This window comes from Marmota flaviventris, chromosome 10 (genome assembly GCF_047511675.1).
Source record: "Marmota flaviventris isolate mMarFla1 chromosome 10, mMarFla1.hap1, whole genome shotgun sequence".
Classification (NCBI taxonomy): domain Eukaryota; kingdom Metazoa; phylum Chordata; class Mammalia; order Rodentia; family Sciuridae; genus Marmota; species Marmota flaviventris.
The window spans coordinates 23,916,105-24,129,813 of record NC_092507.1 but is presented as its reverse complement, the minus strand read 5'-3'; the positions used below and the strand labels follow the sequence as shown (position 1 = coordinate 24,129,813).

Genomic DNA, 213,709 nt, shown 5'->3' with positions numbered 1-213,709 from the left:
GTCTCACCAAAGAATCCTGGACTACAAGGGAGATACTCCTAGACATAGCTCCCCCACCAACTAGTTGGGGGAGATAACACTTCCCTTGGGATTTCTAGTCTGACGGGAGCAATTCACGCTCCCCTCGGACCCCCATACTGGAAAAAGAGACACAGCTCTTATTCTCAGGGACCCCTGAGTTACAAAGAAGAAAGAAAACACACAACACCACACAAAGGTACCAAGACACATGCAAGTAGCGATCACAGATGAATGCAGATTTGTGCATGTAACTTTTGTGTGTGACCATTTGTGACTCAAGTGTGCCTGTGTTGACTCTGTATGCTTCTGTTTAAACTTGTATCTTTCAGCTGAGGCCATCAGGATGGAATGATGAATGGACATGGATCCATTGTGTCTTAGTCCATTTTCTCTTGCTATAACTGAATACCATAGACTGGGTAATTTATAAAGAAAAGAGGTTCTGGCTGGGTGTGGTCACACACACCTATAATCCCAGCCATTCGGGAGGCTGAGGCAAGAGGATCACAAGTTTGAGACAAGGCTGGACAACTTAGCAAGACCCTGTCTCAAAAAATAAAAAGGACAGAGGATGTGGCTCAGTGGTAGAGTGCCCCTGGGTTCAATTTCCAGTATCAAAATAAAAAGAAGGAGAAGGGGAGGAAGAAGAGGAGGAGGAGGAGGAGGAGGAGGAGGAGGAGAAGGAGGTAGAGGAGAAAGAGGAAGAATAAGCATAGGGTTAGGGTAGCTCAGTGGTAGAGCGCTTGCCTTGCATGTGTGAGACACTGGGTTCGATCCCCAGCACCACAAAAAAAATAAATAAATAAAATAAAGGTATTGTGTCCATCTACAACTAAAAATATATAAATAAATAGATAAACAAAATAAATGTCCATCAACAATCAAAGAAAGAATTAAAAAAAAAAAAGAATGGGGCTGGGGTTGTGGCTTAGTGGTAGACTGCTCGCCTAGCTTGCATGAGGCACTGGGTTTAATCCTCAGCACCACATAAAAGTGAAAAAATGAAGATATTGTGTCCACCTGAAACTAAAAAGTAAATATTTAAAAAAATTAAAAAAGAATAAGCATAAAGGTTCTGGAGGTGAGGAAGTTGAAGAGCACGGCCCGGGAAGCTGGTGGGGTCTGCTTGCTGCATGATCATGCGGTGGAGGGGATCACATGGTGAGATTGAGCAAGCAAGTGTACCATGTTTCCAGCACATGAACTTTTGGGTGATTCACTCAAACCACACAATAGATATAAACAGTTATCCACTGGACATGAATTTGTTGAATATTCTTTCTATTCCAGTAACTGGAACAGACCATAGGTATAGCATCAGCAGATGAGATACCTGTTCTCAGGGTCCATAAGTGTGTAATGGGGGAAGATTTATCATGAACAAGAAGTCCCTGATGCTGCCAGTGGTTTAGAGGAAGCAGAGGGACTGTAAAAACAAAGGAGAAGCCAGGCATGGTGGTGCATGCCTGTAATCTCAGCCTCTCAGGAGGCTGAGGCAGGAGGATGGCAAATTCAAGGCCAGCCTCAGCAATTTAGTGACCCTTCAGCAAATTAGAGAGATCCTAAAAATAAAAAATAAATAAATAAATAAAAAGGGCTGGGATGTGGCTCAGTGGTTAAGAGCACTTGTGTTGCATCCCTGGTACCAAAAACAAAGGAGAGGGGAGGGAGTTCCTAGAGGTGGTGATACATAAGCTGTGTCCTGAGTAACAGGCTGGGGTAGAGGGAACAGCACGTGCGAAGACCATGGACCTGGGGAGAGAACAACCAGGAAATGTTTTCCAGAAAAGGTGACTGAACAGGGTTTTGCAGGAGGTGGTTAATTAGACACAAGGAAGGAGCGCAGCTTTAGTTTAAGGAGTAGAGTGGGAGGGACCAGAGGAAGTTTGCAGGCCTGAGCTTGCATTTGGGAATGGAGGGACAGTGCCTAGAAGAGCCTGAGGGCCTGAAAGTGACCCAGCAACTCCAGAGACAGTGAGGAAGCTGCAGAGTAGAGGGCTTAGGAGCTGAGCTCCTGAACTGGTTTCTGGGCTTTGCTAGGTGACAGAAACTCATGGAAGTCGGTGAAGCCTGGGGAAAGGCCCCAGGGAGCAGGTGAGAATTACAACAAACTGCACTTCCAAGTTGCTCTCTGGGAGATCATTTATTTCTCTCAAGAACTATATTGTTGTATTGCCCAGTCACCCCGGCCCCCCTACCCCCCACTCCCCTACACACAGGAAATTGGTCCCAGGGCCTCACACATGAAAGGTAAGTGCTCTCGGTTTGAGCCACACACCCCCCCCCCCCGCTTTTTATTTTATTTTGAAATAGAGTCTAACTAAGTTACCTAGGCTGGCCTCTGAACTTTTGATGCTCCTGCCTCAGCCTCCTTGCCTCCACCTTCCGAGTAGCTGGGATCACAGTGTGTACCCTGCTCCCGGAGACTGTATTTCCCAATTTAAAGCTGGATTCCAATCTCGGTCTGAGTTTAAGTCTTGGCTCCTTCCCTTGAACCCCACAGTTCGCGGAATGCGCCTTTTAACCGGTGGATCTGGTGCTGTTACTATTATTTGTTCATTATTAATAATCCCCGTGATGCTGAAGAACATCTTGGACTCAGCTCTAGGCCCTGCCCTTCCCGCTGTCCGCCCGTTGTTGGTCCTGAAAACGCAGGGCCCAGGCGGCCCCGCGCGGCCTTGTCTGGAACGACAACCCCCGGGGGTTCAGGGTCTGCGTGGCGGCGCCCCTAGGAGGCTGAAATTGGCACTGCCTGTGAGCCCAAACTGCGGCGCCCCGGGTGGTCAGCACTGGTGCAAGCGATGGCCTCAGACAGCAATTCCAGAGGGTGAAGAGAAAGGAGGAAATAAAGAGAATAACACTTATCCAGTGTCTATGATATGCTGGGTAAGGTACTGCACATTTCCTCCTCATTTTCCTGTTTTCTTTTTCTTTTGTGGTACTGAGATTAAACCTATGCTAAGCAAGCACTTAACCACTAAATTAAACCCCCGGCCATTTTTAGTTTTTATTTTGAGATAGGGTCTCCCATAAATTGTCCAGGCTGGCCTCCAATTTGAGATCCTCCTGTCTCAGCCTCCCGAGTAGCTGAGATTATAGAGATGTGCCACTGTGCAGGGCTCCACATTTTCTCATTTAAAGCTTACTTATCCAGGCACGATGGTTCACGCCTGTAATCCCAGTGGCTCAGGAGGCTGAGGCAGGAGGATCGTGAGTTCAAAGCCAGGCTTAGCAAAAGCCAGGTGCTGAACAACCTAGTGAGAGACCCTATCTCTAAATAAAATACACAATAGGGCTGGGGATGTGGCTCAGTGGTTGAGGGCCCCTGAGTCCAATCCCAGGTACAATAGATAGATAGATAGATAGATAGATAGATAGATAGATAGATAGATAGATTTAAAAAAAAAAAAAAAAAAAAAAAAGCTCGCTTAACTTCATTTCCCAAAAACAGAACCTGAAGTTCAGGGAGGTTAAGTCATTTGTCCAGTGTCCAGTGAACAGTGGCCATTCCTGGGCCCCTGGGGAGTAAGTTTGAGAAGGGAAGGGTCACTGGATCCCCACTAGACTGATTATAAGCCTCTGGAGATCGTGGGCAATGATGATGGTAATGACAATGATGTCTCACTGATGGAGACAATGTGTCGAATCTTGGGTGCCACCATATCCTGCCTTTATGTTTTTGGTCATCAAGGTTGCCTACCCTCTTCAAGCCTGAGATTTCTCATCAGTAAATGATCTTTATTATAGGCACTATGGTACAGGGGTGTTCTGAGGATTTATTGCAATAATGCAGATAAAATGCCTAGTTGGTGATCTAGTATAATAGTAAGGGTGCAAGAAAAGAGCTAATATCATTTACACATTTAGCTTCTGGTTAGGTTATTTATTTATTTTTTGATGCTGGGGAGCAAATCCAGGGCCCCCTGCATGCTAGGCAAGCACTTTACCACTGAGCTACACCCCCTAGCTCCAGCCACTTCTTATTGAAAAGCTCAGAGTTACAGATACAAGTATGAAGAAGTAAAAGTGTTGTTCTTGCTTTAGTGATTTGCTAATCTTTGTGTCCCTAGGGTTTAGCACACTGGTTTAGTAAATGTTGAATGAATGAATGAGGAGTTGTGCTTCAGTTAGTCTCTGTTTGCATGTTTGAAGTTTATTAGAGATTAAGAGGGAAAAAGGGGAAGTTTTTGTTTGTTGGTTTTTGAAACAGGTCTCCCTGTGTTGCCAAAAAAAAAAAAAAAAGCCTGTGGGGAAAAAAAAGAGAGAAAGGCGGGGCAGTGGTGCATACCTGTAATCCTAAGTGCTCTGGATGCTGAGGCAGGAGGATCGAGAGTTCAAAGCCAGCCTCAGCAACAGCGAGGCGCTAAGCAATTCAATGAGACCCTGTCTCTAAATAAAATACAAAATAGGGCTGGGGATGTGGCTCAGTGGTTGTGTACCCCTGAGCTCAATCCCCAGTACCCCCCCCCAAAAAAAAGGGTAGAAAGAAAGAGAAAGAGAGAGGGGAAGGAAGGAAGCAAGCAAGCGGCGGGCAGGGGGCAAAAGAAAAGAAAGCAAGTAGCATCTGTGGGGTGATGTGACCTTCCCAAAGTCACACAGTAAGTGCAAATAGGTTTCAGGTTCTGACCTGTTGCCTGCAAAGTTTGGATTGGTACCCTGGGTCTAGAAGTGGTGGGTTTGAGGGCCCTGCAAGTCATCTCTGTACCACCTCCTCCTACTTCTGGATGATTTGCAGGGACTCTTAGCATAAGCAACAGAGTAGAATGGCCATGATTCTGTCCATAAGTTCCTGAGCTGAGCCTCAATTTGACTACTTCACAACAATCCCATAAAGAGGTACTGATTGTCCATTCCACTGACAGGGAACTGAGGCTCAGGGAACTTGGCTTCCGGGGTCATAAAGGACAGGCTTTGGGTGGATTAAAGACTGCTGTGCAGGCTCCACCTCCCCTGCCCCCAAGTGCTACCCACTTCCCAGGCCATCTCTCCATCAGTCATCCCGCTATTCTCCCCTCCCTCAGGTCTACTGACTGAGGCCCTTTTTCCCAGCCTAGGTAACCACAGGCATAAGACTAAGATAGGGTAAGATGAACCCTTCATGTGGGGACCCTGCCCCGTGTGCTGGTAGAAGGTCATTCTTCACAAGGATGGAATGTGTTCATAATTTTTTTTCTTTTTTGGGGGATACCAGGGATTGAACCCAGGGGTGCTTAACCACTGAGTTAAGCACCCCACCCCTTTTTTATATTTTATTTAGAGACAGGGTCTCGCTGAGGTGCTTAGGGCCTCGCTAAGTTGCTCAGACTGGCTTTGAACTTGCAATCCTCCTACCTCAATCTCCAGAGTGGCTGAGATTACAGGTGTGTGCCACCACACTTGGCTCTAACATTTTTTTTCTTTCTTTTTCTTCTCTTTCTTCTAGCACCGAGCTACATACCAGTCCTTTTATTTATTTATTTTTATTATTATTGTAGTTTGAGACAGGGTCTTATTAAGTTTCTGAGGCTGGCCTTGAGAACTTTCGGTCCTTCATACTACCAAATAGCTGGGATTATAGGTGGTCACCACCACACCTGGCCTGGGTTCAGGTGTTGGGATTTTTTTTTTTTTTTTTTTGATACCGGAAATTGAACTCAGGGGCACTCAGTTGAACTCAGGAGTACTCGACCACTGAGCCACATCCCCAGCCCTATTTTGCATTTTATTTAGAGACAGGGTCTCACTGTGTTGCTTAGTGCCTCGCCATGGCTGAGGCTGGCTTTGAACTCGCAATCCTCATTTCTCAGCCTCCTGAGCCACTGGGATTTCAGGTGTGTACCACCACACCTGGCTAGGTTTTGGGGTTTCTGTAGGAAATGGACACATCAAGGAGGAGGGTTCATGAAGCCTATTCAGAGAGAAGCTTACAGGAATGGCCACCTTGGGGTGATGAACAGTGGGCTGGAATCACCACCATATTGGGTCTGAAGGAACAAGGAGGGGGAGGCTTGTTAGTGAACTTGGTGAGAGCTACACCCATAGGTACAGGTCACCTAATAGAAGCTGTGGCTTCTGGTAGAGGAGTATAGTAATTGCCAACATCACAGAGGGAGGCAGGGAGGGAGGCATAATAAATATCCTGATCATAGTCTTCCCCTCCCTCTGGTCTCCTGCCAGTGTCTCCTATTAGCCAAGCCCCACCGGAAGCCAGAAGACAAGGGGCCATGAAACTGTCAGTTGGAGTCAGCCCCAGGACACCACAGGCAGCAGAGAAGCATGAAGAATGGAGGGGAGGCAGGGAATAGCCAGCCCTGGCTGTCCTCTTCCCTGATTTGACTTTGTGCAGGGGATGACTTGTTTTTGAAAGCACAATCTGTGCCTGACTCTGAAACACCCTTTCCCTTCCTTCCAGGCCCAGGTTACCCTGTCCAAGGGCAGTCATAGTCCTGGAGTTAATCTCTCCCACCCCTGGCCTCCCTGGTTTTCAGTGCCTGTCAACACATCATTCAGCCTAGTGATCTGGCATCACCCTCTGCGCAGGCTTGTCTCCCCAGGAGACGGTTCTAGCCTCTTATACACAGTGAGCTTCTTGCAGACTTGGACTAAATAAGGCCATTTGCTGACACAGGCTCAATAGACCAAGAGCTAATGTGTGCCAACTGATCTGATCTATGATCTCACATACCTCACCCTACCTAGGTGGACACAATCTGGGCACATTTGTGTGTTTGTCTTCTGGAGTAGACAAGGGCTTTCTTGGTATTGGGTGCTCATGCCTAGCATACAACAGGCATCAAATGTTGCTTGAATAAGAACATTCTTCTTTCCTTCCTTCATTTACAACATATTTTCCTACTACGTTGCTAGACCTTGTGCTAGTCCCTGGAGCCACAGTAATAAACAAGACACACAAAGTCCTTGTCCTCCTGGGGTTTCCATTCTAGTGGGGGAAGCAGGTCAGGAAGGAATGGAAAATAAACCATATTGTTGCAGGTTGTGAGAAGGGCTGCACAGAAAATAAACAGGGTGATGGGATAAACAGTCAATGGGTGGACATCACAGGCTGCATGCTTTTGAAGAGATGACATATGAGCTGGGTGGAAGCTGGGATGTGAAGATCTGGAAAGGGTATTCTAGGCAGAGGGAACGCTCAGAGGGAAAGGAATTTCTGGAATCCTAGGGGGATTCAGTGTTTTGGTCTAAAGAAGGGCTTAGGTACACGCCTGTAATCCCAAGTGCTTGGGATGCTGAGGCAGGAGGATCATGAGTTCAAAGCCAGCCTCAGCAAAAGTGAGGTGCTAAGCAACTCAGTGAGACCCTGTCTCTAAAACAAAATACAAAATAGGGCTGGGGATGTGGCTCAGTGGTTGAGTGCCCCTGAATTCAATCCCCAGTACTCCCACCCCCCCAAAAAAAAAGCTTAGGGGAAGGTTGGGGAAGGTTAAGGAATTCAGTCTTGGGGGACTTCCCAGGGCCAGCTCCTGGGCAAGGGGCTGAAGGGAAAGGGACAGCAGCCCTTCTGAATGCTGCCCTTGCCACCTGTTGCCTAGCACCCACAGCAAACAGCACCCCGACTGGCAGGCCTTGAGCTTGCTCCCTTTGCTCCCCTCTGACTGGCAGCAGCTGTCAAACAACCAGCCACTAAGGCGTTGCCAACCTCCTCCCCTGGAATATTTCAGGGGTAAGTCAGAAAATGGCCAGCCTCCTCCAAAACCTGACTTTTTCTCATGCATACCTTAAAAGGGTATATTGGACTGCCCTGGGTGTTAATCTTCCACCCCCTCACCATAGACAGAGAACTATAAATATACAGATAGCAGATGAATGAACACATACATACCCAGTCACAGAGGATGCTCCACACATCTGCTTCTGTGTACAACCCCCCTGCTGCCACTGCAATCACACAGATCAGCCCCAATCAGGGACACAATCACAGTCTCATACAGGACCATATGCACACCCCAGTCACTGCAGCCAGCTCCCCATCCCCCACAGCCCACAAAGAACACACGTCGACAGACATAATCGCCACACATTGATCCTGTGATCATAGTCTCACATCCACATACCCACATATGGGCACACAACCCCCACAATCTTGCACTCCACACACAAATCCAGGCCCCACCACTGTGGATACCTTCATCACAATGCCCAAGCCCACACTCATTCAATACAATTGCATGATTTTGCACCCCCGCCCCAAGCCCTGGTAATTGTTCTTCTGGTGATTGAGTCAAAACCACCCCAGACCCGGGGACTAAGTGGAAAAAAAGGAATCAGGAGAATGCCTGAGACCCAGGTCTGGAAGGCCCGCAGCAGCTTTGTGTGTGTGTGTGTGTTGCCTCCCAGGGTCTTGTGCCTGGGAGGCAAGCACTCTACCAACTGAGCTATGTCCCCAGTTCCCTGCAGCAGCTTTTTCCTTGGGGGTGGGGGGGTGAGAATGAGTTCAGTGTTGAAGTTTGACCCTGACACTAATGGGGCAAGAACTTGGGGGGAGATGATATCCCTCCAGGTTAACCGAAGCCAACTGAGTGGGGGTGACAGAGACCACTGGGATACCCCAGGACGGAAAGCGATGTTAAACACGGGCTCAACCATAGCCTTAAACCCCTTGACAGTCCTCCCACAGTCCTTCTCTAACCCCAGCCAAGGGCTCCTAAGCCCCGGGCTGTCCCCAGAGGCAAGGGGTGTGGCCGTTAACCCTCCCCCCCCCCCCAGCCCGCACCCTACCCCACCCCTTCACGACAGCTGCGGATCACTCGCAGGAGGTTGCGCTCCAGTCCTCTGCGCTGGTTGGTTTCTGAGGGCGTCAACACTCCTAGACACAAACCTGATGAGGGGTGCTGGGTCCCTCTGAGCACCCCTTCCCCAAACCTTGCTCCCCCATCCCACAGGGCAGTAGAAGTTCTCTCCTGGGATTGCAGAGCCCTCCCCTTGACTCCCACTATAACCCAGACCCCAGGAGGGGAAGATGGAGAGAAGGAAGGTCCGGGAAGATCTCGGGGCTGGCTGGTTTTGGAAAGGCCACTAGCCGCCCCTCACCCCTATCCCACGCCATCCCACCCCAACCGGCCTCTCCGGGAAGGGGCGGCCTCTCCCCGCCCCCAGGGCCTCGGCCCGCTCCCTCCTCCCGCAGGCTGGAGCCTGGGCCAAGTGGGCGCGCCCGGCCCGGGGCGGCCGGGATCCGGTGTCGGCTGCAGCTGGCAGTGCGGCGGGCGCGGGCGCCTGAGCAGCGGCCGGCGGGGCCGGCTATTAATAACGCGCCCGTTGAGCCCGGGGTCGCGCAGCCATGGCCAGCCCGGAGCTCCGGCGCGGCGGGGACGGCGCCGCCCAGGCCGCGAGGTAGGACAGTCCAGGCTTGTATCGCCTCCCCTTTGGGGAGGGGGTGTTGGACGTATTCCCTTCCCCCACCCGCAGCCCCTTCACCAGGCTGGGGGTAGTGGTCCAGCCGGGGTGGGGCACGGGGCGGAGCCGCTCATCCAAGGGAGATGGGGAGCTCTGACTCGGCGTCACGGGACCTTCCTTGATCAGTAGCTTTTTATAATCCCCCTCCCCCTCCCAAGGGCGCGTGAGAATTAACCCTTTCGGGCTATAATCTGCTCAAAATCAACCTGCCCATGTATCCAAAGACAATACTCGTTTTCTGTCATTCCTCAACTCCAGATGTCAACTGGGAATGTCAACTGGGGCAACCAGTTGTGGATTCGCTGGGTGAAGCCACTTGGTGCAAGGTTGGGCATTTGCCAATTTGAAGTTAAAAAGTCTGGTCGGCAGCTTGTTCTCTCCTGTCTAATTGGGATGGGGGTGGGGAGGGTCTATTTGCCCTGGAGCAGCAGGAGGGTTCTGGCTGGGCAGGGACTAGAAGGGACAGCTGCTACTCTATCCACATTGTTAGCTTACCACTGGTTAGGGGAAGGGACCTGTGGCCAAGGGATTTGGGAATGAGTGGGGAGTATTTTTGCTCCACCTCAGGCTGTAGCCCTGGGATTTTCCAGTGTACCAAGAAGGTGGAGGTACAAATACATACTCTTGACATCCCTCCACAGTCACATTCCTCATGTGGATCACGTTCAATCGCCTGTACTGCTGTGTACACATAGAGGTGTACACAGAGTCAAATAGATGTATTCTTGCCTGCACAGTGTCACACACACACTCCCAGCCAAATTCCTGAGGAACAGACAGTGTTAGGGAGCTGCTGGAGTCGTCTGGGAACAGGGATAGAGTGGCAGAAGCAGACTGCCTGGGCTCAAGAAAGCCTGAGGTCAGGGGTCCTGGCCAAACTCATCCCTCTCCCTTTAGTCTCCCATAATGTGCTTCTTGCCCTGCTTAGTAGAGGCAGCTGTGTGAGCACAGCATCTGGTACCCTGGGTGGAGTGACAGCATGGCCAGAGAGTCAGGAAGCCTGGGTTCTACTCCAGCTTTACCACTTGACCTTGGGTAAGTTTCCTCTTTGAAGATCAGTCATTTCTTCTTGCCTTCCTTTTAAGGACCCCACTCCTGGGAAGGAGAATATAACTGTTTTTAGGAAATTCACTATCAGTGAGACAGACACATGCACTTCTGTAATGCAAAGAACTGCGCGCAAGATGAGCTGCATTCAGTGTTGTGAGGACCTAGGTGGATCTTGTTTGGGAAATAACTTCCCAGAGGAGATAAGAGTTTGAGCAAGTCTTGAAAGATGAATAGAAATTTCAGTAAATAGAAAGCTTTCCTTTCTTTTTTTCCTTTTTGGTGCTGGGAATTCAACCCAGAGCGTCAGTGCATGCTAGGCAAGCACTCTATCCCTGAGCCACACCCCAGCCCTAAGATAGTTGTTTTTGACCACTATGTTCCAAGCCCTATTATATGTGCCATACCACATTTACTTCTTCCAGACATCACACCTATGCTAGGCAGAGAGTGGTAAGTACTGTGGCCTTCTTTAGGCCTGTCTGCCACTTGTATGAATTGTGGAACTTCCAGTGAGTTCCTCTTTTTCTTTGTGCTTCAGCTTCTTCATCTATACAATGGGGATAATAGAGGAATATTCTATAAGAAAGTATTCATGGGGCTAAGGTTGTGGCTCAGAGGTAGAGCGCTCTCCTAGTATGCATGAGGCACTGGGTTCAATCCTCAGCACCACATAAAAATAAAATAAAGATATTGTGTCCAGGACTGGGATTGTGGCTCAGTGGTAAAGCACTTGCCTACCATGCATGAGGCACTGAGTTCAATCCTCAGCACCACATAAATGTAAAATAGAGATATTATGTCCACCTAAAAACTAAAAAAATAAATGTTTTTTTTTTTAAAAAGATATTATGTCCACCTACAACTAAAAATATGTTTTTTTTTTTGTTTGTTTGTTTGTTTTTAAAGAAAGTACTCATGTAAAATGCTTAGAATAGTACCTTGAATGTGGTTAAATCATTCCAAGATGGAGGCCTCAGCAGGAGCATGATGGGAGGGCCATTGGCTGGGAAAGCAGGTCTCTGTTGAGTAGCAGAGTGGGCCTGGCTGACTGAGCAGGTGTGTCTTACTGGCGCCAGGAGCTTGACCTTTCTGTGTAGTACAGGGCTGTTCTCTAGGCAGGTGGTGTTTGAGAAGCTGCATTTCTCAGCCACTGGATCCTTCAGTCATTGTGGGCTCAGAGTGGGAAGTGTGAAAAGTTAACACATGTTCTGGGTTGTCAGGCATGGGGTGGGTTGCAGGAGTAATGTGAGCTGAGGCTAAAAAAGGTAAGTTGGAGCCACATGAAATTGTGAAGTGGAGCAACATTAGGGTGTAGCAAGTGAACTGTGGCCCTGTAGAGAATACATTAGGTGAGGACAGGGAAGAAGCCATTAGAAGGTTGGTATAGCTGAGTGTGGTGGCACATGCCTGTAATCTCAGCAAGTAGGGCAGCTGAGGCAGGAGGATTGCAAATTCACAGCCAGCCTATCAATTTAGCAAGACCCTGTCTAAAAATAAAAAGGGTTGGGGATGTAACTCAGTGGTGAAACACCCTGGGTTCAATCCCCAGTACCAGAGGTGGGGACAGGGAGAATATGATGGAGCTGCCCTATATTCTAAGGAAATCTTGGCTGCCTCAATAGGATTTTAGTGTCTATGGACTTTTTTTTTTTTTTTTGTATAGGGGATCGAATCCAGGTACGCTCAACCACTAAACCGCATCCCCAACCCTTTTAAAAATATTTTATTTAGAGACAGGGGTCTTTCTTAGTTGTTTAGGGCCTAAATTGCTGAGGCTAGCTTGGAACTCCCAGTCCTCCTACCTCACCCTCCCAAATCACTGGGATTACAGGTGAGTGCCACCACATCCGGCCACACCTACTGCTTTTAATACTCATCCTCAAGGGATAGTAACAATATGGAGCCTGGTCAGAGGAAGTGATTCAAATAAGGAGGGCAGAGGAAACTTTGGCATGTATGCAGTAATTGAAAGGTAAATTAGTTATCTTTTTTATTTTTTGGTGTTAGGGATTGAACCTATGGGGCTTTGCGCATGCCAAGTACATGCTTGACCACTGGGCTATCTCCCTAGCCTCTGAGTTAGTTATCTTAAAGTGTTCAAAGAACATACGTGGAAAAGCAGAATTGTCTGATTCCAAAGGGAGAATCAAGTCCAGCAGGCAAGTATTGCAAGAAAGAAGTTTCTACTTCAACATTAGAATTTTACTCTACTATGAAGCACATAGTAGAGGCTCAGGTGTAAGTTTCTTGTCTTTGAAGTTATGTAAACAGATGAGACAGTGACTTTGAGGGGGTGCTTTTAGGGAATCAAAACAATGGACTGTGTGTGCAGAGGCACCAGATCAATACAGGAAAAGGAGCCTTGATTTGAGAATCTGCTGGAGTCTTATGTCTTTGGTTTCTGTGTTATTCTATCAGGAATATTGGTCTTTAGTTTTCTTTCCTTGATGCGACTTTGTCTGGTTTTAATACTTGGATTATATTGGCTTCATAATTGTTTTTAGGACTGTGCCCTTCTTTTTGAGGAAGACTGGTGTTAGTTCTTCTTTAAAAGTCTGGTAGATCTCAGGGTTGGGGCTGTGGCTCAGTGGTAAAGCACTTGCCTAGCATGTGTGAGGCACTGGGTTTCATCCTCAGCACCACATATAAATAAATAAAATAAATGTATTGTGGGGCTGGGATTGTGGCTCATTGGTAGAGTGCTTGCCTAGCACCGGCGGGACCCGGGTTCGATCCTCAGCACCACATAAAAATAAAAGCATTGTGTTGAGTCCATCTACACCTAAGAAATAAATATTTTTTTAAAAAATAAATGTATTGTGTCCATCTGCAACTAAAACAATATATATATTTTTAAAAATCTAGTAGATCTCAGCTGAGAATCCATCTTGTTCTGGGCTTTTCTTTGTTGGAAGACTTTGTTTTCAAATATTTTTTTTTACTTGTATATGGATACACAGCTTTATTTGATTGATTTATTTTTACATGTGATGCTGAGGATCAAATCCAGTGCCTCACACATGCTAGGCAGGTGCTGTACCAGCCCCAGTCCTGGAAGACTTTTTTTTTTTTTTTTTAAAGTTACAGGTGAACCCAATATCTTTATTTTTATGTGGCGCTGAGGATCAAACCCAGTACCTCATGCATGTAGGTGAGTGCTCTACCTCTGAGCCACAACTTTTAGTTGCTGCTTCAATCTCATTTGATATTGATCTGTTTAGGTTTTCTCTATTTTCCTGATTCAATTTGAGCAGCTCATATTTGTCTAGAGATTTGTCAATGTCTTATAGATTTTCCAATTTATTGGCGTATAAATTTTCAAAATGATTTCTAATGATCTTCTGGATTACAGAAGTGTCTGTGGTGATATCTCCCTTTTCATCTCTAATTTGTTGATTTGGGTCTTCTCTCTTCTGGATAGTTTGGCTAAGGATTAATCAATCTTAGTATCAATTATAGTAGAGGCTCAAGTGTGAGTTTCCTCTCCTTTAAATTATGTAAAAGAGATGAGGTAGTGACTTTGAGGGGATGCTATGAGGGGATCAAAACAATGGACCCTATATGTGGAGGGGGTAGATCAATAGAGGGAAGGGACCAGATAAGGGAATTTATCGTTTCACAGAACTAACCCTTTGTTGCACTGATTGTATTATTTTTTTTAATTCTCAATTTCATTAATTTTGGCTCTGATCTCCATTATTTCCTGTCTTCTACTGTACATATATGAATGTTCCACAGTGAATTTCATCTTTATGTATATCTATAAAGCAGCAATTAAAAGAACAAAAAATGAATACAAGGAAGACCAGTAAAGGAAGGGGAATAGGGAGAGGGAGGAGGGGAGGGAAAGAGGAAGCACTGGGGACTCAAATGGAGCAAATTATATTTCATGCATGTATGATAATGTCAAAATGATTCCCACTACTATGTATATTATAATGCACTAATAAAAACATTAAAAAATTGACCTGTGGCTGATGGTTCTGTCAAAAACCATCCTACCATATTTGGAACCCTTTCACTTTATTAATTAATTAATTTATTTGTGGTGCTGGGGATTAAATGCAGGGCCTTGTGCATGCGAGGCAAGCAGTCTACCAACTGACTATATCCCCAGCCCTCACTTTATTTTTATTTATTTATTTTAAAAATATTTTTTAGTTGTAGATAGTCACAATACCTTTATTTTATTTATTTTTATGTGGTGCTGAGGATCAAACCTAGTGTCTCACATGTTCTAGGCAAGCACTCTACCATTGAGCTATAACTACAGCTCCCCTTTCACTTTAAATAAATAATTTATTTTGCAGAGAAACAAGAGCAGAGTCCAATTCTCCTCTTCAAGAAGAGAATCCTGAATCCTGGAATGAGTCCAAGACTGTGAACCCAGAAGTTACACTATCTTCAGAGGGAACTGTGAACCTAGAAGACATTCTTTACCTTGATGACACAGGAGACTTTGAAGAGACACCGCTCTACGTAGAAGAGACAGAGAAGCCAGAGGAGACACTTTATATTGAGGAGCCCAGGCAGCCAGAGGAGACACTGTATGTGGAAGAGCTTGCAAGTCCAGAAGAGTATGTGGAAGAGATTGTGAAGCCAGATGAGATACAGTTTGTGGAGCAGACTGCAGAGCCAGCAAAGAGTCCCAGCCCAGGGCTGATTGTTTGTGATGGAGAGATGCTGGCAAAAGAAGAGAAATGTTGCCCTGAGGAGAGCCTCAGAGCAGGGTTAAGCCCCAGCACAGAGGACAACCTAAGCATGGCAGACCTGGAACTGCTAGAGGGCCGTTTCCAGCAGTGTGTGCAAGCAGTGGCCCAGCTGGAAGAGGAGCGGGATCAGCTCATCCATGAACTTGTGCTGCTCCGTGAACCAGCTCTGCAGGAGGTACAGCAAGTCCATCAGGACATCCTGGCTGCCTACAAGCTGCATGCCCAGGCAGAGCTGGAGAGGGATGGGCTCAGGGAGGAGATCCGACTGGTCAAACAGAAATTGTTCAAGGTGACCAAGGAATGTGTGGCCTACCAGTACCAGCTGGAGTGCCGCCAGCAGGATGTGGCTCAGTTTGCTGATTTCCGGGAAGTGCTAACTACTAGGGCAGCCCAGCTCTCGGAGGAACTGGTCCAACTCCGGGATGCCTATCAGAAGCAGAAGGCGCAGTTAAGGCAACAACTAGAAGCACCCCCAAACCAAAGGGATGGGCACTTTATCCAAGAAAGCCGCCGGCTGTCTGCCCAGTTTGAAAATCTCATGGCAGAGAACCGCCAGGGCCTGGAGGAAGAGTATGAACCTCAACTGCTGCGGCTCCTGGAGAGGAAAGAAGCAGGGACCAAAGCTCTGCAGAAAACCCAGGCTGAGATCCAGGAGATGAAGGAGGCTCTGAGACCCCTGCAAGCAGAGGCCCGGCAGCTCCACCTGCAAAACAGGAACCTGGAGGACCAGATCACACTTGTGAGGCAAAAACGAGATGAAGAAGTGCAGCAGTACAAGGTAGGCCCACTGGTTGTGAAAGGAAGAGAGGTCTTCTACCAGGAAGGAGAGGGTGGTCAGAATCTAATGTCTTTGGGCTTGGAGGATACTATCCTGTGTAGGAAGAACAATGCATTCTCTGGGGCCATTCACTCATGTCTTGACTCCATTCTTCATTCACCTCCTTCAGTCAGGCCTGTGTTAGGAGCTGAAATTACTTGCACTCTTTTAGTTCACACAGCATTTTCATACCAACTGTCTCATTTGATCTTTACATTAATACTACAAGCATTCTCATCTTTTAGATGAGGAGACTGATGCTGTATTTGAACCAACCCAACCCAACCCCACCCCAAGTATTTCAGTGCTCCTTCCTAGGTTTCTTTTTCTAATTCTAACTGAATAGTGAGTGAGTCACACTTGGGTATGTGGAGAGCTGGAGGGAATGAGGCCAGATGGAATGAATTCATCCCTCCTCTCCACCCTTAAGTCCCATCCATCCAACCTCTACCTTAAAGCTCTTCAGTCTTTAGACTGGGATAAAATCTATAAATCTCTATTCCTTTTTTTCCTTTTTTGTGCATGTCACCGTCTCCCTCGTATTCAAGTTATTTCTGATTAAGTGTGAGCCAGTTCTAATCCCTTTTTAGAACAGTGGAATATAAATACTAAGTGAATAAACAATTACGTCTGCCTTTCCCATAGACTGTGGGCTTTGGGAAGGTAGTGGTGGTGTTTAACTTACCTCTATATTGTCTGCTACTCAGGGCTCAGGACACATCAGGTAAGTGTTGAGTTAGGTGTTGCTGAGCACTATGAGACTTTGTTGTGGGACTTTGTATTTATTTTGAAGAGGCAAGGTCTTGCTGAATTTCTCAGGCTGGCTTCTAATTTGGCATTCACCTGCCTCATCTTCCCAAATAGCTGGGATTATAGGGATCTGCAACTGTGCCCAGCTGTGTGGGGCTTTTTCAATTTTTCTTTTGGTACTGGGGATTGAACCCATGCAGGGATGCTTTACTCCTGAGCTACATTCCCAGTTCTCCCCTCCCCTGCTTTTTTTCCCCCAAAGACATAAACAAGAAACTTTTTATTTAAAAAAAAAAATTGTACTGGGAATTAAATCCAGGGGTAGGGATGCTTTATCACTGAGTTATAGTTGGTCAGTTGTAGTTGTTTTGTTCAGTCTATAGACTGGGATGAAATCTATAAATCTCTATTCCTTGTTTTCCTTTTCTGTGCGTGTCACCATCTCCCTTGTATTCAAGTTATTTCTGATTAAATATGAGCCATTCTAATCCAGTTCTAATTTGAGACAGGGTCTCGCTAAGTTGCTTAGGGCCTTACTAAATTGCTGAGGCTGGCCTCAAACTTGTTATCCTCCTGCCTCCTCCTCCTGAGTTGCTACAATTATAGGCATGCATTACCACATTACAACTTAGAGGTTTATTTAGGAAAGCAGAGGGTACTTCTAGGGTAAATATGGGCTGTGAGGTGGTTTGGGGTAAAGCAAGGAATACACATTCAAGGGAAAATGTGGGCCAATTCCAGAGGGAGAAACAGCCCCAAGTCTTTTTTGTTAATTTTGAGATAGGGTCTTGCTAAATTGCTGCAGATAGCATTGAACTTGTGATTCCTCTGTCACAACCTCCCAAGTCACTGTTAGGATTATAGACATGTGACACTGTGGTTGGCTGTATGGGGTCTTTCAGAGCAGTATTTTTTTTTTCATATTTAACAACATTTTATTATATAGTTTACAGAAAATTACATCAAATTTTATTTCACCAGTAATCTCAATTTTCCAGTCAGAGCAGTATTTTTGTCTCTTGAAATATGCACTTCTTTGAATAAACTTTATGCCAGGTATGGAGGCATACACCTACAAACCCAGTGATTCTGGAGGCTGAGGCAAGAGAACCACATGTTCCAGGCCAGCCTGAGCCATTTAGGGAGACCCTGTCTCAAAATAAAGTTTTTTTTTTTTTTTTTAAGGTACTGGGGATTGAACTCAGGACTGCTGTACCACTGAGCCACATACCCAGCCCCTATTTTGTATTTTATTTAGAGACAGGGTCTCACTGTGTTGCTTTGTGCCTCGCTTTTGCTGAGGCTGGTTTTGAATTTGTGACCCTCCTGCCTCAGCCTCCCAAGTTGCTGGGATTACAGGTGTGTGCCATTGCAACTGGCTCAAAATAAATGAAAAGAACTATGATACATTTCAGTGGCAGAACACTTTGCCTATGTGTGAGGTCCGGGGTTCAACCCCCAGACTGCCAAACCAAAGCCAAACACTTTATGCCTTCCTGGAGATTTTGGTGTATCCTTAAGGGAACATGTCCTCTATTGAAAATGGCTGCACTCACTTGATTAAATATTTTGTCCAGGTTTCTGTATCTGTATTATGAAAACAATGGGGTTTGGTCATGCATTGGGTATATTCCTTTCTTTGTGGGGAGTAGGGTACTAGGGATTGAACCCGAGTGATTACCATTGAGCTACATCCCCAGCCCTTCTTATTTTTGAGACAGAGTTTTACTAAATTGCTGAGGCTCACCTCAAACTTTCAATCCTCCTGCCTCAGTCTCCCCCAGTCGCTGGGATTATAGGTGTGCGTCACTGTACCCAGATGGATGTTTTAAAATTATTCATCAAACACTCACTCACTCACCCAATACCCACATTGATTTTTTTTTTTTAAGGAAGCGGGTGGGAAGGGGGTGAGGAGAGAGAGAAAGAGGGGGAGAGAGGGGGAGAGAGGGAGAGAGGGAGGGAGGAGGACAGAGGGGGAGAGAGAGAAGTTGATTTTTTTTATTGGTTCACAATGCTAGTGAAAGGGCAATTATTTATTCAGCCTAAGTACTGTCCTTAACAACTAAAACTCAAGTAGATATTATGTTAATAATTGTAACTCAGGGTAAAAAGTAATGGATATAAGAGATGTGCAAGTAAGAGGACTATGGGATATTTTTAGCTACAGAGTTAAATTAGAGAACTCATCATGGAAAAAGGTGGAATTTGAGCTATGAATTGTAGGAAGAATTTAGACCTGTGTTGTCCAGTGGAAATATAATGCAAATCACATATATATTTTAAATTTCTAGTAACTATATTAAAAAAGAAAAATAGGTGAAAGAAGTTTAAAAATGTGTGTGTGTGTGTGTGTGTGTGTGTGTGTATATATATATATATAAATACATACACACACTTTTTGGAGGTAAAAGGTAGGGGGCTACTGGGGGGTTGAACTTAGGGACACTTTACCACTGAGCCACATCCCTAGTCCTTTTTTTTTTTTTTTTTTTTGGTATTTTATTAGAGACAGGGTCTCACTGAGTTGCTTAGTGCCTTGCTTTTGCCGAGGCTGGCTTTGAACTTGTGATCCTCCTGCCTCGGCCTCCTGAGCTGCTAAGATTACAGGGGTGCGCCACCCAGTCCTTTTTTGAGACAAAGTCTCGCGAAGTTGTCCAGGCTTGCCTTGATCTTGTGATCTTCCTAACTCAGTCTTTTGAGTTGCTGGGATTACAGGCATAAACCACTGAGCCTAGAAGTTTTAACATTTTATCTAACCCTAAATATCCAAAATATAATTAGTATCTTGGCTGCAGGTAAAAGGTGAAAAGCCGTTGTTAAAGTGAATTGTGAAGGTAGGTTGGGTTGGAGTACCTTGAAGTTTATTTAAAAAAATTTTATGGTACTGGGGATTGAACCCAGGGGTGCTCTACCACCAAATTATATCCCCAGTTCTCTTTTTTTTTTAGTTGTAAATGGATCATTTATTTATTTATTTATATGCGGTGCTGAGGATTGAACCCAGGGCCTCACATATGCCAGGCAAGTGCTCTACCGCTGAGTCACAACTCCAGCTCCCCGTCCTCTTTTTTTGATACAGGCCTCAAACTTGCCATCCTCCTGCCTCAGCCTCCCAAACTGCTGGTACAGGACTCCGAAACCCAAACTAATCATCTGGATTTTATTCAGTAGTCAGTTGCATAATTAAAGACTTTTATTTATTTTTTAATTAAAGGCTTTTAATTAGGAGTAACATATATCATTCTCTACTATTAGAAAGTACTGGTGGCAGTGTGAAAATGGGCCAGACCAAGGGCAAAGGAGGCTACTAAGAAGTTATTGTAGGGCTGGGGATCTAGCTTAGTTGGTAGAGTGCTTGCCTTGCATGCAGAAGGCCCTGGGTTCAATCCTCAGCAACACACACAATAATAATAAAGTCTTAAAAAAAAAAAAAAAAAAAGCTAGCTGTAATCCCAGTGGTGAGGCACTAAGTAACTCAGTGAAACCCTGTCTCTAAATAAAATACAAAGTAGGGGTGAGGATGGGGCTCAGTGGTCGAGTATCTCCCTGAGTTCAATTCCCAGTACCAAAAAAAGGAAGCTATTCTAGGTGAGATTATAACCAATGGTGCAATGGTGGTGGGACTAAAAGGGGGTTTCCAGAACAACTATAGCTAGGCACCTGTAATCCCACCAATCCCAGTGACTTGGTGGCTGAAGCAGGAAGATCAAAAGTTTTAGGCCAACCTGGGCAATTTAGTGAGACCCTGTCACAAAATAAAAAGGACTGGGGTGTGGCTCAGTGTAGAGCACCCTTGAATTCAATCCTCAGTACCAATAAATAACAATTGCCAAATAAACTTGGTGATTTGATGAGACGTCAAAGAGGAGGCTAGAGTTTCAAGCAAGGATAACTAAGATGGTGATGCCATAAAATGGGAATTTTCTGCTTTAGTTTTTTGACATAGCACCAGTTATTTTCCCCAGTGATTTCCAACACTTTACTGGGTTTGGTTCATATCTCATGATCTGTTCAGCTTTCTAAGGAGAGTTAAATGACACATACCCTTGATGTGAGTTTCTGCTATCACTTATACATAAGTTAAACAGGAATCAGGGTTTGAAGGACCTAATTCTTCTTTTTGAAATGGCTTTCTAAAATGTATTTGTCAAAGTTTTTCCTATTTTCATCTGATTACTTTTCAACGGTGCCCCTTTAATTCTTAGACTGTGCTCTTAGAATTTGCAGTTCATGAGGGATACCAGATAAAAGTAATACATTTCATAAAACCTAAGCAGTAATTTCAAGATGTTAAAATGTGAGTCTTGGAAGGACTTTCCTGAAATCCCAAAGTTTTGGAAGGCTGAGGCAGGAGAATGGCAAATTCAAGTCCAACCTGGGAAACTTAATAAGATCATCTCAAAATGAAAAAAAAAAAAAAAAAAAAGAGAGCAGGGAATGTTGCTCAGTGGTAAAAGTGCCTTTGAGTTCCATCATCAGTACCAGAAGAAAAAAAAAGTGAAAATCTTAGTGAAATCAATGAAATGATACACTTCAATGTGACAAACAGTGTTAACTGTTGTGGGAATAAAGCACTTTATCAATGACAACAGGTATGCTTACTCCTGCCTGTGGAAAAAAAGGAGAAATTTTACAGAAGATTAGTAATAGCCAATCATTTACTTATACCTCTATTAGGGAGATGTGAAGTATTTGGAAAATTATAAAATGGAGGGGACACTGAAGTCCTTTGTCCAGGGTTATTCAGCTTGTGAGTGATGCAGTGAGGATGTAACCCTGAGCAATTTGGCCCAAGTCCACACTCAATGAATTCTTCAGAGCTGCGCCTTGAAGAAGTCATTGAGAAGGTAGGGAACGGTATTCTAGACAGAGGGAACAGTTCATACCAAAGCAAAGAGATGCAAAAGGACACTTCGTTTTGGGAAGTGAGCTCAGTGTGGCTGAATCACAAAGAAATCAAGTAGTAGGCATGAAGCTGGGGAGGCAGACTGGGATCAGAGTGTAAAAAGATTTTCTTTGAAGGCAGACCCTTTCGAAAAACAAATTTTACTAGGTAAGCACTCTTATCATTGAGCTACTCCCCCAGCACTTTATTTTATACACAATAGGTGAAAGAGTAGCAAGGGCACTTGTTTGGCCCCTGCCTGGCCTTCCACCATCAGTTTTTCTGTAGAAAGAGCCTGCCATCTCTGAATGATAAAAATGGAGTTGCAGGAGTATGAACTCTTAAGTTAACAGCAAATCCTGGCTCAATAACTAACTGGGAAACTAGATGCTTAAGCTCTGTGGTTCAGCTCCCTCACATATAAAATGGGATTAATCTATCAAATCATAAGGTTGCAAGGAGTGAGCTAATAAATTAGTATCTACAAAACTCTTGCACAGCTAATATGCACTCCTGAGGCAGCACTTTGGATGGTAAGTTGAGAGTGTGGAAAGACCACTTAGATCTTATGAGAGAATATGGAGGTTTTTGAGGTCAAACTGGTAGGATTTGGTGACAGCTTGCAGTAGGTGGGATTGGAGATTTGCTGAGGATGATATCAAAGTTTTTAGTTTAGTCACTGCTTTAATATGGAATATATTTACCATCGGCATATTTCATACCAACAAACGTAGGGCACTAGATGTGGTAAGACATAAGAACCTACAATCAGATTTGGGAGTTACACATGGGTTACCAAAAAAAAAAGGCAATGTAATAAGGGGGCAGATGCTAAAAGCCACGGCCACATTTTCTTTCACCCTCTCACAACCACCTTGTGTTTTAGCCATCCCTAAATCACCTGCAGTTCCAGTGAGACACCACATTTCCCACAATTTCATGCCTGGTACCTTTTTTTTTTTTGGTGGTAGTGGTACAAGGGATTGAACACTGGGCTATATCCCCTGGCTTTTCTTTTTCAATTTTGAGTCAGCTTGCCAACTTGTGAGGCTGACATCAAACTTGCAATCCTCCTGCCTTAGCCTATTCATTACCTAATTCTTTTTGGACCCTTATTTACTTTTTATATGTAGTGCTGAGATCAAACCCAGTGCTTCACACATGCCAGCCCGTTACCTAATTCTTACTCTTCTTTAAGCCCTTGTCTGATTCGTCCTGTTTTCCCATATATATATATATATATATAAAATTTTGTAGTTGTAGACGGACAGCATGCCTTTAGTTTGCTTTTATGTGGTGTTGAAGATCAGACCCAGTGCCTCACATGTACAAGGCAAGCACTCTGCCATTGAGCTACAGCCTCAGCCCCTCCCTAATAATTGTTTTTGAAATATTTATTTTTTTAGGTGTAGATGGACAGACACAATACCTTTATTTAAAAAATTTTTTTTTTTAATTTTTTAATATTCATTTTAGCTTTTGGCAGACACAGCATCTTTGTTGGTATGTGGTGCTGAGGATCAAACCCGGGCCGCACGCACACCAGGCGAGCGTGCTACTGCTTGAGCCACATCCCCAGCCCCTTAAAAAATTTTTTTTAATTTATTTATTTTTTGTTTTAGGTGGACACAATATCTTTACTTATTTTTATGTGGTGCTAAGGATTGAACCCAGTACCTCGCACATGCCAGGCCAGCGCGCTACCACTTGAGCCACAACCCCAGCCCCACAATACCTTCATTTTATTTATTAATTGTTGATGGACCTTTGTTTTGTTTATATGTGGTGCTAAAATCGAACCCAGTGACTCACACATGGTAGGCCCTGCCCGTGATAGGCAAGCGCTCTACTGCTGAGCCACAATCTCAGTCCCCTAATAATTCTTATTGTGCAACAGATGCCCTTTTTAAAAAAAAATATTTATTTTTTTTATTTTAGGTGGACACAATATTTTTATGTGGTGCCGAGAATCAAACCCAGTGCCTCACACATGCTAGGCGAGTGCGTTACCACTTGAGCCACATCCCCAGCCCTGCCCTTTTTGTTTTCAAAGCACCTATTACATGTTACCATTGTTCTATCCATGCCCCTCTCCTGAGATAGAGAATGTATCTTTTCTGTCTTCAGCTTGAGTAAGTACCTACGTAGAAACTATTAGGAATACTGCCAAAAGAAAGTACACCTTTGTCAGATTTGGTTTGGAGGCTACTATAGAGACACGTACTAATCCTCAGATAATGGGTAAAGTGTAGGCAGGGGAAGGCAGAGAATGAGTCAAGCTGTCTTGGTGATAAGTAGCAAGGAGCAAAGGCATTACCAACTGACATGCAAACTATAGTGTCATTTTTTCTAATGGCCACATTAAAAATGTAAGAAACATGTGAAGCCAAATATGGTGGCTCACACATTCAATCCCAGCAATTTGGGAGGTTGAGGCAAAATAATAAGTTCGGGGCAAGACTCAGCAACTCATATGAAAAGATCCTGTCTCAAAACTAAAAAATCAAAAAGGCGGTTGGGTATAACCGGGTGAGGGGATGCATACCTGTAATCCCAGTGGTGCAGGAGAAACTTGGATTCAAAGCCAGCTTGAGCAACTTAGCGAAGTCCTAAGCAACTCAGCAAGACCCTGTCTCTAAAATATAAAAAAAGGGCTGGGGATGTGGCTCAGTGGTAAAGCACTCCTGGAACCAAAAAAAGAGGGGGAGGGGGCTAGAATGCAACTCAGTAACAAAACGCCCTTGGGGTTCAATCCCCAGTATTCCCCCCTACCCCCCAAAAAAGATGAAATTAATCCAACATAAAAATGTACTTACTTCAACATAAATATTTTACTATTATTCTTAGAAATCTGTTTTATTTACATCCACAGCACAGCTCAATTCAGACTAGCTATATTTCAAATACTCAATCACATATTAGTGGCTTCCCTATTGGACAGCTCAAGGTGAGAGAAAAATATTCTCATGTAAGAATGGATCCAGGAGATTACAGGTGTGCCCCACCACACCCAGCTATGTTGGAGGCTGGGGCAAGAGGATTACAAAATCTAAGCCCAGCCTTGGTAATTTACACCCCCCCCCCCAAAAAAAAAAGTAATGTAGGTTCAAACCAAAGGGTCTGAATGCCCCTAAATAAAATGGAAAGCTTTAGGATTTTGAGATAACAATTTTATTTAATTTTGGACAGGGTTCTCTCACTAATTTGCTGAAGCTGGCCTTGAACTTACATTCTACCTCAGCCCCCTTTTGCTGGGATTACAGGTATGCACCACCATGCCCAGCTAGCAGCATATTACATAGGATTAAAACTGAAGACAGTCCTCACTGCCACTATATGGATTCATTTCAGTGAGGCTGTTCCAGTCTGTTAGAGCTAATTTCTGATGGTACAGACTGCTTTCACAACCACATATTTCTGTCTCACCAATAGATTTACTAGGTAATGAGGCGTGGTAAATCAGGGCAGTAGTGTAAAGATGGCTCCCTTTAGATGACACTTGGTTGGTAAGGTTGCATCTTTTTAGAGTTGTGCCCAGGCATGGTGGGGTAGTAAAAGAAATAGCCTTTGATAGTGCTGACAAAAGCTGAGATTCAGCAAAATCATCAAATGAAGATTCATGTACCATAGGTGCAGTATTCAAGGCTGTCTCAGAACAGTTTATTTAGATCCCTCTAATAATAGCATGTGCCCCAACTGGATTCCTATTTAGTATTCTTCAGTCTGCCCCTTTACAATATACCTTTCCATGTCAACACCCTTTCCCTCCCCCAGGGCTTTAAGGTTCCAAGCCAGTTACCAGCTAAGCCAATGACTTATTTGCCTGACATCTCCCTTACTGCCTTTCCAGGCATTAATCTGAGGCAGGGACAATTTATAGAATGCACCTCAGACTGTTCTTGGCAGAAAGGGAAGTGGACACTTATCTTGAGGGCTGAAGGGACTCCTCCTAGGCATAGTATCACATTTTCCAACTTAGAACTTTTTTTCCATTACTCTGGATCAAACCCAGGGGTGCTTAACCTGAGTTAAAGTAGGACCAGCTCCTATTTTTTCTTAATTAAGAAACAACAACAACAACAAAAAGATCCTTTAAGACAGGATCTTGCTAAGTTCTCAGGCTGGCCTTAAACTTGGGACCTCCTGAGTATCTACATTACAGGCATGTGCCACCACAGCTGGCCCAACTTAGAACTTTTGAACAAGGCTGGAGATGTAGCTAAGAAGTAGCACTTACCTAGCATGTACAAGGCCCTGGGTTTGATCCCCAGAACTACCCTTTTTATTTTAAGACAGGGTCCAAGTTGCTTAGAACCTTGCTAAATTGCTGAGGTTGACTCTGAACTTGCTCCTTCTACCTCTCAGCCTCCTAGCCTCTGGGTTTTACAGGTATGTGCCGCCATGCAAGGCCGCAGCATTAAAAAAAAAAAAAAATCTACACACACATTATTTTTTCCTCATACAAATGTTGAATTTGGTTTCAGTATTGAAATAATCTTTAAAACCTGAAATCTGGTAAACAATTTATGAAGGAAGTACAGATAAATCCTTAATGTCCTTTAAGCCTTTACAAAGATAAAAATAAACTTTAATAGGTTCCTAAAAGGAAAAGTAGTTAGAGGAAAAAATTTTAAGAATGTCAGCCAGTTGCTGGGGCCTTGAATTCTTAATCCTTCTGCCTCACCTCCTGAGGGGCTGGGGATTAGAGGCATGAGCTACCACCCTCAGTCAAGCCACCATTTTCAAAAGCAGTTCACTATGTTAAAATACAACCTATTTGATCTTAAGTTGCCTAACTTTTACTATCAAGATGATACAAGTCTCAACACTGCTGTGAAGATTAAACAATGTACAAGAAAAGAAAGTGATTTATAAACTATGATGAGTAACATCAAATTTTTGTTGGCTCATTAGAAATATTCTTGGCCTTTCCATGCAGGAACAGCTGGAGGAAATGGAAGAACGACAGAGGCAGTTAAGAAGTGGAGTGCAACTCCAGCAACAGAAGAACAAAGAGATGGAGCAGCTAAGGATCAGTCTTGCTGAAGAGCTCTCAACTTATAAGTCAGTTTTTGCTGCCACTCAAATCTCATCTAACATTAGTTGAGGGGAGGGGGAAGGCTCAGGAAAAATTTCACTTCACAGTAGAAAACAAGAAATGATTTGGGAAATGATTTTCAAATTGTGCTCATCCAGGAACAGATGGAAAATGGCTCTCTCTTTTTAAAGGGCTATGCTTCCCAAGAGCCTGGAACAGGCTGATGCTCCCACTTCTCAGGCAGGTGGAATCGAGACACAGTCTCAAGGTGATCTTTGTGGGTGATAGAGTGGTATTTGTGTTGTTTCTGCTTTTCTTTTTCTTTCTTTTTTTTTAAATATTTATTTTTTAGTTCTTGGCTGACACAACATCTTTGTTTGTATGTGGTGCTGAGGATCGAACCCGGGCCGCACGCATGCCAGGCGAGCGCGCTACCGCTTGAGCCACATCCCCAGCCCCTTGTTTCTGCTTTTCTAACAATACTAATTATTGTCTTTTTTTCCCCACCCCTAATATTACCTAATTACCATTAGGAAATCTGTAAACAGATAAAACACCTAGGCTCTGAGCATTCTCAGTTCTTTACCCTACCCCACCCACACCTCCTGTTCAGTTTCCCCAGTATAAATCAGAAGGCAGCTGTGCTATCAAATTCAGACCATGACAAAGGTGGCCAACAACAGGGCTAAATTAAGTAAGTCATAAAGCTGTATTTCACAGACAGGGCCTAGCAAAACTGAAAGTATTTTTCTTAATAATGAATTATTCCAGACCCCTGGTATCTTATAACATGTCCTTATTCTTTATATACATAAAGTCTAAATTCCCTTAAAAAGTCTGTCAGTTGTGTACTGTATCAATACCCATTTCTTCCATTTATTTCCTACTTAAACTTACATCTTGGATACAAAATCACAAGTAACTATTGGAGCCAATGCTCTTTACTTTCTAGGACTTTTACTGTGTCTTATCTAGATATAATTATGCTTATTGTTGGATTAACTACAAATTGGGGGCAAATACCTCTGTATGTCAAATACCTCTGTATGAACAGGAAAAAAAAGACAATGCTCATTTCTAAAGAAATGAAAGTGGCCAGGTACAGTGGCATGTGCCTGTAATCCCAGTGGCTCAGGAGGCTGAGGTAGGAGTTAGGAGTATCCAAAGTTTGAGGCCAGTCTCAGCAATGTACTAAGGCCCTGTCTCAAAATAAGGCCAGGGATGTGGCTTAGTAGTAAAAGCCCCTCTGAGTTCAATTCCCCAGGACTGGGAAGAGGGAGGAAAAATACTCATGTGAAGTATTCCTGAGAGAAATTTTAACTACCCCAGTCTTCACCATCATATAGATAACCATTCGTTGTTTGGCAAATATGAGGCTTCTAAATATTTGCTAGGGCAACGTCACCCCTGATCATATGTAAATTATATTTGTCAACATAGCCTGTATAAACTAACTTTAGAAGTTCAATATTTCTAATGGTAGCATTTCAAGTTGTAGAAAGTATAAACTTATTCTTTTTCTTTTCCTTAACCTTACAGGGGCTGTTTAGAAATGTATGGCCAAATCTGTAACCCAGAAACAAAAAAAACTTATTAGCAAAGGATCACTGAATACCCTTTTGACACACTTCTTCCCAAACCGACGAGAGTACCAGAATTTGATGAGCAATTCACCTGTGGAAATTGCAAATATTGGCTGAACTGTGTAAAAAGATTTTAGGAGTGGCTGGAAGCAGAACACCAGTCAACTTTTAGCTGGATCCTATTTTGTAGGCTGCTGATACTGATCTCAATACACTGAGGAATGGAAAAATGCCTTTTATCTGCCAGCAGCAACCCTCACATGCAGAGTAAATGATGAACGTATGGACACATCTTGAAATATTGTGAAAAATGTATTTTGCCTTATGTTTACCCAAACCAAAAACATGTTTGGAACAAAACTGGGGTCAAAAAGGCAACTGATTTTCCTTATGTGGGTTTACAGTTAGAATTCTTTTGTGCCATGAGTGTTAGATTTTAAATGAATCCTCTTATATAGTTTACTTTTTCTTAAGGGCTATACATATTCACATGGTATATTCTTAAAAATTGTGTCAAAATAATTTTCACTATACTCTGAAATAACTGACTTGGAGAAAAGGAACCCATCCAGATTTGAACCTCATGGTGTAAGATTTCAGATTTCCCAAAGACCTTTAGAGTTTTGGGGTCTATTTCGCCAAAACAAAACTAAGTGACTGGAAAGAATTGGCATGTTATCTTGTTTTGGCATTTGGTGATAAAGGATTTTAGAACCTGTTGTTTCTAACCTCTAAGTACAACCTCCAGTGAAAAACATACTAGGGAGAGGCAACCCTGTGAGATAAGCCTTAAATACCTTTCCCAAATTTAAATTCTGCCTTAAACCACACTGCCTTTGAAAAATTTTTAAAGAGTCTGTGTTGTTCTCTGGGGTCAGACTTCAAAAAGATGTCATTTTATTGCACATTAGTCTGTATACCTCTAGTTCTGTGTTTTATGTCTTGCACTTTTCCCTAGGAAGGAGTAAAGCTCTTTTCTATAGCTCTTGGCCTATTATATTTAATTCTACTCTTGATAGCCAGGGGATGGGTGTTTGATGGATGTTATATACTAAATAAAACCCATTGGCATAGGGCTATGTAGAAAAGCAATTTATTCCATTATAAGCACTTACACAGTTAGTCATGGGAGTAATAGGCCTGCTGATAAAACAGGTCACCCAAAATGCAGATGGTATCAAACTAGTGGTCAAGGACCAACTCCTAAAAAAAAAAAAAAAAAGCAACTCTTATCAAGGATTAATTTAATTTTAAAAACATACAAGCTATCAATTCACTCTTCTCAACTTGACAGTATACCCGTGGTACAACTGTCAGGTAAAAACATACATCTTTACAACTTGGTGGTCCCAAGTTAAAAAAAAAAAAAAAAAAAAGAACAAAAAAACAAAAACCATTTTACATAAAGGTAAGGAATAATATGAAAATAGCTCAAGAAATACACTAACAAGCAAAAATATATGGGAAAGGAGGAACATGTAGTTTTGACTTAACTGTAGAAATCAAGAGGAGACTGGTCTACATAGGAAAATGTGCATCCTGGAAAGTCAGGTGTGAAGATTTTAGAGTAGGAATCTATATGACTTGAATCTCCCCTAATTCCTGAATAAAAATGACATCTTGCGGTATTTATACTTCATGGCTCAGACACCTACCTCACTTGGCTCTATTCCTTACTCACTCTAGCTTTTACTTAAATGAGTCCAAAAAACTTGGGGATATAGCTTAAGAAGAAAAATAACCACACATAATATTCCCCTTTCTGTAGCTACTTTAGACCCAGGTTTGTTACTAGAAAATTCCTGAACAAAATTTAAATAAGTCTGGCTTTGCTGAATAAAGTATCCCAGTTAATATTTAGAAAACACCCACTGTTTGGGCTAATAGCAATTGTTGGTGGTACCTATATAGAGGGATAGCTGAACAAAGTCTCTCTCTCAAAACCAGTGTTAAATCAATCTCAGGGTTGAGAGGGAAAAAAGGGGAGTCTAAAATCACAAGTGCAGACACATCTAAGATCCTTGTCCTTCAGGATCCACGCTTCCTTCAGGATCTTCATCATTATAGATGTTCTCTGCCTGGCAAAAACAAGAAAAAACGGATATTTAGTAAACATGAAGGCTATTCTTTCTTTCTCTCCCTCTCTCTTTCTTTTGGTGGTGCTGGGGATTGAACCCATGGCCTTGTGCATTCGAGGCAAACACTCTACCAACTGAGCTATATCCCCAGCCCAAGACTATTATTTCTTTTTTTTTCTTTCTTTTTCTTTTTTTTTTTTAGAGAGAGAGAGAAAATTTTTTAATATTTACTTTTTAGTTTTCGGCGGACACATCTTTGTTTGTATGTGGTGCTGAGGACTGAACCCGGGCCGCACGCATGCCAGGTGAGCGCGTTACCGCTTGAGCCACATCCCCAGCCCCCCAAGGCTATTATTTCAAGTGAAGATTTCTAATTATTTGACTCTGCCATTGCTGGATAACTGCAGCTCTAAAGAATCTGTAATGTGCATCAATCAAAGAGTGGGTATGGCTGCATTCCTCTAAAATAGGCAGCTGGTCAAAGGTCCCTGGATTAGGACATTCCCACAAAAAAAGTTTGGATACTGCTTATCTTGATAACCAACATTCTTGAGTCCTCTCATCAGATATTAATAGCCCCAAAGTAAATACAAGCCAAGTGTCCACCAAATGATGAATGGAAAAATTATGTATCTTTAAAATAGAATATTACTTGACAATAAAAAGCCACTCACATTGTATGACCCCATTTTTAATGTGTTCCAAATAGCCTAATTCATACAGTAAACGGATTGGTGGCTTCAGGCAAATTGTGTGTGTGAGAACTATGGAAATATAGAAGCGATGGCTTATGGGTAAAGGGTTTCTTTTTGGGTTGATGAAAATGTTATAAAATTGGTTGTGGTGATGGATGCACAACTCTTTGAGTGTAGCAAAAACCACTGACTAATAACCTGTAGACAAATAAAGAAAAATTCACCTAAAAAGATCTTATGTCCAAATCTTGATTCGTTTTTAAAAAACTGGTCTTTCCAATTCTAATACTAACTATCCAAGGTTAGCATCACTCAACAGGTTTAAGGTTCAGTCCCATAAGACTGTCCTGTTCTAAAAAAAAAAAAAAAAAAAAAAAAGTTTTGCATGACACCCACATACATGGTTTGATAATTTGCTAAAATGATTCACAGAACTCAGTTTGTTATTTTTCTCCCTAGTGCGGGGGATGAAACTCAGGGCCTCATGCATACTAGGGCTGATGTATAGCCCCAGTTCCACTTTTGCTTTGTATCAGTGTTTATCATAAAGCACTTAACAGAGAACCAAATGAAAGAGATGAATAGGACAAAGCGCGGAGTAGGCTCAAAAATTCCATTAAGTCCCTGGGCATGCCACTCTCCCAGCATGTCAATATATCTACTAACCTGGAAGCTCATCAAATTACGAGTTCAATCTCCAGATTTCCCTAGTCCCCTGGCTAGTAAGCGGGAGCTAAAAAGTTCCAAATACTTAATCTACTGTTTGGTCTTTCTGATGACTAGCTTACGAGGATATTTAGAGGCGCCACCAACCTCACCTTTACATCACAAACCCAGGTGTGGTCTAAAGGTTGTCTTGTTATTCAGTGTCTTGAGCAAAAAGACAGTTACCACTTTGAATATTCCAAGCATTTCTTAGGAATTATGCTAAGAAATGAGACAAAGATGAAATATTTACTTTTTATTATATCACATTTCTAAAAAGGTAATTAAAGTAACATTTGAGAATGGAAGACGTTCTAGGCCTTGGAGGAGATGTAGTTCTATCTCCTAAACATTTCCCCAACTACTACCAATATACTTTCAAATGATAGTCTACCTACGGCAACCCATTTCACTTTCCCACCAGAACTCTTTAAAGTTTTTATGTTAATTTTGAATGGATGTATTACAAAGAGGTTAAGGTAGATTTTGGTGATACATTTCAAACATCCTTATTGTAAAAAATACAATATAGAAAATTATGAAAAAAAATCAAGTACTGCCTAACTCGATATATTGAACACATGTGGCAGTCTTGGGGGGGGGGGGGGGAGGTGTGCTGAGGATTGAACCCAGGAGGGTTTTACTACTGAGCTACATCCTCAACCATTTTTATTTTTTTTAATGCTTTAAAAAAAAAAATACCTTTATTTACTTTTATGGTGCTGAGGATGGAACCCAGGGCCTCATACGTGCTAGGTGAGCGCTCTACCGCTGAGCAACAACCCCAGCCCCTAGTTTTGAGAGAAGGCCTTGATAAGTTGCTGAGGCTGGCCTTGAATGTGGGCCTGCCTCCCACGCTACTGAAATTACAGTTGGGTACTACCACACCCAGTGGAAACAGCCTCCTAAACAGAGTTGTCTCTTAGTATCCTGAGGGGGATTGCTTCCAGAACAACAGCCATCCCCGACAGGCTGCCAAAATATCTTGGTGCTTAAATCATTTATATAAAATGACATAATATTCGCATATAACCTATGCACATCTACCTGTAGGTCTTAAGCCTTCTCTAGATTACAATTTCTAATATAAAGGCTGTGCATACAGAGATTATTATGTTATTTAGGGAATAATGACAAAGAAAAAATTTTGTACATGTTCAGTACATACACAATTTTTAAAAAAATATTTTAAATCCATGGCTGTTTTAATTCACCGATATGGAGGGGGCAGCCGTAGTTATACACAATTAAACACAGAACTAGAGACACAAAATATTAATATGAAGGATACTATCATGTGGTTCTTTGATCTGCCTTTTTCCTATTTAACCTTACTTCTTTTTGATACACAATATTCATAAGTACAGAGGTAGTACAATTTAATTTCAAAGGCCATAAACACAATTTCATATCTTTAATAGTACTATCCATTTTAAGCAAGTTCTGCTTATTAAAATGTTCTTTCTCATGGTTGACTCAAAAACTTTCCTCTAACCCAGCTATCCCAACTCCTCAGTTTATACCCAAAGGACTTAAAATTGGCAAACCACAGTGATGCAGCCACATCTATATTTATAGCAGCTCAATTCACAATAGCTAAACTATGGAACCAACCTAGATGCCCTTCAACAGATGAATAGATAAAGAAAATGTGCTACATATACATAATGGAATATTATTCAGTCTTAAAGAAGAATGACATGATGGCATTTGCAGAGAAATGGATGGAACTACAGAATATTGTTCTAAGTGGAACAAGCCAGTCCCCACCCCCCAAACAAATGCCAAATGTTTCCTCTGATAAGTGCATGATGATCCATAGTGGGAGTGGGTAGGGAAGAATGAAGGAACTTTGGATTTTCAGAGGGGAGCAAGGGGAGGGGTGGGGCTGCGGGGATGGGAAAGATGGTAGAATGATACACACATTATTCCCCACATACATTATACACTTTATATATAGTGTATACCTTATATACACTACTGGTGTGACTTTGTACCATGTACAGCCAGTGGAATAAGAAGTTGTTCCATTTATGTATGTGTCAAAATGCATTCTACTGTCATGTACAACTTATTGGAACAAATGTAAAAATAAATAAATAAAAAAGAAAAACAAAAATAACAAATGACTTTACTTCCAATCCAGAGTTCATCCTACCATATTTTACCAAATAGCAAAGTAAATGGGGTTGAGTTTGGAATGATGGACTAAATTGGAGACTATGTAAACAAGCTAAAATAAAAACTGTGTACTCTGATAAAAGAACAACAAAAACTTTTTCCTCTAGAGTTTCTTCCTAGCTCTAGATCTACCTAGACACAAAAAGACTCTTGGAATTGATTTCATTTATCATACTTCCATTAAAAAAAAAAAAAAAAAGATAAAAAAGCGGTAAAATACATAACAAAATTATCATCCTAGTTGTTTTATTTGTATAGTTCAGTGGCATGAAGAACACAATGTTGTATAACAATCCAGAATGTATTTTTTTCCCTTTAGTGGCCTTTTTGAGACCCAGTTCCACTAAATTGCCCAGGCTGATCTCCAAATTGTGATCCTCCTGCCCTAGTCTCCACAAGTACTGGGAGTATAGATTTGAGATACCATGCCCAGGAAGAATGTGACAATTTCTTATACTACTACTATATTTAGACATTAGTCATTATTTATTTATTTGGTGGTACTGGGAATTAAACCCAGGGGTTCTCTTACCACTGAGCCACATCCCTAGCTCTTTTTCTTTTATTTTTTAAACTTTGAGAAAGGATCTTGCCTAGGCTGGCCTCAAACTTACAATCCTTCTGCCTCAGCATCCCGAGAAGTTGGTATTACAGGTATGTGCCATGAATTCAGCTATCATAGTTTTAGTGCTGGGACTGAACCAGTGCCTTACTCACGTTAAGCATATGTTCTACCACTGAGTTACACCCCAAACATGAGTTTTTTCTTTTAAACCACTGGGTCCTGGGGACTGAACCCAGGGCCTTATGCACACTGATTATTTTTTATTAAATTAAGTGCTCTGAAATTTATGAAATCTGTGAAGTTAACTAGACTGACAGGTGAACAGATGAAGACTCCTAGGATTCAAGTCTGGTTAGCTGAACAAGACACGGACACTAGTCAGAAAAAAGGATTGAGGAGGAAGAAAGGGGACTAAGGAGAGTGAAGAAAAGATCAGTTTTATTTGGTTGAGTTTAAAAATAACCAGTAGGGCCATCAGATGAAGGTAAAGAATAGTTAAGAGGGGCTGAAGCTGTGGCTCAGCAGTAGAGCGCTTGCCTAGTACGTGAGGCCCTGGATTTGATCCTCAGCACCACATAAAAATAAAACAAAGGTATTAAAAAAAATTAGTTATGAAAAGGACAATGTGCATATAATCACTAACATCACATTGGGAGTAAACCAAATGGATGGCAGTCACATTAAGTATAAAATATGAAATAGTATTTATCTAAATTCTCACCCCCAAAGACCAAACACTTACCATTTGCCACACTTGCATGATATTGTCTTCTGATACAGAACAAATCACCCAAGGTTCATTGGGATTCCAGGAGAAATCAGATATCTTGGCAGTGTGACCACCATGAATAAACTATAACAGGGAAGAAAACAGGTATGAAATGAGAAAGAAGACATTAAATTACAAACGATTAAAAGAAGTTACAGGCTGGGGTCATGGCTCAGGGGTAGACTGCTTACCCAGCACACGTGAGGCACTGAGTTCAGTTCTCAGTACCACATAAAAATAAAGTTATTAAAAAAGAAGTTACAGATTATTTCAATATTGTTTACTGGTTATAACATACCAATAATTCTGGTGGGCCATCTTCTGCATCTTCTGGGGATTGTTCTTCTCCAATTTTACTAGCACAAAAAGATAATTTTAGAAGTTAAAAAGATTTTCCCCAAGTAACTACCTTGGGAAAGTGTAAATATAACTTCACAAAGACTAGAAAAATGAGAAATTATATCCCATGTGATTCAAACGTATGATATGTCAAGATCATTGCATTGTCATGTGTAACTAAGTAAAACAAACAAACAAACAAAAAAACTTCACAAAGAGAGTAACTAATACAAGACTTACCTTAAATCCCAGACATTCAGTCTACGATCAGTACCACTAGAAGCCAGAATAGTCTCATTGTGAGGTGACCATTGAACCTATACAAGAATGAAGGAAACAGAAAAGACATGAATTAGGAAAACACACACACACACTCTCTAAAGTTAACAATTTAAAGATTTTGTAAAAAGGAAAAGTATTAAACATTAGTTAAAAATGACAGATCTAATTTTTTATTAAAATACATTACTAGACCTAAGACATCAACTTCTCTTCTATTTCATGTTATATTTTTATTTTTAGTTATAGATGAACACAATACCTGTTTTTATAGTTTTTTTTTGTTTTTTTAAAATATGGTGCTGGGGAACAAACCCCAGTGCCTCGTGCATGCAAGGCAAGAGAGCGCTCTACCACTGAGTCACAACCCCATACCCCCATTTCATGTTATACTTTTGAAGATCACACCTCCTTCCCTCCCTCCCTCCCTCCTTTCCTTCCTTTAGTATTGGGGATTGAATTCAGGGGCACTTTACCACTGAGCCACATACCTAGTCCTTTTATTTTGAGATAGGATCTTGCTCAGTTGCTGAGGGTCTCACTAAATTAGTGAGGTTGGCCTGGAACTTTTGATCCTCCCATTTCAGCCCTCCACGTCATTGGGATTATGGGCATATGCTACTGTGCTTGGTTAAATATATTGGCCATACTTCAACCACAGTATCTAATTCTGGCCTCTAGTCAAATGTAACCCACTTCTGACCTAAGTACTAAAATAACAGATGACACACATACAAAAATTACTTTCTTAAGTACTTATATGGAACTCTGTGGTACACATAAATAAGGCTGATGACAACAATAAAAATTCCTTATAATAATGATCTTAAGTGAAGAGTTCAGACAAAATTCAACTAAATACATGCAACAATCACATATTATTTATTACTGGTTGGTAAGAAAGGTGCTGGCTCATGTTACAGAAAAGATGACATTACCGTAAACAAAGAATTTGAATAATCTTCATGCAATAATACCATTTTAAGCAAAGAACAAAGAGGGCAAAGTCAAAATATTCTTTGGAGTAAAAAATAAGGTTAAGAGACAAAGTGTACAGAACTATGCCTCACCTAAAACCCAATTAAGATGCCAGCCACATTTATCCATTAGAATTAATCTGACTGCCCTCAGGTCCTTAACAATATTTTATTATAATTTCAAAATAGGCCTTTCTTGCTATAAAAATTTAAGCCTTACAATTTAACTAAAAACTATGTAACTATACCTGTAACATATTCCTCACAAAGCCTTACCAAAAGCTTTGAACATAGTGCAACAACAAACATTTTTTTTTAGGGGCTGGGGATTAAATCCACAGGTGCCCTTACCACTCCAGTCCCTTTTTATTTTGAGAAAGGATCTCACTAAACTGCTGAGGCTGGCCTCAAACAACCCTGAAATACATAGGTGGCCAATGAGCGAGCAGTTTGAAAAAGTAAACAAGAAAGGAAAAACAATCCCAATTCCCACAGAGAACAGTATATGCCTACTTGCACTCCCAAGTTTTCCTTTAACATCAACAAAAATTAAGCAGCAATGGCTTCTCTTACCTGAAATATTTCATCCTTATGTGATTCAAAGGAATGCAACTTAAGTTTCAGATTTCTCAGATCCCACAAGGCAACAGTCTACATGCAAAAAGAAAAGGAAAGCAAGACCAATGTATATTTTGTTTTGTTGTTTGTGGCAGTGGGGAGTGAACTCTGAGGCACTCTACCACTGAGCTACACCATGAGCCCTTTTCATTTTATTTTTGAGATAGGGTCTCACCAAGTTGCCCAGGCTAGCCTTGAACTTGCAATCTTCCTGTCTCGGCATCCTAAACAGGTTGAACTAAGAGGCGTTTATCATTGTACCCAACAAATGTTTTATTTTTTTAAAAAGAAAAGAAAACCCATTAACTCAAACTAACTCTGCACATTTAAAATGTAAAGAGATTCACAAATGTATTCTTTTCTTAAAAAATTGTTATTTATTTATTTTTTGGGGTGGTGCTGGGGATTGATCCCAGGGCCTTGTGCATGGGAGGCAAGGACTCTACCAACTGAGCTATAACACCAGCCCAACGAATTTATTCTCTTAGAACAAGTCAAACTTACCTTATCAGCTGATCCTGTGGCAAGTATGAACTCACTATAAGGATTGAAAGAGAGGCAGTTCACTTCAGCAGTGTGAGCATCTACTGAGTGGCTTGGTTTGGAAGTATTGTTTGAACGAGTATCCCAACTTTAGTGGAAGGGGGGGAAAAAAGCAAAGAGAAAAGCTTTTGAAAAAGCTTACTAAATATAAAAAATAAGATAAAATATAAGAATAAAACAACAACAACAAAATACAATGGGTTCTACTCACATCATAAGTTTCTGATCGTCAGCAACTGACCCAAACAGGGACTCATGGAGCAGATGCCAGGAAACATCTTCTACTACTGCTGTATGCCCTGTAAAGATGGTCTTCGCATCGACCACTTTTCCTTCCTTTGGGACGGCACTGATATCCCATAGGCAGATGGTCTTAAATGTAAAATTAACCATTATGTAAGAGTCTCACCTTCCCACAAATCCCAAAAAAAGAAACCAACTGGTAACTAGCCCAGATTTGCTTCAAAATTGGAAGGATACGCACATGGTCATCTGAAGCACTAAGTAAGTGCCCACTGAGATTTGGGTTCCAAGAAAGCCCATACCCTTCCTTCTGATGTCCACGGAGACGCAAGTCTGGGTTGCACTCTCCAGAAGGGTCTGCAAAGTAACAGACACATGAAGATGACTAAGTTCACTGTTACTATGGGTTTACTAAACAAAATGAAATGTTGAGCATGATGCCTAAAGCTCCTAACATTTATAAAAAATACAGTAATCATTACGACCAAAGATAAAATGCTTAAGCTTCACCATCATCATTCTGTTTATTCCATTTTAAAAAGGATTTTTTCCACTAAAGGAAAAAGTGTGGAGGAAAATACTCACACATATTATCACTATAAATTATAGGATGTTAAATTATACAGATGACGAGAAATTAAAACCCTGAACAAGCAGAATCTGTGTATTTGAAGAGAAAAGGGGAGGTACCTGACCTGGTTTAGAAGGATGTTTTGTATAGTCAAAAACAAGAACATCACTGGATGGAGTCTTTGTTGCAATGATGCAAGGGTTCTGGGGCATATAACGAGCCCTATTTACTTCTCCTTCATGGTTGATCTTGATTTCTATTTCAATTTTCCCACTAACTGAGCCAAAACCTCCAAATTCTGTAAATAAAAATAAATTGCAAGTAAGGGTGAGAAACAAAACATTCTGCTTGGGTTACACAGAATATGAAGACATAGGCAAAGCCTTTTATCAGTAAAATAGTATATTAGACATTTGTTAGCAATATACAGTGTTTTCATTCTCATCTGACATCAGATATGTTGTTAAATGCCTAATAAGAATTACATTGCTAGGCATGGTGGCACACACCTTTATTCCCAGCAATGCAGGAGGCTAAGGCCTGAGGATTCCCACATTTGAGACTGGCCTCAACAACTTAGTAAGAAATCAGAAATAAAGAAAATAAAGAAATAAAGAAAATCAGAAATAAAGGCCTGAGATGTAGTAACATGCATCTGCTACAGGGTTTACTCTCAGTAGAACAAAAACACCACCCTGGCCCAAAACAAACAAGTCAAAGTATTTTTTATTAGTATTTGAAGTTAAGAAAAACTTTCACCTCAAAAGGAGGTTCTTCATAAACACTTTTCAAATCTCATTTAAAGTACAAATAAGGGGGCTGGGGTCGTGGCTCAGTTGGAGAGCACTTGCCTCGCACGCATAAGGCACTGGGTTTGATCCACAGCACCACATAAAAATAAATAAAAAATAAAGATATTGTGTCCATCTACAAATAAAATATCATTTAAAAAAGTATGCCGAATAAACTTGTTACTATTTTTAAAAAATACTTTTAGTTGTAGATAAACACAATATCTTTTTTTATTTTCATGTGGTGTTGAACCCAGTGCCTCATACCTGTTAGGCAAGCATTCTACCACTGAGCCACAACCCCAGCCCTAGTCAATTTTATTTATTTTGGGACAGGATCTAAGTTGCCCAGACTGGCCTCTAACTTGCTATTCCCCTGCTTCAGATGAATCACTGGAATTATAGGTGTGTGCAACCACAAGAGGCTAATAGTTCCATTATCTTTGTTTTTGGTACTGGGGATTGAACTGGGGGTGCTTAAACACTGAGACACATGCCTAACCCTTTTCTCCATTTTATTTAGACAGGGTTTAGCTGAGTTGCTTAGGACCTTGCTAAGTTGCTAAGTCTGGCTTTGAAATCGCAGTTTACCTGCCTCAGTCTCCCAAGCTGCTGGATAACAGGTGTGCACCACTGCGCCCAGCTCCATTTTCTTAACTCCTATTTGCCTTCAATTTTTCAGAACCTCAAATATCCATAAAACAAAGAAGATGTAAAAAGTAATAGATGAGGGGCTGGGGACATAGCCCAGTTGGTAGAGTGCTTGCCTCACATGCATAAGGCCCTGGGTTCAATCCCCAGGCACTACCATAAATAAATACATAATAGATGAACCAGGTGAAATGGCACACACCTGTAACCCCAGCGGCTGGGGAGGCTGAGGCAAATAGGGAGGCGCTAAGCAACTTAGTGAGACTCTGTCTCTAATAAAATTCAAAATAGGACTGGGGAGCTGGCTCAGTGCTTGAGTGCCCCCAAGTTCAACCCCTGGTACCAAAAAAAAAAAAAAAAGTAATACACGAAACTGCTGTCAATAATATTGCTACACAGGTGTTACTCTTTGAAGGACAAAAGCTTCTCAGAAAGCAAAGATGTAAATAGGTAACATTGTTGGCCTTAGATAACTTTCAGCTTCAAAATAACTTTTGTAAGTTTTGAGCATATGTTTCAAAACAAGGTTAAAAGCCCAATAATAAAAGTTTAAAGACTAAAGGAGAAGAAAAAAATACATTAACTAATTTTATTCCAAAAACTTGTAACAAAAAGGAAGGCAAAATAAGGTGTGTCATCATAAGAAACTTTCAGTCTAAGCACACAGTGGTTAAGTACATAAATGTAGAGAATTACCACTACCAAAAAAATAAATAATTAAAAAAAAATAGCATAATTGTCAGAAAAGTGGCACCATTCAGGGAAAAGGAAAAGCTGGCAGCACAGAGCCCATAGAACAAGGGTTATTTCAGGATTGGACATACATGGGCCTCACTGTAAAACAGTGGCAAGAATTCAGCTTAGAGAATTCAAAATTTGTATTTTGTTTCTTGGTATTGGAGATTGAACATGGGGTGCTTAAACACCAAGCTATGTCCCCGGCTCCTTTTTCTATTTTGAAACAGGGCCTAGCTATGTTGCTGAGGTTGGTTTTGAACGTGTATTCCTCCAGCCTCAGCCTCTAGAGCCCACTGGGATTACAGGTGTGAACCACCACACTCAGTTCAAAATTGAGTTTTAAAGGTCTAGGATTCAACTGGGTATGGTGGTTCGCACCTATAATCCCAGCAGCTCAGGAGGCTGAGGCAGAAGGATTGCAAGTTCATGGCCACCCTCATTAACTCAGGAGGCCCTAAGCAACATAGTGAGACTTTCTCAAAATAAAAAATAACAAGGGTTAGGGACATAGCTCAGTGGAACAGCACCTCTGTGTTTAATTCCAGGTATGAAAACCCTCCCTTCCAAATAAAACAACCACCCTCCCCACCCCACCCCCCAAAAAACCCTAGTTTTTTTTTTATTTTATTTTAGTGTAGTGTTAGTAATTGAATCCAGGGCCTTGCACATGCTAAGAAAGCACTCTACCAATGAGTTACATACCCAGCCCTATGTATTTAATGTGATTAGAGAAACAAAAGGATCACCAGTTTGAGGCCTGTTCCAGCAATTTAGCAACATCTTTATCTTGAATAAATAAAAACTAGGGGTTCCTAGGTTTATCTGCATGAGGATCAGTTGATTTATTCGGGGTTTACTGTATATATTACTGGCTCTTTCTCTCTCTCTTTTTTTTAACCTGTTCTTCAAATATGAAGTGTTAGAGGATAAGGTCTCTTCAAAACAAAAGGAAATTTGATGCCACTCAAAGGGAATATAAGCTGCGCATGCTGTGTCCACCTGTAATCCCAAAGGCTCAGGAGGCTGACAGCAGGATTACAAATTCAAGGCCAGCCTCAGCAACTTAGAGAGGACTTGTATCAAAATAAAAAGAGCTGGGGATGTAGCTCAGTGATAAAGTGCCCAGTACTTAAAAAACACATACGAGTGTTCTGCTAATCACGAGAAATCTAAGAAACATTAAATATCTAATATTTATGAAAGTGTTCTATCATCTAAGCTACATTCCCAGCCCACTTAAAAAAAATTTTTTTTGAGATAAAGTCTAAGTTGCCCAGGCTGGTCTCAAATTTAAGGATCCCTCAGCTGCAGCCTACCAAGTAGCTGGGATTAGAGCATGCCACTATGCCCAGTATCAACTTGTTTTTCACTGTTGCCTAGCTACAAAACCTTAAAGATAATTTTTCCCGTACCTGATGAATATGTAATACCACAAATATCCAATATGTCTGAATATGTGCTAAGTACTTTATACGTTCAATGAGCAATTTACACTCACCCAAACCCATGAACCATTTTTTATCTGCTTAGAGAGAATATCTCCCCTGATGAGAATGCACAGAAATAACGTTGGTAGATTTCTGGTTCTTTCAACGGTAGAAATCCCCTCATTACCAGTTTAGTAGTGGGAAGTTTACAGAAAAGATACAGAATGAGTATGCGTTGAGTAGTTCTTCTATACTGCAAACTTAGCTCTCCCAAGTATAAATCTTATTTCTAACTTGAGGCTACTATATCAAATTGGTATCCTTTTACAATAAATAATTCAATGATATGAAAGATAACCATGTGTCAAATTCTTTCGTTTAAGATTCCTACCTCCTTTCTCACTGTCGTAGTGTGATGCATCAAATTGAGCATCATCATTGGGGAGCTGTACACTGGCTATCACAAGGTGGTTTTGCTCATCGGATGTGTGTGTCCCCAGGACAAGTCGATGAATGCTGAAATCTTTTCCTTCTGGTCTGTAACAGCAATAAACAGTCAATATTCAAATTACTACCATCAAGAGAGACTACAAACAGTTATGGAGACCCACTTTCTACATTTACTGCATCTTCCATAAGGTGAAATACAGAGAACAATATAATTCCTAATTTATTTTATTTGTACGTTTTTCTAATGTGGTGCTGAGGATCAAACCCAGTGTCTCCCACGTCCAATGCAAGTGCTCTGCCATTGAGCTACAGCCCCAGCCCAAAATTTTTTTAAAAACTATTTTTAGTTGTTGATGGACCTTTATTTATTTATATGCACTGTTGAGAATTGAACCCAGTGCCTCACGTGCTAGGCAAGCGCTCCACCACTGAGCCATACTCCAAGCCCTAGCACCTAATTTTATAAGCATCTCTAACTTGTTTTAAAATTTAGAATTACTCTGGAGAAAAAGTTTAAAAGAATAAAAAATGAACTATGTACTCTTTACAATGGGCTAAAAGGAAAGAAAACAGGGGTTGGATACACTAATACTTAATTTATTAAAACCTTTGTTTAAAAGGAGGGGCTGGGCACAATGACATGCCTGTAATCTCAGCTAGAAGGATCACAAAGAAAATCCAGGTGTGGTAGTGCCCACCTGTTACTCCCAGAGACTTGGGATGCTAAGGCAGGATGATTACAAACTCAAAAACAGCCTCAGCAAATCATCAAAACCCTGTCTCAAAACAAAACGTAGCCCAGTGACAAAGTACTCATGGGTTCAATAAATCCCCACTACCCACCCCCACCAAAAAAAAAAAAAAAAGATAGGAAAGGAGTAGCTTGGGGTATAGCTTAGTGGAAGACCTTAGCATGTGCAAGGTCCTGGGATCAATCTTCAGCACCTCAGACCCACCCTAAAAAAGGTAAACTAGGGATGGGGCTGGGGCCCAGTGGCAGAGCACTTGCCTAGCACATGTGAGGCACTGGGTTCAATCCTCAGCACCACATAAAAATAAATAAAATAAAGGCTCAACTACAACTATGTGCAAGTACAACAAAAAAATAAGTATTAAAAAATAAAATTTTTTAAAAAAGAACTAGGGATGTGACTTAATGGTTAAGCATCCTTGGGTTCAATCCCCAGTACCAAACAAACAAAACAAAAACCTGGAGGCAATTAGGCAGTCATGTACACAAATAACTAAATATTAGGCAATATATACTATATGAAAGGCACACAAAAATATGGGAGTTTAAGCTGGGAATGGACGCATCTCCAAAAATCTCAGTTACTCAGGATGCTGAGGCAGGAGGATTCCAAGTTTGATGTCAGCTTTGGCTACATAGAGACACTCAAAGTAAAAATTTAAAAATGGCTGGAGTGGTAGAGTGCTTCTGGGTTAAATTTCCAATACCACCCAAAAAAGTAAAGAAATAAAATATGCAGCAATCTAGATTATCTCAGGAAATAAGGAAGCATTCTGGAAGAGATGCTAAGATTACAGATACCATGTTAGCCATTTTACATACAAAATTTAAACACCATAATAATACTATGAATATTATTCCAACTTGAAAACAAAGATATCTGACATTGAGGAAAATTAAGCAATCTCTAAGATCACACAACTACCAAGTTAACAACTGGGATAAAATTCCAAATGAAAAGCACAATGGGAGAGAAACCTATAAAGTAGATAAAAACCAGAATCTTTATTGTTTTGAATGTCAGTTTTAAGGAATTCTAAATTCCATACTGTAGGGAACAAGAAATCATGGAAAGTTTCTAAGCAGTGACATTAATATCATTTGTCTCCTCAGAAGGATTAATTTAACAATGTAAAACAGAGGTTCTTAAAAGTACAGTACTAAGGGCAATAGAACCAGCATCAACATCACCTGGGAACTTGTTAGAAATGCAAATTCTCAAAATCTACTCCAGATCAAATAAATCAGATATTCTGGAAGGCGGGACACAACTGTTTTCTAAGACCTTCAGCTGATTATGTTGCATATTACAATATGAAAACTCCTGGTCTCAATGAGACAGATGCAACACAATTAGGATTTATGAGGGCTTATAAATGACTCCCTGTCAACTGGGTAAACAAAACATAAATGTCAAAAAGTCAAATATGGCCAGGCATGGTGGCACATGCCTGTAATCCCAGCGACTTGGGAGGCTGAGACAGGAGGATCGCAAGTTCAAAGCCAGCCAGCCTCAGCAAAAGCAAGGTGGTAAGCAACTCAGTGAGACCCGGTCTGTAGTTAAAATACAAAAAAAGTAATAGGACAAAGCTAGGGTGGAACCTCCAAGAAATGAATTATTCTGTTCAGAACATGTCAAACTGAAGAAATCAATAAATAAGATACTTGAGGCACCAGTAGGAAGCCAAATAACACAAAACATTATCTGGAAGGGCTCAAAAATTAGATCAAGACACACACACACACACACACATATATATGTATACATACATACATACACATATATATATACAGGATCACTGAATCCCAGAAATTATACAATTTAGCATATAAATATAGTAAATATGACATTACTATTCAAATATTTTTCTCACCAAGTTTTTAAAACTCCCGACAGAAACGACTACTTATCTTGAACTCCAAATACTTCCAACAATCATTGATCAACTGAACGCGAGAATGCCCAATCAGGATAAAGAAGCTTCAAGTTCTAAATTTCTATATAGATACTAAGGTTTTTTATAATATCTCTAGCATACATTTCCCCATTTTTCCTTATGCCACTGTAAAGGAAGCAGCTTCATTCTTGAAAGAATATGGCTATTTAATACAAAATAATTTTTGAACGTTATTCTGAAAAGTGAAGCAATTATAACAGGCACTTGTTTTTCTTTTTTTTGATGGTACTGAGGATTGATCTCAGGGACATTCTACTGTTGAGCTGTACTCCATCATTTTTATTTTTTTGAGACAGCATCTCATATTCCCAGACTGACCTAAAATTTGTGATCCTCCTGTATCAGCCTCCAGAGCCCCTGGGATTGCAGGCATGTGCCATGGTGTCCAGGTAGGTACAGCACATACCAATCATCTATATCCACCATATCTTTGCACTGTTACTTCCTTCTAAAAGTCAGTCCCGATACTCCAAAGTTGAGGTATATTTTTCTTGCTCTGATCACATCTGTGCCACTCTTGTCATAATTCTGATTTATTTGTGTCCATCGATATGTGGACCCTAGCAGAGCCTCAATAAATGCAAGCTAAACTAAATGATATGCTATCCCCTATATCAGAGGCAAGCTACCTGGGTAAGAAATATATGTGAGGGCTGGGGACATAGCTCAGTGGTAGAACATCCCTGAGTTCAATCCATAGTACTAGGGGGAAAAAAATATATGCGATTAGTCTCATAATCCTCACTATGCCCAACACCCAACTTCCTTTTATGAAAACCATATTATGGGGCCTGGGGCTATAGCTTAATGGCAGAGCGCTTGCCTAGCATGCATGAAGCACTGGGTTCAATCCTCAGCACCACATATAAATAAACAAAATAAGGGCATTCTACAACTACAAAAATTAAAAAAAGAAAGGAAGGAAGGAAGGAAACAAACCATACTATGACACCTCCAGGTTTTTTTTTGTTTTGTGTCCTAGGTCATTAAGGATCCAGCCCAGGGTCTTGCTGGATGTGATCTACCAATGAAGTATTTATCTCCAGCCTCCATCAAGGATGTTTTCTAAGTATCCTAATTATCTTTCTATAATTGTTCTCATTCTACATTGCTACAATTACCAGCTGACATCTATCTTTTCAACCAGACCACGTATTGTTTATAGGTAGGTCCCATATTCCTCTTTGCATTAAGCAGCTATGGACTGTAAAAATTCATTCGGTTTGTTGAAGGCATTGAACTTAGACTGCTTACTGAAAGTTATCAAGTTTTGTAATTTGGTCAATTACAGTTGTAATACGGCTATTCAATTCAGTATCACAAAAAGAAAATACCAACATATTTTTCTCTCTCCAGGTAAATTCCAAAATAATTTACATTTTGCCATATTTTCCTCCCATAGATCAAAAAACGTCACTAATAGGCTTTGATCACGTGCCCTCTTCAAAGGACTGGAGAAATCAAAGTAACGTTCAAGAGATTCATGTCACCTGGTTACATCTGGAAGCCACTGTGCTGTTAGGCTGGGCCACTCCAGAGCATGGGTCATCACCAAATCATAAAGAAAAGGGGTGTTCTTTTTCCATATTTTGTACTCCTCGTTGATCACACGTTCTTCCACTGCATCGTCAAAGGCTGCTAAAATTTTTAAAACAAATTAAGTTAGAGAACAGAAACAGAAAACAAGTAAACCTCTCCAAAGCTACCAGCGGCTTCTTCCCTCCAGACCCTGGAAAGGAGGGTTGTGTCCGGTGTTCCCAGGAGCAGTCACCAAACAACGCCGCCCTCTACCTCCGCGGGCCGGAAGTCCCCGGCTATCCCAGCCAGCACTCCGTTACCCATTCGAGGCGACGGCGCAAGGCCTTCGAAGCACGCTTGCGCGAATAGTCTGGAAGACCGGCGAAGAGGCGCGTCACCGGGCCTTGGGTAGGGAGCGAGGCAGGCGGGCCCGGGAAATAGGCTGAGTGGCCGACAGGGAGTGTGAGGAGGGACGCACACCCCTAGGCCTCCCACTGCCAGCTTCGCTCCGCGGTGACGGGCTTCGGCTCGTGAGAAACTGGAGCGCCGTTAGCCCGCCCCGCGGGGAGCTCCCTCCTCACGCCAGCGTTGCTGGAGCTTCGCTCGGCACCATTGGGCCTGTCGCCGATGTTAGGCCGTATGGAGGCCGCAACGTAGCCCAGACACCCGCCGCCCTCACGGGGCGTCTCAGGCACCCTCACCTTCCTTGTCGGCCATGGCGGCAGGAGAGCCGGGGGTATCCCGGGGTCGAGCGTTGCGGGAGGGGCGGGGAGCCTGCGAGCGCTAGCTCCGCGCGCGCGGCCTCTATTGTTTCCTGCGGCCCCTGCGTGAGGGTCGACTCGCGCACCTTCGCGCCAACGTTGGCCAATCGGAGTGCATCCAACAGCGGGGTGGGCGGGGCAATCCCATTCTCGGCCTATCCGGACGCACGGAATCTCTTTCCGCGGGTCCATGAGCGCGCTCCGCCCCATCTGTCCCCACACCGCTGGAGCGGACTTCCACTGACGGCGCGCCCGCCCGGGCTGATGGGATTGTGCCCGTTCAGGTCACGTGAGAAGTTTAGTCCACACATTCCCGGAGGCAGCCATTTTCTTACGGGCTGTTACGCTCACGTTCAGAATATTGATGTTTGGAATGCTTCGGGTTCTAGTTATCAACTCTGGGTGCCAGGCGGAAAGACAAGGTCTCACCACTCAGACCCAGAGTTGTCTAATTTAAGGTGTTCTTCAACTTGCTTAGTCTTTAGAAATAACTAGTGATAGGCTGGGGTTGTGGCTCAGTGGTAGAGCGCTTGCTTAGCATGTGGGAGGCACTGGGTTCGAACCTCAGCACCACATAAAATAAAAGCAAAGGTCCATCAACAACTAAAAAATATTTTAAAAAATAACTAGTGATAAACACAGAAGGTGGGGCCTTGTTTTTTAACCATGTGATCCAAGCGACAAGTCCTAGAATGTAAGTCTCAGGGGTTAACGTCCTTCCGCAAGCTCCGAGAATGGAGTCCTGGGCCTTTAAGACGTGTGCCAAGGGGCGGGGTTTATGGCGGAAGCAGTAGCGCCCGGCCGAAGTCCGGCAGAGGAAGGGCGGAAGTAGAGGGTACACTCCTGCGATCATGGCGCAGGAAGGAGAAGATGTTAGAGATTACAATTTGACTGAGGAGCAGAAGGCGATCAAGGCCAAGTATCCTCCAGTCAATCGGAAGTACGAATGTGAGTAGATGGGTCACTTCTCTATTCAAATATGGGCACAGGGGCATGCCTGATTCCTTACCTGCAGCTTCCTTCCTCACCTCTACTTTGCTCGGGCATCAACTCTTTGTGCCCTGTGTGCGCCCTGTATTGTATCTTTGTATTTGGCCTAGAGGGTTCTAAAGTAAAAGGCCACCTGGCTTAGGAGTCAGGAAACCTGAGCTTCCACATTTACAGTCTCTTAACTTCCTCAAGCGCCTGATCACATTTATGAGTTTTACTAGTGCGCCAATTATAAAAGTAATTGGGTTTTCAAGAGTTTCGTGTTTGACTTCATATCTAGTAACAATGGGACAGTTAAAGAGTGTGGCAAATGTAGAGAACTGGGAAAACTAAGATGGGCAATTGTAACTTGGTGTTTTACCTCTTTTTTTTTGTAACCAGGAATTGAACTCAAGAGGCCTACTGAGCCACGTCCCTTTTAATGTTTTAAGTAAAGACAGGTTCTTTCTAAATTGCTTAGGGCCTCACTAAGTTGTCCGAGGCTGACTTTGAGCTTGTGATCCTCCTGCCTTAGCCTTCCAAGCCTTAGCCTTCGTAGCTCGCTGGGATTAAAGGCATGTACCAGAGACCCAGAATTTACCTGCATCGTGTTTTAAAAGAACCTGGTTTTGCCATTTATTAGTGACTTTAAGCAAATTATATTGCCTATCTTTATGTCTCAGTTCCTTCATCTAAGGAATAATGTGAACTGGAGGTGTAGTGTGCTTTATGGCATGCAGAAGACCTTGGGTTCAATCTTCAGCACCACAAAAATAAGGAAAGTGAAAGGATAGTTCAGTTTCTTAAATTCTGTATTAAAAATTTAGCTGTTATCCTACAGGTGGCTATGGTGGGGAGCGCAAATTTAATTGGTCTCATTTATCTTCTTAAAATCTTTTATTTTTTCGGAAGCGCCCACTGATACTCCCAGTGACTGGGGAGGCTGAGGCAGGAGAAACTCAAGTTCCTAGGCCAGCCTTAGCAATTTCATGAAGCCCTAAGCAATTTAGGGAAACCTGTCTCTAAATAATAAGGTCTGGGGATCCGTGGTAAAGCGCCCATGGGTTAAATCCCCAGTGTCAATCAATAAGTAAATAGAGGAGTAGGAAGTGTAGGTCAGTGGTAGAGCACCCCAGGATTAAATCCTCAGTGCTGCAATAAATAAAAAATGTACAACTACCACATCATTTTTGCATCTGTGCATTCTTAACCCAGCATATCTCCCTTGCTCTTGCCCCTTTCTCACTTAAAAACAATTTAAAATACTATATGATTAAAAAAGTGGTCACTACTTCCGAGACTGAGGCAGGAGAAACACATGAGTCCTCCAAGTTCCAGATGGCCTGGGTAACAAAGACCAAAAAAAACAAAAACAAAAAAAACCCAACAACAACAAAAAGCAGGTATGCAGTGAAAAATAAGTCTCGTAGTTCTGATCCCATGTTTTAGTCCCTGTTTCTAGAGCAACCCTGGTCACTTTGCATACACAAATGTTCTAGCATTTTCTGTTTAACCAATTTCTAGTTGGTAGACATTTAGGATATTTCTATGCTTTTCCATTTTTGTACTGGGGCTTGAACCCAGGAGTGCTTAGCCACTGAGCCACATCCCCATCCCCAGTCCCCTTTGCTTTTATTTTGAGATGGGATCTCACTAAGTTGCTGCAGCTGGTCTCAAACTTGTTATACTGCCTCAGCCTCCCTGTAGCTGGAATTACAGGCTTGTGTGGCCAAGTCTGGCTGAGCCTTTTTAAGTAGTCTCTGTTAAAAGTGGAGTATGTAAATGATGGGAGGGAAGGAGAGGAGTAGAGGAGATAGGAAGGGCAACAGAATAGAATAGACATTATGATTGCTGTATGTATATAGGTGACTCTATGACCAGTGTGATTCTGCAATCTGTACAATTAGAAAAGTGAGAAATTATACCCCAGTGATTCAAATGTATGAATTGCCAAGATCATTGTAATGTCATGTGTAGCTAATAAAAAAAAAATTAAATTAAAAAAATGGAGAATGTGCGGGCTGGGATTGTGGCTCAGCGGTAGGGCGCTCGCCTAGCATGTGTGAGGTCCTGGGTTCAATCCTCAGAACCACATAATAAATAAATAAATAATTTCAAAGATGGAAAATATGCATAAAGTGTTTCTGCTGTGTATCAAGGTATTGATGTTCATCTTGAGGAAAAGAACTTGTGTAATTGTGAGGTTTTGTCGCAGAACACAATTCTTCATTGTAAGAATGACTATGACAAGCTGTTGTTATTCAGACTTGGTATTTGACATGAATTTTCTTTAAAATGAACAAAGCAATCTGTCACTTCAAGGCAAAAAACTATTACTGGTAATGATAAAATTTAGGCTTTCAAGTTATATTAAAATTTTAGAAAACTTGTGTCTATCCCCATGAGCTTCCCAGTACTTAGAAACTTTTCTGGAGGCTGAGGCAGGAGGATTACAGGTTCAAGGCCAGCCTCAGCAAGTTTGAAACCAGCTTGCTGACTTCCTGAAACCCTGTATCAAATAAAAAGAGCAAAAGGACTGGAGATGTAGCTGAGCGGTAAAGAGCCCCTGGGTTCGATCCCCCTTACCAAAAATAAATAAATGAATTAATAATAAATAAAAAGTTTTTTCTTAAAGTTCTCTATATGGTTGGGGATGTGGCATAGCAGTAGAGGGCTTTCCTGGCATGTACAATGCCTGGGATTTGATCTGCAACACTATCCAAAAAACAAAGCAATGTCCTATATAGTTAAATATGTCAGTATTATCTGTGTAACAATGAACTAGTATTTTCTAAATTACTAATGCTTGATATTACACCATCAGACATGGATAAGACCCATTGTGAATGTACAACAGATCAATGGATTTTAATGCTACAGAGTATTTTCATACAGAGAACTTTTCAAAGTTTCAGTTCTTTGTATATATAGCCTTAGATTCTACATTGAACTAATGTTTAAAAAACGACCACATTTTGCATTTTGGTATAAAATTTAAAAGACTGTTCACTCTTGTTTGAAAAATTAAAATCTCCTCTGGGGCTGGGGTACATAGCTCAGTGATGGAGTGCTTGCCCCAGGGAGGCTCTGGGTTCTATCCCCAGCACTACCAACAAAAATTCTTTTTCTTTTGCATATCTGTGGTGCTAGGGGTAGAACCCAAAAGCAGGGTCTCCCATGCTAGGCAAGCACTCATCACTGAGTTACATCCTCAAACCAAGGCTGGGTTATATTCATGCATTCAAACTAAATGAACATACCACAACACATTAAAAATATTTGAACTGGAGGTGGTGGTGCATACCTATGATCCCAGTGACTATGGTGGCTGAGGCAGGAGAATTGCATTTAATGAGGCCCTAAACAATTTAGTGAGACCCTGTTTCAAAATCAAAAGGATGGGGATGTGGCTCAGTGGTAAAGCTGGTATTTAACCCTGGGTTAAATACCATAAATAAATAAACAAAAATAAAAGTATTTGGAAAAATATGCAAAACAGTGTTGCCTCAGCCTTTCATGTTGGTGAGATTACAGGCATGTTCCATTGCACCCAGCAATGTCATTGTCTTTGTAAACTGATTGTTTTTTTTTTTTTTTTTTTTGTACCTGGGATTGAATTCAGGGGCCCTTGACCACTGAGCCACATCCCCAGCCCTGTTTTGTGTTTTACTTAGAGACAGGGTCTCACTGAGTTGCTTAGCACCTCACTTTTGCTAAGGCTGGCTTTGAACTCAGGATCCTCCTGCCTCAACCTCCTGAACTGCTGGGATTATAGGCATGCACCACCATGCCTGATTTGTAAACTGATTTTTTAGAAATTGAAGTATAATTTAATATCACAATGGACTAAAGTGCTTAGACCTTAAAATGTAAAGTCAATGAGTTTTGCTAAACACAGACCTCTGTGTAACCAGCACTCTAATCAAACTAATTTCATCACCCTAGAAAGTTCTATCCTGCTTTTTTTAATCCCTTACCTTGAGGAAAATACATATTTTCCCCACTTATAATGGAGATTGACCACAGGGACACTCTATCAGTAAGTTACATCCCTAGCCCTCTTAATTTTTAAAAAAATTGAGACTAGGTCACATTGAGTTGCCCGGGCTGGTTTCAAACTTGCAATTATTTTGCTTCAGGGCCTTGAATAGCAGGGATTACAGGATAGTTGGACTACAGGTACACACCACTATGCCTTGTTCACATTGTGGTTTCTACCCCATAGCTTAATTTTTTTCTTTTATTTTTTTTGGGGGGGTAGGGTGGGGGGAGTTGAACCCCAGCCTCACACACACTAGGCAAGCACTCTACCACTGAACTACATCCCCAGGCCTTTTTTAAAAAGTTAAAAAAAAAAAAAAAAATGTTTTTTGGCAGGATCTTGCATTCCTCAAATTTATAATCTTCCTGTCTCAGCCTTCCAAGTGGACTCAGATTACAGGCATGCGTACTCTTACCTGGCACCATAGCTTAATTTTTTTCTTTTATTAAAATTTTATATAAATAGAACCACAAACTATAGATTTTCTTTTCTTTCTTTCTTTCTTTTTTTTTTTTTTGGCCAAGAAGAGGAGTACTGGGGGTACTGGGTATTGAACTGGGGGGTGCTTTATCACTTAGCCACATCCCCAGTTCTTTTTATTTTTATTTTGAGACAGGGTCTCACTAAATTACTGAGGCCTGCCTGGAATTTGTGATGCTCCTGTCTTAGCTATCCCGGTCATGGGATTATAGGTATGCACCACCATGCCAGATTAAGTATAGATTCTTTTATGAATGGCTTCTTCATCTAGGTCAAAGGTAAGCAGCAATTTCTAAAATTTTTTTACATATATATATGTAGAGAGAGAAAGAGTTGTAAATGGACACAATACCTTTATTTTATTTTTTATATGTTGATGAGGATCGGACCCAGTGCCTCACGCATACCAAGTGAGTGCTCTACACAGAGCCCCAGCCAAGCCCAATTTTTATATATATACTGAGTGAGGGTTTTTAACCCAGGAGCACTTTATCACTAAGCGACAGATATCCCCTGTCCATTTTATTTTTGGTTTTGAGACAGGGTCCCTCTGAATTTGCTCCTACTGGCTTCCTGAGGATATGGGAAAGAGATGAGCTCCATTCCAATTTGTGAAGGGATGATTGGAATGGAAAATGAAGGAGGGTGATAGCAAGTGTTCATAGTTAGAGAAGTAACAAAGTACAAAGAGTTGGTCAGTTTAAATGTGTTCATACCAGCTATATCTTCTAGCTAACAGTTATGGAATTTTTGAATCTATCCTCCCACAGAAACTGGGGGACAGAGCCCTACCAGGAGATTATATTTCAAAGGAATGTCTCTAAGGTCCTTGAAAAAGATACTTTTAAGTTGTGAGAGATATATATTTATAATTATAAGCCCTTTTTAGTACTTGCTCTAAGAAGGGAAGGTTGGGGGCCTATGTCAGGTTTTAGCTAGAATGAACAGAAAAATCTTCCTGTTAAGCTTCTTTTCTCACAGGGATGATAACTTAGGCTGCTAAAAGCAGCTATGCTAGAGTTTGGTCAAGTGCAGGGGTTCATATGAAGTTCTTAAAGTGCTGAGAGTTTGCAGTTCTTAACTTAACAGTGTTTTTAGATTCATATTAATGCCTGTTATCAGTAGTTGATGATTTTTATTACTGAGTAGTGGTCAAGTGCCCCTGAGTTCAATTCCCAGTACTCTCCCCCCCAAAAAGCACTTAACTTTGTTGAGTAGATAGAAAAAGCTCTGGGCTTCCTCAGTTTTCTTGTTCTTCAAAGGATGATGTTCTTAATAATTAATAATAATAAGCTCTAGTTTTTTTCTTATGGTTTTAGGGTCAAGATTAGTAACTTTTAAATGTTTTTACCTTTTTCCCTCAGATTTGGATCATACAGCAGATGTCCAGTGAGTATAGCAGGAGTTTGTTCTTTTGAAATCATGTATCAAAATATGAAGGCTGAATATTTTAATCTGTGTGTTCCTATCTTATTTTTCTACTCTGTTTATTCATAACATAAAAATGGTGATTTAAAAGCACTCAGTTAGGATGCCATTAAATTGAGGTCATTAGTTTTGTACTTGTCAAGCTGATTTTATTTGACTTTGCTATTGAGGTTTTTTATTTTTTATTTTTTGGTGCAGTGAATTATATTACACAGAGAGCATGAATGTATTTCTTTAGGTTACATGCATGGGGAGATACTCTGGAGGAAGCATTTGAGCAGTGTGCAATGGCCATGTTTGGTTACATGACAGATACTGGGACTGTGGAGCCCCTCCAAACAATAGAAGTAGAAACCCAAGGTAACTAACGCATTCACAGGGAAAAAACTGTTATATAGATATGCAGTGTTTTACATAATCTGAGTGTATTTTCACAATAAGAATAACAAATTGGGCTGGGATGTAGCTCATTGGCAAAATGTCTGCCTTGCATTTGCAAAAGCCCTGGGTTCAACTCCCAGTTCCAAAAAAAAAAGAATAACAAATTGCTGAGCATGGTGGCGCATGCCAGTAATCCCAGGGACCTAAGAGACTGAGGGGCAGGAGGATTGAAAGTTCAAAGCCTGCCCTAGCAACTTAGTGAGGCCCTAAGCAATTTAGTGAAACCCTGTCTCTAAATATTAAAAAAGGGCTGGGGATGTGACTTGGTGATTACGTGCCCCTGGGTTCAATCCCTAGTACCCGCCCCCTCCATAAAAACCCCAAACAATAAAATAATTAATTATGAGCTCAAATTTCCTCTTTCAGCTAACGTAAGAAATTCATTACACTTTTAAATTGGAACAAGATTTTAGATACCAGAATTATTAAACTCATACTATTATGGTCCTTTTTGATCCTGTGTAGGAGATGACTTACAATCTCTTCTGTTTCACTTTTTGGATGAGTGGCTTTATAAGTTCAGTGCTGATGAATTCTTCATACCCCGGGTAAGCAGGGTTTTTCTTTTTCTTTTTTTTTTTTTTTTTAATTGAGCAAATGGGTTCTTAGTTCATATTTTAAATAGAACATGTGCCAGGCATGGTAGCACATGCCTGTAACCCCAGTTACTTGGGAGGCTGAGGCAGGAGTATCACAAGATGGTTACCAGCCTCAGCAACTTAATGAGATCCTGTCTCAAAATTTTAAAAAATAGAAAGGGCTGGAGATATAGCTCAGTAGTAAAGCACTGTTGGGTTCAATCCCAGTGCCAATAAAATAACAGGGGTGGTGCATTCCTATAATCCCAGATGCTCAGGACACTGAGGCAGGAGGATCTTAAGTTCAAAGCCAACCTCAGCAACTTAGTGAGACCCTGTCTTATAATAAAAAAGGACTGGAGGTGTAACTCAGTGGTAAAGCAGCCCTAGGTTTAATCCCCAGTAGCCCCCTCCCCCACCAAAAAAAAAATGAAAACCCATGATGCAAAACTAATCCATATAGATATTAAAAAGTATTGGGCTAGGGGTGCTGGGGTTGTGGCTCAGAGATAGAGCACTTGCCTAGCATGGATGAGGCACTGGGTTCAATTCTCAGTACCACATAAAGTAAAATAAAGACATTATGTTCACCTATAACTAAAAAATAAATTTTTTTTTAAAAAATTGGGGCTGAGGATATAGCTCAGTTGGTAGAGTGCTTGCCTTGCATGCATAAGGCCCTGGGCTTGATCCCCAGCACCACCAAAAAAAAAAAAAAAAATTGATTTTATATAAATTATAGACACTTCTTTGTTAACCTCAGTTTGCTTTGGAACATACATTTTGTTCTCATGTTCTTTCTCTCTTTAGTCCTGGGGATTGAACCCTGCAGTGCTTTATCATTCAGCTACATCTCCAGTCTTTTTCATATTTTACTTTGAGATAGGGTCTTCCTGAATTGGTGAGGCAGGCCTCAAATTTGCATTCTTCCTGCCTTAGCCTACCAAGTCTCTGGGATTACAGCATGTGGCGCTGTTCCCGAATGTATTTAAATCTCTGATCATGTACTTGTCATTAATAGGATTGTATGATAAGCTTAAACCTAAAGTCTTCATCTGTATTCTGTGTCTCCCAAGTTTGAGCTGTGTTTATGTCTTTACATATGTTCCTTTTGTTCCATTTGAAGTTTAGCAGCTCTGATACTTTGGTCTAAGTTCAACAACTGCTGCTTTTAGTTTTCCTTAATGTAAAAAAAAGAAAAGCCATATGGAGATTGCTTGCAGCAGTCAGCCTTTAGAAGGAACACCTCTCCAAATCATGTTACTTATTACATGGCCCTCCCTGCTTCCTTAATTCCTCCATTATCTTCTTTAAAGTCTCCATCCATATTCTACCAACTGAGCCACTCTTTCTACAGAATTCAAGTGCCAAAAGTATCATAAAAATAGACTGAGAAAAGGAAAAGGGGAAATAAAAAAGGTTGAGAGTGACTGAAATCTTATATCCTCCTTCTCTACCATGTGTCTTACAGAGATGTTCTTTTGACTCTTCTTTTCTCTTTTTTTTTTGATGCCGGGGATTGAATTCAGGGCCTCGCAGTTACTAAGTGCATGCTCTACTACTGAGCTATACCTTAACCCCTTGAGTCATTTTTTAAATGTCTTTTTGTTGTAGTAGTTTTATTTATTTTTATGTGGTGCTGAGGATCAAACCCAGTGCCTCACCCTTGTACTGGGGTTGTGACTCAGCAAAAAATAGAGTGCTCACCTAGCATGTGCGAGGCCCTGGGTTTGATCCTCAGCACCACATAAAAATAAATAAATAAAATGAAGATATTGTGTCCCACTACAACTAAAAAATAAATATTAAAAAAAAGAATATCATCCTTGTGCCAGGGCTGTGGCGTATGCCTATAATCCCAGTGGCTTGGGAGGCTGAGTCAGGAGGATCTCGAGTTCAAAGCCAGCCTCAGCAACATTGAGGTGCTAAGTAACTCGGTGAGACCCTATCACTAAATAAAATACAAAATAGGGCTGGGTAAGTGCTCTTAAGTTCAGTCCTCATTACCAGGAGGAAAAAAAAAAAGAATATTGCCCTTGAATATGTTAAGAAAAACCTTATTTCCTTGAAATGCATTTAGCTTGTTCTGTTTTAATTTTCTTTGCTTCAGAGAAGTTGTTTGCCATTATTTTCTAGAAAAAGTAGTAACCTAGACATGTTTTAGTAGATAGTTTAGTATAAACTTTTTTTTTTAAATTTAAATCTCTTTTTTTCTTTAGGAAGTGAAAGTACTTAATATTGATCAAAGAAATTTTAAATTACGGTCAATTGGGTAAGTTTTAAACTTTTCTAAAAGTAACAGGTCATGAAGGATGTTGGTTATATTCTTCATTGTACTCAGTGGGCAGAAAGACAAATAGAAATATTAAGTCAGGGGACCACTTACACTGGGCAGGATGTTGCATATTGAGATTGTGAGAGAGATACCAAGGAGTAAGAACTCATCTGAACTTTGGAGGATCAGAAACTTGTCAGAATAAAGTTAATTCTGTTTATTAAGCTTGATTCCAAATTTGTTGATTGGGCGGGGGGGAGTGTGAGTGTGTGTATAGCTTGTTTATACATACATATATATGTATATATAAATAAAATTGCTAAATGTCACTGCTTAAACCCCCAACTTGGTGGATGAGAAACACTGGCACATCTTTTGACACAGCTCATAACTTCTAGACCCACTCAAATCAGTTTCTTCTATACAAATTATACTTTTCTTCTTTTATTTTCCTTCCAGAGTTTGTAAACAGTCGATTAGGTGACTTTAACTGGACTTGTTTCTTTAGTCACTTAATTATATCTTTTAGATTATCTATATATAGTTTAACATTACCATTTCATATTGAATCTTATTAGTTTCTTTTTATAAAATGAGGTCTTGTATTATCTTCTCCTTTTTCTTTTATCCCTACAACACATTTTATTGCTCACACATAAGCATATGTACAGAGATTTTTCTCTGTGAAATGGTGGAATATTGCATACATTAGGCTAATTGACTTTATTTGGGGGGGGGGGTACTGGGGATTGAACCCAGAGGCGCTTTACCACTGAGCTACATACCCAGCCCTTTTTATTTTTTATTTTGAGACAGGTTCTCACTAAGTTAGGCTGGTCTCGAACTTGCAATCCTCCTGCCTCAGCCTCTTGAGTCTCTGAGATTATAGGTGTGTGCCACTGAGCCTGGCAGGCAAATTGACATTTAACTCTTAACATTATGTTAAAATTACCTTTACTGTTATGATGTTTTCTCAACATCATGTGTGAAAGGTATATATAATTCGTAGTAGAAAAAGTAGTAACCTAGACATGTTCTAGTAAATAGTCTAGTAGAAATGTAATGGTGAGTATTTGTATATATTTATGGTATCCTCTTAAAAAAAAAAAAAACTGGTTCAAAATTATTTAGCTAGGAAGTAGTTGAACAGAATTTTAAAGATTTGCTGTTTCTGCTGTACCATGTTGTGATATTTAGCCTCATTACTGTCAAAGGTAGATAAGAAAATTCTCTCAAGTTCTAGGAGAGTATCTTTCTAGGGCTTTCTGTATACAGACTATAGATATTTTGGGAAAAGTTATAAAATGCAAATCAAGCTCAGACTATATTGCAGAATCAAGTATTTTGTGTTTGTGGTACTCAGACCTGCTTTCTCCGTGGAAGATATTATTTAATTGGTTCTATAGCTCTAAGTGCAGTGGAAATTTTCAACATGGCACCCTATTATAAAATATTCACTAGTCAGTATTTATTGAGAATCTACCTATAAGTGCACTATACTGGAGCTTTTTGGGGATGGGGCAGCTTTCAAGCTTGAGAGCAACAATGACTAGTCTATACAAGTCCTTCCACACCTGTATTTGCTGGCAAATCAAAGTGAAATCTGTTTAGCTTCCCTACCCCTTCCCTCTTCTTTTGGATCTCTACTATCTGAACCATGTTTATAAGGCTTATTTTAAAATATGTAAAGAGAACAAATGTAAAACTTTGGAAATCTTAATCATGTTTTAATTTTACTTCTCAAGGTGGGGAGAAGAATTTTCATTGTCCAAGCACCCTCAGGTATGTTTTAAAGTCTACCCATTGAAAACTTTATGCTTCCTTATCATAAAATCTGTAAACATGACAATAATCTTCAACTAATTCTAATAATTGTTCTGATGTGATAAGGTTTTCTTAAACTTTCTGACCTCTGGATATGTTAAAGCACTGTGATTTTACACATCTGATTAGATGTGTTAGGATTAAGCTTTGGGCTCTGGGGCCAGGTTTGTTACAGAATGTGTGGGACTTAAAAGTTCATTTGCCTTTTTGAGCAGTAGTTTCTTCTGCAATGAAGGTATAGGACTAGATTGTTCTTAAAGTGCTTTCTACCTTTTATATTTTCCAACCTGTATACACTTACTCTGTAATAGTTAAACCTCTGGGAACAGGAATTGGGAGTTTTTTTTCTGTAAATATATTAAGATTTAGGCCAAACTGGGCATGGTGGTACACACCTGTAATCCCCCTGGCTCAGGAGGCGAAGACAGGAGGATCCAGAGAGTTCAAAGCCACCCTCAGCAATGGCGAGGTGCTAAGCAACTCAGTGAGACCCTGTCGCTAAATAAAATACAAAATAGGTCTGAGGATGTGGCTCAGTGGTTGAGTGCCCCTTCGTTCAATTCCCGGTACCAAAAAAAAAAAAGGATTTGTAGGCCAAGAGCAATGGAAGAGCAACCACTGAACTCTTCTGTTACAGCACTGAAGAAATCATAGAAGATACATAAATGAGGGTATCTGTGTTGCATTAAAACTTTACTTATAGACCTTGAAATTTAAATTTCATATCACTTTCTAATGTCATGAATTTTTTTTTTTTTTTTTGCTGAGGTACTAGGGATTGAACCTAGGAGTGCTTAACCACTGACCCACATCCCTAGCCCTTTTTTGTATTTTATTTAGAGATAAGTTTTCACTGTGTTTCTTAAGGCTTTGCTAACTAAGTTGCCTAGGCTGGCTTTGAATTTATAATCCTCCTACCTCAGCCTCCTGAATCACTGGGATTATAGGTATGCACCACCAGGCCCAGAATCCCCAGCCCTTTTGATTTTTATTTTGAGACAGGGTCTCTAAGTTGCGTAGGGCCTCACTAAGTTGCTGAGGCTGGCCCACAACTCTGGATCCTTCTGTCTCAGCCTTAAAAGTGGCTGGGATTACAGGCGTGCACCACTGTGACTGGCTTTAACTTAGAGATTTAAAACCGTTGTTATTTTGTGAGATTATATAAAAATACATGGCAGGCCACATTTGACCAATGGGCTGTAGTTTGCTGACCCTTGTGTTTAGGCCAAGAAAGCCTAAATTAGTTCCAGATGACTGGAAAATCCTGGTTGCTTCCAGTAACCACGGTATCATTTTTTCAACTGCTGTATGATGAAATGAATTCTGATGAGGAACTTGTGTTATAGTAGCTGTTTCAACAAGGTTGAAAGGAAAGAGAAACATAAAAAGAAGAGAAACCAAGCAGGTGCAATGGTGTACAGCAACAATCTCAGTAACTTGGGAGGTTGAGGCAGGAGGATCACAAGTTTGAGGCCAGCCTAGGCAATTACAGAGACCTGTTCTAAAATTAAAAAATAAAAATGGTTAGGGTAGCTCAGTGGTAAAGCACCCCTAGGGTTCAATTCCCAGTTCGGGGAAAAAAAAAAAAGAGGGAAAGAGAGAATCCAGTAGAGAAGGGCAGTGAATTAAAAATGTATTTATAATAATAGAAACATCACACTAGATTTTTCCAAAGTAAACTTGTATATTCAGGACATAGCATGACATTTTAAGGAGACCTAAGAGGGGCCAACCATCACATATCCCTTGGGGCCCCTTTTAGAAGGGGAATACTGTCATGAATGGGGCGATAATATGTTCTAGCATGGTAGTTTTGTTCTCTAGTTATTAGAATATGTCAAGCGCCATGGTGCATGCCTGTAATCCCAGTGGCTTGGAGGCTGAAACAGAAGGATCATGAGTTCAAAGCCAGCCTCAACCTCAGCAAAAGCAAGGCACTAAACAACTCAATGAGACTCTGTGTCTAAATAAAGTACAAAAATGAGCTGGGGATGTGGCTCAGTGGTGGAGTGCCCTTGAGTTCAATGCCTGATACCACCCCCCACCCCCGCCAAAAATACGAAATTTTTAAAAAGGGCTGGGGAATGTTGCTCAGTGGCTAAGTGCCCCTGCATTAAATCATCAATACAAAAAAAAGAAGAAGAAGAGAATGAATGCTGGAGAAGATGTGAAGTAATTTTCTGAGTGAAGGGGACAAAGGAAACTTAGCAATAAGTGGTCAGTACTGAATGCCTGTTTGAGATTTGCAGATATACACAAAGGGTATTACTAGTCAGCCTGGTATGTGCTGCCTTATGGTAGAAAATGAAATTTGATGTAGGTGGTGATTTCTCCAGGTGCTTATGGCAGAAGAGAAAATGCAAAGGTAATGCCACTCATACCCTATGAAATCTTTGAATTTATTATGTGCTGTTGAGCTAGCAAATGACGGAAGTCAAAGTACATTTTGTGATACACAGAACCATTATAGATTCTTTTTAGAGCTGGAAGGAACTTGAGAGAATATCTAATCTTGTGGTTCTAAACTGGGGCAAGGTGAGGGGAGTATCATATATCAGAATCATGTGGAGAATTTTCACCTGAGAAGCTATATCTCACTTTCCAGCTAGACTTGAAGAGAAGTACAAAGGTAAAGTGAATATTGGCAGCTGAGGAGAAGACAATACATTGACATTCTAGGGCACAAGTTGGAGAATGAGGGGGTAATTAGGGACTAGGAGAAATCGTAGCTAAAGAGTGGAAAAGCTTGTGTTCTTTGATTAAACCCATGTTTAAGTGAAAAAATGGATGTCCAGACAGGTCAGGCACCTTCCTTGCCCAAGTGGTATCACTTCTCTCCTAACTCCAGGTCAGTACTCCTTCTGCTGTGTACATTTTCCCTCTCCTTTTTATTGGATCAGCATATAATATTGTCTTAATTTGATAACTAGTTGTTTTATGTGGGTTTTTAATTTTTCAGAATAGTATTAAATTTTTGACTTTCTGACAGTTGTTGCTCAGATTAATAATTCTGATTCTTTTTTTTCTATTCTCTAACCCCATCTTCAGGGAACGGAAGTCAAAGCAATAACATATTCAGCAATGCAGGTCTATAATGAAGAGAAGCCAGAAGTTTTTGTGATAATTGACATTTAAGATGCAAAAAAATGAAAGAAAAGGAAGGACGGACATACTCCTATGAAGACCTTCTTTTTTTTTCAGAAATCCTCCTTTTGAGAAGATCAGTGATTTGATCTCTATGGTATCTTGATAAATGGACATTGATACATCAGAAAGTTTTAACTTAAAATGTGACTTTCAGAAATGGGAAAATCAGAGCATACCCTTGGTCTGTGTTCTCTACATATTCAAACTTTAAAGAATTCTTCAGTACTTGAGGGCATTTATGTTCTCTTTGTTAATTCCCTGTTATGTCAGCAAGTACCCCAGATTCTTCTAATGGAATGAGAGTCTTCCAGCTTGGTCCCAGAAAGAATCACTGGTATAAGTAGCAGTTGGGATGGAATCTAATTTGGAAAAAAGAATAATTTGAGAAAATAACATTTCTATAACTAGAATTATGCTTTTCTTCTAAATTTGTTAAGACACATATTCTGTATGTATGTATCTAAGGCATATCATGTCTTATGTTGCTATGGGACTTACCCTGTATTCTAGTTGGTTTTAGAAAAGAACTGACCAGAAGATTTCTATAGAGAGAGTCCTGATTTTTTTCTTATTGTACTCTTAATTTTTATTAAGCAGTGATAATGGATGGCACTTATCTATTTTCTCATAAGAAGAACCTGATAGTAGCTGGGTGCATTGTCACACACCTGTAATTTCAGCAACTCAAGAAGCTGAGGATTGCAAATTTGAGGCCAGCCTCAGCAACTTAGGGAGACCCTAAGTAACTTAGCAAGACCCTGTCTCAAAGTAAAAAATACAAAGGGCTGAGGATGTGGCTCAGTGGTAAAGTGCCCCTGTTTAAATTCCCCAGTACCAAAAAAAAAAAAAAAAAGAAGAAGAAGAAGAATCTGATGGTATATCTTGCTTGTCTTTTTTTGCAGGGGAGGTGTACTGGGGATTTTAGTATTATCCCACCATGCCCAGCTGACACTTTTTATTTATTTGTTTATTTGGGGTACTGGGGATTGAACAGGGGGTGCTTAACCACTGAGTCAGATCCCCAGCCCCCCTTTTTATATATATATTTATTTTTTAATTGTAGGTGGACACAATATCTTTATTTATTTATTTTTTATGTGGTGCTGAAGATCTAACCCAGTGCCTCACACTTGCTAGGTGAGCGCTCTACCACTGAGCCACAACCCCAGGCCCCAAGCCCTTTTCCTTTTTATTTTTTATTTTGAGACATGGACTCTAAGTTGCTTTGGGCTTCACTAATTTGCTGAGGCTGGCTTTGAACTTGCGATCCTCCTGCTTCAGGTAGCCCTGTCAACTCTAGTGGTTGGGATGACAGGTATATGCCACCTTGCTTGGCTCTTTGCTGTAAAAAGTGCATAAGAGACAAGAGACTGGGGAAACAACTTTAAAGTTATCTGGAGTTTAAAGATTTAACTCAATGGCAAAGTGATTGCCTAGCATGCACAGGGACCTGAGTTTGGTCCTTGGCTTTGAAAAAGAAAAAAAAAAAAAAAAAAAAAAGGATCAAATCCAGGGCCTCTGGAATGTTATACAAACACTCTAACTCTGAACTATGTCCCCAGCTCTTCTCTGATTTTTTTTTTTTTTTTTTTTCCTTTATGGTACTGGGGATTGAGGGACATTGAGCTATGCCCTTTTCTTTTTTCTTTTTTGGTACCAGGAATTGAACTCAGGGGTACTTGACCACTGAGCCACATCTCCAGCCCTGTTTTATATTTTACTTAGAGACAAGGTCTCACTGAGTTGCTTAGTGCCTTGCCATTGGTGAAGCTGGCTTTTGGACTTGCGATCCTCCTATCTCAGCCTCTAGAGCCTCTGGGATTACAGGCATGTGCCACCACTCCCAGCAGCCCTTTTTTATTCTTTATTTTAAGATAGGGTCTCAGTAAGTTGCTAAGGCTAGCCTCAAATTTGTGATCCTCCTGGCTCAGCCTCCAGAGATGCTGGTATTATAAGAGTTTGCCACAGGCTGGGGATGTGGCTCAAGCGGTAGCGCGCTTGCCTGGCATGCGTGCGGCCCGGGTTTGATCCTCAGCACCACATACAAACAAAGATGTTGTGTCCGCCAAAAACTAAAAATAAATAAATAAAAGAGTTTGCCACCACTCTGGGCTCTTATCTAAACTTTTGGGTTTTTTTTTTTTTTTTAGTCGTAGATGGACACGGTACCTTTATCTAATAATTTATTTTTATGTGGTGCTGAGGATTGAACCCTGTGCTTCACACATTTGAGGCAAAGCTCCAGCCTTTGAGATAAGCTCCAGCCCTTATCTGAACTTTTTAAAGTAGATTATTTGCAAGTTGATTTGCAACTTTATAGTTTCTGTGGTATTCTCTCAGACCATAAGATTGCCACCTGGTGGTGCCAAATATCAATATAGGGTGCTGAACTTAAACTAAAAGGAAGGGATTATCTATGTGCTTTCTAAATGTTCTCTAAGCCTTGTATTTTTTCCTCTGGATGTATAACAAAGTAGGGCTCATGAAGATGAAGCCAAAAGTCAGAGATTTGAAAAGCAGCTCTTCAAATGAATGTATAACAGGATCACTAGAGTAGTGTTTTTTCGTTTGTTTGATTTTGGTATTGGGGGTTAAACTCAGGGGCACTTTACCACTGAGCCACATCTTCAGCCCTATTTTGTATTTTATTTAGAGAAGGGGTCTCACTGAGTTGCTTAGCCCCTCATCATTGCTAAGGCTGTCTTTGAACTCATGATTCTCCTGTCTCAGCCTCCTAAACCGCTGGGATTACAGGTATGCATCACCTCATCCGGATGGGTATTGTTTCTTAACCTTCTTTGTACTCAGGCATATTTTGTCAGTCTGAAGTGTAACTCTCAAAGCAGGAAAAAGATAGAAGACTCCATACCTTTTCTTAGGGCAGTTTTTCAGACTGAGATGGGCCCCTTTTTACTGTGGACCCCTTTTCATAATATCACCTGATTGAGGCTTTAGACAATGATCAATGATATATGAAGGCAATGAAAATCAAATTCAGAATAAGAAAAACTCAGGAGTGGGACTGTGGTAAAACCAGGTGGGATGTAGTCTTGCCTAGAAAAAAAGTATGAGTTAGCCATCTCTCACCAGTGCTATGTAACAAAATTCATTAAAAACAAGTCAGGACAGGTGTGATGGTGCACACCTATAATGGCTCAGGAGGCCAAGTTGGGAGGATCACAAGTTTAAAGCCCTAAGAAGCTCAGTGAGACCCTGTCTCAAAAAAATATATAAATCAGACCAGGGATGTAGCTCAGAGGTTAAGCGCTCCTGGGTTCAATTCCCTATACCAGAAGGGAAAAAAAAAGGCACAGTGGCACACACTTATAATTCCACTTGTTTGGGAATGTGAGGGAGGAGGGTAGCTAGTTCAAGGCCAGCCTGGGCAACTCAGACCCAGTCTGAAATATAAAAAATAGCTCAGTTGGAAGAATACCATCTTAACATGGGTAAAGCCCAGTAAAAATCAGAATGAAATGGGAAATACTGTTAAGTCTTTATCAAGGTAAAGAATTTAGGAGGAAATATATTTTCCTACTTAGTGCTTAGAGCAAACTATACTTTTTTCCCCTTTTTCCCCTGTTGGCGGGAGGGGACAGGACAATCTCCTTTCTAATGTCCTGTCCTATCCCCTGTCCAGTTCCTGCAGGCATTCTGAGGTAGTAGGTGGGCTTTAAATAGCATTCAGAAGTACATTTTTTTGTAATGACAATTTTCAAGACAAAGACAGTTGCCTTTAGTTCCTATAACATGGGTTTTGTAGCTCCAGTGGTCTCACCTGTCCGTAAGATTGTATTATCTCTTTTTCTTTTGAGATCGCATTATTCTTTCTTTGATCCTTGATCTTTTTTTTTTTTTTTTTTAATACTGGGGACGGATCTCGAGGCCTTAGACATGGCTGGCAAATGCCCTACTACTGAGGAACACCATCAGTTCTTTTTCTTTCTTTCTTTCTTTTTGCATTCTTGGGAATTGAACGCAGGGTCTCAGGCTAGACCAAATTCTTTCCCACTGAGCTATACCTCCCAGCCGCTAATTTTATTCTTTCACAAGTCTTTGTGTATCAGGGTACAGCTATTTGCCTCAGATGGAAATCAAAACATTACTGTTATGAATTTAGAGTGGATTGTCTTTGAAAGTCAATAAACTTTCTCCTTTTTGAGTGTGTAGCTCAATTTTTAGATCTCAAGAACAGATGAAACAAATACACTGTTCTACAAAGAAAAATCAAAATTTTAAGTCAAAGTCAGATTAATTAGTTGGGGCCCTTGCATTTGGAGGTTTTGACCTTGGAGGTCTGGACTAGGAGGGTACATTCTCTATATATGGAAGCGTGTATAAGAGAAGGAGAGATAAATATTGTTTTGTAGTCTTGCTGGTGAAGGACATCCCTTCCTACTGAAATCTTTAAGTTCTGTGTAGGAAAAGGCAGGAGAAAATCACAATTCTTCCAGTGACTTTTTAGCTTCAAATAATCAGCATACCTGTTGGGCATATTTTGAGATGACATGTCCTAAACTCCTTGAGTGCAAAAAGTATCTCAGTTTATGGATCCTTTTATACCAGTTCTTTATTTATCCTCCCTAGTTGTTTTTGGTTTTGTTTTTGTAGTTAAATATCACATAGGACTGTGTTACTGAGTGGTAGAGCATTTGCCTAGCATGCTCAAAGGCCCTGAGTTTGATCCCTACCCCTAGCAATGCCAAAAATAAAAAACCTGCCAGGCCTGGTGACACACACCTATAATTTTGTTGACGAAAGCTCAGTTCTTGTCCCCAATGCCAATGCAATAATGAGGACAAGATTTTGATAAAAAGGAAGAAGTTTTGTTGCTTTGCTAACAAGAGACAAGGGATTCCTGTCCCAGAGACTGTGATTCTGCCCATTAGAGTTAGAAATGAGCTTTTTTTAAAAAGAGATGATTTAGAGGAATCCTTTTTTCTGAGATTAGGAAGGAGAACAAATATGTCAGTTTTAGAGGAGCAAGTACTACATTCTAAGCATAAAATGGACCAGTGTTAAATTTTCCTACTGTCTTATTTCTCCGTTTCCATGGGAAAATGGTGGTTGACATCTGAAGCTGCTTCTTTCTGAAAAAAGTCATAGTTGGGGGAGGTGACCCAAAGTTCTTGTTCTCTGTTAGATGGGGCATGGACAGTTAAGTGTATCCAACATCACCATAGTGGCAGTTGGTGGGTGTTTGGACAAGGCAGACATAGGATAGATATCATGCTAAGACAAAAATAATTTAGCAAAGCATTAATTTTTTTTAAACAATCATCACAAAAGCAATTAATATTACAGCCAGTCTCTGGAAAACACAAAGATAGTAACTCAAAATCATACAGATCAAGTTATCTATGTGGGAGGTTAGGAAAAATGTGTAGGTCTATGGGATCAGGCTCTAGAGTCCTTTGTGATCATTATTATTAGGTACTCGTACACAAGAACCCTTCCTTTATAGCCTCTAAACTTACTTAATTTGGGTTAGGGCATCTTGAGTTTCATTAAAAAAAAAATCTTTTGTTTTAAATGTTCTCATATGACTATGCTTTGGTCATACTCTTCTGCCATGTGTTTTAAGACCAAGTTGGTCAAAATTGACCTTGTTCTTATCTATACTTAGGGTTAGCTGGGAATCCTCAGAGGTTGATCTTGGGAATGTATGAGAAACCTCCTGGCTCTTTTAGCCTTCCTCTACCAGTCATGCCATCTGTCAGGATGGGTCAGGGTCTTGCTGTCCATATATGGCTTCCTTTTGAAGTATCAGAGACATTTCCCTGTCCAGTGACCTTCCTCTTTGTATTATGTGCACTGTTCTCTGGCATCCTGTTCTCTAGTATCCTCTTGATCCTCCTGATCAGGAGGTTGGGTGACTTACCAGAGTTGCAGGCCCTTAGCAGGGTCCAGTCATTGTCTAGGTCCTAGCTGACCTTAGAGAGCAAGGGCCCTTGGCCCTTTTACTTCCTTGACTTTGATCTCCAAGTTTTTGGTTTTAAACATTCAGCAAGCCAGTTTCACTAGTCTTAAAGTGGGAGCAACAGTTTATAACTGCAATATTTTTTTTTTTGGTCTTAAAAAGGGGAGACCATGTAGAGAGACAGCATGCCTTTATTTTATTTGTTTATTTTTATGTGGTGCTGAGGTTTGAACCCAGTGCCTCACACATGCAAGGCAAGCTCTGTGCCACTGAGCTATAGCCTCAGCCCGCAAAAAACTATCTTTTGATCACAAATTTATTTTTATTTTTGGTACTAGAGATTGAATTCAATGGTACTTGACCACTGAGCCACATTCCTAGTCCAATTTAGAGACAGGGCCTCACTGAGTTGTTTGGTGCCTCACCGTTGCCTAGGCTGGCTTTGAACTCACAATTCTATCTCAGCCTCCTGAGCTGCTGGGATTACATGTGTGTGCCACCATGCCCGGCTTGAACACAACTTTAAATAAGCTTAATTCTAGCCAACCTCGGAGCCATCTCTTTTTTTAAAATATTTATTTATTTATTTATTTATTTATTTATTTATTTTTTAAAGAAAGAGTGAGAGAGACAGAGAGAGAGAATTTTAATATTTATTTTTTTTTAGTTTTCAGCGGACACAACATCTTTGTTTGTATGTGGTGCTGAGGATCGAACCTGGGCCGCACGCATGCCAGGCAAGCGTGCTACCGCTTGAGCCACATCCCCAGCCCCTATTTATTTTTAAAAAATATTTATTTTTTAGTTGTAGTTAGACACAATACCTTTATTTTATTTATTTATTTTATGTGGTTGAGGATCGAACCCAGGGTCTCATATGTGCAAGGCGAATGCTCTACTGCTGAGCCACAACCCCAGCACTCAGAGCCATCTTAATATGGAAAAGGATGAGAGGCAGAGCCTCAACTGAGGTGAGACTGGCCTCTTGACAAATCTTAAAAAAGTGTTTTACTTCTGAATCTGATCTTTGCCCCTCTTAAAAATATTATTCTACGAAGTTCTCATATATTATTTCCTGAGTATCTGAATATCAGTTAACATAATACAACATTCATCTGAAATACAGTCAAGTTCTAAGAGTTCTTAACCCATACAGAATGTTTTCATGTTCCACATTGTCAGCCTTTGAACAAACCAAGTTCTCCATTTTATTCATTTATGTATTTCAAAAATACATTTGATTTCCCATTCCAGTGAAAAGGGTAACACAAAATTTTATACATAACTTATTGACAAGAGGTTACCTTTATCCCTGGAGGGAGTTGGATAATCTGACATACACAAGAAACTGTGCCTTAATCTTTTCTTCTCCCAGGTTGCATTCAAGGGGGTGGAGTACAGGATAGTTTTTAGCCTGAACTGTTTCCCTTATTATCCCAATGCTATCAACTTTAAATGAGTTCCTCACTGCTGGTTGTACCCAGAGGCTCCTTTGGGGCCTTTTCTTTCATTAGACATATTGATATTCAGTGGGGGAGGCCCTTTCTATGCTTTTCTTTAGGCTTCCTTGAAGATCCCTTTTCAGAGGTAACCAACAAAACAGATTTGCTTTAGTTTCTGGATTTGTTTATTTACTTTTCTGGGTTCAGTAATTTATCCTGCCGGCATTTAATTTGATGGGATACTGTACAGCAAGAATTGTTCTTCCCCAGTGATATGTGTTCCCTGGCCAGATGAGATGTCCTGTCAGATCTTAAAAAGGGGAGACCATTCCCATCTTCAGGTCATACACTAACAGTGCTGGAATGTACTGCCATGTCCTTGCCAGCAGCCTCTACACACCCGACCCCATGGACAAAAGGACTGGAAGGCCAGGCACAGGCCAGGTTTTCTTTGCCCATTTTTCTACAAACCAGGCAGCTTTCCTGGGATTTTTTCCCTTTAGCCCAGGGCTTGTGTCTCTGCTCCACAACAAGATGTTCTGCAGCTTCCTGGGCCAGGATGAGAAACAGTGCTGTACTGGGTTGAAAGGATTTAAATCTTTTTAAAACCCTTTCTTGTATAATAATTCAGAAAAAAACATTTAAAGGCCACAATGTGTTACAGTAAAACATCTTCCTCTTAGGCTTATATGTACAGGTGGCCCATACAGCCAAGCTCCCTTCCCAAAAGAATACAGGTAAGATTAATGTAGCATGGCCCATGTCTGAAAGGACCAGTAACAGGGAAAAACAAACAACAACAACAACAAACCACAGAGACAACCAGAAAGGATCCCCAAAACCATGATCAACACCCTTTTGTGTGTTGGGGGGGGGGAGGTGCGGTGCGTACCAAGGATTGAACCTACGGGCATTTAACCACTTAGTCACATCCTCAGCCCTTTTTATATTTTATTTTGAGATAGGTTCTTAATTGCTTAGGGCCTTGCTAAATTGCTGAGGCTGGCTTTGAACTTGCAATACTCCTCCCTCAGTCTCTTGAGCTGTTGGGATTACAGGCATGAGCCATTGTACCCAGGTTATAGAAACCTTTAAATTAAGACAAACCTACATATTCAGAATTTCTTCTTGCTTTACCTCTGACAGACCAACTCCAACTGCAAGATAATATTGTATAATTCAGAAAGCCGTTCAAGGGTCAGATAATTATAGTAGAACATTTTCTTTTTCATAGGTTTATACATATAGGTGGCCCTTTCTTCCACTTTACCTCTCACAGACCAACTCCAACTGCAAGATTGTACAAAAAAGAAACAGGTGACCAGAGGGGATACCCTAAACCATGGCTATTAGACCTTTAAACAGAACAGCCAAGATCTTTCCCAGGAGATTTCCTATAGGATCAGCACAGCACTGCCCATGTCTCAAAATGAGCAGTCACATATGCAAACAAAAGCAGACAACCAGAAGGAATTCCCAAACGCAAGGCCAACAAACAAACCTAGAATAGACCAGAATAGAGTAAAAAAAAAAAAATTCTTGGTGTGTGTGATACTGGAAATCAAACCCAGGACCATGTGCATGCAAGGCAAGCACTCTACCAACTGAGCTATATCCCCAGCCCTCTATGTTTTTTAATCCTGCTTACCCATGGTTCCTACATCAGTGGTACCACAGATGTTCCCACAAAGACATACCAGATGTGTGGAATCAAGGGTCTGGGTGTGCACATGTGGGGACTTAACAGATGGCCAAGGGTGTGTTCAGTTTCCTTTTTCTCAAAGTGGACCAAGATGGAGCAACCTATACCATACAGGGGGAGAAGTTGGGATTTCCCCAAAGGGGCTTTGGCAGCTGCTGGGATAATTCCTCAGTTCCTCCCTCTACTCATAGGAATAGCTTCTCTGGTTCAACCTGAGGCAAACTCACCTGTCTGGTAATTCTCAACAAGTTTGCTAGCCACTTTGCATCCTCAACATGAAAGTGAGTTTGCTTGGAGTGCCAGACCTGCCCAAGAAAGCCAGGGCAGGGGCTGCTGTCAAATCCTATCTGGGGTGCTAAGTTTGTTACCAAAAGCTCAGTCCTTGTCCCCAATCCCAATTCAATAATGAGGACATGGTTTTGAGAAAAGGAAAAAGAAGTTTTGTTTTGTTAGAAAAGGAAAAAGAAATTTTGTTGTTTTGCTAGCAAAGGAAAAACGGGATTCCTGTCCCAGAGGCTGTGATTCTGCCCATCAGAGACTTTTAGAGAGCTGTGAATCAAGCCAGGTGCAATGGTACATGCCTGTAATCCCAGCAGCTCAAGAGGCTGAAGCCAGAGGATTGCAAGTTCAAAGCCAATTTAGCAAGACCCTAAGCAACTTGGTGAGACCCTGTCTCAAAAAAAAAAAAAAAAAGGCTGGAGAAGTGTCTCCATGGTTAAGCACCCCTGGGTTCAATCCCTGGTTACCCCCCAATCCCCCCAAAAATCCTTCTGAGCTTAGGGAAGAGAGGTTAAGAAGGAGAAGACCAGGGAGAAGAAGATCAGGGATGAGATTAGGAATGAGAAACTACATATCAGTTTTAGAGCAGCAAAGCTTAAAGTGGACCACTGTCAGCAACTTGGGAGGCTGAGGCAGAATAATTACAAATTTCAGCAATTTAATAAGACCCTGTCTCAAAGTAAAAATTAAAAAGTGCTGGGGATGAAGCTCAGTGGTAAACTGCCCCTGAGTTCAATCACCAGTACAGTTTTTTTTAAATATTTTTTTAGTTGTCAATGGACTTTATTTATTTACATGGGTGCTGAGAAGTGAACCCAGTGCCTCACACATGCTAGGCAAGCGCTCTACCACTGAGCCATAACCCCAGCCCACCAGTACAATTAAAAAAAAAAAAAGATAATAAAAAAGCTAATGAAGTAACTCAGTACTAGTATCCCCTGAGTTCAATCTCTAGTACTGTAAGACAAACAAACGTAATTATACAATACAAACTATATTCTTTGTATTTATATTTTATTGTGTTTTAATGTAAACTTCAGAATTTAATTTGTTTTAAAATATAATGAAGGTATTAAATACAAGGAAAATGTGTATGTCAGCCTTTTCATGTGGAGTTGGCATTCTTTATTTACTTTCTTTTTGCTCTACTGTAAATTGAACCCAAGGGCACTCTACCACTGAGGTATACCCCTATCCCTTTTTCTATTGAAACAGGGTATCACTAAATAGCTGAGGCTGGCCTCAAACTTGGAATCCTATTGCCTCAGCCTCTAGAGTTATGAGGATTACAGGTGCCACTATACCTGGCTAGAGTCAACATTCTCAACCCAGCAACAGCAATGAACATTTTGATTATTTTTAGTTTATTTATTGTAATGGTTATATTGGTTCTTTTCAAACTCTTCTGCTAATTTTGGATGCATGTCTTAGCCTAGAGAACAAATTTTCCCTCATTGCAAAGCTTATTGGTTGAATGAGAACTGAACCTTATTCTCACATGAGTACCCTAATTAGAAATATCTCCACGTTTTTTCTCACCCTATGACATATCACTGTGCTAATCAGCTTTCCATTGCTGTGACAAAATGCCTGAGAAAATCAACTTAAAGGAGGAAAGGTTTATTTTGGCTCACTATTTCAGAGGTTTCATTTCGTGGTTACTTGGCTCAGTTGTTTCTGGGCCTAGTGAGGCAGAACGTGATGGTGGGAAGCATGTGGTGGAACAAAGCTGCTCACCTTATGGCAACAAGGAAGCAAAGAGGCAGAGGAGCTGGGGATATAGCTCAGTTGATAGAGTGCTTGCCTAGTATGCACAAGGCCCTGGGCTCAATGCCCAGCACAAAAAAAAAAAAAAAAAAAAAACCCAAAACAAACAAACAAAAAAAACCTAGCAAAAAGAGGCAGAGTATGCTATACCATTATTTTTAAGGTGACCTAGTTCCTCCCACTAGGTCCTATCTCCTAAAGTTTCTACCACCTTTCATTAGCGCCACCAGCTAGGGACCAACTCTTCCACATGTAAACGTTTAGAGGACATTCCAGATCCAACTCCAACACCTCTGATCTTGACTTCCCTGTCCTTATTGACTTCTGAGTTGCCTTTCTCATTCCTCATAAAGTAGGAGTAGTAAACCTACCGCTGAGGAAGCTGCCAGGTGATGGGCTTGGCTGTGAGTGTTGAGCAGAGGGCTTATGTGGTGCTTATGGGGGCAGCTGCCTCAGCTCTAGCCCTTTATGATAGTTTGAAAACAAGCCAAGTGCTGCAGTTTTTCAAAACATCCCAGAAATCTCAGATTTGGCAGGAGCGGTACTGGGCATTGAACTCAGGGGGCACTTAACCACTGGGCCACATCCCCAGCCCTATTTTGTATTTTATTTAGAGACAGGGTCTCACTGAGTTGCTTAGCACCTCGCTTTTGCTAAGGCTGACTCTGAACTCAGGATCCTCCTGTCTCAGCCTCCAGAGCCACTGGGATTACAGGTGTGTGCCACTGTGACTGACTAGTTTTTTTTTTTTTTTTTAAGGTGAAAGCTTCGAGGGCTGGGGCTGTAGCTCAGTGGTAAAGTTCTTGCCTCACATGTGTGAGGCACTGGGTTCAATCCTCAGACCACATAAAAATAAATAAAGATACTGTGTGTGTTCATCTACATCTAAATAAATATTTTTTTTAAAAAAAAGGTGAAAGCTTCCAATATTTTGGAGAAAAACACCATGGGTCGTCACAGTGAGGGGCAACCAAATCATGTGTGAACTAAATCAGGTCTACTGGGAAGCCTTGCTAAACATTTCAGCCAGTAGTGTTTCCTCTGAATTATTCCTGTCTAGTTAGCGTTAAAGATTTGCCATCTTTCTCAATTTTATAATTATTGAATGTTTGCTTGTTTTGTCCTTCTGAATAGATAGAAAACTCCCAGATAGCATATAACAAATGGTTATTGACTACTTCATGATTGATGGGTTTGAACATTTTAGGACCATGTAAAGCTCTCTAGGCAGAGACTAAAGATCAACTTTTGGAGCAAATCTCAAAATCATAAGAATCTCAAGTTACAAGCCACAGTTTCTGACCTTGCTATGCTAAAGCTGGACTTACCTCCTTAACTACTTGTATATGGGTATTAGTGATTTCTTTGTAACTATACAGGTATACATATCTCTGATCCAGTCATATGCTTTTCTGATTGAGATGGTGGTCTCACTATGTGGCCCAAACTGGTCTCAAACTCCTTGACTAAAATAAAGTTCCCATCTCAGCTTCCTGAATAGCTAAGCCTAGAAGTAATATTTTTTGAACAGCTTAGCTTGCTGAAAAAGACAGGATCCCCACCCCCGACCCCGCAAGAATTGAATTCAGAGCCACTCAACCACTGAGCCACATCCCCAGCCCGATTTTGTATTTTATTAGAAATGGGGTCTCTCACTGAGTTGCTTAGCACCTTGCCCTTGCTGAGGCTGGCTTTGAACTCATGATCCTCCTTTCTCAGCCTCCCAGGCTGCTGGGATTACAGGTGTGCACTACTGCACATAGCAAGATGGAATTTTTTGTTGTAACAGTTGATAGTTTGTTTAGTCTAAATGATCCAAGTCAATACCTTCTGGCTCTGCACACTTGTTCTAAAATTATAGCCATTGCTGTGTTATACATGTGTACTATATAAAATAACAGCATGACTTTTATAGAAAGTAATAATAGTGGTATTTATCCCCTAAGTAGCTGTGTGTTCTCTCTTACCAATTCTCTTTCTACTTGGGCTTTGGAAATGGAATATTCCAAGAGAGCAGATCTACCTTCCTCAAGGTGGGAGAAAGTTATTTTGAACTAAGAATGGGCTTATCTCCCTGATTCTGTCCAATAAAAGCCCTGAATGACACCGGGCATGATGGTGCACACTTGTAATCCCAAGGGCTCCGGAGGCTGAGATTGGATGATGGCAAGTTCAAAGCCAGTCTTGGTTAAAAAAACAAAACAAAAAAAAAGCCCTGAATGGTATCAACAGTACCAACTTTGCCTCAGTGAGACTATGAGACTGAGAATTTAGTATCCTCACCTGAGAAACCTAGAAGTTGGAAAAAATAGCCTCTAAAGCTCCTTCCAAAGCACACATGTTTGGTTGGTTGTTTCTGGGTACTGGGTATTGAATCCCCCAGGGACATTCAACCAAAGCTATAACCCCAGCCCTTCTTATTTTTTGTCCTGAGACAGGGTCTCACTAAGTTGCTGAGGTTGGCTTTTAGACCCCGAAACTCAGGGAGATTAGGATAATTCCTCCTAACCATAAAATCTGAATTTGTGGTTAAGAATCCAATTAGAACCAGTCAGCATGCTGTCCCTCTCTCTGACAGAATCCACTTTTTCCCTTGAGAGTGTCCCCTTTCCCTTTTCCTATCCCTCCAACAAATTCATACTTGTTATTCTGAATATATGTCAAAAAATCTTCTGACTTGATTGCAAAAATCGGGGGGGGGGGTTGTCTTTGCATTGTCTCAGTCTTCCAAAAGCCCCCAGCCCTGTAACCCACACTTTAGACTTCTGGATAGATTGCCGCATGCAATTTTATAAGTCCATGCCTGTAGTCACAATTCCCATTCTGAGTTCCAGGTACCTTAAGGCATAAAGGAACTGGCTTCTGGTTATTTTACATACCTTCTTTGAGCCTTCCGGTTTCAGTGGTCTGTTTCAATGACACTTAACCCAGGTCTTCCTTCTTCCAAAGCCCTTGCCAATATATTCCTTAGGGAGATGATACTTTATGTTTAATGTCTATGTTCCATGTTACTCATATCTGGCATCAGCACCCTTTTATTTGCTAGTTCCCCCCCACCCCACAACAAAAACTCCTGGGCTCAAGTGATCTACCTGTTTCAGCTCTCTGACGAGTTTTTCTTAATTACACTGATCAAATCCCCCTGCGCATTGTTATACTAGTCTAATTAGATGTATTTTCCACTCTTCAAGGCATACCAGAAAAATTTTAAAAATTAAATATATTTTTTAAAAAATCATCAGTTATTGGGCTGGGGATATAGTTCAGTTGGTAGAGTGTTTGCCTCGCATGCACAAGGCCCTGGGTTCAATCCCAAGCACCACAAAAATATAAACAAATAAATAGTTTTTAAAAATCAGGAGTTATTTGCATGCTATGTTCACTTTTTTCCTCTTAAATTTTTTTTATAGATTGCTGGTAGCAGGCCCGCCCTGGCCCCTGGGGACTCAACCCCCAGTTCTTTGTTATGCATGTCAATGTGGCCAGCTCACAAGGCCGTGAAGCGGGCTTGCGGTTCCATGTTTATCTGCCTAGAACATATGTGTCTCTCGGGAACATCTTGACCTGTTCGAGCCTCCTGATAGGGGACGGTGACGTGACGGTAACCCAAGGACGCAGTTATTACTCTTCCCTCCTCACTTTTGAGTGATTTCCCGCAGCTGTTAAAAAGATATATAAGGGGAACAAATTTGGCAATAAAGCACACACACGCTCCCTCCTGGATGAAGAACCTTGGTGTCCTGTGTATTTTTTAAGCCCGCCGGCCCTCACCGGACTCGGCTCCGTTAGCGGACGCGGCAATAGATGGATACAATACCTTTATTTTATTTATTTATCTTTATATGGTGCTAAGGTTCGAACCCAGGGCCTCACACATGCTAGGAAAGCGCTTTACCACTGAGCTACACCCCCAGCCTCTATGTTCACTTTTTTTTTTTTTTTTTTTAAGAGAGAGAGAGAGAGAGACAGAGAGAGAGAATTTTTTTTTTTTTTAATATTTATTTTTTAGTTCTCGGCGGACACTACATCTTTGTTTGTATGTGGTCCTGAGGATCGAACCCGGGCCACACACATGCCAGGCGAGCGCGCTACCACTTGAGCCACATCCCCAGCCCTATGTTCACTTTTGTATGAACATAAAGTTAACAAATGTTACATAGTCCCTGCCCAAATTATTTGAATTCCATGCAGGGATCTGGGTGCCTGGAGGATGATACCAATAGTGGACACTAGGTTATTTGTGGAATGAACAAATGGAGATATTTGGTACTTTCTATATACAGACCCAGCTGGAATATAAAAGTTCCTCCAGGACTTCATTTCATTCCTCTGCCAAACGTGGTAGGGATTCCAAAACTAGGTGTACAAGCCTCACATTCCAACAGGTGGGTATTTACATCTGTGTTCCATATAAAGGTAGGAACTAGAACCTCTGTTTGCGGTTCTATTTTTTTTTTAATACTTATTTTTTTAGTTTTAGGTGGACACAATATTTTTATATTTATGTGGTGCTGAGAATCAAACCCAGTACCTCATTCGTGCTAGGCGAGAACTCTACCACTGTGCTACAACCCCAGCCCCTGCTTGTGGTTCTTTCCTGTAAAGAACCACAAGCAGGTGGTGGCACATGCCTGTAATCCCAGTGGGTTGGGGGGCTGAGGCAGGAGGATCTCGAGTTCAAAGCCAGCCTCAACAAAAGCGAGGCCCTAAGCAATTCAGTGAGTCTCAGTCTCTAAATAAAATACAAAACATAGGGCTGGGGATGTGGCTCAGTGGTCGAGTGCCCCTGAGTTCAATCCCTGCTACCTCTCTCAACCCCCTCAAAAAAAAGTGTGACCCCAAAAAGGAAAGGGAGAGAGGCGGGGCGGGGGGGGAGGGAGAGGGGAGGAAAGAAACAGAGCAAAGGCGGGCATTCTGAGTAAACTCAAAGATAGTCGAAGAGCTGGCCCTGCCCAAGTCCGCAAGCAAAGGGGTGGAAGCCCTAGAGTCCGGCTGGGCAGGAAATCTCGCGGCTCCTCTTGGCTGGACTGCAGACTTAATTGCTCTTAATTGGCCTTTGCGGGAAGCGTCGCAGGCTGTGGATCGGGTTTCTGCTGTACTGGGGGATTCCTGGGAGCAAGTGACCTTGGGGACAAGGCAGAGTAGTGTCACACAGCTCGCAACAGCACGACTAACATATCACCGAATAGCTTTTAAAGCGCAGGAAGAGCTAAGCGAGGCTAGCTAGCTCTCCGCAGGAGAGGGCTGCTAGGCACCAGCCACCTTGTCCGAGGTCCCTGATGACCAAGTCGTTGGCGTGGTTTGTGGGGCAGTCGTTAACTTCTCAAGCCTCCGCTTCTCCTGTTTTATTACTATTTCAATTTTATTTATTGGTAATGAGGTGGAACACAGGAGCGCTTTATTACCGAGTACATCCCCAGTCTTTTTTAAATTTTGAGGCAGGGTCTTGCTAAATTTCTGAGGCTGGCCTCAATTTTGCAATCCTCCCGCTTTAGCCTCCAGAGTTGCCAGGATTACAGGCGTTAGACACCGCGACTGGCTTCACCTGTTCTAAACAGGGGACGGCGCTGAAATCTAGTCGGTAGATTATAAACAAGGGCTTTTTATTAGAGGAACCCAAGAAAAATTTCTCTTCCCCACCCCAAACCGAGATTTAGGGGTGTCTGGTAGCCGCAGGCCTCTCCAGGGATCTAGCTGCTGGACTGTGCATGAATTTCCAGGAAAACTAGTTGTGGGAGAGAGCAAGACTGAAAGGTTCCTGTCGTTCACTGGTGGAGTATTCGCTGGAAATAAGACATCAAGCTGTGCTGGCTGGTCACTCGCCCTAGCTTCGGGTTGGGGGTTGCGGGGACAGATTTTCACTTAATTGGCATGGACCCAAAATATTGGATGGTCCGGTGCGAAAGTTTCATAGTGTATCTTCCCCACTGCCCGCGCTTGTTGTGAGTCTCTTCCCTCCCGATAGAGAAAAAAGTTTAAGTCAAATCAATATACAATAAAAGGCACAGTATCTGTGTTTTATTTCAGCATTTTTGAATTATGCAAGAAAGTCCCATTTCGTCATTGGAATTATTATTATTTTTTTTTTTTTGTAGGAGACTCAATGAATATACTTGTCATGTATGGACTACAAATGTAGTTCTTAAATGATTATGGTCATGTTTTAAGTTATTTTGAAAGCTTTATTTTTTTAAAAAAATATTTTTAGTTGTAGATGAGCACAATACCCTTATTATTTATTTGTTTAAATGTGGTGCTGAGGATCGAACCCAGAGCCTCACATACGTGCTAGGTAAGCGCTCTACCGCTGAGCCACATGCCAAATCTTTTTTTTTTTTTAAGGGCAATAACTGAAGTAAAGGGAAGAAGAAAATGGCTTTTGTTTCCAAAGTTTTCTATAGGCTTTTAAAAATAACACATCTTTTTTAATAGTAAATCTAATAAGACATCTTTAGAATTTTTATTTATACCTTTATTCCATTCATTTATTTTTATATGGTGCTGAGAATCGAACCCAGGGCCCCACACATGCTAGGCAAGCGCACTACAGCTGAGCCACAATCCCAGCCCTAAAATAACATGTCTTTTTGCAGAGCATGGTGGTGCCTACCTGTAATTCCAGAGACTTAAGGCTTAGACAGTGGGACAGCAAACTGACCTTGGCAACCTGGTGAGACCCTGACTCAAGCCAAAAAACTGGGGATGTGGTAAACATTGGTAAACTCAGTGGTAAACATTCAGTTTCAAACAAAACAAATAAAAAATTAAATTAAAAAGCATATCTTAGTATTGTCCTACCTTTCTAGTACTATTTTTTTTTTTAATTGGAGATTGAGCCCAGGGGTGCTTAACCACTGAGCCACACCCCCAGTCCTCTTTATTTTTTGAGACAGGGTTTTGCTAAATTGCTGAGGCTGACCTCGAACTTGGGATTCTCTTGCTTCAGCCTCCCCAGTCGCTGGGATTGCAGGTATTCACCACCGCAGGCAGCTAGTATTACACTTTACTGGAATAAAATTGATTCAGTGCATTATTTTACGGAATGCTAATGTGTATCAATTGAGCTTCATGGTGCTTGAAGAGTGTTCTGGTTCCTTTCTTTTAAAAGAAACTAAAGCAAATTTCATATATTGTATTTCAACCATATACTCATAATATAGTTCTTTTATTAGTTTTAAGTACAGTACTAAGTGAATTCCCAGAGTGTGACACCCATGATTAAATAAAATGCAAATATATCCCCGAGTAAAAATGGGCCACTTTTAGACGTCCTACTAGAATGTTGATTATCTGATCCTCTTAATAACTCAGATTAGAGAACATACACGGTGGCTTGAAATGTCACAAAAATTATATGTATTTTATTATTATTATTTTCTTTTTGCAGTACTGGAGATGGACCCAGTGAATGCCAGGCAAGCATTGTACCACTAAAAAACACTCCCAGCCTGCATTTTGTATTTTACTTTTTGGCTTGAACCCAGGGGACTTTACTACTGCAGAACAGCCCCTGACCTTTTCTTTTCTTTTTTCTTTGAGGCAGGGTCTACTTAGTTACTGATGGCCTAAATTGCTGAGGCTAGCCTTGAACTTGACATTGTTCTGCCTCAGCCTGGGATTACAGGCATGTGTCACTGTGCCAGGCACATGCATCTGTGTTTTTTAAATATTCCCTTATGTGATAGGATTGAGATCCTGTGGACAGGAAGAATCAGATGGTCCTACTGCCCCTCCCTAGCATATGTATGGGGAGGACAGAGGAAAATCTTGACTAGAGGGCCTATTTTGCATGTAAGAAACACTGGGATGCTTTTGAGAAAACACTGATGCCCAGGCCCAACATGCTAGAAATTTTAATTTGCCTAAGTTTTGTATTTTACTTTTTTGGTTGTGGTGGAAATCAAAGCCAGACCCCTGAACAGGACAAACAACCAACTCATATCACTGAACTACACCTCCAGCCCGGCATCTATATTTTTAAAACCTTTGCAAATAACTTTAATGTGTAGCCAAGGTTGAGAACCCTTGGTATAGAAACAAATATCGTTCCATTTTTCCCCCTTATAGGCTGAATAAAAATGTAAATCCTTAACAAAGGAATTACGTAGCAGTATATAATATCAATAAGGAATTAAAAGATTTTCTCTGGGCTGAGGATGTAGCTCATTGATAGAGTGCTTGCCTAGTATGGGCAATGCCCTTAGTTGGATCCCCAGCACTAGGAGTGGGAGTGAGGGTTAGAAAGATAAAAGGAAAAAGGTATATCTAGTGGAATAAAGAAACTATATAATGTGAGAGAGGCAGGGGGATTGGCAGTTCAAAGCTAGCCCAGACAACTAAGGGAGACCCTGTCTCAAAATTAAAAACAAACAACAACAACACAACAAATTAAAAGGAATAGGGCTGTGGCTCAATAGTAAAGTGCCCCTAGGCTCAATTCCCAGTACCCAAAACAAAAACAAACAAGAAATCTCAACTGTATAGTAGAATGCTTATCTAGAAATTTGAAAGAGGGAAGCAGACAAAATATAATAAAATCTTGGATGTACTTTCTAAGCCATTCAATAGAATCAAACTTGCAAAAGATCTAATCAAGTCCAAAGGTAAAGAGGCAACTGGACTTCAGTTTCCTATTTAAAAATGATGAGTGGCCTGGGAGCAGGATGCACACATATAATCCCAGAAGTTTGGGAGGCTGAGGCAGGAGGATCACAAGTTCAAAGCCAGCCTCAGCAATTTAGCGAGGCTCTGTCTCAAAAAATAAAAAGGGCTGGGGATGTGGCTCAGTGGTAAAGCACTTCAGGTCCAATATCTGGTACCAAAAATTTTTTTTAAAATTTAAAATAAATAAAAATAATGAGCAGGGCACAGCGGTGAACATCTGTAATCCTAGCTACTCAGGAGACTGAGGCAGGAGGATTGCAAATTCAAGGCCAGCCTGGGCAACTTATCAAGACCTTGTCTCAAAAAAAGAAAGAAAAGAAAGGGCTAGGGATGTAGCTCAGAGGCAAAGCATCCCTGCGTTCAATCCTCATTATTAAAAAAATAATTAAACATTATGTCTTTAAGAGTCCCTTTGCTTTTCTTGCTTTGTATGGCTTATACTTAATAATATTATACTTAAATATTTGACTTCTTGGTGGCATTAATACAGTTCTGTGGGGAGAAAGCCGATGTTAAAAAATAAAGTTTATAGAACATCTGTTGATTTCATCTTTCTGGCCCATTCATGGTTCCATTGGCATGGATAGTCAAGAAACTCCTGTATCAAAATACAATATTAATTATACTTCACAATGTATGAAACACTGGCTAAACACTGCCATTCCTGATAACCTGAATTTTATCACTTAAACTTTCATAACTAAAGCCGCATTTTTTTTAATATTTATTTTTTAGGTGTAGATGGACACAACACAATACCTTTATTTTTATGTGGTGCTGAGAATGGAACCCAGGCCCCGCCTGTACTAGGAGAGCGCTCTACCGCTGAGCCACAATCCCAGCCCCTAAAATCACATTCTTTATGTAGCATTTATTCTGTATAGGATTTATCCACATACAATGACTAAACAACTTTAAAACAATGAACTGTTACTTGTATAAAATCACCTTATAAAAGAGAATGATACACAATACACCTGTGAGTAAGTTGATATTCTAGGATTCAGAAAACCTGATCATTCTAACCCTATTTTTTGCCATTGATTCACTGGCTGTTTTAAATAGGCTGCTTTACTGTTCTGTGCCTCAATTTCTTTACCTTTCATGTGGGATAACTGTCCTACTTCATAGAAATGTAAAGAAAAACAAAAATTATTAAATAATTTGCAGATATAAAATGCTATATAAATGATAAATAGTAATACTGATACACTCTAATATAAAATAACATAAAAATTTTCATGTATAGAGTTTGGTCCTCCTGTACCTGTTTACTATCACCGTTCTTAGTTACATACGTCTTTTTATGCCATAGTGCTTTTAGTGATTTTCTACACTACTAATTTCAGACTCAAAATACATTTAAAAAAACAATATGAGTAGAAATTTCAATATATCTTAGCCTGACTTAGCAAAATAATTTTAATGAATTGAGTTCTGAGTTCATATATAACTGGAACACCAAGTTTTTTTCATCCACTAAGCAGTAACTTGGCCACATAGGAAGCAATAACTATGTTTTGATTGTATTACTCAAAAACATAATATTGAAAAGTATTAAAACTCTTGTTCTTAAAGTTTTAAGATCTCATGATCATACAAGGAACATCAAATGCTAAAGATGTGATCTGCTCACTAAGACATCCTATCTTAGTTACCTGCTTATAAATACAGTCAATAATAGTAGTAATGAAGTGAGCTTTTGATACTCAAAGGGAATACAAGAAGTTGTCTAGCTCCATGATTTTCAATTCTGTGTTCCCGAGTTCTGCAGAGGTGCCTGGGAAGAGGCACAGGGAAGATGTGCCACAGCATCTTGATTTTAGAGCTTCTTCCTCCAATGTTGAACTTCTTTATGAAACAATTCATTTGAAGTTTCTTGGGTTAAAAATTTTTTTTTAAACTGATGCTGGTTTGTTTTTCTTCTTCCAGACACTAGGCATGACTGCAGTAGTGGTTTATTTTTGCAAAACTTCATCCCTTCAACCAGACACTCTTGAGGACAATAAAGTGAGAAGGACATCCAGAAGATAATAAACAGCATATCTGCAAAAGCAAACTTTGGCCTAATCAATTCCCATTATTTTCTTGATGTTGAAGAAGAAAGAAAAAAAAATCCTTGGCATAAATAAAGCTTACTTTAAACAAATTATATCCCTGTGTAGCATTTTCCCACATTTAAAAGCTAAAGAATTCAATTTTCTCAGAAATCATTAATAGATAGTTTCATTCTAGAAAATAATTTTCTCTAAAGTCTTACCTACATACGATATGATAACTGGAGTCATTATTTACAACTTGCAAACATTCTTAAATGTTCTTCTTTTATGCTGCTAAAATGATAGAATAGATGTTTTGTCTGCTGAATCTGACAGCTGTTTGGTGGGTACTGTTTGATGCTTCATATAAACAGTTATGAGAAAGCATTCTTTCTGAAAAAGGCAATTAAAGTGCTGGTAACACTGTTCAGTGGACATTGCTGAAGTTCATGCTGATGTGTGTGAAGTTTGCATGCAGAAGATAATAGCATAAAAGAACATTTAGGTCATAGACTAAAGTGCATTAGGGTATACACATGCAAGCACTACTTCATTTCTATGAATAAAGCTCAAATCAGTCAATTTTCCTATTGGCCCCAACAACTAAAAATCAGGTTACAATTTGGAAAGGTGTTAGTATCACTCTGGTGAGACTAGAGAATGGCAGGCAATGCCTCCCTCTTCAGATATTACTTAGTAGTTAAGAATCCTGATTTAGGAATGGTCATGTTGGGAGAACCAATGAACTCAATACATACGGGTAGTCTTGAGCCAACTGGAAATTTGCCATCAGGGCAATCAATCTTGGAAAAGACTCAGAATTAAGTATCATGAAACAAAGTAGTTATTTATCTATTTAAAAAAAATTTTTTAAAGGATATTAAGTCTTGTGGCCCATAAGCTGGTATCAAGGACAATCATTAACTAAAGAATAAGAGAAAATAATAACAAAAATATCATCTTGAGGTATGTCATGGCATTTAAAAATACAGTATAATACATGGAGCCTCACTATATACCATAATTACATTATATTAAGCTTCACTATGGTAACTTGCAGAGACCCCTCTTTTGTGTGTGTGTATGGTACTGGGGACTGAGCCCAGGGGTGCTTTACCACTGAGTTACATCCACAGCCCTTTTAATTTTTTGAGACAGGGCCTCCCAAAGTTGCTCAGGCTGGCCTCAAATTTGCAATCCTCCTGCCTTAGCCTCCTTTGTAGCTAAGACTACAGGCATATGCCACTGCGCCCAGCACAAAGAACTTTATGAAGTACCATTGTTCTGATATTTATATTTTATCCTTAGAACTAAAAACAGTGCTTCTCCAATTTTGCTGTGATGTTGGAATGTCTCATAATTCATACTGGGGAGAAGTTTAAACTTTGTATCCTAGGATAAAAGTTTGTTGTGAAAAATATAAACAAGATATGCAAAAATGCTCAAAGCATTTAAGAGAATAATTTGTTCAAATAGTTTTGTTTTAAATTTACATATAAATAACCCAACAAAAAATATGTCAGAATGTATTTTAGGGACATTACTTAACACTATTTGAATAACTTAACATAAAGATATAGGTTGCTGAAAGTGACTAAATTCTTCTTTCATACATTCTAATTCTTTGTGTGTGTGTGCTGAGGATTGAACCCAGGGCCAAGTGCTAGGCAAGCACTCTACCACTGAGCTATATCCACCCCTGTATTTTCTAATCCTGATTCTTATAATGTGTTTTTTAATTCTAAATCTGACTTTTATCATTACTGCAGGCCGGTAAGGTTTGATTTCAATTCTCTGTCATTTCAGGAGACATATTAGGAGAGACTGATAAAAAGAGGATTACTTAAAACCATAGTCTGTCCAATCATCAGTTGTACCACTCATATTTTCTGACCTTAATTTCCTCAGAGGTACTATCTCCTTTACTAAATAGTGAGAAAATATGTGATAGAGCACTTTAAAGTAATACATAGCACTAGATAAACGTTAGAAATTATTCTTAAGAACTGGAGAGAACCTTCTAATATATTTTTTAAACTTTTTATTCATTTTTTTCCTTTAGAGAAGAAGAAAACTGTTATTGACAGATCTTTTTTACAAATTAACTACCTTTACTTTTAGGCAGTGTGTTTCGTATTTTGAAAAAACGATGTCTGTATATAATCTTTGGTCAGCCTCTATGTTAGTTTTTTCTTTTAAATAATACTGACTATATAAAAGTCATTTTTTAAGGACAAAAATTTTAAATATGAACGAACTCAAGCATTTCTTATTAGTCTTCAGTCATTAATCCTAATCATTTAGAATACCAGAAAGTGATAGGTTGCTTCAGATCTGAAATTAACAGCAAGGTGAGTTGCCAGACGCTTAAATGTGCTCTTACCCGTTTTCCCTGTGAAACTTAATATTGGTAGTGTATTTGTCCTTGAAACACCTTAAAATTGTCTTATATAAAGCTTGGCTATGATAAATTTATTTAAAATATTTTCTTTGAAGAAAATTTGCTAAGTATATCTTCCAATATTAAAAGAAAGAACATATCTGTAATAAAGAGGGTAACTATTCATCCATCATGCCAACTCAAGCTAGGTCTTTCTTTCCAGTGCAGCAACATATTTTAGGGCAACAAAGTTCAGAATGGATACAATGGCCTGTTCAGAAAGCATGCAAGTTATTTCAGGTCATTTCTTTTAAGTCAGTATGATAAATTTGTTAACCAGACTCTGACCATGAAAAGGAGAGATACAGGAAGTGAATGGAAATTGCAGACATGCCAGCTCTGTTGGTTCATATTACAGCTACCTAATGTTGGGCTTTATTTCTTTTTCTTCTTCTTCTTCACTATCATCAACCTGTTGTATGACCAGATCGGCAGACCCATCCTCTACAATCTCCACATAGGATCTATTCTCATCTTCACTCAAGTGCCATCGGGAATGTTTATCTCCATCTGATGGGGACATAAGATGTTGCTCAGCTTCCAAATCAATGGGGAGGCTGTCTATGCCAACTTCTGCAAGACACTCATTACACAGTCTGTAGCGCCTGGTTCCTTCCTGTACCACTTGCCCTGTTAGGTCAGTCACATGGCGTTTGCATTTTCTGCAGATTAGTTTGCATGCCTGGTGAATCTGTGTAGAGATTTAAATAGTGATAAAAATGATTTTTCAAAAGCAGGACAGTTTGATATTTTAGGTATCAGTTCATAAACTTGAGATGTCCAAAGCCATGCATTAGACTCAAATTAACATCTAATCATTAGAAAAGGTTTGGGGGATAAATTGATGTCACAGAAATATTAAATATCATTTTCTCTAAATGATAGTGGTTTTATTATTTTTTAAAAGTTTGTATTAGTTATTGATGGACCTTTATTTATTTGTTTATATGTGGAGCTGAGAATTGAACCCAGAGCCTCACATATGCTAGGCAAGCATTCTATCACTTAGCCAAAACTCCAGCCCCAGTGGTTTTATTTTTAATGTTACATACTGAATAATTTCATATATCCTTTAACCCAACAGTATTTTGATATCTAAGGTAAAAAGGGACACCTTCCTAGCATAAAAATAATTGCAAACACTTACTATGTGCCATGTATTGTATTTTATATATATATATATATATATATATATATATATATATTTTAATATTTCTTGAGTTGTCAATGGACCTTTATTTTATTTATTGATACATGGTGCTAAGGATTGAACTCAGGGCCTCACGCATGCTAGGCAAATACTCTACCACTGAGCCACAACCCTAGCCCCCCATGTTTTGTTTTTAAAGACTTTACTTTTTTTTTTTTTTTGCAGTACAGAATGGAATCCGGGGTGTTCTAACACTCAGCTTTGGCCCTGACCTTTTTTTAAGACAGTGTCCTGCTAAATTGCTGAAGCTGGCCTCAAATTTGAGATACTCCTGTCTCACTCAGCCTCCCAGATTGCTAGGGTTACAGGGCACACCACCACACTCAATTCCCTTTTTATTTTGAGTCAGGTTCTAGCTAAGTTTCCCAGGCTGGCCTCAAACTTTGTGATTCTCCTGTCTTAGCCTGCTAAGTAGGTGGGATATAGGTATGTGCCACTGCACCCAGCAGGACTTGATATATTTTAATTCAGAGAGGAAAAAACCTTTTATTTATGTATTATTATTTTTTTTGTTATTTAACCAAAGAAAAAAAATATTATCCCAAATATATATATGTATGTGTGTATATATATATGTATGTATATACGTATATATGTATATGTATGTATATATGTATATATGTATGTATGTATATATGTATATATATATATACACACACAAATACATATATATAATTTTTTAAATATTTATTGTTTAGTTTTAGGTGGACACAATATCTTATTTTTTATTTTTTTATGTGGTGCTGATAATCAAACCCAGTGCCTCACACATGCTAGGCGAGCACGCCTCCACTTGAGCCACAACCCCAGCTCCTATTAACTTTTTTTTTAAACCAAGGATTTAACCCAGGGGCACTGAACCACTGAGCCACATCCCCAGCACTTTTTATATTTTATTTTGAGACAGGTTCTTTCTAAGTTGCTTAGGGCCTTGCTAAATTGCTGAGGTTGGTTTTTAACTCATAATCCTCCTGCCTCAGCCTCTGGAGCCACTAGGATTACAGGCATGTGCCACTGTGCCTGGCCCCAAATATAAATTAATCAATATTTTTGGATAGAAGGATTATTAGCTGTCTTTATTAATAAAAGAACTGGTAGAAATAGGATCACACTAGGAATCAGAAGGCTTGTGTTCTAGTCCTAATTTTGTCATTTTCTATCTTTGTCAATTACTAACCTTGAACCTTGGAGCAAGTAATTTTAAACATTATGATTCTGCTTTCAAGGTGATAGTCAAAATATGTAACTGTATGATATGGCCACTCCCACTGGCCCCACCCCCAGGAAGATGGGAAGCCTGACTAGTCCAAATGGGCACTGGTCACAAACAACCTATAGGTCGTTTTTTTACACATCAACCTATTATTATCCCAGCCTGATTCTTTTTTTTTGTGGTGCTGGGGATTGAACTCAGCACCTTGTGCATGCAAGGCAAGCACTCTACCAAATGAGCTATATCCCCAGCCCCACCCTGATTCTTTATTGTTAATAGGCACACTACTCATGGGGTTGATGTGAGAACCGAATGGGTTAATAGGTGTGGAATGCTTTGGTTAAAAAGTTGTAACTGATGAATGATTATAAATCATTTTAGTTAGTAATAAACAATTTTGTTCAATAGCTGTTAAGAGAAGTAGATTATGGGTTCTACTATAAAAATTATGAGAATTAATTGTATAATGATGGATTAATGTTTATGAAATACTCATTTAGAGAAAGACAGAAAAGTATGAAAACCAAACAATAAAATAAAATTAAAAATCTAATATAGTTTGGTAAAGTATCTACGAGTATGTATAGAACATCATTCAGGACAGTTATTATCTTCTGCTTAACTGTTGACATTAAATAGCAAATATTAAAAGTGTACAGTTGAAAAGAATACTTATTTTCCTGAGAGAATAATATTATGGGTATCACATGTGGTGGTGTTTTTGTTAACAGAGTATTGACAAAGATTCATGAATTCCAATATAATTATGATGTCAAAGAAATTAAGTGAAACGCTACAATGTTTAAACTGAAAATATCAACATGAACTCATAATTAAAAAAAATATATATATATATGTATATATTAAAATGTATATATGTGTCCACTGAAATAATCTAAAAAAAAATGACGGGCCAGGCGAGATGGCGCAGGGCTCTAATCTCAGCAGCTGGGGAGGCTGAGACAGGAGGATCGCGAATTCAAAGCCAATCTCAGCAATAGTGTGGTGCTAAGCAACTCAGTGAGACCCTGTCTCTAAATAAAATACAAAATAGGGCTGGGGATGTGACTCAGTAGTTGATGTGTCCCTGAGTTCAATCCCCAGTATCCCCTTACCCCCGCCAAAAAAAAAAAAGAAAAAAGAAATGACAGGTTGGGATGTAGTTTAGTGGTAGAGGGCTTGCCTAGCACGTGCAAAGCCCTGGGTTCCATCCCTAGCACTGCCATAAAAAAAAAAAAAAAAAAAACGCATGACAACTCCATAACAGTGGGTACCCAAATTCTGGTCTCTAATTTCACCCCTCCTGAAAGGAACCAACATCCTTCAAGAAGTGGCTGATTCCACTTCTGTGGTAGGGAAAATATGAGGTGAGTGTAGGCCTCTTTTGGGTCCAGTGAACAAGGATACTTTCAAATGTAATGGGATGTGCCCAAAGGACACAAGAGCCACTTTAAGGTAGAGAATGGTCTGGATATAACTCTGAAATGTATCAAGAAGCACAATGAACCAATGAAAATTCCTAATACTCTACAGTATCTAAAACAGCAAAGCCTGAGAAAGCTCATATAATGTCACTGAGGCTGCTATTAAATCAATTCTTCACTTTGAAAATTGATTTAAGAGAAAGAAACAAATGTTTATCCTCCTTCTCCTATAGGATTTGGATTTCAAAATAACCAAATAGCTCCAGATTATAAAGGGAAATTTTGCTTCATAGAATTCCAGCTAATACTGTAGAAGAAATTATAAATTGGTAAATCATTCCACAACTCTAAGTAAAATCATTAACTGGTGTTTTTGTTTTTGTTTTTTTCGTGGTAGTGGTGGGGATTGAAACAAGGGCCTTGTGCATGCAAGGCAAGCACTCTGTCAACTGAGCTATGTCCCCAGCCCCCTAAAATTATTACTTCTTACATATTATCAATCACTGATAATATCATTGAATGAAGAGTTGATGGGGAAAGGGGTCATTCTTGGATGCCAAAATTCTTTCACAAAAATTCCTTTCTTGTTACAAGGCAGCACCTTGATGTATACAATGGTGGAATTACATTATCATTACCCACAGAGAGAAATCTATCTTAACATCACAAATGATGGGCTGGGGATGTGGCTCAAGCGGTAGCATGCTCGCCTGGCATGCCTGCAGCCCGGGTTCAATCCTCAGGACCACATACAAACAAAGATGCTGTGTCCGCCGAAAACTAAAAAATAAATATTAAAGTCTCTCTCTCTCTTAAAAAAAAAAAAAAAATCACAAATGATGGGTCCACCAGACGTGTCTCTCCTAATGTAACAGATCATGAAATGTACAACTTTGCCCTTGATGTGTTCTAATTGAAAGTGTTTAACTTGAATCCACTGGGACTTTAGATAAAACTTTTAGTTTATAGAAAATGCAAGGAGAATAATGGAACAAACTAAATGACACCATATGGAAGCAAGCAGACAAACCAGAGGTAGGGTGCTTTGAAAAACCACTGGCTGTCTTCAATAAGTCAGTGTTGGGGTAAGGGAGGGGTATGTGGGGGGGAAACTGTGCTAGATTAAAAATATACTTGAGGTGGAGCAAAGGTGCAATAATAAAGCACATACTTAGGATGCGCTAGGCCCTGGGTGTGATCCCCAGCTACGACAAATAAAATAAAAGAAAAATATATTTAAGGGATTTAGCAGAGAGATGATACATGGTCTTAGACTGGATTCGAACCAGCTCTATTTTGTTTTTTATGAGACATTTTAAGTGCTTGCCTTGCATGCACAAGGTCCTGGGTTCAATCCCCAGCACCGCAAAAAACAAACAAATAAAAAAAAACCCAAAACACAAATAAACAACGATTATTCACTAAAGAAAACAGGTTACAAAACAGCATGTACGATATGATCTCATTCGAAGCTAAAAAACAATTATATCCATAGAAGAAATTGTGGAAGACTATATAATAGAACTGTTAAGAATAGTAACATTGGAGTGATAAAACATTTTTTGTTGTTGTTGTTTTCTTTCTTTATTTTTTTGGGGGGTGGAGTTATGGGGATTGAACTCAGTGGCACTGGACCACTGAGCCACATCCCATCCCTATTTTGTATTTTATTTAGAGACAGGGTCTCTCTCAATGAGTTGCTTAGAGCCTCACTTTTGCTGAGGCTGGCTTTGAACTCAGGATCATCCTGCCTCACTGCTGGATCATAGGGATGCGACATCACGCCCGACTAGTTTCTTATTTTTTTATAATACATACCTATTGCTTTTGTAGTAATGAAAGATTGTTTATTATTATTATTATTTTCTTAAGTAACAGAGAATGAACCCAGGGGTGCTTGATGACTAAGCCACACATCCCTAGTCCATTTTTATTTTTTATTTTGAGACAGGTCTCACTGAGTTGCTTAGGGACTTGCTAAGTTGCTGAGGTTGGTGTTGAACTTGTGATCCTCCTGCCTCAGGATTACAGGCATGAGCCACCAAAAGCTTTTTAGTTTTTAAAACTCTAGTTCCATAAGGTTAACAAAGACAGAGATTTTGCCTGTATTTCTCATTGCTAGCACTTAGAAAAGGAACTGGCATATACAGTGCTCTAAACATATTTCTTGAATAAATAATTATAAAGCAATGCATGATGCAATCACTGTAAGTGATCCATTGTCTTTTAAATTTAAAAAGAACGCTTGTAAATGGAACAGAAGCGTAAGTGACAGAACACATATTTCAGAAAAAAACTGTGTTGCCAAGATGAAGGGCAGAACAATTTCAATGTCACTATCTTATGAAACCCCCAGGGCATCAAAAAACAAATTCTCTGAATATTTTTTGACTGCTAACAGTCAATCCCTGACTGGAAGTGGCTTCCTTTCTTTAGAAGACTGGAGAGAAGCTGAAGGGAGACTAGAAAGGGGATGTAGTGGAGAGAGGTCGGCAACGAGACCAAGATACTACCAGACAGGATTCAGGAATCACTGGTAGATGCCAAATATGTGAAGTGGTGATTCTGACCTAGACATTTAAAGCATTTGTACAGTTTGCATTATCTTTGTCTCTGAACACATCAACATGTAAAAATATATTTGGTGTGAATTAAAAGAACTGTACTTAGAGGTCTCAAAGGAGACTAAAAGTATATATATATATACACATACACACACATACATACATACATATATACACACACACATACATAAAATTATTATTTTGTGCATGACTTCAAATAATTTTTCCTATGGTAGAGTTATATGAAAAGATATGCCCCTAAACTGGATTATCCTAAAGCAGATAAATGCACATTGTCTCAAGAAGTAAAATGATGGAAGATCATATACATACTGTTCGGAAATGGCTACTTAGGTGGTCTAGCCTGCTAAACCTTTTTCCACACGCTTGACATGGATACGGCCTTTCTCCTGTATGACAGCGCAGGTGTCGCTTGAGGTCTGCTTTCCGCTTTACCACATGTGTGCAGTACGGGCACTTGAATCGCATCCTGGGCAGGTCATCTGTCACAAGACAGTTTTATTAAATCACTGGAGAGAGCATAACAATTCTATGAACATAAAGAATCCAAAAGGACTTGGTGAGTTCAACCTTGGAAAGGTAAATGGAAGGAGGAAGACATTCTATTAAGACCAGAATTGTCAATGTATTCCTATACAGAACTATAACTTTAGTATTTGATATATTTACAAAGTCCAGGTAAATTTAGACTATTACACGTGTCTTCATTTAACATAGTACAGTCATTACATTTAAAAAAAAATTTTTTGTAGTTGTAAATGGATAGAATGCCTTTATTTGTTTATTTTTATGTGATGCTGGGGATCGAACCCAGTGCCCTGCACATGCTAGGCAAGTGCTCTGCCACTGAGTCACAGCCCCAACCCCAGTCATTACATTTTTTTAGTACTGTATTCTTTTTTTGGTACTAGGGATTGAACTCAGAGGTGCTTAACCACTGGGCCACATCCCCCACATCCCCAGCTCTTTCTATATTTTACTTTTTCTAAGACAGGGTCTCACTAAGTTGCTTAGGGTCTCCCTAAAATGCTGAGGCTGGTCTTGAACTTGCAATCCTCTTACCTCAGCCTCCTGAGTTGCTGGGATTACAGGCATGTGCCACTATGCCCTGCTAATACTGGATTTTAACACTATAAACAATGCAAAATTAAAACATTTAATATTCAGATTTTTGTTTGGTTGGTTGGTTTTTGTTGTTTTAGTAGTGGGGAATTACCTCAGGGGTGCTTAGCCACTGAGCCACATCTCCAGCCCTTTTTATATTTTGAGACAAGGTCTTACTAAGTTGCTGAGGTTGGCTTTGAATTCCTGTCAGCCTCCTGAGCTGCTGGGATCACAGGTGTGTGCCACCAAACCCAGCTAATATTCAAGTTTTTAAGCAATTTGTTTTATTTATGTTTTTTATCACCTTGCCTTTACTTATCATGTACTTGTATTATTTCAAGGATCTTTAATATTTGGTTTTAAAGTACACATATAGTTATCTACAAAATGTTAGTTGTGGCCAGACACAATGATACATGCCTGTATTCCCAGTGACCCAGAAGAGTGAGGCAAGAGGATTGCAAATTCAAAGCTAGCCTCACCAACTTCGCAAGACTCTAGCCAAAAATCAAAACAAAAAAGGCATTCATGGGTTCAATCCTTAGTACCAAAAAAAAAAAAAAAAAAAAAAAGAAAGAAAGAAAGAAAAGAAAATTGTTAGTTATAATTGGAGGCAAACCTCAAAAATTTTTTTGTGGTGCTATGGATGGAACTCAGGGTCTCACACATGCTAGGTAAGTGCTCTGCTACTGGGCTACACCTCTAGCCCCAGACATTATTTCCAGGAAACACCCCTTTACCACCACCAGATACAAATCCACAGGTGCTCAAGAGACCTTAATAGAAATAATGTTGTATTTGCATATAATCTAAGCACATCCTCCCATACACTTTAAAACATCTCCATTATTTATAATATCTAATGCTATTTATATTTGTATAATATAAATGTTATATAAATGGTTGTGATACCATATTGTTAAGGAAATACAATGATAAGGAAAAAAGTGTACACATTCAGGCCACACACAAACTTGTTTCAAAGATACTTTTGTGTGTTTGAAATTTTTCTAAAATAAACATTTAAAATATATGTAATAGACCCTATAATCCTCAGGGACTTCTTTTTATTAAAATTTTGTTTGGAATTCACATATAAACAATTAAGCAAATCTGTTAACTAGTTCATTGGGGAAGAAGACTGGATGATATATATTTCTAATCCTTTATTTCAGTCATATGGGAATAAGGGTAGTATACATACTCTATTTCTATATTTTATTACTATCATTAACAAAAACAAAAAACACAGCTGGGTGTGGTGGTGCATTCCTGTAATCCCAGGGACTTGAGAGGCTGGGGCAGAAGGACCAAAAATTTGAGGCCAGCCTGGGCAATTTAGCAAGAATCTGTCTCAAAATTAAGAGAGAGAGGGATCTTTGTCTTGCCCTTTTTTTTTTTTTTCTTTTCTTTTGGTACTGAGGATTAAACCCAGAGCCACATTCCTAGCCCTTTTTATTTTTTATCTTGAGTCAGGGTCTCAGTAAGTTGCTTAGAACCTTACTTATTTGCTAATGCTGGCCTCAAACTTGTAATCCTCCTGACTCGGCCTCCAGAGTCACTGGGATTACAGGCATATACTACCACACCTAGTGAGAAAGATATTTTATGTTGTTGCACACTGGTTCACTGAAGAATCACAGTAAAATTTTATGAGTTGTGTGTTACAAATTTAAAAAAAGAAAAGTATTATGGGACTGGGATTCTGGCTTAGTGGTAGAGCCTTTGCCTAGCAAGTTCAAGGCCCTGGGTTCCATCCTCAGCACCACACACACACAATTATATACTTATATGTTGATAAATACTCCTCCTGAGTGAAGACATTGGCGGGGGGGGGGGGGGGGAATATGTAAAATACGTATCTTAGAGATTGAACCATTTAGAAAAGACTTTAAACATTTAATAGTAATCCAAACATCCAGATATAGGTTTGGAAAATTATGTGTTTTTTTTTTTTTGTTGTTGCAATATTTTTAGCTGTAGATGGACACAATACCTTTATTTTGTTTATTTAGTTTTATGTGGTGCTGAGGATTGAACACAGGGCCTCACACACGCTAGGTAAGCGACCTACCACTGAGCCGGCCACAACCCCAGCCCCAGAGAATTGTTTTGACCATCAGTATTCTACTGTCATTGAATGTATCCAATATTATTTTGAATTAAACACTTTAAATTCATGTTTTATAAAATCCATTTCATTATAAAAGTATGACTTAAAAAAAATTACTTGGTTTAACTACCTATGACACACCTAAAATTAGGGCATGTTGAGAAAGGATTTATATATAATAGCAGTTTGGAACCTGGTTGGGGAGTCATGCTCCTTTTGAGTACCTGAAAAACTTCGGGATGTGACCTCAGATCCTTGACCATACTGATAGCCAACAGAAGCAGAGTCCATTTCTGTGTCAATTTGCGCTTGTTCTTCAGCCTGGGAAACATGGCTGGAAGAATCAGACGCTCGTGCTTCTCGTTTGCTTGACTTGTACTGAGCAGCTTCAGGAGGCTGTGACAGTCGCAGATGCTTGGTCTTTTTAATGGAATCTTTCCTCTGCTCATGCTTGGCCCCAGGGAGCTGAGTGCTCCGTTGGGAGGCCGGAGGGTAATTATACTTACCCCACGACTTTCCACTTATTATACCTGCTCCTTGATCTGGGCTGAGGTGAGAGTGTGGGGAACTGCTTTCTTCTTGCCAGCTGCCACCATAAAAAGCAGAACGCTCTATGCCATTAGAATTGGCATCCTTATCTGAGAGACTGAAGTAGCGATCTTTTTCCTTCTCACTAATGTCCAAGGAAGATTTGATAAAAGTCTTACATACACTAATGACATCAGTCATCTGAAGGAAGCTTGCAGCGGACATCACTTCTATGACATTCTGCCCAGTAAGAGAGAGTTTGCCTGAATAGACAAAGTCTAGGATAACTGTGAAAGTGTCCGGAGAGAAAGCCTGAAATGTAGCTGTGGTTGGCTGACTTGTCTCCTTGGAATTCTGAGAAAGAAGCATTTTGAAGTAGCCACTACTAGCAAATAATACATTTCGATGAGCTTTGAAGACCTTCCCTTCAACTAGAATACTGCAATCACAGAACACATCTTGCCTGCGCTGCTCATTTAGCTGTTGCAGGAGATGAGACTGATGGGTGGAAATCTCCATCCTGCAGGGAGAAGACACAGGGGGTTACCAAGAGCGGGACAGGAACCCATTCTAGCATGAGTGCACTGAAATCAGGACCAGAAGCCTCTTTTTCCAACAAAACCACTTTTCTTCTTGAAGAATATAGTCCCAAGACATAGAAAATAATAGGCTTCGACATACTATTTAATACTATACTATGTTATTACATTTTTAGAAATTTTGTTTCACTGGGTGCAGTATCACACACCTATTATCCTAGTGGCTTGGGAGGCTAACGCAGAAGGATTAGCCTCAGCAACTTAGTGAGGCCCTCAGTGACTCAGTGAGACCCTATCTCAAAATAAAAAGCCAAAAGGCTGGGGATGTAGTTCAGTGGTAAAGCACCCCTGGGTTAAATCTCCAGCATCAAAAAAAAAAAAAAAATCATCTTAAAAAAATTTTTTTTTTGTTTCATCAGCAAACTTCACTAGGTCTTCTATCTATATGCTAAACTAAACACATTTGAATCCTACCCTCACATAGTTTTCAGTCTAGAGGAAGAATCAGGCATGAAGTAGTCAGAGGAAGTTCAATGGAAAGTCAAGTGCTTAAGGAAGGGTGCTATAAGTTATATAAAGGTTACACTAGTTTAGACTGGATGGAAAAGGTTAGGAAATACCTCCCTGAGAAGTGACATTTAAGCTGGGATCTCAAAGGTGACCAGAGGGGCTGGGGTTGTGGCTCAGCAGTAGAGTGCTTACCTAGCATGTGTGAGGCCCTGGGTTCGATCCTCAGCACCACATAAAATAAAATAAAGATAATGTGTCCATCTACAACTAAAAAAAAAAAAAAAAAGGTGACCAGGAATCAGCTAGCTGAAAAGCGAGGGGAAAGATTCTAGTTCCAACAAATGGTGGTGGAGAAAGTGCAGATGTTTCTCTGGCACAAATCCCTGAAGACGCTGACTAAAATATAACCCAAATTTGTTAAATGTGTTATGGTTGAGCTTGCAGGAAAGAATAAGAAATCCCCAGATGCCAGCAAAGAGGGAGCGGAGCCAGAGCAATAAGCATAGGAGTGAGGGCCAGGAAGGACCACGAGCTCAGCTGGTTTTTTTGTTTTGGTTTGTGGTGCTAGGGATTTAACTCAGGGAAGCTCTACCACTGAGACACCCCCAGCACCTTTTTTATATTTTTTTAAAAATTTATTTATTTTGTAGTTGTAGCTGGACACAATATCTTTATTTTATTTTTATGTGGTGCTGAGGATCGAACCCAGGGCCTCACACGTGCTAAGCAAGCACTTTGCTGCTGAGCCACAGTCCCAGCCCCCCTTTTTTATATATTTGAGTCACTAAGTTGCTGAGGCTAGGCTTGAACTTGTAACCCTCCTGCCTCCGCCTCCCAAGTGTCTGGGATTTCAGGTGTGTACTAGCTTACCTGGCTCAGTTGGTTTTATCAGTAACAAACCCAATGTATGAGGTAGGAAGTTAGAACCCTCCCAGGGGTGCAACCTTCGTGAAAAGGGACTTAGTGAAAAGTTTTGTCCATAGTCTGGGGAAAAGAACAACAAAGTTTGTCTTTGTAGGGCCTTAAGGAAACAAAAAACAAAAACAAGATATTCAGATCTAAGATTGTACCTAATCTGATTCTAAAGTCCAAATTTATTTTATCTGCTTAGTGTGGGAAATCTCAACCTGAAGAATTAGCACAAAAATTAGCTCTGAGCTGGTGGGGCCCTGGGGCATCTTGCAAACAAATGGAAAATTGCTCAGGACTTATGCTCACAGAATTCAAGCCAGGCAGGAAGTAAGTTCTGAGTAAGCCGAACTCAAAATCATTTCCCCTTTTTAAGTGGATCATTTCTAATATTGTATAAACATGACATCTAATATTTCCTCTTACAAACAAGCAAGCAAACAAAAACCTCCCCTTGATTTCACATCTACTTCTGCCTACTACCCCATTTCTCTGCTCCTATACACAAAATTCATTGGAAGAATTTTATTTTGTTATTTGTATCTGCTGTCTTTACTTCTGTTCTCCCTTGAACCCATTCCAATCAGGTTTTCATCCCCATCCATCAAAACCATCCTTTGTTTTTGTGTTTATTTTTATTGAGACAGGGTTTTGCTAACTTGCCCAGGCTGGCCTCAAACTTGCAATCCTATCCTCCTGCCTCCTGAATAGCTGAGATTACAGGCATTTGCCACTGCATCCGGCTTTAAAACAATTCTTTTTAAGGTCATTAGTAACTTGCCTATGGTCAAATACAACGGTCATTTCTTTGTCCTCATTTTACCAACACAGTTGATCACTTTCTTTATCCTAAAACACTTTTTGTCACTTGACTGCCAAGACACAATTCCTTCATGGTCCTCTTACCTTCCTGGTCACTCCTACAGTCTCCTTTGCTAATTTTTCTCCATTTTCCTAATTTCTAAGTGATGGAACACTCCAGGCCTCAGACATTTTCTCTAGGGAATGACAGAGGTAGAGAAGATCCCTTGGGATCTCATTCAGTTTTCATAATTTTCAATTCCATCTTTGAGTTTATGATTCCCAAATTTACATATCCAGCTCCTGGCTTCATTCCTGAACTTCAGACTTAGGACTCATATATCTGTTTACCAGCAACTCCACTTAAGATGTTTAATAGGCCTCTTAGCTTAACATGTCCAAAAACAGTCTTTGTACACCCCTGACCAGCCTGCCTTCCCTATAGTCTTATCCATTTCAGGAAATGGGTATCCCCATCCTACCACTTCGTCTGTTACTTTACCTTCAAAACAAATGGAAAATCCCACCATTTCTCTCCATGACTGCTACTATCACCTGGGGCACTTGGATTCAATCCCAATACCCCCCCCCCCCCCCCGCCAAAAAAAAAGTGCAAGTGTGTAAGTATACAAGATGTTGCTAAGTTACCTTGGCACAAATCTGTTAATGTGCTTTCTAAGAACTTCTAAGGCTAAATTAATTGATACAGGTGCAGTTACCAGCAATTCTGGACTTAATGTGTCAGTATGGGCACTTGGGAATGGCTCTAAAATTTTTTCACTGGCTGACTGAAACATGAAATGAAGGGTAGGCCATCTTTAATGAGGTCCAGACGCCTGAACTTTTGGCATGACGTGGAGGAAGAAACCACAGGACCTAGATGCCATTATGAGAGATGATACCCCAAGAGATTAGGTGCTGTTCCATAGGATGTGATATATGTATTTAAAAGCACTGACCAAAACATGATGCTACTTTTTTCCCCTGTAGTTAGAAATTAAGGGACTTGCGAGTGGTGATGGGGCTGAGGGTGGCTCAGTGGCAGAGCACATGCTTAGCATTTATGAGGTCCTCAGTTCAATTCCTCAATCCCCAGCACCAAAAAATGAATGAGGTTCTCACTGTATGAGAGGTGAGCCTTTGACAATCACATAAGTCTAGAGCTGAAAAGGATATGTTCAATAAATGAGAAAGCTCACCTGGAATAATGCTAAAACAGAATAAAATCTGACAAAACTATTTATTTGTTGGTACTGGGGAATGAACCCAGGGACACTTTACCATTGAACTATATTCCCATCCTTACTTTTTAATTATTTTTTATTTTTTAAAAATATTTATGTTTTAGTTTTAGGTGGACACAATATCTTTATTTTATATTTATGTGGTGCTGAGGATCAAACCCAGTGCTTCATGCATGCTAGGAGAGCACTTACCACTGAGCCACAATCTCAGCTCCTATTTTTTTGAGACAAGTTTTTTTAAATTGCTGGCCTCAAATTTGTGATCCTCCTGCCTTAACTTTCTAAGTCACTGACAAAACTATTTATACAATGTCCTGATGCTATTCTTTTCTTTTCCTTTCCTTTTTTGGTGGCACTAGGGACTGAACTTGGGGGCATTATATCACTGAACTACATCCCAACCCTTTTTTATGTTTTGAGACAGGGTCTTGCTAAATTACCCAAGCTGGCCTCAGACATGTGCCACTCCTGCCTCACAGTCTTCTAAGTTGCTGGAATTTTAGATGAGTGCCACTGTGCCTGCCCCTGATAATATCATTTCAATTCCTGGATCCAGTTATGCCTGAAGCCAGTGTTGTCACTAGATTTTTAGTTACATGAACCAATGAATTTCCTTTAATGCTTAAATTTAAGCTGAATTTTTATCATTTGTGGCCAACAGTCACATGCTGCTAATATGTGACCCCATACATGGTCCCAACTCACAGCCGATTCAAGAATGCTCTAAGTCTTCAGTTCTTTCATAGTTGTGTCAGATAGTACTCCTCTTGAGTGCGTAGCAGAATTTAGAGAGAATGTGAGGAAAACCAACAATTTTTTAGCTTTTCTTGCCAACGTTCAGAAAGCTTTTACCACTATGGTTTATAATTAATGTATAAATAGTATATGAAACTACTGAATTTTTTTTTTTCTGTCATGTCTTTTTATTAAAGAATGCCCATATGGGGCTGGGGTTGTGGCTCAATGGTAGAGCGCTTGCCAAGCATGGGTTCCATCCCCAGCACAAGGCACTGGGTTCGATCCTCAGCACCACATAAATGTAAAATAAAGATATTGCGTCCACCTAAAAAAAAAAATATTATTATTATTATTTTAAAGAATGCCCATCCATTGTCTGGCTATAAAAAAATATATATTTGGGGCTGGGGTTGTGGCTCAGTGGTAGCGCACTTGCCTAGCATGTGTGAGGCACTGAGTTCAATTATCAGCAACGCATATGAATAAGTAAAATAAAGGTCTATGAACAAATTTTAAAATAAAAAATCTTAAAAAAAATTCTACTTAGCAGGGAAAACAATTTTTATGAGGAAACATTGATGGAATCAGTGCAATCAAGTTTATCATATCACTAAATAGTAGTTCTAATATTGGTATAATGGCAGTTTTTTTCCCCTTTATATGCCCTAAAGTCCTGGAAGGCTTCCAGAAATTTCTTTCACCCATGTTCATTTTTAGTTGTGAGTCATTTCTTCCCAGGCTAAATAATTTTTTATGATACCTTTCATGATGTCAGAAGCTTTCCACCAATCTCTAATTAACAGCCAGCCAGTTTTATGAAGGTATTTTTCATAGTCCATTGTAAAATATCCATTTTAACATCTAAAGTAAGATTTCTGTGTAGCAGTTTTGCAGTAACTTTAATACTTCACACTCTGTGGTAAGTCATTATGGATCAAAATTATTCAGCAGAACATGGAATTTAGCAGAAAGTGAGACCGTGGCCTATAAATATGAATTGATTTGTGAGGACCCTTAATTTTCAGCAATATACAGTCTATTAAGCCTGCTCTCATTAGTGTTAACCATACCAAAGTGGCTGAGAGGTTATGTTAAAAATATATTAACCACAATTCAGTACTACATCAATTTTTTTATTTGTGAGTTTATAAAAAAAAAAAAAAAAAAGTTTAACCCCAGCGGAAAAATTGAGCATTCATTGGCCAGGAATCAAACCCAGGTCTCCCGCAGGGCAGGAAAGAATTCTACCATTGAACTACCAATGGTAGTACTATATCAAATTTATAAATACAAACATATACAGAGATGAAGAACAGTAAAATAAATTAGTGCTCAAGAACTTATGTCTATAATGCAGCTTATTCCACATTTGATGTAACTGAGGTTCTAGCTAATAGTGGGTTTCAAAATCACAAACCTCTCCAAACTTATTAGATAAAATAGACTGAGGCGGATTGGGGTTGGGGCTCAGTGGTAGAGTGCTCACCTAGAACACGCAACGCCCTTGGTTTGATCCTTAGCATCATGTAAAAATAAAATTAAGGTATTGTGTCCACCTACAACTAATATATATAAATTAAAAAAAAGATTGAGTCCCTTGGCTAGAGGTTAGGGACTTCACATATTCATTATATGCCCAAAGACCAGGATTTGCTGAGTCTCCAGAATGCGGATAAACTAGGCATTCTAGGCCAATGGAGGCAGAATTATTCAGGACCATGTCAGACAACTGCAGAAACAAGACACCTGGGAATATTACTGGAGAAGCACCAAATCAATACCCAGTCTTTCACTTTCATATCCTATCAGTGGAAATCTAATAATTTGTCTGTTCTCATTTGAAATGAGGTAGGTGGGTCGTGACTTTACAATTTTCATTTTTTTAATTAAATTTATTTATTTATGCTTTGTGATGCTGGGGATTGCACCTAGGTTCTTGCACATGCTAGGCAAGCTAGGCAAGCATTCTATCACTGAGATATGACCTTGGCCCATAATTTTTTGATTTTATAAATAATGTTGTAACAAATACTTCTGCACATAGATCCCTGAGCATTTGTGAAATAGATTCCTAGAGGTAGAGTTTCTAATTGGATACTGCCAGATTATCTTCTCCAATCATTATATCCACCAATACCATTTGATAGTGTCCTTTCTCCCAACACAATCCTGACTATTATCTGTTTATTTATTTAGTCATTTTTTATTTTTTGGTACTGGAGATTTAACCCAGGGGCGTTTTACCACTGAGCTACACTCCAGGCTCCCCTACACCCCCGATTTTTTTTGAGACAGGGTCTCATTAAGTTGCTTAGGGCCTTGCTAAGTTACTGAGGCTGGCCTTAAACTTGCAATTCTCCTGCCTTAGCCTCCCAAAAAATTACAGGTGAGCCACTGTGCCTGGCTATTTATTTATTTATTTTGCAGTGCTGGGTATTGAATCTGGGATCTTACACGTGATAGGCAAGTGCTCTACTACTGAGCCACATCCTCACCCCACTATTATCTTTTAAAAATGTTTTTCTGCTGGCTACAGTGGTATATACTTATAATTCCAGTGGCTGTGGAGGCTGAAATAGAAGGACTTCAAGTCCAAGATTTCAAGTCTCATTAAGTTGATTAGGGCCTTGCTAAGTTGCTGAGGCTGGCCTTAAACTTGCAATTCTCCTGCCTTAGCCTCCCAAAAGATTACAGGTGTGAGCCACTATGCCTGGCTATTTATTTTGCAGTGCTGGGGATTGAACCTGGGATCTTACACATGATAGGCAAATAGTCTACCACTGAGCCACATCCTCACCCCACTATTATCTTTTAAAAATGTTTTTCTGCTGGCCACAGTGGTATATACTTATAATTCCAGTGGCTGTAGAGGCTGAAATAGAAGGATTTCAAGTCCAAGACCAGTCTAGGCAACTAAGTAAAATCCTGTCTCAAAATATAAAAAGGTCTAGGATGTAGCTCAATGGTACAGTGCCCCTGGGTTCAATCCTTAGTACTGCAAGAAAATAAATAAATAAAATGATTTCCTGCTGGGCGTGATGGTGCATGCCTATAATCCCAGCAGCTCAGGAGGCTGAGACAGAAAGATTGAGCCAGCCTCAGTAAAAAGTGAGGCACTGAGCAACTCAGTGAGACCCTGTCTCTAAATAAGAAACAAAAAGGGTTGGGGTTATGGCTCAGTGATTGAGTGCCCCTGATACCCAAAACAAAAACAAAAGATTTCTCATCTATCCTTAGTGGAAAATACTAGGAAAACATCAATACTGTTATTTAACATTATGCTGAAAAATCTAGCCAATGAATTAGACAAGGAAATTAAATATGAATATTGAAAAGGATAAAGCAATTGTTGCAATTGATATTGTATACCTTTAAAATGCAAAAATAAGTTAGAAAACTGTTAAAGTAAGTTTCATGGGCCTTTGACATAATATTAGACTTGGTATTTATTCTACTATTAAAAAACTAGAAAACTGGGTAAAATACATGAAAAAATGTTTTTGGCAATGAAAAGGGAGTGTAACTCAGATCCCCAAGAGAAAGAAATCAAGTGGGGTAAGTCCCACCATCACTTTGGCTTCCTGAATTGGGTTACAAAAAGGGGAAATCGAACTGGATTTATCAGACAGCAATTATTATTCAGGAAGATGACGCCCAGAAGTTATAGGGCAGAATACCAGAAAGGAGACAATGATGTAGGCAAAGAGATCAATAAATTTGCACAGGAGCTGGGCATAATGGCGCATGCCCGTAAACCCAGTGGCTTGGGAGGCTGAGGCTGGAAGATCTTGAGTTCAAAGCCAACCTCAGCAATAGCTAAGCAACTCAGTGAGACCCCTTCTCTAAATAAAATACAAAATGGGGCTGGGGATGTGGCTCAGTGATCAAGTGCCCCTGAGCAAAAAAAAAAACTCTGCACAGGAGTCCCTAGAGCCTGTGCTGAACACAACCTATATACATGCAGGGTAAAACAGCAAGAGTCCTGCTGTATTAGTCCTTTCTCCCAACCTCCCAACACAATCCTGACTAGTCAGCTTTGCATTGCTGTGACAAAATAACCTGAGATACACAATTTAAAAGGAGGAAAGATTTATTTTGGCTTGTAGTTTAAGAGGTTTCAAAAATCCATGGTCACTTGGCCCTGTGGCTTTAAGCCTGTGGCAAGGCAGGAAACACATGATAGAGCTTAGCTGCTTACCTCAAGATGACCAGGAAGCAGAGAGAGAGAGGAAGGGGTGGGAGTACCCTAATTCCCTTCAAGGGCACACCCTAATGACTTAACTTCCTTCCACTAGGCCTCACTTCTTAAAGGGTGCACCATCTCCCAACACCACCACAAGCTCTGCCATTGTAGCAAAAAAATCCTGCCATAAATGACATGCAATGAATGATCGTGGCTGTGTTCCAATAAAACTTCATTTACAAAAGCATAAAGTGATCCATATTTAGCCTGTAGGCTGTGAGTTGCCAGACCCACTACATGTGAAGCTATATAACATGTGATGTGTGACAAGTTATATGCATATTATGATGAGGGAAAGTGTATATTGTAACCCCTTGAGCAAGCACTAAAAGTATAATAGATTAAGCAGATGAGCTCATGGTGGAGACCAAATACTAAGAAATGCTCAATATTCTTTTACTGAAGTAAGGTATGGAAAAAAGGGAAAAGGAAGAAAAAAACTAATGGCATACATACAAAACAAATAGTAAGATAGTACTTTTATCTCTCTATATTAATACTTACTTTAAATGAAAATAGTCTAAACTCCATTTAAATAAATTATTAGGGGCTGGGACATAGCTTAGTGGTACAGTACGCATAGTTAGCATGTGTTAAGTTCCTAGGTTCAGTCCCCAGCCCACATGCAAACACACACATACAAGGTAACTGAAAAAGGAAAACTCAAATATTAAAAATATCAAATATCAAATATTCAGAAGTATACTATGAACACACTAATTGTAAGTGAACTGGGATGGCCGGTAATATTAATATCAGACAAAGCAGGCTTAAGAAAGAAATATTACCAGCCCTAAAAGATATAATTATGAAAGGATTAATTCATCAAGAAGATATAACAAAAAAAGGTATTTATGTATCAAATAACAAAGCTTCAAAAACTAGTAGAAATGAAAAAGAAAACAAGGAATTTCACAATTATAGTTTTGTATTTCAACACTCCTCTAAGTAATTAATAGAAAGAGAAGTTGGAAAATCAATAAGATTATAAAACATTTGAGCAATACTATCAACCAACTTGACTAAATTGACATTTAGGATATACACTACAGCAAAATATACGTTTTTAAAAAATGAACAGCAATCATTCACCAAGATAAATCATATGTTAGGCCATAAAACAAGTTTTAAATTAAAAAAACTAGGGATGAAGCCAGGTAGTAGAGTGCCCTTGGGATTCAATCCTCAGTACTGCAAAAAAAAAAAAAAATCAATGAGTTAAGTTTCAACTTAAGAGGGGCTGGGGTTGTAGCTCAGAGGGAGAGCGCTTGTCTGGCATGTGTGAGACACTGGGTTCGATCCTCAGCACCACTTAAAAATCAATAAATAAAATAAAGGTAGTGTGTCCATCTACAATTAAAAATATATATATATAAAAAGTTTCAACCTAAGAAGCTAGAAAAAAAGGAGGTAAACTCAATGCAAGCAGTGGGAAAGAAATAATAAAGACAAGATCAAAAATGAATGAAATGGGAATTGAACAAATGCTAGAGAAAAATCGATGAAACCCAAAACTCGTTTTCTATATCATTACCAATAAATTAATCAACATCAACAAAACTGATCAATCTCTAGCAAGATCAATCAAGAAAAAAAGAAAGAGACATAAATTAAAAATATCAGAGATGAAAGGGGGAAAACAGATCCTACATTAAAAGAATAAGAACTAGGGCTGGGGTTGTGGATCAGGGGTAGAGCGCTCACCTCACACGTGCACCACCCTGGGTTTGATCCTCAGCACCACATATAAATAAATAAATAAATAAATAAAGGTACTGTGTGTCAACTACAACTAAAAAAAAAAAAATACTAAAAAAAAAAATTAAGAAGAAGAAGAACAACAAACCAGGTACAGTGGTGCATGCCTGTAATCCCAAGGCAAGACGATCACAAGTTCAAAGCCAGCCTCAGCAATTTAGTGAGGTGAGGACCTAAGCAATTTAGTGAGACTTTATCTAAAACTAAAAAGAACTAAGGATGTAGTTCAGCGGTAAAGCACCCTGGGTTAAATCCTCAATATCAAAAAGAAAAGAAAAAAAGAATAAAAATAAAATATTATAACCAAAAGAAAATAAACTTAATGAATCAAATGAAATGTAAAAATTTCTTAATCAAGATAATGATCAAAATACATGCTAGAAAAAAAATGGAAAATCTGAACTGCTATGTAAATTAAGGAAATCAAAGATATAATATTAAAAGAAATAAAAAATATGATTTATTTTAGTAGTGCTGGGGATTGAACCAGGGATGCTCTACTACTGATGCTCTACATCCCCACCCCTTTTTATTTTTAGACAGAGTCTCACTAAATTGCTGAGGCTGGCCTCAAACTTGCAATGCTGCCTCAGCCTCCTGACTAGCTGGGATTACAGGTGTGCACAACTTTATCTGGCTGAAAATGTTAAGTTTTAAAACTTTCCACAAAGATACTCCAGGCCCAAATGGCTTCAATGTTGACTTTTTTGGTGTGGGGGAGAGCAGAGCAGCACTGGGGATGGAACCCAGGGGCACTGACCACCAAGCTGCATTCCCAGCCCTTCTTGTTTTTTATTTGGAGATAGAGTCTCTCATTAAATTGCTGAGGTTGGCCTAGAACTTGTCATCCTCCTACCTCAACCTCCAGAGTCCCAAGGGTGTGTCACTGTGCCCACTTCATTGTTGAACTCTGTCAAACCCTAAAAGAAGAGATAATACTAGTGTCCACTGTGATAGAGGTGGTAGGTAGGACCTTCAGCAGGTAGAGCCTGAAGTGGGAAGTCATTAGGTCTCACTTGGGGTTGCAGCCCTGGGAAGAGATTAAAGTAGTTCTATGGCACTCCGGATGCAATTGCAAAAATGAATTGTTATAAAAGATCTCCTTTCTGCTTTCTGGTTTCCTGTTTTACCATGTGATCTCTCCCTCTTGCTCGTGTTCCCATCATGGTGCCATCTGCCAAGACATGATGCAGTCAAGGGGCCCTCAACAGAACTGGTGCTACACTGTCTGGACTTTCTAGTCTCCAAAACCATAATTGAAATAAATTTATTTTCCTTATAAAGTTCCCAGCCTCAGGTATTTTGTTATAGTAATGGAAAATGAACCTAATACAAACATATACAAAATTTAATTTGAAATGTATTATAAAACTAAATGTAAAAGTTAAATTTCTAGAAGAAAACATGAGAAAAATCTCTGGTTTGCTTAGGGTAAGCAAAGTTGTTTTGTTTGTTTGTTTTGGGTATTAGGAATTGAACCCAGGGGCACTTTACCACTAAGCTACATCCCCCTATAGCTTCATGCATCTGAGGCAAACATTCTACCACTGAGGTACCTCTAGCCCCTATAAAATATTTCTTTTCTTTTGTTTTCTTTTTGGTACAGGGGATTGAACTGAGGGACATTAACCAATGAACCACATCCCCAGCCCTTTTTTGTATTTCATTTAGTGACAGGGTCTCACTGAGTTGCTTAGCACCTCACTACATTGCTGAGGCTGGTTTTGAACACTCGATCCTCCTGCCTCAGCCTCCTCAGCCACTGGGATTACAGGTGTGTGCTAAAATATATAATATTTTTTAGTTGTTGACGAACCTTTATTTTATTTTATTTATTTATTTATTTATTTGTATGCGGTTCTGAGAATCAAATCCAGTGTCCTACACATGGTAGACAAGTGCTCTGCCACTGAGCCACATCCCCAGTCCAAAATATATTTCTTAATGAGGATTTTGGTAAAAGAAAAGAAAAAAAAAAAAACTTTTTGAGAAACACTGGTTAAGCCATTCAACAACAGAACTGTCCCCTTTGCAAAGTGGCGAGTTCTATGCCACTACTGTGACACAGGTAGACTGTCACCAACTTAGGGTGAATGCATTTGGCAGGAGGTAGGACTGTGTGATCTGTGCAGAGTCTTCCAACTTCAATACTTTAAAATTATTTTGTTGTAGTTATATATTATACTACATATGTTCATGCTTCTTACAATAAGAACCTAAAATAATCAATTTATATTGTAAGATGCCAGCACAAGTTGCTAGGTTAGGTTTAGTATATTTGTTTTGCTTTCTTGGTATTGAGGATTGAACCCAGGGATGCTTAACCACTAAGCTACACCCCCAACTTCTTTATATTTTATTTTAAGACAGGTCTCACTCAATTGCCCAGGCTGGCCTCAAACTTGTGATTCTCCTGCTTTAACCTCCCAGGGGTTATAGGCATAGGCCACTGAATCTGGCAGTGGTTGGGTTTTGTTTTGTTTTGTTTTTAAAGGAATGAAGTTCCTATTTATTTATTTATTTATTTATTTTAATTTCAGTTGTAGATGGACACAATACCTTTATTTATTTATTTATTTTTATGTGGTGCTAAGGATCAAATCCAGTGCTTCACACATTAGGCAAGCACTGTGCCACGGAGCTATAGCCCCAGCCCCACGTTTTTGTTTTTTGTTTTTTTTTTTAAAGTCCTCAAAACAACAGAAACTATTGGTTCCACAATGTATATTAATTGTTTTAGATATATTTTAATGTTGAGTATGTGTACTTATAATATTCAGTATTTTCTGGATGGGGACAGATAAACAAATCCATTCTCCTAAAGAGATATTGGTCAAAGGCCTGGTTGGGGGAGAATTTGTCAGATGTATATGGAAAAGAGCAGATAGGGAATTCCATCCTGCTTCTGAGTAATTCTGTCAAAAACAGGCAATTTGCCTCAATTACTCAAGACATTTATGTTACATCACCACTCAGCTAATACAGCCCCAGATATAAAGTGGCCAGAGTACTACATCACAGTTCACCAGAACATTTATTTCTAGTACTGGGGATTAAACCCAGGGCCTCCTGCTTGCTAGGCAATTGCTCTACCACTGAGCTACACCCCTCCCCACTAAAAATTCTAATGTATCAATCAGTGAAGAACTTGGTACTGGAATGGAATAAGGATAGTAAAATACCATTTATCTAGAATTCCCAGGGATGAGTCATTCTGGTGGCACTTTTTTTTAGGGATTAAGAACTATGCAAAGTAATTAAGGCCCTTGTGGCTCTGAACTACAGAAGTCATAGGAATCTGTGCTGTCACTCAATGCCATTCAAACCCTGCAGTGTCATCAGGACAGTGCAAGTGTGCGGTCTGCTCACTGTGCCCATGGCTTCAAATTAGCAAATGCAAAACTGAGATAAAGGATTTTGTACAATGTCAGAACATGGAACTGGTATCAGCTGAGCACGGTGGTGTATGCCTACTCAGAAAGCTGAGGCAAGTGGATTGCAAGTTCAAGGCCAGCATGTGCAACTTAGTGAGACCTGTCGCAAAATAAAAAATAAAAAGGATGGGGGATGTATCTCAGTGGTTAGCGTGCTTGTCTATCACATACGAGACTCTGGGTTCAATCTCCTAAACTAATAAAACAAAACAAAACAAAACAAAATTAATAGATACCTTATAAGAATTTTTTCTTTTGCATGCTGGGCAAGTGCTCTACCACTGAGTTACACCCCAGTCCTGTAAGGATGTTAAAGAATGATGTAGTCAGTGGGGAATGAAATAAACAAATTATATGGTTATACAGTGTGCATATGCAAATTTCTAACAATGACTCTCACTATTATATATAATTATAATGCACCAATAAACACACACACACACATGCACACACACACAAATAATATAGTTAGTCTACCTGCTTTAAAAGTGTATCCTGTTGGGGCTGGGGTTGTAGGTCAGTGGTAGAGCACCTGTCTAGCATGTGTGAGGCACTGGGTTTGACTCTCAGCACTGCATATAAATAAATAAAATAAAGGTTCACCGACAACTTAAAAAATTTTTAAACTGTATCTTGTTGGATATGAAACCTAAATGCAGTACATAACTCTCTAGGCATGTCTCAAAACACAAATTATTTACATCATGAGACACCAAATAACTATTTAAACCTAAAAACATTTCAGTACTTAAAAACAGCCTGGGATTCAAGTATACCAGAATCCTGGACCACTAAAACCTTGTACTACAATTACATGCAATTCCAAACACTATCTATATACTAAAAATCCCATATTATTCATGTCCACTATAGCCAATAACATACACCCAGGTGCCTCCTGGAGCACTCCACTTGCATTCATTCAATTAGTAACATCCGTGCAATTTAAGAGGCTCTGGGCATCCTAACATGACTGAGACAAGCTCTCATTCTAAAAAAGGAAAACAAAGTTAAAACAAGTTGGTGCAACATCATGAATGGCACAGCTGAAGTGTTTAGGGGGCACAAAGAAGGGAAGGGGCAGAAAAGGTGTGGGTTGAATTGTAACCCCAGAAATGATATGCAAAAGTCCTAACCCCTGACACCTAGGGATATGAACTTATTTGTAAGTAAAGTCTCTGCAAATACAATTAAGTTCAGCTGGGTACAGGGGTGCACGCCTGTAATCCCAGCAGCTTGGGAGGCTGAGGCAGGAGGATTGCAAGTTAAAGCCAGCCTCGGCAATTTAGCGAGGACCTAAGAGTTCAGCAAGACCCTGTCTCTAAATAAAATACAAAATAAGGCTAGGGATGTGGCTCAGTGGTCTAGTGCCCCCGAGTTCAATCCCAGGTAACAACAACAACAAATATATATATATATATATATATATATATATATATATATATATGAGAAATCAAGTTCATATGGAACTCAATTAAGGTGGGCCGCTAAAGCCACCAACTAGGTCCTGGAGACATGAAGACAAAGGAGGGAGATGGCCGAATAAGACAGAAGCAGAGATTGGAGTGACACCGTAGAAAGGCAAGGAGCATCAAGAACAGCTGACAGCCACAGAAGCAGGCAGAGGCCAAGAGTCTCTCCAGAGCCCTCAGAAGGAGCACGGCCCCTGCTGACCCCTTGATTTCACACTTCTAGCCTCCAGAACTGAAGAAAAAATAAACTGATATTGTTTTAAGCCATCTGGTTTGTGATAATTTGTTACAGCAGCACTAGGAAACTAATACAGAAAGCTTCTAGGTGAGGTGAGCCTGAAGTTGAAGCTGGAAAGGCAAGCAGGTTTTCACCAAGAGAAAGGAACGACATTCTAGGCAGAGATCATTTGAGCAGAGGTGAGCAGTCATCAAACAGATGGGAGTGTTCAGAAAACAGAAAGTATGCTGCTCAGTGTGGCCAGGGCACCCAGTGCAAGAGATGGAGAAAGTGGAGGTGATACAGTGTGTTTGCCTTGTTACAGAGTTTGGACTTAACCCTGTACATGCTGGGGGCCATTAAATGGTTTTTGTGTAGAGGAGAGAGGCAACTTGGTATTTGATCAGACAGCAGAGGAGTCAGAACACAGCAGTAAGACCCGGAAGAAGGCAGCAGTAATGCAGGTGAAAAAGGGAGGGTAGAAAGGAGTCAAGGAGGCAGAATGAGCAGGGCTTGGAAGTAATAGAAATAACAATGGACAAACAACAGGGGATATGAGATCAAATTAGTGGATTTAAACCCTGCTCTGCGGCAGTCTACACTACCATCTCCTCACTGGCAAGTAAGAGAGCTAAGACTACTGCGCCGGAGGGGACTAGAAAGACTCTAGGAGACATGCAACTGCAAATAGGCAACAGGCACCTGGTTTAATGTAGCTGCCTGTGAGCTGCTGCCATTATTATGGATCACCAAAAGATGCGGAAGATATTTCAAACTCAATGTGTTCCTTAGTATTGCTAAACATATTATTGCTGCCTTTTCTGATCCCTGAAATGACTTCTTCATATTTTTTTGTTTGTTTGTTTGTTTTGGTATTGGGAATTGAACCCAGAGGCACTTCACCACAGAGCTATAGCCAACCCTTTTTTATTTTGAGACAAGGTCTAAGTTGCTGAGGTTCTCAGCAAAATTGCCCAGGCTAGCCTCAAACTTGTAATCTCCAACCTCAATCTCCTAAATGCTGGGATTACAGGTGTGTACCACCACGCCCAGCAGCTCAAAAGATTTTATTTTATTTTTTAAAAATCTTTTTAGTCATCGATGGACCTTTATTTATTTATTTATATGTGGTGCTGAGAATTAAACCCAGGGCCTCATATGTACCAGGCAAGCGCTCTGCCACTGAGCCACAACGCCAGCCCCTCAAAAGATTTTAATAAGTGATAATCTTGAGTTTGGTGAGACAGCATTATCCTACAGCTAATAAGGAAGGGTGTAGTTGTTATATATCTAGAAGTTGTTTTGGTATTCCCATTTAAAGATCTATAAAAATATTTACATCCTTGGTCCAAAACTTCTAAATCTGGGAAATTATTTTAAGAAAACAGAAAGGCAGTCAAAGTATGTTTATTATAAAGTTACCTATAATCTCAAAAGTTAGGGAAATTCTGAATATTTATTGGGCATATACTTTTTTAAAAAATACTTAATTTTTTAGTTATAGGTGGACACAATATTTTATTTTATATTTATGTGGTGCTGAGGATCGAACCCAGTGCCTCATACATGCTAGGCGAGCGCTCTTCCTCTGAGCCACACCTCAGCCCCTGGGCATATACTTTAAAAAATTTTTTTTTTAATTATAGATGGACACAACACCTTTATTTTATTATTTTTATGCAGCACTTAGGATCAAACCCAGTGCCTCACATGTGCTAGGCAAGAGCTCTACCACTGAGCCACATCCCCAGCTATTAGGCATATACTTAAGTACTTTAAGTAATCCCCTCAAGTCTCCCTACAACTATGAAGTACAGAGTAAGAATATCCCCATTTTTTTAAAAGAATTTTTTTAGTTGTAGATGGACACAATATCTTTATTTTATTTGTTCATTTTTTATGTGGTGTTGAGGATCGAACCCAGTGCCTCACATGTACGAGGCATGCGCTCTACCACTGAGCTACAACCCCAGCCCACAATATCCCCATTTTACAGATGAAGAAGCAAAAGTTCAGAGGGTAAACTTGTCTGAGGACATCCAACCAACAGATAGTGAAGAAAAGATCCGAACCCAGGCAGTTTTACACCAGAATCTCACCATTTTTTCTTTCTTTCCTTTTTGCAGTACTGGGGATTAAATCCAGAGTCACTTTACCTCTTAGCTACAAACTCAGTTCCTCTTCTTTTTTTTTTTTTGATACCAGGGATTGAACTCAGGGATGCTTAACCACTGAGTCACATCCCAGCCCTTTTTTGTATTTTATTTAAAGACAAGGTCTTGTTGAGTTGCTAAATTGCTGAGGTCATTTTTGAACTTGTAATCCTTCTGCCTCAGACTCCTGAACCTCTGGGATTACAGATGTATGCCACTGCGGCCAGTTCTTATAAGCATTTTAAAGGCAGAAACAGTCACACTTACTTTATGTACTTATTTATTTATTTTTGCCATACTAGGGATTGAACCCAGGGACATATTCTCACTGAGCTACAACCCTACCCTTTTTCAGTTTTTGAGATAGGGTCTCGCTACATTGCCCAGGGCTGGTCTCCAACTTCTCATCCTCCTGCCTCAGTTTCTGAGTAGCTAGGATTATAGGAGTGTGCCACTGCAACCAGATCATTTTATTTTTTAAATATTTACTCTAGGATATAGAATCTGTCTACAATCTGTTCTGAATAAAAGCTTATTGGTGATAAAACATGTCTATCTCAGCCCAAAGTCCAGCATCCTAATAGAAGCATTCCTAGTAAAGTCAGCAACAAGACAAGGAGGCCCACTGTCACCTATGCAGCACATTAGCCAATAGAATCAGGATAGAGAGAGAAATTGGAAAAAGGACCACTGGAAAGTAGATGGTACCATTGTCATCATATACAGATAATAATAACAGACACCTGGACAATATCAAAGAATAAACTGCAAAACTATCACAACAAGAAGAGAATTCCCAAGAATAAAGTTATACAATATTAGAAATCAATAATTTTCATATACACAAAACCAGTACTAGATATAATGGGATAAAGGACTCCCATTTACAGCAGCATCGACAATATGAAATGAGGTCTGGGGACGTGGCTTAAGTGCCCCTGGGTTCAATGCCATCCCCCCAGAAATCAATATATTAAAAAAAAGTGGCTGGGCATGGTGGCTCACGCCTGTAATCCCATCAGCTCAGAAGGCTAAGACAGGAGGATTGAGTTCAAAGCCAGACTCGGCAACAGTGAGATGCTAAGCAACTCAGTGAAACCCTGTCTATAAATAAAATACAAAATAAGGCTGGGGATGTGGCTCACTGGCCAAGTATCCCTGAGTTCAATCCCTGGTACCCTCCCCCAAAAAAGTGCACATACACACACACATAAATATAAAATGAGGTGAGCAGGATGTAATTAAGGGGTAGAACACATGCTTAGCACACATGAAAAGTACTCAATCCCTAGCACCCCCCCAAATATATGTATATAATTATAATATAAATATATGTATCTATACCACACACATATACATACCATGAATAAATTTATATAATAATACTAAAAGAAGTATTTGGGGCTTGAGGTTATTCACCTTCATGAAGGGATTAATGCCCGGACTGGTTAATTCTCTCAGAAGTGAGTGAGTTTTGCTCTCATTTTTGAAAATGAGTTTGGCTTCCTCAGTTCTCCCTTGCTTTCTCTCTCTCTACGTGACCCTCTACCCTTCTGTTATGTTATGACACAGAATAGGACCCTCACCACATGCCCTTTGACTTCCCAGACTCCAGAACTGTGAGTCAAAATTAACTTCTATTGTTCATAAATCATCTAGTCTCAGGTATTCTGTTACAGCAACAGAAAATAGACTAAGACATGTTAGAACAATTTTTAGCCTTCTGGGGAAAAAAAAGTATGCTTTATTTGCACGGCCAACCTCATAACAGGATAAATTCCATATGGCTCAAAGACTTAAGTATGAAAAAAAACCCACAAAAGTTCTCAAAGAAAATATGGAAGAATGTATAAACTTAGAGTATAAAAGGCCTTCATAAACCTGACTCAAAATACAGAAGATATAAAAGAAAGATATATATATATATATATATATATATATATATATATATATATATATATATACACACACACACACACACACACATATATTTGATTACAAAAAGATGAAACTTCTACAGGGTGGAAATTACCATAAGCAAAGGCAAAAGATAAATGACAAAATGCAAAAATGCAAGACAAGAGGGTAATCTATATAATATATATCAAGCTTTTAAGAAATTGATAAGAAAAATAATAATAATCTTAAAAAATAGGACAAAGGACAGTTTGCAGAAAAAAATACAAATGTCTCTTAATCATATTATTAAAGGATGCTCAACCTCCCTCATAAAAATATAAACACAAATGAAAACTACACTGATGGGTCATTTTTCCCTCTATTCATTAAACATCTGAAAATTTGGCTGGGAAGAGAGCACTTGCCTAGCATGCATGCAGCTCTGGGTTTGATCCCCAGCAGTGCAAACAAACAAAATCCAAAATTTGATAATATTGACAAAGCTTTGGGAAAACACTCAGTCATTGCTCTCTATCTCTGGCACTCTCAGTCACTGATGTGGAAATACAAAGTGGTACAAGCCCAAGGAGAGCAATTTGGCAATAACTCTCAAAATTACAAATGCACATAATCTCTGACCCAGCAATTTCACTTCTGGGAATTTGTCTCTACAAGTATGCTACCACATGATCAAAATGACATATGAATATGGTTATTCACTGCAGCACTGTTTGTAATACCAAAACATCCATCAAGCTGGGCATGGTGGCACATGCCTGTAATCCTAGTGGCTAGTGGCTAAGAAAGATCACAAATTTGAGGCCAGCTTCAGCAACATGTCTCAAAATAAACAACAACAACAACACAAAAAGAAAGGGCTAGGGATGTAGCTCAGCGATAAAGCACCCCTGGTGCTTTCAATTTCTTGTACTGTGGGAAAAAAAAAGTGTCCATCAAAAGAGGATCGTTAAAACAATTATGCTACATCCATATGATGAAATATTAACAACTCTAAGGATAAAAAACACTACTGATATAGAAAGATGGCTATGATACATAATCTTTAAAAAGGCAAAGTATAAAACAATACATGTGTCTATGTATGTGTAAAATAAGGTTAAAAAAAAATTGGGAGCTAGGGCTATAGCTCAGTGGCAGAGTGCTTACCTAGCATGCGTGAGGCATTGGGTTTGATCCTCAGCACCACATAAAAATAAAGAACAAATAAAATAAAGGCCTTCTGTCCATCTACAACTACAAAAAAATTTTTTTTTTTTAAATTGGAAACTCTCCAAGGGTTAACCAAAAAACCCAGAATAGTAGCTGACTGTTGGGGCTTGGGAGACAGGAGATAAGAATGGGATAGAGACTTTATGCATTATTTTTAAAATATTTTTTGAGTTCTGAATCATATGAATATATTCAGAAATAAAGTATTTTAAGTTTGTCAAATAAATCAGTGAAGTATTAACTATCAGTCTCATACTTAACCAGATCCAGCCTACAATGCAACATTAAAATATGTTACCAGCCATAACGGTGCATACCTGTAATCCCAGCAAATTCGGAGGATGAGGCAGGAGGATGGAAAATTCCAGCCCTGCCTCAGCAACTTAGCGAGGCCCCATCTTAAAATAAAATGAAGTAAATAAATAAAGGTCTGGGGATGTAGCTCAGTGTTAAAGTGCTGCTGGGTTCAATCCACAGTACCCAAAAGAAAAAAGAAAAAAAAAATTATTAAAATATCCTGTGAGCTCCCAGAGTGATACAAGTCTGTTTCTTTACTTAAATCAAGATTCATGCACTACATGAAAACAAGTTGACCTTCAGTTGTGAAAAGTAAAGAAGCTGTATTCCTATTGGGAGAGAGAGAGTAATGGGATGGGCTCACAAGCAATGCGGGAGAACTATTTCCAGCTGAATAGCTCTTTTATTTTCTAGTGTGATTATCAATCTGGTTAATGGCCTGATGGTAGGCATGGAAAGGAAGAACAGTCACAAACAGTCAATGGTAAATAAATCCATGGGCTTTGATGGCTGGTTGGCTGTGGAAAGCTAAACAGATATAAAAAGACAATAGGGGCCAGGCATGGTGGTGAACACCTGTCATCCCAAGCAGCCTGGGGAGGCTGAGGCAAGGAATTTCGAGTTCAAAGCCAGCCTCAGCAATAGCGAGGCTCAGTAAGACCCTGTCTCTAAATAAAATACAAAATAGAGTTGGGGATGTGGCTCAGTGGTTGAGTGCCCCTGAGATCAATCCTCAGTGCCAAAAAAAAAAAAGACAACAGGGGCTGTGGTTGTAGCTCAGTAGCAGAGTGCTTGCCTAGCACAGGTGAGGCACTGGGTTCCACCCTTAGCACCACATAAAAAACAAATAAAACAAGACATTCTCTGAAATCTTGGACAATTAAAAATAAAAAGACAACAGTATCTTTTAAAGCCTAGGTGTTCAGTGGTAGCACTAAAAATCGGAAAGTCCAGAAGAAATGGCTTAGAGGAAAAGCAATGCCGGTTGTAAGTGCATTTGAGGTGAGAGGAAAATCAGTTTGAGGTGGCTGGAAAGCCACTGGAAATGCTGATCTGAAATTCAGAGGGACAGTCAGACTTGAAGACAGGTGCAAGAGACATCTACAGATAGTGATTGGGCTGTTATCGGGGATGAAGGGGCTGAGTGGAAACAAGCACTAAGATGAGAAACTGGAGGATCGCCCATGGCCACGGAGTAGGATGGGCAGGAGAAGCCAGCATCACAGAGAATTATAGGCAGAATTAGGAGAGCTTTGTGACATGTTAGTGAGGGGTGGGAGTTTTAAGAAAGACACAGTGTAAGGGCTAAAGGGTTGAGGGACAATAAAAACAGTAGCAGTGTTCATGGTCTCATTTAATCCTCACATATAGCAATGAGTCAGGTAGATGGTATTATCACCCCCCTATTTTACAGAACAGGCCATTAACCCAGACAATGACTCCAAAGTTGCATGACATAACTTTGGGAGATCAGAATTCTGATGCTATTTCGCTATTTTTTACACTAACTTAGCTATATGTCTGTAAGGCAAGTAACTGCCTCTTAAGGCTTCATTTCCTTCCTGGCATATTGAAAGGATTGGTGTAGATCATCTTCAGTTCTTTGCAACGTGAGTCTTGGATTAAGACAGAATGAAAGAAGTTCATACACAAGAGAGAGACCATGAATTAAAAATCTAGCCCACATTCAGAAAAATATGCTACTTTTTTTTTGGGGGGGGGGATGGGTACTAGGGATTGAACACAGGTGCACTTAACCATTGAGCCACACCCCCAGCCCTTTTTATTTTTTATTTTGAGATAGGGTCTTGCTAAAATTGCTTAGGGCCTTGATACGTTGCTGAGGCTGGCTTTGAACTCACAATCCTCTTGCCCCAGCCTCCAAGCTTCTGGAATTATGGGTATAAACCATGGGGCCCAACATTATGCTACATTTCTTTTAAGAGATCAGTGACAGGCTGGGGATGTAGCTCAGTGGTAGAGCGCTTGTCCAGCATGCATAAACTCTGAGTTCAATTCCCAGTACCTGCCCCCACCCACTAAAAAAAGAAAGGAGGTTTATCAAACTGGGTTCAGGAAGCTGAAGCAGGAGGACTTCGAATTCAAGTCCAACCTGGAAAACTTAGCAAGACCCTGTGTCAAGAAAAAAAAGTCCAGAGAACAGGGGAGCTGGTAGTGAAGGCTAGCAGGTATTAGGACTTGGGTGCATCCCCAGATCCTTAAGAAGAGATTAAGAAGGGGCTGGGATTGTGGCTCAGCGGCAGAGCACTCGCCTAGCACGGGCGGAACCCGTGTTCGATCCTCTGAACCACATAAAAATAAAGGCATTGTTTTGTGTCCATCTACACTTAAAAAAAAAAAAATATAAATATATATATATATATATATATATATATATATATATATATATATATATATATATATATATATATATATAATATATATATATATTAAAAAAAGAGAGATATAAGACATTAGTCAAGATAAATTATCCTTAAAACATTTTTTTACAATAAAATCAGCTTAGATTTTATTGTTAAATAAATCCGAATGATAAATATTCTAAGTTTTTTCTTCTTTTTTTGAGACAAAGTCTTGCCTAGTCTGTCTCAAACTTCCTGCCTCCACTGCCTGAGTAGCTGAGACTACAAGCATGCACCATCCCCACCCCCCGCTAGAATGCTGAATGTCTGATCCAGTGTATTTCCAAGCAATAAATTCATTTATATCTATAGTTACAAAAAAGTTGTGTATGTGTGTGAGGTGTAATATTTAATATTTAAGTGAGGTATAATAACAAGAATTATAAATTTTCATTTGTGGGTTGAAAATGCCGCAGCATGTCCTTAGCATACTCAAGACCTTGGGTTCAAACCCCAGCACCAAAAATTTATTTATATATATCTTTCTACATATATTTTCCCACATACCTGGAAATTTATGAATGCTGTTGTTGAACCCTGTTAAATCAGTCGAATGAAGTAAAAAAAGTAAAGATTCCAAGTGAAACAAAGTCTGTATGTGGAGAACTGTCCTGTAGAGAGAGAAAAGAGCTAGTTATAATGTACTTTTATAATAAGAGAAACATCTATTAAAATACATATTTATTTAAATAAATTATATGGGAGCATCTATAAGATATCATTTTTCAGCATGTAAAAATAGATAATCTGGCATAGATTATTATTGGAAAATCATCTGGTCATCAATTTGTTCACTGAGATTAAACATATATATGTATGTGTATATTTACCCTCAATATTGAAGTGTACAAAAGAGATATATACAATATTGAATAAATTATGACAAATTGAAAGCAAACACTTTTTTAAATTTTTTTTTTTTAGTGTCGATGGACATAAAACTTCATTTATTTATTTATTTACTTACTTATTTATTTTATGTGGTGCTGAGGATCGAACCCAGTGCCTCCTGCATGCAAGTAAAGCACTCAACCACTGAGCTACAAACCCAGCCCCTAAAGCACTTTTTAACTTTTACAATAAAATAAACTTCTTAAGATGACAGACTTTTCAAAGGCAGGACAGCAGACACCACCAAAACAAAACATTAAGTCCTCTGCCCTTTTCCTTCAAGTGGCATCAGCATGATTTACAAGAGAACAGAATACAATAGCTTTAAGGATTCAACTTGAAAAATTCAACATATCTTAAAAGCAGTATAATTCTGAGGGAAGTAGGAAAAAAAAGTTCTATTCTATATGGTTCAGAATGCCTACAAGTCACTCATATCTTTCATATAACTCTTTCAATTTGCCAGACTGTACCAGAGTGTACCACGTTTTGCAACTACAGATATGATAAGCAATGTTGTTTTAGAAAGCAGTTTCACCCAGGAAGGAGTTGTACACACCTGTAATCCCAGTGACTCCAGAGGCTGAGGCAGGAGGGCTGTAAATTTGAGGCCAGCCTGGGCAATTAAGCAAGGTTCTGTCTCAAAATAAAATAAAAAGGGATAGGGTATAGCTGAGTGGTTCTATCCAAACCTTTCCATAACAAAGAAAAAACATTCTAATTTTTGCATGGATCATTATGGTTCTGTTAATGTAGAGTTCTTTATTTCCATAAGCACTGGAAAAATGAATTTGATGTAAACCAATTAGTTAAGCTAAGAATTCTCACCAAAATAATGTTGACTGCATTCATAGAATCACTTTTTTTTTTTGGTGGTAGGGAATGAACCCGTGGTGTTATACCAGTGAAAAACATCCTCACCCCTTTTTAAATTTTGAGACAGGATCTCACCAAGTTTCTGGGTTGGCCAGAACTTATGGTCCTCCTGCTTTCGCCTCCTGAGTCATTGGGATTACAGGTATCACTCTCTTTTTTTTTTTTAATACTTTTTTTTAGTTGTAGTTGAACAAAATACCTTTATTTTATTTATTTTTTTAATGTGGTGCTGAGGATCAAACTCAGCACCTCACACATGCTAGGCAAGTGCTCTACTGCTGAGCCACAACCCCCAGCCCCCAGGTATCACTTTTTATAATAATTTTTTCAAATTACAAAAATATTATGTGCTTATAAAAATACAGTCAAGTATTTAAAAAGCCAGTTGAAAATTTAAAATTTTTTGAAATTTTTAAATAAACAATTTATTTTTATTTTATTTTGGTACCAAAGATTGAATCCAGGGGTGCTTAACCACTGTGCCACATCCCTCAGCCCTTTTTTTTATTTTGGGACAGGGTCTCACTAAGTCGCATAGGGCTTCACTAAGTTGCTTAGGGTCTTGCTAAATTGCTGAGGCTGGCTTTGAATTTGCAATTTTCCTGTGTCAGTTTGCTAAGCCCCCTGGAATTACAAGCATGTGCCACTGTATCTGGTTGAAATAAACAATTTATAATGATAATTTTAAAATAATTTTACAAATAATTTATTACTTTATAATTTATAATTAGTTATAATTATTATTTATGGGGTATAAACTGATGTTATGTTTTTGCAATCACAGTTGTAACAAGTATTGTTATTTCAAAAAGTAGTTTCAGGGCTGGGGTTGTGGCTCAGTGGAAGAGCGCTTGCTTGGCATGTGTGAGGCACTGGGTTCAATTCTCAGCACCACATACAAACAAATAAATAAATACATAAAGGTCCATCAATAACTAAAAAATAAAATAAAATAAAAAGGAATTTCAGCTAGGAAGGAGTTGTGGTGCATGCCTGTAATCCCAGTGACTGGGAAGGATGAGGCAGGAAGGATGAGGCTAGTCCTGAACTTGCAATCTTCCTGTCTCAGTCTCCCTGATTGCTGGGATTCCAGAGGTGCATCACCATGCCCCACAGAATCTGCCCCCCCCCTTTTTTTTAGTACCAAGGATTGAACTCAGGGGCAAATGAACCACATCCCCAGCACTTTTTTGTATTTTATTTAGAGACAGGGTCTCACTAAGTTGCTTAGGACCTCACTAAATTGCTGAGGCTGGCTTTGAACTTACAATGCTCCTTGCCTCAGCCTCTTGAGCCACTGAGATTACAGGTGTGCACCACCATGCCCAGCCATTTCCCTCTTTTCAAAGGCTAAATAATATTTCATTGTGTACTCAATATCACACGTTCTTTATCCATTCAACTTTGATGGGCACTAAGGCCAACATGGGAATGCATGAAATGACTTTTAATTGAGATCCTGAAAACACCACCAGAGAAAAGTAGAACTATTCAAATATTTTTTCATCTACTTTCTCTAATAAAAACAAAGACACCAATTACCTATTCCTGAGGGAGTCTGAATTCTGGCAACTCAAAACTGTTCAAAACACTGCTGACACAGAGGTTTGGGAAACAATTTCTAAGTATCAACCAATAGAGAAAGTAGACAAGATGATCAGAGCATTCCATAAAACGTAATGGGATTTCTTCTTGGATTGGCAAAGGTTATTAGGGGAAAACAAACTAACAAAAACTCCATCAATGTCTCTACAGCTGGGAATAATATGAGAAACAAAATGAATCTTTTTTAAAATTTAGTGCTGGGGCTCGAACCCAGTACCTGCTAGGCAAGCACTATGACACAGAGCTACATTCCAGCCCCAAAAAGAACTTTAAATAAAAAGTCAAAAGCAGAGGGCTGGGGATATAGCTCAGTTGGTAGAGTGCTTGCCTCACAACACAAGGCCCTGGGTTCAATCTCCAACACCCTCAAGAAAGGGTTGAAGGGGCTGAGGTTGTGCCTTAGAGGTAGAGCACTGGCCTAGCATGTGTGAGGCACTAGGTTCAATCCTCAACACCACATAAATATAAAATAAAGATATTGTGTCCACCTATCACTAAAAAATAAATATTAAAAAAAAGGGTTGAGAGGGCTGGGGTTGTGGCTGAGTAGTAAGTCGAGTGTTTGCTTAGTGTGAGGCACTGGGTTTGATCCTCAGAACACATAAAATAAATAAAGTTAAAAAAAAAAAAAAGCAAGCTGAGAGCAAAAGGTGGTAGAGGTGAGAAGCAACAAACCTCGGACATGGATTATCCACTGTGACATCAAGGTACAATAAGAAATAGAATTGGCTATGAAAGGGATTTTAGGAAGCGCCAACAATTAAAACAGCAGGATTCAATTTAAGGATAAACTAGGATTCTGCGGTTTCGGGGAACAAAATTAATGTATTTTTTTGGTGGTTGTTGTTCTGGGTTTTTGTTTTGGTTCCAGGGATTGAACCCAGGAGTCCTTAACCACCAAGCCACATCCCCAGCCCTTTTTAATATTTTATTAGAGACAGGGTCTGAGTTGCTTAGGGCCTTGTTAAGATGCTGAGGCTAAGTTTGAACTCGTGATTCTCCAGCCTCAGCTTCCCTAGTAGCTGGGATTACAGGCCACACCTTGCCATGCCAAAAGTTCATCTTTTAAGAGTCCTGATTAGGCAAGAGGGCACTCAGAGAATGGTGTTACTTTGACAGCTCCACAACTTTGACAGTGTTACTTAAGAGCATATTAACTAGTTCGGTACTGGGTCTGCATGGTGGCCAGCAAAAACTAATTCTGTACCTTTTTAAGAGAACTGGTTGGGATTATGCATGCTAGGCCCTGGGTTCAATCCCCAGCAAGGGATAGAGGGGGTGTAGAACTGCTTGTTGAACATTGTCTGTGCCCTTGACAGCTTTTACATGCTGGTGAAATTTCATTTTTAGGAATAATCACCAAGTTCTGCCCTGGAGGATATCAGAGTACCTTTGTGAATTCACACTAGCATCCTTTCTAACTTCCTATGGAAAGCTGAAAAGTACATTTCCCAGACTCCTTTGCAGTTAAGTTTTCCCATGTGAAATGGGGCCCATCAAGAAGAGTTATTCTGTTGCGATTTAGAAGACAAAAAAATCGAGGCAGGAACCATCTTTCCACAGTTGGGGCTGTCAATGCCAGCAAGCACATTTATGGAAATTTCATTGTCAAGAATTCCTTGGTTGTGAGGAGACAACTGTGACGAAGATGGCAATCACTATTTGGTGGGTGTTGAGGGGCAGCTGAGCAATAGCAGCTGATCCTCAACTGTTAGCAATGTCACTGACAGAATCCTGATTCCTTCCCTGGTGGGCCCATTAGGCAGTCTTGTTCTGGGATCATTTCTGAAGGCTTAACCTGGAGCCCCCTCTACACCAGGTCTTCTGATGATGTTATAAGCATTTAATTCTCTTTATCAAGTCCTCTTCTACTTAAGATACTAGAGTGGTTTCTGTTTTCTGCAGCTAGATCTAGACATTATATTGGTATCATCTACCTCAGTATTTAAGCAGGGGGGTGAGCGGTGACTGTGAGCTGCCAGTCAGGTAGCATACTCTGAGGTACACTTGGAATGAGACTGCCTGTGCACAGATTCTGGCTCTCTAAGCAGTAAAGGGGAGACCTGGAAGTTAGCTTTCCTGTGCCTTAGTTTCTTCATCTGTAAAATGGGGACAACTCAGAGATCTGTGAGACAGAGTAAATAAGAAGATAATCTAAATATAGTGCTTACAACAGTGCCCTATTTATAACAAGCCCTAAATAAATGTTGGCTATTATCATCAGCATTATTATTATTAAATAAGCAAGCCACTTTAAAACACTGCTTTTACTTGGTAGAAAAGGCAAGCATTTTAGCATTTAAACACCACAAATTCCTTTTAGCTTTCAGAATGCTAATTTATACAGAGGTGAGCACAGCTGAGCACAGTAGCCTGCACCTGTAAACCCACTAGTCAGGAAGTTGAGGCAGGAGGATGGAAAGTTCAAGGCCTGGGTTGGTTTGCCAAAGTGTGCTCTGTTGATGAAAGGAAAATTGCAGATTCTGGAATAAAACTTTCCCCAACTATTCCGAAATTATAAGGATTTCATGTTGTACCTTATCCAACAGTGCCAGCAAGCAGGGGGATCTGAAGGTGACACAAAGCCTCTGCCAAACCCTCCATACTTCACATATGCAGCTGAGAGCCACAGAACTCAAAGCAGCAGGGATTTTCTGGAGAGCGAGAAAAACAATTACAAAAAACCTATTTCATCTTTTGATTCAATAACTAATTTACACTGTTCCAAACTCCATACAGCTATACCCAATTTCTTTTCCTATATTTTTTTAAAGAAAAAAACTGTTTATTCTATTTTTATGATGAGGACAGATATCCAAACTGAAAGGTGAGATACATTCATTCAATTTGTATTTATCGCCCAGTGTGGTGATGCACACCTGTAGTCCCAGTGACTCTGGAGATTGAGGCAGAAGGACTATAATTTGAGTCCAGTCTCAGCAACTTAGTGAGTCCTTAAGCAAATTAGCAAGACTCTGACTCAAATTTTAAAAATAAATAAATAAAAAGAGTAAGGAGTGTAGTGTAGATCAATGGTAAAGTACCCCTGGGTTCAACCTCCTAGCACCAAAAAAAAAAAAAAAAAAAAAAAAATCAAGTATTTATTGGCTAGTGCACGCCTGTAATATCAGTTAATTAGGAGACTGAGGCAGAAAGTTCAATGCCAGCCTCAACTACTTAGTGAGATAATGTCTTAAAATAAAAAATAAAAAGGGATGGGGATGTAACTCAGTGGTAGAGCACCCCTAAATTCAATCCCCAGTACCACACACACGTACATAGTGGCTTCCACCACTTATTTATTTATTGTACTGGGGATTGAACCCTGGGGTACCAGAATACTCTAAACTGTTCACTTTTAAAGGCTGAGTTGTATAGTATGTGAGTTAGATCTCAAAATAAATAGCTAAGCACTTGACACTCATTATCTTACTTCAGTCCTCACAATGGCCTCATGAGGTAAACACTGCTGCGATTCCCCCTGTACAGGTAAAGAAATTAAGGCAGAGAAGATTAAAATGACATCTTCAAAACTACACAATGAGCAAGTGAGCAGACTAGAATACAGGTAGACTGCCCCAAAGTCAACAAGCCTAAGTCTCACTCTCCTCTGCCCACCATAACACGTGCAAACACCTCGCACACTGCCTGCCATGTAGTTAGGGCTCAATGAATCATAGGTATTACTGAAATGATGATCCACCTTGCACACCCAAAAGGACCTGAGAAATATGGGAGGATGGAACCAGGGGGAGAGGCAAGGACAAGAAATACCAACATATATATATGTGTGTGTATGTGTGTGTGTGTGTGTAATAAGAATTGTAATGCATTCCGCTGTCATTTTTTTTAATCAATTAAAAAAATAAAGAAATACCAACTTAAAGCCTAACGCAATTGTCGAAACAAACAATGGTGAGGAATTTACCAAGACAATGGCAGTGAAGGCAGGAAAGCGCAAAAAGTAGGAAAAAAAAAAATGAAGTGTCCTTTACATCGGGGTCAGCTACAACATTCATATCTACGGGACTTTAACATAAATTAGATGCATCAAGAAAAGCTGATTTTCAAGGCTGGGGTTGCGGCTCAGTGGTAGACCACTTGCTAGCATGTGTAAGGCCCTGGGTTCAATCCTTAGCGCCACATAAAAATAAATAAAATAAAGGAATCATGGGGGCTGGGGATGTGGCTCAAACGGTAACACGCTCGCCTGGTGTGCGCGGGGCACTGGGTTCGATCCTCAGCACCACATAAAAAAATAAGATAAAGATGTTGGGTCCACCGAAAACTGAAAAATAAATATTATAAATAAATAAAGGAATCATGTTATTAAAAAAAAAGAAAGAAAGAGAGGCTTAATTTCAGAATACGTGACAGTCACAGAAATGGGTAATACATTTCAGATTTTGTTTCAGTTGATTTTATAAGTTGAAACAGCAGTTACGGGGCTGGGGATGTGGCTCAAGCGGTAGCGCGCTCGCCTGGCATGCGTGCGGCCCGGGTTCGATCCTCAGCACCACATACAAACAAAGATGTTGCGTCCACCGAAAACTAAAAAATAAATATATAAAAAAAAAATTCTCTCTCACTCTCTCTCTCTCTTAAAAAAAAAAAAAAAAGGAAAGAAACAGCAGTTAGACTAATTCACGTAAGACATCCGAAAGTCCAATGGAAACACTTTAAAGATCTCTAAGAGTTAAATATCTATTATAGATTTAAGAATATTACATAATTTAAGATTCCCATTAAGTTCAATGACCTTTAAAAAGGTGGTTGGAAAAAACAATTACATATTTTAGGAACCATTAAGTTTGAAGGTCTTTGGAATAGAGAACAAAGACATGTTCTTCTCTGAGTAAACTGAAGAATTAAGTCTAGAAGACCACCTGTTTTTAGATAGACAGCATTAATCTAGAATTTACTGTGTCCCATCAGGGTCACTGAAATGAATCTCATTAGCCTCCTTAGCAAAAATTCCTGGATCAAAACTTTAGCTAATTGGAGCGGTCATTGTATTCTCTGGTGGATGAACATCTTTCGTAACTGGGAAGATTTAGAATTAAGTACTAAAACACTTAATAGCTATAGTTTACAAAATTCACATTACAACTTAGAAGGTTGATAAGTCCTGGGGGTTGCCCTCATCTCATGGAGAGGAAGAATACCCTAATGAAAGGACTCAAGGACTCAGGAGTTAATTTGTCCCTTTTCATCCCTTCCCTCCCTTCTGCTATGTGAGGACACAGTATTCATCCTCTGGGAGAATGGAACAACAAGGTACCATTTTTGGAAGCAGAGGGCAGTCTTCACCTGACACAGATAGCACTGCCAAGGGCCTTGATCTTGAACTTCTGGGCATCCACAGCTGTTAAGTAATAAATTTCTCTTCCTTATAAATTACCTAGACTCAGGCATCTTATTGTAGCTGCACAAATGGACTAAGACAGGAATGATCTAGAATTAAGTATAAAAACATTTAAAAGAATCAAAACCATAACTGGGAAAGCCTCGTTGAGATATTTGTCCAAAGCAGGTAACAGAGTCTCATGTGGGTGTCTGAGTGAAAAGTATTTCAAGCAAATGGAATGGCAAATGCAAAGGCCCTGAGGTGAACAGTTAAACATCAAAGGAGGGATGGGGAGAGCAATGGGAGATGGAGCCAAAAAGTGAGGGCAGATTATCAGAGGGTAGGACATGGTTCAACCAATTCCTGTAGGGCCTTGGAAACTATTAATGAGTCTTTGGCTTTTACTATGCATAAGATGGGGAGCAAATACTCAGTTTTGAGCAGAGAAGTAACAAAAACTTCCTTCCAGAGTTCAAAAAATTTATATCAAACCCTTTAAACATTAACGTACCATTATGTCACTGAAAGCGTTAAACCTGCTAGAAACTGTTATATCTATCTGGGGTGGCACAAACCTGTAACCCACTTGGGAGGCTGAGTCTGGAGGATTGCAACTTTAAGACCGGTCTAGCAAACTGGCAAGACCTACCTCAAAATAAAAATTTTAGGGCTGGGGCTGTAGCTAAGTGGTAGACTATTTGCCTAGCATGTGTGAGGCACTGGGTTCGATCCTTAGCACCACATAAAAAGAAATAAAATAAAGGTATGCTGTTCATATACAACTGCAAAAAAATTTTTTTAATGAAAAATAAAAAATAATGAAAAATTTTAAAAAGGGACAGTGGTAAGAGTGCTTGCTTAGCATGTTGGAGGCCCACGGGTTCAATGGCCAGTATTGGGGGGAAAAAGTTTTATCTTAAAATAAGATTTGAATGATAAAGATTAGTTGAGGTTTTTAGAGCTTGGGGAGAATGCTCCTCGAAATGCACAGCACTAAGGAGGCCTGGGGAGGCTCAGCTCCTGGCCTAGGGGTGAATCTCCACCCTTAGCATATATTTCTTCCCCAAATAGAATAACCAATAGCCTGATTGGGTTGTTGTTTTATGTGAAATTAAATGTAGATTCCGTATATGTGAAAGCAGTCCGTTTACTACATAAAGTTCTGCAAATATAAAGGTTTATTAGGAATAGAGGTGATATTGGCGCGTGTGGTTTGGAGCCCACTAGGTGTGAATCCAATTCCAAACACGTCTTGGAAAGGTGTGGAATATGGCCACTGGTACAAAGATAAATAAGCACATCTGAACGGGAAGGGGGCCAAACCGCTAATTTACAAAAGAGGCAGTCTCCCCAGGTGGGAGACGCGTGGGTTCGGTTCAGTCAGGACACAAATATTCGGGGCTCTGTACTTAGGAGGTGTCGTGTTCTCCCTTCGGTTCTAAGCCCAGAACTGTCTTATCATGATATAAAACCACAGAATGGAGGACGCATGGAAAAACTCGGGCTGCCGCCCTGGCAGCTCTCTCTCCGGGCAGCGCCCAGCCCGGCGGCCGCCCGTCGCTGCGCCGGCAGCCGGAGCCGGCCGCCGCCGACCCTCCGAGTGCGCGGCGCCCGACGGCTCCAGACACGCCCGGCACCGTCCCCCGCCGGCTTCCCGCCGCCGCCGCCAGGAGGCTCCGCGCGCCTTCCCGCCTTTCCCCGGGGCCGGGCCAGGCCGGGCCGAGCCGGGCGGCGGGGCGGGCGCGGGCGGCGACGGTACGGCCATTGTCCCGCAGCCCCTCCCGGGCGCGCGGGCGGGGGCCGGCCGGCGGGCGGGAGGCACGGGCGGGCGCGGGCAGGGGCGACTCGGAGCCGGTGCCCGCCGCCGCCGCCCCTCGCGGGCCGGCCGGCCTCAGGCCGGGGCCGCCGCCGCTGCCCGCGTCTCCTTTGTGACGGTCCCCAGCCCTCGGAGCCGGCGCGCCACCGCCGCGCTGCGCCCCGGGCTGCAAATGGCGCCCGCTCGCCTCTGCGCCTCCCGCCGCTCTCGGGCCGGCGACGCCTGCGGGCGACGCGCCCGGGGCCGCGTCCCTGCGCCGCCCGCCGCAGCCGGCCGGGCCGTCCCAGCCAGCGCTGCCGCCGCCCGCGCCGCCGCCCGCAGCCAGGCTCGCGGGCCAGTCCGGCAGCCCCGACGCCCCGCCCGCCCTCCGCCCGCGCCGCGCGCAGCCACTTACCGCGGGCCGCGGCGCACCGGCCGGTCGCGCGCGCGGGCGGGGAAGGTTCCTGGTTCTCGGCGGGGGAAAGACCCCCTTCCGAAGCCGTTCCTTTGCGCCCTAAAACAAGTAGCCCCAACGTGAGAGAAACAAAAGGTATTTGCTGACGTGGGCGTTGGACAGAAACGCCCGAGGGCTGGGGACACAATTAAAGGGGCAACGCACAGATTTCAGGCACCAACCAGCAGCTTCGCCCACTCCCCCTGCCCTTGCCCACACCCCGCTGCACCCTCCAAAGGCTCTGGGGTGCCCAGATTCCCAGGCAATTGGCTGCGGATCATTATTTTAGACAAGAGCTTAATTTTAAAATTGTACTTTACGTTGGGAAAGGCGCCTCCGGAGGGCAGAAGGGCTGGATTTCTAGGATGTGGGGAAATTGGTTTAGGAAAGAGGGAGGGACTTAGGCGTGCCTACAATTACTGAATAAGTGCATGTGACATTATTGTACTTAAGTTTAGCAACGTCAAATGTAAGAAATTTCCACAGAATTTTCCCCGTTTATTGAAGCAGTTATTTTTGTCGGGGCTAACCTGTTCTAAACCTCTACAGCTCACGAGCATTTCTTTTGAACAGGAAAAGCAGAGAGAGGCCGAGATAAAGAGAACATAATTCTTAATTAATATAAAATTAGTAGCAACAACAGATTTTGTATTTCCAAATACAAAAATTCATTGTACATCAAGCTTCTCTTTTGACGTCTCTAATATTTAGAATACCACATCAGGTACATTTGCTAAAATAGTAAATCACCAAATTTTCTTTTACACAAACAAAAATTCTATAAACTAAGTTTTTAGCTCCTTATGCTGGGGTCAGTTACTGAAAAGTACTGTATTTTAGTAAAACTAAAGAAAAAAAAAAGATTCATTTTCAAAACCTACACTTATTCCTCTCCCGTGTCTTTAGCCAGTCATGTTAGACAAAGTTTATTACTTTGGTTTCATCAATAATTAGCTGTGCACTTTGAATATCACACTCTGTGAGAAGGATACAAAATATTTGCACTGTCTTTTTCTGTCCCTTCTATATTATTCTAGAGGTGCTTTGCTATTCATTTGTTTCCTAGAATTCTGAATAGGTAAATGGAAATACGTTGAAAACCACTAAGAATCAGTATCATTGAATGTGCTCAGCTGATCTGCTAGCACATTGAAGATTCCCTCAGAAAGATCTGGACATTGTTATAGCAAAAGTTTTGTTTGTTTTGGTGACAATTTCTGTGTTGACAATTTCAGGCTGGCCACTAACTTCCTGGGCTCAAGCCATCCTCCGCCTCCCAAGCAGCTAGAACTATAGGCATTGGCACAAAAGGTTTTACCTTAGCCTAAGTGAAACAAAACATGCAAAAGAGTTCCACAAGTATGTTCTTCAAGAGAGTAAACCAGGTTGGTGATAAACATTTTTTTTTTTTTCCCCGATGAAGAAGTAATGGGAATTTTTTCCCTCACCTTCATCCTCCTAGCTTCAGGAGTTGGTGCTTCTCAACGCTGTTGCCCATCCCTTAACCAGCAATTATTCTTTTAAACTCTGGGGTTATTTTTGAGGGGAATTGGAGAATCACCTCCAGTTCATATTCTTTTTTGGTGGTGTTGGAGATTAAACCCAGGGCCTTTCACACGCTAAACAAGTGCTCTACTACTGAGCTCTGCCCTGGGCCCCTTCAGTTAAAATTCTTAAGGGAGAGAATTCATTTTGATTTTATTTCAACACTCATTTTGGGTAAGGTGTTTGCTCTAGGTTCATGGAATGTAATGGTGATCTAAAAATCCATTTGACCCCTGCCTTCATGGAACTTGCAGTCTAGTTGGGAGACAGATGGTAATCAAATAAACATATAATTTGATCCCAGCTGCTTGGGAGGCTGAAGGCAGGAAGATCACAAGTTCCAGGTCAGCCTAGGCAGGGAGACCTGTTTCAAAAATTTGAAAAGGAATGGGGGCAGGGATATAGCTCTGAGGTAAAGTGTCCCTGGGTTCAGTACCCAGTACCCCTCTTCCATACATTGAAAGTATGATTCACAAATTGGATAAACCTGAAGGAAAGGTACCTAGTGCTATAGGAACATAGATGAAAGAGATCTGTCTTATGAGAGAGGGGACTTGTTTTGGGGAAGGCTTCCTGGAAAAAGTTATGTTGAGTAGAAATCTGGTGTAGAAATAAATAGGCAGAGGCATGAATGGTCAGGAGCATTCTGTCTAGAAGGAACAAAATGTACAAGAGTGCTTGGTGGGAAGGAATGTAGCATAAAAGGCTGACAATACCAGAATGCAGAGGGAGGGAAGGTGTCAGAGGATGAGGTGGGAGAAGTAAATAGGGATCAAACCATCATGGCTTTGTGGGCCATGTTAAGAACTTTGGAAGCCATTAATGTGTCTTAAGCTTGGCAGGGTGCATGTGACATGACAAGGTAAAGCATTTTGAAAAGATGACTATGTGGAGAATAAATTGGAAGGAAAGATGGATTACAGTGGTCCAGCTAAGAGATGATGGAATCTTGAACTATAGTGAAGACAGAGGAGATGGAGAGAGGTGAAGAGATCAAGAGAAGTGGAGAGAGAACTATGAGAGATAATAAATAGGTTGACTGTGGGGAATGATGATGAGGCTGGTCAAAGACAACCCCTAGCCCCTTGGCTTATGGAACCTGATGGATGATGGCTCTGTTCACTGAGAGAGAAGACCAGAAGAAGATCAGATTTAAAAAGAATAGAAAAGCAACAAAGAAAATAAATCCAGCTTGGACATGTGAGATTGAGGTGTTCTTGGGCTACAGATTGGACATCTTCATTCTTTTTTATGCATGTCATCTGAAACTCATTTATATGTTTGGAGAATTCCTTAACCTTATGATTAATTGTTGGGAGGTAGTATCTGCCTTCTGCAGTAGAGTGTGAAAATGCCAATGACCTGCTTTCCCAGAGTCCCTTGCAGGTACAGACAAGAGCCAGGGTCTCCACTTTGACAATCAAAGATTTTTTTTTTGTGATGCTGGGATTGAACCCAGGACTTTGTGCATGCAAGCACTCTACTGACTGAGCTACATCCCCAGCCTGACAATCAAAGAATCTTTTCTGGCAATAGTGGCTGCAAGATAATATCCAGGTGCCATAATGCCAGGCTTCTAGTGGCAGTATCCACTGTTTAGCTCCAATACTTTGGGATACAATCTTATGTTCTCAACACTGTGGAAAACAGTGTTGATTTTCCTCAATAGGCCAATTCTGTGATGTGCCTTTGGATACTCTTTCTGGCTGCTTGGCACAGTTTCCAACCCTTGTGCTCTGCCTCTTCCTGTGATTCTATGAACTTTTTTTTGTTTTGTTTTGTTTTGGGTACTGAGGATTGAACTCAGGGGCACTCAGCCACTGAGCCACATCCCCAGCCCAATTTGTAATTTATTTAGAAACAGGGTCTCTCTGGTTGCTTATTGCCTTGCTTTTGCTGAGGCTGGCTTTGAACTCTCAATCCTCCTGCCTTAGCCTCCTGAGCCACTAGGATTACAGGCGTGCACCACTGTGCCCATCCTGTGAACTTTTTTTTTTTTTTTTTGGTGGTTGTAGATGAACAGAATGCCTTTATTTTGTTTATTTTTATATGGTGCTGAGGATCAAACCTAGTGCCTCACACATGCCAGGTGGAGCGCTCTGCCATTGAGCTTCAGCCCCAGCCCCTGTGAACTTTTTTTTTTTTTTAATATATTTTCAGTTGGTGATAGACCTTTATTTTTTATTCTTTTATTTATATGTGGTGCTGAGAATTGAACCCAGTGCCTCTCACATAAGAGGCAAGCACTCTACCACTGAGCCACAACCCCAGCCCTCCTGTGAACTTTTAATATATGCGTTTCTGCTTAAATCAGCCAAGGCCATCTGTGCACCTAAAAACCCTCATAAATACAAAATGGTAAGAAGGCAGATGAAAATATAGCTTGAAGCTTAATCAATAAAATTGTTTGAAGTAGTCTCTTTCTGCTTCCAGGCTGTCATGAACTGAACAGTTTTCCTCACCATATCCTTCTGCCATGATGTTCTGTCTCACCTTGGGCCCAGAGCTCTAGAGTTGGCCAATCATGGATTGAACCTCTGAAACCATGAGACAAACTTTTCCTCCCCTAAAAAAATTGCTTGAGATAAAAATTTGTCACTGATATCAAGTAAATGATAAATTGCATAAATGGCAATAGGACTATGGATATGGACAAAAACTATAAAGTGAGGAGGTGAAGGCTGTGGATCAAGCTGTGAGCAAGTCTACTGTTGAGTGCCTGGATAGAGGAAGGTGAAATTGCAAATGAACCTGAGAAGTGACTAAGAGTAAAGAAGAGAGTTAATGTGGTATCATAGAAGAGAAGAGAGTAATTTAAGAAGAAAAAATTGTACAGCAGTTCAAACGAATACCCCTTTTGTACTGACCAATCACCCCTACCTAACTTGTTCCCGCCAGTGAATGTGCTAATCATGTTTTAGAGTTGTTGTTTGATTTTCCCGCGGCGTGAGGTGATTTGTTATGCTGTATGTGAAGTCCCTGCCCTTTTCAAAGAATGTATATAAGCTCTGCTCAAGCTGTTCTCGGGGCTCTTTGCTCTTTACCTCTTCGAGGTAGGCTTGGAGCCCCAGCATGCTGGACCCCCAATAAACCCTTTGCTGTTGCAAAAAAAAAAAAAATTGTACAGTAGAATTGTTAAATACAGCTAAAATAACAAGTCCAAGAGAAAATGTCTATTAGACTTAACAACTTAAAGATCTTTGGCTTCAGAGAACATTATTAATTTTGAAAGATGTGGGGGGTGGGGTCTGAGGATACAGTAAACAAACTCAGTTTCTTCTATACACTTAACAATTAACACAGAAGACTTCTAGGACCAGGTGTGTGTAGGATTTTACTCACACTAGCAGATTCCAGCTAGGTGTCCTCAACTCTGACACTATCAATCTGACACTATCTGCATGGAGATGGCATTAGATCCCACAGGTTGAGGGCTTAGTCCCAAGACTGTGCCCCACCTTCAGATGCCAATATGTTCTCTGAATTGGGGGAATGATGTAATGGTCATTGATTAATTTGAATTAGATTTGGCTGAAAGTGACATACCCCCTCCTATTAAGATTCAATTAATTTACTAGCTGGGCTCAGAGAACTTGGGGAAATACTTCAGTTTACTGATCCATTATGAAGGGTATTACAAAGGATATGATAAGCACCAGATTAAGACGTGGCTAAAGTATGAAGGAAGGGCCATAGAGCTTCCATGCCCTCTGGGTACACCACCTTCCAGGAACCTTCTTGTGTTTGTAATGGGTTCACTTGATGCTTTGACTATATCCCTTGTGGCTTTGAAATTTACATGTTTTTTTTTTTTCCTTTTTCCCAACCTTCTCCCTGATTTTCTCTTCCCTGATCTTCTTTTCCCTGATCATCTCTGATCTTCTTTTCCCCAACCTTCTCCTCCTTGATCTTCTTTTCCCTGATCTTCTCCTTCCTGATCTCTCCTCCCTAATCTAATTTTCTCTGAATCACCTCTATAAAAGTTCTCTGTTCCTGCTGATGGGCAGAATCATAGCCTTTGGAATTGGAGTCCCCTGTTTCTCCTTTACTAGTGAAGCAATAAACTTTCTTTTTCCTTTTTTTTTCAAACTGTGTCCTTATTATTGGATTGGCATCCAGGACAGGACTAAGCTTTTGACAACATGTTTAGTTAGCTATTGGGAACTCTTTAGAAACCTGTCCTGTTGGTTTGTTTTAGATGGACACAATCCCATTATCTATTTGTTTGTGGTGCTGAGGATCGAACCCAGTATCTCACAAGTACTAAGCAAGCACTCTACCACTAAGCTATACCCCTAGCCCCTCTTATTGCATTTTTATGGAGGGTTTCATTAAATAAGTATGATTATCATTGACCAATATAACCTGGAGATTGGGGATAACTCTGAAAGTCACAACTTTCTCACTTGCCATGGTCTTTCTGGTGACCAGCACTCTTCCTGAAGCTATCTAGGGGCTGCCAGCCATCAGTCATGCTATTAGCATACAAAAATATTCTTGTCACTTTGAAGATTCCAAGAATTTTATAATAGAAATTTATAATAGAGGAATATGCAGTGGATAAGAGACCCTGCCTCAAAATAAAAAACAAAAAGGGCTTGGGGGGGTTGGGGTTGTAGCTCAGCAGTACAGCTTTCACCTAGCACGTGCAAGGCCCGGGGTTCGATCCTCAGCACCACATAAAAATAAATAAATAAAATAAAGGCATTGTGCCCATCACAGTCTATGATGAAGAAAAGAGTGTGGCTATAAAATCGTTTAAGCTTTCAGAATAATCTACATGGTACCTCAGAGTACTGTTCAATTAGACAAAAGGTTCTCTAGGGGTTTCAAACTATAGGGCTTTCCAGAAACTTCAGAGCAGAGGCCTGAGGTAGAAAAGGGCTTATCCTGAAAAGTCTTGAAAAGACTTTCTCTGATGCCTTAAACCCCAAGAAGATTCATAGGAGATCTACAACATTTTTAAAAGTGTTCAGGGGCTGGGGTTGTGGTTCTGTGGTAGAGCGCTTGCCTGGCATGTGTGAGGCACTGGGTTCAATTCTCAGCACCACATATAAATAAATGAAAATAAATAAAAAAATAAAGGTTCATCAACAACTAAAAAACATATATTAAAAAAAAAAAAAAGTGTTCAGAGGAGCACTGCCAGCTTGGACTGGAAGAGTCAGAGCCAGGACCAAATGAAAAGATGTCTTCTGACCCTAAAAATTCTACTGGTAGGATACATTCTGTGCAGATTACACAATTGCAGGTATGGGGTTCCTTTCTTGCAAAAGGAAGGATGAATCTGAAGGCAGCACTAATAGATCAGAGGGCAGAACTTAAAGCGTTGGATAATTAATCCCACACCCTGAGTCCTAAGAAAGCAATTTCCATTTGCCAATTGGACTTCAGAATTGTTATGGACCAGTGAGTCATTTATGCCTGTATTTCCCCCTATTTTGAACAGGAACGTCTACGATCCCGTCTGTCCCATCATTGCATTTTGAGTGTGTAGGAAACAGATAACTTATATGTTTAGTTCATAGGACTTTGAATCAAGAGGAACTGTACATGAGAAGCTGCATGTAAGCAACTGCAGCTTTCGGAGCTGTTATCAGATTTGGGTGAGAATGGTCATAGGGTATTTAAACAATCCTTGACGTATGTACAGAAGACTAATGGATAAAGAGGAAAGACATATGTTCTCTGAATTGGGGGAATGATGTAATGGTCATTGATTAATTTGAATTAGATTTGGCTGAAAGTGACAGAAACCCCAGAGTACCAATGGTTTAAACAAGATGGAAGGTTTTTTTGTGTCGAGTACAGTGGTGCACATCTATAATCCCTAGCGGCTCCCAAGGCTGGGACTGGAGGATTGCAAGTTCAAAGCCAGCCTCAACAAAGGCAAGGCACTATGCAACTCAGTGAGACCCTGTCTAAATAAAATACAAAAAATAGGGCTGAGGATGTGGCTGAGTTCAATCCCTGGTACAAAAAAAAAAAAAAACCAAGATGGAATTTTTTTGTTTGTTTGTTTCTGTTGTTTTTAATGTAAAAATCTAGAGGTATATGCTCCTGCACTGATATTGTAGCTCCATTCTACAAAGCCCTCAGGGAATCAGAGGACCACTTGGTAAGCTGTTACCAACTCTCTTCTCTGTCATGCTTAAGGTGTGACTCTCACAATTCTGTTCTCCAATGGACCTCCAACCACACATCCCAAGCAGAAGGATAGACAAAGGAGAAGAGGGGGAAAGGGACATGTGTCTGCTGCCTCTTAAAGAAGGTTATTGGAATCCACCACAGTAGACTTTCTGTCATTTTGGTCAGAACTTCATCATTTGACCACATCTAGCCACAAGAAAATCTGAGAAATATCATCTTTATACAAGGGGGTCATGTGTGTAGCTAAAAATTCTGTTACTGAGTGAAAGCCCTGTCCCAGGAGGAGCAGTGGCAGAAAGGCAGTCTGGTAGGCTGGAGTGCAGGCAGCTGCTCAGAGCCCACCAAGCCAGCGCAGGCCTGAGGCACAGTCATCCGGAGCCCAGGCAAACCAGGGTACACTCACTGTTGCACTGTGGCCCCCTGGCCCAACTAGTGAGAAAGCTTGCTCCACACAGCATCACAGTTCTGAACCTCAAGCATCCATGATCTGCTGACCTCAACCTCCTGGGAAGCTGGAACTGCAGGTCAGTAGCTGGAAATGGAAGTGGGGCAGACCTGAGTGGCAACTCAGACTCGAGGGTTAACCAATAGTGTTAGTATTTTTCCAAACCCTAATTAGCATAAATTTGCATCAACAGCATTGACCCCAGTGCTATATAATCCCTAGAATAGCACATTCAGAGGAAGGACTTTATTGGGTCCTCTCTGGCCCAACAGGAGTTCTGTTTCTATTCACACTTGAATACTCCTATTCTTAAACTCACTCATCCTTGTCTGTGGATTTCATTCTTTGAATTCACAAGACAAGATCCCAGAAAGAAGAAATTAGCGGCGAGCTTCTGGGGGTCTGCTGCAACACTGGAGAGCATAACCTATCCTTAAGAACTACAACATACCGCTCGATGGTAGTGGGGACAAATCAGGCTTTTCCCACTGTGACTCTCAGAGCTGACAGGAGCAGGCATCACCGCTGCCTTGATTAATTGCTAACACTACAACAGACTTTTTTGGCGGTAGAGGCCTGAAGTATATCTAGACTCCACCCGCCAGCAGAAGCAGAGAATCTAGTTTCATCTCAAACTCTGGTTTCATTACTATGAAAGAAGGAGAGAAGAAATATTGAGGGACAGCTAACATTCTTCTATAGTCAATGTAGTTACTTTGAACCAGCCTCCAGAACTGTAAGAAATTAATGTTTTTAAATTTTTTTTAGTTGTTGATGAACCTTTATTTAATTTATGTATTTATATGCATTGCTGAGAATCGAACCCAGCGTCTCATACATGCTAGGCAGGTGCTCTACCACTTGAGCTACAACCCCAGATGGAGAAATTAATCTTTGTTGTTTACAACTAATAGAGAGGAGCTGGGGTGATGGCTCAGAGGAAAAGCACTCGCCTAGCATGCGTGAGGCACTGAATTCGATCCTCAGCACCACATAAAAGTTAAATAAATATATTGTGTCCACCTACAATTAAAAAATAAATGTTAAAAAAAAAAAACAACTAGGGCTGGGGATGTGGCTCAAGCGGTAGCGCGCTCGCCTGGCATGCGTGCGGCCCGGGTTCGATACTCAGCACCACATACCAACAAAGATGTTGTGTCCACCGAGAACTAAAAAAAAAAAAAAAAAAAAAAAAAAAAAAAACAACTAATAGAGGGGCTGGGGTTATTTCTCAGTGGTAGAACATATGCCTACCATGTGTGGGGTGCTGGGTTTAATTCTCAGCACCACATATAAATGAATGAATAAAGTAAAGAGGTCCATCAACAACTATATATATATATATAATAGTTCAAGACCAATTTCAGAAATTTAGAGAGACTCTAAGGACTTAGCAAAACCCTGTCTCAAAATAAAACATAAAAAAAGGGCCAAGGATGTGGTTCAGTTTTAATGATCCTGGGTCTGGTCCTTGGTCTCAAATCTTGGTCTCAAAAATAATATTAATAATAGAGCCAAGTACAATGGTATACATTTGTAATTCCAGGGACTTGGGAGACTGAGTTTTAGACCAGTTTGGGCAACTTAGGACTCTATCTCCAAATTTTAAAAATAAATAAATAAATAAGAAAGTATGTAGAGTAAGCCAATACATAGTATATGCTACAGTCCATCATTTTGTAAATTATTAATCCATATGACCCTCTTCTCATACCTAAAAACAAAAACAAAACAAAACCAGCAGCAACAAAACATGCCTATGTTTTGAAGCTACTACAATTCTTATTTCTGAAACTGGAAAAACAGTATCTGCTCATAAGGAAACTGTTGGCATTTATCATTTCCTTCCTCTGTTCCTCTTTTATGTTCCATACTATCTTTAGTCTTGATCTATTTTTTATTTTTATTTATTTACTTATTTGGGTGCTGGGGATTGATCTTAGGGGCACTTGACCACTGAGCCACATCTCCAGCCTTTTTATGCATTTTATTCAGAGACAGGGTCTCACTGAGTTGCTTAGTGCCTTGCTTTTTTTTGGTGAGGCTGGCTTTGAACTATTGATCTTTCTGCCTCAGCCTCCTAAGTTACTGGGATCACAGATGTGTGCCACCACACCCAGCTCTATTTTTTTATTTTAAATTCCATTTTATTAAATATCAAGATTGATTGTAATCTTTTGGATTCTTTTCCCTGTATGTTTGGTGTAGCTTTTCCTATTTTCAAGTTTTCTGTTCTTATTGCTTTTTTGTTTTTGTAGTTTTTATTTTATTTATTTATTTTTATGCGGTGCTAAGAATTCAACCCAGGTCCCAGGACCTCGCATGTGCTAGGCAAGCGCTCCACTGCTGAGCCACAACTCCAGCCCTGTTTCTTATTGTTTTAAATAAGTTTTGATTAGTTATCTTTGGAATTTAAAAAAATCTAGTCTGTGACTGGGAATGTAGCTCAATGGTAGAACACTCACCTAGCGTTCATGAGACTTTGAGTTCCATCCCCAGCACTGTGAAAATATATAACTCATTAACTTAAAAAATTAGAAATCTGGTCGGGTATGGTGACACATGACTGTAATCCCAGCAGGTCAGGAGAGAAGGTAAGAGGATCCTGAGTTTAAAGACAGGCTCAGCAACTTAGGGAGGCCCTGAGCAACTCAGAAAGACCCTGTCTGTAATAAAATATAAAAAAGGGCTAGGAATGTGGCTCATGGTTAAGTGCCCCTGGGTTCAATTCCTGGTACCATAAGGGAAAAAAAAAAAGAAATCTTGTCTGAGAGTCTTTGCCTTTTAATTTTGAATTTAACCCAGCTGATTTTATTATATTTACAATTAAGATTTACTTCTGTGTATTATTTTATATTTTTAAGTGGTTGTTTTGTTAGACCAGGACGCAAGAAAAGACCACTGACTCCAATTAAAATCAAATTAAAGCAAGCTTATTATTTCGACCGGCTGGGCTGCCTCTCCCTCCCAAACAAGACAGCCCCCCAGCTTTCCTGCAGCCCAGCTTTATAGCCCAGAAAGTTACACAAAGGGGGGTTACAGATAACAGAACTCTGACAAGCATCACACTAATGGTAGTTTACACTAATGGTAGTTTACATTTTTTTGCTGGCCCCAACATCAGAATTTATGAGGACCATTAGAGCCTCAGAGAGGGTTGTTGTCTGGCCAGGGAAGGCCAAGATTTGTGAGGCGTCACTAAAGTTTCAGAGAGGGCTGCTCTCTGGTCAGAGAGCCAGGCATGGGTGAGTTCAAGGCATGGACAGGCATTCCAAGCAGGTTCAGAATTTGCAGTAATTTATAGTAAAGCCGAAATTATCTTTTCATGGCTTTGTGGCGAAATGCCCAATTTTAAGAAAAGATCAGGTTGGGTCTATCAGTTTATCCCTATAGTCCATTGGTTACATTGTGGTTTTTTTTTTTTTTTTTTTCTGTTATATGTTATGGTTTGTTTTTGGTGATGTTGGGAATTGAACCAGGGCCTTGTGCATGCAAGGCAAACACTCTACCAACTGAGCTATATCCCAGCCCTGTTATGTGTATATTTTTAAAAATAATTTTAGTTGTTGTTGGACACAATACCTTTATTTTATTTATTTATTTTTATGTGGTGCTAAGGATGGAACCCAGTGCCTCACACGTTGCCAGGCAAGTGCCCTGCCACTGAGTCACAACCCCAGCCCCTTGCCTGCTATATATTTATACTTTGTTCTTATTGTGGTTGCCCATATTCTCATGTTTTTTGCTCCTATGGATATAATATTATTAATATATATTTCTTCCCCTTAATAAGAATACACTTACATATACCCTCTTTCTTTTCCACCCCCTCCAATATTGATATTATTCATTATGGATGTATTTTCTCTGATGTAAACCATTTTCTGTAAAGACAAAGGTAGACTTTACAAAGGTAAAGTCTACAAATACTAAGGCATTTGGACATTTATCTCCCTTATCTCTTGTAGCATCTCCTGGATTTGTTTCTCATCTTGAGTACTTTTGAAGCCAGAATTAGACTGGCAGTCAGCATAGATAGGTAAATTGAGTCAGATTGGATCAAGGAGGCCAGTTTTGAGCGAGTCCAGCAAGTTGGAGACTGTCCCCTGAGGGACTGAAATGTTAATCCCTTCAGAGCCCTTCCTCCACCCTTATCAAGAACCTCTGCTTGCTCCAACCCTTTGCTAAGGTAATCTGTCCCAGGAATTGCCCCTCCCTACAGGGAGCTATAAAATTGTTAATTAATGAGTCCTTGGCTGCTCCATCCTGCCCTTCCCTGTTCAACCCACCTGTTACCCACCTTTTGGCCATCCCGCTGAGCATTCCTGGGCCTAGTCAAATGCCTAGTCACCTACACTGGAAAGAGAAAGATAAGGGGAAGAGGGCAGGAGAACAAAGGAAGCCTAGGACATATAAAAGGGCAGAACACCTCATTTCTTGGGATACCAGGATACCAGCTATGGCCGCCTTCTCCCTCCTGGGAGAAGTCTATGTTACCCCTTTTTAAATAAATCCTGCTTTACATGCTTGCCTCAGTGGGCTTCTCTAATGTTCAAACTTCAACATGTGAGGAAGTAGGACTCCTCACCCATAACCCGCAGTATCACTTTCTAAAGATGTTTTTCAGTGGTTTCTTTTTTCTTTTCTTTTGTGCAAAGTGTTTTTTGGTGTGCTGTTTTAGTCAGGTTTTCTGTCTCTGTGACCAAAGGCCTCACAAGAACAATTTTAAAGAAGGAAAAGTTTATTTGGGGCTTGTGGTTTCAGAGGTCTCAGTCCATTGACAGCTGACTCTGGGCTGTGAGGCAGAACATCATGACTGAAGGGTGTGGTTGAGGAAAGCAGCCCAAGACAGGAACTCTGCTCCTCAGGGACAAATTGTATACCCCAAAGATGTGCTCCCAGTGCTGTACCTTCTTCAGCCACACCCTCCCTGCCTATAGTTAACCCAACTAATCCATTCAAGCTGACGAATGCACTGATTGGGTTAATACTCTCCTAACCCAATCATTTTCACCTCTAAACTTTCTTGCTTGCATTGTCGACATCTTAAATCTAATCTGTCAGGGGCTAGAAGGAAATTCTCCTTCAAAGAATAGCCTGACATTTACAATAAACAGCCCCCTGGGAGACATCCTGCCTGGGAGACATCCTGCAGCTACCTATCTCCCTGGAACATCCTGCAGTTATCAGGATCATCAGACATCTTGCAGCTGGCAGTTTTACCACCCACATCCAGCAACTGCTGATTAGAGAGCTTCCCTACCCCCAGCATATAAATACCCCTGTGTGAACAATGAAAGTTTGCAGCTTGATCAGAACTCCTGTCTTGCTGTCATCCCTCCTGTCTCTTGTCCCTTCATTCCTCCCCACCTAGGTTCGCGGCCCTCGTTGATGTGTCCTGCCGGTCGGGACACTAATCCATAACATGTGCTGAAAAATATTTATACTCTAATATTCAAATGGCAATTTGAATAAATATAAAATTCTAGAGTCAAGGGCTGAGGTTGTGACTCATTGGCAGAGTACTTGCCTAGCACATATGAGGCACTGAGTTCAATCTTCAGCACTGCCCCCCAAAATAAATAAATAAAATAAAGTTATTAAAAACTCTGAAGTCAGTGTTCTTTCCTTTGGTACTCTGTTTTTTACCTTGTGTCCAATGGTTCTATTGAGTGAGGTGGTATCAATTTGCTCTTCTAGTAAGCCTTTACAATTTTCTCTTTGTCTTTCTGATGTTTTTCATGGGCTGTTTTTCCATTTTATTTATTTATTTATTATTATTTTTTGGCATGGGGATTGAACAACTGAGGGGCACTTGCCCACTGAGCCACACCCCCAGCACTATTTTGTATTTTGTTTAGAGACAGGGTCTTACTGAGTTGTTTAGTGCCTCACTTTTGCTGAGGCTGGCTTTGAACTCTCAATCCTCCTGCCTCAGTCTCCTGAGCTGCTGGTGCACCAATGAGCCCGACTTACATTTTATTTTAATGTGCTTAGGTATATATTCATTCCTAACTCTCCTGTTTGGCAGTCTATGGGTCCTTTTAATCTAAGACCCATCCTTCCTTTCTTCCCTAATTCCTTCCTTCTTTCCTTTCTTCCCCAGGGCCTCACACATGCTAGACAAGTGCTATACCACTGAGTTACATCCCCAGCCCTTTTATAAATTTTATTTTGAAACAGGGTCTCATTAAGTTGCCCAGGCTGGCTTCAAATTTGCCATCCCCCTGCCTTAGACCCCCTACTAATTGGGATTACAGTCATACATCATCATGTCCAGATACCTAAGACCTTTCATTCTTTTTTAATTCTGGAAAGGTTCAATATTTAAAATATTATTTCTTCCTCTCAATTTTGTCCCTCTCCTTCTGGGACCCCTAATTTTTAAGATTTCCATGTTCTTAGCTTTCTCTCTCTCTCTCTTTCTCTCTCTCTCCACATGCGTGCATGTTTTGCTGGGAGTTGAACCCGGCCTCACATATGCTAGGCAAGCACTGTATTACTGAGCTACATCTCTAGCCTGACTTTTTACAATTATTATTATCTATTTTTTTTTAATTTGTTCCTGCTGTTTTCTGGGAAAGTTCCTCAATCCAATCTTGAAATTTACTTTTTGATTTTTTTTTAAACTGTATCCATTATGAAATTATTCTATTTCTTGTGTTCTTTCTTTCAATTACATTTTCAATTCTAAAATTTCTTCTATATTCTTTTTATGCTCTCTCATTATTTCCTCTGGGGATTGAACCCATGGGCACCTGATCATTAAGCTACATCTTCAGTCCTTTTTATTTTTTTATTTTGAGACCTGGTCTTAATATGTTGCTAAGGGCCTCATTTAGTTGCTGAGGCTGACCTCAAACCTGTAATCCTGCCTCAGCCTCCTGAGTCTCTGGGATTACAAGTAGACACCTATATCCAGCTTCCTTTTAAATGTTTGAGCTTTCTATTTCCAAAAATTCTTAGATCATACATACAGCTTATATGTATAACAATAGCAATTCACTAAATCACACACATACTGTGAGTGTTGGGGTATGTGTGTGTAATTTAGCTGATCATTTTTCTCATGGTGGTTGCATTTTGACCTGTGAACTCATGTGCCTTAGAGGTATGGGCTACTCCATCTTCTAATGAACTACTTCTTGAAGTGTAGTGAAGAACCAGATTTTTGTTGTTGTTGTTGTCCTTAATCTGTTATGAGTCTATTAACTATAGCAACATCAAATTTCTATAAAACTTTTAGCTGGGGCGCAGTGGCACATGCCTGTAATCCCAGTGGCTTGGGAGGCTGAAAAAGGAGAATCATGAGTTCAAAGCCAGCCTCAGCAATAGCGAGGCGCTAAGCAACTCAGTAAGACCCTGTCTCTAAATAAAAGACAAAATAAGGCTAGGGATGTGGCTCGGGTTGAGTGCCCCTGAGTTCAATCCCTGGTGCCAAAACAAAAAAGTCAAGGATCAAGGACTGATGTACCTGAGCCACTGGAATTGAAGCCACTGTGCTTGGCTTGAACCATGTTTTGATAGCACTGTCCCATTGTGTGTTGGGAAGGGGTGTTTGTCAGATGGCATACTATGTTAGTCTATCCAACCATTGCCTTCCTTCACTTCAATAGGATTCCACATTCCAAGCCCGTTGCCATGTGACTTTCAGTGCTTTTGTGTAGAGTGCTATTCCCTGCCTCATTATCTGACTTGGTCTTGTGACTTGCTTGGGCCAATGAAATGTAAGCAGTAGCAGCATTCCAGTTCTGAGGAGGAGCTTATAGAGGCATCATTCATTTCTATCAGTTTTCTTGTTATTTTCTGGTGCAAGAACAATGTAACCCAGGTAGGGGCTACTCCTGCAACACATCACTCATATTCACAGAAGCTAACCTGTGATCACCAGCATGTAATGTGAGCAAGAACTCTATGTTGATTTTTGCAATCAAGGGTTGGCAAATTACAGATTATGAGCCAAATCTAGCTCCTTGTCTGTTTTTTAAAGTCCACGAGCTGAAAATGTTTTTTTGTTTTGTTATTGCATTTTTGAAGGATTGAAAAGTAATCAAAAGAAAAATTACTATCTTGTGTCATGTGAAAAATATATGGAATTCAAATTTTTGTGTTGATAAGGTTTTATTGAAACACAGTCATGCTTATTTATTTACATATTGTCTATGGCTGCTTCCATGCTACAGTGACACAGCTGAGTGGTTGCAAGGGAAACCATAGGCTCTGAAAAACCAGCCTCTACCTCAGAGTAAAGCCTGTCCAAGGAAGGGGGTGTGACCCTTGTCCTTGGAAAGACCCACAGAGCACTCCTAGGCACATACCCTGCTGAGTTGTTTATCTACAAATAACAGGAGAGATCTTCGGAGCCAGGTGTCCCTGACTCAGTCAGGCTAGATGAGAACCCATAGAACCCCCTAGCAACCACCAATCAGCATGACAAGTGGGGGGGGGGATACCTGGGATGCCAGATGATCCTCTGACAGGAGTAAACATCAAGGATGAATAAACAACATGGATCAGCAGAGAAACTTGTTTGGACTTGTTTGGACTTGTTTGGACTTTGCAGTAACTCAGTGACTTTTTAGTGCTGGTCACAAGATGACCAGAGAGTGTGTCTATGTTAGATAAGTGGATGATATAACCTTTTTGAGTGTGGATGATGTAACCTTCTAAGTTGTGGTCATAGGATAATAAAGTAGCCAGGCAGTATGCTTATGTTAGATAAGTTAGGTGTGAACAACTTGTAAAGTATATAAGTGCGGGGGAAACTCCATGTAATTGCTCACAACTAACTCTCGTCGCCTGAGAGTAAGATCGTGCAGTTGTGTGCCAGCCACCTCGTGTATTGCTTTGTGTGGTGTGCGAATAAACCAGCATTTCAAAAGGCAATCGAGTTCGTGCTTGGTGTTCGCGTACGTCGCGGTCCGGGGTCCAGTGCAGATATCCGGAAGGGAACTCCTGGTAACCAGACAAGGCTGAGAAGCTGCTCGTGACATCCTCCCAGTAGTTTATGGTGGTTGATAACATGTTGGGAAACCATGTAGTTTAGCACGTACACCCCTCGTGGCTTAAACCAATCAGTTCAAAGGAATCCCCTTCTTGTACTAGCCAATCACCCTTACCCAATTTGTTCCCGCCAGTGAATGTGCTAATCATGATTTAGAGTTGTTTTGTGATTTTCCTGCGGTGTGTGCTGATTTGCTAAGAGATGCTATGATGTATGTGAAGTCCCTGCCTTCCCCAAAGAGTGTATAAAACTGTTGCAAACCCTGGGCTCGGGGCCTCTCAGCATCACCACTTGCTGTGTGTGCAGAGGACCGAGCTAGCTCGCAATAAACACCTCTTTGCTCCTTACATCGATCTTGGTCTCTAGTGGTCTTTTGGGGGTCCCGAATTCGAGCATAACAGCCCATCCCTCAGAGCCCAAGATATTTACTACCTGGCCCTTTACAGAAAAGATTTGCTGGCCTCAGAGATTCTGAGGTTGGTTGTTACCTTGGCAAAGATGACTAACATAGTCAAGATGAGGTCAGGAGGAGAGGGAGTAGATCCGGAGAAAGGAGTGCCAGGCACCACGAACCCTCTGGGTCTCCCCCATGTGCTGTCACTGTGCAGAGGCTAAGGCCTTGCAACTCTTAGGAAGAAGCAGCATCAGGAGGAGGTGTGATTCCTTGGCCTCAGGTACTGGAGAAACTGCCAGAGCGAAGTCCACCTGCCCACCCCCACTTCCATCCCCAGCAGAACTTGGCATTTCCTGATTTTCCTTGGTCAGTGCTGGCTTTACTGGGCTTTTAAATCCTAGGCTTCACTCCCTCCCTCCCTTTCTTTCTTCCTCCTCCTCCTCCTTCTTTTTAGTTGTAGTTGGACACAATACCTTTATTTTTTTATATTTGTGTGGTGCTGAGGACTGAACCCCGGGCCTTGCAGTTGCTAGGTGAGTGCTCTACCACTGAACCTCAACCCCAGCCCTCTCTTTCCTTCTTTCTTTCTTGCTTTTTTCCATTGTAGAAAAGTTTATATAACATAAAATTTACCGTCTTAACCATGTTCAGGTGTACCATTCGGTGGCATTAAGTACCTTTACAATATTTTGTAACCAACACCACTATTCACTTCCAGAACCCTTTCATTGTCAGAAGGATGAAACACAAAGTCTATACCCATTGAAGAGAAACCCACCCCCCAACCCTGGCTGTCAACCAATCTCTTTATTTTTGAATTTGCCTATTCTAATCATTTCCTCAGGCCCTTTAGAATTAGTGTGTGTGTGTGTGTGTGTGTGTGTGTGTGTGTGGTGCTGGGGATTGAACCCAGGGCCTCGTGCCAATTACATCTCAATCCTTTTTTTAAAATTGTATTCTGAGTTAGGGTCTTGTGTCTGGCTTTTAATTTAATTTAATTTTTTCCCCTCTTTCTGGTATTGGGACTTGAACCCAGGGTGCCTTATCAGTGATCCACATCCCCAGCCCCTTTTTTTTTTTTTTTTTTTTTGAGATGGAGTCTTGCTAAATTACTGAGGCTGGTCTTGGACCTTCCATTCTCCTGCCTCAGACTCCTGAAGCAGGCATCATGTACCTGACTTTTATTTTTATTTTTTTATTTTTTAAAGAGAGAGGAGAGAGAGAGAGAGAGAGAGAGAGAGAGAGAATTTTTTAATATTTATTTCTTTTAGTTATTAGCGGACACAACATCTTTGTTTGTATGTGGTGCTAAGGATCGAACCCAGGCCGCACTCATGCCAGGCGAGCGCGCTACTGCTTGAGCCACATCCCCAGCCCCGTACCTGACTTTTAAACCTATGCTTTGTATATTTATTATTCCAGTGACCATAGCTCCCTCATGCCACAATTCAAAACACATCATCTAACAGTGAACTACTTTCCAATTTTGGATTTACTTTTCACAAAAACATTTACAAAGGGAATCAAAATTAACTCTAAATTTCATTTAATGTTTCTTTACTTAAAAGAATGTCTTACTAAAAGTTACTGGTTAATTTAATATTAAGCTAGAATTGCCACAATCGTTCTGTTTTCCTACCACATTGGTTAAAAATGTTACCCAGAATTATCATGTTTCTATTGAATTATTTTTGCTGTTTAATTACATAAGTAATATTTGAAAAGCAGTCTTATAAAAGATTTAAGCAATCCAGAAGTACACATCATTAAAAGTCAAAGTCCTCATTTATTGCAAGTAATTATGCTAGCCCCAAATTATCCATGGCCTTCAATTGGCTCGATGGTCTTTTCTTCCTGGTATTGAAGGCTTGCCAGGATGGACTGGTAGTAAGTACATTCCTCTAGGCGGCAGGAGGCTTGTTTGCCAAGCTCCTAAGGGCATCAGTTATATTGTTCTGGCGCTTCATCACTTTGTCAGGAGGGTTCATTGTAGGGGCCACTCTCAATCCACAAGTTGGTCACAGGCATGACCCACTCTTTCCTCTAGATCTGTTGTTGCTCAAGCACAACATTCCTCAAGACCCACTCAGCACCCACGCCTGCCAGGCTGGCTGGTCAGGCTGATTCCAGAAATGTGGGGGAGTTGATGTCTTTGGGGGGGAGTATTTTGTATCTTAGTCTGTTTCATGTTGCTATAATAATTACTTGAGGTTGGGATATTCATGAAGAAAAGAATTTTAAGCCAGGTGTGGTGGAGGCCCTGGGTTCGATCTGCAGCACCACATAAAAATAAATAAATAAAGATATTGTGTCCAACTAAAAAATAAATATTAAAAAATAAATAAAATAAAATGGGCTGGGGATGTAGCTCAGTGGTGAAGTGCCCCACAGTTAGATACCTAATCTCTCTCTCTCTCACACACACACACACATACACCGAAGTTTATTAGGTTCACAATTCTGGTGGTTGGATGGTTCCAACAGCATGGTGCCTGTGAGAGACCCCTGGCTGCGTCACAACATGATGTGAAAAAAGAAGCTAAGGGATGCTTGCAGAAGGGGGCAAGCATGTGGCATGGCCTCGCTTTATAACAATGTGCTCTCGTGAAAGCAAACGCCTGTGAGATCTAGCATACTCCTCAAGACCAGCATTAATCCGTTCATAAGGATGGAGCCCCTACAACCTAGAGAGAGAGAGACAGAGACAGAGATACAGACAGAGGCAGAGGCAAAGAAAGAAAGAGACAGAGAGACAGAGACTGGGATTTGAACCCAGGGCCACTCTACCACTGAGCTATATTTCCAGCCCTTTAAATTTTTTTGTTTTGAAATATGGTAAAGTTGTCCAGGCTGGCCTCAACCTTTGATCCTCCTCCTCAGTCTTCCATGTAGCTTGGACTACAGGTGTGTAACACCATACCCAGTTTCATTTAATACTTTTATAACCTTTCTTAATGTTTAGAACTCTGATCCATTTAAATTTTTATTTTTAAGTGTAGCTTGGTAGCCAAGCCTTTAACATATGGACCTTTGGGAGACATTTATATTCAAAATATAGCACCTCTAATTCCATTCTTCTCCACAGTGGTTGCCATTGTTATCCGTCTAATCTGTATCCTCTATTAATTTACTCACATTGGTGAGATTTTTGTTCTTTGATATCCATGATAGTGTACTCTATCTTTTTCCCCCAGGCCCATTTTTTTTTTTTTTTTTTTTGTTAATGGGGATTGAAGTCAGGGATACTCACTGAGCCACATCCCCAGTCCTATTTTGTATTTTATTTAGAGACAGGGTCTCACTGAGTTGCTTAGTGCCTTGCCATTGGCTGAGGCTGGCTTTGAACTCTCGATCCTCCTGTCTCCTCCTCCCAAGCCTCCGGGATTACAGGCATGCACCACTGGGCCCTGCTCTGAGGCTCATTTTTAAAAATTATGTTCTGGATATCTCTCCATGTCAGTACACACAAAATCAATCTATTATTTTCCCCAAATATTTTATTATAAAGATTTCCAATCCTACAAGAAGTTGAAAAAATTTTGCAGTGTTCAATACACAGTGGACACCTGTATCCTCAGCACCTAAACGCTTTGATTAATATTTTACTAGACTTGCTTTAGCTCATATCTATCTATCCCTCTGATTATCCATCCATTCATTTTCCTTTTGATGCTTTCCAGGGTAAATTGCAGGCATCAGTACACTTTCTCCTAAAAAAAAATCAGCATACAAATCATTGATTGAAGTTCATATTGTATATATTTTTTTTGTTTCAAGGTAAAATTTATATACAATGAAAGGCAAAAATCTTTTTTTTGTTGTTGTTCCAGGGATTGAATTCAGGGCCATGCGACCACTGAGCCACATCCCTAGCCCTATTCTGTATTTTATTTAGAGACAGGGTCTCACTGAATTAGCTTAGCACCTCACTTCTTAAGTCTGGCTTTGAACTCAGGATCCTCCTGTCTCAGCCTCCTGAGCCACTGAATGCATTGGTCTGGACAAGGGGCCCTGGATCTGCAAGAGGGCATAGCAGCAGTGAAAAGTGATGAGGTTCCAGCCCATCCTGTGGGATCCCAGGTCATGCTTGAGGGTTCCAGGTGCTCTGATCTGCCCACTTGCATCCATCATCCCTTCTCTTTTTCCTGCCTGCATTTCTGCAGAAGAGATTTGCGAAATAGAAATGCTATTTCTATTTGACATACTAACCAATTGCCCTTCAAAATCTGACATATTGACCAATTGCCCTTCAAAAAGTCTACATATTTGGGCTGGGGATATAGTTCAGTTGGTAGAGTGCCTGCCTCACATGCACAAGGCCCTGGGTTCAATCCCCAACGCCCGCCCCCCTCCCCCACACAAAGACTACAAATTTGCATCAGGTTTGAGACCAGACTGCACAACTTGAGACCAGACTGCACAACTTTGCAAGACTCTGCCTCAAAATAAAAAATAAAAGAGGGCTGAACCCTGGCTAGGTGGTGCATACCTGTAATCCCAGCAACTTGGGAGGCTGAAGCAGAAGGATCACAAGTTCAAAGCCAGCCTCAGCAATAGTGAGGTGCTAAGCAACTCAGTGAGACCCTGTTTCTAAATAAAAATACAAAATAGGGCTGGGGATGTTGTTCAGTGATTGAATATTCCTGAGTTCATTCCCCAGTACCAAAAAGAGAAAAAAAAAAGGCGGGGGGGGGGCTCAGCTGAGTATGTAGTCAATGATAGAGTAACCCTGGGTTCAATTACCAGTATGGGGGGAAAAAAAAGCATGAAGTTACTTATTTTCCCAAAACCTCATCAAAACTGCACATAATGAATTATTTTAATTGTTGCCAATTTAATTGTTTAAAAAAATAATAATTATCTTTCTTTTTTTTGATTTGTTTGTCTACTGACCATCTTACCATGAGGCTGAACATCTTTTTTTTAAGACTTGTTTTTAGTTGTATATGGGCACTGTAAGGGTAAAAGAAATTGAAGTTAAAGCATAAAAGTTAAAGGGTAAAAGACCGGGTGTTGTAAAAGTTTCTAAGCTGCAAGGTCTGAGTTAAAATGTAAAGGAGGTATTGTTAGGTTTCTATGTTACCTGCAAAACCCGAAATTTCTGTAGCTGTTAAGACAATGCTTAGAACCGCCCAGTAAATATTTCCCCTGACTATTTGGATTGTTTAATAAGGGCTCTGTGTGGTCGCACGTAGGCATTGCAGGGCCTGGACCAATCAGTTTAAATGTAACCCCCTCCTTAGGAATGACCTATCACTCCAGCCTGACCTGTTCCCGCCAATGAATGAACCAATCATGTTTAGGAGTTGTTATTCAGTTTTCCCACGCCTCATGATGATTTGTTCTGATGTATACAAGGCCCTCCGCCCTCCCCAAAAAGTGTACTTAAGCAGTGCTCAGCCCCTGCTCGGGGCTCTGGGCTGCTTTCCCTTCTTGGGTGGGCACAGAGCCCCAGCATGCTGGTTCAATAAATCCCCTTTTGCCAATTGCATGAGTGGTCACTTGGTGGTCTCTTTCTCTGACGTTTCGCGGGACCCTTACAGCACAATACCTTTATTTTATTTATTTATGCTGTGCTGAGGATGGAACCCAGTGCCCTACGCCTGCAAGACAAGTGCTCCATTACTGAGCCCCACCCCAGCCTGAGGCTGAACATCTTTGTTATAAAATGTTATATTTCTTCAGGTAAATATTTCTGTCCCCCACCACCACCCCACATTCTAATGAGAGATTCATATCTTTATTTTCCTTCTTTCCTTTCTTTCTTTGTTCATATGGGGAGATTGAACCAGGGCAAATTAATCACTGAGCCACATCTCCAGCCCTTTTTGTATTTTATTTTGAGACGGGGTCTCTCTAAGTTGCTTAGTGCCTCACTAAATTACTGAGGCTGGCTTTGAACGTGAGATCCTACTGCATCAGCCTCCTGAGCCCCTGGTATTACAGGTGTGCTCCATGGAGCCTGGCATGGACTTTTTCTTAAGAAGTTCTTTTTTTTTTTAAATATTTATTTTTTTAGCTTTAGGTGGACACAATATCATTATTTTATTTTTATGTGGTGCTGAGAATAGAACCCAATGCCTCATGCATGCCAGGCAAGCGCGCTACCATTTGAGCCACATCCCCAGCCCAAGAAGTTCTTTATGTATTATTAATATTAATCTTTTTAAAAAATATTTATTTTTTTTAGGTGTAGATGGACACAACACAATGCCTTTATTTTTATGTGGTGCTGAGGATCAAACCTGAGTCCCTCCTGTGCTAGGCGAGTGCTCCACCACTGAGTCACAATCCCAGCCCCAATATTAATCTTTTTTTAGTATTTATTTTTTAGCTGTAGTTGGACATGATACCTTTATTTATTTTTATGTGGTGCTGAGGATCGAACCCAGGGCCTCGCACATATTAGGTGAGCACTCTACCACTGAGCCACAACCCCAGCCCCAATATAAGTCTTTTTTTTTTTTTTTAATTTGTAGTTGTAGATGGACAGAAAGCCGGTATTTTATTTGTTTATTTTTATGTGGTGCTAAGGATTGAACCCAGTGCCTCACACACGCTAGGCAAGTGCTCTGCCACTGACCCATAGCCCCAGCCCAATCTTTTCTATTTTACATACTTGACAATATATGACTCCAATTTTTATCTTTAAACCTTATTTATAATATCTTTCACCTTATAAAAATATTTTTGATAGAGTAAAATCTTTCTTTTATTTATTTATGTCCTTCTTTACAAAAGATTTTCTTAAATCAAGATTACAAACATCATATTTTATTTGTTTGTTTATTTTTTGGGATAGGGTTTTGCTATGTTGCCCAGGCTGGCCTGGAACCCCTGGGTACATGATCCTCTGCCTCAGCCTCTTAGTAACTGTAACTACAGGTGCATATCACCATGCCTGGATTTATTTTCTTTTAATATTTTAATAACTTTTAAAAATGTTTAGAACATTAAAAATGTTTAATTAAACTAAAAATGTTTCTGATCCATCAAAATTGTATTTTGATATGGGGGATCTAATTTTCTTTCCTAGTGTAGCTACCCAGTTTTCCAGCTATGTTTATGTAATAATCTAACCTTTCCTTACAGGTTGCAAAAGCCACTTTTTATCAAATATTGAATTATATATATTCAAGAGTCTTCTTCAGGATGTGCTATTCTGTTCTGTTCATCTATTCCTTGATGTGCTAGTATTATACTGCTTTTAATCATTATAGCCTCGGATTATATTACACAATGTAATTTTAAATAGAATGACCCTTTTTAAATCAAGGCGTAATGAGGTATACTTCTTTTTCTATCCATTTTGTTACTCATTTTTTCACTTAAATTTCATCAAAGTAATTTTATGCAAAAGCACCTAGAAAATATTTACAGTTGTCTTCATTTCATGCAGTCAATCAGCTTTGTTTCTTGAAGCAATTGTATGGGCTTTTCATACTAAGTCTCCCTGAATGAGCTTAAGACTAAAGTTCCTTGTCACTTGTTAGGTTTTTTTAGGAAGCAGAAGTTGACATAGATTTAGGAGTGTGTAAGTATTGTTACCTAAAGCTCGGTCCTTATCGCCCATTCTTTTCATGCCAATTTAATAATGAGGACATGGTTTTGAGAAAAAGGAAAAAGAAGGTTTATTGCTTTGCTAGCAAAAGAGATGCAGAGGGGAAGCTCTACTATTAGGGAAAACAGGGCTTTTAGAGAAGCTATTCAAAGCCTGCATTCCAGATGTGCCTTCACGGGGTTCCCAAGGTGTTCCCTAATTGTATGTACTCACTTCCTAGATTTTCACATCTCCTTCCTGTCATGGGGGTGTACACCAGGACAGGGGAGGTAATCTTTTCCCCCACCCCCAGGTTAGGGAAGGGGAGAGGAAGAAGAGGAAAAGGAAAACATACCTCTTTTAAAATAAGCACTGGGGGCTATGTTCAAAAGGTGAAGTGGACCACTGTTGCAGTATTAATGGGAGGAACATCTGTGAAGGAAAAGAGGAGGAAGCAGGATTGAGCAAGAACATCAGACCCTCTCTGCCAGTCCATTGGGAAACTCCAGAGCAAACACTGCCAAAGAGAGGTGCCTCACGTTTTGGCTGGGCTTCTGGAAAGCCAAAGAGGCTGGAGGCAATAACAGATAGAGGTCAAGGGCAAGTTTTTTCCATGCCAGGCCTAACCCCATTAGTCTTATCAACTCATAGTGGTGAACACAGGGAAGTCTCTTGGTCATTCAACAAATGTTTATTAACTGATTGATGTTTTGACCGCAGCCCAGTTGTGCCAGGGCAGTGGGGCCAAAGAGGGTGCCCAGCAACAGCATGGGAGACATAGGTTTATCAGATGAAAGCTTTTAAATTTCTAGACAGGGTCTTGCTTCAAGAAGAGTGCCCCTGCCGGTCATGGTGGCCGCACGCCTGTAATCCCAGCAGCTCGGGAGGCTGAGGCAGGATGATTGAGTTCAAAGTCAGCCTCAGCAATTTAGCAAGGCTCTAAGCAACTCAATGAGACCCTGGCTCTAAATAAAATATAAAAAGGACTGGGGATGTGGTTCAGTGCTTGAGTGCCCTAAATTCAATCTCTGGTACCAAGGGAAAAAAAAAAAAAAAAAAAAGAGTGCCCTGGTGACAGGCTGACAGACAGCACCTCCATCCCTTTAGGTGTTTTGCAAAGCATAGGCTCCTCCTCCTCACTGTGTTTTGTCCAGTGGCAGCTGGCTGCAAGAATGACACATATCCTTTTGCACAGTGCCCTCAGTTCTGCCGAGGGTTTTATATGTTGGGCTGGAGAAGCAGTGACACCATCGCATTAGTTTGCTTCTCTGACCATCATTGCAAGAAGCAACTCTCCGGAGTATATGCAAGGAAGTAGCTTTCTACAGATGACACTTACTTGCCTCATCCCTTACACTTTCCCTAGTTCCCAGTGTGTACAAGAGCCAGAGTCCTTCAAGGTCATATGTGTCCTGACTTTCCAGCCCAAAGCTGCTGCTGAGAGTTTTGATTATTTTCCCTTAACTCAGTTGGGTTTTGGGAAATAGAAAGGCAGGGTGGTGGGCATTCAGGGACATGGTGTTTCACTGTCCCCCTTTTCTTTAGGGATGATACAATTTTTTTATTTAGTGGAGGTAATACTGGTGATTGAACTCAGGGGCACTCTACCATGAGCTCCCTAACCCTTTTTTAAAAAATTTCCAGACAGGGTCTTGCTAAGTTGCTGAGGCTGACCTTGAATTTGTGATCCTCCTGCCTCAGCCTCCCAAATTGCTGGGATTACAGTCATGTTCTGCTGTATCGGGCTGTACAGACATTTATTAAGCATCTCTTATATCCCAAATGTTAGGGCTACAAAGTTGACTGGAATATTTTCAGTAAGTTCTTTTTCTCAGATGAGACTCATCCTCATAGAGGTGGGATAGAAGCTCACCATTCAGTGGCGGAAAAGCAAGCGTTACCTGTGGGGTATTTTTAAAATCCATGAACTTCTATATACCATATTTTAAGGTAAAATGTACTAGATGCAAAAGATTCAAAAGTGCAACACCTAGAGGAGGATTGAGCGAATAGTAGGCACTGAGTAAGTATTGTAGAATGAAAGAATTCAGAGACATTAAAATAAAAAAAAAAAAAAAAGAATTCAGTGACAGGGAAAATAATTTTGTTCCAGGAAGCCGATTTGTTTGTCATTAAAATGTCTAGATATCAGTTACAATTTATTCAGCTGATATAAGAATTCAAATAAGACTGGCAAGTTTTTCTAGTTCTTCCATCCTCCTGCCTTTTTCAAGTCCCCCCCTCCCCCTCCCCTCCCCGCCCAAATGCCTTTTGCTGCAAATTTATTTGCATTTTAGCCAGGCATGGTGGTCCACGCCTGTAGTCCCAGCGGCTGGGGAGGCTGAGACAGGAGGATTGCCACATTCAAAGTCAGCCTCAGCAAAAAGCAAGGAGCTAAGCAACTCAGTGAGACCCTGTCTCTAAATAAAATACAAAATAGGGCTGGGGATGTGGCTCAGAGGTTGTGTATCCTGAGTTCAATCCCTAGTACCCCCCAAAATAAATAACTAAATAAATAATAATAAAAAAGAGGGGCTGGGGATGTGGCTCAAGCGGTAACGTTGTCGCCTGGCATGTGTGGGGTTCAGGGTTCGATCCTCAGCACCACATAAAATAAAGATGTTGTGTCCACTGAAAACTGAAAAATAAATATTAAAAAAAAAATCTCTCTCTTCTCTCTCTCTCTCTTAAAAAAAAAAGAGGATGTATTTAAACCCACATCATTGTAATTAGTAAAAAATTTTGGATTTGGTTTCTGGGATGATTTTGGATTGGGGTGCCCAGGAACCCAGGCATACTAAGTATGCACTTTTCCACTATGCTATAGCCCAGCCTGAGGAAGTGTTTTTGAGGAGCAGGATCGTGTTCTTTATTATTTTCTTTTATTTTTTTGGTACTGGGGATTGAACCCGGGTGCTTTACCACTGAGCTACATCACCAGCCCTTTTTATTTCTTTTTTTTTTTTTTTGAGACAGGGTCTAGCTAAATTGCTGAGAGTCTCCTAAATTGCGGAGGTTGACCTTCAACTTGTGATCCTCCCAAATCTCTGGGATTAAAGGTGTGTGATCTTGAAGGAGCAGTATTCTGGCTCACCACCAGAAACATTACTTTCTCCCCTCTTCAGAAACACCCTTTTTTACTAGAAGATAGAAATAAAGTCTGCACAATTAGCTTTGCAGCCTCATCTCCTTGCTTCTCCTCATTTAAAAGAAAACAAAAACCAAAAACTCAGAAGAACATTGGAAGTACCACATCCTTGGCTCTTGGGGTTTGCAGCTACTGATTTCTGTGTACATTTTTGTGACTCAGGCTTCCCTGGGGAGTGACAGAACAGGCTGCCCAGGGACCTGGCTCCCTGGTACTGCTACTTTGGGAGAATTGTCTCTTTGGAGTGGCACAGAAAAGAGTTTCCAATGGAGGATCCTACCAGGGAGTTTTCACCAAGGGACGAGACTGCTGGGGACACAGCCCCCAGGACTATAGTATATAATATAGTTCTATATTAGAACTTCTGTGATCACTAGGAGAGAAATCTCTAGTGAGAGTGATCTCTCTTCTTGTGTTCATAGATGATAGACACCTCCCTTTCCTCCACTTAAGTACCCCTCAATAAAACTGTCCACCTTTGGCTGGTGTAACCGAGTGTACACTTCTTCAGATTTTTTAAAAAAGGAAAGCAGAAGGGCCTACCTCAGGGGTTATGCAGAGGAAGTTGACTTCCCCAGAGCTAGGTCTGCTTCCCCTGTTGTGCCACAGAGCACTCTGCTTTGGCACTTAGCAATAGGTGTGAAAGTGCCTGTAAGTCTGGGGGCCCTAGCAGACCACGAGATGATTAGAAACAGGGCTGTATCCCACTCACCCCGGTTCTCCTCGCACCCAGAGGTACTTAATAAACAGTAGAAGAAATATCAGTGTGCGGTGAGGGAGCCTTGGTTCCTGCCCTCAGGGGCGCGGGGATCTGGGGAAAGGAAGCCCACTGCAACTGGGTCATAAAGGGGAAGTAAGCTCTCACCAGGGTGAAGAGGTGTTCAGGGCATGTGGAGGGAGGGAGAGAGAGGAGAGCAGAAGAAAGTGAGGCCAGAGGCAACATAAAAGGGAATGGCTTTTCAGGGAGTGTTCTAGAAGAACAGGGAAGGGGAGAGGCCACCTTTGAAGATGATGCCAATTGGCAAGAAGATGCCTCCCTTGAGTGAATTCTTGACAACTTTTCATTATGATTGAAAATTCTTTTAGACTGATCATTTTAAGGAGTATGTTCTACTCGGTGCAAACATTCTGTTGACTTGATGGTGGCTGCTCTAGGCTGGAAACACCTTATTATTTTTTTCTTTTTTAACTTTTTTTTTTAGTTGTAGATGGACACAATAGCTTTATTTATTTTTATGTGGCGTGAGGATTGAACCCAGTGCCTCACAGCGTGAGGCAAGTGCTCCACCACTGAGCAACAGCCCCAGCCACACCTTACTTTTTTCTCAGATCATGATATATCTGTAGTGTCTGTTGGGCAGTTTCCAGCTGCATATGACTACTGAGCACTTGAAATGTGGCTAGTGCAAATGAAGAGTGTCCTAGAATGTCAGGGACTAGAAGGAAATTCTCCTTCAAAGATTAGCCTGACAGCCCCCTGGGAGACATCCTGCCTGGGAGGCATCCTGCAGCTACCTATCTCCCTGGAACATCCTGCGGTTATCAGGATCATCAGACATCTTGCACCTGGCAGTTTTACCACCCACATCCAGCAGTTGTTGATTAGAGAGCTTCCCCATCCCCAGCATATAAATACCCCTGTGTGAACAATAAAAGTTTGCAGCTTGATCAGAACTTTTGTCTTGCTGTCACCTTTCGTGTCTCTTGTCCCTTCATTCCTCCCCATCTAGGTTCGCTGCCCACGTTGATGTGTCCTGCTGGACGGGACACTAGAAATATACCATACACACCAATTCTCTACATTAGGACAAAGGCATAGAGTTGTGTAACCAGTGCTACAATCAAGATATAGAACAGCTGGGTGTGGTGGCGCATTCCTGTAATCCCAGAAGTTTGGGAGGCTGAGGCAGGAGGATCATGACTTCAAAGCCAGGCTCAGCAACTTAGGAATGTCCTAAGCAACTCAGTGAGACCCTGTCTCTCAATAAAATATTTTTAAAAAGGGCTGGGGATGTGACTCAGAGGTTTAGCACCCATGGGTTCAATCCCTAGTACCAAAAAATTAAAAATAAATAAATAAATAAATAAAAATTTAAAAAATAGAGAAGAATCCTCTTACCTTCCCCCCATCAGTCTCACTTGTGCTGAACCTTCATAGTCAACCTTCATACTCCCCACTGGCAAGCACTGGTCTGTTCTCTGCTTCTGCTGTTTTGCTTTTCCCAGAATGATATACAAATGGAGTTCTATATATACATAGTCTTTGTTTTTATTGTGATCAAGTAAATATAGCATAATATTTGCCATTTTAAGCACTAGCAGAGAGTCTTTTGAGTTTGGTTTCTCTCACTGAACATAATGTATTGAAGATTCATCCATGTTGTTGCATATAACTATAGTTCTTTCCTTTTTTATTGCTGTGTAATATTCCGCCATATGGCTATACTATTCCTTCGTCCGTTCACCAGTTAAAGAATATTTAAGTTGTTTCCAATTAGGAGAATTTATGCAAAAAGCTGCAGTAAACATTCATATATAGATTTTTGTGTGAACTTAAGTTTTCATTTCTCTTGAGCAAACAGGAATGTCTGGGTCATCTGCTAAGTATGTTTTTAAATTTATAAGAAGGTGCCAGAAGTTTTCCAAGAAACCATACCATTTTGCATTCCTACCAGCAACCTGTGAGATTCCATTGCTCTGAATCCTGGCTGTGCTTGGTACTGTCTGGTTAAGTTTTTTTTGTTTTTTGTTTTTTTTTAATGTCTCTAAGTCTTTCTTTTTTAGCTTTTCTAACAGGTGTGTGGTAGTTTACTCCATGGTTTCAATTTGCATTTCCCTATTGATTGATTCTTTGTGTGTGTGTGTGTGTGGTACTAGGGATTGAACCCAGAAACATATGCATGCAAGGGAAGCACTCTACTGACTGAGCTATTGATTAATTCTACTGAACATTTTTTGTGTGCTTATTTGCCATCCATATTTTTTTTAATGAAGTCCAAAGTTTTTACTTGTTTTTTTAAGTTGAGGTATTTTTTTTAAATGAGTTTCCAAGATTTTTTAAAACTATTTTTTGTTGTTGTTGTTTTTAAAGAGAGAGTGAGAGAGAATTTTTTTTTAACATTTATTTTTTAGTTTTCGGCGGACACAACATCTTTGTAGTGGTGCTGAGGATCAAACCCGGGGCGCATGCATGCCAGGCGAGCGTATTTTTTTGGAGCCATATCCCCAGCCCTGAGCCTGGCTTTGAACTCAAGATCCTTCTGCCTCAGCCTCCTGAGCCTCTGGGATTACAGGCATGCACCACCGCACCCGGCTAAGATTATTTTTTTTTTAAAGATAGCTTTAGTCCTGCCTTCAGTATGTCATTCCATTTCATGTTGAGATGTCATAGACATTGCCATCTTTTGTGTTTTAAAGCATGTAAGGGTCTGCTGTCAATCAACATCACAGAATTCCTACAATCCAGATATTCACCAGAAGTTGTTTTTTAATTAATTGGCTGATGACAAGCCCTTGCCCAAATCCTGATTGATATGATGGTTCAAAGGGTCAAAAGAATGTGGGAACCATTCTTTCCTCTAGATTTTACAAATTCTCTTCCTCAATCAAAGTAGATTATCTAAAAGTCACATCCTCAGCACTGCAAATAAAAAAAAGATTACTTTCAGAGTTTAGTGCCAGAAAAAAAAAAAATTCCTTCCTGACAGACATGTTTCCTATGATTTTGCAGTGAGTTTTTACATTTAGCCATCGTTTTTTGTTTTTCGTTTCTTTCTTGAAACGGAGTTTCACTGTATTGCCCAGGTTGACCTCAAATTCCTAGGTTCAAGTGATTCTCCTGCCTTAGTTTCTCCAGTAGCTGGGACTACAGGTGTGGACCACCACACCCAGAAGAGTTAGCAATCTTTTTGCTTATACTTTTGTCTATCAGAGAGCTCAAAACTTTACAGATGGTCTGTCACTTACGATGATTCCACTGAATGCTTTTTCAACTTTAGTGAAAGGTGCACCTATACAGCCATTCTGGTTTTTACTTTCAGTGTAGTACTTAATAAATCACATGAGATATTCAAGAATTTGTCACAGGCTTGGTGTTAGATGATTTTGCCCAACTGTAGGCTAATGTAAGTGTTCTGAGCACATTTAAGGTAAGCCCGGCTAAACTATGTTGTTCTGTGGGTTAGGGGCATTAAGTGCTTATGTTTTTGATTTACTGTGGGTTTAATCAGGACACAACTCCATCAAAAGTCAGAGCATCTATATTTAATATTTAGTTCTATTAACTACTGTTATGCTCGAATTCGGGTCCCCCAAAAGACCACCAGAGACTGAGATCAATGTAAGTAGCAAAGAGGTGTTTATTTCGAGCTAGCTCGGTCCTCCTCGTGCACACAGCAACTGGTGACACTGAGAGGCCCCGAGCCCAGGGTTTGCAGCAGTTTTATACATTCTTTGGGGAAGGCAGGGACCCCCATATACATCATAGTATCTATTAGCAAATCATCACACACCGCGGGAAAATCAAATAACAACTCTAAAACATGATTAGCACATACACTGGCGGGAACAAGTTGGGTAAGGGTGATTGGTTAGTACCAGAGGGGGATTCATTTGAACTGATTGGTTTAAGCCAAGGGGGGTATTCGTGCTGAACTACATGGTTTCCCAACACCATAAACTACTGGGAGGGTCATCTGGCATCCCAGGTATTTCCCTGTCTCATGCTGATTGGGGCTGCTGGGGGTTGGTATGGGTCCCCACCTAGCCTGAGTCAGGGATACCTGGCGCAGCAGATCTCTCCTGTTATTTGTAGATAAACCACTTAACAGGGTAGGAATGTGCCTAGGAGTGCTCTGTGGTTTTTTTCAAGGACAAAGGTCATGTCCCTTCCTTGGACAGGCTTTGCTCTGAGGTAGAGGCTGGTTTTTCACTACTTTTAGTCTTAATTATCCCTTCATTCTCCAGGCCTTTTATTATTACTTTTTTTGGGGGAGGAGGGGTACTGAGGATTGAACTCTACCACTGAGCCACATCCCCAGCCCTATTTTGTATTTTATTTAGAGACAGGGTCTCACTGAGTGCCGCAGTCCGGCTGGGCAAATAACCGGGAGGTGACAAGCAACTTGAAGGTTGAAGCGGGAACTGCTTTATTGTAGGGAAAATTTAGTGGGAACTGAGTGAGAACTCAAGGTAGTGGAACCCAAGGTAGCAGGAGCCGCCTTATTGCAAAACAGTAGAGGTATATAGACCTAACTGATTATACACAGCTAGACTCAATTAGCATCATCCAGTTATGGCAATCAGCCAATAAGGAATCTCCACCAACTTAATGGCATGGTGGTGTTGCTTCACAAACCACTCCTCCTGGCAAAGTGCCAGGTGCCATCTTGACTTGATCTGAGGTCCCCAACAACTGAGTGCTTAGTGCCTTGCTTTTGCTGAGGCTGGCTTTGAACTCACGATCTTCCTGCCACAGCCTCCCAAGCTGCTGGGATTACAGGCGTGCTCCACCTGGCCTGGCCTGAGGTTTATTTTATTTTTTATTTTTAGTTGTAGATGGACACAATACCTTCATTTAGTTTAGCTTTTTTAATGTGGTTTTGGGGATTGAACCCAGTGCCTCACATGTGCTAGGCAAGCGCTCTACCACTGAGCCACAAAATGGCTCCCAAAAAAGGAATATTTTGCTGGGCCCAGTGGCACATACTTGTAATCCCAGCAGCTCGGAATGCTGAGGCAGGAGGAGTTCAAAGCCAGCCTCAGCAATTTAGCAAGGCCCTGTCTCTAAATAAAATATATATAGGGTTAGGGAATGTGGCTCAGTGGTTAAGTGACCTTGGGTTCAGTTCCTGGTACCAATCCCCCCCAAATATAAGTAAATACATACAAACATAAAAGGGACATTCTTTCCTTTTCCTTTTCTCCCTCTTCTCCCACCTAATCTACCCCCTTCCCCACTCCCCCCCTCCCACAGGCAGGGCGGGGTGCAAGATTAACCTGAATTTTGTATGTTCCACAGGAAGGAGATGTCAGCCAGAGGATCTAGGAAGTGACAATTCAATTAACAAGTGAATCTCAAAACACCCTGGGCTCCCTGTCAGGGCACACCTGGAATGTAGCCCTTGAAGAGCTCCTTTAAAATCTCCCTGTTCCTCCTGGTGGGGAGAGGCACAGCCTTTGGGACAGAAATCCCTTGTGTTTCTCTTTTGCTAGCAAAGCATTAAAACTTCTTTTTCCTTTTTCTCAAAACCATGTCTTCATTATTAAATTGACATTAATTGGCATTGGGGACAGGGACGGAGCTTTTGGTTAAGACTCTATTTATCATTTCTATCTATCTACCTACCTACAAATGAAAAGTGTCTACTGAGAGGGCCTGAAAGCAGCCACAGGTCAAAAGCAACAAGCACTCCTAGTATCCAGATCTTGGTTTCTAAATTAACCACTTTCTATTAAATAGAACCAGGGCTCCTTGGAGAAGTAACTGATTCCAGGGCTGGACAGGAAAAAATAAAAGATGATCCTTGAGACACTGTGTATCAGGAAGGAAGGAAGTATTCGGAAAACCATAGGGACATGTGAAATGGACACAAAAGTTGGCTTGAACGGGCTTTTGTGGGCCAGACCTGTGACAATTCAAGCATTAAAATAAATGGCAGCAATGGATTACAAGCCAATGAATAAAACCACGAGTCCACATGATATAAAAAATAAATAAATGAATACAATTTTTAAAATTTGATGAAGAACAAAATTTATGTACAAAATACTTTTTAATTGCCAAGGGGAAAGGTGTTATTTTACAGTCTAGAAGGCTGGCAGACTTTTTTTTTTTTGGTACCAGGGATTGAACCAGGGGGCGCTTGACCACTGAGTCACATTCTCAGCCCTTTTTATTTTTATCAGGGTCTCTCTAAGTTGCTTTGGGCCTCGCTAAATGGCTGAGGCTGGATTTGAACTTGCGATCCTCCTGCCTCAGCTTCCGGAGTTGCTAGGATTCCAGGCGTGCGCCACCGCTCCCGGCTCAGACGTCATCTTCATCAGGGATAAAAGCGAGCCATCAGCAATGAGTTGAAATGACAGGCTGAAATTGAGCGCCACCTGACACGGTGCGTTGCGAAGCCCGCAGCATCATTTCTGCGATAATGCGGTCTGAGTTGCAGAACCCAATCTACCCGAGACCAACGCGACTAACGGAAGGAGATGCTACAAACTAGCTGACGCCCGGCGCCCCGATTGCAGCCCGAGCCCGGCAGCCGCCGACCCTCCGAGTGCTCGGCGCCCGACGGCTCCAGACACGCCCCGCGCCGTGCACGGTTCCCCGAAGCTGGCGCCGCTGCAGCCCTGAGGCTCCACGTGCCTTCCCGCCTTTCCCAGGGCCAGGCTGGGCCGTGGTTCCACAGCTCCTCGCGGGCGTGGGCAGGGCCTCCCGGAACCGGTGCCCGCCGCCGCCCGCGCCTCCTTTGTGACCGTCCCCAGCCCTCGGAGCCAGCGCGCCATCGCCACGGTGCGCCCTCAGCTGCAAATGGCGCCCGCTGTCTTCTTCGCCTCCCGCGGCTCTCGAGCCGGCGACGCCTGTGAGCCGCGCGTCACGACAGCTACTGATATATACCTGCCACCCTCCTGGGGTCCTGCGGGAGTCCCGGCACCAAGAGCTGGATCACCGCGCTCCTGTGGTACTGGAGAACCCAGGGGCGTTTTGCCACTGAGCTACCTTGCCAGGCCTTTTTATTTTTTATTTTGAGACAGGCTCTTGTTCAATCGCCCAGGCTGGTTACAATTTGCCATCCTTCTGCCTCAGATTCCCGAGTAGTTGGGATTACATTCGTGTGTGCCTCTGTGCGCCGCAAGACTTTTCCCCCCTTAGTGTGGTGAAATATGTATTCCCTAAAATTTTATTATTTTGAAGTATTCATTGGCATTAAATACATTCATAGTCTTGAGCAACCACCAACACTATCTAGTTCCAGAACTTTTCAACACTCAAAGGGAAACTGTTACCCACTAGCAGTCATTCTGTCGCAGGAGGGGGTCAGGAGGTCACCTCTCTAGGGGGTTCTATAGAGGGGATCTCAGCTCAGGAGAATGGGGTCCTTGACAGAGGTATAGGAAAATAATTTTAGCACGTGTCAGATATTGAGGTACAGATTTATTTAGGAAATTGAGGAATGTGCATTCACGAGAAGTAAGGAGCATGCCACGTCCAGAGTGAGATATGTTTTCGGAGTTTTCAGGCTGTTTTTTGAAGGGGAATTTGGTGAGGGGCGGGCATGTGAGGATGACGTCAGTCTGGCCAAGACAAGATGGTTTGTGGTTTGACAGTTCTCAGGCTCCTTAGGTTGACTTCTCGGTAATATGAGCAATAGGTAAAATTAGGAAAGTGCTTTATATAACATGTTTCATACCTCCTTTGCTTAATCTACTCGAAAAACACATGAATTAGGGGGTTAATTAACAGTGCATAGAACAAATTTTCATAAGCAAATGAAGTTTTAGTGACTTTAAGATTATGAATGAAGATTTATAGACTTCCCAGAAATTTGTGGTAGACAGGCCTGGGAAAGGGAATTGACTTGGGGAGGGAAGATATGAGAAACTTTCACAAGATTTTCATTTTCAAGTTACAGTCTCCTTTTCTTTTGTCTCTTTCTACCTATCGTTTTTTTTTATATTTCTTCCATTTTATCTATTTTTCTCTTCTCCCCTAGCTCCTAGTAGTCACCACTCTGCTTTTTTTGTGTGTGTGTGGGGGTACTGGGGATTGAACTCAGGGGTACACAACCACTGAGCCACATCCCCAGCCCTATTTTGTATTTTATTTAGAGACAGGGTCTCACTGAGCTGCTTAGTGCCTCGAAGTTGCTGAGGCTGGCTTTGAACTCACCATCCTCCTGCCTTAACTTCCCACTGCGCCTGGCTACCACTCTGCTTCTTGTTTCTATGAACTTGCCTATTCTGGATATTTCATATAAATGGAAATAAAGAATATATGGCCCTTTGAAAGCACTTTCTTTCACATGAAACTTAGTTCATCTGTGATGTACTGTTGTATCAGTATTTCATTCTTTTGTTGACTGAATAATATTTCACTGTATGCATACATGACATTGGGTTTATCCATCCATCAGTTGATGGACATTGGGTTGTTTCACTTTTTAGCTCTTGTGAATAAAACTACTTTGGATTGTTTGCAGTATCCTGTTACCCTGCCTTGGTCTTGTACAGTCTGGGTGACCTTACTGAAATTTTACCCTGCCCTAATCTTTCTTGTCTTTGAGGACAAGATGCCTCAAGGCCAGAAGTTCCTTTTCAGGTGGACAAATTGGAACTAGTGTGTCTAAGATTGCTGCCAGGTAACCTCCAGACCACCTCTAACTTCATTAAAATAAAAGACATGAATATTCCTCCCCTTTATTATCCTATCCCTCCCTGCTCATTTCTTTTACCTTGTATTTCTAACCTTCTGACCCTCAAGGAGTGAGACATTGATCTATGAGTTTACCTTCCATTTCTCCTATTCCTGGCCAAGAATAAAAATTCTCCTTCACTGCACTGCTCAATTGATGCTTGGGTCATGCCTAGAGGGAAAAAGAACCCAGTCTTTGAAGCCCAGCCAGTGGCACATGCCTGGAATTCCATCCCAGCAGCTCAGGAGGTAGAGGTAGGAGAATCAGGAGTTCAAAGCCAGCCTCAGCAATATAGCTAGGCACTAAGCAATGGCCCTGAATTCAATCCCTGGTACCCAAACAGACAAAAAACAGTCTTTGAGCTCTAAAATAAATATCTGCTGCGGCCCCCCAAAACACGCTGCTTGCCATAATTTTCTTGATCTAGGCAACATAGAGGTCAACATTCTTGTCTCCTCCAGGCTCCTGCTCAGGGGACATATCCACCAACTTCTCTACTCAGCTCCAATTTCTAAGAATGCCCTGATCCCCATTTAGAGCCCCCAGCTGCCCGACCCAAGTGTGCTGTGTGATCTGAGGGAACCTCTTATTTTTTTAGGCAGAGATTAAGCTGTTTTCCTTTGGAAGATTTATTTTTTTATTTTTTGTAGTTGTAGATTTACAGCATACCTTTATTTTATTTGTTTATTTTTATGTGGTGCTGTGGATTGAACCCAGTGCCTCACACATGCTAAGCAAGCACTCTGTCACTGAGCCCCAGCCCCAGCCCCTCCTCTGGAAGATTTTAACTGAAGGACTGGGCAGTGGTCACATCAGGGCTGGGGCAATCTTTTGGAGCTGGTGAATGGGCAGAACCAAGCCAGTCTAAGAGCCGCATGAAAAGCAGACAAGGAAACTGGACAAAGAATATGACCCACCAGGAGCAGCCTTAGTCCTTCCTTTTTAATTTCAGATGATCTGGGATTTCCTGAGAAATTCATCAAGTTATGCATTTTTTTTTAGTTGTTGATAGGCCTTTATGTATTTTTATGGGATGCTGAGAATCGAACCTAGTGCCTCACACATGGTAGGCAATGCACTACCGCTGACGCCCAGCCCCAGCCCAAGTTATGTATTTTTTAAAAAATATTTTTTATTTGTTGTGGTTGGACACAATACCTTTATTTTGTTTATTTATTTTTATGTGGTGCTGAGGATGGAACCCAGGGCCTCACATGTGCTAGGTGAGCACTAGGCGAGAGCTCTACTGCTGAGCCACAACCCCAACCCTAGTTATGCATTTTAATTTAAAATGAATCCTCGTAAAACTCCTCTCAAGGGGCTGGGGTTATAGCTCAGAGGTAGAGCGCTTGCCTAGCATGTGAGGCACTGGGTTCAATCCTCAGCACCATATATAAATAAATATAGTAAAGGTATTGTGTCCAACTTTTCTCTCTCTCTCTTTTTTTTTAATTGCTTTCAAACTTTAGTTTGCCTCGGCATCCCCCAAGTGACACTGATGCTGTTGATTCTGAGACCACACTTGGAGATCCATTGCCTTCAGCTTACTTTTGAGTGTCTGTTCCTGACAGCTGAAAGTGCCCCCACCAAGAGAGGTGCTCTGGAGTCCCTCAGGATGTCTGCTGCTGAGATGGAGGTGTCTGGGAAAGCTGAGAGCCTAGGTGTCTCCAGTATTAGAGCTCATCCAGCTGACTCGCCCTCCCTGCCACTGCCTGTGAGCCACAGGAGCACTGAGAAGGCACACAGAACATGTAGTGTTGGGAAGTGCAGCAGAGCGCCCCTAACCTCCTACCATTTTGAACCATCAGGTGTTCAAAGCTGTGGAGTTTGATTATATAGGTCATGTTCTTTCATTCTCTTCCTGTAGCTCTCACATTGAAGGCTCAGGTACGCTTCCTTGGAACAAAATCAAGTGACCATCCTTCTCCCAGCCAGATATTCCCAGCAACTCCCCCCCACCAAATTTCATACAGATCAGCAGTACCCTCCACTGACCCTCAAACCTACATACCAGGCATGCTTAAATCCTAGTGAAGCTCACAGATTGGTCCAAAATAGAAAACTACTTTACCTGCGAGTTCCTAGAGGAGTAACAGATCCCCTGTCCTTACCAACATTCTGGATCACAGGTGGGCAAACTCTTTTTAAGTAACATTTTAGTAAATATTTCAGGCTTTGTGTATAATAGATATCTGTCACAGTCACAGAACTTTGTCATTGCAATGTGAAAGCTGGCACAGATGATGTGCCTGTTTTCCAATAAAACTTTATTTACAAAAAAAACCAAAAACAGGTATTAAGTATAATTTAGTCTAATCCCTGTTCTAGTTAGTAACTTTTTTTTTCTATTACTAAATGAAGTTAATGAGTCTTTAAACAGATGGAAAGTGTATTTAGTGTTAAGAGTTTTATATTGTTATGGAGAATCTTTTTTTAAAAAAATATACAGGCTATAAATGTTTTTCTCAAGAGCAGGCAGAAAGCCCAGATAATCTCAAATAAACTCAGTCTCAACGTTTTAAAAAATGTAAAATTATATCAATTACATTGCTGAAACTGAACCAACTTTCCATCTTCAAAAGAGAAATATTTGAACCTGTTGTTTAAGCAGTAATAATTTTTAAAACAAGTACACGGATGTTTTAAAGGCTGGGTGTGGTGGTGCATGCCTGTAATCCCAGTGGCTTGGGAGGCTGAGTCAGGAGTATCCTGAGTTCAAAGCCAGCCTCAGCAACAGCGAGGTGCTGAACAACTCAGTGAAACCCTGTTTCTAAATAAAATACAAAAAAAGGACTGAGGATGTGGCCCAGTGGTGAGTGATCCTGAGTTCAGTCCCAGGTACCAAAAAAAAAAAAAAAGCATGTTTTTTTTTTTTTTTTAAAAAGCATGTTTCTATTAAAAATGGAGTTTAATTTAAATTTATATTATATACACTAATTTATTACTTTATTCTTTCTCAATTTTAATATGTGTGTGTGTATATATACATACATACATATATATACACATACATACAGCAAAACAACCCACAACCTTGTCAGCACTGGACTATATAAACAGACCTGGTACGTAACTACTTGAATATGAAGACCAATTCAGTTCTAAAAAGCATAATATTTTCTACTTCTTAAAAAAAGTATTGGGGGGCTGGGGATGTGGCTCAAGTGGTAGCGCACTTGCCTGGCATGCGCCGGGCGCTGGGTTCGATCCTCAGCACCACATACAAACAAAGATGTTGTGTCCGCCAAAAACTAAAAAATAAATATTTAAAAATTAAAAAAAAGTATTGGTATTATTGCCAATAATCTTGGCTTCTCTCTCTTTTTTTAATTTTTTTTTTTTTTAGTTGTAGATACACACAATACGTTTATTCTGTTTTTATGTGGTGCTGAGGATCAAACCGAGTGCCTCACAAATACTAGGCAAGCGCTCTGTCACTGAGCCACACTCCCAGCCCATCTCCTCTTGTTTTAATAGCAGTTATGACAGGTGCCTTTATAAGGTGAACTGATCCATTTGGAAACTTGGCAGATCAGCTCCATCTCTGTTTTCTTTTTAAGAGCTGTTGGAAACCAGCTGCAGAACTCAGAATAGAATGGTTGCACCTACCGTGACTTTTGTGTTATCTGTCTTACCTTTCTTATGTTGTGTCCCACATTATCTATTATTCCTCAAGCAGTGGTCATCTTCCTTCACAGAATCTAAAATGTGCTGGTTAGGATATTCTGCCCAGAAACTTGTACAAAGAGAGTTGGTTGGTCCTAACACAGTGGAACAGAGGTGGGAGGTAATATTTGAGCTCTATTTTAACAGTTCTCTTTATTTTGTGAGTTTTTTTCCCCCTTCACTAAAATCTTGTCCATAAAATTCCTCTTTAAGATTTCATGTAAAGTAATTGACCTGAGAAAAAGTTAAATTAGAAAGCATTAACAACTCATTCATGTGAAAAGATCAAACCTTAATTCCCTATTTTTATTCACTCTGCAGAAACTGGTATATGTATTTTGACCCTCCCCAAATTTGCAATTATCTAACTCAGGTCAGTTTCAAATTCTGGAAGGTCAGAAAATTTGTTTGTTTTTGAGGGCAACATGAGTAATAAAGGAACAAAAGACTTTTTCTTGAATCTGGCTGACACTGTTCCATTCTGAACTTGTCTCAATCTGGTCTTATACAAATCAAGATGAAAATTTAGCTCAAGACTATTTCCTGTTTATCCCCAGGTTGATTTACCCAAATTAGAAATGATTCGAATCTTTGATGACCCTAAATTAATTTTAATCTCAAACTTGATAAATATTTCATTAATAGCCAGCAGCACTACTTCTAGGTATTTTTTAGATTGGTTAAGTGGCTAATCTGTCTTGCTGATAACTGTTGTATATCATTGCAGATCTTTAACGAAAATGAGTTTTTGCAGATTTATTAAAATTCATTGAGTCAAGATATACTTAAAATATGTTGTCACTCAATACCAAAAATAATATATGGGCTGCTGAACTAAAGATTTGTGGTTTTGTTTCAAATAAGATTGTTCCTTGTCGAATTCCCAAAATCATGCACAAATTATGTTTCAAAAATCAGTTATAAACATAGCCTGTAATCGCAGCATCTCAGGAGATTGAGGCAAAAGGATTGCTAGTCCAAAGCCAGCCTCAGCAAATGTGAGGCACTAAGCAACTCAGTGAGACCCTGTTTCTAAATAAAATACAAAATAAGGCTGGGGATGTGGCTCAGTGGTTGAGTATCCTTGAGTTCAATCCCTGGTATACCAAAAATCTTTTTTTTATATATTTATTTTTTAGTTGTAATTGGACACAATACCTTTATTTTATTTATTTATTTTTATGTGGTGCTGAGGATGGAACCCAGGGCCTCACATTTGCTAGTCGGCGAGCACTCTACCACTGAGCCACAATCCCAGTGCCTCCCATTTTTTTTTTTTTTTTTAAAGCAAAAAAGACTGGAAATGTAGTTCATTGGTAAAGCACCCCTGGTTCAATCTTCAGTACTAGAATAAAATAAAATATAGAGATGTTGGGAAAAGTAATTTCAAGAAAATGCTGGATAGTTTTTACTTTTGGAAGTTTTTACAAATAAAGCAAATACATTAAAATCAAATGATAGGACTGGGGATGTGGCTCAAGAGGTAGCGCGTTTGCCTGGCATGTGTGCGGCCCGGGTTCAATCCTCAGCACCACATACAAAGATGTTGTGTCCGCCAAAAACTAAAAAATAAGTATTAAAAAATTCTCTCTCTAAAAAAAAAATCAAATGATATATGTTAAAAAATAACCGGACAATGGAAATTTCCATTTGCATCATTTGTATGTTCAATTCTGGTTATGTTGTTGTAGATACTCGTGGGTATTATAGAACAAAAAGATTAGATTAACTATCCTATGTTCTATTTAAGACTCCCCCCTCCCTGTCTAAGCATCACAAGAATGCAGGCCCTGATCACACAAGGCATATTTGATCATATCAGGCCCAAACAGCATTTTTGTCTAATAGGTAACCAAAGAAAAAGTGCTGTCTGTGGATGTTCTCTCTTGTCTGTCCAGACATGCCTGCTATTGGCTTTGGCCTGTCAGGTCCTGGTTTCTGATCTTCACCAGGTGTGTAGGGACTAGAAACTAGTCATTTCATCTCCAGAGTAAAATGGAGTTGCAGGAGACCATCTCTAGGGTCCCTTCCAGCTCTCAGACCCTGTGACTGAATGGTCCTGTCCTACATCTATCCTAAGTTCTGCAGTATCAGCTAGTTCACAGCCAACCAAGACTCAATCCACCGGGCTCTCTCCACGTGTCACAGCAATAATGTTTTTGTTTTATTACACTAGATCAATATAATGGAAAGTTATTTGTTGTTTTAATTTTATTTTTAATTGACAAATAATATATATACACACACTATAGATAGTTTTTTTGAAATAAGAAAGCAATAGCATCTGGCGCATATTTTCTAAAGACTAGAGATACTCTGAAATGTGTATACAATTTTCATACATCTGAATAAAACAGGTTATTTAAACACTGTTAATGTCCAAAGCCACCAAGTTTAGAAAAGGCAGGGTATTTCAGAAACTGTTTAAATTGCTTATACATAGAAGTTTATGGAATGGGATGATCACAACAGCAGCAGCTTAGATAAGAAAGCCGTCTCCAAGGCTGTGAGACTGGGCTAGGAGTTCTAGGTGTCACGCCCCACACTACATTGTAACTGCTTACCTGCTGGGCTCCTGATGGCACGCTGCAAGTTCCTTCCAGGCAGGGATTGGGCAGGCTCATTAAAGACACCATAGTGAATGGCCCACTGTTAGGACTCTATAAATAATTGTGGATAACTGTTGAATAAATAAACAGCTGTCCTCACTTATTGATGTGCCAGGAGCAATTGAAGGAGCCAAGAGTAGCAATATATGATGCAGCAGTGAGGGGGACCGTGACCTGGAGCCCAGTGCTTGCTGGTTCCTGGCAGGGCTTGGATTCCCCTCAAAGTATGACTGATGTAACCCTCAGAAATTTCCATTAAATAATGTCCCTATAGTATGACATACTGTACTTGCCAACTACAAATAGCACCAAGGGATATATGACATTTTGATGGGGCCATTTTGACTGTTTAGCCAACTCTTCCACCTACCTCAGTAAAATTTATAAACAGTATATTAATCATAAACGGCTAAGCACAAAGAATGAATATTATTCAAATGAAGAAAAATGTTGGCTGCCTTCTCACAGGAAACTCCTCTGGCTCTATTTTATAAGAATTAGGTGGAGGAGCTGGGTGTGGTGGTGCATGCCTATAATCCCAGCAGCTCCGGAGGCTGAGGCAGGAGGATTGCAAATTCAAAGTCAGCCTCAGCATCAGCAAGGCCCTAAACAACTCAGTGAGACCCTGTCTCTAAATAAAATGCAAAATAGGGCTGAGGTATGACTCAGATGTGGCTCAGTCAAGTGCCCTGGGTTCAATTCCCAGTCCCCCCCCCCCCACCCCCTGCAAAAAAGAATTACTTGGAGGACTGGGGTTGTGACTCAGCAATAGAGTGCTCACCTAGCACGTGTGGGGCCCTGGGTTGGATCCTCAGCACCATATAAAATTAATTAATTAATTAACAAACTGGATGTTTGGAACACTGGGACCTGTTATATTTAAAAAAAAAAAAAAAGATTAGGTGGAATATCTTTGTGCAGTTGCTTCACATACTGTTAGGTAAGGATTAACAAAATCTATTCCCCTTTTGCTGAGATTTTGACCTTTGGTTAAATTTTCTAGCTCTGTTCGCCTGGCAACATAATAGAGTCATCTATCAACTATGTTTCCAGGCAACATTACATATAGGAGAATGACCCCTACGTGGTAAATTGCATCTGGGCTGGGAGACTAGAAATGCCTGAGGAGAAGCCACAGCTTTGGGTTTCCCCAACTGGTGACTCTTAGAACAAGCTTGGAGACCCAGGAGGCTATGTCTAAGACATCTATGTTGTTCTAAGAGATAATTGCTCCCATGGGACAAGAAGCTTCTAAGCTAGGGCAGCCTCCACATTAATACCTGATCTGTCTCCCTGAACATGAGCTATGCTACATGGACAGCTGCAGGGACTCCCATAGAACGACAACAGCTGGTCTGCCCTGCTGCCAAGCTGTACTTCCCACTCTATAGCCTTCTACGTGACACTGATGCCAAGGGTGGCAGCTTATGAGTCTGAATGTTTCTAAACATTCAGCTGAGCCTCAGTAGGCCCCTAGAAGGCACTGCAGTACTGTTTGCTTGGCTTCCTGGTAGAGTAGATGTTCCATAGGAGCTACAGACAATAGTAAAAGATGTGCAACTATCCGGTAGTTGTTTTCTGCTTCCAACAAAAATCCTGACCATACCTTTCACAGACTGCACGATATAATCCATCTCCATATCAAGTCACCAAGACATGTATCTCAAATGGATACTTCCCCTAAAAATCCCCAAGCTTGTCACTTCTAAACCTTCTTCCTCAAAGCACACAATCCCCACCATAACTTTCACTGACTTTACTTTTCTGACAAAGGTCAAAAAAATTGAATGATGGGTATAAAGAGTACTTCCCTAAAACCACAGCTGTTAATGAAGAATTGGTAGTAGCAAAATTATCTCCCTGGAGGGTCAAAATGGATGTCTTCTTTCAGTAGTAATGATTCTATGTCATCTAATCATGATGTGAGTTACTGTCACCTTTTAAAATAGAGACATTTTAGAAATCAACCAAACTACTCCTATCCACCCACCCCCACCAAAAGTTTCATTTTTCTCTACAGAAGCATCTTTAGAAGAAAACAATTCAAATTTCCAGCACTACAATGAAAGGTCTGAGAAACAGAGTAATACAGGGTAGAAAGACATATAAAGGAGCAAAAGTCAACAAAATACTGTTCATTATAAGCAACCAAATAAAGGGCCCCTTTTTTTGGGTTAGAAGATCATGTGAGCAATCGCATGAAAGCACAAGGCAAGCCACGCAGACCAATGACAACAGGAAGTACAGCAGCAATGCTCAAAACAGTGTGACAGGGACTTCTTACCCACCCAACCCTCTGCCCCTCCCTAGCCCCTTATGCTAGACTTCACGTAGATAATTCTATTCTCAATGCACAAGGGACACACAAGCAAACCTAGGGAAGCTAATGAAAGTATGAATCCGTGGACCAAAGGCCACTGCAGTCTTGCCACTACTCTCAGAATTGGTGCACGTAGCCCCACCCATTGCCTTCCTCGAAGTGGGGTTTGTTGCAACATCAATTAACAACAAAAAAACCCATCACAGTACTCTGAATCACCAGAACACTCAATTCCACAACATTCTGTAGATAGCTAGGTCAGCAGTTTCCTTAAAGAATCTGCAGAGACTAGTGGCCACCAAAATATTTACATCCTTTTGCCAAATGATCAGAACCTATGATGTGCAGTGTCATTTCTTAAATATTATAGTTACAGGCCTTATTTACACTCTTTCCCAACACTTGACAAGGGGGACCCCCATCTCTCAAGAGAAACAGCTTCCTAAGAACACCAATTTTGAATTCCATTATAAGAATCCTGTTCCCATCCATGCAAGGTATCTATTGTGGACAAAAATATCCCTTTGTGAACTTAAACTGAATGTGCCAGAATGATGTCGGAATATAAACGAAATTACTAATAATCTGTTTGGGACCCAACTATGAATTTACTTATTATAAAAATATCACTGTGGGCTGGGGATGTGGTTCAGTGGCAGAGAACTGGCCTAGCATGTGTGAGGCACTGGGTTCCATCCCCAGTCCTGCAGAAAGGAAAAAAAAAATCACCAACTCCATGAGTGAAACCTCAAATTCATTACAATTATAAATACTGACCATCAAATATGATATAAATTTAAATGACAACCTGTTTATGATCCGATGATCCAAAGGAAGTATTTCCTTTAAAAGTGAAAAAATTCAGCAATCCAGTTATACCCAGTGACTGGTCATATCGTGTATCACACACAAACTCCAGACAGTCGACCAGGAATGTCACAACCTGAGATATCATGGAAGAAAATCTTTTCCATATTAAGCTTCACATTCTGTTTTGCTCCTAATGATTCTGCTACTTTAAAATTTAACAAAAATGAACAGAGACAATTGTTCCGGGTATAGGAATCAGAGTCAGGATTTCTAACTTTCCGCATCATAAATCTAAACCAAGCTGTGAACCATCTGGCCTCAGTAACTGAACACAAAATTAAGTTCACACATTAAAGGTCATTTAAAAAAAAATCTTACCATATCTTACAGCAGGGTGTTATGGCTTGGATCTGAAATGTCCCCCAAATGCTGGTGTGTTGAAGGCTTGGTCCCCAAGGCAAAGTGTTCAGAAGTGGGACCTTTGGAAGGTGATTGGATCTAACTACCATAATTAGTTAATCCACTTGATGGATTGTGGGCTGTTGGGAAGTGGTTAAAAAAAAAAAAAAACCCTAGGAGGTGGGGCCTAATTGGAGGAAGTAGGTCCTGGGGCGGGGGCATGCCCTTAAAGGCTATGTTTTTGTCCCCTGTACCTTCCTCTTCTGTTTGCTTCCTGGCAGCCCTGAGGTGAACAGTTTTGCTTCACTACACCCTCCCCACCATGACGTTCTGCCTCAACCCAGGCCCAGAAACAACGGAGCCAAGTGACCATGAACTAAAATCTCCAAATGTGAGCCAAGATAAATCTTTCCTTCTTTTAAGTTTTTTCTCAGGCATTGTATCACAGCAACAGCAAGCTGTCAAATACCCACAATTTTTCAACCTTGGTACTACTGATGTCTTGAACTATATGATTCTTTGCTGTGAGGCCACTGTCCTACACATTGTAGAATGTTTATTAGCATTCCTAGTCTTTATCTATTAGATGCCAGCAGCACCCTGCCCCATGTCCTAACAACTGAAAACAACTCCAGACATTGCCAAATGTCCTCTGTGGGGCAAAATCACTCTCAATTGAAAATCAATGTCTTACAATGAAACTTTACCCAATGATATGAATAGGTTACAGGATCACTGAAGAGAATCAAGGCTCTCCTAGAAAAGGCAGACAGAAGTTGAACTGTGAGGTAGAAAAGTAGTATTTTTCAATACATTTATTTTATTTATTTATGTGTGGTGTTGGGGATCGAACCCAGGGCGTCACATGTGCTAAGCAAGTGCTTTACTGCTGAGCCACAACCCCAGGCCAGAAAAGTAGTATTAAAACATTAGAAATTGCCGGGCATGTTGGCACATGCCTGTAATCCCAGCAGCTCGGGAGGCTGAGACAGGAGTATCCCGAGTTCAAAGCCAGCCTCAGCAAAAGTGAGGTGCTAAGTAACTCTGTGAGACCCTGTCTCTAAATACAATACAAAATAGGGCTGGGGATGTGGTTCAGTGGCCAAGTGCCCTTGAGTTCAATCCCCAGTACCCTCCAACAACAACAACAAAACATCAGAAATAAACTGGGTGTGATAGTACATATTAGTAATCCCAGTTTTTGGGGAGGCTAAGGCTGGAGGGTCCTGAGTTCAACGCCAGCCTGGACAAGATAGTGAGATCACCCCCATCTAAAAAAAAAAATCAGAAATAAATTAAAAAGAAAATAAAAAATATTAAATATAAGTCCTTATAAAACAAGTCTAAACACTAAGTTTTCTTTTGCGGGACTGGGATTGTGGCTCAGAGGTAGAGTGCTCCCCTAGCACAGGCGGGACCCAGGTTCGATCCTCAGCACCACATAAAAATAAAGGCATTGTGTTGTGTCCATCTACACCTAAAAAAAAAAAAAAAAGTTTTCTTTTGTGAAAATCCCTTTTTTGAGGAGCTGGTGTTGTGGCTTAGTGGTAGACTGCTTGCATGGCCTAGTATCCAGTCTTTGTACAGTATGGCTCACAGCTGGCCATGCCTGAGCTGGCCCATACCCTGTTGAAGAATAATAGGCCACTGATCACATGTGTGGCTGTCACAAGACCAAAGTGTTATAAAAGTTTCTAACCCAGCATGGAGGTGCACATTTATAATCCCAGCAACTTGGAAGGCTGAGGCAGAAGGTTTTTTTGTGTGAGTTCAAAGCCAGCCTAAGCAATTTAGCGAGGCCCTAAGAAAATTATCAAGACCCTGTCCCAAAATAAAATATAAAAGGGCTGGGGATGTGGCTCAGTGGTAAAGCACCCTGGGTTCAATCCCAGAACCAAAAAAAAAAAAAAAAAATTTTTTTTTTTCCTATATACTCTTAATTCCTGACTGTCCTGTCTGGTAGAGTGCTTGTTTAGCATGCAAGAGGCCCTGGATTCAATGCTCAGCACCACAAACAAACAAACAAGGACAATTAAAAAAGCCCTCTTTAACCCTTCAAGAACCAGACCAACACCTACAAGCCAATTTACAATTTACACTTGCTCTTGATTTTTTGTTTTTGTTCAAGAGGCAGAAAGAAAAGTTGATTTTACATCTTTTGAAACACACTGTATAAAAATTAAAGGTAAAGGGATTTTTAAAAAATCCATTTTGGATACTTTAAGACAAAATTTGAAAGTGCATTCAAGTACATCCTTTGTCCCTAATGTCTCCTAAAGAGTATGCTCTTTAACCCTTTAAAGACATTCAGCCTCTTTTGTTAGAATGATTGTATAGCTGCAGCGTAGATGAAAAGCAGATTGGCTTCAAAACCTGTTCAATTAATTTTCTCTTTCCTTTGAGAGGGTCTTTTAAAAGGTAAATGAGGGCTGGGGCTGAGGCTCAGTGTAGCACACTTGCCTGGCATGTGTGAGGCCCTGGGTTCCTTTCTCAGCACCGCAAATAAATAAATAAATAAAAAGGTCTATCAACAACTAAAAAAAAAAGATAAATGATTCAGAAATAGAACTTGTTTAGATGGGCTTATAATTTCCTTCCAATTAAAGTTCTGGGCATAGACAAAGTTAAAGAATGAAAGAAATGTCATGGGAAGCTTCATTTCTGTGTTACATAGAGATGTCCTTTGGAAATGGCTGGAACAAGTAGGGCAGCAATTTGAGTTTTGCCCAAGTAACTTGCTTTATGATCTCAGAACAGGTTATTTGTGTGTTTAGAATTGCTGAATACCAAACCAGACAGGGAAACCACCCAGCCCTGACTCACAGCTCCCTTCTTGGGAATTATAATATAATATTATAAAATATAATTCAACTGGGCACGTGGGATGCCCTAATGAACCTTTCAGTTCATTTCCAGGCTTTTCTGCACACAAATACTCCCAGTCTTTAAGACTATAGTTTTGGAGTACCTTTTATGATCATGCAGTCAGTCTGTTTTATATCAAAGAAACATTCCCTTTAATACATTGCCAGAAAATTAAAATGTGGAAATCTTTAGGACAGGCTTGACAAAGGGAAGACTGATCCCAAACTTAATGTAGTCTTGTCTACTGGAGAAGAAGGATGTTAAAAAAGGGATGCAGAGGATTGGGACAATGTGAAAACAAGCATCTGGATTTTCTTATCTTCCTCTTAACCAGAGGTTGGATGCACAGCAGGAAAAACAGGAAAACTCTGGGCTACCCTCAATTCACTCAGAATTAAGGGGTGGTCAGCAAAGCCCTCAGAAATGGAGGGTACCACACTAAAAAGTTATCAGTCTTGGGTTGGGGTTGTGGCTTAGTGGTAGAGCACTTGCCTCAAATATGTGAGGCACTGGGTTTGATTCTCAGCACCACATATAAATAAATGAATAAAATAAAAATAAATTTTTTAAAGTTATCAGTCTTAAATCACAAAATTCGGCCTCTACCGGGTAGCCTAACAAAAATGCAATTATAATAACAATGAAAACAAAAAAAGTTCCTCCCAGGGTTGCACAATATTGAACCAATGGGGGGCTTTTGCTGCAGAATGAGCAAGAGTGCATTCTAAGATGTCTTCCCCACCCATTTATTGCTATGTCAGTGTCTCCCGCTCTGATGCACTGGATCGAATTTGTGGTTTGTCATCAGAATCCTCTCCGGTAGGGTCATTCTCCTCGCCAGACTCCACATAGATTGGCCAGTCATTGTCTGTGTCACTCTTCTCTTGGCTTTCAGATGATGCCTCCACAAGGCTAAGGTTGATGGGCATCAAATCGTCATCGTCATCATGAGTGTCTGTAACACAGGTGCAGCTGTCACACAACCCAAAGCGCCGCAGCCCCTGAGAAAGGTGGCTCGTGAAGGTTCTTCTGCAGCCCTTGCAGATGATTGGGCGGTTAGATCTGTGTACCTATGATCATAAAAAGACACAGTAAATATCACAGAAAAGGGGTTGAGCCAGGGTCCACAGGCCCCATGTGATCTGGCCCCTGCCTGACCCTCTAGCCTCACTTCATGTCCTCTCCCCCTTGCTTTCTCTGCAGAGTCTCAGTCTCACCGAGGTCCTTCCACCCCAGGATGTGTGTGGAGTGTTCCCCCTTCCCATCACCAGCTCCTCGCCGTTCCCTAATGCCTTTCAAGAAAGTTGTCCCTGATGCTCTGAGCCACCTAACTATATATTCTCACCTATGCTTCTTCCTTTGTTGTATGCCTCATAAATCATTGACAAAATTCAGTAGACTGTAGGCTCTAAGGGGCAGGGACAGAAGCTATCTCATTCATTACTGAATTCCTAGTCCTTGGCACATAAAGGGCATTCAATGAACTGATTAGGATTGATGCTAGGGATTGAACTCAGGGACTTGTATGTGCTGGGCAAACACTCCACCACTGAGCTGAACCCTTGGCTCTTTTTATTTGTCTTTTAAAAATTTGAGACAGGGTTTTGCTAAGTTGCTCAGGGTGGCATTGAATTTGCCATCCTCCTGCCTCAGTTTCCCGAGGAGCTGGGATTACAGGTATGTATAAGGAAATATCTTTTTCTTTTTTTTTTTTTTGGTGGTGCTGGAGATTGAACCCGGGACCTTGTACATTCGAGGCAAGCACTCTACCAACTGAAGTATATCCCCAGTCCCAGGTAATGTCCTTCTAATGTGTGCACTCTATAGGGACTCCAGGGTACAGCAGCTCTGAGAACCAGGATACATACAAGAGAGAGGGACAAGAAAGACTGATAAAGACAACCAACAATGATAGCATCTAGTGGGTGTAAAGTAGCATCTCACGTTGGCTTTGATTTGCATTTACCCTATAAGTAATAATGGTGAGCATCTTTAGAGGTGCTCATCGGCCATTTGCATGTCTTTTTATTAGAGAAATACCTACTCAAATTCTTTGACCATGTTTAACTAAATTATGCCTTTTTTATTGTTTCACTGTAAGAGTTCTTTAAATTTTTCAGACCCTTATCAAACATGTGCCTTGCAGAGATTTTATCTCATTCTATGGGTTTTTACATTCTTTTTTTGGGGGGGGGGCAGGGGTACCAGGGATTGAACTCAGGAGCACCCGACCACTGAGCCACATCCCCAGTCCTATTTTTTTTAAGAGAGAGAGAGAGAGAGAATTTTTTTAATATTTATTTTTTAGTTTTCGGCGGACACAACATCTTTGTTTGTATGTGGTGCTGAGGATCGAACCCGGGCCGCACGCATGCCAGGCGAGCGCGCTACCGCTTGAGCCACATCCCCAGCCCCCCCAGTCCTATTTTGTATAATTTTTAGAGACAGGGTCTTACTGAGTTGCTTTAGCACCTCACCATTGCTGAAGCTCCCGTCTCAGCCTCCAAAGTCGCTAGGATTACAGGTGTGCACCACTGCACTCGGCTCACATTCTTTTTTTTTTTTTTGGTGGGGGGGGGGGGCGCAGTCCTGGGGATGGAATGCAGGGCCTCGTGCAAGCTAGGCAAGCGCTCTACCACTGAGTTACATTCCCTGGCCTTATTTTGGCTTTTCCAAAGAGTAACTGCCTTGCTCAGAGATGACCATAAATGCAGAGTCTTTCTAAATGGCTGGAAGGTTCTGTGGCTGGTGGGAATCACCAGCTCACATGAAAATAGAATCCTGGGGGCAGCTAGATAGAAGAGAGGTACCTTTGGGTTAAAGCCCTCTTTGCTGCCTACAGGTAGCCTTATAAATGGTAACACACCCCTCCCCTACCCCCAGGGGAAACTGAGGATGCAGGTTATCTCTGGGATCACACCAGTGGGAAGATCCCCACTTCCCTGTCTAAGCCCTGTTGTTCTCTGCCTTTTGACAACCATTCCTAAGCAGGATCTAAAAGTCCTTGACTCTCTCTCTGTAGAAAACTAGTCTGTGTGGCAAGGCCCTAATGGGGATGTGGCTCAATGACAAAGTGCCCCTAGGTTCAGTTCCCAGCAGAAAGGGGTCTGGGGGGCAGGGGAGAGTGAAAGAAAGAGGAGGAAGGAAGGAAGGAAAGAAAACCAGTCTGATATCTGTGTTTTAGCTTTCTCTAAGCGCTACCAGCCCAGCTTTAATTCAGTAGGAGAAATAGGTTCAAAATTCTCTGACAATACCTCAGAGAGCAGAGAAGGGAAAGACAAGCTGCTTTACCCTTACATTACGTAATATCAGGAGCTGCCCCTGCCAGAAGAGCCCGGGGGCGGGGCACTTACGCTCAGGGCGTGGCTCCGCAGGTGCTCCTGCCTGGTGAACCTCTTCCCGCAGGTCTCGCACGGGTAGGGCCGCTCGCCAGTGTGCGAGCGGATGTGCCGCTTGAGGATGCCCTTCTGTTTGGCAGTGTAAGGGCAGAAAGGACACTTGTGCAGCTTGATGGGGACGACCAACACGTCACCTGTAGAACCCAATGGATGGATTTAGCAGTACCGTAAGCCGTGGAAACCCTGGCCACCCTCTGATGGATGGGATCCTGAGCTGGGGGATTCCACCAGCCCAGACACACAGGGAGGGTATCAAAAGACCAGCCTAACTCCAGCTCTGGCTCCCAGTCAGCCAGACATAAAATGGGCTTCTGACACTAGGTTGCAGGAACCGCCACAGACTCTCACACTTCTCTGTGACTCACAGTCAAGAAATACATCCCAGGACACAGTATCTTCACATGGAGAGCTGGAGATGCTTCCTGAAACATACTCCCTCTGGTGTGTCTATTCTGTTTGATTTCATTTTGAGATGGTGAGAAATGAGACCTTGTTAGGGACTGAATTGTGTCCCCCTACAAATTCATACCTTAAAGGCTTAACCCCTAAGCTGACTGTATTTGGAGATAAGGCCTTTAAGGAGGTAATTCATGTTAAAAGAGCTCATAAGGGTGGTGCTTAAATGATAGGTCTGGAGGCCCTATCAGAGAAGACACTCCGAAGGGCTGGGGATGTGGCTCAAGCGGTAGCGTGCTCGTGTGGCATGCGTGCGGCCTGGGTTTGATCCTCAGCACCACATACAAACAAAGATGTTGTGTCCGCCGAAAACTAAAAAATAAATATTAAAAAATTCTCTCTCTCACTCTCTCTTTAAGAAAAAAAAGAAGAAGAAGAAGAAGACACTCGAAATGACTGATCTTTCAGTCTCTCTCTCCCCCTTATTCTGGTCTCCCCTCCCTACCCTAGAGCTCACACTGTGGGAACCACCATCTGCAAAACAGGAAGAGAGGCCTCACCAGAAACCAACCTTGCCTGCACCTCCACCTTGGACTTCAAGCCTTCCAACTGTGAGAAAATACATTTCTGTTATACTATAACTATACTTTGTTATAGTAGCTTGAGCACAAGAAGACAGACTCTGAATGATCTCATTATCTTCAAAACTGAAAAAATCCTAAGGTGGAACAGACTTCTGGACCAGAATTCATGCCTGGACAACAGTTCCTAAGAATATCTTCCAGGAATATGCACAACAGTTCCTAAGGATATCTTCCAGGAGTATGTAGAAGAGGTCTGCTATAATGCAGACCTTAAATTGTTTGAAATTCATATTAACTCAATATATCTGAAATCATCAAATACCCCGGAATACACTTAAACCTTGTTTCTACATTTTTTTCCCCACCTTGCTTATACAACTAGTAAGGTGATGTCATGGTTGTCACCCAAACATATAAAAACGGTTCTTCTCAGGTCTTCTGAGTTGCACTTACTGCAGTATCCTGAGATTTGTTCCTTCTATTTGTGCCCTTCAGGATTCACAACTTTGGTCATCATATCCATGGGGACACTAGGGACTCAAACCTTTTGGGTAGAGAAAACTGGGTTAAGTCCTGGTTCTATCAATTATTAGCTGTGTGCCCTTGGACTTCTCACTCAACTTCTCTGTGCCTTACTTTCCTCATCTGTAAAACAGGTTATGACTATCATTCCCGTCTCATTGGATTGTGATAAGAATGAAATGAAATTTAACACCTAAAGTGCAACACCTGGCACATAGCAAGCACTCACAAATATTAGCCATTTTGCCATCATCATCATTTATTTTTCTTAATAATTTTTATACCTTTATTTTATTTATTTATTTTTATGTGGTGCTGAGGATTGAACCCAGGGCCTCGCACGTGCTAGGCAAGCGCTTTACCGCTGAGCCACAATCCCAGTCCTATCATCATCATTTCTTTGGCTCTTGTGGTCTCTCTCAACACTGGAGTAACTTTCTCTCTGGGACCACCTCAAGACACCTAACTCTTTTCCAGCTGCCGCAAAAATATGGCAAGGGAATTCCAAGGGAGGGCCCAACATCTTTTGGAGGAGGGGTGGATATATTCTCTTCAGTTTCTGGTTCCCACCCTGATAATGCCTAACATTTTGTAAAAGGTATGGGGACTCTAAAATCTGTTTCCTAAGATAAAGCAGCACCTCACAGCTCAACACCATACACAGGGTGGACTATGATCTTTCTTACTGATTACACTGTAGGTCCTGAGATACCCGTGAAATAGGAGTGATAATCTGTTTCCTGGGATAAAAGCTCATAGTTCATCTTTCTGCCAAATGCCTTTGGCGTTGTGCAGGCTTCCTGTCATTTACCCCCCTCAGCTTGGTCTTGGACTATACCCTTGATTATCTACAGGAACATAAAGTAAAATGGGCCCAGCATAAGCCCTGGGGGTGGAGTGGAAAACTGTTAACCATTTCTTCATCAGAAAGGTATGAATTATCTCAGTACTTTCCATTCTCATTCATAATCTAACTTCCCAGTGCAACAACAGTTCCCTTGAATGCATATTTCGTCCTAGGTGCTGTGTTTGCAGACATGTGAATATACCTATACAATACCATGTAACACATGTAAAGTTCAAAGTGTTGAAGAAATATAGATAAGAAAGTCATGATTCTCTCTAGGAATTCAGAGGCAATTCCAGAGAAGAGGTGACCTTTGAGCAAAGTTTTGAAGGATGAATGAGTTCACCAGAAGTTCCAGATAAAGGGATCCCAGATAGAGGAACAACACATGCTCAAGCATAGAGATTAATGATAATATGGAGTATGAGAAGGGGAATTAGGAATGAGGCTGAGGAAAAGGCAAGAGCCAGACTGTGATAGTTTCATTCATTTGTTTATTTATTTATTTATTTTTATTTATTTTTTTTAAGTTCTCAGCGGACACAACATCTTTGTATGTGGTGCTGAGGATCGAACCCGGGCCGCACGCATGCCAGGCGAGCACGCTACCGCTTGAGCCACATCCCCAGCCCTCATTCATTTGTTTATTCAGGAAATTTACACTGAGCACCAACTATGTGTAAGGCTTTGTCTTAGGCCCTGGGAACACAACAGTGAACATTAAGAGACAAAACTACCTGTCCTGGCGGAGCTGACATGTTAAGGAACTGGAACTTTGCTCTATAAACATCTATGATTTTAGGCAGGGCAGGTATATGATCAGATTTTTCATGGTCAGATTTGACTTTTTTTTTTGAATTGGGAATTCAACCCAGGAACACTCAACCACTGAACCACATCCCCAGACCTTTTTTTATATTTGATTTAGAGACAGGGTTTCACTGAGTTGCTTAGGGCCTTGCTAAGTTCCCGATACTGGCTTTGAATTTGCAATCCTCCTGCCTCAGCCTCTGGAGCTGCTGGGATTACAGGCATAGGACACTGCATCTGGCCAGGTTTAATTTTAAAAGATCCCTCTGGAGACAGTTCAGAGGAAAGATTTAAGAGAGGCAAGATTAAAGGTAGGGAGGGGATGCAGGTCTGCATGAGAGATGCCATGAACTAAAACAGTGGTCCTGGGGTGGACACACTGAGGAGAAGGAAAACCAGCAGCACTGATGACCACCTTGCAGGTGGGGATCAAGGAAAGAAAAGGCTCTAAATTATGACACAGATTGTGGGTTGGCGACTTGGTGGAGGATGGTGGACTTGGCAGGGAACACGGGAGGAGAGCAGGTGCAGGAGGAAGAGGTGTCTGCTTGGATTTCACTGTGTTTGAGGTGTGTGCAGAGTGTCCACATGGGGATGTCCAGGTCAGACAGGTAAATCTGGAGCTGGTTGGGAGGGGAAGGCACAGGTTGGAGAGTCCTCCAAGGACTGGAATGGCTGCCTGGGCTGAGCCCATGCTCCCCGCTGAGCACCTCCTGCCCCTGGGTCAGAGGCGGGGAGGGGCCTCCCTGTGCTTCACTGCCTTTTTTCACACTGTCTCTGCCTCCTTCCTTAAGCCCTGAGACCTCTGAAACTCTTATAATCAGACGATCCCACTTCTGCCCCTCCTTTAGGGTCACCCCAGCCCTAGGCCATCCCATCCCTTAAAGATGCAATCACCCAGCCTTCAGCAACTCTTGGTTTAATCCTTGGCTGGAATACTGAAAACCACCCTTATAATACCCTGGCCTTTCTGTCCCTTGACTTCCTCTCCTCTTCTCCAGACCTTTGTTCTCTACCCACCTCAGCGCCCTGATCCTAGACAACCAACAGATCACAGGATGCAACTTACCTACGTATTACAATTACCTGGAACACTTAAAAATATACTGATGTCCAGGGGCTGGGGTTGGGGCTGGGACTCAGCAGTAGAGCACTTGCCTCACAGGTGAGGTACTGGGTTCGATCCTCAGCACCACATAAAAATAAATAAACAAAATAAAGGTATTGTGTCCATTTACAACATGTGTGTGTGTGTGTGTGTGTGTGTGTGTGTGTGTGTGTGGTGTGCTAGGGATCAAACCCAGAGTTCACAGATACTAGGCAAGTGCTCTACTATTGAGCTACAAGTTCAGCATCTTTTTTTTGGGGGGGGGTGTTACTGGGGATTGAATCCAGGGGTATTTAACCACTGAACTACAACCCCAGCTCTTTTTATTTTTTGATACAGGGCCTTACTAAGTTGCTAAGGCTGGCTGGCCCCAAACTTTCAATCTTCCTGCCTCACCACCACCCCAGGTCACTGGGATCACAGGCTTGCACCACTGAGCCTGGCTAGCATCATATTTTTAAAGTGCCCCTCCAAATCTAATGAACAGTCAATGATGAGAATCATGACCCCAGTGCTTTCTACCTAGTCCATACCTGAAACAAGGCAACTTAACACCAACAGAGAAAAATATACAACTGTGTATTCTGATCTCATTTTTTGTTGTTGTTGATTTGTTTGTTTTGTGGTACTGGGGATTGAATCCAGAGTCTATTGCAAGCAAGTGCTCTATCATCGAGCTATATCACCAACCCCTTTTTAAATTTTGAGGTAGCTTCTTGCTAAATTGCCAAGGCTGGCCTCAAACTTGCCATCCTTTTGTCTCAGCCTCCTAAGTAGCTGGGATAACAGGACTGGGCCATCCCTCCCACTTCTGATCTCATTTTAAATTCGTGACCACTAAACTCATAAGATCCATTGGTTCTGCCCAGGCATCCTGTTTCTTTGGTTCATTCACTCTTCCACTTTTCTCAGTGACTATTTTAATCCTTCCCTTTGCTCAAAAACTCAAACCCTAACTCCTACTCCTCAATTTCAGCAGCTGTTCTTACTTCTTAACTCATTGAGAAAAAGAGACATCAAAAGAGAACCTCCTGCCAGGCATGGTGGCACTGGCTCCCAGCAAATGGGAGTCTGAGACAAGAGGATCACAAGTTCAGAGTCAGCCTCAGCAACTTAAGTGAGGCAACTAAGCGATTCAGCAGACACTGTCTCCAAAGAAAGACTAAGAAGAGCCTGGGGATGTGGCTTAGTGCTTAAGTCCCTCTGGGTTCAATCCCTGGTACCAAAAAAAATCTAAAGGACTTCCCATGGCCTGCAAAGCCTGACCTGGTGGCTCTTACCTGGCCTCCTCATCTCTCTACACTCTCAGCCTTGCTCAGCCCACTAAAGTCACTCCAGTATCTGTGCTGTCCCTTTTGTTCACTCACAAGCATGATCATACACATGGGCCTTTGCACTTTGCTCTCCCTGTCTAGAACATTCCCTGATATCTGTACAATTTCTAATCACTACATCCTCTTTCCAATTTACTTCCTAGGTGTCCTATCTTCACTAGGAAGCAAAACAATGCAGGCAACCAATGTAGGTGAACTTTCCAAGAAGAGGTGGGACATGCTGGAGCTGGGGTTGAAGAGAGTGGAGGAGATGAGATGACAGGAGGACCTTAGCTTTGACAGTGTCTGCTACATCAGGGATGACCAATGCAGATTTGTGATTATTGCAGCAACCTCCCAGTGTCCCTGCCTTATCTCATGCCATCTCGTGTTGAGGCCAAATTAATCTCCCTGAAGCATAGATCTGGTCTATTCCAAGCTCACAAATTACCCAAAACTCTTCTTCCTGCAGATGAAGCCTCACTAAGCACTGAAGATTTCCTGCAGTCTGACTCCAATCAATTTTTCCCTGTCTCCTTCTCTTACTCTGGAATGCCATCTCTGTGGAATCTCCCAGAATTCCCAGTAAGAAATCATTCTCTTGGTAGATCACTATGAACACAGAACTCTGTCTCTCAGCATCAGGAAGAGATGACATCATTTCTTTTTTTTTTTTTTTATAATTTTTATTGTTGGTTGTTCAAAACAATGACATCATTTCTAAACATGTCTTATCTCCTCTAAAGACACCATTGGGCCAGGTGTGGTGGCACACACCTATAATTCCAACAACTCAGGAGGCTGAGGCCAAAAGTAAAAGAGAGTTCAAAGCCAGCTTCAGGAACTGCAAGGCACTGAGCAACTCTGTGAGACCCTGTCTCTAAATAAAATACAAAACAGGGTTGGGGATGTGGCTCAGTGGTCAAGTACCCCTGAGTTCAATTCCTGGTCCTCCGCCCCTGCAAAAAGACACCATTGGTTCTTTGAGGGCTGCATTCATGTGGGACAGCTTTGTGCCTTCACAAGGAAAGAACTCAAATATTGGAGTAAATAAATGAATAACAAAACAAATCAATCCCACTGTGTGCCTTGGCACTTGGAATAAATTTACTCTGGAGCTGTGTTAATGAAATCAACACCTGGTAACAATAGGCACTGCTGAGGCCCAGGTAGCTCCTCGACACAGTACCCTGCAGTTATAAACCTGATTTTCCATACTGGTTAAGACCAGACTTGAATGAAGGTGGTGCAGAGCCAAATTACTATTTCTAGATACTCTTTGAGCTTATGGAAAGAAGGGCTAAAGGACAAAAAAATCTTGACACTGAAATCCTCTATCCCCTCAAGATACCTTCTTAGTCTCTTTAGTAAGTGGTGTAAAGCCAGCCCAGATTTCTTTCTTTCTTTCTTTTTTTTTTGGTACTGGGGATTGAACTCGGGGCTGCTCTACCACTAAGCAACATCCCCAGTCCTACTTTGTATTTTATTTAGAGACAGGGTCTCACTGAGTTGCTTAGCGTCTTGCTTTTGCTGAGACTGGCTTAGAACTCAAGGTCCTCCTGCCTTAGCCTCCTGAGCCCCAGGATTACAGGTATGCACCACCACACCCGGAGCCAGCCCAGGTTTCTAGTTGAAGCTCTGATGCTTGCTTACAGGTTCTGCATTTGGAAAGTTCACTAAACAGTCTCTGTTTCCCCACATTTCCTCTGCCAAATTCATGGGGGTTTATGAGGGTCTCATGGATGGTGAAATGCTAGTATCATGAGGAAACAGGAATTCCAACAAATCCCCACAGTATGTTCACTGAAATAGCCACTGCCTTAAACAAATGCTGGTTAAGCCACAGACATGGAAGACCAGAGCAGCAAAAAAACATTTTCAAGTTTTGAAGTCTAGTTTTAATCAGACATGGTATTCTTGCTTTAAGAAAAAAAAAAGAAGAAGAAAGAAAGAAAGAAATTAACAAGTATCAAAATGGTCATTTAATAAGGAATAAATGTAATTGATTTCCTCTTTTTTTTTTTTTGGTACCAGGGATTGAACTCAGGGGTACTTGACCACTGAGCCACATCCCCAGCCCTGTTTTGTATTTTATTTAGAGACAGGGTTTCACTAAATTGCTTAGCACCTCACTTTTGCTAAGGCTGGCTTTGAACTTGCAATTCTCCTGCCTCAGCCTCCCAAGCTGCTGGGGTTACAGGTATGCGCCACTGTGCCTGGCCTGATTTCACTGTTTAATACTGAAGGTCGAACTAGAAGGTGATTCATTATTTCTTGAGGTTCTGAAGCCACCTTTCATCAGTAAAGTGTAAGCCCAGTTTGTTTCTGTCTCCCATAAGCTGGGTTGTGATTGCCCTACCTGTTAAGAAGAGTTGAACATGTGAACTCGTTTTTCAGAATTGCTCAAGAAAACAACCAAATTCTCTTAACACACAAATGGCATGAGGTTGGGGAATGCAGCTCAGTAACAGGGTACTTGCTTAGCATGCATAAGGCCCTGGGATCCAGCTCCCAACACCGAAACACAGACACACCTACCAAAGGATGTGAGAAATTGACTCCCATGGAGTTAAACACTAGTTTTAAAATATTCTCAAGTAGACAGCACTTCAACCACTCATATATACTGAGTGCCTACTATGTGCCAGGTACCATATAAATCTCCTTTGCAATAGAACACAATATCCTATGTAAGGAAAAAATACTGACAACCTTCTCTTCTGATCCTCACAATAACCTTGTGGGAAAGGTAGGGTAGGAACGATTCTTTCCATTTCAAATATGGCAAAACAGCTCAGAGATTCAGTAATTTAACTAAGATCCCATTGCTGGATAGTGGAAAAGAGGGGCTTCTTTCCATATCTCCAAATTGCCCTCAACATGCTTCTATAGTCATCCTCATTATCCATGAATTCAACCAATCACTAACTGAAAATATTGGTGAAGAAAGTGTGTCTAGGGCTGGGGCTTTAGCTCAGTAGTAGAGTCTCTGCCTAGCATGCATGAAGCACTGGGTTTGATCCTCAGCACCACATAAAAATAAACAAATAAAATAAAGGAATTCTGTCCAACTACAAAAAAATTTAAAAAAATAAAAAAAAGAAAGTGTGTCTATACTGAACAAGTGCAGATTTTTTCATTGTTTTGTCATTGTTCCCCAAACAATGCATTATAACAACTATTCACATAGCATTTACATTGTATTAGATATTATTCATAATCTGGACAGGAGGATGTTTATAGGTGACAGGCAAATACTGCATCATTTTACATAAGGGACTTGAGCACCGGGTACTTATTATCTGAGGGGATCCTGGAACCAATCCCTCATGTATACCAAAAGAGAACTGTACTCTGGTTGTAAAGGTAAAACACAGATACGTGAAGAAACGATGTCCTGAATAGAGCAGGTGGTGGTGGTAGTGGCAGCCATGATGGTGGTGCTGGTGGTGATGGTGACAGATGATGGCAGTGACAAACATCAATGGTGATGGTGACCACGATGATGGAAGAACACAAGGCACAGAAGGTGCATGCTAAATGACCAGCAGAGACGATGAATGTTAATGGAGCTCACCTGAGTCCTCTCCATACCAGTCAGTCTGGACATCCATCATGGAACTCATAGCTACCCCTGCACCTTCCGGTCTTCCCTCCAAACCCCGAGGGAAGTGATGGTCTGCCTCATCTTTGCTCGGGACAGCACCGTTGCGCAAGAGCGCCTCTAGGAACTGCTTCACGTGGTAGTTACTGTAAGCCAAGTCCATGGCCTGGCCGCTGGGCAAGGCTTCCTCCATGTGGGCCAGACTCAGGGGGGCGGCATACTGCTGCAGCTGTTCACCCACCTCCACCTCAACTTCAGCGGCATCGAATTCTACCTTGGGCTCTACGCGTTTGGGCAGAGTGGCGAAGTCACTATCAGTCGAGCCTCCACTCTGGCTGTCTTTCACCACCAGTTCCAAGGGGTGGCAGTCCCCGCAGTCATCGCAAGGGGATTCTCTCATGTCCACACTCTCTTCTCCCTTGGCTGGAGAGGACACCAAGCTCTTGGTGCCACAGGAGGTCCCCTCCTTGCCTGAACTGGGGCTCTCACTGTCGACCTGATGAGCTGCTGCAGCTGCTGCCGCCGCTGCCGCAGCCGCGGCCACCGCTGCCGCCACTGCGGCCTCCTTCTCCATCTTTCGGCAAATATCAAGGGACGACCGGATATATGTCTTGCAGAAGTTCACCACGTCGTTCATCTGCAGGTAGCTGGCAGCTGACATGACTTCAATCACATTCTCCCCACATAAATCCAACTTCCCGGAATAAAGGAAATCTAAGATGGTGGAGAAGGCGTCGGAGGTGACGATGTCCAAGGAGGCAGTGCTGTGCCGCCCGCTGTCCTGGATATAGTGAATGAGCAGGGCTCGGAAGTAGCCGCTGTTAGCAAACAAGATGTTCCTGTGGGCCTTGAAGATGCGCCCTTCCACGATGATGCTGCAGTCACAGAAAAAGTCCCTCTTCCGCTGTTCATTCAGCTCCCCCAAGAGCTTGGCATAATAGGACTGCATCTCCATTTCGCCACCAGCTGCTGCGGCTGCTCTGAAGTGGCCTGTATCTCTGCCAAGATTTTTGTTTAAGTTAACTCATAAACTCCAACCTTACAAATAAGATGCTTACTATGTTTTGGCAGTCCGGGGAATTGAACCCAGGAACTCTCTACCACTGAGCTACATCCTCAACCATTTTAATTTTTTTTATTTTGAGACAGGGTCTTGCTAAGTTGCCCAGGTTGGACTGGAACTTGCAATCTGCCTGCCTCAGTCTTCCAAACAGCTGGCATTATAGGTGTGTACCACCACACCTGGCAAAATGCTCATTAAAAACATAAAATAAAATTCTTGTAGTTCAGCGTGGTGGTGCATGCCTGTAATCCCAGCAACTCAGGAGGTTAAGGCAAGGAAACCACAAGTTCAATGCCAGCCTCAGCAACTTGGTGAGGCCCTGAGAACTTAGAAAGTCCCTGTCTCGAAATAAAAAAATAAAAATAAAAAGGGATAGGGATGTGGCTCAGTGGTTAAGCACCTCTGGGTTCAATCCCTGGAACATCATCAACAACAACAACAAAAACACAACTTCTAAAACCACTGGTTCAATAGTGTCTTTATGACATGAACTATTTGGGATCTAATAAAAATCAGAGGTTATCCATGGGGCTGGGGTTGTGGCTCAGCGGTAGAGCGCTTGCCTCGCACGTAGGAGACCCTGGGTTCGATCCTCAGCATCACATACAAAAATAAATAAATAAATAAATAAGTAAACAAGTGAAAAAAAATAATTAAAAAAATCAGAGGTTATCAGTTAGGCTAATTGATAAAAGAAGAAGAACAAAAATAATTATAACTAACTACAAGTAAGCATGATACTTAAGTGTTTTAGATGGATATTTTCTATAAATTTTTGTAAAAACCCTGTGAGTAAATAATGACATTGTCCCCATTTTTCCCACAAGATAGTTGAAGACAGGAAATGCCCTAGCTATAACAAAGACAGGACCCAGAACTGTGTCTATGGTCCTCCAGAGTCAACGTTTTTATGCCCTACGTTCTCCTTTCTTTTTTTTTTTTAATTTTTAATTTTTTTTGGCAGGGGCTACTGGGGATTGAACTCAGGGGCACTGGACCACTGAGCCACATCCCCAGCCCTATTTTGTATTTTATTTAGAGACAGGGTGTCACTGAGTTGCTTAGTGCCTTCCTGTTGCTGAGGCTGACTTTGAACTTGCGATCCTCCTGTCTCAGCCTCCCAAGCTTCTTTAATTACAGGCGTGCACCACTGCACCCCGGCATTCTCCTTTCTTTAAGGCTCAAATTACAGAAAATATCCAAATTTATCTGGACATGGTGCACACAGCTGAAATCGCAGCGACTCAGGAGGCTCAGGCAAGAGGATTCCAAGTTTGAGGCTAGCCTTACCAATGCAATTAAGGAAGACTCTGTCTCAAAATAAAAATAAGAAAGGGCTGGGATTGTAGCTCTGTGGTAGCTGGATTCAATCCCAAGCACCACACACGAAAAACTACCCCAAACCTAAAAAGAACTGTTCAGTCTCTAGTGTCTTAATATAGATTTTGAGATTGACAAGTACAATCTCAGCTCACACCTTTTATCTCCACTTTGTGGAAACATCTGGTGGCTTCCTGGGCAAGTCAGTGTATGCTACCTATTCTAATGGTTCCGGTGTGGTTGTAGGCTCCTGGGGAACCATCCTTTCCCTGTTCTTGGCTAATGTGCTTTGCATAAAGATGTGTAAAATGCAATGCAGGCTGCTATGATCACTGCATCCCACCCTCTGATCAGAGTGGTTGACTCAGAGATGGCCATAAGGCTTGGCCAGAGCCAATGAAAAGAAATAAAACATTTGCTGGGTTTTTCGGAGGGGGGAAAAAAGAGCACTCTGCTCTATGAGCATACAGGATGTAAGAGACACTGCTACCATACCACCAGGGGAACTAGCCTGACAAAGACCACAGCCCAGTCAGCTGATGGAACCTGGGGACACCATCTGAGTCCCAGCTCAAGCTGTGCCAAGAGCCAATTAAGTCTCTTTTTGCTTTAGCTAGTCTGAGTTCGATTTTCTATTGCTTGCAACTAAAAGACTCATAATTGACAGAACTCCACTACCTTTGGTTGACTCGTTCCTATTCTTTCTTTCTTTCCTGGCCCTTCTCTGTCAGTGGAATACAAGCCCTTTGAAGGCATGTGCATGTCTTACTCACCGTGACAGCCCCTCAGCACCTGGCATAGTGTTTTGGTTATAGTATGTTTGCTAAGTTAAAAGGAACTTAACTGCTAAGTAGAACAAGTATAAATCAAGTTTAAGTCCACCTGGTAATGAAGACAGAGATGCTGGCCCTCTTCCCTCAGCTCTCCCCTTCATCTTCTCTCATCACACAAACCACAGAACCACCATAACTGCCCCTTTACCCACTGACTCTCCAAGCTCAGAGAAGTTCCTACAACCAAGCACAGTCAGCCCTCTGTATCTGTGGGTCTTGCATCCATATGTCCAACCAATTGCAGATTGAAAATATTCAGGGTGGGAGGGAGTTGTGTCTGTACTGAACATGTTCAGACCTTTTTCTTGTCAATATTCCCTAAACAATATCATATACAAATTATTTACACAGCATATACATTGACGATTTAATGGATATGCATAGGTTATAGGCAAATGTTGGGCTTTTTTTTTTTTTTTGATACTGGGGATTGAACTTGGGGGCATGTGAACACTGAGCCACATTCCCAGCCCTATTTTGAATTTTATTTAAAGACAGGGTCTCACTGAGTTGCTTAGTGCCTCTCCATTGCTGAGGCTGGCTTTGAACTCATGATCCTCCTGCCTCAGCCTCCCAAGTCACTGGGATTATAGGCCATTTTATAGAAGGGATTTGGTATCCTTTGGGGTCCTGGGACCAACTGCCTATACATGCTAAGGGACAACTGTATATCATCTCCCTTTACTAGAGTCACAAAAGGCTACCTAGATCTGCTAACAACTCTTCAACCACACTACCTTTTTACAAATAGAGCTCAAAGTGTTTGTCCCCCAACCCAAAGACAAGGCAACCCCTTCTTTCCAAAAAGGTCTCTCCACCTGCAAATTAGGTCCCCTGAGGCCTATACATTAACTGCACAGACTTTACTCATAAAGACCCATCACAACCTTCTTGAATAGCAATCTACATCTACTTTATGCATATTTACAACAAGGGATGTAATAAATTTAGAAACCAGAGAACCAATTAGGAAGGTAATGGAGAGGAACTTCTATAAACAGATCAACTGACAAACTTAAAAGTGAGAACTAACAGGGAAAATTCAAAAAGTTACAAAAAGTTGAACAAGGAATATTTTTAAAATATCAGCCTAAGGCCATTTAGCTAAAGGTATTAACTGATCCTACACACTCAAAATGGCCTAAGGACATCAATAACTAATAGCCCAAGGCTATAATTGATGGATTTAAGGCATCAAGAAGATTCTCCTTTTTATATTCATTCTAAACTCAAAGAAATTATACCAAAATTTTGATAATTTTTTCATCCAAAGTAGTTAAAGTTAACATCTTGGTTCAAAAACAAAAACAAAAACAAAAAAAAAGGAAGAAAACTCTCAGATAGATGAAAAATTCTACTGTTCCCAAATAAATCAACCCTGAAAGTTATCACAGGATGCAGGGTCATTCTCACCTTTTCAAATGACCCAACCAGGCATTCTTAGCAGTTCTTGCTATTGCCTTTGACAATTAAAATATTAAGGTAAAATCAAGATACAGAAAAACACCACATTTAAATACTATATTTTATTCTTTCTCAGAACCAAGAAAAAACATTTCGGATTGATAAAATCACATTTTTCAATGTGCTAATTCCCAGTGTTGGTGAGGATATAATTTGGAGCATCATTTTAGAAAGGGATTTGGAAATATTTTTTAAAATTTTAAATGAAAGCTGGGCCAGGTATGCTGGCACACACCAATAATCCCAGCAACTGGGAGGCTGAGGCAGGAGGATCACAAGTTGCAGAACAGGCTAGGGAACTTGAGACTCTGTCTCAAAATAAAATAATAATAATAAAAATAAATCCCCAATACTTGTCAAAGAAAAAAAAATCCAAGCTGGGGTGTTAGTGAGGGCCTATAGTTCCATCAACTCAGGAGGCTGAGACAGGATGATCACTTAAGCCCAGCAGTTCAAGGCTAGCCTGGGCAACATAACAAGGCCAGTCTCAAAGAAAAAGAAGAAAGGAAAAAAAAATCCTTAAAATACATACACTTTTTATCACAGCAAGTTCATTGCTATAAATTTACCTGTTGAGATGTAGTCACCAAAATACATCAAATCATATATTCAGAGTTTTACGTATTATCACATTTTTGTACTATCACAAAAGTAGAAATAATTTGAACCTTCATTATTAGGAGAGAAGTTAAATCACTGATATTACAGTCACACCATAGAATAGTAAGCAACTGTGAAATCTGACAGAATCAAAGTGGAGTCTTTGTGTGTGGGGGGGGGGGTGTGGGGGGGGTGTATTAGTGGAGACTGAACCCAGAGGCACTCGATCACTGAGCCACATCCCCAGACCTTTCTTTTCTTTCTTTTTTCTTTTTTTTAGAAAAGTTCTCACTAAATTGCAGAGGCTGACTTCAAACTTGCAATCCACTTATCTCAGTCTCCTGAATCATTGGGATTTCAGGTATGCACCACCATACCTGGCAAAGTTGAGTTAAACCTTAGCAAAATTAAATTAAATTAAGCCAGGAGAGTATGAAAGAGGGGATCTCCTGCTAATTCCTGATAACAAGAAGTATCTCAAAGACTTCTAGAACCACAATCTTGCACAAAGGTCACTGCTACCTTACCCCCAAAATGCCACAAGGACACATGCCCAACAACTGCCTGTTTAATATTAGACCAATGCAATCCTTGCAGCCAAGAATTATTGTTTCAAAATATGTAATTCTTCTCATTTTGTCTTTAAAAACTTCCCTTTGACTAATCTCATTGGTTATATCAAGTTTACTATGGCATGTACTTTGCCATTGCTATGCTATTCTATTCCCAAATAAACTTAATTAATCTCTAAAGAATCTCTCTCGGATGGCTATTTAGGTTGACACAATCATTTAAGAACTATCTACATTTACATGAAAAGATCACCAAAATAAATTAAGAGATAAAAATCAAAAACAAAATGTATAGTTTATGCACACGTGTGTATATACACACATACACATATATGTATATTTGCATTTTCTAGCATACATGTAATTTTTTTCTGGAAAGTTATATGAGAAAGAGTTAAGAATGGATACCCTTGAGGAGAGGAACTAGGGATAAAAAGTGTGTCTGGCTGGGCTTGGAGGCGCACACCTATAATCTCAGTAACTCAGGAGGTTGAGGCAGGACAAATGCAAGTTTGAGGCCAGCCTCAGCAATACAGCAACTTTGTGAGACCCTGTCTCAATATAAAAACTATAAAGAGATAGTGATGTGGCTTAGTGGTTAAGTGCTCCTGGTTCAATTAACAGTACAGGAAAGAAAAAAAGGAGAGAAGGAAAGTGGGAGGGAGAAAAGAGGGAGGGAGGGAGGGAAGAATGAATGAATGAATGTGGTCAGGGGACCTTCACTTTTCATTTTAAATCTTCCTGACTGGGGGTGTGTGGTGTGTAGGCCTGTAGTCTCAGCTGCTAGAGAGGCTGAGGCAGAAGGATTACTTGAGACCAGTCTGGCAACATAAAGAAACCCCCATCTCAAAATACAAAGCAAAACTTGAAGGGTGGTGGCACATGCTTTAATCCTAGTGACTTGAGAGGCTGAAGCAGGAGGATCCCAAATTGTAGGCCAGCTTCCCAACTTACCAAGATCTTATCTCAAAAAAAGAACAAAAGCAATACATACAACATTGTAGAATATTCCAAATGTTCTACATTCCAAATGCACAGAAAGGTTTGGTTTGGGATTGAACCCAGGGGTGCTCTACCATTAAGCAACTTCCCTAGCCCTTTTTATTTTTTATTTTGAGATAGGGTCTCACTAAGTTATTAAGATTGGCCTCAAACTTGCATCCCTCCTGCCTCAGCCTCCCAAATTGATGGGATTACAGAAGTGTCCCACCATGACCAGATTCACTCTTTTTTAAAATTAAAAAAAAGGGGGTGGTGTGCTGGGGCTATGGCTCAGTGGTAGAGCGCTTGCCTAGCATGGGTGAGGCACCTGGGTTCCATCTTTGGTACCACATTAAAAAAATAAGTTAACTTATTTTAAAAAATAGGAAGAATGGGTATAGGGATAAGAAATTGGCAATCCTGGGAGCTAAATATGTAAGTATATACAGACTCTTTTTCCCCCAGGACCTTATACATGGTAGGCAAGCATACTATCTCTGGGCTACATTCCACCAATTTTTTTTTTTTTTTTTTTTTTTTTGAGACAGGGTCTTGCTAAATTGCCCAGGCTGGTCTCAAACTTACATTCCTCCTGCCTCAGCCTCCCAAGTAGCTAGGATTATAAACATGCACCACCACACCAAGTTTACAATACTTGTTGTTGGTTTTTTTTTTTTTTTTTTTTTTGGTACCAGGGATTGGACCCACAGGCATTTAACCACTAAGCCACATACCCAGCCCTTTTTTACTTTTTTTTTTTTTTTTTGAGACAGGGTCTCACTAAGTTGCTGAGTTTGGCCTTGAACTTGCAATCCTTCTACCTCAGCTTCCCAATTCACTGTGATTACAGTTGTGCACCACCACTATAATACTTCTTAATTTGCAGAACAGTCTGATCTACAGGACTCCTTCCCAGGGTACTTCCTTCTTTCACTGGAAGATGCTCCTTTCAGAGTATCCCAAACCCATTTCTTTTGGCTTTCTTACTGTTAATATTCTTGATTTTTTTCCAAGACATTCAAATACTCCATGACTTTCAGAAAGACTAGTCACATATTTTTCCAAAGATTTCCCCAATTCTGCATTTGGTATGTACTTATGAAATATTTATTTATATCAACTCCACTTGCTCTGCATCCTTGGGACATGCTGAAGATCACCACTTCCTTTGGTAAAGCAGGTAAGGGTAAACTTCTCATTGACCACACTCTTAGAAGCACATTTACCCACACTCTGGCAGGGACCTTTCTAACCTTCTTTTTTTTTTTTTTTTTTTTGAATTTTTTTTTTAATATTTATTTTTTAGTTTTCGGCGGACACAACATCTTTGTTTGTATGTGGTGCTGAAGATCAAACCCAGGCCGCACGCATGCCAGGCCAGCGCGCTACCGCTTGAACCACATCCCCAGCCCCTTTCTAACCTTCTCATGGTTCCAATTCAATTCAACAGTTACTAGCCAGGGGTACACTGCCTGACATAAGGATGATGTCAGGAATAGAAAAATTAATCAAGTAAAGTGCCTGTGCTCCATACCACCACCTGCAACACAAACTCCCATATGCCCTTGAGGGAATCCTAACCAGACACACATCTATCTTTGATCAGAGGCTAAAGCAACCTTGAATTCCAGCCCATTCCTGACAATACTCCTCCCGTCTCAGCAACCTGAGAGTAATAAAAACTTAAGTTGTTAGCATTGACTGTAAAGTGTTCAGTACAAAACATGATACCACTACTTTATAAGCGTATTAATCTTAACCTCACAATAATCCAGTACAGTAGATGTTATCATTACATCCTCTTTCTCAGAGAAGGAAATTGAGGTTCAAAGATACAGATAACACGTCCACGCTAGGAGGAACCCAAAAACCTGGAATCAATTGAATCCAGAATTGACATCCTTAACCACTATGTTAACCGATCTCCCCCAAATCCTCCTGGATATCCTGTGCTGGGTTGGGAAAGTCACTCCTTTCTCCGACACATGGAAAGGATGGGAACCACAGAGGAGAAGAGTTTTCATTTGCACAGGAAGAATTTCAGGGCCAACTGCATCTTTAGTTCACAGGCTAAATTACTCCAAGATAGGAGGACCCTCCCCTATCCAGAGCCTGACCGGTGGAGACCTCCGGAACCACCTACTGGGCAGTCCAGGGCTCCCGAGGGTGGGGCCTCGAGGCCTTGCCCCTCCCGCAGCCTCCCCGACAAAGTGACCATCGCAGCGGCGGACACTGCCCCAGCCCGGCCAAGCATCATTCACCATCGTAATGAGTGGACGCCAGGACCCCGGCTGGACGACGCGAGGGACAGCCCAATGCCAAGGAGTAGGGTAGCTGTGCCGCCGCGCCCGCCTCTCCCCACACTGAAGGAAGGAGGGGATCGGCCACTGAGTGCCGGTTCGCGCCGCCGGGGTCCCAGGAGTTGCCAGGGCCAGGCGCTCGGAAGGAGGCTGACTGGATGGGAGCAACCCTGCCTGCAACCCACCCACCGGACTGGCCTCCCGGGGAGCCCCCAATATTCCCCAAACCAATGACTGAGGCAGCGCGAACCTGCTTCTCTGCTCTCACCTTCCACCGGGTTCCAGCAGCGCCGCCACCACCAAGCTACGCGCACCGACACGCCCCCCTTTCATTCACCTGGCGCCCCCTCCGGTGAGAGGCGGGGCAGCTGGCCAATCGTACAGGCTATTGGGCTCTGGAAGGCGGGCCTTCGGCCAGCAGGTTCGTCAATGGCGCTGGCGCCCCCTCCAGAGGATGCGCTCTGAAGGCTCCAGGGCTGGCGGAGTGATGGGAGTTGTGGTCTCAGCTCTTGCTTTTCGGGGGAAGATATACTGGACAAAACTACAAGTACCAAGATGCCAAAAGGGGCAAGAACCAGCGCTTGTAAAAAGCTGTCTCGGTTCTGTCTTTTGAGTCCCACTTGAGAGATCTGCCAAGTATCAGTCTCTTTGTCCCGAGATCTGAAAGCACGTCGTGGATAGTAAGGCAGCCTGGAGAATTAGAGCTTTGTCCTATCAGTCCGCTCGCATTTTACTTAGGGCGCTCTCCGCAGAATTCCAGAAATGAGGGAAATGGTTTAATTTACTCAACAGGTTTTTCTTGCACACCCACCATCCACCTTCACCGAGTAGTAGTTACAAAAGATAAAGATACAACTCCTTTCTCTATTTCGACTTTCAGGTTCCTATACACCAGTGAAACAGCCGTACAAGGTGATAAATAGCAGTACTGGCACGTTCTGGGACAACTGTGAACAAGACAAGACTGGTTACAGCTCTCAGGAGCTTAGTTCTAATGGGCGCGCGGGGCGGGGTGGCATATTAGCTTGAGGGCTACTTGGAACGAGGTACCACCAATTGGGTGGTGTAAAGAGAAATGTATTGTCTCACGATTCTACTAGTCTGAAATCGAGGTAGCAGGGTTTGTTTGCTCCTTCTGAAGGCGGTGTGGGAAGCATCTGTTCCAAGGGCTATGTCCTTGGCTTGTAGATGATCATCTACATATTCATACAGCATTTTCCTTCACTGTCCAAATAAGGATACCAGTCATATTGGATTAGGGGTTCACTCTAAAACAATGTGAAGCCAGGCGTAGCGGCACATGCTTCTAGTCTCAGCTACTTTGGAGGCTGCGGCAAGAGAATCCAGAGTTTCAGGACAATCTGGGCAACATATTGAGACCCTGTCTCAAGGAAGAGAGAGCGCGCCAAACAGAAATTGGCGCTGGGGTTGTAGCTCAGTGGTAGGGCATTTAGGTAACACTTCCAAGACTGTGGATTCAATCCCCACTACCAAAAAAAAAAAAAAAAAAAAAAAAAAGCTTTAATCCAATGTGACTCATACTAACTAATTACATCTGCAATGACCTTATTTCCAAATAAGGTCACATTCTGAGAAACAGAGACAGGATTCAACGTAAGAATTTTGGTGGAGACACAATTTGAGCATAACAGGGGGGAATGGCCAATAATTCAACACAACGAAATAAGTAAATAGATGAAGTGCATGGCAAAGTATTAAAACAAGCAACAACGGGGCTGGGATGTGGCTCAAGTGGTAGAGCGCTTGCCTGGGATGCACGGGGAGCTGGGTTCGATCTTCAGCACCACATAAAAATAAAATAAAAAGATGTTGTGTCCGCTGAGAACTACAAAATAAGTATTAAAACAAACCAAAAAACAAGCAACAACAAAGAGTGATTCAATGGCTACTTTAGGTTGAGGGTCAGGGATGGCCTCTCTCAGTTCTTGAGGTCAGCAGAGACCCTGATGAGGAGTAAGTCAGGCTCACATGAAACAGAAGAGCATCCCAGGCAGAAGGAGAGCTAAAACAAGCCAGGTGTGGTGGTAAATGCCTTTAATCTGAATAACTAGGGAGGCTGAAGCAGGAGGATCAAAAGTTCAAGGCCAGCACTTAGCAATTTAGTGAGACACTGTCTCAAAATAAAAAATCAAAAGGGTCCTGAAGATATAGCTGAAGGGTAAAGCATCCCTGAGTTCAATCCCCAGTACCACAACACCAACAAAAAGGCTGAGGATGTAGTTCAATAGTAGTCACCCTGAGTTCAATCCCCAATAGTAAGAACAAACAAGCATAAAACAAAGGCTCTAAAACAGATTGGAAAATGTCTAAGAAACAGGAGAGTGATTCTGAGGTGAGGGAGTGGATGATATGCAGCCACATAGGGCCCCAGATTCAGAAAGAGGCCACATGGTTAAATATCGTACCATTGACCTCTTGCAATTCTTAACACTTTTTGAACAAGGAATCTTGAATTTTCATTTTGCACTAAGCCCACAAATTATGTAACCAGACCAGGTAACAGGAAATATGAATAGATAATCCCCAGTTACATAGGGATTTGAGACCAAGTTAAGTTTGGATTTTGTTTCTTAAGTACAATTGAATAGCTTTGAAGAATGTTAATCAACAGAGAGATATGATGTGACTGTAGTGGTTTCACTCACTAAAAATTACTATTAGCTGGGGTTAGGATAGAGATGGTAGAGATGGAGAAGGCTGGTCTAGGTTATATTTTATGTATTTATTTATTTATTTATTTTTAAAGTTTGTAGATGAACACAATACCTTTCTTTTGTTTATTTATTTTTATGTGGTGCTGAGTATTGAACCCAGTGCCTCACACATGCTACGCAAGTGCTCTACCACTGAGCTACTGTTGTAGGGACAGATGAGGCAGGGCACCAAAGATAGCAGGAAACAGTTTTATTTGGCTGCAGCCAGGTTCAGAGGGTACAGCTTTTGCTGTATCAATTAATCCCCTAAACCCCAAGTTCAGGTAGTTTTAGAACTTGATACCCAGCATGTAAAGGGAGAAGCTCAGAAGTTCACAGTCTGCAGTTCACATAAAAGCAGCTTTTTCTTTCACTGTTCTAGTCAAGTTACTCCTTCAAGGACAATACCTGAGAAGGGGAGAGTATCTTCTCCCTTTTCTTTCCTCTCCCTGCCAGCTCTTGCCTGGAGGCTAATTGGTAACTTCTCTTATCTTAGAAATGTAGACATCTCTGTGATGCTCCAGCTCAAGGCCAGAGGCCTTGTTAAAGGATCTATCTTATATATATATATATATATATATATATATATATATATATATATATATATATATATATATATATATATATATATATTACATATTGCATTTGCAAACACACTTCTACAAAGTACTATACTGGATAAATGTTTGTTGAACACTAGTAAAAAAGTGTTCAACACCTGGAATGCTGATTTCTTCCAGGCCAGTGGCCAAGTAAAATAAAGCAACAGGAAAATAGGAAGTTTACCTACACTGAACTCTTTTGTAGAGGCTCTTTTGCTGATAGTCCTAAAATCAATTATGGTGAAGATTTCTGGAGAAGCTTAGATAAGATTTTCTTTGGAGGAGGGGGGGCCACTACACCACAACCCCAGCCTATGATATATTTTAAAGCACGTCAGAAGCTCAACAGCAACATGTAGCTCCATAGTAGAATGCTTAGCATGCGTGAGGCTCTGGATTTAATCCCCAGCATAAAAAAGAGAGGGCGAGAGGGAATGGGGGAAGGAGAGAAAACAAAAACAAAACAGAAAAATATGTACTTGGGGTTAGGGGTATAGCTCAGTAATTGAACACTTGCCTCGTACACACAAGACCCCAGATTTGACCCCCAGCACAGCAACAACAACAAAAAAGAAGAAAGAGGAAGAAACTAAACTCCAACTCAACTATAAAGATAGCTTATTAATTTTAGGTGGCAAAATGTCAGCCAAACCCCACTAAACTATTCCATTAAAGATGAGCAGCTTACTTATATCTTGCCAAACCAGATACCAGAAAGAGACAGTAGCAGTTATTTCTGCTATTTCAGTGTGGCTCTCCAGCCACACAGTTTCCAAAGGCTAGCTCAGTTCTCAAGACTTGTGGATCCTCAGAGCAGCAGAAAAGTCATCAGAAGTAAGAAACAATAAGCCTTTTGTATCTTCTAACCTGGGAAGTCATGTCATTGGGGCCTTTAAGTAGAACACACCCTGCAGTATTAATTCCACACCTCCTACATCCAGGATCCAAATTTCATGTAACAAATTTTATGGCTATAACATTCCAGATTGCTAAAGAAAAGGGGCGTTTTGGAGTGGCCTGAAGAAGCGATGCCCCTGGCAACTAGGCATAGAGGATATCTAGGGATCATAGAGTCCCTCAATCTGATTTGGTCTGTTATGGGGTTTATTATATCCACCTAGACAAACAAAACCTTTAGCATTACAAGTTCTGAACTTCAGTATTTTCAAGGTTCAGTTGTAATAAGCCACAACAACTATAACAAAACAAAATGAAACAAACAAACAAAAAATCACCCTGGCTAGTTTCAACAAAAAAGCATTCACATAAGAAATGAGGTTATGGCGCTGGGGTTGTGGCTCAGTGGTAGAGCACTCTCCTAGCATGTGCGAGGCCCTGGGTTCGATCCTCAGCGCCATATAATTATAAATAAAATAAAGAGGTATTGTGTCCAACTGTAACTAAAAAATAAAATATTTTTTAAAAAGAAAAGAAAAGAAATGAGGTTATATACATTATCATGAGCTGGGAGAGGTTGACCCTGAAGGAATGACTCCAAACAGTCCTACCAGAGTGGCTACTATCTTTTCTGTAGTCAGGAAGGTGAGAAGTCAGGAAACTGTCACTGTACCTGATGAACTCAACAACTGCTGAGACTATGATTCCTGGGTCAGGAAGTCACTGCCCTGAAAGATCCTCTGAACCCTGAGACTAGTGACCAGACCCTGGAATCCTACTGCAGAAACTCTCCTCTCCTCTCCTCTCCTCTCCTCTCCTCTCCTCCAGAGGTTGTGCTTGCCATCAGCTGCAAGCAGTGGGAAAATGACCTCCTCTCACTTCTGCTTTCAAATCTTGCCCATAGAATTTCCAGTTTCTGCAGTACAGAGAGGAATACTAGAAGGTGGGAATGGAAGCTGAGTGTCAATCAACAATATCCAGCACACTCAGCCCATGAATGGCATAGCACTGGGACATTGAATCTAAAACCTAGGAGCTCCACAGAAAAAAGAAGTAAAAACTCACAAGGGATGATTTCCTGTATTCCCAAGGGGAATGAAAAAACCATTGCAGCAGGCACCATTGAAATGGGTTTTCCTTGCATGTTCCTTAATCATTTTGATTAAAACCATCAGAGAGGTTGGGGATGTAGCTCTGTGGTAGGGCACTTGCCTAGCATGCACAAGGCCCTGGGTTCCATCTCTAGCATCAGGAATGTAGGGCACAATGACCTCCCTCTGGAATGTAAAAATTATATATATATAGGTTAATGGATGGTTAGGGACAAATTGTGAATACCCATGAAGTGGCTTTTGCTCTATAATAAAGAAAAACTGAGGGGCTAGGTTTGTGGCTCAGTGATAAAGTGCTTGCCTGGCATATGTGAGGCACTGGGTTCAATCCTCAGCACCACATAAATAAATAAATAAATAAATAAATAAATAAATAAATAAAATAAAGATATGTGTCTATATATAACCAAAAATATTTTAATAATAATAAAAAAAAAAGAAACATGGAATCCCCTACCCCTGACATCAGGACATATTTATGCCTGATGATGCCCTTAGAAGTACTTGCTGCCATGGGTAAAATGATGCTGGCTGGCTCCAAGTTCCTAGTGGTTCAACTACTTGACCCGGATAGGACACTATAGACTTAGTCTTCACCAAACAACAAATATATACACAGGGCTAAGATGACTAGGATGGGCTCCAAGTAGGGCAAGGAGCACACTCCTTCTCAAGGCCTGGCAATGCCTTGCATTAAAACACAGTAGGAAAGAAATGTGTGATGCCCATGGGCATTCCTCAGGTGATGCCTCCTTAGGAGCTAACAGCTAATAAAAACATGTTTTTTTCCATCTTAGGTGGCCCAATCCATAGGCTGTAAGAAAGAAGTTTCTAGGAAGAAATGTAAGGGTGACATCCTGTGAACTGTGAGCCAAAATAAATCTTTCCTCCTCTAAGTTGTTTTCTCAGGTATCTGTCACAGTGATGAAAGGCTGTCTAGTATAATCAGTACCCCCAGAGTTCAAGTACAATGAAATCATTGAACAGAGTAGTCACAGGACAATATATATGTCCCCCAAACTAATAAGGAATGACAACCATGCTGCATGTTCAGGGTCATGGAGCACATACAGACGTGTCCAGCTACCAGGTTGAACCCAGTGGTACTTTACCACCAAACTAAATCCCTAGTTCTTTTTATTTTTTATTTTGAGAGAAGGTCTTGCTAAATTGAGAAGACTAGCCTTGAACTTTTCATCCTCCTGCCTCAGCCTCCCGAGGTACTGGGATTACAAGCCTGTACCACCACACCCAGCACTTTCCATTTTGGACTACCATTTCTCCTCTCCTTGGAGCAATCATGAATTACTTACCACCATACATGTTTCTCCTCAGTGGAAGCCAATATTTATTTAATTGTTTTTTGTTTTGTTTTGTCTTGTTTTTGTGGTGTGGGGTATTGAACTCAGGGCCTTCTGCCTGCTGGGCATGTGCTATACTAGTTAGGTACAGCCCTAGGGCCTGTCTTTTGTTTCTTAGTGTCAATTTAACTCAAAGTCAACTCTTGGTTGGATCTGCCAATATGGGAAGTTGGCTTTATTCTTAGGTAAACACATTTTCCCCTGACTAAATACTGCCTTCTGGGTCACATTCCAAATTGCCCCTCAGTCTATATTTTACTCCCAGTTGAAACTCTGACCTAGTCAGGCCCTGTTGCTCATACCTATAATCCCAGCAACTCAGGAGGCTAAGAAAAGAGGATCACAAAATTGAGGCCAGCCTCAGCAATTTAGTAAGACCCTGTCTCAAATAAAAAAATAAAAAAGGACCAGGGATGTACCTCAAGGGTAAAACACTGGGTTCAATCTTCAGTACCAAAATAAAGGAAATACGAACAGAAACAGCCTTTCTGATGGGGTCACAGATGGCAGTGAAGAACAAAGTAGTGGAAACTGGAGGAAAGGCCATCCTTGTTAGGAAGTAACTGGCTGAGTTGTCTGTTCTAGGACTGTTCTAGAAAGCAGAACTTATAAACAGTAAAATAGAATTTTTTTTATTATTGCTTTTTTTAAAAAAAAAACCAAGTTCTTTATTACTGTTTTCTAAACTTTTTCTAAAACATTTTTTATTACTAATTGACATAGTAATTATATATATCTGTGGGGTGCAGAGTGACTGGATACATGTATAGAATCTGTAATGATCAAATCAGGGTAACTGGCACATATATCGTCTCAAACATTTATTATTTCTATGTGTTAGGAACAATAAAAATCATCTCTACTAGGTATTTTTAAAATGTTCAATTGATTGTCAACTATAATTATTCTACTATGCTATAGAATATTAGGAGTTATTCCTCTTGGGGTTGGGGTTGCAGCTCAGTGGTGGAGCGCTTGCCTCGCATATGTGGGGTATTGGGTTCCATCCTCAGCACCACATAAAAATAAATAAGGCTTTTGTGTCCATCTACAACTAAAAATTTTTTTTAAAGTTATTCCTTTTATCCAACTGTACCCCTGTACTCATTAACCATCCTCTCTTCATCTTTCCCTCCCCCACACCCTACCTAGGTTTAATAACCACTGTTCTCACATGAGATCGACATTTTAACTTTCACATATAAGTCAGAACATGCAGTATTTCTCTTTCTGTGCCTGACATATTCCACTTAACATAATATCCCCCCAGTTTCATTCATGTTGCTGGATATGACAGAATTTCATTCTTTAATGGCTAAATAATATGGTATAAATTATATAAGGAGATACATATATAGTGTGAGATTATATATGTACTTATATACATGCCATATATATAGGCCACATTTTTTCTATAAATTCATCTATTGATGGACACCTAAGTTGATTCCATATCTTGGCTACTGTGAATAGAGCCGCAATAAACATATGAGTACAAACTGGGTGTGATGGCGCACGTCTATAATCTCAAAGGCTTGAGAGGCTAAGGCAGGAAGATGCAAGTTCAAAGTCAGCCTCAGCAATTTAGCAAAACCCTGTCTTTAAATAAAATATTAAAAAGGGGATGTGGCTCAGTGGTTGAGCGCCATGGATTCATTCAATCCCCAGTACAAAAATACACACACACACACACACACATACACAGGAGCACAGATATTTCTTCAACATACTGATTTAATTTCCTTTGAATATGTACCCAGTAGTGGGACTGCTGGATCATACGACAGTTTCATTTCTAATATTTTTTAGGACCCTCCATACTGTTTTCCATAATAGCTGTACTCATTTGTATTCCCATCAACAGTGTGTGAGAGTTTCCCCCTTTTCCCATATTTGCCAGCATTTATTTTTTTATATTATCCATTGTCATTTTGAATTTCACTTCCCTGATAATTAGTGATATTTTTCATGTACTTGCTGGCCCTTTGTCTATTTTATTTACTTATTTGTTTGAGAAATATTGATTCAGGTAATTTTCCCCCTTTTATATTTTATTTTTTTGCAGCACTGGGGATTGAACCCAGGGCTTAACACATGCTAGGAAAGTGCTCTACCCCCAGTACATTTGCTCATTTTTTTTTTCATGTTCTCAGAAATTTATTAGGTGGAGATTGGGCAGGAGAAAACCCTGACACCATTGCCCACCTGGTTCAGGACAACTGGAATAGAGGAGTTTTTGCTTGGAGATGGGCTTTCCCTGAAGTGGAAGCAGATCTTAGATTTTTAAAAGGGAGCTGACAGGCTAAACATCTCTGAGAGCAGATTTTTTTTTAAGTGGTTAGCCAGAAGGCAGCAAGTTTCTTGGGATAGGAGGAGACCAGAAGAAGCCCCTGATCTACATGAAGACAGACAAGACCCAGGTTTACGTTGGGCAGTAAAATCATCCCTGCTATTCCCAGATCAAGATTCCCTGGAATGAGAGCATGACAAAGGACAAAAGGACCAGTCTTTCAAAAACAGGTATAAAGTAATTGTAAGTTGAAGAAAACTCAAATAATGGTTACAAGGGAGTGAGATAAGTCAGGATTCTTCATTGGTATCTGACCCCATTACACAATGTGCCTTGAACCAGTCCTTCCAGTGGCTGTCCCTAGCACCCCATGGGGTAGGGGACCCTGTGGGAGGCCTGAAGGCATCAGA

The 213,709-nt window shown here is 40.9% G+C and overlaps 5 protein-coding genes, 1 long non-coding RNA gene and 1 other non-coding gene across 25 annotated transcripts; 3 read left to right on the top strand and 4 right to left on the bottom strand.

The window, feature by feature from the left end:
- Positions 1 to 9,295: 9,295 nt before the first annotated feature.
- Positions 9,296 to 29,642, top strand: Sync (syncoilin, intermediate filament protein). Of its 3 annotated transcripts, none has more exons than XM_027937207.2 (4): positions 9,296 to 9,348; positions 14,772 to 15,951; positions 26,568 to 26,692; positions 28,206 to 29,642. In XM_027937207.2, exons 1-4 carry the CDS (start codon positions 9,296 to 9,298, stop codon positions 28,261 to 28,263), a joined length of 1,416 nt encoding a protein of 471 aa, XP_027793008.2. In that variant the 3' UTR covers positions 28,264 to 29,642. The 3 variants fall into 3 exon arrangements, 2 of the variants coding, with proteins under 2 accessions (XP_027793008.2, XP_027793005.2); XM_027937204.2 differs by lacking the exon at positions 28,206 to 29,642 and adding an exon at positions 26,858 to 27,098; XR_011708809.1 differs by lacking the exons at positions 9,296 to 9,348; positions 14,772 to 15,951 and having other exon boundaries at positions 26,605 to 26,934.
- Rbbp4 (RB binding protein 4, chromatin remodeling factor) lies at positions 29,327 to 47,951 on the bottom strand. 2 transcript variants are annotated; one of them, XM_027937208.3, is made up of 12 exons: positions 47,798 to 47,950; positions 47,069 to 47,216; positions 42,811 to 42,956; positions 38,937 to 39,110; positions 38,483 to 38,598; positions 38,210 to 38,370; positions 37,960 to 38,086; positions 37,411 to 37,488; positions 35,822 to 35,898; positions 35,541 to 35,598; positions 35,216 to 35,326; positions 29,327 to 30,327 (listed from the first exon to the last, which is right to left on the bottom strand). In XM_027937208.3, exons 1-12 carry the CDS (start codon positions 47,811 to 47,813, stop codon positions 30,262 to 30,264), a joined length of 1,278 nt encoding a protein of 425 aa, XP_027793009.1. In that variant the 5' UTR covers positions 47,814 to 47,950; the 3' UTR covers positions 29,327 to 30,261. The 2 variants fall into 2 exon arrangements, with proteins under 2 accessions (XP_027793009.1, XP_071473721.1); XM_071617620.1 differs by lacking the exon at positions 29,327 to 30,327 and adding an exon at positions 30,489 to 31,949 and having other exon boundaries at positions 47,798 to 47,951.
- Trnas-cga (transfer RNA serine (anticodon CGA)) lies at positions 30,404 to 30,476 on the bottom strand. The gene has a single exon. It is a non-coding gene; the product is annotated as a tRNA-Ser (tRNA).
- Positions 47,952 to 48,140: 189 nt separating the features above from the next.
- Positions 48,141 to 67,203, top strand: Zbtb8os (zinc finger and BTB domain containing 8 opposite strand). Of its 6 annotated transcripts, XM_071617621.1 has the most exons (8): positions 48,722 to 48,805; positions 53,485 to 53,626; positions 54,713 to 54,737; positions 55,015 to 55,136; positions 55,683 to 55,765; positions 58,015 to 58,067; positions 59,816 to 59,852; positions 62,943 to 67,203. In XM_071617621.1, the coding sequence occupies exons 4-8, from the start codon at positions 55,064 to 55,066 to the stop codon at positions 63,027 to 63,029; spliced, it is 333 nt and encodes a 110-aa protein (XP_071473722.1). In that variant the 5' UTR covers positions 48,722 to 48,805; positions 53,485 to 53,626; positions 54,713 to 54,737; positions 55,015 to 55,063; the 3' UTR covers positions 63,030 to 67,203. The 6 variants fall into 6 exon arrangements, with proteins under 6 accessions (XP_071473723.1, XP_027793083.1, XP_027793082.1 ...); XM_027937281.2 differs by lacking the exon at positions 53,485 to 53,626 and having other exon boundaries at positions 48,161 to 48,805; XM_027937282.2 differs by lacking the exons at positions 53,485 to 53,626; positions 58,015 to 58,067 and having other exon boundaries at positions 48,145 to 48,805.
- A 13,384-nt stretch (positions 67,204 to 80,587) lies between these two features.
- On the bottom strand, positions 80,588 to 179,963 carry Zbtb8a (zinc finger and BTB domain containing 8A). Of its 11 annotated transcripts, XM_071617615.1 has the most exons (8): positions 132,627 to 132,661; positions 132,268 to 132,366; positions 127,248 to 127,364; positions 122,789 to 122,865; positions 121,846 to 121,949; positions 97,168 to 97,991; positions 94,039 to 94,208; positions 80,588 to 87,985 (listed from the first exon to the last, which is right to left on the bottom strand). In XM_071617615.1, exons 6-8 carry the CDS (start codon positions 97,988 to 97,990, stop codon positions 87,653 to 87,655), a joined length of 1,326 nt encoding a protein of 441 aa, XP_071473716.1. In that variant the 5' UTR covers position 97,991; positions 121,846 to 121,949; positions 122,789 to 122,865; positions 127,248 to 127,364; positions 132,268 to 132,366; positions 132,627 to 132,661; the 3' UTR covers positions 80,588 to 87,652. The 11 variants fall into 11 exon arrangements, with proteins under 11 accessions (XP_071473716.1, XP_071473717.1, XP_071473713.1 ...); XM_071617616.1 differs by lacking the exons at positions 132,268 to 132,366; positions 132,627 to 132,661 and adding an exon at positions 128,144 to 128,191; XM_071617612.1 differs by lacking the exons at positions 132,268 to 132,366; positions 132,627 to 132,661 and adding an exon at positions 118,936 to 119,078.
- Positions 179,964 to 179,985: 22 nt separating this feature from the next.
- LOC114094229 (uncharacterized) lies at positions 179,986 to 187,446 on the top strand. Its single transcript, XR_003582992.2, has 3 exons — positions 179,986 to 180,134; positions 184,338 to 184,404; positions 186,913 to 187,446. It is a non-coding gene; the product is annotated as an uncharacterized lncRNA (long non-coding RNA).
- Zbtb8b (zinc finger and BTB domain containing 8B) lies at positions 182,313 to 204,610 on the bottom strand. The gene is made up of 4 exons (XM_027937286.2): positions 204,592 to 204,610; positions 195,164 to 196,188; positions 185,962 to 186,140; positions 182,313 to 183,678 (listed from the first exon to the last, which is right to left on the bottom strand). Exons 2-4 carry the CDS (start codon positions 196,143 to 196,145, stop codon positions 183,361 to 183,363), a joined length of 1,479 nt encoding a protein of 492 aa, XP_027793087.1. The 5' UTR covers positions 196,146 to 196,188; positions 204,592 to 204,610; the 3' UTR covers positions 182,313 to 183,360.
- Between the last annotated feature and the right edge of the window lie 9,099 nt (positions 204,611 to 213,709).

Excerpts from the sequence above, each read along its gene's own strand:
- Sync (XM_027937204.2), top strand. The coding sequence starts at position 9,296 with ATGGCCAGCCCGGAGCTCCGGCGCGGCGGGGACGGCGCCGCCCAGGCC. Across the intron at positions 15,952-26,567 it reads AAGAAGTGCAGCAGTACAAG|GAACAGCTGGAGGAAATGGA; the intron begins GTAGGCCCACTG and ends CTTTCCATGCAG. Across the intron at positions 26,693-26,857 it reads GAAGAGCTCTCAACTTATAA|GGCTATGCTTCCCAAGAGCC; the intron begins GTCAGTTTTTGC and ends CTCTTTTTAAAG.
- Rbbp4 (XM_027937208.3), bottom strand. Across the intron at positions 38,371-38,482 it reads TTAGTGCTTCAGATGACCAT|ACCATCTGCCTATGGGATAT; the intron begins GTGCGTATCCTT and ends TTTACATTTAAG. Across the intron at positions 38,087-38,209 it reads GACGATCAGAAACTTATGAT|TTGGGATACTCGTTCAAACA; the intron begins GTGAGTAGAACC and ends CTTCCACTAAAG.
- Zbtb8os (XM_027937281.2), top strand. The coding sequence starts at position 48,709 with ATGGCGCAGGAAGGAGAAGATGTTAGAGATTACAATTTGACTGAGGAG. Across the intron at positions 54,738-55,014 it reads GATCATACAGCAGATGTCCA|GTTACATGCATGGGGAGATA; the intron begins GTGAGTATAGCA and ends GTATTTCTTTAG. Across the intron at positions 58,068-59,815 it reads TTTAAATTACGGTCAATTGG|GTGGGGAGAAGAATTTTCAT; the intron begins GTAAGTTTTAAA and ends TTACTTCTCAAG.
- Zbtb8a (XM_071617619.1), bottom strand. The coding sequence starts at position 97,990 with ATGGAGATTTCCACCCATCAGTCTCATCTCCTGCAACAGCTAAATGAG. Across the intron at positions 94,209-97,167 it reads CACATCCCGAAGTTTTTCAG|ATGACCTGCCCAGGATGCGA; the intron begins GTACTCAAAAGG and ends GTCTTGTGACAG. Across the intron at positions 87,986-94,038 it reads TAAGTAGCCATTTCCGAACA|ATTCACCAGGCATGCAAACT; the intron begins GTATGTATATGA and ends ATCTCTACACAG.
- Zbtb8b (XM_027937286.2), bottom strand. The coding sequence starts at position 196,145 with ATGGAGATGCAGTCCTATTATGCCAAGCTCTTGGGGGAGCTGAATGAA. Across the intron at positions 186,141-195,163 it reads CTGGTATGGAGAGGACTCAG|GTGACGTGTTGGTCGTCCCC; the intron begins GTGAGCTCCATT and ends TGGGTTCTACAG. Across the intron at positions 183,679-185,961 it reads TGCGGAGCCACGCCCTGAGC|GTACACAGATCTAACCGCCC; the intron begins GTAAGTGCCCCG and ends TTATGATCATAG.